The sequence below is a fragment of the Rhodamnia argentea genome, chromosome 10, assembly GCF_020921035.1.
Source record: "Rhodamnia argentea isolate NSW1041297 chromosome 10, ASM2092103v1, whole genome shotgun sequence".
Classification (NCBI taxonomy): Eukaryota; Viridiplantae; Streptophyta; class Magnoliopsida; order Myrtales; family Myrtaceae; genus Rhodamnia; species Rhodamnia argentea.
In genome coordinates, this window is record NC_063159.1 from 9,661,577 (window position 1) to 9,937,487 (window position 275,911).

General features: G+C 39.9%; 31 protein-coding genes, 5 long non-coding RNA genes, 2 other non-coding genes and 1 pseudogene across 69 annotated transcripts in view; 15 read left to right on the forward strand and 24 right to left on the reverse strand.

The window, feature by feature from the left end:
* Positions 1–1,314: 1,314 nt before the first annotated feature.
* LOC115739143 (histidine protein methyltransferase 1 homolog) lies at positions 1,315–6,778 on the reverse strand. Of its 7 annotated transcripts, none has more exons than XM_048271547.1 (9): positions 6,532–6,778; positions 5,535–5,689; positions 5,361–5,423; positions 4,941–5,007; positions 4,720–4,820; positions 4,348–4,392; positions 2,050–2,520; positions 1,625–1,791; positions 1,315–1,491 (listed from the first exon to the last, which is right to left on the reverse strand). In XM_048271547.1, exons 2-9 carry the CDS (start codon positions 5,667–5,669, stop codon positions 1,470–1,472), a joined length of 1,071 nt encoding a protein of 356 aa, XP_048127504.1. In that variant the 5' UTR covers positions 5,670–5,689; positions 6,532–6,778; the 3' UTR covers positions 1,315–1,469. The 7 variants fall into 7 exon arrangements, with proteins under 7 accessions (XP_048127504.1, XP_048127503.1, XP_048127502.1 ...); XM_048271546.1 differs by having other exon boundaries at positions 6,491–6,778; XM_048271545.1 differs by having other exon boundaries at positions 5,535–5,709; positions 6,536–6,777.
* Positions 6,779–8,791: 2,013 nt separating this feature from the next.
* LOC115739145 (exosome complex component RRP43) lies at positions 8,792–13,632 on the forward strand. The gene is made up of 9 exons (XM_048271738.1): positions 8,792–8,929; positions 9,295–9,456; positions 9,562–9,611; positions 9,883–9,952; positions 10,055–10,160; positions 11,230–11,296; positions 11,491–11,566; positions 12,495–12,793; positions 13,439–13,632. The coding sequence occupies exons 2-9, from the start codon at positions 9,297–9,299 to the stop codon at positions 13,520–13,522; spliced, it is 912 nt and encodes a 303-aa protein (XP_048127695.1). The 5' UTR covers positions 8,792–8,929; positions 9,295–9,296; the 3' UTR covers positions 13,523–13,632.
* Positions 13,633–17,151: 3,519 nt separating this feature from the next.
* On the forward strand, positions 17,152–20,392 carry LOC115739042 (calcium-dependent protein kinase 24). Its single transcript, XM_030671892.2, has 8 exons — positions 17,152–17,814; positions 18,009–18,132; positions 18,245–18,388; positions 18,488–18,640; positions 19,010–19,125; positions 19,218–19,385; positions 19,690–19,923; positions 20,021–20,392. The coding sequence occupies exons 1-8, from the start codon at positions 17,308–17,310 to the stop codon at positions 20,162–20,164; spliced, it is 1,590 nt and encodes a 529-aa protein (XP_030527752.1). The 5' UTR covers positions 17,152–17,307; the 3' UTR covers positions 20,165–20,392.
* A 76-nt stretch (positions 20,393–20,468) lies between these two features.
* On the reverse strand, positions 20,469–50,381 carry LOC115739137 (probable glutathione peroxidase 2). Of its 2 annotated transcripts, XM_048271630.1 has the most exons (9): positions 50,106–50,381; positions 49,303–49,379; positions 48,818–48,879; positions 48,597–48,715; positions 48,060–48,227; positions 47,941–47,983; positions 47,243–47,271; positions 20,573–20,577; positions 20,469–20,483 (listed from the first exon to the last, which is right to left on the reverse strand). In XM_048271630.1, the coding sequence occupies exons 1-6, from the start codon at positions 50,256–50,258 to the stop codon at positions 47,951–47,953; spliced, it is 612 nt and encodes a 203-aa protein (XP_048127587.1). In that variant the 5' UTR covers positions 50,259–50,381; the 3' UTR covers positions 20,469–20,483; positions 20,573–20,577; positions 47,243–47,271; positions 47,941–47,950. The 2 variants fall into 2 exon arrangements, with proteins under 2 accessions (XP_048127587.1, XP_048127586.1); XM_048271629.1 differs by lacking the exons at positions 20,469–20,483; positions 20,573–20,577 and having other exon boundaries at positions 47,091–47,271; positions 50,106–50,379.
* Positions 21,582–32,332, reverse strand: LOC115739040 (probable E3 ubiquitin-protein ligase ARI8). The gene is made up of 15 exons (XM_030671891.2): positions 32,089–32,332; positions 30,703–30,827; positions 30,304–30,409; positions 30,132–30,222; positions 29,078–29,250; positions 28,848–28,952; positions 28,679–28,767; positions 26,924–27,031; positions 26,694–26,784; positions 26,505–26,594; positions 25,422–25,469; positions 23,273–23,344; positions 23,009–23,108; positions 22,789–22,915; positions 21,582–21,862 (listed from the first exon to the last, which is right to left on the reverse strand). Exons 1-15 carry the CDS (start codon positions 32,260–32,262, stop codon positions 21,592–21,594), a joined length of 1,770 nt encoding a protein of 589 aa, XP_030527751.1. The 5' UTR covers positions 32,263–32,332; the 3' UTR covers positions 21,582–21,591.
* LOC115739039 lies at positions 39,948–42,436 on the reverse strand. The gene has a single exon (XM_030671890.2). It carries the CDS (start codon positions 42,034–42,036, stop codon positions 40,138–40,140), a length of 1,899 nt encoding a protein of 632 aa, XP_030527750.1. The 5' UTR covers positions 42,037–42,436; the 3' UTR covers positions 39,948–40,137.
* On the reverse strand, positions 44,014–45,903 carry LOC115739135. Its single transcript, XM_048271801.1, has one exon. It carries the CDS (start codon positions 45,901–45,903, stop codon positions 44,014–44,016), a length of 1,890 nt encoding a protein of 629 aa, XP_048127758.1.
* A 1,428-nt stretch (positions 50,382–51,809) lies between the features above and the next one.
* Positions 51,810–57,378, reverse strand: LOC115739136 (biotin synthase, mitochondrial). Its single transcript, XM_030672083.2, has 6 exons — positions 57,034–57,378; positions 56,455–56,634; positions 56,237–56,343; positions 54,165–54,370; positions 53,135–53,274; positions 51,810–52,403 (listed from the first exon to the last, which is right to left on the reverse strand). The coding sequence occupies exons 1-6, from the start codon at positions 57,250–57,252 to the stop codon at positions 52,095–52,097; spliced, it is 1,161 nt and encodes a 386-aa protein (XP_030527943.1). The 5' UTR covers positions 57,253–57,378; the 3' UTR covers positions 51,810–52,094.
* Positions 57,379–61,411: 4,033 nt separating this feature from the next.
* Positions 61,412–72,733, forward strand: LOC115739109 (CMP-sialic acid transporter 3). Of its 4 annotated transcripts, none has more exons than XM_030672016.2 (17): positions 61,412–61,465; positions 61,547–61,640; positions 63,022–63,229; positions 63,601–63,717; positions 64,047–64,103; positions 67,295–67,372; positions 68,123–68,167; positions 68,865–68,924; positions 69,066–69,188; positions 69,506–69,583; positions 70,238–70,307; positions 70,745–70,852; positions 71,017–71,150; positions 71,247–71,326; positions 71,636–71,681; positions 71,778–71,839; positions 72,257–72,733. In XM_030672016.2, the coding sequence occupies exons 3-16, from the start codon at positions 63,062–63,064 to the stop codon at positions 71,826–71,828; spliced, it is 1,215 nt and encodes a 404-aa protein (XP_030527876.1). In that variant the 5' UTR covers positions 61,412–61,465; positions 61,547–61,640; positions 63,022–63,061; the 3' UTR covers positions 71,829–71,839; positions 72,257–72,733. The 4 variants fall into 4 exon arrangements, with proteins under 4 accessions (XP_030527876.1, XP_030527877.1, XP_030527875.1 ...); XM_030672017.2 differs by having other exon boundaries at positions 61,433–61,465; positions 61,544–61,640; XM_030672015.2 differs by lacking the exon at positions 61,412–61,465 and having other exon boundaries at positions 61,489–61,640.
* LOC115739110 (tyrosine-protein phosphatase DSP1-like) lies at positions 65,530–66,319 on the reverse strand. The gene is made up of 3 exons (XM_030672020.2): positions 66,099–66,319; positions 65,954–65,997; positions 65,530–65,857 (listed from the first exon to the last, which is right to left on the reverse strand). Exons 1-3 carry the CDS (start codon positions 66,241–66,243, stop codon positions 65,771–65,773), a joined length of 276 nt encoding a protein of 91 aa, XP_030527880.1. The 5' UTR covers positions 66,244–66,319; the 3' UTR covers positions 65,530–65,770.
* An 838-nt stretch (positions 72,734–73,571) lies between the features above and the next one.
* Positions 73,572–79,145, forward strand: LOC115739106. The gene is made up of 7 exons (XM_030672014.2): positions 73,572–74,439; positions 75,258–75,313; positions 75,948–76,057; positions 76,147–76,306; positions 77,445–77,537; positions 77,826–77,957; positions 78,917–79,145. The coding sequence occupies exons 1-7, from the start codon at positions 73,581–73,583 to the stop codon at positions 78,968–78,970; spliced, it is 1,464 nt and encodes a 487-aa protein (XP_030527874.1). The 5' UTR covers positions 73,572–73,580; the 3' UTR covers positions 78,971–79,145.
* Positions 79,146–80,988: 1,843 nt separating this feature from the next.
* Positions 80,989–87,479, reverse strand: LOC115739304. 2 transcript variants are annotated; one of them, XM_030672328.2, is made up of 5 exons: positions 86,719–87,479; positions 86,321–86,685; positions 84,510–84,771; positions 81,874–82,051; positions 80,989–81,674 (listed from the first exon to the last, which is right to left on the reverse strand). In XM_030672328.2, the coding sequence occupies exons 1-5, from the start codon at positions 87,438–87,440 to the stop codon at positions 81,177–81,179; spliced, it is 2,025 nt and encodes a 674-aa protein (XP_030528188.1). In that variant the 5' UTR covers positions 87,441–87,479; the 3' UTR covers positions 80,989–81,176. The 2 variants fall into 2 exon arrangements, with proteins under 2 accessions (XP_030528188.1, XP_030528187.1); XM_030672327.2 differs by having other exon boundaries at positions 86,321–87,477.
* A 1,333-nt stretch (positions 87,480–88,812) lies between these two features.
* On the reverse strand, positions 88,813–92,581 carry LOC115739307 (PTI1-like tyrosine-protein kinase 3). 4 transcript variants are annotated; one of them, XM_030672338.2, is made up of 8 exons: positions 92,502–92,581; positions 91,761–91,944; positions 90,677–90,930; positions 90,443–90,569; positions 90,074–90,347; positions 89,540–89,672; positions 89,360–89,446; positions 88,813–89,205 (listed from the first exon to the last, which is right to left on the reverse strand). In XM_030672338.2, the coding sequence occupies exons 2-8, from the start codon at positions 91,852–91,854 to the stop codon at positions 89,086–89,088; spliced, it is 1,089 nt and encodes a 362-aa protein (XP_030528198.1). In that variant the 5' UTR covers positions 91,855–91,944; positions 92,502–92,581; the 3' UTR covers positions 88,813–89,085. The 4 variants fall into 4 exon arrangements, with proteins under 4 accessions (XP_030528198.1, XP_030528197.1, XP_030528196.1 ...); XM_030672337.2 differs by having other exon boundaries at positions 92,481–92,559; XM_030672336.2 differs by lacking the exon at positions 92,502–92,581 and adding an exon at positions 92,300–92,402.
* Positions 92,582–100,209: 7,628 nt separating this feature from the next.
* On the reverse strand, positions 100,210–108,682 carry LOC115739305 (2-isopropylmalate synthase A-like). 3 transcript variants are annotated; one of them, XM_030672329.2, is made up of 13 exons: positions 107,948–108,682; positions 107,160–107,373; positions 106,998–107,078; positions 105,863–105,955; positions 105,702–105,788; positions 104,845–104,904; positions 104,582–104,682; positions 102,788–102,821; positions 102,622–102,696; positions 101,710–101,793; positions 101,487–101,621; positions 100,892–101,037; positions 100,210–100,805 (listed from the first exon to the last, which is right to left on the reverse strand). In XM_030672329.2, exons 1-13 carry the CDS (start codon positions 108,673–108,675, stop codon positions 100,673–100,675), a joined length of 1,971 nt encoding a protein of 656 aa, XP_030528189.1. In that variant the 5' UTR covers positions 108,676–108,682; the 3' UTR covers positions 100,210–100,672. The 3 variants fall into 3 exon arrangements, with proteins under 3 accessions (XP_030528189.1, XP_030528190.1, XP_030528191.1); XM_030672330.2 differs by lacking the exon at positions 104,845–104,904; XM_030672331.2 differs by lacking the exon at positions 102,622–102,696.
* Positions 108,683–111,676: 2,994 nt separating this feature from the next.
* Positions 111,677–120,411, reverse strand: LOC115739306 (plant UBX domain-containing protein 11). 2 transcript variants are annotated; one of them, XM_030672332.2, is made up of 10 exons: positions 120,273–120,411; positions 119,584–119,683; positions 118,713–118,765; positions 118,227–118,308; positions 117,820–117,885; positions 117,663–117,730; positions 115,279–115,494; positions 114,727–115,180; positions 112,922–113,152; positions 111,677–112,092 (listed from the first exon to the last, which is right to left on the reverse strand). In XM_030672332.2, the coding sequence occupies exons 2-10, from the start codon at positions 119,681–119,683 to the stop codon at positions 111,851–111,853; spliced, it is 1,512 nt and encodes a 503-aa protein (XP_030528192.2). In that variant the 5' UTR covers positions 120,273–120,411; the 3' UTR covers positions 111,677–111,850. The 2 variants fall into 2 exon arrangements, with proteins under 2 accessions (XP_030528192.2, XP_048127511.1); XM_048271554.1 differs by having other exon boundaries at positions 119,584–119,686.
* A 1,109-nt stretch (positions 120,412–121,520) lies between these two features.
* On the forward strand, positions 121,521–127,165 carry LOC115739194 (pentatricopeptide repeat-containing protein At1g06710, mitochondrial). 3 transcript variants are annotated; one of them, XR_004015198.2, is made up of 3 exons: positions 121,521–124,696; positions 125,970–126,215; positions 126,484–127,165. XR_004015198.2 is itself a non-coding variant. In XM_030672193.2 (2 exons), exons 1-2 carry the CDS (start codon positions 121,673–121,675, stop codon positions 126,012–126,014), a joined length of 3,069 nt encoding a protein of 1,022 aa, XP_030528053.1. In that variant the 5' UTR covers positions 121,521–121,672; the 3' UTR covers positions 126,015–127,165. The 3 variants fall into 3 exon arrangements, 1 of the variants encoding a protein (XP_030528053.1); XR_007196744.1 differs by having other exon boundaries at positions 125,970–126,177; positions 126,285–127,165; XM_030672193.2 differs by having other exon boundaries at positions 125,970–127,165.
* A 2,573-nt stretch (positions 127,166–129,738) lies between these two features.
* LOC115739157 (PLASTID TRANSCRIPTIONALLY ACTIVE protein 6, chloroplastic) lies at positions 129,739–132,734 on the reverse strand. Its single transcript, XM_030672121.2, has 6 exons — positions 132,071–132,734; positions 131,926–131,994; positions 131,600–131,704; positions 130,681–130,800; positions 130,125–130,214; positions 129,739–130,011 (listed from the first exon to the last, which is right to left on the reverse strand). The coding sequence occupies exons 1-6, from the start codon at positions 132,677–132,679 to the stop codon at positions 129,895–129,897; spliced, it is 1,110 nt and encodes a 369-aa protein (XP_030527981.2). The 5' UTR covers positions 132,680–132,734; the 3' UTR covers positions 129,739–129,894.
* A 486-nt stretch (positions 132,735–133,220) lies between these two features.
* On the reverse strand, positions 133,221–137,468 carry LOC115739156 (probable methyltransferase PMT19). Its single transcript, XM_030672120.2, has 6 exons — positions 136,753–137,468; positions 136,193–136,403; positions 135,202–135,499; positions 134,370–134,759; positions 134,058–134,135; positions 133,221–133,647 (listed from the first exon to the last, which is right to left on the reverse strand). Exons 1-6 carry the CDS (start codon positions 137,422–137,424, stop codon positions 133,437–133,439), a joined length of 1,860 nt encoding a protein of 619 aa, XP_030527980.1. The 5' UTR covers positions 137,425–137,468; the 3' UTR covers positions 133,221–133,436.
* A 4,040-nt stretch (positions 137,469–141,508) lies between these two features.
* Positions 141,509–149,268, forward strand: LOC115739262 (solute carrier family 35 member F1-like). Of its 3 annotated transcripts, none has more exons than XM_030672265.2 (12): positions 141,509–141,630; positions 142,162–142,310; positions 142,795–142,889; positions 144,334–144,391; positions 145,062–145,256; positions 145,830–145,906; positions 146,495–146,577; positions 146,839–146,890; positions 147,731–147,799; positions 147,890–147,976; positions 148,068–148,129; positions 148,642–149,268. In XM_030672265.2, the coding sequence occupies exons 2-12, from the start codon at positions 142,190–142,192 to the stop codon at positions 148,841–148,843; spliced, it is 1,101 nt and encodes a 366-aa protein (XP_030528125.1). In that variant the 5' UTR covers positions 141,509–141,630; positions 142,162–142,189; the 3' UTR covers positions 148,844–149,268. The 3 variants fall into 3 exon arrangements, with proteins under 3 accessions (XP_030528125.1, XP_048127634.1, XP_030528126.1); XM_030672266.2 differs by lacking the exon at positions 141,509–141,630 and adding an exon at positions 141,653–141,989 and having other exon boundaries at positions 142,178–142,310; XM_048271677.1 differs by lacking the exon at positions 141,509–141,630 and having other exon boundaries at positions 141,652–142,310.
* LOC125312695 lies at positions 148,867–163,705 on the forward strand. The gene is made up of 3 exons (XM_048271802.1): positions 148,867–148,948; positions 149,352–149,659; positions 163,550–163,705. Exons 1-3 carry the CDS (start codon positions 148,867–148,869, stop codon positions 163,703–163,705), a joined length of 546 nt encoding a protein of 181 aa, XP_048127759.1.
* Positions 151,886–152,744, reverse strand: LOC115739159. The gene is made up of 2 exons (XM_030672125.2): positions 152,715–152,744; positions 151,886–152,599 (listed from the first exon to the last, which is right to left on the reverse strand). The coding sequence occupies exons 1-2, from the start codon at positions 152,738–152,740 to the stop codon at positions 152,047–152,049; spliced, it is 579 nt and encodes a 192-aa protein (XP_030527985.1). The 5' UTR covers positions 152,741–152,744; the 3' UTR covers positions 151,886–152,046.
* LOC125312672 lies at positions 151,886–163,411 on the reverse strand. The gene is made up of 2 exons (XR_007196760.1): positions 163,165–163,411; positions 151,886–151,970 (listed from the first exon to the last, which is right to left on the reverse strand). It is a non-coding gene; the product is annotated as an uncharacterized LOC125312672 (long non-coding RNA).
* Positions 154,777–155,746, reverse strand: LOC115739158. The gene is made up of 2 exons (XM_030672123.1): positions 155,698–155,746; positions 154,777–155,462 (listed from the first exon to the last, which is right to left on the reverse strand). Exons 1-2 carry the CDS (start codon positions 155,724–155,726, stop codon positions 154,901–154,903), a joined length of 591 nt encoding a protein of 196 aa, XP_030527983.1. The 5' UTR covers positions 155,727–155,746; the 3' UTR covers positions 154,777–154,900.
* A 6,830-nt stretch (positions 163,706–170,535) lies between the features above and the next one.
* Positions 170,536–171,264, forward strand: LOC115739251 (nuclear transcription factor Y subunit B-3-like). The gene has a single exon (XM_030672254.2). The coding sequence runs from the start codon at positions 170,536–170,538 to the stop codon at positions 171,262–171,264; it is 729 nt and encodes a 242-aa protein (XP_030528114.1).
* Positions 171,265–171,618: 354 nt separating this feature from the next.
* On the reverse strand, positions 171,619–175,546 carry LOC115739160 (mitochondrial import inner membrane translocase subunit PAM16 like 2-like). The gene is made up of 4 exons (XM_030672127.2): positions 175,368–175,546; positions 174,314–174,401; positions 172,122–172,255; positions 171,619–172,034 (listed from the first exon to the last, which is right to left on the reverse strand). Exons 1-4 carry the CDS (start codon positions 175,368–175,370, stop codon positions 171,909–171,911), a joined length of 351 nt encoding a protein of 116 aa, XP_030527987.1. The 5' UTR covers positions 175,371–175,546; the 3' UTR covers positions 171,619–171,908.
* Positions 175,547–177,738: 2,192 nt separating this feature from the next.
* LOC115739253 (extensin-2-like) lies at positions 177,739–180,546 on the reverse strand. Of its 4 annotated transcripts, none has more exons than XM_048271917.1 (4): positions 179,517–180,546; positions 178,638–179,331; positions 178,301–178,601; positions 177,739–178,183 (listed from the first exon to the last, which is right to left on the reverse strand). In XM_048271917.1, the coding sequence occupies exons 1-3, from the start codon at positions 180,436–180,438 to the stop codon at positions 178,337–178,339; spliced, it is 1,881 nt and encodes a 626-aa protein (XP_048127874.1). In that variant the 5' UTR covers positions 180,439–180,546; the 3' UTR covers positions 177,739–178,183; positions 178,301–178,336. The 4 variants fall into 4 exon arrangements, with proteins under 4 accessions (XP_048127874.1, XP_048127876.1, XP_048127875.1 ...); XM_048271919.1 differs by having other exon boundaries at positions 178,301–178,678; positions 178,844–179,331; positions 179,517–180,544; XM_048271918.1 differs by having other exon boundaries at positions 178,301–178,826; positions 178,863–179,331; positions 179,517–180,542.
* Positions 180,547–193,219: 12,673 nt separating this feature from the next.
* Positions 193,220–194,313, reverse strand: LOC115739266. The gene is made up of 3 exons (XR_007196761.1): positions 194,268–194,313; positions 193,533–193,681; positions 193,220–193,449 (listed from the first exon to the last, which is right to left on the reverse strand). It is a non-coding gene; the product is annotated as an uncharacterized LOC115739266 (long non-coding RNA).
* Positions 194,314–202,219: 7,906 nt separating this feature from the next.
* On the forward strand, positions 202,220–207,294 carry LOC115739265 (protein CMS1). The gene is made up of 6 exons (XM_030672268.1): positions 202,220–202,533; positions 202,971–203,166; positions 203,589–203,661; positions 205,663–205,712; positions 206,850–206,963; positions 207,054–207,294. Exons 1-6 carry the CDS (start codon positions 202,251–202,253, stop codon positions 207,184–207,186), a joined length of 849 nt encoding a protein of 282 aa, XP_030528128.1. The 5' UTR covers positions 202,220–202,250; the 3' UTR covers positions 207,187–207,294.
* On the forward strand, positions 204,018–204,102 carry LOC115739330. Its single transcript, XR_004015221.1, has one exon. It is a non-coding gene; the product is annotated as a small nucleolar RNA Z122 (small nucleolar RNA).
* Positions 204,437–204,521, forward strand: LOC115739329. Its single transcript, XR_004015220.1, has one exon. It is a non-coding gene; the product is annotated as a small nucleolar RNA Z122 (small nucleolar RNA).
* A 6,303-nt stretch (positions 207,295–213,597) lies between the features above and the next one.
* Positions 213,598–216,120, forward strand: LOC115739323 (pirin-like protein). Its single transcript, XM_030672364.2, has 7 exons — positions 213,598–213,885; positions 214,048–214,097; positions 214,231–214,269; positions 214,376–214,404; positions 214,507–214,569; positions 214,721–214,824; positions 215,339–216,120. The coding sequence occupies exons 1-7, from the start codon at positions 213,656–213,658 to the stop codon at positions 215,829–215,831; spliced, it is 1,008 nt and encodes a 335-aa protein (XP_030528224.1). The 5' UTR covers positions 213,598–213,655; the 3' UTR covers positions 215,832–216,120.
* Positions 216,121–216,791: 671 nt separating this feature from the next.
* On the reverse strand, positions 216,792–219,263 carry LOC115739324 (ras-related protein RABA5c). The gene is made up of 2 exons (XM_048271947.1): positions 218,739–219,263; positions 216,792–217,426 (listed from the first exon to the last, which is right to left on the reverse strand). The coding sequence occupies exons 1-2, from the start codon at positions 219,076–219,078 to the stop codon at positions 217,107–217,109; spliced, it is 660 nt and encodes a 219-aa protein (XP_048127904.1). The 5' UTR covers positions 219,079–219,263; the 3' UTR covers positions 216,792–217,106.
* A 1,050-nt stretch (positions 219,264–220,313) lies between these two features.
* LOC115739321 (DEAD-box ATP-dependent RNA helicase 28) lies at positions 220,314–231,609 on the forward strand. 2 transcript variants are annotated; one of them, XM_030672356.2, is made up of 19 exons: positions 220,360–220,724; positions 220,828–221,007; positions 221,123–221,191; positions 221,302–221,408; positions 221,891–221,969; positions 222,397–222,570; positions 222,740–222,888; positions 224,552–224,647; positions 225,179–225,281; positions 225,518–225,580; positions 225,820–225,881; positions 225,994–226,090; positions 226,965–227,083; positions 227,153–227,195; positions 227,488–227,589; positions 228,787–228,885; positions 228,974–229,057; positions 229,327–229,598; positions 231,059–231,609. In XM_030672356.2, the coding sequence occupies exons 1-19, from the start codon at positions 220,470–220,472 to the stop codon at positions 231,072–231,074; spliced, it is 2,169 nt and encodes a 722-aa protein (XP_030528216.1). In that variant the 5' UTR covers positions 220,360–220,469; the 3' UTR covers positions 231,075–231,609. The 2 variants fall into 2 exon arrangements, with proteins under 2 accessions (XP_030528218.1, XP_030528216.1); XM_030672358.2 differs by lacking the exons at positions 225,820–225,881; positions 225,994–226,090 and having other exon boundaries at positions 220,314–220,724.
* LOC125312751 lies at positions 229,068–246,134 on the reverse strand. Its single transcript, XR_007196797.1, has 3 exons — positions 246,124–246,134; positions 245,259–245,264; positions 229,068–229,214 (listed from the first exon to the last, which is right to left on the reverse strand). It is a non-coding gene; the product is annotated as an uncharacterized LOC125312751 (long non-coding RNA).
* On the reverse strand, positions 232,625–238,816 carry LOC115739322 (transcription factor bHLH128). Of its 3 annotated transcripts, XM_048271945.1 has the most exons (7): positions 238,785–238,816; positions 238,099–238,616; positions 236,463–236,764; positions 235,866–235,997; positions 233,820–233,885; positions 233,471–233,539; positions 232,625–232,693 (listed from the first exon to the last, which is right to left on the reverse strand). In XM_048271945.1, exons 2-7 carry the CDS (start codon positions 238,571–238,573, stop codon positions 232,640–232,642), a joined length of 1,098 nt encoding a protein of 365 aa, XP_048127902.1. In that variant the 5' UTR covers positions 238,574–238,616; positions 238,785–238,816; the 3' UTR covers positions 232,625–232,639. The 3 variants fall into 3 exon arrangements, with proteins under 3 accessions (XP_048127902.1, XP_030528222.1, XP_048127901.1); XM_030672362.2 differs by lacking the exon at positions 238,785–238,816 and having other exon boundaries at positions 236,463–236,761; positions 238,099–238,758; XM_048271944.1 differs by lacking the exon at positions 238,785–238,816 and having other exon boundaries at positions 238,099–238,758.
* Positions 235,367–235,784, reverse strand: LOC125312750. The gene is made up of 2 exons (XR_007196796.1): positions 235,628–235,784; positions 235,367–235,450 (listed from the first exon to the last, which is right to left on the reverse strand). It is a non-coding gene; the product is annotated as an uncharacterized LOC125312750 (long non-coding RNA).
* Positions 246,135–252,581: 6,447 nt separating the features above from the next.
* Positions 252,582–253,195, forward strand: LOC115739133 (annotated as a pseudogene).
* A 46-nt stretch (positions 253,196–253,241) lies between these two features.
* LOC115739134 lies at positions 253,242–253,784 on the forward strand. Its single transcript, XR_004015190.2, has 3 exons — positions 253,242–253,276; positions 253,385–253,480; positions 253,619–253,784. It is a non-coding gene; the product is annotated as an uncharacterized LOC115739134 (long non-coding RNA).
* A 6,093-nt stretch (positions 253,785–259,877) lies between these two features.
* The window catches only part of LOC115739131, a 17,176-nt gene continuing 1,142 nt past the window's right edge, over positions 259,878–275,911 (reverse strand). Inside the window, exons 2-16 of one of the 5 annotated variants that reach the window (XM_048271309.1) lie at positions 275,694–275,832; positions 275,079–275,298; positions 274,897–274,997; positions 273,768–273,904; positions 273,611–273,702; positions 272,250–272,355; positions 268,199–268,353; positions 265,849–265,970; positions 264,828–264,958; positions 262,305–262,402; positions 261,960–262,228; positions 260,720–261,101; positions 260,477–260,560; positions 260,138–260,350; positions 259,878–260,105 (exon numbers count right to left, since the gene is read on the reverse strand). In XM_048271309.1, coding sequence (XP_048127266.1) covers positions 259,973–260,105; positions 260,138–260,350; positions 260,477–260,560; positions 260,720–261,101; positions 261,960–262,228; positions 262,305–262,402; positions 264,828–264,958; positions 265,849–265,970; positions 268,199–268,353; positions 272,250–272,355; positions 273,611–273,702; positions 273,768–273,904; positions 274,897–274,997; positions 275,079–275,298; positions 275,694–275,832 — 2,382 coding nt within the window. In that variant the 3' untranslated portion in view covers positions 259,878–259,972. Of the gene's footprint in view, positions 260,106–260,137; positions 260,642–260,719; positions 261,102–261,959; positions 262,229–262,304; positions 262,403–264,827; positions 264,962–265,848; positions 265,971–268,198; positions 268,354–272,249; positions 272,356–273,610; positions 273,703–273,767; positions 273,905–274,896; positions 274,998–275,078; positions 275,299–275,693; positions 275,833–275,911 lie in introns of those variants that run through there. The other 4 variants (XR_007196694.1, XM_048271310.1, XM_048271311.1 and 1 more) reach the window with 4 other exon arrangements.

Genomic DNA, 275,911 nt, shown 5'->3' on the forward strand with positions numbered 1-275,911 from the left:
GCCTATGGAACGTGTTTTAATTGAAATTCTTGACAAGCCTTCGAGCAGACTCCAACCCTTTTCAATTGATCGATTTGTTGATACAATTAATGAGAGGTTTGGCATTGATTGTGAGCCCGACCACCATGTTGAGAACCATTCGATCAGTCAACATAATTATTGATATTTTATTGAGTTTTGTTGCCAAGAGACACACTTGTTTACTTTTTATTTTGTTGTTGTTAGTACTTTGAGAATTTTTGCAGTACGGATATTATTGGGTCAATTCTAGGTGTTGCTTTCGCGTGTAACTATTTCGCTTATTAGCTTGCTCTGACACAAGCGTGCGCGCTCTCTCTCTCTCTCTCTAGTATTTGGGCATCATCTTCTAGTGCAATGTCTTGCTTCTGCAGTAGGATCTGCATTGCCCAGAGGACTTATGTGCTGAGGATCTGAAGCAGTCAAAGAACATGAAGATTTATTCATGATTTCACAGAGAAAATAGAGCAATATTTTGCTACCAAGACAAAACAGAGCACTTTTTGGCTGAAGGAGAAGCACGAATTAAAAAAAACACACGAACTCTCCGAGGAATTGAAGGAGAAGGGGTTGCCGGAACAAGTGGCGCCCTCCTTGAGCTTGCCGGCCAGCTTCTCTGGAAGCACCCAAGCCCGACCGAAGAGTGCTGCAGAGTCCAATCAAGCGCGGGAGATTTGGGACACCACATGGAGAGCTCGTGTACCGAAACATGAGACTAAATTTGCAATTTGGTCCACCTGACTTCCGAGGATGAACCCAAATAAGAGCACCGGGGATCCGAGCATGACCACCGAGGTCTCAGGCCCGTGCAGTTGGAGACCTTGGTCCCGTACCTATTTCTCCGGTAGCCCGTACCCAAGTCACCAAAGCCCAAATAATTATTTTAAGAAAAAAATAAGAAGGCAAATTTGCTTACCAAACAACGAAATTTTTTTTTAAATTAACGTCTTCGAAAATATTTTTTAGAAAGATCATATTTTTCATGAAACGAACGCAGGCTAAGTAGGTAAATCATCAGATAAGGACTTTTAAAGAGATTCGCTCTCATCTTGTGCGACTCGCACCGTCACCAATCCTGACCTTCCCAATCCGATTTGTTACCGTCGTCATCACCTATCGAGCTCTACGACTTGCTTCTTATAATAGAACAGGTATGACCACACAAAATCTAAAACAAAAGCGTCACGATGCATAATTGCAGATTCAACATAAAAAGCACCGGCCAGAGCACAGATTTTTTTTTTTTCTTGGCAAAGTAGATTAACCAAGAGTGCCCTACCTAAAACAACCAAAAAATATGGATGACAACTTCAATGAAACATTAATTTGAAAGTCATTACAAATGTCCCTTAAAAAATAAAAGATTAAAGAGGGAACAAATGCAGGGGACGAAAGAATCAATGAAATATGAGAACAGCTTACAAACTTATCTGATGCACGCTAAGTATCTGCTACTCTAGTTCTATTATTGCTCTTTGCGGAAAAAAGAAAAGCTTAGGGATATATCCTCATTTACACGGTTCATATACTGAGTATTGTCAATACAAGTAGGAAAACTTCTGTGTTGATTATTGGGATACATGATACTTTCTGCCTCGGCTTTTACTTGAGAAAGAACTTCCATATATCTCTATCAGTCATCTCTTTGATGAGATGCACTCCGAAAATGCCGCCTTCATCAACCAAACTTCTAAGGTGTCTTGCTGCACTGTTGAAGCCAACATAATTCCTCTTTGTTGCCAAGTACACTACTCCATATGGAGGTCTCAAACACTGTTTTATCAAAGACATTAAAGACAGTAAATAAAATCACCTAAGATGGAAACATGAAAAAGAGCTTGGCAAGGAAGAACTTGAGAGGCAAACCACAGGACCAGAAAACATGCCCTTTCCAACATGTGGTAGGAGAAAGACGAGTCATGAGGATTTGGGCAGCGAGCACAGAGAAGATGGATTTACATAAAAAAAACATCCCATTCAGGTAGCCTAATGGAGGAAAAAAAAGGTACCATAAAGCAAACAAGTACCAACCTTTTTTAAAAGTGCATATAACTTCTTTAGAGAGGTTAATGAGTACGGAATCTCTGCCATCAAAATCACGTCATAACCGCCATCTCCATGATCTGCCTCATTAGCCCTCTCCCATGCCCGGCTTCCCGAAAGCTTCCTTGAACGCCTAGAGGAGAACTCTTGCCCAACGATGCTTCCCTCCTGACTACTGCACCCATCCATAAAGTCCTCCTCTGAAAAGCTTAGACGCATTCCTGTGTTTGGTTCAGAACCTTCATTCCTTGCAACGGACAAGACAGTGTGGAGTTCCTCCCAATCTCCCGCATAAAAATGCACAGATGGAGCAAGAGTTTGTCTTGATGGAGTCAAGGGGCTTTCTGGCTGTCGACTTTGCGCTTCCCTCGCTTGTTCAAGGGTGACAAGCACATTAGGTATGGTAGTGCAACGTATTGATTCTGCACTGAGATCTTGGAAGTGCACCGTGCAAGCACCCTGCAAAATAAGGTGAATGAGGTTTTCACCAAATCCAATTTAAATGCTTATATCTTTAGGTGAAGGGAGACATCAATGACAAATCCCGTTAACAAGCAATGCAGAATAGCCTTTAGCACCCTGTACGTCCAAACCTGAGAGAAACCATATGAAGGAGATACATTGAACAAAGAATATGGAACAATACCCATATTAAACTTCAACAAGACATGAACAGAGCGTTGTGCAAACAGAAATGATAAGAAGAGCTATTTTATCTTAAGATGAATAATCATCAACAAAGAAACAATTTGCACAATCATTTGCTTTTCACTATAGGATTACATTTTATAAGAGAACTTGAATAGTCAAATATAATAAATCAGGGAAAGTAAAAAAAAAAGAGAGACCTCCCTATTGATCTGATGACTACTTACATACCTTTATTTTTGCAAAAACTATTTATATATCTCTAGAAAAACCCCACATCAAAAAAGACCAAATTCCCCCTTTTTTAGTATTTTGGGTGAGTGTAAGAATTTCTGCAGATCGGCATTTTTGGAGAGAAAAATTCCATTTTCGTAAATCAGGATATAATGATGCCCTCTATCGGCAATCATTTGACGGACTACTTTTGCGATGTCTGTCACATGAAGAAGCTCAGCAAGCCTTGCAAGAGGTACATGCTTTACTAATAAATAGGGGCATAGTATTACTGGTTTGCTGGGTTGGTTTTGCTCTCTACCTTCTCATAGGGGGATGGAAAGAAGAGAGGTCAACTGGAGTGGAAGCCAAACGAGGGGGCCAAAAAAATAAATTCTTGCCGTCTTTTGGCTTAAGAAGGCTGCGGTGATAATGAGGATCACTTCGGAACTCTAGGAGAATGGGCATTTTAGGGCGGGATCTAAAAGCTCTCCAACAAAAGTTGTCTCCATAGGTAAATCTCACACATATATGTGGTATTTTTAAAAGTAGAGGTGTGCAAGTGGTTATTAGGGGAAAGATGAGTTATGTCTTTTTATATTTTCTAATTAAAACCAATAAAAGGCAAGCCATCAAGGTGAAAAAATCATAGCAAATGGGGTCTTCCATGGTGAGTAGTAAATATATGCTTAAGTGGTGCTTGGAGCATACTCTGCGAGAATTCAACAGATCCAATGTTTGCAATATGAAGGGGGCTTTTCTAGTTATCTAGAATCTCATATGTCCTTGTGAGAGGTGATTCTTTAGGACTACTCTGTTAAATTTATTTACATAGATCAGGCATGACACATTGAAACATGACTCTAATACAATGTTCAGAGTCCAACCAAAAAACCTAAACTAATAGATGCAAAGTCCGTCGAACGATCGCGTCCATGATTACGCCTCTATGGAAATTCTCGTGCATATTCTTCCTCACACATGCTTCAGCAGGAAAAAAGAGGAAGTGATTTGACACATGCAATCAAACCTCTTTAGTGGTGTCAATAAATTATATTAAAAACATAGCACAACAAGAAATCTAAGACATGAGGTAGCTTATGGAGAATTCAAGCTAATCGAATAATGTGAGCAAAGTCCCACATCAAGAAACTAAGGAGATATTTTGAGACTTATAATGGTCTGCGTTTCCTCTCTTGGCGCACTAGCTTTTCGGGATGTTCTTCCATCCCTTGCAATGCATCAAGAGACCATCTTTTTAATCCACTTGATCTCAATCTAGACTCCTAATGGCGGCCTCCTAGAAAGTACTTTATGCCATTTAAGTTTGACTAAAAGCTGATCAAAATAACAAACAATTAATTCCCCACATCAACAGATTACAGATGTAGTTACCCCATATAAACATCATACAACGGGATGTACCTTCATGCAAGCAAATATCCCTGGAAGTCCGTAGCTGCAACCAAGCTGTAGATTCACAAAAACAAGAATTGATATTAGACAGCAGCCAGAAAACTTTGCTGAAATTTAACAGCTTATTCAAAAAGCTACTGTGACCTCAAAATCAGAATATGGCATAGAGGAAAGAACAAGAGAGTGAAAAGTGGAGGTAGCATCGAAATTATAAAGTTGCTACTATATCTTTTTCCCCTCCCTTCCAAAAGTGATACTCAAACAAACAGTTCGTTTATTTTGCTCAACATTGAGAAGTTACATCTTTCTAAGCACTTAAGGCAATCTAGAGAATATCCACACAAGACCACCATATAGCTCAAACATACTTGGAAGTAATACCTCAAGTACCCGTTTGCCTCTAAAGCTCAGTTGTCCATCCCGAATCTCATGTTTAAGAACATTGACAAGATCAATAGAATTGTCCCAAGACTTCAAATACCCTGCAACCCAGACAAACACATGACTTCATGACACCAATATGAATTTTAATTTGGAACGAAGTTTATACATGTTGAGAATATGCCCAGTCAACTTCACAATTTTCCACATAAAGTGCATACCATCGGGTTTCGAAGATATCATTTCTGAGCCTGTGAACCCAATTATGTCAGCAACGCTAAGTCTTCCCTGTCATAATAACAAGAACGTGTCACTATAATTTTCTTCAAACGCCCAAACAACGAACAACAACTTTGAGAATATTAGCAAAGTCGTAGCTCCATTCAAGTTATCCACCCAAGATATTTTTCCAGGCACTAAAGCACACGGAAGAGATTAAGTTGTTCATAGTTTTGCGAGTTTACACGCGCATGAACTTCCCTAATGGAATTTGCGACCATATTCCTGAAAATATGAATATGCCCCTAACATGGTAGATAGCAACATACAAGGCTTGATACATTAAAGAAGTATTTAATGGACGCACCTTTAATAAGTGGTAGATACCTACTAATCAAAAAAGAAAAATTCCATATATGTACCTTAAACATGGTAAGACCTTGCATGTCAACACTTTCTCCGGCATATTTGTAAGGATGAGTTGTCTGCACATTGGACAAGAAGAATATTCAGGTCTCATGAAGCATTAAAAGTGGATCTTCCTAAGTTCGCTGGTTGAATTCACTATCAGATATGCCAGAGACTGTAAACATTACCTTCGATGGAAGAATTTCCACAGCTGGAGAAGGCAGACCCAAGTCTCTTTCCGGAATAGATGGCACATTCTGACTACCACGGTCATTGGGCATGAACCCAGGTAAACACTGTGCAAGCAGGGATGGTGCACGCATTGTACCCTAATCTGCGAGAACTGATCAGGACGAGATCAACCTATAAAAACCGATTTCATTAATTCACGTTGCAAAGTGATACCATAATCACAATCTAATCTTGATAAAGTAGAAGAACACAACTCAATCAATAAGACAAGGAGAAACGCGAGATGGACCGACATAAATTTAAATTGACTGCTCTAGCACACGAGGGTGTTACCTATTATCAATCACAAAAGAAACAGAAAAAAAAAAAAAAAAAAGGCCCAATGATTCTTTCTCTTAATTTAAAAATGTTGTATCCGTTATCCAACAAAGGTATGGAGGAAAACCAACAAGCTGCGTCCAAGTCTCTGGTGAAGAGAGTTTCCAGGAGTCATGTATAGCCCAACCACGCATGATGTTATTCAGCAGCTGATTAAACAGTGAAATAAGGAACTCTAAAACTAGCCAATTGATGAAAGGTGAATCAGAAACCACCATGTTCCGGCAGCTAAAAGAATCAAATTGCTAGATATCAATACGGAACCGAACCGTATAGCTCACGCTTAGAAGAACATATCTTCATTCCAAGCCGAGACCCTAATATGAAGTGCTAGTGCGTATGGATAGCGGCAACACCGTCGAAATGCAAGCGTAACACACAATTGAACCAAATCAAGATGGAATGAACGTCGCTTCCATTGCCGAAGCAATGAACTGATTCGGGTAAGCGAAACCTAAAACCTCGCCGCAAAACACGCTGAAAAAATCCTACCGTAACCCATTCAAGAGATCGAATAGCAGCAGCACAATCAAAGACGCCCGAATCACGCCAATCAAATGGAAATTCGACCTGCTTCGGATCGACAGACGGAGGAATCTGCGAAGAACCACGCACCTACCACCACAATAAATGCCGCGAGCGTCTGCAGACTCGGCACAGAAAATCCCGAGCGTAAACGGAACAACCTCTCACGCGTCGCGAGTCAGAAGAATCCCGCGAATCGGGCAGTTTCCCGGAAAATGCCGATCGTTCTTCATCGCGGAGTCAAAAAGAATGGACCGCCCGACACGAGAAGAGAGTCACAGAGAAGCTTCGCTTCTTCGCTCCGTACCTGCACTGGCGCTACACTAGGAGGACGACGATTCCAATTCTCCGTATTCGACTGAACTGCCCTCATGGAGTCGCCGAAATCACGGCGATGACCGTAATGGCACTCAGGTAAATAAGGGAATAGAGGAGGGTATTTTGGAGTAGCAACGCTTTTTGGGATTAGTCAAGCGTGGGTCGGGTCGGCCTTCAAATTTGTTGACCGTGTAGAGCGGGGGGGAATTTTCCCGTCAACTCTCTCCGATTTTGCCACGTGTCGTAGAGCGACGCTGTCAGCATTCTGCATGACGAAGTAGAATTGGATTTGGATTGATACTCGTGAACATTAATCCCATCCATTGCAAATTACATATTTTAATCACTAATATTGAGCCAGAGCTCGCCCCCCCTTCCATTGTGAGGTGGCGGAGGAGCACCAACTTCGATATTCTTTCTTTTATAGATTCATTTGCTTCCAACAATTTTTTGACTTTTTGGTATTTTGACTAACTCTGATTTTTCATTTTCAATGAATTGATTCCATCTTTTCGTTCATAGCTCCTAGGCACTACGACGACGGTGATGGTTGACTAATAGGGCTAGGACAACGGTAGCTCCTCCTATAAATAGAACACGAGAGTGACAAGAATTATGATTTTTAAAGCCTTTTTATCGAGAACTAGAACCTAAATATGCAAGCGTATCTTTAGGGAGAAATGCAGCACACTTTTTTCCAATCTAGTACAACTATCACACCAATGCGTAAAGTCCATAGAGCATGCAATCTAAAATAAACAAACACATGATAATCTAAACGCTAACACGGTCTGTCAAAGGAATCTTCGACTCAATATTGAACGGCTTTGACGGAAGCAACGGGGAATGTCATCCTCGGCCTTGGATCTCGTGACGACGAAAGTGACCACTCGAGCCTTTTTTTCGCATGCTTTTCTTGAGCAACACTAACTTTACCGTTTGACACCACCGCGATTTAAAAATAGTATTGCCACCAGCGTCACCATGACCAATCTCAGCAACCATGCTAGTTTTCGTCGTGGCCATTGGTGGGAATTTGAAGTCGCCCACTAACCTAGTACTAAAACTCGGAGCCGCCGCCACCACCGTTGCCGCCACTCGATGCTCGGCATACCGACACCGATTTGCCGGGCGACAGCCAAAGTCGTGGCCTTCAACACACTCACCCCAACCTTCCCCTCCTTCTCTCTCTCCCTCTCTCCCTTTGTTTTCCTCCTCCTCCTTTCTCTCTAGGGTTTTTTATTCATATATTAATATTCATAATTTAGTTTTCTGCCGTTTCTATTTCCACGTCAGTAACTCTTGCCACATAAGCACTTCCATGTAATGTTTACGTGTACAGAATAAGAAAAACACGTGGTTCAGAAATTCGGTTGGACATAAAACAAATTCAAGCACCTAATTCAATATTTTGTGAAAGCTAAGGATTATGGCTAGGGGCATAGAAAGGAGCTAGGAACCATCCGGATGGCTTGAAATCGGATTGGATTGGTTCGAAATCGGTGATTCCTAAGGGAAATCGGATTGGTTCTCGGTTCCAAGTATGAAACCGCTCCCCCGTCCATCCGGACCGATAATATGTAAAATATATTATTTAATTATAACTTTTAAAATAAACAAAAAATCTTAAATTTTAATTTGAAATTCGCTCATCTCGTTTCAAACTCCCACTCTTACCCCGGTCTCCGCATCTCTGTCTCTCGACACACGACCTCGACTCCTATTGATTCACGACCTCAACTCTCAAATTCTATCGACTCATGGCCGCTCTTTAGAACGTTCATTGCCTCACTCTCAATTGCTTCCATTTGCTTGGTGGGATCAGTTTCATGAACCCACTTGAGAATCGACGATTCGATTCTCGAGTGGATTCGTGGAACCAACAGAGTTCCGATTTTAATTTTTTCGGAACTGACTTTTGGTGGGTGGTTGCCGCCTGGCCGGTTCATGAATAGGACCATCCATCCACATCATGCTCATCCTTACGAATAATAAAATAAAGAAAAGAGAAAGTCGACATACATAGGCTCCTTAATGTTTTCGCGCCGACCTCACTCTGTCTCTTAACCTAACGTCTCCTGCCCTGCCCTGCCCGGCCCTTGTCCTTACACTTGCAGCTCTGTCTTCTCTCTCTGATTACTGGCGTCGGAGCTGGAATTCGAGCCTACAGGTAACCAATGGGTTTAATTCGGAGATGGGTGCTCAGTTCTGGAAAGACTCCAATTTTTACACTCTTTACTTGTATACGATATCTCCACCTGCTTGTTTTGGCTCTTAAACTGAGTTCTTCGTCGAAGCTTTTAACCTGCGTATGTCCAGTATGCTTGAGTAAAACCTGCTCAGACACGGGAAAAATACAAAACCCATCCTTTTTCAGGAACCAGTTGCTCTTGTGGGTTGGGACGAATTTCTCTTTTGAGCAGTAAAATTTCAAATTTTAGTTATGAGTTGGGACTAATATTGGATAAACCTTAATGGGTTTTGGTTTAATCACATTTCTCCTTGCCGGAAATCCCTATTTGTAGATACCCAGAGTAATGGGGGCGCCAAATGCTGCTGGAGATTGGTCGTCGGAGATGGAGGTCGATGCTTTCAGACGCCTCTTCCCTCTTTGCTACTTTGAGCGGCATCTCTCCGAATCTATACGCCCCGATGCCAGACCCCTCAAAAGAGCCAGAGATACAATTGTGTCCCTCGGTCAGTTCGTTTAGCTTTGTTTATCTGGTGATTTGTTTTTCCCTCCTTCATCAAGCCCGCAATAGTTGTATTCCTCCTATATTTTGATTAGTATAAATAATGCAGGGGCTGTTGCATCCTCTGATGGGTCTGCGCTGGCAAAGATCGGTTCCACTGTGAGTTTTTTCCCTTTTCAGTCTTGTGTAAGATATGGCGCATGCCGAGGCACTCCTGCACTTCAGCATGTTCAGATTAATTGCATTGTATTTACTTGTAGCTGAACCAACATATAATTTCTATCCTTTTACTTTTCATTTGTTTTGCTGTTTAATTTTTACACAAGGATCCATTTAAGGTGGACATTAACTGTTATTCTTGTGGAAATCAGATTGTTTGCTCTTTTACGAGTACATTTAATTAAAACACGCGCAATCTTATTTTCCACAGACAATGTTGGCTGCTATAAAAATGGAAGTCATGACTCCTTCTGTTGATTCGCCTGATGAAGGCAGTATAGGTAAGCAGCCATGTACCAGTCAATCAGTTTTCTTTTACTAGGGTTTCTTCTTCTTAAAGGTTATAGGCATGGACGCCAGATGTAACTTTGTGTTATTTTCAGCGGTTGAGTTTCATATGCCCCCTATATGCTCTCCAGTTGTGAGGCCAGGTAGGCCTGCTGAAGTAGCACCTGTGATATCGAAGCAACTTTTTGACTCTTTATTAAGGCACGTGAAATTGGTAAAGTTTCTTTTTCGTTTTAGCTTGCTTTGACTTCTTGAATCTTTTATTTTTCTCCTGTTGCTTCAGCAGAAGGGTGATATGCTGCTAACAAACCTGGTTGCATGCCTTCTGCATATTTGCGGCCGTCTTGCTAATGTATACAATAAGCATAAGTTGGATCCACCTTGTGCCTTTTGACTTTTTTAACTGAACTTTTTGCTTGTTTTCAGTGGGGAATATTTCACTGGTATACTAAAGGGGTGTGTAAACATGTTACTCTTGGGTTGAAGCAAATTTTCAGAAAGTCACTTGATCATGTAGCAATAAGTCTCCACAGATTATGTGGAGTAGCACCAAACCTGCCCCTGTAAAGTCTGCTGCTAACTCTCAAATAAACAGAGTGGTATAGCTCTTAGAAAAGTTTACTGAAAGGCAATAAGACGGTTTGTGGTTGCTTAGACTCATATTTGGGATGAAGATTATGTGAAAAGTAACCTTGCTCTTGGTTACAGGAAAACGTTGATTTCTCTTTGCTCTGGCTTTCCTAGCGTGTTTCTAGTATTCATACCCAAATTCTAGACTAAAATTGGACCCTTTTTCAGTTGTTTCCTGAACGGAAGGGGGAGAAAAAACCAATCACTTTTTAAATGTAACCCCCACTTACTTCGTGGAGATATTGGCTCTACGCAGCTTCAATTTAGTTGCAGATACCTTTCGAGTAGACATGGAAGGGTTCCTATAGGTTCTACCAAGTCCAGATTCCCTTATATTCACTTATGATCAATTTGTGTCACAAAATAACCCATAGGTTCAAAGGTAGTAGATTATCATCAGAGGATGCTGGTGGAGTTGATACTACATACCTTACTACATTGGTCATAAGGTTTCCCTCAACTCCATGATTCATGCTTTCTTGTCTTCCTTTGGCAAGGACCTGGTCATTATGTCATTTGATTCACGGACAACTATATTGCCGTTTGTTAAAGCAATACATGTTTTTATGTGGCAATATCTTCTTGGGTCGTGCTGTTTAATAACCATCTTCTGGAATCAGTAATCATTTGGTTGTTGCAGCTCTGGGATGATTGATTTAAAGGAGCTATCCCTGGTCAAAGGAAAAGCAGCTTGGATGGCTTACCTGGTAATACTTCATGCAAGATGTTGTGATGTGTAACTTAGGATAAATCGCATATAGTGCAGGGTTTTCCCTTTAGCTGCATTTATCTTTGGACCTTGTGGCTGAGGGCAAGTTTTTGCCGAGAGAGCTACTTCAATAAATACCATACATGTTGCCTCGGAAAGTTGTTGCTCAGGTTTACTTTTCATGTGTTGCAGGATATATATTGTCTTGATGCTGATGGAGCTCTTTTTGATGCTGCATTGCTTTCAGCAGTTGCTGCATTTTCTCATTGTAAGATGTTTCATCCTTCACATTTTAGAAGCTGACATGTTTGTTTAACTTGATTTTCGGCTTTCTTCTTCTTGCGTAGCCTATTTGCAACTTGGTTGATGACTTTTGTGAGTTGGTATAAAATGGATCATCAACATATTATATCCTGTGATCATGCTCCACGTTGCAGTTGTCTTATGATTGTAAAATATGTGCGACTTGCTTATGAATGTCAAATAACTCTATCTTAATAAATTGTTAGGGTGATTTGATTATGAATGGACTTTAGCTGGACTGACTCGCATTTCAAAGAGATACTTGGTACAAATTGCTAACAGAGAAAAGCAATAAGAATGACCTAAGGCAGGAAGAGTTGCACTTATCTCACTTGCCTTGGCTAAAGTCTATGATGATCAATAATTCTTCATTTCTCCTCATAGCCTGATTTCGAATCTGACGACGACTGCCATTGATGTTGAACATTTCATGGTTTCTCATTTTTCTGCTAATAAAGGAGGATCCAGTTCAATAATCCTCTATTCTTCAACGAGATAGATAGGAGCAGTGCTCTTATTCAAAATGCTCATGCAATCTCTTAATAAGTTAAAGGGCTTCATTGAAAATTCAAAAAGTCTTGGAATTCTACTGAACACCATCCTAGATGTTTGGATTTCCAGTGCAATAATCTCAGGTTGAATCTAATTATTAAGAAAGATCTAGTTACTATCACTGATTTTCAGTTGATGAACATTCAAAAGGCTTTTTCCTTTTCTTTCGCTGATCTGTCATGCCTTGTTTGCGCTCTCACTTTTGATATTTTTTGAGTGTGGCACCAAAGATTGCATCCTCATATTGATGCAATGTGTTTCTTTTTCCTCTAGTCTTCTGTGGATTTCATCTCACTTCCTGGATGATCACTTGATAAACTGTGTTGTTTTGGACCTTGTAGTGCGTATCCCGGTGGTTTCTTTGAATGATGAAGGGAGAGTGGTGGTGGTCTCTAAGGAACTTGAGGGTGAAAAGTTGGTTAAAGAACCTGTCAATGAAGAGAGGAGAAAACTCTCGTTGAACAGCATTCCATTTTCCCTGACATGCATTCTTCACAAGAACTACATCTTGGCGGACCCTACTTTCGAAGAAGAGTCCATAATGGAAACGTTCATAACTGTGGTTTTGAATTCATCTGGTCAACTTGTCTCTCTCTATAAGCCAGGTGGACCGGTTCTTGCACATACATCGGCTATTCAGGTTATTTTTCTCCTCATTCCTCATTTATTTTTTCGTTCATTTATTGTTAGAGAATTGTACTTAGAGACCCCGATTCATGCAAGTGGGACATTATCAAACAGTTAATGGCTTTAATACTGTTGTGTCAACTGCATTCTTGCTCCAACTGTATTGTGGTCTGTTTAATTATGCAAAAGTTGGATCTTGAGTTCTTTAAATTAACTTGTGGTTGGTTAGTGGCCAAGCCCAATGCGGCATGTAGAACATTCAAGAACTTGTGGAAGTTGATAAACTTCGTATACAAAAAATGGTTCAGATGATGACATGATAATCCACTCATGATTGTTTGCCAGAGCTAATAGCCTGAAGCATACGAGCAAGGCGGTGCATATTGGATAAGCAACTATTGTCTGCTTTATATACATGATTACACATATGTAGTTATTTGCTAGGATTTTGGCAGTTCCTTGGTCCATCTGGTTGATCTTTCATTTAATGTTTTCATTTCCTTGGTTTTTAAGATGAATCTATTTCCGTCCCACAGTTAAAAAAAAAAAGGGAAAAATTATGCATGAAAGGCGTATACCTTTCAACACCTTTCATATAGAGATCATAGTTTAAATGGTAGCTTTAATGTGCTGGTGGGAAATGCTGCTGTGTTTGCAGGAATGCATTGCATTGACAAAGCATAGAATGAAGGAACTTCAGGAGATTATAGATGAAGCCATTTCCATAATGGAGGTTGACTAGAATTTGTATATGTGATTGTGACTTTTTCTGATCATTGCTGCCTTTGATGGCATTCAATCATTTTCTGTTTATTACTGGGGTTGTTAATTAAAGAGGGAAGGTCATGTGAAGCTTCTGTGTCAAATGGCTTGCTGTTTCGTTTTACTGGCGAGCTGTATTAGACTAGAAGATGGAAACATCGAGGACATTGTGGTTCAGGTGTCTTCTCGAGCTATCAAATTCCGGTTTGCTTTATAAAGAAAAAAAAATTCCGGTTTGATTGCAATCTGAATGTTTGCAATGGGCCATAAAATAGCAGGAAGACAGGGCATGGGAGTTTTGAAAAGTTGAGCTGAGGACTGGATGGTAACTGGTTAGAAACCCGGAGTCAACTTCATTCTTCGCATGCACATGTGTTCCTCTATTTTCCTCACTCGAAGCGATGCGCTAGGCGAAGTTGCTATTCAGGCTAAATTCTGTATAGCTAGTAGGCTCCTATTAGATTGCACTTGTGAGATCACACAACTTAGGGTTGTGTATTGATGTCTAAAGATGAAAGTTCGACCAAAAACCAAAAAGGGCTAGGCGACGGAAGAATCGACTTTCATCCAAGGACGGCATTCCACTCGATCATCAAGACCACTTTCTCTCATCTTTGATCTTTTGATTGTTTGCATTCTTGGCATGGAGGATCTTTGGAATGGACTGTCGGCTTAGTCACTTCTCCAAGCATTTTAGCTTTGGGCATGATTTCTTCGTGAACTGGTCATTAACACAAATGCTCGTAGCATCCTGCGCACCATTCATACGCATTTGAAATCGCAGGCATTGAGCACTGTAATAAATCGATCTTCACCCTCAGATCAGGCAAAGCGGAACACTCACGTACGACCTGCTTTATCGATAGGAATCGTCTCTCTAATATATTTCACCAAAGCACACGATCAGAGTCTTAAGAACAAGTTGCAGAAATAAAGCGAAGAAAACAGAATGACGAAGCCATGCACAGATATCATACTCATACCCAAGTATGCATCATGCAGCTTCTAGCTAACGGCCATCTCTCTGTCCTCCTCTTCACTTAAAAAAAAAGAAGAAGAAAAACTTCTGATTCGATATTCCCTACTGGTGGTGCTTTCTTTTCCATAAGAACTCGACAAATGCACACACATCAACTTACTCCATGGCTACCACACCGAATGATCTTGAAAAGAGCTTCTTCTCCTTCTTCCCCCGCAATAATAATCCAACACGAAACACTTGCTGCAGAAAAAAACAGAAGGAGGACTGGAAACTCCTCGGCTTATAACCAGAATGTACATAAGAAGGACTCCCCTAAGAGTAAGCGAAAAGCAAAGAAGAGGAAGAGGAAGAGAAACGAAGGTTGAGTGCCATCATGCTGCGTGCGTCCAAGCAGAGAACATCTCTGACATTGGACCCCGATCTTGATCTTTGTTTCCAGTACGAAGGCGAGTGCGTCTGTGTGTGGGGATATATAGACGAGGAAGAAGAAGACGAAGAAGGCGGCTTAAGAGGAAATGGAACTGTGAAGTCAACCCAAAAAAAGGTGAAGATGAAGACAAAAAAAGTTTGAATTTTTATCATATTATCATCGTGAAAATGGTCGTGCGGGTGTGGGGGCGCACCGTCTGCCCCACGTGCAACTTTGTAAGAGAGGCTATGCATATGCTAATGCGTTGTTGGTCTTATCTTTTCCCCTTTCCCCTTTTTGATTCGTCAGCAATACTTTTAATTTCGTTTGCTTTCTTTTCGTATCCCAATATTGGAGCGCACACTGAGGTGAACCCCTTTAGCAATTTATAAGGAAAATCGTTCGAAACATGCTAAATCTATTGCACTTTGGCCAGTTCAATATCAAATTATTATCACGTTTTGTCAATAGAGTCTATATGGCCAATTTTAGCAAAGAATAAAATAATAATATATAAATAAATAAGTTATAAAAAAAAAAAGGAAGAAGTAAAGAAAACAATAAAAGTAGAAAATTATACAAAAAAAATCAAAATTTTTTAGCCAAATGAGTCCTCGCCTATGGCCGACGAGGGTCGCCCAACCGTTGTGAAATTTGGTTAAAAAAGGGGAAAAAAATAAAAATTTATAAAAAATCAACTTTTAAAAAAAAGTAAAAAATTACGCACGTCAATACCGACCGTCCCGTAATGACCGGATCCGACGAGGGCGGGGAGTCGTCGCCGGGGCTAGAGAATCTGGACAAGGAAAGGCTCATGGTAGGCTTTTAGGGTGGCGAAGGGGGCATGAATGAATTGCACTGTGCACTAGAGAAAGAGGCGCCTTCTGATGTAATGACGTAGTGGCAACATTTAATTTTAAAACTCTAAAGTTAAGCATGCTCGGGTGGAAGCACTTCGGGATAAGTGACCTCCTATAAAGATGCTCACATGTACACCAAAGGACAAAACCATGAGACTTGATGTGAGACGGGCCAAAACGAACAATATCTCGGTGAGTTAATCTAAGATATCACAATATGGTATCGAGTGGGACTCCCTCCAAGTAGGTGTGTGGTTCGGAGACGAATTAGGTAGAATCTAGTGCACTTGTAACTATCCGGTTCGACGAGGGCGGGGAGTGATCGCTGGAGCTTTTGACATAACGACAACGGTCAACTTTGGAACTCCGTGCTCAGGTGAGAGCACTCTCGGGATGGATGACCTCTTGGGAAGATGCTCACATACACGCAAAAGGGCAAAATCGTGAGGCTCGATATAGGACGAGTCAAAGCGGACAATACCTCAATGAGTTAATCCAAGATATCACACATCCTACGTGACACTATTAGGATTCATGTCAACAATTTCCTACTAAAATAATTGCTGAAATGTCTGAATGAACTCAATTGACAAAAGGTAAAAAGAGATTTAGGATTCAATTGGCAAAATTAAAAAATTTATAATTGAATTGGCCAAAGCGCAAATAGATTTAGGTCCTTTTGGACAATTTTCCTGCAGCTTTTATGTTCATCTCTCTCCTTGAAGATTTGAATTTGAATGCATTCGTCATGGAGTGCCTCAATAAATGGGCAGCCCGAGTCCAGATCGTGTTCAATAGGGTCTTGAATCGGTGCAGGCCGATTTGAGCACGCGGGCAACAGTTTCGGCTTTGCAAAATGAATTTGATCGACAAGCCGTTCAATCCGGCCTATCCAAGCAATTTCTCGGGCCGAAGCGCACATCGGGGTCTCTTCGATGCCTTCGCCGTTCAAACGGCGCATCGAGGACAGGAGCGTCTCGAGCTCGAGCTCGCGCTCGGCCTAGGGTTGATTCAATCATGAGCTGATCTTATAGTCATCCTCGTGAGGTGATCTTCATATCATGTACACAAAGTTCATCTCTCAACCTGACCCGGGCAGATATCCAAAGCGTTTGGCAATTGTGTATAATTACGATTAGACCCTCTCCAGCAATCTTGAGTCCCAATGGTCTCACAGGTCAACGTGGGGTCAAGGTCGGACACTATGGCGTAACGGCGTTCCAACGGTCTCTAACAAGAAGGCGCCATTCTAGACAAAACAAAAACCAACAACTAATTTCCACAAAAGAACAACTAATTTTCAAAAAACTGCCCCCTTCCCACAACTAATTTTCAAAAACTGCCCCTTCCATTCTCTCCCTTCCTCCTTCTCTCTCTCTCTCTCCATCTCTGGAGCTAAAAGGAGTCTCCGGTGTTCAGATCTTCCCTCCCATGGGTTGTTTCGTAATTAGGTGATCAAGAGTACTTGAATCAAGAACCGAAAAACAAAAGAAAAAGAGAGAACTTGGAATCCCATGGGAGGCTGTGTATCGTCACCTGCAAAAAGAGCAGGATCTTCCTCATCAAGGAAGAGCAGCCGGTTTGCGCCGCAATACGATGTGGACCCTGTCCGCAAATCCATCATCCTCCGCACCGTCTCGATCCTCAAGAACCCCAGCAGAGACAACGTCCAAGACAAGTTCGAGTTCGGGAAGGAGCTGGGGAGGGGCGAGTTCGGGGTCACCTACAAGTGCATTGAGCGCGAGACGGGCGAGGCCTACGCGTGCAAGACGATATCGAAGAGCAAACTGAGGACAGAGATCGACGTGGACGACGTGAGGAGGGAGGTGGAGATAATGAGGCACCTGCCGAGACACCCGAATATCGTGAGCTTGAAGGAGGCTTTCGAGGACAGAGATGCGGTTTACATTGTGATGGAATTGTGCGAGGGTGGCGAGCTCTTTGATAGGATTGTGGCGCGCGGCCATTTCACGGAGCGTGCCGCCGTCGCAATTACCAGGACCATCTTGGAGATTGTCAGGGTATGCAAAACGTACTTTTTGGCAAAATTCAGGGTCTTCTTTTGAAAAGAAATTGGCAAGACCGGAAGACACTGTCATTCTGGTCTTCTAATATCCTTGTTTGGTCAAGAGAGCAAAGGCAGATTATCTGCATCTCTTTCATACTAATGAAAACAAAAATTTAACCTTCATCATGAGGACTCGTATTCTTTCAGGTATGCCATGATCATGGAGTGATTCATCGGGACCTTAAACCGGAAAATTTCTTGTTTGCCGATTCGAGTGAATCATCTCCTTTGAAAGCAATTGACTTCGGTCTCTCTACATTCTTCGAACCGGGTATCTCTTCTTCCTCTTATTATCAATTTTTTTCATTACAGCACTTCAGATGATCAGATTTCTGTAGCTTACAGGTCGGTTCTAGATCTAAAGCACTTCATTTTTTTGGTAGGTCAGCATTTTAGAGAAATAGTTGGAAGTCCATACTACATGGCTCCTGAGGTGCTTAGACGGGATTACCGGTCGGAAGTCGATGTGTGGAGTGCAGGTGTTATTCTTTACATTTTGCTTTGTGGGGTTCCTCCATTTTGGGCAGGCAAGTACTCCTTGCCGAATTGATTCATCATTTTCTCGGAATTACATAAATTCGAACTCATGGGCTAATAGGTTGAGTAATCTCATATGTTACTGGCAGAAACTGAAGAAGGAATTGCACAGGCCATCGTCCGTGGTGAAATCGATTTCGAACGAGATCCTTGGCCCAAGGTTTCCGAAGAAGCAAAGGATCTAGTGAAGAATATGCTCGATCCAAATCCTTATTGTCGTCTTACGGTTCAAGAAGTCCTTGGTATGCATTGCCCTCTAATCTAAATATCATTCAGGACATTGTTTCTCTTCCTAGTACTGACGTGCAATTAAGTTGTGTCATTCATAACAATTAGAAATCTTAGACACTACTTCGATTTTTAAAGGCGAAGCGGTAAGCACCAATAATAAGGCAGAAAGACAGTTTTATCTAGTAAACTGACTTAAGACTGTTCAGCTTGTGTCTGCTATTTATGATGACAGAAATTGGTTTGGTAGGTCTCAAGGCTTAATTTGCTCCTGTCAATTATTCCTAGTAAGCATGTAACAGTTGCTTCTGTGAACTAAAACTAGGTTAATCATCCCATTGAAATAAGTTTAAGGTTGTCCAACTTGTAATTGACTTGCGCAGAGCATAAGTGGATACAGAATGTCGACAAGGCTTCTAACATTTCGCTAGGACAAAATGTCCGGACAAGGATAAAGCAATTCTCTTTGATGAATAAGTTCAAGAAGAAGGTTCTCAGAGTGAGACCCTAAACGTTGCCTTTGTCGGTTCTCACTGTTGTTCTTAGTGCTAGATTAAACTTGAATTGTGTTTCCGGCGTTTGTTAATGTAGGTAGTAGCAGACAATTTGCCTGATGAGCAAGTGAATCATATCAAAGAGATGTTCCACGTGATGGACACCGATAAAAATGGAGATCTGACCTTTGAAGAGTTGAAACATGGCCTGCACAAATATGGACAGCAGGTTGCTGATCCTGAAGTGCAGATGCTGATGGATGCGGTACGATCACTTATTCAACAACTTAGCACAGTTTTTTTTTACATGGTTTATGTTGTCTTCTTCCATTTGATGCATTACATGCTGTGTTGCTTAAATTGCAAGTCATTAGGAAGATTAAACACGGATTACAAAATATGGAACGATGTTTTTCATCAGCTAGTCGAAGATTTGACCATGAGGTTGTATCATCATTTCACATAATTGATAGAACTTCTTGCAAAATCATGTGAGCTTGTGATAATTTGACAAGTCACCATCTCTTATTAACATCTAAACATAGAACTCTGTCCTCATATGACAACAGGCCGACGAAGATGGAAGCGGAACGCTGAACTGTCAGGAGTTTGTGACAATGTCAGTCCACATGAAAAGGATTGGCAGCGACGACCACCTTTCTCGAGCTTTTGAATTCTTCGACAAGAATGGAAGTGGATATATTGAATTCGATGAGTTGAAAGAAGCTTTGATAGACGACAATTCTGCTCCGAACAATGAACAATTTATTGAAGACATCATCTTCGATGCTGATCTAGATAAGGTAATACATAAACCAGAACAACCGGCAATTCAGAATCCGTGGTTAATCCTGTTCCTATACGAAATAGAGTCCTTATTCTGTGGTGGATGTATTTCAGGACGGTCGAATCAGTTATGATGAATTCAAGGCCATGATGAAAACGGGCTTGGACTGGAAAATGGCTTCGCGCCAGTACTCGAGAGCGATGCTGAACGCGCTTAGCCAGAGGATGTTCAAAGACAAACCTTCCCTCAAAGGCTAAAAGATGTTCCACCCGTGGCTTCTCTATCTGATCCAGATGAACCGAGAAGAAACAAAATCCAGGTCTCAGTGTTGGGAAGGTGGCAATATAGAAGAAGATCATTGCATTGGTTTGCTAATATGGGGACATAAATGCTGTGAAAATTTTGAAGAAATGGGGGCTAAACAGTGAGATTCTTACTGCTTGACGTTCGAATTCTTCTTTTCTCCCCCTAATTAAAGGGAAAATCAATTGAAGCTACTGATCATAGTTGGCTTGCAATGCCTGCCTTGATCACAACCACATATGGCGGCAATCTGACAATCTCCATGAGCAGATGCTATACCCAAAATATGGCTTTTGGTGTGAAAAGCAGAACAATACCATCGTGAAGTTGCATTAGCTCACAAATCTCACACCATAGTATACTGGGTCTTTTAGCTCATATCGAGTAAAACCGCCGCAAGTCGAATAACGTAAACTCAATTCACCTCTTGGGCCCCTCCATAGATTATGTGATACCTGCTATGGTTTAGGCAGACTATATTGAATGATTTCAGCTAGGCGTATATCAAATACACTGACCAAACGAACATTTAGATTTACTCATATAGACCCAAATTTTAACTCGGATAACTTGAATATTGCAAATAAATTATGGTAAATTACCCTATATGCTTCCTAACATTCAAATAAGCTTCATAAGAGACTCATCCAAGCTTCAGAGCTGCTATTGCCGTTGTTCACAAACTTGTCTTCACGTTTCCATAAAAGAGTAAATTACTTTGTCACGTAATGTATGCCCATGAACCAATATGTGCTTGTCGATTGTGCATGTTCCAATGAAGAGTGCAATTCTACTTCGGAAAAATTCTCCGTTTGCAAGACATCGTACACAAGCAGCAGCAGCAGCATCCTCACGGTTTTGCGAACTGTCTTAGTGAGCCCCTACGTATCAAACAGAATACGAACTCTGGAGCAATTCCTTTCCAAAAAGGATCAGACGAGCTCAAATAAACGAAGTGATGCTTCGAAATAGAAGACAAAATGAGCACATTTGCCTTTGACTTCCAGCAGCAAATAGATAAAATATTTAAATGATCGGTAAGAGTTACTATTTCTTTTTTCTTTGCCAACATAATACAGTACCCATAATGAAACCCTACAGCCTATATACATGGACCGGCATTATAAGCCGCAGCCATCAACACACACCAAGATTAAACACAGGCCAAAAGCTGCTGCTGCTGCTGCTGCTGCTTGAATGCCCCAGCACACTAAGACAACAGTTGAGCCTCCTAATAATTGATTGTCACTGGCAACTTGAACGATTCATACCAAGAATCCCTTTATAGGACACCGCCCGTGCGCTTGAACTGGTTCCCCGATCATGAAGTTGTGTTTCAGGTTAAAACCATCTTTCTTTGTAAATTTTCCGGTCACTGCTTTCATCGGCGATGCTGGCACATCTTGCAAGTGGTTGCAGATCTAGCATTAGCATAAGTGCATTGGTCGCAGGACCAGTGAGATGCATCATCGGTTCGGCTGCAACCAGCGCGAGTGCTGGCAATTCCCTTTCCCCTTCCACCACCTCTACTTGCCTTGCTGCTCCCTCCATTCTTAGAGCTCGCTGCCCTGCTGCAACCGCCATGGGACTCCACATCTGATAGCCCATTCTCCAATGCTCTCACGAGGTTCTCAAAGTAGTTTCTGGTCACACTGTTCGACAAAAACAGATGTAAGAAATTTAAACGCATGTATATTTGCACGCATTGACACTACTCCAGAGGCTATAAAGAAAAGTGTCTACACAAACGTCATTGCAGCTAAAGCAAACAGGGCCACCAATCTTTTAGTCACAGGAGATGCACATCTTTGCAATGGGAAATCAGCTCTAAGAATCTTGTTTCCCCTAATACTCGATAAACTTAAAAAAAATAAAATAAAATAAAAAAGTTCAACAGCATGATAAAAACCAACCAATGCTATATGCACTGGAAGATCATAATCTTGGTAAGTCCACTCTCCAGGTTTGACTTTCGAATCAACGCTCTTTTTAGGTTAAAAATCCAGTCAAAAAGAACAAGTGAGAATGCTTTTGGCTCAAACAGGCTTTTAATATACATGTGCAGAGTCAATATTATTCCATAAAGTAAACTTGAAAGCTTGACAATAAAGAGCAGGATTAGGAGATAGGAATGCTATGCTCAGGATGAGTCATGAACTTCACCAGAAACTTTTCACTTTGTCTATCAAGCCAAAAAAAAGATTCTGCAGGAATATCATATGCACTCTAATTTATCAGGAAGCAGCTGCTCATTGGTACATGTCATCCTCTCTATAGAAATGATAAGGCATATTTTTGAATGAAAGGAAACGTAATCACCAATTCCAATTCTAGTGTTCTCATGTGCTATTCATGAATGGAATTGGCAGGCATTCTCTTATATGACAGAATGCCTATCCCCCCTCCCTCCTCCTTTACCTAACACTTTGATTCCAACTGTAGAATTACTTTTTGCCGCTTCATTATGGATATCTAGGGACTCAAGTCTTTATAAAATTGACTGTACACAATTCTAATCTGTACCTGACAATATGTTTGCTCAAACTAATTACCACAATTGAATCTAACAACGAGATACCTGGTAAGTCCAGCTAACTTGGTGCGGAAGTCATTAAAGTTACTAGAAGGACTCTCATCATCAAGGAACTGGTGAAGTTCCTTCTCTGCGCACTGATGAAGCCTTTCCAATCCGGACTCCGCCTCACCTGGTCAAGAAACCAATTCATGTAAGTAATTAGGAAAACAAAAAGGATATGCATGGCCATTGTATGTCTGCAATACTACTCTCCAATACAAACCTTGCAAGTACTCAAAAAACTGTTTCTTAGCATGTTCATATTCCGCCAGATAATAACCATATGCATAAGTCCACTTGAGCACTCGCCTACACTCAACTATCTGCAAACATCAAACGAGCCTAATTTAGATTCACAGAAGCAGGTCAGGATAAAAATCAAAGCACTTCATCGGATTTTAACCTAAATAAGCTGTATTTACATCCCAATTGACAATCACATCATTCATATTTAAGTTGAATTAAGTAACATAAAGTTTGAAATAACCTGTTGCCAGGCCTCTATGATGAACTTCAACTGTGACTCTGGCTGGCATTGTGCGTCACTAAGAATATCGAGCTGACAAGAAGAAGAAAAGGAAAAACTTTATTTAGACGAGCAAAAGGTGGGCCAGCAGCACAACATAATTAATCCAGATGAATAGAAAAGAAGCCATGCATCTTGCTTCCTATCACAAGAAAACAAAGCGATCTTTGTCAATTAAACAGCTGAAGCAGTTTATGGCAACTCAACCTGCCCAGTTGCCACTCAGCATCAACATATCACACAGCATCAACATATTTACCCTGTATAGATTCTTCTGCCAGACACAAGTGCAATCATTTGTTTACTCAATACCCATGGTTGTCAGACTAAATTTTAGCCCAAGTACAAAGAGGCAAACACATAAAGAAGCAAAAATTCTCCCTGGTCTTGTAGCACTCCATAGTACAGCAAATTGAACCTACAGATCTATTTCTGCAGAAGTTTCAACCAGAATCCATTTGCCAAAAAAAAACTCTTAAGCGATATTATTAATTAAGAGAAAACTTGACCGTTAATGATAGGCTAAAAAGATCATATAATGTTTATTAAAGTTGTTATTCGTACTATAACCACATCTTACTCTTTGAAATTAGGCATCTGTTCATTCTCTTTCCTGGTAAGTATCGGTCTGTTGACAATATGAACAACAAAATGCGAAATAATAACCGCAAACGCTGGAACTTTATTAACTTAATTATATTTAAAGGACAGATCACAGTACAAAATCGTGGCATGGATTGTTAAAAAACTAAATCAATTAAAACACGGGCCATTTTTTTCTTCCAATGTGACTCAACAATCAATTCACGAACAGCAAGATTCCATGATCCGAATAGACTCAACAGATGACTAACTATCACCGACCCAATTTTCAGTACACACCCTTTAAGAGGCTCAAGGAAGGAAAAGATCCCTATTACAACTTTCTTCTCAGGCATAGGATCAAAGCAAAGACAAATGGAAGAAACCACAAATGACCCTCCTTACAACTTTTTGGCTAGTGCGGATAGAGGAAGAAAAAGAGTGATTCAAGGGTCTACAAAGTGATTTTGCAGATATAGAGGAGCCTTAGTACTTGGCCACTAACATAATTAAAACCAGAAAGCAAGATAGACCGAGATAGATTTCTTATATAGAGTAGATAATTTCCTCTGTACCACTTACATTAAATTTTGCATCTTAACAATAAACAAAAAGAAGAGAGTAAAAACAATGACAAGATGGCACCTAGGGAAAAATTTGACATTTAATTCAAAATTTTGTTATTTAGACTTCACAAGTCATGTATTAACGGTACAGAAAGATTAAACAACAAGAGGATAAGCTTAGGCATCAGCCATGTGATAACAACGACGGTAGGAAACATTATGCTCAACAGGGACCCAACAGCACCTATATCAAAGCTGAAGTTAGGCTATGTTTAGAAATGATGGAGAGGGAGAGCGAAGAGGCATGGAAACTGAGAGGGCAGCATGGAAAATGGGGTTAAAAACTTTTGTGGTGGAGAATCTCAAATTCAAATCCATCCCCACATCAACCATTAATCCCACCACCCTCTCTGTTCTCTTCTTTTTCCCCATTCAAACAAAGTTTGGCCTTCAGGTTAGTCTATGAATCGGATCACTCAGACATAGATATGCCACCATCATCAGAGGGCTATATGCATGACTCGATCCCAAGCATCTAGATAGGAGAATAAGAGCATTCACCAGCCCTTTGGGGGTTGTAAACATATAGTTGTGATCAGCAAAGAGAGGATACAAAAATGGTGGATATCTTTTATCAGGAAACTTGCACAGCCTACAACCAGGCATCCCTGTATCGACCAAAACATTATGTTTTCATTTGAACATGAACTTGTCATACAAGCAAGTATCAACTGAAGCCAAAGCCATGGCTCCTAAAATTTGCCGTGATATGCTCAGTAAATGTATGTCGTCAAGGAATCTAGAGTAAGGAAAATAAAAGACACCTACTGCAGCTATCCATTGCAGCTATAGCTAACGAGTCAAATACCGATGCTTCAAGTATACAAGAAACATCAAGCACCAATCTCTCTATTCCCACTTCTGTAAAAAGCATGATTACAGCTGAGTTGAAGGGAACTTACATGGACAGTTTGCATTTGATGTAAATCAGCAAGAGCTTTCTGCCTTGACTGCAAAAGAGGGAGAGATTTCGCATATAAGAAAGACAAACATCAGCCATGTCTATGTACAATAATGCTTCATTTGCAATGGGCAGGGAAAGAAAAGTCAATGAAAAAATTGGAAAAATAGAAATTTCCCTCTCTTCTCCTTCTTAAAGAAATCCGAAAAAATTGCGGTAGTTTTCCATGTAGAGGGACACATCTTGTTCAATTACCAAGTATAATAAGAAATCTTCAAAAAATCTGTCAAGCCCCAAATAAGGGAGAACCTTGAGAAATGACTTTAAATAAATTAGTCTAAACAATACCTTCCAAGAGATGGATAGAGAGAACTATATAATTAGGTTTTCCCTCAGCTTCTGGGGGAAAAAAATCACACACTACACAGGAGCTCTCAATTCCTTTTCTTTTTTCTTCAACTACTACACAGAACCCAGACAAATCGACCGCAATAAGCAAAGACTATGTGACAATTTCAGAAGCAAGTTTTCCTTTGCATCTCTATACAAGGCAGTATGGGCAAATACAATATCAACTCTTGAGGCACAAAACAGAGTTAAGTCTTTACAAAAGCATCAGAAGAAATCATTGTAATTCCACTGTGATTCCCTGTTGTTAATCCCATTATATCCTGATAACCAAACATGGACTCGGGAAAATCAACAGTTTATACAAGAACAAAAGTGCGCAATCAATTCTGGTTTTCAACATCATCTATTTTCTTGCTTTCCTTTTTAGTTCTTTTGAAACACAAAAACAAAAAATTTATTTTCTCTCTAATCCTTCCTTCAGCCTATTTCATACTCAATTATATAATTGAGAAGAAAATGAAAGGAACTTATCTAGACATTCATCAACAACATCACAAATGGGAATAAACTAAGGTTGTCAAGGAAACAGAAGGGTTTTAGATCAGGTTCATTTAACATCTGAAACCAGCAATAGAATTTTTTAGATAATATGGCTACGGAGAAAGGCAAAGGGAAAGCGAAACATAGACAATGTTGTTAAACCCAGAAAACCAGGGAGAGATTTACTACTTACAGATTGATTACTCGCCCATCGTTCATAATAATGAGTATATCGCTCCAATGAGTTTTTCGCCATCTCTCTTCTTCTCTCAGCCTCATCATACTGCAAAACGGTATTTTCACAGGACCAAAACCAACAATGTTAGTTCCATGGTGTTCATATGACTTTACCCGAGAAGGGCAAAAGTTTTTCAATTCCTACCGCTCCCTCTTGTTTAGCTGCCTCATAACGATTGCAAGCATAGAATCCACCAGTTCTCTCCCCGTGATCAGTCCATGCACCCAGACAGAGCCTGTTTGAACAGATAATATAAAACAAGTAAGATGTGTACAATACCGGTTCCAAGAGAATCACATTGTTCACAATAAGAATAGACCCAGCAAAAAAGAGGACAAAAAAAAAATGCAGTATTTAGAAGAAAGTAACCTTACCAGCAGAACTCAAATTTACAAGGAGGTGTACATGTCATATGCATACACCCTTGGTTTTTCTCTATTGGACGCTTACACTTGGGACAAGGCTTTGAATTGGCTAGAATCCTGCATATCATCTCATATCCGTTAGGAAAGCAGAGCAAGAACCACAAATTCTCACATAATGACATTTCCGGACACCTGAATCACAATTTCAGTTCAGTCTTTCTCAAAATTTTCCATCCAAATGAAGAAAATAAGGCAAAAATTGCAGGGAGCATGACTGTCCAAATTCATTCTCAAAGGCAAACATGAGGTAGGATTACCCAACATATCACACGAGACAAACAGTCATATTCTTCCAGACAATGTAAAACCTTAGCTCTATCATGTCATCCCACTTTAACAGAACATATTGCCACAATAAATCATTAAAGATGCAAACAACCGGCCAGACTAGGTTAATCAAACTTTTGCAGGTCCCATCATAAATTCTCTACAGGCCAATCTTATTTATAGAAAAGAGCTTCAACTCCATTCACTCAGGTTGTCAACATGTCACCGACAACTTTACAACTAACAAACTCTCCAAACCTAATTTCCATAATGAACCACCTGCCTGCCGTGCTAAACTGGGTATCACCCAAAAGGCAGACAAAATAACAGAGATAAGCCTGATAAAACCGTCCAGAAACAGGACAAAAAGACTCCAGTAGGACAATGTCAGCTATCAAAACAATAGAGTACAAATTTTGCCAACACCATATCCGTCACTAAGCTATTGTAGAAAACCAATCCCAGTCGGATCTGTTGAGGAGCCTCGTACTGCTCCTAGCTCAATCAAAACTTCAACATGTAGTGGAGTGAAGTGATCGGACTCCATTTCCATAGGTCCCATCCACCATCCTCCACAGACAAGAAGACCGTAGCCCATAAAATTTTGATATCAATATACATTTGCTGAGGTCAGGAGGATGATGAATGTGGAATTGTAAGATCAATTACGAATAGACACTAAAAAAAGAGTCTACTTGGTTTCTCCAAAAGAATTCCCAACCCCCCAAACCAAAAAAAAAAAAAAATATCAACACCAAAACTATATAGGCAAACTATAACACTATTAAGTTTCCACACAAGTATATGTAAAACAATAACCTCGAACCATAGAGACAAAAAATGGTTGACAAGCATTGACTCTTTATATAATCCATACAGATGGTTGTTCCAGCCGGCTGGTCATTCTATATCTGTATAGGACCAGATGGGACTACTAAACATGCATAAACAAATCAGAAGGAGAATTGCCGTGGCTAGACATACTATTTTTCCTAGAACATGGGAAAAAAAAAAGATATGATGACATCATTATCCTCCAGACATGATTACAATTTAGCATTATTAGACACTTCCAGAACAAATATGTGAATGCAATAACCATATGATAGCAAGAACAAGCATATCCATCTACTAAGAAATTCCAAGGATTCAAAATTTAACTACAAACAAGGCACATATAGCAAGTCCTGTATGCAGTGACTGGCTCCCCAAGCCTCAAGGTCAACCTTTTAGAAGGTCCAAAGGCTACCACATATAATAGCCCTTTAGGCCCTCATTGCTTATAAAAGTACGCCAAAATAGGACTATCTTTTCCAGGCTAATAATTCATATAAAACATTATTGTTTCTTCAAAGAGAAAAGACCACACGATCCTTTGAATACCATTGTCATGGAACCCAAATGCGGCAAATTCTACATGCTTAAAGTTATCTGTACCAGTTCATGTTTTCAGATTCAGCACTGTTCTTCATGATCCACCTTCCAACAGTGCCACAATCTACTGGACGGTGAGCTTCCTCTGTACACTGCAGCAGATCAAATCCAAAGGATATCAACACACTACTTCCCACATATCAATCCGAAAAATTTTCATAGGGAAGCTTACATTCCAGCAAAAGTTGAAAGAGCATAGGCAGGAGACATCGTAACCTTCACTGCCAGCAGCAAATTCTACGGCATATTCACAACCAGGGGCAGGACACCACTTGGTCTGGCAGTAGAAAATTTAAGTAAAAGAAAGTTATATCTCATTTAACAGGCACTCAGTAGTACAAAGTCATTATCACACATAAGAAACACTTGAGATAAGGAAAAAGAACATGGTTGCACATATACCTTTCTATTGTCTTCAATGTACGAGCGAAGAAGATATTGAGAGTACTTTGCCTTTTCTTCTTTACGCGCTAAAAGATTTATCATATCTTGACCGACGGCAGCACCACAAGATGGATCAGGACATCTCAATGTTAAACATCCAGGACCATCAATTATGGATGTGCTTATGTAACCTATCACAATGTCCGCATTCAACAAACGGCATCAAAAGACGCAGGAGTAAAAGCATGTAAATTTTGAACATGCACAGTTAATACAAAGAAATACTTCCAAGAGAGCGATATCTTTCAGCTGAAGAAAAAGCACACACATAGATGATATTTGGTAATAGTCACACATCTTTTCGTTGGGGTACTTCTTTTCACCAAAATGATAAGACCTAGAAATGCTTCGAAAGAGAATAGCCAAGAAACAAATCTACAAGATCAGCTACAGAGTGCTGTTGCCATTTCCAGTCTCACATTTCACACATCTTCATTTTGCTATACAGGCTACAGGAGCTCAAAGCTCCTGCAGGCTGCAGCTTTTGCAAGAAGCAGCCCTTCGAAGGATATGCCAGAGGGATAACAAAACAAAATCTAGCTGTCACCAAGCTAACAAACACATCCAAAAAATATATATATATATTCATTTGCTGAGGCCTGCTGGTTAGAGATTTAGCATGAACGTGTAAGTACCGTCTTAAATTGATGATTATATCGCAAAGACCCACATGGAAAGAATCGATAACCTCATTTTGGACAGCAATGGAATGATCGATTTAATAATTAAAGAAGTTCATAAAACAGCTCTAACAACATCAGTTCTTGAGACAGAAACACTTCCACAATCACCAAACATGCTCCAAAATCTGAGATACTTCAAAAGGAAGAAGACCCAAAATTCGACAATAGGTTACAATAAACAGCAAATGAACCAAAATCCAACAAAGCAAAACGATGAAACAAGATACGATAATGGTCATTCTTTTGATAACAACTAGCTATAGATTGTGAAGACACAGCATATAGCAACCCAATCATCGAGATGATAAGAGTGGGAAATAAGACAAAACCTGCCCAGCATGTAATGCAGAAAGGATGACCACAAGCAACCGACATAATTTTATCACGCTGATGAGACTCAAAACAGATTCCACAGGTGAACTGCAAAGAGAGCAGTCCATACTTAGTGAAAATAAGAGGAAACTGATAAGGCAATCAATTCAGACAATTAAGACGGCATACTTCTCTTAAATTAGGATGCTCAACAACCGGTTTTGCCAATAAGCCCACTGCTTTTCGCACTCTATCTTCATCAGAAAACCATGCATCATGAACTTTACTTACACTCCTGCAATGCCAACTTAACTGATTAAATGCACGGCAGGAAAGACAGAAACTTAAATTTAAACTGAACAACCAAACATCAGGACATCAACAATTTCTGTAGACAGCTCAATTATCACCACTAAAAGCGGCATAGTTGAGATTAATGCAACTTTCACGAAAATAAATTACAAATACAGGTTTACTGTCAAAAGCATTATAATGCCAAGCACCGCCAGAAACACACAATGGCAAGAAAGCCACATCACATGGAATATCAGGTGTGACAGTTAAAGCAACGATGAAGGACCCCTTTACCAATTATAATGGCGCAGCAGGGTGATAGCAGCGTCTCTAGGTATAGATAGGACGCCAGCAACTCCCGTTATATCATTCTCTTGACGTTGTCGTATATCTTCTTCCTTTAAGATAATGTAGTTTTGCTGAAGAAATGCAAACGCAAAAAAGCATAATCAGACAAACAAAAATGCACAAAAAAAACAACAAAAGAAAAAACATTAAAGGACAAAGACCAGGCACTCTCTCGATCAAATTGTAGTTCTCCATAAACAGATAAAGAAAAGCATTTTTGGTCCATAGTGTTGAAGACGCATAATTAAGTACTCCAAGTTATTTTCAGGGCATAAGCATGCTTGCCCATCGAGCTTGACTGTTGGAATAAGAAGAAGATTTACACCAAAATGCATACAACTATTATCTAGCAAGGATGTCTTCTGTCCTTCGCGCCCTAAACCCTATGCAAACAGGATAAACTGATCCAATTCGGAGTTGTTGATGTTTATACCGTCGCGCCCTAAAACCCTATGCAAACAAAAAAGAAATGTTTATCTCGGCCATGTGCGTCATTTTGTACCCCAACTGTCACACGGCCTAGTCAGCATTTATTTACTATGTCTCTGAGTAAGAGGCGAATCGTAATTAATTTGAATTCGTGACAGCTATTCAAAATCTTAGTTAAAGACCGGATTTCTTATCGATCTTTTAGGTCCTGACATCACCTCGACATTTATTCTTGATTTTACGAAAGATGATGAGAACGTGAACTCACAACCATTTATGCATTTCTTAATCATTATTATTTGGATGATCATAATAATTCCCAAAACTTGAAATGGCCGGCCTTGGCCCCTATTATTTGGAGGTCATATCTAGTTACAAGAAATCTCTAGCCAACCTTCCTGCAAAAGATCCTTCCTGCGTGCCATAAATGACCTACGAATAGGACATTTCGAATTAAAGAATGAAAGGGTTCCCTTTGACAGTTTGGGGAATGGAAACTGAACTTCCTTTTGGGAGATCTGTGGAACAAAGTAATTCTGCCGTAGTTGTCCATAGATAAAATAAAAATGAACACGGGAAACTAAACTTCCCATCTCCAACTTCAGCTCCGTCCGATCATTAAGGAACACAAACATTATCACCCCAAAGCAAATAACCCGGACAACAGAATCACAAAACAACAAATGAACAGGTCCTTATAATCAATACGAAACGAAGAAATGGAAAGCTCTAACCAGCCACAGGAGCTCCAAAGTCCACCCGATTTCCCATTCTTATTCCCCACCCGTGCGACAAATAGAGACCAACGAAAACTCCCCGACCAACAGACAACACAGCGCTGTGGGGGTGGGGAGGGCAAAACCCCACAGGCGGCTAAGGAAAGAGCTCCGAATTCGAGCTCACCTGATGCCGACGAGCGGTGAAGACGTCGGAATCAGCATCGGCGTCCTCGACGAACTCGTAATCATCGACGTCGGCGTTGTCGCTGTTGTAGTAATCGTCGGCCTCCCCGCTGTAGAAATCCTCGTCCATCGACTCCACATCGTTGGCGTCGTGCATATCGTCGTCGGAGTCCATCGCTGAGCAAAACCCTAACCCTAGCGAGAGGGGAGGGGCGGTGCCCAAGCGAGCGAGCGGTGGGAGGGGGCAAGAATTGGGGGTGGGGGCAGAACCAGAAGGGGGGCCGGGGGATCGATTCTTCGAAGAAGAGGAAGGAGGAAGGAGGTGATCCAAGATTGCAGGCGAATCAAGGAATTTGGGGGGAGGATCTGAGGGGGGGCAGAATCGAGAGGGGTCTTTGCAAAAGATTTGAAGTTTCTCCTTTTTGTCGCTTCAAAAAGGAGACTTTTCGCAATTGGAGGAAGGAACGAAGGTCCGGCACTGAAGGACCTCTTCTCTTCTCTTCTCTTCTCTTACTCTTCCGTGGGCTTCTGCGCTTTTATAGATGCGCTCGAGAGAGACAGAGGGGGGTGTGAAAATGGCTTTGGAAAATGGAAAGCATGAGTCAATTTCTACATCTAGATGAAAAATGTTGTTTTGTTTTTTTCACCCCTTAATCTAGACATGTTTTAGTTTATGTTTTCCTCAATGTATTAGAAAGATTTCTAATAGAATATACTTCATTGTTTTTTTTTTCCCCGATAAAAAATCATTTATCTCGTCGACGATTCCTTCTGAACGATAAGAAAATGGCGGGAAATCATCTGTTATATGTAGATCATAAGTGATATCCCTGTAACCTTTAATCTCGTAACAGTTCCTTCACGAACGAATGAAAAATGGCGAGAAGCTATTTATTATATGTAGATTATCAGCAACGTCTCGATAATACTCGATCTCGTCGGCATTTTCATCTACGGGAAATGGCGGAAGTTATTTATTATAGATCATAAATGGCATCTTCGTAACCTTCAATCATGTTAGCAACTCCCTTCCGAACGAAAAGTTATTTATTATATGTAAATCATCAGTAGCATCTCCATAACCTTCAATCTCATCAGTAGTTCATTCCCAAACAATGGGAAATGGCGGGAAGTTATTATTATATGTAGATCATCGGTTATATCTCGGCAACATTCGATCTCTTTAGTAGTTCCTTCCAGGATGATGAGAAATGACGGGAAGTTATTATTATATGTAGATCATCGGTTATATCTCGATAACCTTCGATCTCGTCAAAAGTTTCTTCCATGGGCATGGCAAAAAGTTATTCATTATAGATCATTCCGTGTCAACAATTTCTTCTCGAACGATGGGAAATGGCGAGAAATTATTTATTATATGGAGATCATCAATGAAATCACTGTAACATTCAATCTCGTCGCCAGTTCCTTCTCGGTTGATGTGGAATGGCGGGAAGTTATTTATTATATATAGATCATCGGTGACATCTCGGTAATATTCGATCTCGTCAATAGTTCCTTCTTGAACGATGAGAAATAGCGAAAAGTTATTTATTGTACATCATCAATGACATCTCCGTAGTCTTCGATCTCGTTAGCGGTTCTTTTCGGACGATGGGAAATGGCGGAAAGTTATTTATCATATGTAGGTTATCGGTGACATCTCGGTAACTTTCGATCTCATCAGCAATTTCTTCCTGGATGATGGGAAATGCGGGAAGTTACTTATTTTATATAAATCATCGGTAACATCTCTTTAAACTTTGATCTCGTCAATAGTTTCTTACCGGATGATGAAAAGTTATTTATTGTAAATCATTAGTTACATCTCCATAACCTTTGATCTCATCGCCAGTTCCTTCTCGAACGATGAGAAATGGCGGGAAGTTATTTATTATATGTATGTCATCGGTGACATCTCGGTAACCTTCGATCTCGTAAGCGGTTTCTTTTTGGACTATGGGAAATGGAGAGAAGTTATTTATTATATATAGATCATCATTGACATTTTGGCAACGATCGATCTCGTTGGTAGTTTCTTCCCGGACGATGGAAAATGGTAGAAAGTTATTTATTGTAGATCATCGGTGACATCTTTGTAACCTTTGATCTCGTCAACAGTTCCTCTTCGAACAATGAGAAATGGCGAAAAATTACTTATTATACGTAGGTCATTAGTGACATCTCAATAACCTTTGATCTCGTTAGCAGTTTCTTCCCGAACAATGAGAAATGGCGGGTAGTTATTTATTATATATATATCTATATCATTAGTGATAACTCGATAACCTTCAATTTCGTTAGCAATTTCTTCCCGAACGATGGGAAATGATGGAAAGTTATTTATTATATGTAGGTCATCGGTGACATCTCGGTAACATTTGATCTCATCAGCAGTTCCTTTTCGGACAATGAGAAATGACGGAAAGTTATTTACTATATGTTCTTCCCGAACGATGGCAAATGGCGAAAAGTTATTTATTATATATGGGTCATCAGTGACATCTCGGTAACCTTTGATCCCGTAGCAGGTTCTCCCCGGATGATGGAAAATGGCGAAAATTATTTATTATAGATTATCGGTGACATCTGCATAACCTTTGATCTCGTCGGTTGTTCCTTCCTAGACGATGAGAAATGGCGGCAAATTATTTATTATATGTAAATCATTGATGACATCTTCATAACCTTCGATCTCTCGGCAGTTCCTTCCCGAACGATGGAAAATGGCGATAAGTTATTTATCATACATAGATCATCAAGGACATCTCCGTAACATACGATCTTGTTGGCGGTTCCTTCCCAACCGATGGGAAATGGGGAGACGTTATTCATTATATATAGATCCCCGTAACCTTGGATTAGAAACAGTAACTTTCGGAATAAAATGATATTCAACGAAGGAATATTATTATTTTCCCTAAGGTACATTGAAAAGGCAGGTGCATATTAGTGATCAGCAGCACTCTTTGCGAGGGCATTTCTCCAATAAACTCAACCGCTATTTGTGCTTCCGTTCTCGTGTCAATATTTTCACTTCTGGAAAAGAAACTCTTCCTAGTATAACAGAAAAAATTCTGTCATTGGTAATTTAGTGATTTTCCGCGCGGAGAATGTAACAACCGTGTTATGTAGTAAGTAATATTCCCCCTATGGTTAGTAGATTTTCTATACTAATCAGGTAACCCAAGGTCTATCTGTATTTAGTGACATTTTAATACAAATGCCGCAAGTTTCGGATGTTGTCTGCAATCAGCAAAACCAAAAAGCCCACAAACTTTGATCTGCTTTTATCCCCCCGACAACACAGAATCACCCAAAAGAATTGGGTCCACAGCAGAAGCGGACCTTAAAACTTTCATAAAAAGTACAACGAAGTCCTCAAATTTGTCGAAAAGTATAATTAAGCCCTAAAACTCGAACTTCCCAAAAAAACGTAATCAAATTCTGCGACTCCTCAAATTGGTAAAATCAAGTCCTTCCGTTGATTGTTGATTGCACTTTCATGATAAGTTTTAAGACTCAATTGCATTTTCGTGACAAGTATTAAGATTTAATCGCATTTTTTGAAAATTTTAGGACTCAATTGAGCTTTTGGTCACAAATTTTAAGACTTACACAGTGTACTTATCCAATGAAACTTTAAAGCGAAGGGAACTCAGTTCGGAGTCCGTCCCGAACATCTGAAAAGAAAGTGAATTCGGTTCGCAACGGCGGAATTTCTCTGGACTAGCTTTTCCTCTCGATGCAACCGCCGAAGCTGGGAGGATTCTCCAAGAAACCCCTTTTAAGAGACGGGCGTGCTTAAACAAATTTCATATGGAAATAGCAAAACTGTTTTAAGCTAAAGAATCATTTTCCGCTCAGTTCACTATCCCACGTGCTGAGGAAATGCACTTACCAGCAATGCTAGAGGTCTGCTAATTTCATGTACTAAAAGATGTCAAACTGCAAATGGACCTCAAGAAAAGCGCGTCGCATTCAGCATACGCTATAAATCTCCCACATCACCAAACAGAGTTAACACAACTAGCATATTTTTCACTACATACAGCTCAGACTTGGACCATACTGGATAATACCAGAGCAAGCAGAAAGTGATGAGAAGCACCCTTTACCACTCTGCAAAACCATTCCTTAATCCCGCAGAATCAAAATTTCTGGCCACAGTTCCGACAAGTTACATGCGAAATCAACCGGAAAACTCTTTTAAGTTTCCATTCACCTTTCGCAAGGTCCTTCACTAATCGCCATCACGTCACAGCTCCATAAAAGAATCGATAGTTTCTAGTTCTCGATCTTTGATGCGAGCCCATGCTCCTGCCTTGATAGAAGCTTCACGAGAGGCAGCAATGTGTTTTGTTTTCCTCTTCACTAAAGTTAGCCATCTTCTCTTAAACCTGAGAAGAACATCAAATTATTTCAGAAAAGCTGACAAGCAAAATGTTCTTCTTATTGTCACCAAGGAGATTCAGGAATAAACTTTTTCAGCTAGAACATACTTTTTCAATGGTCAGTGACATGAGATTGCGCAGCGAAAAAATTCAAGCATTGGTTTTATTCTGTCCCTTTGTTGATGTCTTAGCAGCCCAGATAACCAAATGGCTGATCAAGCTTTCATGTGAACCTGGTGCAAGATAGAGGTCCACTTGATCAATGTAGGGCTCGTATGCATGGGGCCAATGCAAATAACATCTCTGATGTGCTCAGCAGAATTCGCATTAATGCGGGACTATATCCACGAAATATACCTATATATGTAGAAATTTCTTAACTAGGAAAAAAGAGCACAGAAAGATACTTAGTGAGGAAGATATGGAGAATGGGAGAGACAGAGATAAACCTAATCTCATCACATCCTCTTCCTCTGGACCGATCTGCAGCTTTTGAGAAGACGAGAAAGATGTGCAGGAGCATCTCAAGGGAAGAAAAGGAGAAAGGATGGCATGTCTTACCTCCAGCTGATTAAATCAATTGCATTTTCTTTTACAGGCGTCTGGCCAGGACTTTGTTAGTTACGAGCTTAATGTAGAACTTTATCTAGAAGATCATAAGGAAAGAGAATGAGTATGAGGTGCGGGTTCATGTCCTGAATCATACAAACCAGGGTTGCCTCTGTAGCCACTACAATTACAAACAGTCGAGCAGAGCAACCTGACCAAACTCAGAACTTTGTACCATAAATCTCTTAAGCTTTTTCAACGACACACCTACTTTTCCTTTCTCTCTTTCGTGAAAAGGGTAAATGTACTGCTTCTTTTCAATAATGAACACTTCCATCCTATCACAAGTGAAGTTTAATTGATTCCATTTAGACTGGCTTACACATCATCCAGATTGCACAGCTACTGTCGGGCCAACACTTAAAATAGAGGTTGACATTGCAGGCAGATCTAACAAATATTAGAAAAGTCAACGATTCTACAGGGAAGAATAGGACTGAACAAAAGCCAGATGACCATTAACCCGGCTGGAATCACAAAAGAGTTGTATCCTGCTTTTGTTAGAACAGATCGGACTGTAATTTTGAAAAGCATAGCGCTGGCAAGTATGGACAGATGGGACTGTGAGGTATCGTGTTAGAGCTGTACAGCAACACGCACACCATACATCCATGTGCACTCGTATGCACTGTGCAAACTTTAGTATACATTCCAAAGTGTGACACAGCAATGTTTAAGAAGCAGGAACTCCAAATCTCTAGGCGGACTATTGAAAGGGCACACATCGATCTTCGTTTCTTCAGGATAGTTCAATAACTCTCAACACCGGTTCAATCACCCCTTTTATGACAAAGCATTCTCAATTTACTTACGAGAGCTTCAAAGGGTATAATACGCTAAGCCACAAAGTGGTATGCTCCATGGCAGATTCCAAACTCTGTCTGTTGGGTCCACATTTCTGAAAGTGTTGAAACATAATCTTACAAGAAAGGTTTCAGGTTCTTGCTTGTACCGAACGTATGCACTTGTACCGTCTCACAACTAACGGTGGCGTCAACTGGATTACCAATTTTTCTGATCCACAAAGTAAAACTAGCCAAAATATGGTTTGGTCTAATATTATTGCAATCCAGCAATAGAATCACAATCCTGTTATGGTTAGTCTTTACCCTCATTTGCAATGATAACTGATCCACTTACTACTGGAAACTTACATACCCAACGTGGCACATAAATTTCCCAAAACAAATCCTAAACGCTTCCATCTAGACAGATGCCAAGAAGTACCCTTTTTCCTCGTATCAAATTTTCTTGATCTGAGATTCTCTGAGTACAATGACTCCCAAAAGTACCCTTCAGATTCACCGTAGCAGGACAGGATAAAAATGCAGACCACTCCATCAGATTTTCACCTAAATAACAGCTGTATTTGCCATTCCAAATTCAAAATCACATTATTCATTTTGAATTGAATCAACTAACATGAAGTTTAAAACAACCTGTTGTGAGGCCTCTATGATGAACTTCAACTGTAACTCACTAAGCTTATCGAGCTGACAAGAAGAGAAAGCAAAACTTTATCTGGACGAGCTCGGAAAGGTTCAGGAAGCATCAGCAGCTCAACAAAACTAATCCGGAGGAATAGAAAAGAAACCGTGCATCTTGCTTCGTCACATGAAAACAAAGATCAATCTGTCATTTAAACATCAAAAGCAGTTTACAGTGGCGACTCAACCTGCCCAGTTGCCACTCAACATCAACATATTAAACCCGAATAATTCTTCTGTCATACAAAAATGTGATCTTTCAATTACTCAGTGCAAATGAACGTCAGACTAAAATGTTAGCCCAAGTACAAAGAGGCAAACACGAGCAGGAACTAAAATTGTAGCCCTCCATGGTACAGCAAAGTGAACCTAATGATTTATTTCTGCAGAACTTACAACCAGAATACATTTGGCACATAAACTCTTAAGTAACACTATATAAGAGAAAAATTAACCGATAATGAGATGCAAAAGAATTATTTACTGTTGATGAAAGTTGATATCCGAATTATAACTATATATTCACTTTTCCTGGTAAGTATCAGTCTGTGGACAATTATATAAAACACATCTATGCAAAAGGAGAACCGTAAATGCTGATAATTAGTTAACTTAATCTGTATTTGAAGGATAGACTACAGCACAAAACCATGCTGAGCATGCATTGTCAAGAAACTAAATCAAGTAACACAGACCATTTTTTTTCTTCCAATGTGACCATCTCACACTTAATGGTGGCATCAACTGGAAGATCCACAAAGTAAAACTAGCCAAAATGCAGTTGGATGTAGCATTAACACAGTTTGGCGATAATATCACAATCCTGTTAAGGTTGATCCATCACGTTATTTGCAATGATAAGTCATCCACTTTCTACTGGAAACTTTAGCATCCAAGGCTGCAAATAAATTATCCAAAACAAATCCTAATCGCTTTCATTTGGACAGATATCATGTAACACCGTTTATCCTCATATCAGATAGATTTTCTTGGTCTGACTATTCTCTGAGTACATCGACTCAACTAAAGTTCCCTACATTTCAGACTTCCGGGATTCCAAACCCTCTCCTGCCCCCCAACCTCCTCCGGGATAATATCACAATCCTGTTGAGGTTGGTCCATCACGTTATTTGCAATGATAACTCATCCACTTTCTACTGGAAACTTTAGTATCCAAGGCCGCAAATAAATTATCCAAAACGAATCCTAATCGCTTTCATTTAGACAGATATCATGTAACGCCATTTATCCTCATATCAGATAGATTTTCTTGGCCTGACTCCCCCCCCTTCTTTCCTCCGGGCCGATCTTCTCCAGCCCCCAAAAAAGAAAAGAAACCCACCCCGGTGAAAACTTTATGATCCAAAGAATAGTTCAAATACGGCAATATCTTTAACTGAAATATATCCAAAAACTCACAAGACCAATCAGAAATAGGCGAAAGGAATTGTTAAAGCTTCTATGTACAGAAAATCAAACTGAACATCAATTCACGCCCAACAACTGGACTGCTATATATTGTGTATCATTGAGCCGAAAGAAAACGATCAAAACCTTACATTATTGAAATTTTAATTTCTTCAATTTGTACATCAAAGATTCTATAGACTTCTGTATTCTGCTCCCATTAGCATGTCCGACAGCCAGAGATGCTTGCTGTAAGCTTTGGATTCCTCGACCTAGACTTGCAATTGAGGGAGCTGCAGGGAGTGATTCGGCAGCGCATTCGATGCCATCTCCAAATGCAAGTAAACCTGTGCAAGTTGCAACACTGCACCCGAATGTTGCCCAAGATACGAAACCGACTGGCTTGACATGCCGTTTCCTCATTATTTCATAGAATGCAGTTCTCATGGCAGATAAGCTTGTTTTCTCAGCAGAGGCAATAACACCATGAGCCACCACCCGGATTTTCTCAGCTGAAGCAGTCACTTTCAAGGCTGAGGTTTTCACAGCCGAACTAGCAAGTCCAGGGCCTGCCAATTTTGAAGGACCTAGAGACTTGCCAAAGGCCGTTGCTAGTACCTTTTGGGTTGGAGACAGCATAAGTTTAAATGAAGCAGGAACTTTGAAGGTCGCGAGTTTCATAAACGTTGACACAGGAAGGACTTTTGACAGAGAAGAAGCTCCTAAGATGGCCGTAGCTCCAGCACCAACTGCCACCACCGGTTTATCGGACAACATTCTTTTCCTGTCTCCTCTATTTAATATGTCTCTGGTTACCTCAGAATCTGTAACAAGTTCTTCAACCAAATCTTTCACTTCAAGGGGTATGGTAGTGTTCCAGTGCTTCCTGAGACCTGCTAATGCACTGGCATCAACTACAGCAACTATAGTCTTGGACTTTTTAGCCTGACTCCGAAGAGCCTGCGCAAAGAGCACTTGTGCCTTCTCCTCATGCGGAAGATCTGCAAACTCAATTTTCGAAGAATGGCCGCTTCCCATTTTATTACTGGGCAGCCGTGCAGCCGTATTCAGTGCTATCCTCAACCCCTCAACAGCAATACGGAATGAATAAACTTCAGAAACTATTTGACTGTCTACAGCTTGCCCCCTGTTTACATCAGAGAGCAGCTGCTGAGCATGGACTAGAGCCCTTCCAATAGATGGGATATCAGTGAAAATATTATGAAGATCCACAAGCAAAGGATAGATGGACTGGGCAAATGGTGGAGCCTCGTATTCGGGTGTAGTTTGCAACTTCGCTGACCCCAAGTTTGAATCACAACTCGAAGGATTCGACATCCATGCCAGCGGATCCATATTGGAAGATACAATTCTTACCATCTGAGATTGGACATCATTGTTGAGACAAAACCTCCCCAAACTAGAATAAACAGCAGAACCCGTCCGTTGTGGAACCAAGCTACTGACTAAACCTTGAACATTTTGCCCGCAATCAGCTTCCATCGGACTAGTATCCCCAGAAGAACAATTTACAAACGGTGACTCTAGAATAACAAACGACGAACCAACCTCTTGTGCAGCCTTCTTGGCAGCAAAGAAATGGCCATGAAAGCCAATACCAAAGATCTCTCGCAAAACCAATCCCCCAGCGACATTCTCATACTTCTCTTTATTAAGCTTATCCACAAAGCAACGCCTCAGAACGCCCAATGCCGAAGTAGGCACGGCGCAATTGACCCCATCCTCAGGCCTACACCCGACAGACTGAAACTCACTAGAATCCAACGGATCAACCTGCGCCACGACTGCACTCGGCCGAACCTCCCTGATCAAGCACTCGGCATCCTGGGCGGACCGCTCGGACAGATTCTGCACGGCCAGCACGTAAATCACGGACTGCGACTCGGGTTCCCTCACAGCAAAGACGAACTGCTTCGTCTGCTCGGGAACCGGAAGTTTCCGGACCAACTCATTCGAAGCTTTAAGCTCATCGAATTTCGGCCTGGAGAAGGGCCACAGAGATTGCAAACCCCAAACGAAAGAAAGCCCCATCAGGACCACATCAGACTCCCCTTCCCACTTCAATCGGAAACTAAAGAAAACCCGTGAAGAAGTTCTTCATCCGCCCGAGTTCTTGCACGGTTCGCTCACGCACCCAAAAACAGAAACTTCCTCGAAAGGATTCAGGGCATACGAACAGAGCGAAACTGGAGACGACCATCAACGCGATCTCTGCATGCGAACGGAGAATGACAAAGGACCCGAACATCAAGAAACTTGAACCGATCGGCGCACACTGCGTCGCATCAAAATCACACTGAGCAAGGATAAGATAAACCCTAACAAGCCGATCCTCGAGGAGGGAGAGCAGGTATGAGGGGTTCACCTGGATTCGTCGAGAAAGAACGAACGAACGAACGAACGATTCGATCTCGCCTTCTGGAGAGGACACACTCTTCAAATGGCACAGTGAACTTGCTATGGGCCTCTTCCAACAACAACAAAAAAAAACTGCTATGGGCCTAATCTAAAGAAAAAATTTCTATGGGCCTCATTCCGAATTGGGCCGAGATCCAATCTGCAAAACGTGTCTCTTTATGTAAATTTTGACACGTGGATTCAAATATGGTTTCTTCATGGTTATTTGAAATTTAGATAATAATCAAATTTTGGCTGAAAATAAAAAAAAGCGAAAGTAGTACTTTTTTTGCTTAAATCTAATTGAAAACAAACAAGCTCGCTTTTCAAAGCATTAATATGCCGGTAATATTGAAAATTACAATATTTCCTCGTTCGATTACCCGATATAACCTTTATAACAATAATTCTTCTTGTGAAATTTCTTATTTAGTTCCTTCTTTTTTTTTTTGGGTCTAATTATTTAGTTTCTATCGTGCTCAATTTTGCACGATACTTTCTTTCGGTTTAAGCTTATTCGATATATACAAAAGTTTTGTACATGGAATTGAAGCTCGACTTTCAGCAGAATGCTCGCATTCGTTCCATTTACTTCTACTTTCGAGTCTTCACTAAAGATTACAAAGAATTGAGTCAATAAAGTATATATTTTTTATTGATAAATGTCACCACCATGGAAGTTAAAGAAAAAAAAATAACAATTTGATTTATATGGCATTTGAATAAAAAAAAAGAAATTTCAAAATGATCAGCTTGTGTTATCTTTGTATTGATTTGTAGGAGGTCTATACTTTTTTTGTTCTGTTACTTTAATATTCACACCATCACATTTTCTTTTCCTTTACATGCTCATATGACAACCTTACTGTAAAAATTAGCTCCAAAGAAGCCAATCCCTTCAGGCTCAGGACGGCAAATGGCACAAGAAATGAGCAAACAATCTTTTGAGACTTAAAAGCAGAATGTTAATCGCTAATCAGAGTCCTCAAACTCATTGCAGACTTTACTGGTTAGGATATATACCTCTCTGTCAAAACGAAGACGACTCGTTGAGAAGTCGCAGAGTACTTCGATCGCTTGATTGCATGTACACCGTCTTCTGGATTCATTCCCATCAGTTTATATCGAACATTTCGTTCCCAAGTTGCTCACTTGTTGTGACGAGTCGAATAACGCCAAACTCGGCAGCGGTCGATGATCACGCATCTTCAGGAGTGTCAGAATGTCACATTCAACTGTCTGTGCTCTGCTAAGTCAATAGTTCAGTAGCTCTAGATGTTCCAATGGCATCCGGACAGAGAGATACATGCAAAGCCGTGCCGGATCCCACAAGGCGTGGATCACCTCTAAACAGCCTATGGTTGGCACAGAGAAAGCGCATAAGGTAGATCCTCGGCTTCATTACAGGTGACATAGGAAGAGCGGGATACCCGATCGTGTCGCGGGGTGATTACGTTATACAAAAAGCAAAGGAAAGAGAGAGAAAGAAGAAAGGAATGGCTAAAGCTTCTATGTACAGAAAATTACACCTGAATATGGACTCAAGTCCAACAACTGGACTACTGTATCTTGTGTATAATGGAGCTGAAAGAAAACCATCAAAACCTTACACTATTGAAATTTCTCTTTCAACTTGCACATCAAAGATTCAATAGATTTTTCTATTCTGCTCCGATTAGTATGTCCAGCAGCCTGAGATGCCTGCTGTAAGCTTTGGATTCCTCGACCTAGACTGGCAATTGAGGGAGCTGCAGGAAGTGATTCGGCAGCGCATTCGATGCCATCTCCAAACACAAGTAAACCTGTGAATGTCGCAACACTGCACCCGAATGTTGCCCAAGGTAGGAAACTGACTGGCTTAACGTGCCGTCTCCTCATTATTTCATAGAATGCAGTTCTCATGGCAGATAAGCTTGTTTTCTCAGCAGAGGCGATGACAACCTCAGCCACCAAGCGGATCTTCTCAGCCGAGGCAGTTGCTTTCAAGGCTGAGGTTTTCGCAGCCGAACTAGCAAGTCCAGGGGCCGCCGCCAATTTTAAGGGACCGAGAGACTTGCCGAAGGCCATCGCTAGTGCCCTTTGGGTTGGAGACAGCATGAGTCTAAATGAAGCAGGAATCTTGAAGGTCTTCATAAACCTGGACACGCGAAGGACTTTTGACAGAGAAGAAGCTCCTAAGATGGCCGTAGCTCCAGCACCAACCGCCACCACCGGTTTATCGGACAACATTCTTTTCCTGCCTCCTCTAGATATGTCTCTGGCTACCTCAGGATCTGTAACAAGCTCTTCAAGCAAATCTTTCACTTCCGGGGGAATGGGAGTGTTCCAGTGCTTCCTGAGACCCGCTAAGGCACTGGCATCAACTACAGCAACTATAGTCTTGAACTTTTTAGCCTGACTCCGAAGAGCCTGCGCGAAGAGCACTTGTGCCTTTTCCACGTATGGAAGATCTGCAAACTCAATTTTCGAAGAATGACTGCTTCCCATCTTGTTACTGGGCAGCCGCGCAGTCGTATTCAGTGCTATCCTCAACCCCTCAACAGCAATCCGAAAGGAATAAACTTCAGAAACTATTCGACCATCTACACCTTGCCCCCTATCCACATCAGAAAACAGCTGTTGAGCATGGACAAGAGCCCTTCCGAAAGATGGGATATCAGTAAAAATATTACAAAGATCCACGAGTAAAGGATAGATGGACTGGGCAAATGGCGGAGCCTGGTAATCAGGTATGGGTTGCATCTTCTCTGACACCAAGTTTGAACCCGAACTCGAAGGACTCGACATCCATGCCACCGGATCCATATTGGAAGATACAATTCTTACCATCCGAGATTGGACATCATCATAGAGACACAACCTCCTCAAACTAGAAGAAACACCAGAACCCATCCTTTCTGTAGCCAAACTACTGACTAAACCTTGAACATTTTGCCCACAATCAGCTTCACTCGGACTAGTATCCTGGGAAGAACAATTTACAAATGGCGACTCTAGAATAACAAACGACGAACCAACCTCATGTGCCGCCTTCTTGGCAGCAAAGAAATGGCCATGAAAGCCAATACCGAAGATCTCTCGCAAAACCAATCCCCCAGCGACATTCTCGTACTTCTCCTTATTAAGCTTATCCACAAAGCAACGCCTGAGAACACCAAACGCCGTAGTGGGCACGGTGCAGTCGACCCCATTGCCTGGCTTACATTCGACAGACGCAATCTCAATAAATCCCAATGGATCAACCTGTGCCACAACTGCAGTCGGCCGAATCTCCCTAATCACACGCTCAGTGTCCCGGGCAGACCGCTCGGATAAATTCAGCACGGCGAGCACGTAAATCACGGACTGCGACTTGGGTTCCCTCAAGGCAAAGACGAATTGCTTCGTCTGCTCGGGAATCTGAAGTTTCTGGACCAACTCATTCGAAACTTTCAGGTCGTCGAATTTCAGCTTGGAGAAGGGCCATACATATTGCAAATTCCAAAGGAAAGAAAGCGCCATCACGACCACATTGACTCCCTCCCAATTCTGTCGGAAAATAAAGCAAATGGGTGGAAGATTATTCGCCCAAGTTCTTGCTCGGTTCACACGCAAGCCGAAACAGAACTTCCTCGAAAGGATTCGGGGAATATAAACAGAGCGAAACTAGAGTTATCAATGAACGCAGTCTCCGCATGGGAATGCAGATTGACAAAAGACCTGAACGCAAGGAACTTGAACGATGGGCACGCATCGCATCAAATCCCACAAGCAAGATAAGACAAACCCAACCCAAAACAAGCCGCTCTCCAAGGACGGAGAGCGGGTACAATGATTCACCTGGATTCATCGAGAACGAAAGAACGATGTCGCCTCCTGGAGAAGACACGATCAAAACGACTCGACCAGTCTGCGTGCGTGAATGCGGGTGATGACTCCACCTGATACGCTACAGGCCTCATTCGGAATCTGATTCCAAAACCCAGAAAAGTGCCCCAGAGATCTTCTTACCGAGCCTCTTTCGAAATTCGTCGAGACGAGAACTGCTCAGCTCAACTTTTTAGCCTTTTGCTTTATCTGAAACGTGCGACGCACGCATCGCATTTTGGACGTACGCCCCTTGGGGTCATCTCCAGATTATCTTGAGAGAAACTCGAAATAGTCGAGTCTGAAAAGTAGATGACTCTATTTAAAAGAATGATGGCTAGTTGAAGAAGTTGCAGATAAAGATTGACCCATCGATTGCATATTCTCCCCGGTTTATGTCGAGCGTGTAGTACGCAAGTTGCTCACTTCTTGTGAGCAGTCGAATAAACACCAAATGCCGAACTTGATAGCGCCCGCGCTTGCTTTTGACCCGACTTGCAGTTTCATGCCAAAAATGCATTGGACTTGCATGATTTTGACATGCACTTCTGTTTGCTGAATGACCAAACATGGAACCTCTCTTTTGGAGTGTAAAAGGGTAACAATTGACTGTCTCTGCTCTTCTTAAAGCAACAGTTCAGTAGTTCTAGACGTTCTGATATCATCCAAACATAAAGATCCACAGGAATAAATCGCCTCTAACGAGCCTGCGGTTGGCATGTAGAAAGCAAAACATAAAACTTAAATCTTTGACTTGATTAGGGGTGATGCAGGAAGAGCGGGCCACCCCATTTTGTCGCGGGGAGATTACGCAATATAAAAAGCAAAGGAAATAGAGAAAGAACACATGAAAATACAGAACAGAGCATTATCGAGATCATTATTGTCTATTACAATAACAGGAAGCAAATACATCAAATTGTGCAGAACAACCAAATAGGACACAAGTTAAACCAAAGTCAATTGCAATATCCCAGCATGTCTGGATGATTACTCCAAGAAGCTTCCAACACGTCCTTTGCCCTGAAGAATGAAAAAGTCATAAAAAAGATACAACATTCCAAGACTCGGTTTTGCCTAGGAAGTACTGTATATGAAGCTAGAAATTATGCTGTACTATGAAACAACTTAAGTGCAACTTGGAAGAGCAAAGAAACTCGTTATAGTATGGATTGCATAACTTGACCTCCTCAACTTACAGAAAAAGAAATCCCTCGTACTATTTAGAAACAGTCGGCATACTCCTCCATTATCCATTAGGTAGGGTGCGCTATTTGCTTCCTTAAAGCGATGAAGTCCCTTAGTTTCGTAAGCATAGAAGGTTAACTTTAACTTCCTTCAGAATGAGTAGGTAAATTTACTGACTTCTTGTGGTATAGGCCCTTATAGGGGATTTTAAACCCCAGCAACTGATGATGACGGTGCTTCACTGGCCCTATTTCATTAGTATGGGTGATTTCTTCCTCGGAAAAAAATAGGGTCAAGTTACAAGTTATCTATAGTACCTGCTGCAGCTTACAGACAGTTTTCCCAATCCCAAAATAGAGCCCACTCCCTCCGGTGACAAAAGAAGTGGACTACCTACAGAGTTTTTAACCATGCTCAACTTCTAAGCTATTTTGATTAGCATTGCAGGGCAGATGACCAAGAAATTCGGATGAAAGGGAAAAAAGATCAAGACTACGGCACAAACCTCTATTGCTCAAGATGATCCCAAGAGATTTTGGATATCTTTCTGCAGGATAAACCAAAAAAACCAATTAGAACCAACTTAAATTGCTCCTTGCATCGTTGTAAATCAGATCCCTAACCTCAATTTTGAGAGGTGATGTAGTAGGAGCATATCTATCCACAACTTTCCCTTCTCTGTTCACCAGAAACTTTGTAAAGTTCCATTTGATGCCATCTCCAAATATCCCTCCTTTCTGAGACTTTAAGAACTTGTAGAGTGGGGCTGCATTCTTGCCATTCACCTCAACCTGTAGCACAGAATATACTATAATAGCGAAAACAGAGTGTAATATCGACAAAACATATTTTTATCCATATTATAAAGTCAAAATTGTAAAGAGGAAGACGGTCTTAAACATGCACATTGAACTAGTATCTTTTATTGCATTATGGAAAGAGTAAATGAAACACATTGCAAGCAAATTCTCAACCTCTTCTGGAGATGGTTGATCATCAATTTTGATGCATACTAAGAGACTGTTTGTGCTCTGGAATTTTTTTTTTTTTTGTCGAGTGCTCTGGAGTTAAAATGACCAAAAAAGCGTGAGGAATCAGAGATTTAAGAATTCCTTCTTCCTTTTCATTTTTTCTCTGTGTTTTCTGCTTCTCATATTTACCTTGTCGAATATAGGGAATTCAGCCTTGAACATAGTGCATGCAGTCTCTTGAATCTCTTCATTACTCCCTGGCTCTTGTCCTGCAAACTGGTTGCATGGAAATGCCAGTATTTCAAATCCTGCTAAGAAATGTCAGTGATGAACATACACAAACCCCAAAAGATCTGGCACAAAGTAAAACATGTGAACGAAATTAAAACGCAAAAGACTAATGGGCAAACCTTGATCCTTGTATTTTTCATACAAAGTGTTCAATTCCTTGTAATTTGATTGTGTGAGACCACTGCAAACATAAGTGTGCTGATATTAGATATCATATGTATTGAAGCGGATAGTGTAATTTCAAGGAGTTGACTGTTACTGGGGACATGAACTGGATTTAACAATTGGCCACACATTTACATCTAGATGAAAAGGTTAACAGATCTATGACTAGGAGTTAAAAGGGAAAGTGAAGCAGCCCGGGCTTACAGGATCAACATAGGCTCATAAGGTTTGAACTACCAAAAGGTGATAACAGGTACAAGATTGGAAATGCAAGTGTTCCGCATGCAGAGAAACACATAGCGACATATGATAGGACCAACTAGTCAACTACTAAATGCTGCATGTTCCATTTCATGAACGCCTAAGTTGCCCAATTCCTATCAAGGTTCTGATCAAGGAACATGATTCTTGAAGAGACAGGCGCATCCAGTGGCAATACCATTTTGAAGCAACATTGACAATCAGAAGAACCTTCCCAGAGTACTCGCTCAAGCTTACATCGTTTCCACGAATGTCCTGCATTTGCATCAGATAATTGACATCTACAGTTATAAATATCTCTGACTATTAACACCAAGAAAAGGGAATCTACATCGAATAAATTTCTACAACATAAGAAGCACAAGATGGCATATCCACCTCTTCCGCAGTAAAAAAAAAAAACATACACACAGGGATCCATATCAAGTTCAAAGAAAATCAAGCATGGTTGCCCCAGATTTATTGCTAAAATCGTTGGCTTTGGGATTCAAGGAAAATTACAGATTGACCAAGAAACTACGATCAAGCAAAAGATTCGTGATCTGACCAATACTCACCCTAACTCACACGATCAGGTCATTGACCCGCTTAAGAAAAGCACTAGAATTACCCACTAAGTGCTACATCACACGTTAATGACACGCCGCAGAACAACCGAACCCAGCAAGAGTTGTTTTCACTTAAGAATTTCAACCACACCGTTAGTTTCTGTCGAGTACGTGCAAGCAATCACCATCTCAAACCGTATCAGCTCGTACACCACGGAGATAGCCCCAAAAAAAAAAAAAAAAAAAAAAAAAACCATCTTCAACCACAAACTAAATTTCCATTCTTGCACATAGCTTAGCTTCAAAAATCTCTCCAACCAAGAGCAGACAAAACACGACATGCGCCAAGCTGATCACCACAGTCGAGATCTCTAAAAAGAAAAAAGGAAAAAACCCATCAAAACGGGAAGTGAACTGGTGGACAGGCGCGTACCTTGACAGTGAAATCGCAGATGGACTTGGACGACTCCTCAGCCATTTCCCGAAAAAGAGACGCGGGCCGATGCGGGTCGAAGAAGTAGAAGGAGAGAGCTAGAAGCGCGAAGAGGAACGCGAAGAAGGAGTCGGGGGATTTGAAACACCGCATGCGAAGAGGACGACACGCATTTCAACGTTCAAAGATGCGGACTTTAACCCGAGAATGGAACGTTGCGATGGCGCCCGGATTTCGCCTTCCCGACTTGAGATCGACTCCCGACTGAGGAAAGACAAATCAGAAAACGTCAGTGGATGCGCAGAAGATGCCGATGACGAAGTGAGACGAGCGTTTTCGTTAGTTTTCGCAATTTAAATGTGAGCATAGTTGGCAGGTAAAAGCGTATAAATGTCAACGGGATCCCGTGGGCGGCTGAGGACGAATGAAACCGTGACACGTGTGAAATTTTGAATGCTAAACATGAGGGTCGGCCCATTCCTCTTGAATCTGCAGGTTATCCAATTTTTGTTTTTTTGTCATCTGTAATTGAAAAAAAGCCACAAACTAAAAACTTAATTTCTCGCTCCCCGAAAATGCCCAAAACAAGCTGGTAAGGGTTCACTCACGACATAACTCGAGCTCGTAATTTTGTACAAAATAGATGCCTTCGTTGAATATAGACCATCACAAATGAGGGGTAGCAAATGTCAATGTCACTTCCGGAGTGCAATCTTTTTTTTATTGACTTGTCTTCTAGAATTAATGGGTGGATAAAAGCTTTTGTCCAATATCGTTTGTGATATTAAAAGAAGTATTTGTGTATTCCTACATAAAGACAAAAATGATTGGGTCGGGTGCCCGCCCGATCGAGGCCGAAAAGGCGGACCGATTCAAAGAAGGAATGTGCGACCTGTGATGGGATTTAGGTGGCGCATCAAGCTCAAGGTAAGGTCAAAATTGTACCAAAAAAAAAAAGAAAAAACAATGGTAAGCATCTTCGACCAGAAGTTAAACTTCCAATTTGATTGCATTGCATCACCAATAATACTCTTTAAGTTCTTCAACAGGAGATTCAGGATATTTTTCGACTGACTTCCTTATGAAGTATATACATGAATATTAAAGCCGTTTGACATTATTGAAAATTCTCATGGTTTTCCAAATCTAAACTAAAGTATCGCTTCATATTCGATTAATACTGCCGGTCCCCTCGCAAAAAGACACACAAAAAAACAATACTAAATTGGAATTCTGAACTATATATCTCGCACTAAGATTGCGTGCCTCGTCTTGTCCGTTTTGCTTTGAATTCTAAACGCTACTGTGTCATAAGTTTCACACTTCCCATATGATTCGAGAATGGGAATTCCAACAGTTACGTTCAAGATTAAGAGTTGGAGAGGAGCGCCCAATACTCTATCTTGACATGGACTCTCACATTTGCACGACAATTCGTAATGAAAACAGAGCCCTCAACAACCAAAACTCATGGGGCCTTGCTTTCTGCATTTTCTTGATGAAATGCCCCTTTAAGACTCTAGTTAAGCAATCCATAAGGACAAATGCTCTGTTCATGCGTATTGACAAGTAATGTCCTGAGGCACTCGTTGACAAAGGATTTTGAGAGGTTTTAAATTTCCTTAAAGCAAAGAAACACACAATGAAAGAATGAGAGATGATTTTCATTTTACCCGAGTTGCGGCAATAGGTGCTTACGCTTGCTCAAAGTAAACAAAACAGACTGCAACATTAAGCCTGTGCCACCTGCAACATCATTCCACACAGCAGACTGCAGGACATTAATTTGATCATTCTTGACTAATTAACGATACGTAAATCCAACCCCTAACCCTGAAGTTAGTGCATGAAGCTCCATATTTCCCAAATAATTGCTGAACGCGTAGATAGCAGGACATTTTCTCAGTTCACAGAACTGAACAGGCAAATCTCCACTTGAGGCTTACCCATCATGATTCATGAGGCCTCTTTTGACCGGTCCAAATGGCCTCAACCGGAACTTGAAATGGCTTCCTCACAATGGTCTGCTGCATCATTTTTTGCATCATCGTCACCAAAACTCGGAGCCTTTGGGATCAGTCCTAGCATCTTGAACATGAGTTGGTCCGCATTGAAGTCATTGTTAGGAGTTGTCAGAAGCTTCTCGCCCGTGAAAATGGAATTCGCACCGGCCAGAAAGCATAGCGCCTGCTCTGGCATAGAGAAACGGACTCTGCCAGCAGATAAACGCACCATTGCTTTTGGCATGACTATCCTCGCAGTGGCAATCATCCTTATCATCTCCCATATTTCAACTGGCTAAATGCAGACAATAAAAGTGAGATGCCTTTTTTCAAGACAATTTTCCCAAACGAATCTAACCAGATGCACAGTAACCTCATTATTCATGGTATTGATTCATAGAAAATAAACTGATTTGACAATTAATTGGTGATCTCCACTTATGAACTTATGCTTGCTTGTTATATTCTGTCGTGCAATTGGAAGTGCCATTTTCCTATCAAAACATTTCAGAATAAAGAAGTTCACTTATCATTTTCAATAAGGCAGCATTGACACCAATGCTTCAAGGCACTTGCCACAAAAATCTCATCTGAAGAACACTAGAGATCATTTCAATTATCATATGAAATCTGTCAGAGATCATTCTGCAATTCTACCTGAATTTTTTCTGTCTTTTCCCTATAGAAACTATAACTCCTCATAAAACATTTTCACATTGTACCGGGACGTTTTCAGTCCAAACTAGTTTCCATCCATTAACATTTTAAAAGTTTAGTTTGCCCAATTTCTTTATTTCTTCTGTCAATTTTTCGTACCGAGTCTTCGCCAGTGAACATCTAAGTTCATAAAATCTCAGACAGCAATGTAAGGTGAAGATTCATCATAGTATGCTTCATACATTAAGAAGAAAGATAAGGAACAGAAGAAAAAGGGGGCAACAACGATTTGCCTAAAGAAGCTATTACTGATTAAAAATCGCTTGAGCACCCAGGTTACTAATCCATTACCAAGGAAAATCAAATTACCTTCTGATCTTGTAGAGGTGTGCCTGTCACGGCAATCAGCGCGTTAATGGGGACACTCTCGGGATGTGTTGGCAGGGTTGCCAAAGTATGCAACAAACCAACCCGGTCCTCCTCCGCTTCTCCAAGCCCAATTATTCCTCCTGTATATTTTGGAAAAAATAAAAAGAGTTTCGACTTGGTCATACAAATTATGAAATTTATAACTAAAAGTTTCTTTAGAAGAGTTGTCCTTATACAATACAACCGTTGAGAAGAATGCAAAAAAGTATGGAAGCACAGATCTAAACCACTACCGTTAAATATTGTCATCAACTCAAAAGAGCCACTACTTTCATACTAATCTATGCCATCACATTAGTGACCTCGGAGAAATGTACCAGCGAATACCTAGTAACATCGATGATTGAAGAAACGGGGGACTGGAAAAATAAAGTTAAGGGAAAAACCATGAAACAACAAAACTCATGCTCTTTAGGTGATTCAGAAAGATGGGTTACACTTGGCTGCAGGCGAAAAATGAATGACATTAGTGAACTGTGTGGAATGGGACCAAACAGCTAAGAACTACAATTACTTCAGAAAGCCAGGAAAAAAGGACTAGACACATTGGTAAGAAAAGCACCAACCAGAATTGTTATTCAAGTTAACCATGCCAAGACAGAGAGCACACTCTTCTTAAAGCAGCAGCTGGTAGCTGGAGTAACTCAGTGATACAAGCCGCTTTTATGTTTTTTGTCATGCCTTTTAACTGAACTTGCTAAGAGAGTCTCCCTTATCTACACCGTAGTTGGGAGTACAAACAGGCGTTTAATGCTAAACATTAATTTTAATTGTTTTTAGCCAAAAAGCTCCAGATTGCTCTCCAGAATCCTCATAGAGGTCAGACCTTCGGCAGATCTTCAGAAAAATGAACAATTTGCCAAATACAGACAAAGGTTCCTCTGAAAACATGATAACCTTATGAATTATACCAAATTTTCGTACCACAAAGAATTTATCCTGATTGCAATAATCTGTAGAGAGAGCCTACCAGAGCACACATTAATCCCTGCATCGCGGACGTACTCGAGGGTTTTCAACCGCTCATCATAAGTTCTTGTGGTGATTATATTCGGATAATATTCCCTTGAGGTATCGAGATTGTGGTTATACGCAGTCAGGCCAGCATTCTTGAGTTCAAGGGCTTGCTGCTTTTCTAGCATGCCCAAGGTGCAGCATACCTCCATCCCCATCTCCCTGATCAAAAACATGTAACAAGGTCAAACTTGTGAAGGAGAAAAAGAAATGTTAGCAGGAAAAAGAAGTACCTAGATCAAAATGAATGATAAAATGAAAAAGTGGACAATCAAATCCTGGCTTTTGAGACTATTCAGATCTGATCATGCATGGCCCAGACATCCAAGTAAAACATGGGTTGTTCGGTCAAAGGACCTCACTTCCATTACATCGATGCGGATTGCCTTCGCAAACAGCAAAAGAGCTTTTTTAAACATTTGTAAGCCATGGGATATTTAGAAAACCTTTTTGTTTGATCATAGAAATTGCTATATAATTCGGGAAAAGGACTGAGAGACACCTACAAAACAAAGGACGGACAGATCTGTGGGAAAATAACTTTGACAAGGCTGCATTATGCAGCCAAGAGAAAAAGTTTGCAAACGCCCGGGTAGCACTTCATAGAATGATTAAATTTGTCAACAGTGGTCTTGAACATATCAAACCATTGGCATCTATCTTTCTTTATGACACCGTCAAATATCATCAGCTAATAATAGATTGTTGAGAAGAGTGGCAAAAGATTGGCCAACTAATGTCAACCAATATGGATTGTTGTGGCTGGAATTGTGCAATATATAGCTTTGTACCATTCCCAAGCTCGATTAAGCTTTAGCAAAGGTGGTCGAGATGAGATATATATGGAGATAATAACCAAAAAGTCAATTCGAGACTCATCCTATGCATATTTCTAGTCCATCAATCATGAGATGATAGGATAGCTAAAAGGAAAAGTAAATTTCCAGAGGTCCATAGATAATACTCAATTTCCACAATAGATTTCTGCTCTAGGTTCATTAATATTTACCAAAAGTCGATCAAGACTCATCCTATGCATAATTCTAGTCTGCCAATCATGATATGATGGAAGCCGTGGTTGTAATCAGGAAGATGCTCAGCTAAAGCAGCAGACCAAAAGTAACCTGAGAAATATTATTTGAATCACTCAGCTATACATCAATATGCGTCACATTTAAAGATACCTCAATTTCACACAGTAGGGCTAAGTTTACCAACGAAGGTGAGGTTACTTGTCGTAAACTTTTCATACGAAAAAAACAACAAAAAGAAAAGAGGGCTGAGTGACCTATTGATGTCAAAATGACCTTTCAAGGAATATATTGTCGAACTTAATTTCAAGGTTTTGAGTGCAAAACTGGATAAACATTGAGGATTTTGGCTGAGATGGACTTTTTTGTTAGGGAAAAAAGCACGAATAACGGACAGGAAACTGTGCGCATAATTGCGAGACGCATGGTGGAGGATCCAACAGCAACAGCCCTGAAATTTGCACTGCCAGGAACTCTAAGTTGAGAACCTTCATTATCATTGGCTATGAATTTGAGAAGGGATGGCAAACAATGCATGTGAGGAGATTGGGAGCACAGAAAGCAAGAGTTCCGCAACAATGCAGAACAATTTCTTGTGGCCTTATCATGTTGAAGAAGTAGCTAGATAGAAAACTAAGAAAAGTACAGAATACTTTGCAAGGTAGTTCCGTGAATTTCCTTTTCAAATATCTCATTAAGTAGAATGCTTTGCATTACGGATTTTTAAGAACAAAGGAGAAGCACAGCTGCGCCAACATTATGCAACATAAGCCAATAGCTCGATGCCCCAAAGTCATTACTTGAATGACCCGCTACTCCTTTAATAACGAACTCTAAGGTTTGGAACTGATTTAGGCTTGTCACAGGGAGCAGTTCTCCTGATATTTGCGTCGAGAATCATAAAGAAATTCTAACTTACAAACCTATAAAAGAGGAACAAAATCACTTGAAATGTGGGTATTGGGAATGCTTTTATATAACAATCTGAAAAGATTACCTTATTTCCTTTACATATTCAAGGATCTGGTTGAAATTAGTTTTCCTGCCTATGGTATCTCTCCAGGCAGCACCCATGCAAAAGCGTGTGCTACCAGCCTCCTTGGCCTGAAATATTATACTGGTTAAGGTCACACAGAAGAGAAATGATTTGCTTTTAGAACAAGTAGCACTAAAGAGAGAAATCTATATGACCATGAAGGAGTCCAGAGTAAAAACCTTTTGAGCTGCCTGAAGGACATCATCCTTTGTCATGAGCTTTTGGGCTTTCAATCCAGTGCTGTATCTGGAAGACTGCGGGCAGTAGGAACAATCCTCGCTGCACCCACCTGTCTTTATGGAGAGCAGAGTGCACTGCTGCACTTCCCTGAAGTTATGGGCATGTCTATGGACTTGAGCCTGACCAAAGCACAAACGTTAGCCGGTCAAAACTCATAAAAGCTGCCGAAACCCTTTGCCATTAGAAATTCCTTTCCACAAAAGACAAGAGACAAGGACAATACAAGTATCCCGCAATCTCTTTTACAACTTAAAAGACTCCAGCATTTGACCAAAAGCAAAAAAAGAAAAGAATCCAGCGGCAAAGTTGAACACTTGGCCAAAGTACGGAACCGAACCGATCCTCAATCCCTCGACTTTCTTTTCAACGTACAGGTACGAATTCAAACATGCATTTGCAATTGCTCTCTACCCCTACACTAACAGCCAAGCAACACCCACTGGGGGAGCAATTACGCAAAGTAGCTAGAAATCGAGAAGGAAAAACGAGAAACGAGGAGAGGGCAAAGCGATGGCGACCCCATGAAAGAGGAGATCGAGCACGGGGGAGTCGTAGATGGTCTTGATCTCATCGCGGGACCAATCGTTTCGGGGACCCTCGCCGATGGTCCTCCCGGCGTGAACCGCAGCCGCCGACGGACAAGAAGAAGAAGAAGAGTAGGCGACAGTGAAGAGAAGTGACGAAGAAGCGGAGAAGGGCCTCGTGCTGCCGCGAAATGCCGATCGGATCACCAGCATCTTTTCCCTCCGGTCGGCGACGGAGTAATCGTAGTCGTCGGAGGAGGAAGACGGTGGAGCGCGGGGGTTTTGTTTATGCCGATGCTGCCGAAGAAACCGGCGGAGCTCAACTACTCTACTCCTTCTGTTGTGTCGTGCATAAATAATTTTTTTTTTTGTCAAAATCAACATTTCATTTCGTTCACGTACTCGGATACAAAAATATACAAGTAAAAATATCACGGTTCAATTATAAATAAAAATTTATTCCAAACAACTTTAGAACAAAACAAGCTCTAATTCCATGCTTAAATAGCAAATTTATGACTTCTTCACATCATAATCGATGACCGATCACCAAATTCATCTTCAATAATAAGCACGTACCGAAAATGAAACTGTACTTATTCACCGATGAAATTCGAAAAGAGGGAAACTTAAAAAATATACGTGCAGAAAATTGCAAATTTAAACTAGATCGAGATAGAGGGAAAGAAAGGGAAGGGAGAGATGCATAAATAATAATTTTCGCTGCTACGGAAAGTCCTCATTTTCCTCCGAATGGCGTGAGGATGGCAACCCCGTTGAGGGCTTCCGAAGCATAAAATTCTTCTTCAAACGTACGTTTAGACTAAAAATTAGTTTGATAACGCAATGTTTTAATAAAAATTTATTTAATTATGCAATTCCATTTTTTTAATTTTGACGTAAGTTTTGACTTTATGAAATTATTTTCGACCCACTTTCAGCACTAAAAATAAATTATTTCTCTCTTAGAAGTGAAGATATCTCGATATAAATATCTCTCGCTTCACCCTAACTTTCTCTAACTTTAATATCTTTACATTCTCTCTACTTCTCTCTTTGTTGTGAATCGCTCTCTATTCTCATTCCCAATCATGGCTCCACAGTCATCGCCACTCACCGCCGCTCGTTGCTGAGCGCCGCCATGATCACCTCTTACCGTCGCCGTCGCCGCCGCCACCCACTGCCATCGTCGGGGTAAAATATAAATAATATTTTTCTTTCATTTTTAAAAAGCAAAGTCAAATCGAAATCGGTTGAATTTTCTCTTCGAGCTTAATATTTTATAATAAAATTTTATTTTTTTAAAAAATTAAAATAATTTCAATTGCACAAGAGTCTTTTAGCAATATCACTTTTCTTAATAAATTATAAGAAATAAATATGCATGATTTGGTTAAATATATAAGTATTTAAGTAATACGAGTCGAGTTTGGTATGGGCCGTTGAATTTGTACATAATGAAAATGGGTCAATCGGTCGAACCATATTCAACTCCACCCACCCATTTGACACTCTAGGCACGGGCGAGGAAGCATCGGAACTACCCCGTGCTTTTAGCATGGATACATGAGCTCGATCATCGTATTCATTAATATAATTTTCTTCATAAAATTGGTCCCCATTTGCATGAGTAACTAAATGACAAATTATACGTAAATCCATCAATATTTGCATTTCACTTTTCTCGAATAACATGCATTTTAGGTGAGAATCAATAATTTTTTGTAGAAGATTTTGTATTAATAATTTTTTAGAGGTAGAAATTTTCAAATGTTACCAAACGAATTTCTATTTCAAAAACAGAATTTTGTCTTGTTATCAAACGTGCTTCTCTGATTATAAAATAACTTTTCAAGAAGAATTAGAAAAATCAACTTCTGACCGTAAATTAATTTTTGAAGCAGAAGTGTTGCCATACGTGTCCGAAGATACCCCATCCAACATCATTGTAGGTAATCAAATGGGAAAACTGATGGTCCGTAACATGTTCTAACAATTTTTAATTTATTCAACGTCATCTTTAAATTTTAGCCTAATCCGCAATATAGTTCATAAACTTTTAATTTGTTCAATACGATTTTTAGACTTTAATACATATTCAATTTAATCCCTGAATTATATGAAAATATTCAATACAATTTCTAAACTTGAATTATTGAATAAACATTTTCATATAATCCATAAACTAAACTGAACATGTATTAAAAGTGCATGGACCACATTAAATACATTAAAATTTTATGCATGCACATTGCATGTTCATATAAAGTTCGGGGACCATTCGTGCCATTATCGCTAATTACATAATGCACAATGAACATTCTAAAAATCTGCCCATCACGCGAGTTGAACTCGTAATCTCGCAAAAAGACCAATCAATCTTAACCACTAAACCGACCACCTCGGTGGTCATTACTTTATAAGCCTAGCGGATCTCGCGCATGCATGGCTTGATTTAGCTCGACCTTCCAAGCTTGAGGTCAAATTGATTACTATTTCCAGGTGCAATGTAACCTAGTAAAGCAATTTAAGTTTTTTATATTGGTAAGGCAACACTTAACGTAACCACACATCGAATTATCAACAATTACAATAATATGACACGCATAATTTAAAATTCAACTCAACATTTCATGACACTCGGAAATACGTAAAAATCCGGCTCAAACATCACATGACGGTTTGGAAAAAAAAAATCCGGAGTTACTCGAACTCATAAAGAACCGAGTTGGGTTTAAAAGGTAAATCATTAGCAAATTTAAACTTCTACTAAACCACCAAAATATCTCCCCATTTCTACTTGGATGAGATAATACATCTATTTATCAATGTACTTGTGCATGGTATTGCTATAATTTCCACCAATCAAGTTGAAAAGGAAATTGAAACAAATTAGCTGAGCCTGAAATGCAAAACGAGCAGAAGAAACACTAGGGAATAAGAGAACAAAAAATGGAAAAAGAAAGAAAGAAAGGTGAATCTCTCTTGCTAGTATACATTTGATAAATTTATCCAAAATTAATTTTTTTGGCTATAAAAAATCATAAATTGGTACATATATGACAAATTTAAACTTCGTTAACGTACGTTAAATCTGGTTAATACCACAAAAAAATTTCAAACCAATATATTTATGACAAATAGAGGGTAAAATCCCAAATTTGTACACCCTTCAACTATTACGTGTCATGCAACTCAACAATTTGATTGTAAAATTTATCGAATGGTAAATTTGTCATAAATATACTAATTTGAATTTTTTGATAGTCAAAAAATAGTTTGGGATAAATTTATCACGAGTATACCGTTTGAGAGTTTTCCATTGTATTAACCATTGTTTTTGTCAAAAAGAAACTTTCATTTCATTTAAAAGAGAACTACATAAGTTCAAAACCAAACTAATCACAAATTGTTACAACCCAGTACATGGACCATATTGAATACATAAAAAGTTCACTGACCACATTGCATGTTTGGACAAAGTTTGGAGAACGTTTGTTGTTATCCCTTATTAGAAGATTCTACTCGCAATGTGAATTGAACTCGTAACCTCATATGACTGTCGATCTTAACCACTAGGTCGGCCACCTTGGTGGTCATTGCTTTTATAAGTCTAGCGGATCTCACGTAGGCATGCCTTAATTTGGCTTGACTTTCCAAGCACGAGGTCAAATTGACGAGCATTTCAAGGTGCAACGTAATGTGGTAAAGTAATTTAATTTTTTTTTTACATTGCTAAGGCAACACTAAGCATAACCACATATCTAATTACAAATATTTATATTAATACGTCACACATAATTTAAGATTCAGCTCAATATTTCATGACACTCGAAAATATATAAAAATCTGGCTCAAACATCACATGACAATTTGGAAAAAAAAAAGAAAAGTCCGGAGTTACTCAAAGAATCAATGTTGGGCACAGTTATTAGAAATCCTTAAGTGCATCGATCGGTTGAATTTTAAAATTTGATGACACTTTTAAATTTTTAAGACTCGGCCAAATTTACATGGCGGATATTAGGATATTCTACTAAATGCATCCTCCTTCTTATCGTACACAGTACATGCACATGTGTATGTTGTTTTGCGAGTATCTAATACTCGCATTTAATGATAGGTTAACGATTTTTTCATACAAAACCTACCAATTTCGTGCCCCGAAAATATTAGCAAAGTTTATTTATTTTTTTATTTATCGGCAAGAGGTAGGCCTTTTGAAAAAAGTGATCATGGACCTTAATTTTGGGTTTTAAGTTTGATTCCAAAGGACAGTGGGACAAAAGCCAAACTTTTTGGTCCCGTTCCCTTTTATGGGGTTTGATCTTTCTTGCTGCTGCGGCTGCAGCTGCACGATTTGAATGAGTCGAGGGAATGAACCAGACGGGCACGGACCCGACCCGATTCAAACCATTCACATCAGGTGCGTTCCAATTTCAATCTCTCTCTCTCTCGTCGAGATCGTTCATGCATGCTTGAACTTTTGTCCGATCTCCGACAGCAGCTCCCAGATCTGCTCTCCCTGTCTCTCTTTCTCTCCCTGCTTTGGCTTCGCGGGGTCACCGACACCACGCCTCCCCTGCGGACTCCTTCTGCTGGTACGCAACTCTCTCTCTCTCTCTCTCTCTCTCTCTATACGAATGAATTGTCTGATCCTGATGCTGAGCTGAATAGGAGAAGCTTTCTTTTTATTTCTTTTTGTTTCTTTTCTTTTGGGGAATCGCTTCGAGTTTCTCCTTCTTTGAATTCGATCTGGAGATCCGGTGCCGGGTTTGTTTGGAATCGCGATTTGGAAGTCGGAAACTCCGACGATCGGTCGTTGAATGCTCTGGATTTCGCGCATTCCACAATGTGCGGAAGGGATCGGGCTGTGCTCCATTCTTGGTGAGGCGTTGTGTTGGGAAGTATCCGTCCTCTCTGTTTCGTGCTGGATATCGATCGATTGTTGGGGAAAGTTCTGTCCTTGGGCTGTCATTTTAGTCCAAGTTTCGACAACGAGACATTTGTGATGACTTGGACGGCGATCGGATTATGGCTTCTGAGCTGAGGGTTGCGCACGAATGGGTCTGATCATGTTCAAAGTTATTTCGTGCAGGATAGACTATTTGCCGGCAACTCGTTTTTGTCAATCAAACATCGACTTTTCATTAGCTTAACCTGCACTTCCAACGTTTGCTACATCCAAGTACCCTTGTCTCCTCCTTTTTCATTTACCCTCGAAGCTTGAACAAAGGGATTTCTAGCAACTCCATTTTCATTCATGTATTTTATCGTAAGCTAGATAGATAGGTAATAGCATGGTGGTGCATATTGCTTCTTAAGAAGGCCAAGTCCTTTCACCAAACCTGTTAGAATATGTACAATCTACGTCACTAAGACCAGAGCTAGAATCACTGTACCCTATATTTTAGCTACATATTTGAAGTTTCGGATGGTAACAATCTACGGTATGGTATCACTAGCTAGCTAGTGCTAGTTAAAGTCATGTCTAGAGGTGGGATTGAGTGAAGCTTAGCCTATCGAAAATACCAGAAACCTTACTAAAGTGTTGACTCATTTATACTGATATAGGGCTTCTTCTTGGATCCTGCATCAGATCATTGAGCAAAGGATCAGGCAACAGTCCTAGAGGAAATCCCTTCGTGAGCTTTTTCCCTCCCTTTGAATCTGACTTTTACTGGTGTATCCTAGTTTTCCATCTTACTTCCTGTCAATCTTTCTCACCCTATATACTATTGATTTTTACCGACTTAAATGAGAACACTCCGTAAAGAAAAGTAAAATTTTGCGGTGAAATTCAGGGACTGTGGTTGGTTTATATGTCATAAGTTCAGTGCATTTGCGAGCCTGTATTTCCTGTGTTCATTGTTGAAAATGGATCTGGTACTAGAGGATCAAATAACATAGAAAAGTTTAGTTTTTATTACAATTAGTGTTTACTAGGATGAAAGAGTTAGAGTGCTGTTTTGTTTGCTGCAGAAATAACTTTTGAGGGTGTGACATTTAGAGGGGTAGATATATGAAGAACGGAATTCTGGAATGCAGTGTCTGCCACTCACGTCTTGTCTCCCCAACTTCTAAAACTGTGTCAAGGGCTTATGATCGACATAAAAGCACTGTTTCATCAAAACAGCGGGCTCTCAATGTTCTTTTGGTTGTTGGGGATTGCATCCTGGTTGGCTTACAGGTAAATTATTGATACAAGTACTTACTCAAATTTCTTCTGTACCATATATATTTATTGCTTAGAACAAATAGTAAGGTGACTGTGAAATGGAGGGAAAATAACCATTGTGCATTTTGCATATGATAAGGAACTTGTAAAAGTTTCATCATTTCTACTGTCTGACATGTTCATCCAGTAGGCATATGCATATAATGAAGACCTAGCATTTAATTAGTTCGCGTTTAGGTCATGACAAGCAGTCACAGCTTGGCTGCCATTTTGATGTGGGAATTAGCTTCTTCAATTTTAATTTCACAGAAAGCTTGCTTTTGGCTTTTTTTTTTTTTAGTTTTAGATTTACCTGACAACTATGGTCCACGTCTTTTGGCCAGCCTATTTTAGTTTACATGTCCAAGGTCGATGGAAAATTCAACTTCAACCCTATCAGCGTTAACTTTTTGACGGAGGCTGCAAAGGTCCTCTTTGCAGTTGTTATGCTTTTGTTCCAGGTAATGTTTATCATTGTCAAATGTTTATATATGAACTTTTTTACTTCAGCTGTTCTGCATAGAAATTTATTGCTTTGAACTCTCCAATAGGAAAAAGAAGATATAATATGAATGGACAATCTAGCTATGATGTCACTTAGTCTTCAGAAAAATTTGATGTTGTTCTCCGAACAAAGGTCATTCCACGCTTTCCATTGCAATTGGGTTCACTTGTACTTTCTCGGGTGTAATTGGCATAGCTTGCTTATAACCAGAATAGAAATGGCTAATAAATCCTGGAAACACTTCGTATGTTTCAGCTCGAGGTTAACTTTTATTCTATTTTGCAGGCTAGACATCAGAAAGTTGGTGAGAAGCCATTACTCTCAGTCTCCACATTTGTGCAGGTAATGCATTTCTTTTGTTATTATTATTAATTTTTTTGAGGAAGGGGCAGCTGGATTGTAGAGGAACATCAAAGTATATTTCCAATTTGAGTCATTGTTGTTCTGCGGGATTTACTAGATGCTAATTGAGGATTTATGAATGACTTTTATGTGGAAGAAAATGCCAGCTTGAGCCTCGCATGTGATTTCCGTTCACCTGTTGTTTTTTCAAAAACTAGATGCTACTTTAATAAGTGCATTAGGATCTTCTAGCATGCTAAATTGATGATCAGAACTCTGAAGTGCTCCATTAAACCTTAATGGGCTTGATGGGAAGAACGTTTCTTCAAAGATTTTGTTTGATCAATGGCCATTGGGATCTGTAATGTGGCTATGATGGGAAGAATGTTTCTTCAAAGATTTTGATATTGTTTTAGTCTCTTGTTTGCTGTTGCTGCTATAATTTATGTGACACTTTTTGATGTTTCCAATCACATGCATGCTTAAGGAAGCACAATATAGGTAAATAAGGTGCATGTTAGGGAACTTCTCAAAATATAGATCATGATATGCTGGGGTTGAAAATCCCGACAAAGCAATATAACTAGAAAGTCCATAAACAAATTGTTATATCACTTTCCATGAGAAAATGAGAGAGAAGCTAAAATGTCCTTTTGTTCATCTGAATATCCTCCACTATCCTTCTTATTTACTCAGTTGTGTGTGATGAATGCAAAGAATTAAGAACCATTTTTATGAATAAGTCAGTATCCTCAATTAAGCAAACAGGGGGAAGAGGGGTGGTTGTTAATTGACCATACCAAACCACATATACGAAATGGACAGAGAGGAAGAACGACAGTGGTTAAGATTTCAAACCTACTAGATGATGTAGGAAGAATTCTTGATGGCATGCCAAGTAAATTCTTCTAGGTTGAGCGAGTTGAATATTTCCATGTTAGCAATGGAGATAATTCAATAGCTATTTGAGTAGAAGAAACTTAGGGTTTCAATCCAAGACCCTTTAAGAACTCCGCTCCCTAAGTCGGGCAAAATCCTCGCTCAACCCGTGCGGCCTTAGGAACTCCGCTCCCTAAGTCAACCTTGACCTGCTCAAACTCACAAGGTTTATAGAGAGAGAAAGTAGAGAGAGAAGCTCTGAAACTCTATAACTCGTAAGAATGAGATGATACAATGAGGGAGAGGAGGTCCCCTTATATACAAGTTCTCGTGAGATATCGTCCATAGATCCCTCCTAGATCTAACAATGGAGATTGTATCTCCCCAACTACCATCTACCCGCGATAAATACAGAGACGAGAAATTCCCATATCACCCGCCCCTGGATCTTCTAGAATTCTCTAGGGTCTTCTACCTTTAAAGGTCATGGTCCTTCGTACAGAAAACCTCTTGGATGATGCCATTCTACCGGACCGTATCACTGGGACACGGTCGGATACGCCCCGACACAAAGTCAATGCGTGTCCAAACTTTTGACACGCAGTCAATGAATGGGACACGCTCAGACTCGCGTGTCCCTAAATTAATTTAAGCAAATTTTTATACTTTAAAACCAACATCTGGCCCTAGCCCCATAGGCCTAGCTGATGACCCATCGCCCGGCCCAGCTTCCGACATTGTTTCATGTACTGAGGCCCCACTTTATAAGGACCTTTCTCTCTCTTTCTCTATTTCTTGACCGATGTGGGACATGCAGAGGAGAGGCACCATCTCTGCAGTTTCCTCAAGCAGCCCACCAGACAGCCTGTGTGGTACTGCACATAGGAGGGTAAACCCCAAAAGTCAAAATACATTTTTAAATAAAGCTTGGTTTAAACTGTGGCATTAAGTACATAGATGAAACAACATACCTTTCCTCTCTTACAGTGAATTAGAACAGGATGATTCCTTACATCTGCAATAAAAATGACAAGAAGAAACATTAAGTAAGGCCTCAAACAAAATTTGATTACCGCATTCAGATAAATATAGGAGGAGAGTGAATCATTGTCATACCAAGTAAAACCTTCAATGCCTCACAAACTTTCTCCTCTGGGATATATACAAAAGGTTCCTGAAAGCACACCCATGGTGATCGCTTTTCAATGTTCAACATCATACGTATCTCTCTTCTTTCATAGTCATTATTATGTAAATTCATTCTAGTTCTTTTATTATTATTTATTTATTTGTGTAATCATAAAAATGATAATTTAACATGTATATCTAAAAATATACATTTAATATATGTGTCCTAGCGTGTCGAAATTCTCTATTTTTTTAAAAATCACGTGTTGGCGTGTCGCGTCGTGTCGTGTCGTGTCCCGTGTTGTGTCGGTGCAACATAGCTCTTGGTTACTTTATACATTATATGCAGACATAATAACGAAAAGCCTGCTTCTGCATTTTCCAAGTCATCAGCCTCTCATGGACTTGTTTGAAAAATTGAGCAGAAGGAGAAGGAACAACAATCCTGGTTGGCAGGAGGTTGTGGTTGGACGGGAAAAAGATGAATAATTCAGTTCTCTCTCAACTTGGTTACTTTGAAGTTTGAAGAGAGTTATAGGCCCTTAGGAGAGCCTCTGAAGTTGTCGATTTAATGCCACTTCACATAAATTGGTAATGCCATTAAAATGAAAATTATTATAAATGGCACAGTAGAGTTACAAGAATTATTGTCTGCCACCCAATGCCATCGGCGCAGGCGGCAGCAATTTATATTGATGGATGACTACCTCTGCATGGTAACTGCACAAGGTCCCAAAAAGGGGAAATGCTTCATCCCCAGCTCTCTCTGCTTGTGATTCATCTGTTCTTAAAGATTCTTCCCTGGTGAACATGAACATCATGAGTTCTGCTTATATTACCTTGACATCAATTTTTTTTTTTTTTATATCTTTATAACGTTTTTCCTTTTGTATATTTGTCTGGCTGCATTTAGATCTGTCTTTCAGAATTTTTAAAGAGTATTGGAGAAAGATATCCAGCCAACTTTTATATGTGGCAAAGGAAGTTTCTAATTGTCACCACTTTTACAATTTTCAACCACTGAGTTTCTAGATTATTGGTCTGCCTATAAGCTATGTTGATTTTGTTTGCTAAAGCTGGCCAATTAGAGATTTCCCATAAAAATATGCAAGAGCAACTTTCACATTTTTATACATGCAATAGTTCTCACATTTAGTCCTTCGTTAATGTCTATGGTTCTGTAGGCAGCTCGGAACAATGTGCTTCTTGCTGTCCCAGCTCTTCTCTATGCAGTCAACAATTATTTGAAGTTCATCATGCAGGTATGATTCTCTTCAAAAACCTTTGTAGCAAGTGAAAGTATCAACTCTCTCTCCTTGTGTGCTGCATCTGTACATTGTTATCGATTGATGTGTAGTTGTCTACATGCATGTGCCTTTGTTTGCATATTGGATGGTGGAGATGTGCACTTTAGTGTGTGCTTCCAATTATGATCTACATGTTTACATGCATGCATTTGTGGCATGTGCAGAAAGGGACATGCTATTAATTTTTCAAAAGCCAGATAGCTTTCTACCGTTGTCTATTATGCAGAATTGTAGGATAATCAGTTTTTTCGAATCTTCAAAAATTTTCATGGGAATGACAGGTTGATTTGAAGCTTCTAGAATTAGTTCTTTGTAGTGTGAAACTTTATTGACAGTGTTCTTGCCAATTTATAATGTGGCTTGTCTAGGAACAGCAATACTCTGAGGTCAGAATACTTAGTGACAAGAATTCAGATGTTACTGAAACCAGTCATATCTGCTCAAGCCACATAGAAGTAAAGAAAATGTGTTTGATGCAAAGCTTCTATCTATTTTCTTCTCCTTTCACATATTGTCAAAGATCCTCCTTAGCAGGGATGGATTCCGTAAGCAATAAGAAAACCAGACAGCGGCAAATGCTGCTTCTGGTTTACAGATTTGTTAATGAGCTTCTTTAATTGTAAAATCTGAAGTAATTGCTCCTTTTGGAGCCACTGCTTTTCCTGTTGATGTGTTACGACTAACAATAGAATCCATCTTCTGCAGCTATATTTCAATCCTGCAACTGTGAAGATGCTAAGTAATCTCAAGGTATCGTCTTAGTAAGAATTTTCTTTGATTGTTTCTCATTTAGGTAATGTCCGTCTCACTGTATTGGGCTTATATTGGTGTTCTCCTTTAGTGTTATAGTGGTAATTTCTGGCAACTTTTTCTTAATGTTTCCTGGCCATATTTTTCTTTTAAATATGTTGTAGTGATTGTCCCGCTTTTTTCTTAAAAACACCGAGCAACTTTTGAAAGTCGTCCTTGTTCATTGACCTTTTTTCATGCAAAATATTCCTTTCCCTTTTCTTAATAATGTAGCGGAGAATGCTTGCCATGGTGAATGTAATGCTTTACCTTTCATTTTAAAGCAATTGCTGGGCTTCCCATGTTTTAAGATGCTCTTTTCACGCTAAGATGCCTTTAAGTTCTACTTAACCCTCTCCCACTCTCCAAAAGTCAGGATTGTTCTTGGAAGACCTCATGGGATACCATCTTCCCAAACAAGAGATGCTTGATCTTTTAATACACTTGAAATTGTCCCCCTTCTTGCTCAGTTTTTTTATAACCCAAGAATTAGACTTCTTTACCATGGCATATGGTTGTTTACTGTTGATATGTTATCTGGCATGTTCATTGTGGATATGAACTATCATATCGGCAGTCATCAAATTTTCCTGGTTAGACTGGTGTTTAAGCTGGAAAGCCACATTGAGTACTATCCCTGATGAAATGTCTCGTGCAGGTTTTGGTGATTGCTGTTTTGTTAAAGATTGTCATGAAACGTCGGTTCTCTGTAATTCAGGTCAGTTTCTCCTCTATTTTCTTTCTTGCATTTTCACGTTGATTAAAACAAGTACAGATTTCTGTGATACTTTTCTTCTAGGCTACACCTTTGGCTCTGCTTATAATTGCTGGTGCAGAACTGATTATTTCTCTTTGACAGTGGGAGGCTCTTGCCTTGTTGCTCATTGGCATCAGTGTGAATCAGCTGCGGTCTTTGCCAGAAGGGACTACAGCTCTAGGTCTTCCAGTTGCAGCGGGTGCATACATCTATACATTGATCTTTGTGAGTGATCTTTCTTGCCTTTTTAGAAATGATAGCTATCCCTTCACAGATATTGCATTGCCAATTGCTTAGCAAATAGTGAAATGAGTTTGAGGAACTCTTTTTGGATGATATCAATTTGAAACCAATTTTGGCTATGTTTCTCTTTGTGTCTTGGGTTTGTGTGCAATTGTTATTATTTCTTTCTTCCGGGTATGGTGGGGAATGGACTGGAGTTATGAATCAAGCGTGGAACCAATTAGTCCTTCATATGAGTTGATCATCTTTAAGCAAAACCTTCTTTATCTGTCACGCTTACTCTATGGATAAATTTGCAGGTTACGGTGCCATCTATGGCCTCTGTCTTCAATGAGTATGCACTAAAGAGCCAATATGACACAAGCATCTACCTTCAGGTAAGATTTCGGTCAGTTCAATTCGTCAGCATCTTGAGCTTTCTCCCTAGTTTGTTGACTTTAGGATGCACATAGGTTGCTAAGCTTTTCAAGGAATATTCATGACAGGTGTTGTCTATGTAATGCAAGGAATATAGCAGAAGGTTTTTTTTTTTTTGGGTCAAATAGCAGAAAGTTGAACTGCTTCCTTTTGTATCTCTTGAATCGATCAGGAGGCCCAATACTTTTGGATCCTGTTAATTTTTACTTATAACTGGATTATTTTCCAAGAAAGATATGGCTGCAATCATTCCAATAGCCGCACATTTTATTTATTAGTAGAAAGTTAAAAATGGCAATATTAAGCTGTATTTCCGAACGAGAATTTCTTACAATTAAACTAGAAAGGATGGTGAAGTTGTAACACTGAGGAATACTATATCTAGAATGTTTTGAAATTGTGAACTAAAGAAGTACCTAGTGGGTTTGGAAATCAGAATTTAAAATTGCAGAGGGAATGCTATCACATTGGTATTCAGAAACATCTTAAATGGAAAGCATTTCTATATGCTCATTGTTATATTGCTTTACAATGAGACTTGGAGCACATACCTTTAGTAATCTCAATTTCTTTTCTTCTTTTGTTAAGCACTTATATTGCCGTTTGGATTGCAGAATTTGTTTTTATATGGGTATGGTGCTATATTCAACCTTCTAGGAATCGTTGGAATGGCACTTGTTAAAGGTATGGAAATCACACAGTTGGCTATGATTCCTGCAGGCCACCAGGCATGTGGGGTGGCCTGGCATTTTTTTTCTTCTTTTATTTTTATTTTTTTGGGGTTGTGGGGGTGGTTTCTTTTGGGGGGGGAGGAAGGATCCGACCTTGGGAAATGCCAAAAAAAAAAAAAAGCATGGTAGATACTTCTGCATGAAGCTATCCCCTCCCCTTAATTGAACACTATGAGCACTCTATTCCACGTATTTGCAAGATAAACTTTTTACTTCTGGCTGTACAGTACATCTAATAGAATACTGAACTTTAAAGATATATTTTTTTATATTTGCATTTCTTTTGGTTAAGATTTCCTCCTTTAGGCTATGGAGATTTTCTGCTCTGAGATAACCAATCTGAATTGTAAGAAAATGCATACAATGATCATTTTTGTTTGTCGCTCTCAGGTCCGGGCAACTTCGATATTCTACAAGGACTTTCGAAAGCTACCATGCTTCTGATATGTAACAATGCGGCCCAAGGAATTTTATCCTCCTTTTTCTTCAAATATGCAGGTTGGACTGTATGTATGATCCATTGAGTTTGTAGCTGTGCTCTTAATCTATCAGTTCGACAGCTGGAGACCTCCTGTTTAATGGAACTAAGTAATTTGTCATATGCTTTCTGTCTTTTAGATGGCTTAACATCTCTAACATATATATATTGGGGGCCATTCCAGATACAATCTTGAAGAAGTACTCGTCAACTGTCGCCACAATCTTTACAGGCATAGCATCTGCAGCTTTGTTTGGTCACAGTTTAACGATAAACTTTATGTTGGGAATTTCCATTGTTTTTATCTCAATGCACCAGGTAAGCGGAGAATTGTTCCATGGGTTTTTTGGTTAAATAGCGATCTTATATTTGCACCTTCTTTCCTTCACTTGTCTTATGCTTTTAATTGTGCAGTTCTTTTCACCCCTATCAAAAGTCAAAGATGAACAGCAGAATGGGGTGCTGGAGTTGGTAGAACCGGAGGATAACCAAAGGTATGCCTTTACAATTATTTCGGTACTCTTACATGCCTAGAGGATAGGATCTAATGTTACCAGTCGCTGAGAACTTGAACTTTAGCGAATTTCTAAGTAGGTTTAATTAGGACCTGGCAGAAGTCAAAGCGTTTGCCCAGATCACTAGGATCATTGGTTGTTTAAGAAAATTGAATTTATGAAGAAGCACACAAATTTTGTGCTAATAAATGTCTTAGCCAAGTGTAGTTGCTCCTGTGAAATAATGATGGAAGCTCTCTTCTATTACTTAGCTGGATCTTTGGGTTGACTTTGTTGATCATCTTCCAGGTCGAGGGATTCTTTTGTAAATATGGCAGCAGGAGCTAATGATGAGGTGTGAAATTCTTCATTCTTTATGCACCGATTTTGATCTTTCTACACTTTTGTCATGTCACTGATGCTCGTCCCTGTTGATTTGCCCTACTCTCAGGCTACCCATAGAGTTGGATCTGATGACAGGCAACCACTTCTTCCTAGATGAAGTTATTTCAGGTATTATATGTCTCTCCACCTCGATTACACTTGTATCTTCTATATATCTTGGCCAGTCATCCGTGAAATAAATGTCCTGCGATGGAGTGTGTGAGACTAAATGTGCCGAGTAACATTTACCTTTAGCTGAGTTGGGAACTTTGGAAGAATCCATCAGTTCTTTCGTCCGTGATTCTCTTGTTCTATATGATATCGGCGCTTGTATGTGAGACGCATCAAGATGATATGAGACTGGCTGCTGCACTTGAACATTTTTTCAGCTTGGAAGTAGTTACTCCAGTAATCTCGTGTGTTTTTTGGCATCATAAATGTTGTAATGTGATGCAGCTTAAGTTTTTCATTTCTGGTAGTGCAAAGCTGTAGCCCTTTTGCTTTTCCCCCCTTTGAGGAAACTGATTAAAAGCATTCTTCTGGCAGGAGTGATTGGTGGGTACAGAATTAGCCATTTCTTACAGAAAAATAAAATATAGAGAAATCGTTCCACTTCTTTGGATCCTTTTTGCTGGTCATGATGAAGAGGCTCTCGGAAAGCCACACTGATGCCAAGCAGGGGGAGTGGATGAGTTAGGAGTGGACTGAGCAGGCTCTACATCAAGCGACAAGCTTCGTGAAACCTTCATCTTAGACCAGCCGAGAGAGGAGTTTTGCCCCTTTTCTTTTTCCTTCTTGCTGTATGCGCGATTCTTTCTAGAATTTTATAGTCACGTTCGAGTATTGTTCGATACCGACAAATGCTCCCAGGATACCTTGTATTAGGGAAATGAATTATGCTAGAACTATATGAGAATGAAACACTGCTCGGTCAATGCACTTGTCAGTATCAAAAAGACTGTAACTTGTACATTCGACCGACTTCTAAAATGCAGAAATATAGCAAGAAGCAAGATTTATGGAGTGGCCTTGCTTATGTCTTCCCATTCTTCCTCGCAATATCTTAACGGTTTAAGCTTCTAGAAAATCTAATGGAGAGGCCGGGTCAGCACAGAGGTCCTTTTCGTTTGCTGAAGTGTTGGTTGTGTTGAAACTCTTATGTTTTGCTTGTAACCGTGGGCTGTGGAGCTCATATTTAGAAGCTGATGCTGACAAATATTATTGAGTTCTGGTAACTGGTTGAGGGGGAAAACAGGATGGCAAGCTCATGAATTAATGTTGAAGCAGTTCAATTTTGTGCTTTTCATGCTTCTGAGTATAATTTGCTCCGGCAAGCCAATAGGCGGTTCCACCGTGAACTTTACGATTTAGTAGTGAAGATCTTAACAAAAAAATATGAACGTAACGATTTAGGAGTGAAGATCTTAACAAAAACAAGTATGGAAAGCTATTCGGTTGCATTTGAAATGGTAAGGTCCAACATCAGCGACATGGGCTTGTGAGCAGGTTTTCGTAATCGTCTTCGGTAATCATGTGGGAAGGCAGCTGAATACGAGATTTTAAAATTAAATACATTCGAAGATTGTCTTTTCAATTATTATTATTTTTTTCGATTTATCCAAGATAAACTCCTGTTCAGGGAGAAAAAAAAAAGTTCGAGACATAATCGAGATCATTTCTAATACCATGATTTAAACAAAGTTGTATGGTGGAATTTACCAAAGGTTGTCTCAACTCTACTCAAGATCAAGACTTTGGATTTGCTAGGCATTGGGTTGGCTGGATTCGGCTTTTTCTCCTCCAAGAGCTCTGGAGTCTCTTCGCTTTCTTCTTTTGTCTCATCTCATCTCATTCATTCCCGCAAAATTCAATGACCTCTCTTCACTCCCTCTCTCTCCTCTTCCTCTCTCCCTCCTCCTCCTCCTCCTCCTCCTCCTCTTCTCCTTCTTGCTCTCTACTCAACCACCGCCGCCGCCACCACCTAACTACTCGCCACCGCCAATGGCCTCCGCGGCTGCGCAGCCGCCCCATCGCTCCTCCCCCTCCCCCTCCTCCTCGTCTCTTCTCCGTCTCCTGCTCCAAGAAGACGAGGCGCCACCTTCGCCGCCGCCGGAGGCACGTCCTCGCCAACCCCGACACTGCCGATGCCAAGTCCTCCAAGCTCGTCGCCTGCGACGAGCACAGCGTCGAGCTCACCATCGACTTTACTAGCTGGTCCGCCCGAGCCAAATCCGGCTTCGGTCCTCTCGTCTCCGCCGGCAGAGACGCGTACGCGGACCTGAGTACGCTCGTCACGTTGGACGATAGTAATAGAATGGTGATATCCTGCCGAAGGTCGACCATCCAGTTTGTCGGGAGTGTGGTGGCTTTGAGCTTTGTGGTCGTTTTCGCGCTCAAGGTCGTGGTTCAGTTGGTGCTTGGATTTAGGTCGCGGTTTGGGTACAAGAAGAATGAAGCTGTGGTGGTCAGGAGAGACAGGAGCCTTGGTGGCAGAGAGGTGGTTGTCGCGACGAGGAAAGAGGTTGATGGCTCTAGGGTTTTGGATAATCCCCTTTCGCCTGCATTACAGGGGACTGTCCATAGGTCTCCCCAGAGAAGGCGTAGGAATTTCACGCCTCGGCTTGAAGAGAAGTTGCCTGAATGGTGGCCAGCTGCGACGACCTCGTCAGCCGTGGATTTGGAGGTGGATAAGGAATATTATCAGAGGGAGGCTAATAGATTGGTTCGAGGTTCGTGCTTGTTGCTGTCTTGACATTTAGAATAATTGCTTGTTGTTTCCTTGCTAGTCTGTTAGAGACACTGTACCATGCTAAACTTTTATATCTGCCCGTTATCAAGGTATGACTGCATGGAATTGGGTGCTCAGCTCTAGAATTATGTGTTGATATGAATAGGGCATAGCGAACCAGAATGCTCAGTTAAAGAGTTTGGGGATCCGTCATTAACGTTAACCCCATAAATAAATGGTATTAACAATGCCAAAGAAATTTGTTTTGGTCCCTTTCCTAAGTCAGACTTTAGCAGGCATTAACTTCGACCTTCTTGGATGCTCTGCGATGCCCGATACAAGCTAACAGTCTGGCCTTCATTATCTTATCTCCGTTGATTAGATAGGTGATATGCATCTTTTATTCTTCTGTCATTGTGCATTGCTTGACGTGAAAGTGGGGAATATGAGCTGGCCAATGATTTGGGGAATTTGCACTCAGTGGTACTGCTGATGCATGCTTGCGTCGGTTATAGGCCTTTCGGGTGCATGCTTGCGTCAATTATAGGACTTTCTGGTCATATGGAAGGATACATCTCTGTATCTTCATGCTTAGATTCTTGTAGTACTTATTGCAGCTGTGAGGCTTCCAATTTCCTTGAGTCTGCTGCTATTTTGGTTACATCTGGCCTTTGATGGAAATTTTTGCTTCCAAGAGTTCTTAAACATTATTTGAATGGTTCTCTGCATGTGAATGGGAAACATTTATTGCTTGTGTGTTCTCAATTACGATTGCCTTCAATTATGTCTTCAAGGCAACTCACGAAAATGGTTATGCAGAAATTGTTGACAATAGATTGCGTGGAAAGGACATCATGGTCGCTGACATAGTTCAAGTTAGTCCTCTTATGACTTGTTAATTATATGGCATGAAACATTTTATTGACTTATTTTTGATTCCCATTGGTATGTAATTCCTGTTACCCTTTTATTAGTAAGTTCAAGCAGTCAAAATGAAAAATTTTATGAATAAGAATGTTCGCACTGAATTATTAGACTATGCGCAATTATTTCTAAACATGGTATTTTGAATTTTGCAGCGATATTGATTAAATAACCAAGGGAAAGGAAGTTCTCTTCAGGATAACTTTATTCACGATCAGTTTCCAAGAGCTGAGGAAACTTTTCCATTTTTTTTGTTTTCTGGTCTAAGAAATTTTTCATCATCTGTGCACATCATCTGCAAGTTGTATGCTGTCTGAGGTTAATTTTTTTGGTCGTATCTAAGGTTAATTGAATGCAGTTAATTTAGTGCAGTCGTGCCAGTTCAAGGAAGAGATTACTAATTTATTTGTTATCCTCTCATGTTATCTCAGTTTCTCCATACTATGACCAAATTAATGCACTTGAGTTTTTTATATTTGTAGTTTTCTCTGTTTGTGGTGTACTGGTTTTTCCTCAGCACCAGTTGTTTATCAGGTGATCCATTAATGACATTCTGGACTTCTCTTTGCCTGTGTGGACGAGCAGTTGCGTCGCATATGCAGGACTTCGGGAATCAGAGTCTCCTTTGGCACAGAAAACACACGGGATTCATTTTATCGTGTGTCTGTTGACTTTGTTCTGAATATGTGCAATCAGTATGTACTTTTAGACCGCACCCTCTATCTAGTTGTTTTTGGCCAACTCTTTTATCTTTTGGAGTTACGACTTGCTAAGAAATTTATAGTTCTTCAGGTCGATCCATCTCTTTAGAGATAGATGGGGAAGATCCTAGGCAATTCCTTGCTGGGCTTGCTGGGAACATAGGGCTTGAGACCATTCGTGCAGCAAGAATTGTGTCTGCTGCTGTTGCTGCACGCACACGATCTGGTTTTCTACAAGCCTGGGTAAATATTTCTCCTGTTTGGCAGGGTCACAACCTAAGCATGTAAAGCAGCACTCATGAGCCAATGTGACTTTTTGAGAATTTGAGGACTTAGTTATGCTTAAGAATAAAGAAACACTTCTTACTACCTAAGTGTGTGTCCTTATTTCTTGTTATCGGGCTTTTGACAACATGAGCAAGGAATAAAAAGAAGCAATAAAACCAACAGTTGTATGACACGATTGATATCTCGAAAGGTGGTTTATGATTTTGCCCAACCCATTATATTCTTACTAAAGGCACCTTTCAATTATTTTCCAAAAACCAGGTTGACTGCGTGAAGTTGTAAATTGAGAAGCACATTGTTTCTTTGTATTAGCTGGTATGGTGGAAAACTGATTAAGAGATGTGGGAGAAATTGGTTGCATAATTTCTTTAGTAACAATCCTTCTTGTAGCAAAAATAAGAACAATGAACTTTAGATTAATCCTTCTTGTATTAGCTGATATGGTGGAAAACTGATTAAGAGATGCGGGAGAAATTAGTTGCATAAGTTTATTCAGTAACAATCCTTCTTGTATAAAAAATAAGAGTAATGAACTTTAGATTAATCCTGGGATTGAACTTTGAAACATCAGCGCTATTTGGTTATTTGAAACATTTCACAGTGCTCTATGGTTAGGAAACATTTTGGTTTTAACTTGTCATTTTCCATGGAAGTAAAGTAACTGGTTTGGGAACATGTTTGGTAGCCTACCCTGTTTTAGTTTCCTTGAATATCAGAGAACAAGAGAGTGCTGATTTCACTATGTTCAAGCTGGAATAAGAGGAAGAATGAAATTATGCGAACTACTTATCTTGTTTTTTTTTGTTTTTGAATCGTAATTAAAGTGAAATGCATGGAAGTATGTGGATTGTGTAAATTGTCATTGGTGCCAAGCATACTTTATAGGAAAAAGAAACGTGAAGATGAAAACAATTATTTTAAAAACTTTTCACTAAAACCATAGACAAAGAGTGAATTCTAGAACCAGACACCCACAGGGGGGATCAGTTATTGGGTAAATTTCTATCTTTGAATTGTTGAAGCCATCCAAGGCAACATCGATATTCTGCTGCCTCATGATTTCGTCATAAGCAACTTGCACATTTTACTGCAGGCATTGGAAATGCAAGGTGAACATTCTGAAGCACTAGCTCACCTATCAAATATTTGTGTTCTTCACCAAATATTCCCTCCGAGAGACTTTTCTGTATGTTCCCTGTCAGAAACTTTATCAATTCCATGAGCTTTAATTCATCTTCAGAGCTGTGGTTCTGATCAGGAGCTCTAAACATGCAGATGTGACCAAAGTATCTTAGCTTGTTTCAACTGTTTACTTCAAATTAGCATAGATACACAGCTTTATGCATGTCCAGTTTATTAGCTGTTAGTAGATGCAGTTTTTGCTCTTAAAAGATAGCCTTTTTGTTATTTAATGGCATGATTATCTGAGCAATCTATATTAGTTGTAATTCTTATCCCTCTACTCCTTTTGTAGCCTGAGATGGAAATGGTGGCTCTGGGCCTCGAAAGACAATTAAAGCCGGAACAGAGGGAGTATCTACTGAACATGCTTGTCGGCGTTTGTGGTGAAGAGCGACCTAAAAGTCTGGGAGAAGCATTGGGTTTGGTATGGTCTCTTTACGAGGACATTATGAAGTTTCTCTTGTGGGACTTCTTTGGCTATTAGGCAAGTTGAATTTGTTAGGTGCAATCGGCACTTGAAAACTTGTTAAGAGAATACTCGGAATAACTCACCAACCAATAGTCATCAGTTAGCACATTTAGCATAACATTGCATTTCTCCCCCACCCCACCCCGTATTGTGCTTGGCCTTCGCTGAAACTCGAAACGACACGTGATCACCATAAAGTAGGTAGTAGGAGTGTGTGCAGGGCACAAGGTAGGAATAGTATTTTGCCCTGGGCTGGAACTTTGTTGGGCAAAATATAGCAAGACGGTTTCGTACTGAATTTCCCAACCTTGTAACCATGGAACAGACATAAATTACAGTAGAAAGTACTCTAATGATCCTCATTCTATAATTCCAAGCTTACAAGAATACTCATTTGCAACTCCAACTTTTTAGGTTAATAGGAAAAGAGGAATGCTTGTGTATTTAGAGGAAACAGATAGGGAATATTTCAAATCATAGGTAAATATTATTAGGTTTGTCAGACCTGGAAGAACGCGTATCCGTCTTAAGGAAATGGGTTGTGGATATCATGAATAGCAGATAAATATGTCCTACCGCGTTACGGTACATTTCCATACGGTGCTTGCACAGGTAGAGATTAGTATGATCTCAAGTGCAAACTTCCCTGTACATAAAACTTGCTAATTTTTTAAGAGTTTGTTTTCTTTGATACTTTCCTTAAAGTCAATCCTACCATAACATTCGACCCAAAAAAAAAATAAAATCCTACCATAACGGTTTTGATCGGTTCTGCTCCGTAGGTGCCTTGCATACCCTAAATGTTACTGGACATTCATTCATGCTTTGGCCTCCTTCTCAATTTGTGCTTCTATCCTAGCAGCTTTGGATCTGCTTGGCTTTGTTCAATGATTTTTCAATTTTTGCTCTTGTAGGAACTCTCTCTGGATGATGGTGCTGGTGACCACTATGAAAGAAGCCTTTCGTAGTATTAGGTAGAAAGAAAACAATAAGTTGGCTTTTGAGGGGTACAAGAGCAACTGTACGTTGTATTCTTTTCATACCATTCTTGTCAGAAAAACACCCTGGCAAATGGAGTGATCGGTCTTCAATAAACATCTATTTGACCTATAGAAGTCACTGTGAAGTGGTTGGTATAGTTCCGCCTGCTGTTCCATCACTTGTTTCCCCTTTTACCTCTTTGTGGCAACACCTTTTATGCTATTCCTTTCATCAGAAGTCAGCTGAACCCTGGGTTCTTTTTTGGAAATATCCTGATGTTCACTCATGCAACGACGATGATCCTTAGTTCCTTACACCCGTTTCGGGCGAGTGCACTTGGCCATTTGTTCTTGATAGGGGCAATCTAGCCTTCTTAGTCGTGATCATGGAAGCCAACACAGTCGTTCGTTGCTACTTTTTTCGGGGTGGGGGGTGTTTTGTTGTCTATGCTTTTATGTATGGGCACATCCCAGCCGATGGCTGGGGACTGTAGGGATTGTGTTCGCAGTAGAGTGGACATAGGGTTATAGCAGAAGCCAGTCTTGAATTGTGAATGAAGAGAACACTGAGAAGTAGGTTTCCTTGATGTTGTGAGGGGGAATCGTCAATAGAAGTCCTGGACTTGGCAGTTTGAGAGAGAGAGAGAGAGAGAGATGCCATGAACACTATTTCATCGAGTAGAGTTGCTAAATTCATTTGAATTAAATATTGGAAAAAAATGACACAAGTTGTCCTTGAACTTTGGCAAGATGTGCAATGTGGTCTTTGAATTTTTAATTTATTCAAAGTAATATATGAACTTTAGCCCAATGTGCGATGTGTCTCCTAAACATTAGTTTGTTCAATATAGTATGTAGATTTTTTGTTTTTTTTTTTATGATGTTTAACTTGGTTCGCGGACTAAATTAAAATGTTCAATATTGTTTATGAACTTGAATTCATGAGAAGATAATATTAGACATTTTCACATAGTTTAGGGACTAAATTAAACAAATTAAAAGTTCAAAGATCACATTACTCATTGAACTATAGTTCAGGGATCACATTGAACAAATTAAAAATTTAAGGACGACATTTTTCGGCAAAAAATAAATGTCAAATGAAGTCATGTGGGACTCTCCATTTAACTGGATCTGTTCTGAGTATTTGTGATGTAGTTATACTATATGCTCTGTATCTTCTTCACTGAACGGAGAACGCTGCATATTAGATTTTTTGAAAGTTGATAGCGAAAGGGTAATGACATTCTTGTTTATCCAGTTGAACTTGGGGGCTAAGTTTATCTATTTAAGGGAAAAGTGCCCTTTGTTTCACTTTAATGAGCATTCACAAATTAGCCTTGCATAAATAAAATCTCTCCAATATGGTTACGAGGGACATTATAAGACATCCCATTAACATGCTGTTCTTTTTGGTTTTTGCAGTTCTTTGATCGTTACCGAGGGAGACGTGTGACTGTATAGTTCTGTACTCGCAAAGCTGGCGATACTTCTCGTTTTTGTGTCTGCTTTAAGCTCCCCATGGAACATATGGAATTGTGGATAAAAGTAGTCATGACTCGTGCGATATGAATGAAAGGAGGAAGAAGGAAAGGTTGCGTGATGATAGCGGGATCAGTACTGTAGTGTCTCTTTCCTTCGTTTGGTGGTGGGGATGTTCGACCCTCACTGACTGCATCCCTTGGGCATCTTTTCCCTCATAAAAGGTGAACAACAGATTTGTTACAAGAGCTGTAATCTAAACTTCCATGGCACTCTCCATATACCAAAATTCAGCTTCGCTCCATTTTTCGCCTTTCTTTCAGACAGTCAATTTTCATTTCAAGTTGACTCTCTTCCTCTCTCGGCGAGCGTGCGGGGTTTGAACAAGAGAAAATTTTCCTCAGTTCTTCTATGCGTGTTTCATCTATCCATCCGCTTTAGATGTATATTATTATTCCCTAGGCTGGTTAACGATGGCTTTCTTTTGGCAATGTCCATAACTCATGCTCCATTTGCTCGGAAACTGGGTTGTAATTGAGATATTTGTTCCTTAACAATGGATGTACTCAACCCAATTGAAGCCTGGGAAGCACTCGTACATACCGCAAGACTAGCACCATTCGCAGAAAGTCAATACAAAACATGAGCTTAAACGTACTATAAGGGTTTCAACTGCAGAGTAGAGCACAGCTGTAGCAGTAGTAGAAAAGCTTCAGTTTTCTGACTGGCCGAAATACCTCCCGGAAATGGTGGCCAGAATATTCAGCATTATAACTTCGCCGTCCATTTCAGCCTTCTGCGCTCGCAAGCTCGCACATTTCCGGAGCAAACTCCGAAGAGATGCACAAGTGTTAGAATCCAATGGGGTGTCCACCGCCGCGCACAGAGCAAAGAGCCACAGACAATCGTTTCTTGAAAGAAGGCTCGCGGCCTCCACGGAGTCTATGCGTTTTCTGAGCATGGACACCCTAGCTACCGAGTCCATCCCAAGTATTGTGAACAACATGGGGTCTTCACTTTTTTCACTGCCAAGATATTCCCGGCCAGGATTAAGGACTGCTTCATCAACCTCCCGAGCAGTTTGACAGTCGTTCAAAATTTCTGAAGCATTGCTTTTGGGATGTTGAACAGGGTACTTCTGCACAACCTTGATCAAAGAATGTAGTTTGCCTGAAATTTCAGCACTGGCACTCTCAACACTCGACAACGCCTGTAAAATAAGGTAACCATGATCACTTTATTTCAGTTAACAAACAACAGAGTGCAGGATGGCAAAATACGTTGTCACCTACTAGCACGCACAAGATTTCAACTGAGACTTCACCAGGAACAGAAACTATCGATAATAAGTAATCAAGCTAGCACAAAGATCAGCACCCCACATATATATGTAGATATAAGGAGCCTACCCTCCTCAACATTGAAAAATCCTCAAGAAAAGCGTCCTCCCATTGTTTCAGTGGCATCAAATGCTCTGGACACTTGGCAATCTCAGGTATTACAGGCATGTAAGTGCTCTGTTCTTTGTGTAATTTACTCTGGTCAAGCTTAGCTACCTTCACATTTGGAATCTGTGCGGCTTCCCACCTAAGACAAGACAATGCATGCACAATCAGAGCCTTGCCAAAGGTCTAAGACTAGTGCGAGAACACTAACAATTCTTCTTTCAAGTTATCAGCAGTGAAAACCATTTGAAGGATTGGCAGCATCAGAAAGCAAAAGAAAAGGAAGCTGCCACTACAAGTCATGTTCAATAGGAGGGTGAGAGGTTGTACGATAGTCATTGCTATCGTACATCCATGCCTTGCTAGACTAATGTGCGGGGACTATTGGCACGAGCTGCCATCATTTTATAAAACCGGCTTCAAAAGTTGCCAATATCAGCTTCGTACAAAGCCTGATTATCAATGGAAGGAAAGCTTCTCACCTAGACGTAGTCATTGTATCTTGTCTTTTAGATGTAGCATGCACATTTGTGGGCCATATGAGCCAACAGGTGTCAACCATACAGTGGTCATATCAAGCCATTTCTTTGCTCTCTAACCCTAATTCTTGGCAATGCTAGAAGAATAACCTGGTGAGAACCTATATTATAGTTCAAGCACATTGTTGGAACTATCATGTTTGTATGGTGCCCTTATGATAGTATTCATAAGAGACAGCTAGCCAAGGCACTTTGCTTTCCTTTTCTTTCTTCAATTCTTTGCATATCACTACATAGTAGCTACTGATAGCAAAAAACAAAAAAAGAGCCATCATGGAACTAAGGTAACACTCAAAGAAAGTAGATGCTGCTTTTAGGTTTCTACCTCCCGACATTAATTTTACCACTAAACCTAAAAGCTGGAAATGCAACCGCCAGAAAAGCACTAAGTGGTGTGTACAACCAAGCTGCCCCACGACTTGTTAAAGAGGTCCCTAAAAAAGTGATCACACAGTTGGACAACATGGTGCATACTTAAGATATATACTTTCTGCGCTAAGTCTAAAGGAGCTCATTTCATGTTTGCCTTGTGCATCCTAATCAGACGAAATACAGATGGGCATTTTTTTAGGCTGGTGAAGTGAAAAATAATATGAAAGGAACCTCGTTCCTCATGAAAAGGAAGTATCCACTCCACAAGATGAATCCTATCACCCATCCATTAGTTATTATCAGCCTGAACAATGACCACCATAAGCATGCTCTCAGTTAAATTGATTCCTCAACCTCATTAGTAAAATCTAAAATGTGCAGTGAACTTAGATAACTTGATGCATTACAGATGCTTGAAGAAAGAGGAGCATTACGCGACAAAGTATATCTGACTCTCCGATCCACAGACACAGCACAACCATATCTCTTGCTCTCCAATAACTAGCATATGTCATTCAAATGAATAATACAAGAGTCATGATATGAGAGACATGGTTTTAGAAGATCAATTTTAAGGCTGGTCTAGAAGGATCAATTTAAGGCGAGTGTGAAGGCAAAAAAAATCTGACAAAATTTCAGCATTGTAAGCTCTCTTTGGTGGTCCTCAAGTATCAATCAAGTGTCACGACGGTCACGATACCCGCTTTCAAAGTGTATACCATATACATCATTCCAATTTTACCCACTCTTAACTTTAAGATCACTCTTGATGATACAATCGACCCCACTACATATGGTAAAATTGTCAGCTGGTTTTATACAAATTATTGCATATTCCTTTACTTTCAATGTGGAAGGTTGATAGGTTAAAAATTACTATAAGGTCTTGACTGGGTTAAGGCTTTTGGAATCATAGGAAAAAAAAAAAAAAAGACAATACCATTACTTTAATTGACTAAATTCACATTGACTAAAAACTGCTAAAAGAGCCACTAAATTTCCATAATGACCGTACAAGATAGTTTAAAGGTACTGCGCGCCAAACTTACAAACTCACTAATCCCCTCTTTTGTTGCTTTCTCGATGAGCGAAACACCACCGCTTCCCATACCACATATCTTAGCATACAATTATCTAGTAAAATATGTCTCTCTCTCGCAATCTGCACACAATTGTAAGGTGCACAACATCACTCAACATGGGAGTCCCTCAAATATATTTTCATATCATTGCACTTCATTGCTACCATATCGTCCTAAATTTCATATCATTGATCTTCTTCAAGGTCACCACCTATGCACGCACTCTTCACAGGCCCTTTAACCGTGAGCATGTTAGCACTTCTACTAATCCCATCTACTCACTGAGCATCTACAAACCACTGTCTCACATCTCTAGAACTTACTGATATTGTCTAACTTACCCAGTCTTGAAGCAACACCATCTTCCTCTCTGCCTCTCAGTTCTGATATTTATAAGAAAATTTATGTCTTCAGTTGAAATTTACTCTCGGACGATAGTCCATGAAGCCTTTGCTCTCGACCATAATAATGTTTCTGTCATTCACTCTCCTCACATAACTAAATAGTACTGAAAATTGCAACAGAAAGGGTGTGGGGAGGAAAATTAGCAAACATTGTTGAGAGAACTGTACTTATTCAATGTCTAAGATGATTAAGAAACATATACCTGACCCGCCTAAGAAACTCTAACCCATCTTCTGGAGGCCCAGAATCAAAGTTGGGTTCTCCCTCAACCAAAAAGGCTGGTCTTTGGATGCTAGCAAAGTATTCATAACTGTTGTCACTATCTTCCTCGCCCCCTTCTTCTATAATATCAACATCTTCACAACTAATATTTTGGCCACAAGCAGGATCCAGATCCATACAGTTTGTTTCACTGTCCTCTGTGTTCTCTAGTACAACACCAACCTGTTCTTTACACCCTTCACCTGAAAGTAATGACAAAATCCAAGTTTTCTTAAAAGAAATTGCTTTGCATCGAGAGGAACATAAACATAGAACAAGGGATATATCCAAATCCAAGCTGTGTAGAATAAGAGTAACAACGTCCCACATGTCATTGAGAAAGGTAACAATGTGAATGCATGCACTGCTGTGAAAACCAGTTCTATTTACAAATGAATTGCTTGTGCTGATTTCTTTACATTTCCACCACATTTTGGATGAACAAAGATGTCTGCCTATACTCCTAGGGTAGCAGACAGTAGCTTTGAATGTACAACAGCAAAGTAATCAAGAGACATATGACCAATTTGTTGCATATAGGGTCTTTAGTGTGGGAACAAAGTAATTCATGTCATTCCCTCTTGCACTTCCAGCAATTGCACCTGTTCAGAACAGAAATTTGAACCATCAAATTGACACATCAGGCAGGTGACTATGTAAATGATTGTTTTAAGAAAGGAATTATAAAGTGATTTTTGAGTTTTAATATAATCAAAACAAACAGCGGAAAGTATTAATTCAAACATGGTAGAATAACAATGACACAGGATACAAAAGAGAACAGGGAAGTAATCAGGCTTAATCTGATCATCCTCAATAATAGACCTTTACTGGATATAAACAAGAATAATTACTGAGGATGCAAATCATCTAGGAAACATCAACTTCATAGATGTTATCAACGCAACCGCAGATGGTGTCATTAATTTTAGCAAATTCACTCAATCTCCACAAAAGAAAAGAAAAATGAAACGAAACCAGAATTTGATAAGGATGAAAAGGGAGGAAAAAGAAGATCGTGATAAGAAACATCAGTCTGCCTTGTCATTGGCAGACTAAAGCAACCACGAAGAAATTGAGTTGTCAAAATAATATCCACTGCATACTCAAAAGCCCATCCCCGTACAACAGCATTATCAGAGAAATTTCATTCGGTTGCATCTCTCAAATTTAAGAAACACAATCGGACCAAATCCTGAGGTTCTGAAGTGATGCACATCATAAGGATATTTCTCCCAGAGTTTTTCATCAGCTTTATGTAAATAATAGTTAAAAGGTCCTTGAACACCAAAAAAAACAAGATCACACAACATTGTCTCTAGAGGAACAACAATCTAGAGTACTCTTCTAGTGAGAAAAAAAAAATTAAGCATCTTATCATAGTATAATATTCTCAAACCGAAAAGCGCGTCTTGCAATTTCAACCCAATGAAACAGCTGAAGGAGATTAGCAGAGGACAAGGTGCAGAATGCACACTGCAAACAGAACCAGAGATAACGTTTTGCAAAAATGAATTGTTTCCTATATGCAAATTCCAATGTTGTGTGATGATTAACGCTAACCACATAATGAAAATTGAAACAGGTAAGACACTGCAAGAAATCTGTGTGTCCAAGATGCTGGAAACCAACTTGAGCAAAGACGACCTTCATCAATTCAATTTCAACCTTCTCTTTTAATTCAAAAGTAGCATTATTTCAGTGCAGCCAAAGGAAGAACACTGGTCAAGTTACTACAGTAATGATACTCACCAAGAATACCAGGATCCTGCGCCCTCCCAAGGGACTGACGCTGGCAATGATAGCTCAAAGTAGACTGTGCCCAATGCTTAGAGCTTGCAAGGTTTGCATACTCTCTTGCCACAGGGCCCAGGCCATCATAAATCTTTCTCCAAAACTTTGGTTGTTCTGAAATATTAACAAACCTCAGGGCCTCCATTTCTTCCCTCAAGTACCTTCTTATGGTTCCGTCACCCTCTGTTCGACAAGCATCTACAGGTTCATCGAAAAGCACTAAATTGTCTCGCTTTGCACCTTTCCCTTTCCTCCGAGGACCTCTAGTCTTCTTTACATCTGCCACTTCTTTCGCATTTTTATTAGCATTTCCTTCAGAGCATCTTGTAGAACTTGCCACCATTCCCATCTCCTTGTCACCCCCATTTACAATTCCAGGGAACGAGAGGGGTTCAATCAATGCAGTATCATCAATGACTTGAATCTTCAAAGAACGTCCAAGAGAGCCATCGATTCCGTTCTTGCCTTCCATGTCGTCACAAGTATACACCAACTCCCCAGAAATTTTGTTTCCATCAGTCGCAACCCCTATCACATCAATAGCGGGGGATTCATCAGTGACAAACTCTGACCGGGCTACCTCTCTGAAGATTGACCCACCTTCAAGATCATTCAACAACTGCTGCTTTTTAATTTCCAACAGACCCGCAGATACTTTGCCATTACCAAGAAACTCCCCATCGCCATTCAGATCCAAAGAAGACTGGTTACCCATCGCTTCGAAAACAGAGCCCCTCTTGGCTTCCTCCGCGGAGTCCTCCTCAATGACTTCCTGGAAACAGACGGACCCCCGCGCCTTCGGAGAACTCGACGTGCCCATCACGTTCACAATACTCGCACAAACTTCCGCGGACAACGTACCCAACGCGCAGTCACGCGATTCTTGCACTTGGCACGAAGTTTCGATCGAGCCCTCGACACCGGAGGCAGTGGCCGGTGGTCCATCGCGCCCTCGTTCATCAGGCGAAGCAGAGCCCAAGGTGCCATGGCGTTCTCCGATGGAAGAAGGAAGACGTCGGGTGATTTCGGACGATGGAGAGAGCGGAGTTATGGGAGGTGAATCGATGCAGTCGGCCATGTCGATTTTAGAGAGAGAGAGAGAGGGGTTAAGATAGGGGTTTAGGAGCTTCTCAACAGACGCAGTTAGGATGAGATGGAGACGGAGATGGAGTCATTTCTTTGTGTGTATTTATAATAGTTTGAGCCTTTGAGGTGAAGGAGATCTTCACTAGCATTTAGGCGTGTTAAAAGAAAAAAATAATAACAATAATAATTTGATAATTCTTTCGATTTCGAAAAATGATACGCTATTTCGGAAACCTAAGAACTCAATCGTGCATATAGATCAACAAGTATATCTTGAGTTGGTATTCAGCAGAGGTGTGAGAAAGAATTGCCTTGGAGGTATGCAAATATATATTAGATTAGCTTACCGAACAGTTTATCAAGCAAAGACAATTAGGCCATGCAACGATTGAATTACTCAAGGAGAACCATTAGCAAAAAGGCTAGCATCGGATTAAGTCCTAACTTAAGCTACAAGAGATGGTGACTAAGTCTAAGCACATCAAGCCAATGACTTTGAGGACTCAGGTAAACCAATCAAGTTATCATGGAAAATAAAAAAGTGACTTTATCTGTCAATTTCTCCACTATCACTCTTAGAAAGTCGAATTCTATCGAACTCTATCTTACGTAAAACACGTACATCCAAATTGCTTTGAATGGGGGTAAACCATCATTGCAACGAGTTCGCAAAGTGACCAATACCGGCAAGATCCCGAATTGAAATTGGCAAAGAAGTGAGTAGATGATGATAATGAGATCAGACTTCACGAAATATTTTGGGTGCTCATAAATTATTTAAATTCATAAACCTTGCACTTTAAATAATCTATGTTAACTTAGTAAAAAGTCTCTTTCACCTTTGAAACTGGCGATAGGAAAATGGAAAAATAAAATTACGTATCGACCAAAAGCTGAAAGTCATTTAATTTGGTGTGCATGTGCTATAAAGGAATGTCCGTCTTGTCTTATCCAGTGATTGCTGAAAAGACCTCAGAAGTTTCCCTTGAACGCCTAGGGATAACGGCAATGGAGCTTCTCAAGCCCCAGGTCAATTGGGGGGGGGGGTCCATTCTCCGTTTCAGTTCAAACCAATTGCCATACTCTTTACCTGCTTTTGTTAAAGCAGGCCCTCCTTCAAAACTTCCCTTGGCCGCCGAGGGATAATGGCAGTGGAGCTTCTCAAGCCCTGGGTCAAATGGGGGCCCATTCTCCGTTTTCAGTTCAAACCAATTGCCATACTCTTTACCTGCTATATGTAAAGTAGGCCCTCCTTCAAAATTTTGGTGTTCCCTAGTTTGATTAGTACAAGTCCTTTCTCCAGCATCGTTTATATTTATGACAGCGAAAAATTGATGAACAGATTAACGAGACAGCCACAAAAGTTTTACTTAAAAAGAATAGAAGATATGTCCATAAAGACAGCTTAGACAAAAAAAGAAAAACTAACTGGGTCTTATGCCAGCACTGACTGAGTTAGCAGCTGCATCGCATGGACCCCTCGCATCCTCTAGATACAATCTCCCGTCCGAGAACAACTCCTCCCATAATAACTCCGAGAAGTGGGAAAAAAAAACTCATCACATGTGCCAGAGAACATGGAGCAAACTATGCATAGGATGATATTGCGTTGCAGAAGGATTTCGAATTCGTTTCGCTCAAGTCTGTGGAGCAGGTGCTGCAGCCTTCAGCAGAGGCTGCAAAGCCTTGACAACGATGCTCATATTGGGCCGAAACTCCGCTTCATATTGCACACACAAGGCAGCAACAGCTGCCAACTGCATCATCCAGAAAGTGAAGCGAACAAATGAGATTTCTCAGCAGCTACAACTATGACCATGCATACATGCCCATCACAGTGCACGTGCAAATCCTGCGAAAAACAAGAATACATGGGCGAACATACAAGGAAGAGAGAAGTAGGAATAATACCTTGGCAAGTCCCTTTGGAGGATAATCTCCACTAAGCCTTGGATCTACACACTGTTTAACTTTGTCTTCGCTCAATCTTGGAGTTGCCTAAATCATAGAGAATTCACGCGACAAATTTAGTTGAACTCAGAAAGGAAATGCCCGTCAACGGTGTGGATATAAGAGAAACCAAATGCTCACCCAGGTAACAAGACTCTGCTGTCCACGAGGCATGGTATGATCCACAGGTTTCCTCCCAGTTAAAAGCTCTAGAAGAACAACTCCAAAGCTATACACGTCACTTTTCTGTGTCAATTGTCCAGTCATTGCATACCTGACAAGTATACGACTAGAATCAGCTACAGCATTCCAGAAAAAGGAAAAAGATCATTGGTTAAGAACCTACACACTTTAAGGCACTATTAAAAATGCTGCACTGTGCATGGGGCTGAGGCACGCAGCAAGCGTATGTCAAGGGGTGATATAAAGTTTGGTAGAAGTTGCTTAGGTAGACCTTGATCTTTATTTAGGGCCTTGGTTATCTCCTCAAAACAATTGACATATTACACTGTCAAATGAAACAGAAGAATTTATTCCTATATATTATCATTCGAAGTTGGGTGATCCTATATAAAAAGTGAGAATTGTTATATCTTATTTTCAAACTTTAAACGGCCAAATAAAAACTCATCAATTGTTTCCATACAATAGAAAAGAGAGATCCAGATGCATTACTCTGGAGCGTGATAGCCGAAGGTTCCCAAAACTCTGGTGGAATGAAGACGGGCAGCCATGTCAGGTGCCTGATTTGACAGATTAAAATCTGCAATTTTGGCTTTGAAGTCTTCAAACAGAAGCACATTGCTGGACCTAATATCCCTATGGATTATAGAAGGCTGAACCTTCTCATGCAAATATTCCAATCCCCTTGCTGCATCAACAGCAATTTTCACTCGCTGCATCCAGTCTAGGACAGGGCCTGGTTGCGCACCTTGAACTCCTTTTCTTCCTGTAAGTGATCATCCGTCACTTAGAATACTTTTAGTATTTCTACAGCATAAAACAAACTGAGAGCATTAAGCAACAATAGGCAAGTAGCCTTACCATGAAGTACATCATGTAGTGATCCCATGGTTGCGAACTCATATGCAAGCACACGAAGATTCCCTTCAACACAGTAACCAAGCAACTCAACAAGATTTTCGTGCCTCAACCTTGATACCATGGAAACCTGAATGCATAAAATCCATGACAATCATGGGTGTATGGCCATAACAGATTAGTACCGGCATTCATTGTCTGAGATGGTGTTTACCATAATTCAAACTCTACAAATACCTGCGTCAGAAACTCAACATTTGACCCGGCCTCAGATGAAGCATCAAGCTTTTTGACAGACACAGCTTTTCCACTATTTAAGTTAGCATAATATACTCTTCCATAAGATCCTTCACCAATCAATGACTTTGATCCGAAATTATCAGTCTTTTCTTTTAGCTCATCCAATGACAAAGCAGGAACCTCAATAGGTGGTGCTGCCTTTTGCACTTCAGGTTTAACAGGAGCAGACGACTTTGAACTTTTTTGATGCCCTATGCCAAATTTGAGAAAAGGAAAGATTAGGAAAATAAATAGACAGAAATGATTTGCTCTACTGCCTTTGAAAGGACTACTCGCCAGAATATGTCAAGACCAAGAATCATAAACTTCCAACACGATGATCTTCATTCAGATTGAAATAAAGTATCAGCTACTGCAATTGCTCTACTATTTGACGAATAATTTATTTTCTGGGACAAGTGGCATGGCTATAGTCTACAACACCGAGGAAACAACAAAGCAAGACAATAGTCATTCCAGATATCTGTTATCTTCCTTTGCATCTTCAGGAACTATAGCCAGTCGTTAGGCATAGTAAAATAGTTTCGAGATGATAATACAGAAGCCCTTGGGATTGATTTATTCAATTCTATCACTGAAAAGCATGAAATCTTTCTGCTTAAATACTTCCGAGATTGCTGAGAGCTTACTCTGATAAAATCAGAGATAAAAATAAACTCCACATACTACAAATAAAAAAATTTCCACAGAACCCTGTGAAGTAGGCCAAAATAAATAATAGCAGGAAGAAGCTGTGTGTGCACGAGCCAGATGCACAAAATCATTTAAGTTCACGTGCTAGATATTTCAATAATTGCAACCAAAAGTGCTCAATTTGCAGATGTATGGGAAGCAGGTTCTTCAAATCAAGATGCTATTTTGAACAGTGAGGACAGTACTATGCCTTTATGGAATTGATGGGTCAAGAATTTACGGATCAGTACCAAAAATTTTGAGTTTTTGCACTTAGCTTTAAGAGGAGCAACTCTTTCATAATCATCAACAAGGGTAATTTGTTAACAAAATATGTTGAGAAACATACCATGTACAGGGTTCCTCGGGCTTTTAAGTACCTCATCATCGTTGGTAGGGTAAGATTCTTCAACTTGACAAGTACAACAAAGCCACCGCCGCATTTTCTTGCTAGAGCTCTTCTTCAAGAGAAGGTCGTCTTTAGCTCTCCGATATTCCAGGCGAACAAAGTAACCTGGAGGAGGGGCATGCGCCTGCAAGATAGATAAATCCTCATCGTACCAAGCGAAAGATGGGAACATCCCGGATTAAAAAGATAAACCCAGCGAAGCTATCCCCTTTCCGACACTATCTGATCAAGGACAAAGCTCGAAGTCCTAATGACATCGAGGATGTAAAATCCCCTCTCGAACGTCAGGATTCAGGACAGATTCCTAAGCTCGGTCATCCCGAAATCCAAGAATTACTTAAAGATCGCGCTGCAGACCAATGAACGTAGCTTCGGGGAGCAAGTCATCGGGGAGAAGCATAATTCGGAAAATCCCGCTTCCAATATGCCAAACGAGAAAACAGAAAAAACAGGACAGGAACGCAAGGAAAGAGACTCACGACTAAACCTCGGCGATGGATTTCGCGCTCCATGGAACAAGACACAATCGGAAGAGAGATGGGAAAATCGGTGTGGGGGGGTGGAATGCGGAGGGATGAAGAGAGGAAGAAGGAAGAGATCAAAATGGGGGTTGAAATGGTTGCGATTCAGAGATTGAAAAGAGAAGGAGAGAGACATTACCAATTTTGGGGTTGAATCTACCTGTGATCGCTCTGTAAATCTTGCGAGAGTCTCTGGCGGGCGAGATTGGAACGGAAGTGACAGATCAGAGGAGAAGAAGAGATTGGCGCTTTTGCTTCTGCTTCTCTTTCTCTCTCTCTCTCTCTCTCTCTTTCTCGAACTGCAATGATCCTTTTTGCTTTTTTTTTAAAATATAGCACATTCGCAATTTCTATATTTAGGGAAACTGCTGTGAACTTTCTTGGAAGTTATGAATTAGATTTTGGCACATGTAGCATGGAGAATGGGAATAGCACTCAAAACAGTACTAAATCTTTTGTATTAATACCAATCCCATCTTAAACATTTCAATTGAATCAATTTAATCTTAAATCTTTGTGCATTGGTACTAATTCGGCCTATCGAATCAATTTTGATCGGAAATCCTAAAGTCGACATTGACCTTTCTACGAGGCGTGATTGACGCCGATGCCGACAATTTTTAATAATATTTTTTAGTTTTTTTTTTTCTCATTTTGGCTTTGGTTGGCGAGGGTTGCCAGCAACCGGCCTCAACGGTCACTAGCCAGGGTCGCAGCCGACCCTCGCCGGCAAAGTCGAAGCAAAGAAAAAAAAACAATTAAAAAAATATTTTTTTCCTGAAAATGTTATTGAAAAATATCAACATTAGCACGAGTCACGTCACATAGGAAGACTAGCGTCGATGTCAGCGATTTCAGGCCAAAATTGACAAAGATGAACTGAAAAAAGGATCAGTGTAAAAAGGTTTATGACTAAATTGATCTAATTGAAATGTTTAGGATTGAATTGATAGATCGAAAAAGGATCGGTGTAAAAAGGTTTATGACTAAATTGATCTAATTGAAAAGTTTAAAATCGAATTGATACAAACATAATAGATTTAAGACTTTTATTAGCCAATTTAGGATTTATTGCTCCAAAATAAATCCGTCTATCACGAGGAAATATTCAAGGAACGTATAGCGCCACATTAGATGATGGGGGCTCACATTAATTACTCCACATTCACTTATGATTGACACGTATTTGATGATGTGGAATCAAATAAAAATTTATTTTTCTTCCACTAGTGATGAGCCGCCTCGCCTTATTTTCTATTCCCCGACCATAGGCGAGCCCGCCATGGACATTGCCATCATCGGCCATGGACAAAGCAAGACTAGTGAGTGAGCCACGCTCGTCCATGGTTGTACTTGGCATCGTTTAACCAAAATCTAGCCGGTCATGGAGCTCTTCGTCAGCCTTTAAGACCACTAGCCCTTCAACTCGGACATCATCATCTCATTGAACCATTCCCGCCCTTTCAGCATCGCTCCCGAGCTACCCCCTCCATTGTTGCTCTTCCATATCGGTCCTCCCCAATGGTCGCAAGTGGGACAACCCATCCAATAAGAGTGGGGAGTGGTCGTCGAGGGCAGATGGCTCGGACATGAGTAGCTCCCGGCGACTTGATGGCGAATAGGGCAAGAGCCGTTGGAGTTGGCGAATACTTCGGGGACCCTTGTTTCTCACACCGGGTACGCCCATGTGAGCTTAGGGAAATTGAAGTGTTACCCAACGACATGTGACCTATGCGCGCGGGATGCGGGGGTTCGGGGGGCATCGCCCCCGAAACCTCTACGGGTTTGGGCTTTTATTTAAGCCGGCCCGTATGATTGGAATTAAGAGATTTTACGTTTTTTAGCTCGTTTTTGGGGCATATATATTTTGCTCGGTTTTATCATTGTATTAGTTGAATTGGTTGTAAACCGAAAAATATAGTGAAATCTCTTTGCGGGACGTAGCCCTAATCTTGGGGTGAACCTGGGTAATCTTGTGCGTCATTCCAATTTTTCTTGATTCTCGGCGTGATCGTCTGACTCGGTTCCGATAAATCCCTTCAATTGGTATCAGAGCCTTGTGTTCGAGAGATTAGGGTTTATCAGATATGTCGGGAGGGTCACGGATTGAGACCGAAAAATTCGATGGGACGCGGTTCGATTTGTGGAAGATGAAGATGGAGGATCTACTTTGCGATCGAGATCTTTGGTCGGCAATCGAAACGGAAAGGCCTCATATCGCAAAGCCTGGTGTCGTGATAAAAGAATCGTGCAAGGAAGCGGGGAAGGATGATGAGACGTCTTCCAAAAGGGCGGATCCAAAGGAGATTGAAGACTGGGATCGGATTGATCGGAAGGCAAAGGGTTTGATTCGGCTTTGTCTCACGTACTCGATTCTGACGAACGTGATGAGCGAACCTACAGCCAAGGATTTGTGGCGTAAACTAGAGTCGCTGTATCAAAGTAAGTCGTTGGTTAATAAGCTATTTTTGAAAAAAAAACCGTATAATCTTCGGATGCATGAGGGCGACTCGTTTTTCGCACATCCGTATAGCTTTAACACGGTGATTAGTCAACTCGTATCAATCGGTGTTAAGTTTGAGGATGATGATAAAGCGATAACACCGCTTTGTTCACTGCCGAATTCATGGGATAACTTGATTGTGGTGATCGGTTGTAAGGATAAGGAATTATCATATGAAAGTGTGTGCTCTGCTTTGTAATCGAAGGAGACACGAAGAAAGGGATCGGGAAATTCCGGTAAAGAGGCATTGGCGGCTAGGGGAAGGCCAGCAGAGAAGACTCTGAATTGGAAAGGGTCCAGGTTCAAATCTCGTGGGCGATCGAAGAGTAGGGAGAGGAGGGTACAGTGTTGGAGATATGAAGAATGGGGCCATGTGAAGCGAGACCGTAAAAACAAGCCAGTTTTTAAAAAAGAAGCTGAATCATCCTTGGGTAAAAAAGAGGTCGATGCGGGAGATATGTATTTGGCTGCTGCATGTATGGCGCAGTCAAACAAAGATATCTGATTGATCGATACCGGTGCTTCATACTACATGACGCCTCATAGACACCGATTTTGTGAATATGAGCAATATAATGGTGGGGATGTCATGCTCGGAGATGATACTGCAGTTCAAATTGTCGGGCGTGGCGGGGTGAAGTCGAGGATGAGTAATGGCACCGTGAAGACTATTCCGGACGTGATGCATATACCCTTGATGAGTAGAAATCTGTTATCGGTCAATACGATGGTTGATTCGGGGGTTACTTTTAGTCGTGATAAGGATTCATGCAAGATGACTCGAGGTTCTATTGTGATTGCACGAGGAGTCCGTTACGGGACATTATACAAGCTGCTCGGGGAAATAGTGATTGTTGGTAATGGATTTGTTTCTGAAAATGCCAAGGAAGATGGACATGATATGTCCATGTTGTGGCATTAGAGGTTAGGGCACATCGGTGAAAATGGGCTATCTACCTTAGCTTCGAGTCAGATGATAGAAGGAGTTCCAAAATGCTATATGGGTTTCGGGTTCTGTGAACACTGTCTCCATGGAAAACAGAGCCGAGTTAGCTTCCAACACACCGGTACTAGAGCAGCTGAGGTTCTCGAGCCGATTCACGGCGACATTTTTGGACCTACTCCGACTCCATCTATTGGAGGATCCAGGTACTATGTATCATTCATAAATGATTTTTCGAGATATAATTGGATTTATTTTATTAAGAGTAAATCGGATGTATTCGCGAAATTTCGTGAATTTAAGGCCTTGATTGAAAATTAATTGGGCGGGAAGATCAAGGTCTTTCGTATAGATAACGGAGGTGAATTCTGTTTGGATAAGTTCAAGCAATTTTGTGTGGATAATGGTATTGCAAGACAGAAGACGACTTCATATACGCCCCAACGTAATGAGGTGGCCGAAAGGTTAAATCGGTCACTCATAGAAAAGGCGAGATGCATGCTGAGTTAGGCGGGTTTGGAACCAGAATTTTGGGCGGAAGCTCTAGCCACGGCCTGTTATTTGAAGAACCGGTCACCGACCTCATCGGTGAAGGATCGTACACCATATGAGGCAGCGTTTGGGAAGAAGCCGAATCTGTCACATGTTCGGGTGTGACGCATATGTTCATGTACCTAAGGAGAAACGGGGTAAGCTTGACAATAAGTCCGAAAAGAACATATTTATCGGATACAAGGAAGGGGTCAAGGGCTATAAGTTGTGGAATCCAGAATCAAAGACCATTGTATATAGCGGGGATGTCGTCTTTCATGAATCACAATCCTAGGTTGGCACACGTAAAGGGGATGAGCCCAAGAAAGTGGTAGTGCTTGAAGAAAGTCCTAAAGCTGAAACTATGGAGATGGTTCCACAAGGCACGCCCGTAGAATCCGATTCTAAATCGGAGTAAGGGGACTCGATTAATGAAGTCGAGGATGTAGATTCGGATGAAGACTCGGATATAGATAACATGCCGGCTCTCAAGAGATCGACGCGGGAAAGAAAGCTACCACTTCGATACTCCCTTAGTGCTTTGAGTACGTTTCATGCTTTGAGCATTACCGGAGATGATCCTAGTTCCGTAAAAGAGGCGAGATCCATGGATGATGCGAATCGGTGGGAGCTCGCAATGATAGATGAGGTGCGATCGCTTGATAAAAATGAAACATGGAGCTTGTGTAAATTGCCTAAAGATAGAAAGACAATTGGGTGTAAATGGGTGTTCAAGCGAAAGCTGAAACCGGATGGGACCGTAGAGAAGTACAAGGCTAGGCTTGTAGCCAAGGGGTACTCTCGGATCGAAGGTATTGACTATGACGAGATTTTCTCTACCGTGGCGAAGTTGACCTCGATACGCTTTGTTCTGTCTGTAGCAGCTGCATATGATCTTGAGGTAGAACAGATGGATGTAAAGACGGCTTTTCTTCATGGGGACTTGGAGGGGGAGATATATATGATGCAACCGGAAGACTTTGAAGTAAAAGGAAAAGAGAATCGGGTGTGCAAATATGGGCTGAAGCAATCACCAAGGATGTGGTACCAGAAGTTTGACACGTATATGCTCCAGCTTGATTTTGTGCGTTCAAATTCTGACCATTGTGTTTATATGAAGAGGACGGTCAATCAGTTTGTCATTCTCACGCTATATGTGGATGATATGTTGTTGATCGAGAATAGCGTGAAGATGGTGAAGTTCGTGAAGAGTTTGTTGTCTAAAAAGTTCGAAATAAAAGACTTGGAGCCCGCAAATTTTATTTTGGGCATGCAGATTAGGAGGGACCGTGAGAAACGGAAGTCGTGGCTAGGGCAGGAGAAATACATCAAAGAAATTTTGAAGAAATTCAATATGATAGATCGCAAGCCTGTTGGTACCCCTATACCTCTAGGGACCAAGTTATCTGCGGAACACCGTCCCAAAACGGATGAGAAAGGCGAGGAGATGGCCCGATTTCCATACGCGAGTGCAGTTGGTAGCTTAATGTATGTTATGGTGTGCACGCGTCCTAATATAGCCCAAGCAGTGGGAGTCTTGAGCCGATATATGTCTAACCCAAGTAGAAAACACTAGAATGCGATCAAAAGAGTTTTCGGGTATTTTCGTGGAACTTCAAATTTTTCTTTATGTTTTGAAGGTACAAGGAATGGAAACATGCTTGATATCGTAGGCCATGTAGATGCAGATTGGGGTGGAGATATTGATAGTAGACGGTTCACTAGCGGGTTTGTTTTCACATTATTTGGTGTTGCGGTGAGTTGGATGAGTAGGAGGCAAAACGTGGTAGCGCTTTCTTCTACGGAGGCTGAGTATATAGCTCTTACTCATGCTGGAAAAGAGGTCGTATGGTTACGGCGGTTGTGCTCGGAGCTCGGTTTTGAGCAAGGTGTTGTAGATGTGAGATGTGATAATCAAGGGGCTATTTATTTAGCCAAGAATCCGGCGTTTCACTCACGCACAAAGCACATTGAAATTCAATATCATTTCATCAGAGAATAAGTGGAGAAGAATGAGGTTCGACTTGTAAAGGTCGACACGGTAGAAAATAGTTCGGACTTCCTTACTAAAGCCGTTATAGGTGCAAAGTTTGAATGGTGCTCTGCTGCGATTGGATTGAAGAAGAATGATATTGGAAGGGCTCTCATTTGCGCGAAGTATCCACCAAGTGGGAGAATGTTGGAGTTGGCGAATACTTCGGGGACCCTTGTTTCTCACACCGGGTACGCCCATGCGAACTTAGGGAAACCGAAGTGTTACCCAACGACATGTGACCCCTGGGCGCGGGATGCGGAGGTTCGGGGGCAGCGCGCCCGAAACCTCTACGGGTTTAGGCTTTTATTTAAGCTGGCTCGTATGATTGGAATTAAGAGGTTTTACGTTTTTTAACCCGTTTTTGGGGCATATATATTTTGCTCGATTTTATCATTGTATTAGTTGAATTGGCTGTAAACCGAAAAATATAGTGAAATCTCTTTGCGGGAAATAGCCCTAATCTTGGGGTGAACTTGGGTAATCTCGTGCGTCATTCCAATTTTTCTTGATTCTCTGTATGATCGTCTAACTCGGTTCCAATAAAACCCTTCAAGAGCAAACCAAATTACAAAGCAAACAAGAAAAGAGTGTCCGGGATAGTTATGTGAAAATTATAATTAATTCAAGAAAGACGACAAGCTTTGATTTGAAACTCTAAAATTAAACATGCAGAAATTAGAGCACTACTAGGATGAATATCCTCCTCACGGCTCGGCATAAGAAAAGCTAAAATGGATAATATCCCGAATGAGTTCATCTTGAAATGTCACAGCAAGCTTTGCTCATCCATGGCTCCAAGGCAACTCCTCCCAGATCTAGGTAGTGACCATGGCTCGTCCATGGCCGCAAACCTCGATAGCGAGCTCGAGATTCCGGCCATCAAGGATTTCGATTTCAAACTGAAAAAGAAAACCAAAGGAACGACCAATGAAAAATCGGGAAAATACGTCGGGGACCTCTTGGATGACCGGTCGGGCGGTGCTCTGTGGATGAAGAAGGAAGAAAGAGAATCAAATTTTTACTTCTCTTATTCCACGTGAACATCTCCACATCAATCTATGACAGGACTTGACTACATAAATACGCTGATGTGACACTACGCAACCGCCGATTATTTTCTCGTCTATCACAATATCTTTCTGTTTTCCCATTGAACTTCGACTTTCAAAGGAAGAGAGCCAACTGTTAGTTCTCTATGCTTTCAGTTTCAAAGTCGCAAAAGGCATTTATGAACCGCAATGTGCAGGTTGAAAGCATAGCCAAAAGGCTTCAACAACTCTGATCCTGCTGAACATCATGTGATTATTGACACTATCATTCATTTCAAAAGCATTATGAATCTGGTCATCCACTATTCCCCCCCCCAAGCCTCTCCCCAAACACACCCAAAACCAACAATCACCACCTTTTTCTCTATTGTCAGTCACAAATCAAAAGCCAAGAATTACAACGGATTCAAGCCAGAATCACTTGCAGCCAAATAAATTTTATGAAATCTTGGCGCAAGGGCATAGGGTCAAGAAATTTTACCGAAATGGTCATAAAAGTACAATGAAGAAATCATGAAAGTTGCACTAAAGGGCACCCGCCAGCGCCCGTTAGGTCCATCGCCGTCTCCACTTGTCATAACAAGCACAGTTCTTCCAAGATGTTTCTTAACAGCACCTCAGAGACCAACACGAAGGAGAATCATATGCTGAAGAAATGACAGTAGAAAACATAGGCAAGTTCTTTATGTTCATTGCCAAAACTTAGCCCACCTGATCTTCATCCCACCTCCAGCTATGTGATGGTTGAACAAAGCTTTGGAGTTTTGAATTTGGTGAAGGGAGAAGAAAATAAAGCCGGCAGACCTCAGAGAGTAGTTTTGGAATTGCACATCTAATAATGATGAAAAGGTTCTCTTAAATGCAACAAACGCAACACTACTCTGTAAAATATTGCAGGTAAAAGAAAAAACACTTAGGAGAACTTCGAAAACAAGTTAAAAATCCAATCCTTACAGAAAAGGGGAACAAGGAAACTAAGACGTATTGGCACATCTAAACAGCTTACTAACTTGGACACACCAACTTATGTCTAGTCTGTAAAAGACTACTTACACACTCCTCAGACATATGCTCAAGAAGTTCAGACTAACTCACCAACAAAGGAATGACTTTTCTTCACTGCTTCTTGGGAACGAAGTTTTTGAAAATATTAACCCTTAATAGATAGATTTGTGAAGACCTTTGGCCAGGGATGCATGGAGAAGACCCAAAAGCTCATCGTGTTGTCACCAGTCATATGGAAGATGCAACAACCAATCGTCAGGCATGTTTACACGGACACTGGGGTTCTCTCTGCAGGAACCTCTGACGGAGTCTGCTCCACGAAACTTAACATCTTGTTCAATGCACCAACATAGGCCCTCACACTTGAAACGACAATATCCATGCCCGCCCCAGTACCACTGGTATTTAGACAATAAATGCAATACTTAAAGTTTATGCGAAGTAAATTAACATGGTTTGTAAACATATTAAACACAGGCTGTACCTGAAGGTTCTGTGTACAGTCTCCCCAGTTAAAGCATGTGTAGATGTGTGATTGTTTTCGCCACGGATCAAAACTCGGGTTGTGGCTATTGCATCAATGCCCTCTGTGACAGCGTTCATGGAGTACTCAAGAAGCGCTGCAGGTACCTGCAGCAATAATATGGTGATTGCTTCAAAGGACTACCCAACTTTTAGATAAAGTGAGAATCTTCAGCTTAATGCAGGAGAACATCTGTCAGTTCTGAAAGTCAACTCTCGAGAAAATGAATTCTAATTTTGTCCACTTTAATTGGTACTTGTAATTATTTGCAATGTTACTATGATAATAAACTAATGATTATACTATACCCTATATTTGAAAGCAACCAGATCAAAAATATGTTTTTGGTGGTAAAAGGAAGCAGCTTTCCATACCTGATTACAATGACAAGATTCTAACGTGTTCTCCTTATTCATTCCTTATTAAATTAACACCGAAAATATCCTACTTCTCAGACAATGATAGTACAAAAGTAAAATAATATTTGGTAGAGGTATTTTTTGACTGACTTTTCAATAAAATATGGGTGTCTCAGGATAAAATCGAAAATTCAAACCTTAACAATTAGATCAACAGCCTTGTATGCTGAATCCACAGGTCCAGTACCGACAGAACAAGCAATATGCTCTTTCCCATCAGCACCAATAAGTTTCACAGTTGCCGTCGACAGACCAAGAGTACCACATGTAACCTGCAAGGCATTTGAGTTTGATTTTCTCACCAGACAGATTGGAACTGAAATCACCACAGTAAAAGCTGGAAAAACTAGGCAGATATACCTGTAAATCATGAAGCTTCCATACAACCGTTGGTTGAAAAACTTCATCTGATACCAGGGCTCTTATGTCAGCATCAGCAACTCTCTAGCGCAACAAAGAAAGCAGTCACGCACTACGCCTTCCTCAGAGCCAAAAGAAGCAAGCATACAAAGCCACAACTCACAAAGAGGATAAAAAGAACTTACTATTGTCTTTCCTTATGAGAACTTTACATCACTTTTTCAACTTGCGAGTTTTAACGGCTCAACGTATGACTCTATATACTAGTACTTTATTTGTCAACTGTTCAATTGCTGCTTAATCATCTCCACAGATTCAAAAGTTCCACCATTTGTAAAAGGTGGGGGATGGTCTTTACGTTATTTTTAACTCAGTATTCATGCTACCAATGAAGTGTGTATTAAGTCTATCTGCATGCATGCTGAGACAAAAGGAGTACAAAATGGTTCGCATTCCGGAAACATTGGATAACTAAGCAGATCTGAACCAACCATCCAGTGAACTAAACATGGCAAGAAACAGAGACTTAAGCCATCCATTTTGCTCTGACCACCTTATGGATTCACAAGGAACTACCTCCACAAAAATCATTACACAAACAAGATAATCGGAAAACGTTTTAAATTAAACGTTGCAGTGATGGAAGGGATATGCAGCAGTGCTGCCCACATTCCTCTTGACCCTCTTACCCAGAGGAAAAAAGTTGCAATCATCCTTGTATGACCGTTCTGTTTTGTATTATTCCAAACAAAGTTTGAACATGTGTGTGCATATGTACACAAAGAGTGACACCATGAATATGAATAATTAATATAAATGCAAGTAACCAATTATAAAATGGTCAAATTATGGACTTATTCTAGTCTAGTAAAATCAGAAGATCAAACACACAGCGACACTATTCTTACCCACCTTTTTCTGCTCAGCTACTGCCTTAAACCGCCAGAAGATATTGTCCAGTTGTTCACCATCAATATCATAACCAAGCTGAGAGGACAGATAGAACATGAGAAAACGATCACGATAAGGAAACTCGCAACTAGGGCAAACATGAAGTAGGGAAAAAAATGCTGCTTACCTCGTGAAGTTTATTTTTCAAAGCATGGCGCCCACTGTATCAGATAGATTTGACGAAAAAGAGGATAAATTTAAGACATACTTGAATGTGTGAGAGCAAACTTCAAAACTTCAAACAACCCAAATGCACAAAGAAAGTGACACAATTCTGAGAGGGGAAAATAACAGTAACACATCAATGAACTACATGTCAACGGCACATTTTCCCACCATTCCATGAAACGTATTTATCAATTAGCACCCTTTTTCCAATTTATTCACTTATAATTCATAAAATAAGTGACAGATTAGAAACATCAAATATCAATTAACACCCTTTATCCAAGTTATACACTGACAATTCACAAAATAGATTGCCCTCACTTATCTTGCTATACGAGACGAATTTGATCTTTTCTAGTTTTGTGATCTTCTCTGAAGCATTAACTTTATCAAGTATAATAGCGCAAGGGGCTGCTAATTTCAGAAAATGTTGCCATTTACCATCCACTTTTGATAGAGCCATGCTAATTCCACCCCCATATCAGCTCCATCCACACGCTAATAAAGTAAAACCACAAAAGTACCCACACTTTGATATCGTTCATCTACTTCCTTTGTCCTCTAGCTTCTCCCTGTTCATCAATTTCATTTTGGGTATACGCATACCATAAATATCCATTGGTTATGGTTTCTGGCAGGTACTTTCCACCATTTCTTCTATTTGGACTAGAGTTTGAACTGATGATGGCCAGATTGGTGTGTGAATGGTTTTGCAGCACACTCGAACCATTTCAAGGAGATCTATGTGCAGGAGGTCATGGATTCTTGTCTAATCTGTTTCGTTCCTCTTAGATCCATGAGAAAACTTTACAGTCCCCTTCAAGAAGTGTGTTTTGCAAACCTAGATGATCTGCAAGTCCACTTTCCACACAAGAAATTACATTTATCACAATACCAACAGACGCACACTCCCTCATCACCTTTGAGATCCTTGTAACAATCATCATCACTTTGCCAACGAGTTTCTTCTGCTATCATTCATCACCAACACACAAATTCTCAACCAAGTTCCTCATCTTCCTGGACACCAAAGCTGCACCACACCAGCAGATGTGCAATTCCAGAGCCACTGACTTCGCTGGCCAACTTGGCCAGACCAACAACATTGCTGCCATACCAAGCTACGAGTGGCTAGTTGCCACTGTTGGGTTTCCATTGATTTCAATTTGTTTGACTGCAATTGATGCCCGATCTCTCACTGTCCTCCATCTGTCCCTCTCTCTGCCCGCACCTCCCTATGGTCGGCTTGCCAAAACCTCACAACCACAGTCCTAGGCCGATCAAAGGTTGACCACCTCAAACAGCCTCGATCCGAGTGGTCATGGCGGAATGCGCTTAAAGCTTGAAGCAGCAAGGGTTGGTGGTTGACGGCAGATGCACATAAGAGAGAGAGAGAGAGAGAGAGAGAGAGAGAGAGAGCAGATTTGATGGTGCAGATGTGTAGTGGCGAAGGTAAGTGACGAGTCACGTATTACAGCGGCAGTGCACGAAGACCAGTATTAGCGGCGGCATGTGGCTGAGAGGCTAGTTTGAGCAGGCTAAGTGACACAGATGGGTGCAGGACTCACAAGGATACTTTTGTCACCTAAGTTTCTGGGGTTTGTACGGAGCTAATCTGGTGGTGGAATTAGCGTGAACCTTTCTAGTAAGCAATACATTGAGAAATTTTGCACTATGTACTTACATTTGATAAGTTAAAGCAAACCAGAACCTTTGCAAAGGAATTGACACAATTACCACAAAAAGCCCTCACCTCAATTTTCCAAGGACAATGCCCGCCTCATTGGATCGCTCGAGTCCAATATCTTCAGGAGATATAATTTCATATGTACTTGGGTGTTTCAGCATTCCGTCCTATAAGGGGGAAAAGAAGAACACTGTTAGAGGCAATATCATAGTTGTCAAGGATTTTTCCTCAAATATATTTAGATGTCAATTAGAATGAGAAATCAATATACGAACTAAAATCCCAAGAAATTAGTTTGATTACTGGAGTTGCTTAAGTTTTGCACTTATATTTTGAGCAGCGACCAACAAAATGGACGCATTTGGCAATCTTCCTTGCTGTAAAGTTTTCTGAAAATTGAAACAAGTCCTCTGTAAACTAGGAGACAAACAAAATGATATTCTCAATATTTTCCAATAGGAACAAGAAGAAAACTGAAGGCCTGTTTGGTTCTTGAAAAATCTAAAGAGGTTACAGTTTCGAAGATTCTTACCATGGCTCAATTAATTTCTTCAAAAGTGGTGTTCATTATGCAAACGCTTAGTGCTACTCTTGTTCTATTCCTTCCTATATTGACTAATCCTCTTTTATCTATTATATATGTTTAGATTGTGCACTGCGCCTCCAAGCATATCCACCATTCATAACCCACATCAACAACCACCAGCCGTCAGTCTCTACAAAACCTAGGATAAATATCCTTAAAATGCCACCAAAGCTTAAATCATCTCCTTCAAGTTTAGTTGCTAAAGAAAACATCATCTGGAACAGAGATCAAAAGCTAGAAGAATAGCATTTAGTGCTCCAAGAATCAATGTCTTAAGAGGTAAAAAAAATCATATATTTAAACTCCACATCCAGCAGTGAACTAGGCAAAGAAGTAAAAGAAAAAAGAAAAATTGGCAGGGCAATGTTAGAAGACCATAATATATCAGTTTAAGCTCCTTAGTTTTGACAGGGACCACAATTCAAATGATGGCAAAAGTTTCCAAGCCACATGATAAGAAACCAATAAGGAGATTTATCTCACCAAAGAAATGGGACACTAACAGTTAGGCATCTAAAATAAACTGCTGAAGAAATTATTCAAGAAAAGGAAGCAAATAGGTGAGAAGAAGCCACAAAGTCAAAGTTCACAGCCACTGACCTGATGGATGCCACTTTCATGAGCAAAGGCATTAGCTCCAACAATAGCTTTATGAGGTTGTACATGCAAGCCCGAGTACTCTTCTACCTATAAAATTGTTAAACAGATATTAGCAGTACAGTTGATTAAGGTAAGAGAAATATGAAGTCAAATTTATATACCATTATGCTAGTCATGACAATATGATGAGTATTGATTCCTGTGTAAAGACCTCCCATTACGTGCTGCCCTCTGCATTTTAAGGCCATTACCACCTATAAAAAAAATTTATTAGGAAAGACAAAAGGTAAGGAAGATTAGCAAAACAAGAACAGAAAATGACTCCAAACGATTTTCAACCAAACTGCAAAAGGAAACAAACAGGAAGATGTTGAATCTAAATATTCATAAGTACAAGCACCAATGACATCCATAGAAATTATTAGCTGTTGCAACTGAATATTCATAAGTACAAGCACCAATTACATGCATAGAACTCATTATGCTGTTTCTCTCCAGCTTATATAGTCCTCACTATGATACATATACTCAAGTCTTATCTTGAGAGATCTAACCACACCCTTGTAGGTTAGGGCCATCCATACGGCTTACCCTAAATCCCGTCATTGAGCTCTATCTCTCGCCAGAGCTTCTGACCGGCGCTTCTATGTATCCAGATCACATCAAACAAGCTTTTCTCATCTTACAGTCTAAGAATTGATCATTACTAGCAGCGGTGCAGCGAAATGAGTTAAAACTTTACATATTCCAGCATCATTCAGTTCCCATTCAATAGTGAAAAATGCATGCTAAGAGAAAAGTATAGTTGAAAGGACACGGACCATTCAGACCTGCAAAAACTGAGAAAGAGAAAGGAAGGAGCAAAAATGAATTAACAGCACACAAGTTTTCATATCTTTCCTTTTTGTCCCTTTTGTTTCTTGGTATCCTTGCCAATATACTTCAAATGTACTGACACTATACCCAGCTTCTTCTCTATAAACATCCCTTATCAAAAAGCAGAACCTGTGATAATTTCATTGATGCTAGAAACTAAAAAGCGCCTGTTAGTTCATCTATATATGGCATATCATAAAATAACTGAAAACATTACTACAGTCCTTAAATATAAACTGATATCACAAAATTCAGGGTTGATAACATGAATAGATTTGTTTACGGTGTCATTTGAATTAGAAGCATCAATTCAAAGAGAATCTTTTGATTACGACCATCCTCCCTTCCTACATATCCATTCTCCTCATATGCACAATCACTCAGGGAAAATCAAATATCCATGCCAGAGCTGACAGTCACCTCTTCCAAAGAAGCATTTCCAGCTCTTTCACCAATGCCATTAATTGTTACTTCCACTTGTCTTGCCCCAGCACATGCGCCCTGATTTCAGAGGTCCTTAGATATAAGTTCATGGTCGCTAAAAGTTTTTCATTCAACTAGGGAGGATAAATATCCACATACCGCTATGGTGTTGGCTGTTGAAAGACCAAGATCATTTTGGCAGTGTGTGGAAATGATAACATTTTCTATTCCAGGGGTATTCGCTTTTATGTCAGCTATCAGTTTACCAAACTCTTCAGGAATAGTATAACCCACAGTGTCGGGTATGTTGAGAGTTGTGGCACCTGCCTTGATAACTTCACCCAGAACTTCATAGAGAAACTCCCTCTCCGATCTAGTTAGAAATCAAGGTTAAAAAAGTCCAAATTAAAGAACAAATAGGATTTTGTACCATTCCGAAGCTTCATACGACCCATTAGAAAATCATATTCATCCACTATAGGAGGTGCAAGCAGCAGTAATCCTGTCACTCAAAGCTAGTGACACCAACAATAGTAAATACTGAAATGCAGCTGCAAATATCCTCAGGGAAACGTATAAAACGAGCACAAGAGGGAAGAAAGAAATGATTCCCACAAGATTGGCGAAGGACTCCGAACAAAGAGGAATCTTTACGATATTAGGCCACAATTGCAAATTCAATAGATATGCACATTGGTGAGTATATGTAGCAGTGTGCGAGGAAAAAAGCACGTCATCACGCTCGAGGTGGAGTAGAAAAGCCGCTTATTTATACCCAAATGCAAGCAACCATACGTAACACCTACAAGAAGGTGGCCTACAAATTGTATGGAAAGTAAATAGACAATGATCAATCGGATGATTAACAAACTCGACTGCCACCAGGAACCAAATAATATATGACAAAGGACATGCAGGACATGCAAAGACAGGAACTTGGTAACAACCTGCCAGCATCCTCAGGGCTGAACTCGACATCATCGCAGCCCAAGCTCCGGGCGAAGGCCACCATCCTCCTGGCAATGTCGAGAACCTTTTCCTTGCTCATCTTCAGCTTATGCTCCATGTGGATCCCACTGGTGGCGATGAAGGTGTGTATCCTCGGCCGCTTGGCGTAGCGGACGGCCTCCCAAGCGGTCCTGATGTCCTTCTCGTTGCACCTGGAGAGGCCGCAAACGACGGGGACGTAGCCATGGGCGTCGACGGCGTTACCGACCTCGAGGGCGATGGCCTTGACGGCCTCGAAGTCGTCCTTGGAGGAGGTGGGGAAGCCGGCCTCGATGACGTCGACGCCGAGCTTGGCGAGCTGGCGGGCGATGTCGAGCTTCTCCTTGGAGGTCATGGTGGCGCCGGGGGACTGCTCGCCGTCGCGGAGGGTGGTGTCGAAGATGCGGACGTAGTTGGGGTCGGGGATGCGGTTGGGGATGTACGGAGGGCGGCGGGAGGGGGAGGGAGGGGGAGCGGCGGCGGAGCATCGGATGGCGGAGCAGGGTGGTTGTGGCGATGGGGGAGATTGGGAAGAGAAGCGAGGGAAGGTGGATGATGATGATGATGATGATGTTGGGGTATGGCGAGAGGAGGGGAAGAGGGAGTAGAGTCTGGGAGCGAAGGAGGAGGAGGAGGAGATGGAGATGGAAGAGAAATTAGGGTTGATGAAGGTGGAAGCCATGGCCATCGGCGATAGAGAGAGAGAGACAGAGAGACAGAGAGAGAAGAGGACTGAGTGGGGAGTGGGAGTGAAGAAGAAGGGCCAATAGAAAGCCTTTAAATTTTAAATTAGCTGTTGATAGACAGCTTTAATTGAATCACCATTTTAGGGTTGCCCTAGTGAACCATCCTTCGAGCTTGAAAAGGCGTTTAGAATTTCGTTCCCCAGTCTTGTCAAAAAGTTTAGGGTTGAAAAATCGTGAATGAAAGAATAGATTTTCACAATCTCCACACAGCATATATAGCATACTGTGTAAAATAGGATATGATAGAATTGGATTCAAATAGGGTTAAGATTGGGGGGGGTCATAGGACATGCGTATTGTTATTGGTTAGGTCTAGCCCCAACCTGGCTGCTAATGAAGGCCGCCTTTTGACTAAGATTTGCCAATGCAGGTCTCGGACTTTCTGCATTATCAATGAATTTTTTTTTTTTCAACTGCCTTTATTGCCCCCTCACTAACATTGGGCACTGGTCATCGTTTCACAGCGACAAAGGACTCTTTTTCTGCCAAATTTTCCCTTCGCTTGTTGCACCCAATTTCCATATAAGGCTTCTAGTTGCCGAGGCATCCATTATAACACTTTTGAAAATGAATTTATGTTTCGGAAATACTTTCGAAGCGTAAATTAATTTAGCAATATAACTTCTGAAGGCGTAAACCGTTTGATTACGTAACATTGCATTTCCACTTCTGAAGTAAATTCCAACCGTTATAAAAAAGAAAAAGAAAAAGTTACTTCTCTTTCGGAAGTAGAAATCTCTCAACATCAATATCTCTGTCGATTTGATCTCTTTTCATTTTCAACGCCTCTCTCTCACAACCACGCCTCCAAGTCTTGCACTCGTTTGCCGCCGCGAACCCAAAAGAGGGGCTCCGAGCTCACCAAACCCCGGCTACGGCAACACCGGGGTCGTGTCACCTTGGCGAGCCTCGCGACAAACGTATCCGGAGCGTCGATGCGATCGTCACCGAGCATTGACCGGTGGCGCGGATGGCAACACTTTTGTTTCGTAAAATCAAAAATCAACTTCTACTCCAAAAGTTTTGATTTTTTTTTTATCAAAGAAAAACGTTCGATAACGGTTTAAAATCAATTTCTAAAACATTATTAATACAAAATCTTTTGCAAAAAATTATTATCAGCGATTGAAAATTTTCTACTTCATTTTTAATTTTTTAAAATTTCTTTAAAATTACTCTGAGGATTCGGATACCTCGTGCCATGGTTCTTGTGAAATAAGATAGGACAGGAAATCGAGTTTTCTGAATATCTCTCAGCCGACCTATGTTGTAAAGGTTGATGCATGAATGTTCTTTTCGGACCGTAGTTGCTAAGAAGAGGGGGCGGTGGTATGTGGTACTGTTGGAGAGTTCTTTGTTTCGGCACTCAAAGTACAAGAAAGAGGCTTGCTCTGTGGCAGCAGATAGATGGAAGGAGGAAAGTTGAACCAACCATCCAATAGCGCGCAACCTATAAAGAAAGTACTCACTCATTTTTTCTGTTCATAGTTTATCTTAACCCTTTCAACAAAGCTTTAGATTTGGAGGACGATTCAATCAGACGATCAAAAGATCAGGTCCATAGGAGCTTGCATTCGAATCCTTTTCTTTATATATGATGTCACTTCTTTCCTTCTGCTTTTAGTGAAGTTCCGGGCTTGAGTTCAATCCCAAAATCTTCGTTATTATTATTTTTACTCTTGCGGCAGAAGACGGCGATCCAACAACGATGGGTAGCGGCGGGCGATGGCTGGTGGGGGTGGGAACACGTGAGTGAAAGAGTAGGTTTTCGTTATCTGCAGAATAATTGTGTCAAATAGGGTTAGATTGGGGGGTCATAGGCCCTGTGTATTATTATTGCTTAGGTCTGGCCCAACCTGGCTGCTATGAAGCGTTAAATTGATAGATATAAAGGTCCAAACAGTGTTTTTTTCTTTTTTTTGGGTCAAAAGGTCTAAACATTGATTAAGATTTGCAAAGTCAGGTTTTGGACTTTCTGCTTTGCTAATGAAAATTTTCAACTGCCTTTATTGCCCTCATTAACATTAGGCACTGTTCATCGTCTCTTTGAGACAGCCCAAAGGACTCTTTTCTACCAAATTTTCCCTTTGCTTATGGGAACCATTTGCAGATAAGGCTTCCGATTGTCTGATCCATGCTCAGTGGCAGCGTCGACAGTTGCACTGCTGCTCCAGATTTGTTCGTCGCGAGGCTCGCCAAGGTCACACGACCCTAGGATCGCGGTGGCTGGGGTCTGCCGACCTCGAAGCCCTCACCTGGGCTCGCAGCGGCGGCAGCCAAATGTGAGACTCGAGGCTTGTTGTCCTCATCGATGGAGGTGGGGACAGCCGACTTCCTTTCTAGCGTTCTCAACTAATCCCCTGGGGTTGTACCAATCAGTTGAAATTGTCTCTCTTCAACGGAAAAGAAACCCCGTAGTCGGGAAAGAGGAGAACCGACCCCAAGAGTGGACAATTCAAGGGGACAAAACACAAGAAAAAGTAGAAACGGAGGAACAGAACTGTAACTCATTTCAGTTTTGAGTTCTTTACGTTTGCGACGGTCTAGTTCACAAGCACACGTATACTCTTACTAGTGCATAGAAGACCGAAAAGAAATTCGTGTGCTTCTGATTAGAATTTCATCGTGGGTATGTTTCAGAGAGGAAACAAACTAAGACCAGAGGGGAAGAAGGGATCTATGTGGAACATTAAATCTGTGTACAAGTCGAAAAAGACAGAAGAAAGATGAAGAATCCGTGAAGACCCTTAAATCTGCATGCAAGGCGGAGCAGCTGACCCCAACGCAACCTAAGTCGATACAAACCGGCAGCCAAATGCCACCTATATCCTTGCTACCCAGATTTCGGCCATGCTCTCCCAACATGCATCACCGCCTTTTCCCTGCCATGCAATCTCAAAACCCAGTCCATCACAGAATGCAAACTATGAAGCACCAACCAACTTCACAAATTTTGGATGATATTTTGCAATTTCACTATTGCAAGATCTGAACATCACCGATCGACCAAACCATCCATCCCGACTTCATTATTTCACATCTCTTTATACCTTTAACACTGGCCTGAAAAGAGAAAAGGAGGAAAAACAGACGTAAACTTCCTCATGTAATTACATCCTATCTTCCATCACCGTCGCCGCCATATTGTGTAGAATTCCCATTCCAGAAAGAATTTCTATCGCCGAAACGATTATCATCTTCGTCACGCTTCAGAGTATGTATGTTGCTACCGAAAGGGGATGATGTCGGTCTCCTGCTCCCGCCCTCAGCTCTGATTCCCGTAGAAGTGTTCTGATTTGTCGAGGCACGGAGATTTGGTCCTTCCATTCTTGCCAAGTTATTAGGAGGAGGAGTAGGATCTGAAACATCAATGACAATATAAACAAGTGAATACGGTTCTTTTCCAGATCAATTAAGCTATATAAGCAAAATCTAGTCTCAGAAAGCAATGACAGAAACTGCACTGAACCAAAAATTTCTGCTCCCAAAGGACGACATAATGCGCAAAACTTGCCAGGCATGGCACCTATCATTACCATAGCAATTGGCATTCACAGGTAATACTACGGCTCCAGCAAGTACAATCTATGTGCATGACCCACTCAACATAAGCAGCAATCACTTTTACCAAAAAAAAACATAAGCAGCAATCACACATCCATCCAGCAAACTAAAGAAGAGGAGCGCGTCAGTCCGAAAGGTAAGGACCATGAAAGTTCAATGAACTTCATCCATCACTTTAAAAATTTTCCTATGCTAATTAAATTCCAACAATCAATAACAACAAAGCCACAAATAAAATTGACTGCATGAGAAACTGCACATCATATCCAAAAACCATATCCATAATTTACTCATAAATAGCAGGTTCAAGTGTAATCTATCTAGGAACCATCTGGTAAGCAATAATGCTGTTTTGTTGCACTCTGATTTTTCTATGATGCCTCCTCATGGCGCTGATGTACTCGTGGACAATGCTTCCAGTCCTTTCAAATGAATTTCCAGTTTTTTACCGAAAAAATTTGAAGAATCTTGAATGTGCTGACCACATCAATGCCTCATTTTGATGCTTATGCCAGGGCTAGGAACATCTTCTCAAAATCAAACCAAGCCAACACAACAAGATCAATTTCTCGAGATTAGAGAGACTAAGGGTACTGCCATGAGCTATTTAATCCTATGTCGAACCTGATGAGCGGAACGTGCCCCCAAGATAAGAAAGTGGATTCACGTAGGACAAGATTCTTCTCATAATTCCAAAGTACCCTCCATTATTTCCATCAGAAGAATCATCAGTTGGACTTGGTAGGTGCTGGGACAGGGAACCTCCTCTATTATGATTAGTGCCTCTTTCTAGTGGAACCACCATCAATGCTTGTCTACCAACCAGTTGCAGCTCCAACAAAGATCTGTCCAAATCTACATTAACAACATAAAAGCTGCAATGTGAACTTATAAACAGCATTTTAGCTGGAAGAGGACGACATTTTATGGCAAGCACACTGCTGTAAGAGAAAATAAAACCCATGTAAATGAAATAAAAATTACAGGCTAAAAAATTGGCGACAAACCAAACAGGACATTTTAACACTAAAACTTTAGGACTGTGGACATGGATTAGAGACGGCATTGCAGGGAGGCACATGGAATGGAGACACTTCTATTACACTTGAATCCGATCTAATATTTCACAGGCGTTACCACCTTATGATATCCACACACAACGAAAGAAGTGTGTCATCATACCAATAACACTTGTGCTCTCCCTATTAAATAACAATACATGCACTGCTAATGTCTACAGAAATATTAAGACAGTGCACATTAGCACATCCTTTTCAATGCTACTTACCTGACTGGAGGGTAAATCACAAATCTTGTCCCTTAAGTTGAGTAACTAATGAATTCAAGAAGCAGATATTACAATGTCACGTTCAACATAGATATTTCAGATTTCTCTGAGTGCTTACATATCCCAAATGTCAGGTTCTATGATCCTACTATACCAAGTACATCTAGATATTCTTAAGTGTTCCAGAAGGCAGAAACAACAGATCCATCCCTTGACCTCAGGATAATGGCGCCACGATCATCTTGCTATCAACCGTTTCCATGAAGTAACATCCTAGCTGTTGTGTACACAACAGCACTAGGACAGCCATGTTCTTAAACTTAACATCATTCATCACCATGCCACTACTGTTAAGCGGTCCCTCTGGATGGCAAATTACCCCACAAACGAAAAACCAGCACAGGCTGCCCAGACTGAGCCGAAAATTCAACTACCCTTCTTATCACCCCACACTTGAGAAATTAAAACACCCTGGCCAGATTGAAGTGAAAATTCAACTATCATTTCTTACCTAACTGCTTCAGTTTTCAGGTAAAATTGTTTCTAGCCAGATTCAAACTCATGTCTTAGCAAAATGTTCAGATTATCAAACTCAGGAAGACTTGTCCTCCTGGCCCTGTAACATGTCCCAATTCCCTTGATCAATTTCAGTCTTGGGTTGAGGAAACTCCATAATAGCTTTTCACTGATATTTTCTGTGGCCAAATGCTGAGTCATATCTATAGGATTTAACATGCTCCCGCCACCCTATCCTTATTGATTACCATTCTAGACAGAAACCTGTAAAAAATAAATTCCCAGGAAAACTAAGCTTACCCAATTAAATACTTGACTTGAAAGGTAAACCCAACATCAGTAACACTTTTAAGAGACATCATGTGCAGACTCGGCTACGTTTTGCTTACCACTTCTAAGACAAAGCAAGACTCGCGCTTCATAGATGAACCAAGACATACAAGCCAAACAAAGCCAAATCTAGATAAGTGAACGCACTAGAAATAGTTCCTTCATCACAAGAATGTAAGAAATGATGCTTCCAGATAAGCTAAAAGAATCGCTTAGCCAGAAAATAAAGTGATTGACTTGATGAATTAGCCAATCTGATTATCGAGGGGTTCAGAAAAGATCTGCATAATCATACCTTGATCAGTAAATACCTTTCGAGGATATGGAATGGCCAAATTGTAGGAGTTAATGTTACCATCTTGATTTTTGTCCACGTACTCTTTGACCACTCTCAAAGTGCTTGTCACAGAGAACTTGTGTTGAAGACTTATACTGTTGGGCAAGCGGATACTTAAATGGACATCCATTGATTGACTACCACTGGGACGTTTGCAAGTCGCATCAATGTCAACATCCTCCACAGAACGAGGCCTTTCCTGTGATGAAGTTACATTTGATTCGTTAGAGTTTGACTCTGGGAGTTCTGCAATCTCTGATGAGCATTTTGCAGCTTCCTCTGAGACAGAATTTCCCTTTCCAATGTGGGAAAACTTGCAATCATCTGAGTTGTTGCCAAGATCAGACGAGCTAGGATCTCCTGATCCTTTAGCTGCCTCAGCCAAAGAAGATGATTTCTCATCATCAATTTTCTGCCATATCATGACGGATTGTGCATAGCATTAATATGAGGATCGTAATAAATAAACAAACAGGTATACAAAAGGCAACAGCGGAATATAATTTAAACCTCAGCAATGTCTTCACAGCATCTTTTTTCTTCAAGTATCTCAGAGGACACCAAAGGTATTGTATCAGATCCTTGATTGTGCTCGTCAGAAGAAGAATTAGCAGCTGTTCTTGAAGAACTACCTTGCTCTATTGAAGCCGCACTTGATGCATGAGAACCAGATTGTTCAGATTTTCTAGCAGCGAGTGCTGCAGTAAAAACACTAGCGGCTGTTTCCTACAATAGCCAGCAGTAATTATTATTTCATCTAGGCAGTCGAAGTTAATTAATCCAGCCTCACATGGAACAAAAACAAGGATCACAAATTGAATATATGAGTGCACTTGCACATGCATATGTCATGATCAGGAAATTCAATCTTTACCATCCAAAAAACTTCTGCTAAGAGTTTACCAGGAATGATTGACCTATTAATTTGCACATCAAGACATCCTTTTCCACCTTGATAGAAAACTAGTACCCCTCAAGAGAGTGAAAATCTAGAGATGAAGTCAGGATGCAGCTAATAATGATCTAAAGGTGGTCTAATGCCAGTTTTGAAGAGATAGTCAATACTGGCAAAGAACTTAACTGTTAGTGGGTAACATAAATACCTTTCATTGACTAATATATGGCTTCCTTTATGATTGTCTCTTTAATTGTGAATGTTAGATATGATTCTCATAGACCAGGTACTGGAGAACTACATACAAACTAGATGTATCCATAAATCAGGACAAGTGAAAAAAGAACGCACCCAAGTAATTTGACATTTTTCTGTTCCACCCCTATTAATACGTTATCCAAGAGATCAATGATACAGTACAACATGCGGATGAAAAAGGTCAACGATTGTTTCTGGCCCATTAATAGTTTTCATTAAAACACATTTTAAAGATGGCTAAAAGTTCATTGTAGGTTTCAAAGCCAAAGCTCCTGAACATTGCGCCTGAGTTTGTTGCATCATGATGAAGAATGGATTTACCGCACATGATTCAAAAGGAAACAGTTGAAACGATTGCTGAAAGATTTCATGAACTTCCTATGACTGTAATAGGGCATGCAAAGTTACAATCTCATTCCAAAATAACCTGGAACGGGCTTTGTTCATGGGCATCGTCCAAACAGAAAGATAACTAGATATGGAATCAAGAGGGCAACTTATGCGATAAGAAAACTCCTTAGACAAGTCTAATCTCCTCTAATTTTCGCGAAGATATCATGAAGTCAGGATTTTTAAGTCTTTGATATCTCACATGTGGATCAGCTCAAATAAAGACCCAACAAGGGCCTATTTTGGGAATTATTAGGCCAAGAAATTGGCCCAGGCCAAGCTGGGCCCCACACTAAGCATGAGGGCATTCTTCAAACTGCCCATTACTGTAATGTATAGGACAAATTGTTGTTTTCATCCAAGGACCCCTTGGTTTTCAATTCAGTGTTATTAGTGTTTCAACACCACATATTTGAGAACATAGTCCATACATCCAACTTCCATTAGAGTTTCCAACCAGCTTATATGACAAGGCATCCTTTGAGCCTGCCACACAAGAAAATTCTGTTAAAAGCGCTTATGGAAGTGGAATGAATGAACTACTTTTTCCAATACCACTCAGTTCAATGACAAATACCGTCAATCTGAAAAAATGCAGCGTCGCCGGATGCAACACTCAAAAGACAGGAGTATCTAGACAGCTTATTCTTATTATGTATGGTATATTTTATCAATCAGGTCTGGGTGAGTTAGGACAAGCTGAGCCCCAAAGGAGAGCTCGAGATTGCCCATTGAAATTTGTTCTGGATGGACAGAAAAATTTTCCCAACGTAACCAAAAGATGGAGAGGCCTTCCAACCTATAAGTATGCCTTAGTGTTCTCGACATCTCATTCAATTCAAGTGAATACATACTGATAAAGAGTGTAAGATAATCTCGATATTCTGAATTGCACAAGTGCAAAATAGCGTAATTGAAGCCCTCAGCTTTTGGAAAAAAAAAAAAAAAAAGTCCTCAGCTGAACTTTAGAAAATGCAAAAGAGAAAAAACAAATTTTATAAGCAAGACTGTCCATGAAGAAAGATTATGGAAACACTAGCTAGGCTTAAAACCAAAGAGCACTATAAAGGACCACTACTTAGCCAAACCAACTCAATTTTCAAATGTTGGAGGGACTGAGAGTAAGAAGCGATCCTATGAAACAATAAGCTCATGTAGCTCCGAAAATGCCACCCTCATTTTCATTTTGACCTAAATAGTGTTCTTCTATAAACTATGGAAAACAACACTAGGCAATAAGTTCTTTAAAGAGCACCATACTTTTGAAGGATTATACTAAAAGGGTAACTAAAGCAGCAATCAATCATCAAAGAGAGTCTTCACCATAGTAAGAAGGACCGCAGTGGCGTACCTGAACATGTAGACTCAACCATGCCTTCTCAAGACCTAATGCTAGATCTTCAGCACCGATAAATCCCTCTAAACATACAAGAGTAACAAATATCACACGAAAGAATTTCATCAGATAATGCAATTGATACTGGAGAAAAAGATCAGATATAACATACCGTTTTCCCAAAGTTTCACGCCATTATACCCAATGGCTGTAATACAAGGAACAGATCCCTGGGGGTCTGCACAGTTTGATGTAAGGATAGGGTTTTTGCTTAAATAAATGTATGCCACGGTGAAACATTATCTAGGGAGGGATTCAGACTTCTGCAGAAAATGGATAACACTGTGCACATGAACAAAAAACTTCAAACATGGCTAAAAACTTTGGCTAAAAACTTTTCCTCTGCTCATCGTTTGGAAAAAAGGTAAAACTATCTTTTAGAGGGAAAAAAGTGCAGAAAGTGATCAATACATCAATTTGTAAAACCATAAGAACATAGCAGCCATAGTAAGCAAAAAAAAAGAAAACTAAAAACCCAAATAAATGGTTTCAATGGGAAGCATTCCAAGAAAAGGATACATATTTTTGAGAAGTTAGAGGCATCTGTGCTTCCTTCAAGGACATGAAGAAAAATGCAGTACTTGGACAGTGACTCCGACACCTGATTAAGCATCAAAGCACCAACAGTACAATGGGTTAGCCACAAAAAAATTTGAAAGAAAAAGTAGACTGATGGCATGAAAGGGGTTGAGACTACTTAGGGTGCATTCAGTTTGGCTTTGGAAATGGGCTTTGGGGAAATGCAAATAACGTTTGGTAAAAAATGCTTTGAAAAGCAACTTTGGGCTAACTAGTGTTTGGCCCAAAAAAAAAAAAAAAATTATTGCAGAGGGGTTTTGCTACAATATTTCTTTTTTAAATAAAAAAATAAAAAAAAAATGGAAAATCAAACCCTAGGGCTAAAGCCGTCGGTGGAGGCCGCCAGGGGTCAATCAGGTGCTGATTCCACATCTTCACCTGTCATTAGATGATAACACCCTTTGAGCAGTAAACTGTAGAACTTACATGGAAATCCCTCCAGGTAGTTTCTTCCATGCGTGCTGATTCCGCATCTTCACCTGTTATTGGATGAAAAGGTAGGGTCATGTAAACTTAACATCATGTGACTATTGCTGTTAGATTGACATAAGGTCTCCCCTGGACCAACTCTTGCTTTTGAACGAATTTTGAAGAAAGAATATAGCATTGACAAGAAAGAAATACTTTGTACTGATTACAGGGTAAGGAAAAGGGAAAAGCATAGATATAAAATAAATGCAGTGTACACAATCAAGGGAAATTTTACAACGGAAGAGAAGAAAAGAAACTGGGTCCAGGACAACAAGTCATGAGCACATCCATGAGCCAGTAATGTACACAAGAGTCAATCAACTGCTCCCTTTCCTTCAAAGCATAAGTTCAATGGATCTTCCTAGTTCAACTCCTAGATAAAACTAAACAGTACCCACATGCTTTTAATCTTATATCCACAGGATGCACCCCAACCTAGGATTACAAGCAATTGGCATTATAACGACTTGAGGCAACAAGAAAACATTTAGTGAGATCCTAAATGCAAATCAACTGTCCTTATCCACAAATCAATTACAATCGAATAGCCTAGCTGGTGGCGAAAAAGGTCCTGGAATCTTCCCTCTACACAGATATTTGTGCAGCTTACGTACAGCTGCCAGCTAAAAGTCACGGAGACCGTGACATCGCTACATGAAGAATATAGCAGGAAGATAAAAAGGAAGAGACAGAGAATACAAGATGAGGAAATTGAAAGAGGGTCCAAATATGCAGTGGCAAGAATAAAAGAGTCTCAACACCTATCTCAGTTTTATTCATTGCTATTCACAGAGGCAATATGACCTCATTATCAAAGAGCGATTACCTGAAATGTAGACAACAAATAGCTTCCTCTGCACTTTGGCTTCAGAAATTGCTTCTAGTATTGATCCTTTATACGTAAGAGACAAGAGAGACTGCTCCATCTACTTAGAACAGGTAAGAACACATAAATCTCAATTTGTCGAGCGTTAAAAGATACTTAGAACTCTAAACATACTCTTGCAGACATGTGTTAAGAAATTAAAAAAATTCTTGAATAGCTAAGAACTATATTTTGGGGAATGAAAGCTTGTCGAAAAGCAGGAGCATGCAACTTTATATTGAAGCTTGATATCAAAACCAGAAATCACCAACAGAATTAAAAAAGGATGTCTCCTTAACTTTTCAAATCAAGACACCGGCAATCAAACTACAATGAGACAGCAACATCCACGAAATCACAAGTAAAATTCACGGACACATGGACATAGGCATCGAATTATCATATCGGAATCACAAGTAACTCAACCGGACAAGTGACAAACATCCATTTGAGTGCCCATCAATAGAAAACCCTAAAAAGGGAAAGTGGAAAAAAAAAAAACCGAATTGATGACCAATGGAAGTTTATCAGAAGAATCCAGGGACGCAAAGAGAAGATTCCAGGCTGCGAAAGAGTCTATCAACCGAAATTCCATCTGGCCCAAAGAAGATCGAAACAAATACTGAGGAGTGAAATTAGCATCGGATTACCGAAGTGAAATTCAGCAGAGTTGAGGTCGACGCGCAGGAGCAGAGGAAGTCAGGTCAGGGGTGAGTTCTTACTTCTCTTCCTCTTGATGACGATGACGATGGTGACTTAGAGAGAGAAATTTGTCAAGGTGAGAGTCGGCGATGATCATTGTCCTTCGGTCGAAAGCGTGCCTTGCTTTTCTTAACTTTTTAGCTAAAAAATATCCAACCAAATTGCTTTCGACTCTTTCATTTTGGTTATCATGGTAAAGGCAATGTTACCCTGACGTCCGAGGAGTCGCCTTCCTCTATGAAAATGTAAGATTGATAGGTGATCACGATTTTAAATCAATTTGCATGAAATGAGTTCGCTAAATTTCATGATCGAATCCATGGTCTTGCAACACAACATTTTGTATTACCTTTCTATCATTTTGTTCACTAATTTTCTAGTTTTTCTGTCGCCATCTGATTATGGATGCATAATATATATATATATATATATATATGTGCTATTTTCGTCTTCTTGGTATATTTGATTTAAAGGAGTTTTCTTTTAACCGTAAAAAAGATTGAAAAGGGCAATTAATGTGGATAGAATTGAAGATGTCAAGAGTCTTTCACCTTTAACAAAACGATCGAATTGAATTATGACGATTAGTTAAAAATTAGTGAACATCTCACGGCATTTCAAGAATACGTTATTTTTACTTCTACAGCTATGGATTTGCATTTTTATCCAATATGCGAAACGGCATCTAGCATCTGTTGGCGAATGATTCAACAAAATTGTGAAAAAAAAAAATCATATGTAGATTACAACCTTTTTTTTTTTTTCCATAGCGGGGCCTTTTTCTTTTTTTAGAAAAAAACTCAGCTTATTAGCGTCCTCTTCTCTTTTCAGGATTCATTCCATACTAATGAAATTTCACCCAGGTAACGAGAAGGTAAGCGGTATCATAGTTAGGCGTATTTGAAGTCGCACTAAAAATTTAGGGAAATATTTCCTTTTTCTCGGTTGAAAAAGAAGATGAAGGTTGAACGAAAATGATCTAAACAATGGGTAGTGGAAGCAAGTATTTCATCCACAATTTTTATTTTATTTTTCTTTAAAAATGGAAAGAATTGAAGGCTAATGAACTTTTTTTTTTTTGTTTATTTATTATTGCCCCTCACTATTTCTCAAACCTAGCAAGTTAAATAAAAAAAAAACATTTAAGTAAATTTCCCTCCCATGTCATTTCCTTTCAATGCACACATTGAAACAGGAAGACAACATCTTGATACTGTATTACCAAAGTAAAAAGGATGAAACTTGATGCCGTCTTCTTCTCCAAATCCCCACCTTTTAAACCCTAGGAAAGCTTCCCGGGGTTTTAAGGGACTTCTCTGCACATTCCCATTGGAGCATCAAACCAGATATGCGCAGAAGAGGGCTCCAACACCTGCTTCGTCCGTCATCTCCCGTTGCTCTTTCGACTCTCGAGCCTGAGAAGAAGCTGGTCGCTTTCCCTCCTTCACGTGCACTACCCTCGTCCCGCTTTCGCCCCTTTACCTCTCTTGAATTCCCCATACAGTGCTTGCTTGGCTCCCACAATACCAGATTCTTCTCCACCTCATCGCCTGACGATCTCGAAGGTCTGATTCATCCGGACGACCCGGTTTTGGCCGGAGCTTCGCGGGTTGAGGCCTTTTCAGGTGCAGAGTTTGAGTTCCTGCGCGAATCATTGTCGGGTTCGGGGTATGGGGGAGAGTCCTCTGCGCACAATCTTGGTCAACATACCTGTGAAGACGATGCTGTTTTAGTTGCACATGCCGTTGAAAGTTGCAAGGATGGATTTGGTGACGAAACTCAGAAGCCTCTCAGGCAGTTTAGAGAGAAATTAAATCCATATCTGGTGATAAAGGTTTTGAAGATTGTCAAAAACCCCGAATTGGCTGTTAAGTTCTTTATGTGGGCGGGTAGACAAATTGGATACACTCATCCGGTGGTTGTGTATAATGCATTACTGGAAAGACTCGGTTGCAATGATAGTGAGAGAATACCCGACTCGTTTTGGAGAGATATAGGGGTCGAAGATATGGAAATCCTCGGAAAGTTGCTTAATGTTTTGATTCAAAGATGTTGTCGAAATGGATTGTGGAACTTAGCGCTGGAAGAATTAGGGAGGCTTAAGGACTTTGGGTACAGACCAACTCAATCGACGTATAACGCTTTGGTTCAAGTTTTTCTTAAAGCTGATAGGTTAGATACAGCTTATTTAGTTCACAGGGAAATGTCGGACTCAGGGTTTCGTATGGATGGCCATACCTTAGGTTGTTTTGCATATTCCCTCTGCAAGTCAGGGAAGTGGAGGGAAGCCCTCGTGTTGGTTGAGAATGAAGAATTCCTTCCTAACACTGTGCTTTACACAAAAATGATAGCTGGTTTATGTGAGGCTTCGCTTTTTGACGAAGCTATGGTGTTCTTGGATAGGATGCGCTCTAGTTCTTGCGTTCCTAATGTTGTGACATACAATGTTTTGCTTTCTGGGTGTTTGAGGAAAAGACAGTTAGGCAGGTGCAAGAGGATTATCAGTATGATGATTCCCGAGGGTTGTTATCCAGGTCACCAAATATTTGTTTCTCTCGTTCATGCCTTTTGTAATTCGAGGGACTACTCTTATGCATATAAGTTGTTGAAAAAAATGGTTAAATGTGGGTATCGTCCTGGTTATGTGGTCTACAACGTATTGCTTGGTGGATTATGTGGTAATGAGGAATTCCCTGGCTCAGATGTACTAGAATTAGCTGAGCATACTTATAATGAAATGCTGGATGCTGGGGTCGTATTGAACAAAGTAAATGTGGCTAACTTTACTCGTTGTCTATGTGGGGCTGGAAAATTTGAGAAAGCACATGGCATCATTCGCGAGATGATGAGTAAAGGATTTATACCTGATTGTAGCACATACTCCAAAGTGATCAGTTTCTTGTGCGATGCATCCAAGGTTGATAAAGCGTTTACACTGTTCGAAGAGATGAAGAGTAATGGTGTTGTTCCCGATGTCTATACATACACAATTCTGATTGACAATTTTTGTAAGGCTGGACTGATTGAGCAGGCATGTCACTGGTTCGACGAGATGGTGAGAGATGGCTGTGCGCCTAATGTCGTGACTTACACCGCTCTCATCCATGCTCATCTCAAGGCAAAGAAGCTTTCTCCTGCAAATCAACTCTTTGAGTCCATGTTATCTGAAGGTTGCCCTCCTAATGTGGTTACATATACTGCTTTAATTGATGGTCATTGTAAAGCTGGAGAAATTGAAAAGGCATGCCGAATATATTTGAAAATGAGGGGAAATCCAAGTCTCGCCGATATCAATATGTATTTTAGAGTCAGTGAAAATGAATTGGCAGAACCAAATGTTTTCACTTATGGGGCTTTAATTGATGGATTATGCAAGGCTCACAAGGTCAGAGAAGCTCGTGAATTATTAGATGCCATGACAGTGGCAGGCTGTGAACCAAACCAAATTGTCTACGATGCTCTCATAGATGGATTCTGTAAGGTTGGAAAACTTGATGAAGCGCAAGAGGTTTTTGCTAAGATGTCGGAGTCTGGTTATAGTCCCAATGTGTATACATACAGTTCTTTGCTTGACAGATTGTTTAAGGATAAAAGGCTCGATCTTGCTTTAAAAGTTTTAACCAAAATGCTAGAGAACTCTTGCGTTCCTAATGTCGTCACCTACACAGAGATGATTGATGGCCTATGTAAAGTGGGAAAGAATGATGAGGCATATAGACTTCTGGTGATGATGGAGGAAAAGGGTTGTCATCCTAACGTTGTGACATATACAGCAATTATAGATGGTAATGGTAAAGCGGGCAACATCAACAAATGCTTTGAGCTTTTTGAACAGATGCGTTCTAAGGGTTGTGCTCCAAATTTTGTGACTTATGGGGTTTTAATAAACCATTGTTGTGCTGCCGGCCTTCTTGATGATGCTTATAAACTTTTGGATGAGATGAAACTAACATATTGGCCTATGCATGTAGCTGGGTACCGTAAAGTCATTGAAGGTTTTAATCGTGACTTTATAGTTTCTCTTGGGCTTTTAGATGAAATGGGCGCTGGTAATTCGGTGCCTCTTGTTCCGGTCTACAATGTTTTGATAGATAATTTTGTCAAGGCTGGACGATTGGAGGTAGCTTTGGATCTACATGAAGAGATTAGATCATCTTTAATTAGTTTAGCCGGCTACAAAACAGTCTATGCTTCACTTATTGAGAGTCTCTCTCTTGCCGGTAAGGTTGATAAGGCCTTTGAGCTGTATGCAGACTTGATAAAGCAGGGTGATATTCCAAAGTTAAGCACATTTATACACCTCATAAGAGGCCTTGTCAAAGTCAATAAATGGGATGAAGTTCTGCAGCTTTCAGACAGTTTATGCCGGATGGTTTGTCTCTCTCTCTCTCTCTCTCTCTCTCTTCTCATGATGTTGCTTCAATTTTAGGACATGCACGGTTTCTGTTCACTATTTATGCATAGTCCAGATAGTGAAGTGAACTTAGATATCTATCTGTTGCTTCATGAAATCCTATTATGTTATGGTGATGAAACTACCTTGTTGATGTTACTGGACTAATTAGTTTGTTTGAAAAACTTGGTAGTTTTAGAAAAAGAAAGAGCAGCTTTGCTGAACTTTTAGAGCACTGAAGATCTTGGTGATTGGAACATCAAATTTGGTCTATTAATTGTTCGAGCATGCCAAGTTTTATAGTAAATGTCGGTGGGCGGTTCTTACAAATTTCCGATTTGTTCTACACATGTTACTCTCTCCCTCTTTCTCTGTCACATGCACACACACAGAAACGCTAATATCCTTGACATGCATGCGTGCAGACAAAGTAACAAAGAATGTATAGAGCAGCCGCACAAGTTTTAACACAATTGTTGGTTTGATCAGCTGCCTTGATTTTTGTCGTTGGTCTGCCATCCCTTTGTGAACAGTTCTGCTCATCCCTAGTTGTCATATTGGCAGTGTGTAACACCCACTGATATTGTTATTCTGTTGTAGTCTGTTACAGTTGTAATGAGTTGTAATTTGTACGGGCAGAATTGAAGAATGCAATTTGTGTCGATCTGCTCGTAGAATATGTAAACTGTGTCCACCAATGTAGGATTGTCAGTGCTTCAGTGAGATACTTTTTGGTGGAGTTGTCTTTGACCTTCCTATGCTAGGAAATACATGGTTATGTCTACTCATGATGAAAATGTTCTTTTCAAGTCTTCTACCCAAACACATTAGTATACATGTCCTGTAGGCGGTATGTTGCCATTTAATTTTCGAAGCTGTATATTTCAAAACAGTTATAACTTTGTTCGGGATTGTTATGGTGGAAGTCTCTTAAGAAAATTAGTTTCGTATGCATAAAATAACATTGTGGGTAAAATGTCAGAATATTGGTTTTATCATGATCGTGTCATTCCCATGCATACTTAGATGCAATGTTCAAAATTTAATTCCTTGGGGTTTTCATTATTTTCCCCTAATAGGATTTGTTATTTCAATGAAAGATTTTTGTTGAAGCCTGTTATTGCTGTCCTTCAGATACATCATAGCATTTTAATTGTTCAAAGCTTCTGTTCCTACCATTTAAAAAACTTGTTCTCGTATTGTATCTTCCGTCATCACCCAAAATTTATCATCTTCGATCTTTCAAAAACAGCATGTTGTGTGGGTCAAAGATGAAGAAACAGCTGTAAAAGGTTGACGTCACCTACTTTTCTACGGTTTTCTGTTGAACCTACTGGCTCCAGCCTTGTGTGGAAACCCCAGATTTCTGTGGTGTTGGACTGCTGATGATATTATAACCAGGAAAAAGGGTCATGGGTGCAAACCACAAAGCGACTCGATGGAAAAGAAAGGCATACACGGTTAGATCGGTGTCTTTTATCGAGATCGCTGTGCGTACGTAGTCTGCTTAATTTATTCTAATCCTTATGGTTGGCTTTATATCTTTGAGTTTGTTCAATGCTTCCAGTTTCAGTGTCTGGATAGAATATAGTGGTGCCAGGAGTGAATAGTGATTTGCTGATGGAGTGAAAATTCAACATTCCGGCAGTATCAGACTACATTATGCTCTCTCCAGTTACCATCCTATGCTGACCTCTTTGTTTTCTTTTCTCGTTGCGTATCCGGCATCTTAGATACTTATTTTATGCAGCTTGCTTATGCAGCAGTATCTACAGTCTTGCCACTGCTGCAGCATCCAACCGTGACAATGTGCAGGTATATCCTAGCTCACTTTGTGTTGCTTTTGGAATCTGGAAGATTGCTTGCATATATAGCACTCTGCGTTCTGCCAGTTGGACCATTCCCCTATAAAAGACTGCTTTTATTGTTTTATTTGTTGTCTCCTCCTTTTCAGGCTTGGTTTGGGTGACTTGTCGCCGAAGTGAAATCAAAGAATTGCCCAAGTTTGCTAGCAAGTAATAGCAACAGGTTGGGATGTGGTGCAGGAAGTGCCCAGATCATCAGACTGGGCTGGCTCAGATCTACTCCCTCCCTCTACTGAGACATGGATCCGTAGCATGGTGAGAAGGGCCCTTGGACACAGCGCTTACTTTTGGGAAGTTTCTTCAATGCCATGAGAGGGAGCTCTGCCTGGTCGCCTCCACAGGGAATGAACATTAAGAATTAGTAGGAAACTTTCCAGACGGCCATTTGGTTGAAGATGTTTCTGGGGTTAAGGCCATTGTGCAGCTGAGCAAGCTATCATCGCTGAGAAAATCGCAGGGAAGAGGACGTTTCTGTGGCGCCAAGGCTAAGAGCTTCTGTGCTAGGTGACCTTGCAAGAACTGTCCCTGCTTCCTTTCTTGCTTTAATCCTAGTCTTTTGGTGTCTATCCAGTCGTATGGAGGGGTCATTGAAGTATACTTTACTAATTCATTGGGCCCTTCTATGCTTTCCATAGTTGTTCTACTCCCCTCGCTATATTGGATGACGAGGAGGGACGTATTTTTAGTCCCGAGGAAATACAGGGAGCAATCACACACAGGGCGGACAAAGGTCGTGCCTGCTACTTTATCCCTTGAAGCCAAGCCCAAATCAGCAAGAATATTGATATTATATTCCTTTCCGTGGAAAAGTCATATTTGTCCATATATAGTAGAAGTGCCAAAAGTTTCGTACGACGCTCACTTAAGTATCAAATCAAAGAAAAAATGATTACCTAAGCGTTTCGGCCCAAAAAAATTGCATGGATTTTTATAATTAAAAGTTTTAGCTGAGCTGGCATTTCATTTTGAAGACCGGTCCATGTAGACATTTTAAAACGACGTGGAATAATCCAATGTGATGGGATCGTGTAAAACGACGTCTTTCGCTCAAAGTTCTGTTGTTGTTCGCTCGGTCTCTCTCTCTCTCTCTCTCTCTTCGCTACCTCCTTCGCCGTCCTTTTCACTGCTGCCGACGGAGCCGCCTTCTTCACTTCCTTGACTAGTTCGGCGGCCGCGGCGATAGGATCACTGTCGACCCATCCACCTCTTTCTAGAACCAGGCCTCCACAACGCCTACGTCACCCTCCCAGCCCCGAAGCGGGCCATCATCTCTGACCCCACCAACAACTCTGCTGCCAAGTGGGTTGGCCCCTTCGTCTGCGACTACTTCTACATCTTTTGCTTGCCCGCCCCCAATGACCCCAACGTCTGCACCGTCGCTGGCATCGATCTCAATCACAATGACATTTTTGGATATTTCACGGAAGAGCTAGGCCTACGCAGTGACATCGCCCTCTTCCTCCTCAACTCTTGCCTCAGAAGTTCCGGAACTTGAAGCGGCTCTTCGAGTTGGAATCCGAGACGACAAAAGAACTTCAGAGTTGGAAGGTCCATCGACTTGTTCATCTGCATTGGGGGCAAATCGGATAGGGTTTTGATTTGGGATTGTAGTCACTTTTTGGATTTTCAATTTGGGGCAAAACACGTAGACGACATCATTTTAGGCTATATATGCTGATTGGGCACGCCGGCGAACCATGTCGGACAAAGAAATTAATAAGAAAATGGTCATGTCGGATTTACAGGGACCTAGATCGAAATCGACAATTAAGTGATCATATTTTTTTGAGTGACATTTAAGTGACCTGAAAAAAATTATTGGCGATAAAGTGAGCACCGTACGAGATTTTTGGTACTTTCTGCTACTTTTCTCTCCATATATAGATGATTGGTGACATGTCATCCTATTAACCAATTAACTAAATAGATAAGTTCTTTTTCTTTCTTTTTTCAACATTTTATCCGAGTACTTATGACAAATGATTTACATGCGTGTGATTCGGTTCCCTCTTAAAGGACGGGGTCTAAAGGCATTTTGAAAATCACGTAGTCAAGTATGTTTAGTGTAAAAGTATATGAGTATTTTGACGTGTTTTCGGGCGATTTCCGCTGCCATGTTTAGTTATGTTCGGATGCGAAGGGCAGCAACTTCAATACCGGGGGAACAAACATTTTTTTTACTTGCTGCAGAATCTTCAGGGGTTAATCGCAATATGTATTACAAGAAATAATTATCAAAGAAGTCTTAAATTTATTATAATCATACCCATTCATTGCTGAACACTTTTTCTTTTTGGTCAATTCAGTCTCAAAACTTTTACATTTGTGCCAATTCAATCTATCTCGGCCAATTTTAGTGGTCGGCGTTAACGTGGACCCTCTTTTTTTTTTTTTCCAAATATTTTAATAATTTTTTGAATCTTTTATACTTTTTTTTTCTAGAATTAGGGCCGAAACGCTCTCGCTGGCTAGGGTGGGAGCGCGCAGCCCCTCGCCTAGATCTAGTGAGGGCCGCGATACCCTCGCCAATGGCTAGGTGAGGGCACCACAGCCCTCCCCGACCCTAAGTCCAAAAAACTACAAAATAAAACATTGAAAAAGGTGTTAAATTATTATTAGAAAATATCCACGTTAACGTTGACAATATCACGTCGGAGCTGAACGGTCAAAATTGACTGAATTGACATAAATATAAAAGATTTAAGACCGAATTGACACAATCGCAATAGATTAATGCTTTTCGTAATTTTTCCTACATTGATGCTTATTCAAAAATAGTCATAGCACATAGCTTTGTTGCTAAATTATGAGCAAGGGTGTTATGAGCAGTAGCGAGTAACAATGCAGAGAGTTTGAGAAGCAACAAATTCTTGATTCATATAATTTCATCCCCGCTGTACGTCTCTCGTCGTTGGCATAAACCGACTCTCTCTCTCCAAGTCTTGCGGGTCTCACAATGTCGCCAAGCAAAACTGCAATCCCATTGTTTTACCTACAGAATAACACTATCCCCATATTTTACTCCAAGTAATCCAGGTAAAAATTAAGCGAGGCACAAAGTATCGAGGATGGGTGAGCATATGTCACCCGCAAAACCATAGCTGCCATGCGATCAACATACAGAGAAAAACTTCAAACCTGACAGGATGAACATCATTTAGTCACGACACAATCGCAGAGTAATCAATTGAAATTGCCATACTGAGGATCCTCCAAAGCGATACAGGTCAGTGTCGAATGGCATGGCTGAGATACAAAACTTCACCATCCGACTCCCTAATTTACAACAAGTGCTCTCTAGATTATGTGAATCTAGAACCAATTTGAAATGCTAAAGTCTCTTAGTTTCCTCAGATGTCTCTCCATGTCTTGCCTTGTCTTCACCCACTCTTCCCTCTCTATAACTGTGGTGGGATCATCTTTCTCACTCTGAAAGAATGAGAGAAGGATGATGAATTACTCAAATGCACATTCAAAAGGATGATAGTATGCTCTTTCCACTGCACAAATTAAAGCGACAAGACTTAATCCGAGATACTCACAGCATGAATTATCTTGAAGGAGGTCCCATTATCACGTATCACGAGCAAGTCATATTTCCTATCCCTAGTTCTTCCTCCTGGAACTGTGACCTGCAGAATGAAGAACGAGGTAGTAAATATCCTGGCTAGGCATGTGACTGATTAATATAAATAATACTTGCTAGAACTATACTGTTAAACATATCTATTACACACTTGAGAATTCCTTTCCACTTGTCACAGTAGTCTTCTATTTGCCCAAAATTTGTCACAGTACTTGTATTGCCAAGTCGGTGCAAATGGATTCATACTAGAGACGAACTAATGAGATAACCCTTGCCACAACTCAATCTGTGTGCTGGCTTCTGCAAACCCAACCCCCTCTGGCCAAACCCTCCACCCAACTGGGACTCACCTAAAAACGACAAAAAAGGAAGGAAGAAAGCACCCTCCTATACACCTCTATTTACTCAATTTTACAGGGACCATTTTTGTGTTCATTTACAGTGTACGCTCAATTACCTGATATCTGAAATAGCAAATCACGAGTAATCTGAGGAAAAGAAGAATATCTTACAATCACTTTTGCCCTGGTTATTGATTTTGTTTTCGAATCAATCACGTATATCTCCTCAAAGTCAAGAACAAATTCTGGGTCACCCAGCCTCCGATTCCTGTAGTGCTTTGTAAGGAAAACCTGCAGCAGAAGACATAAGTCATGCCATCAATTAAAAGTAATGGTCGTTCACTAGAATAATTATAGTAAAAAAAACAAGAATTCGATAAAATATTATGAAGAACTCCTTCCCGCAAATTTCTGTAAATAAAGAGGTAAGAACAGAAAGGGGAAAATACTATACAACAAGAGGCACACAAACAAGAAGGCAAAACCAGGGAGGATAATCAGGATATAATTTTGTCTGAATTTCGCAGAGAACAGAAAGCATTAACAAATATTTCTTTATACAAGATATTCAAGTGCCGAGGATTCATTTCCTAGGGTACACCATGAGACGTATCACTAAGTATTTTCCGAACCTTGACTCTTCCTTAATCAGACCATCATCTATTTATTCATCTCGCTATGAGGAGGCAAAGACGACCGGTCTTATAAAAGTTTCAGATTAGATTGGGAAGAGAGGCAAATCAGCTAAGATGTCTAATATGATTACCTTGATCAAGCTGAAGATGCCGCTGTTCTCCAACCAATAACAGATAAATAAAGACGAAAAAGGTCTGAATGAATCAGATTTCTGAAAAATCTCATTGTCTAAATACTGCATTCCCCCTAGAATCTCAATATTATGTGCTCTTCCATAATTTCACTCTTTACCTCTATTTGTTTGATCAGAAGGTTATCGTTAAGTGCATTGCAGTACAGAAGAAATGCTAGATTGTAAAAGAGTGCATGTCAATATTGGAATAAATGACAAATAGTTAACTAGAGGTAATACAATCAAAGGTAATTAAAACACGGTTTCCTTCCAGCATGTTACCTTTGTGATCTCCCTCTCAGACTTATACATAGGATCTCGGGGTGCATCAATGGGTGGCTCGGTGACATTGTAGCATCCATAGTCGCTCATTGCACATCGAATGTACTGCGAATTGGACGTAGAACAAAAACACATATCCGTGTAATCAGCACAAGACCTCCCAAACATCGCGATGCGTTCTATCTCAAGCACAAGACTTTGCCAATCAAGGAAATTACAGAGTCTAGTGATTGAATTAGGCATATATTGTAGTTCAGCCATTCAAGTGACAATTTCACATCCATACCGCATAAGTAGAAAAAGTAAACTCTGAGAAGCTAAATTACCTTTTGAGGCATCCGTGCGAGCACTTTAGGAATCGCATAAACATCAGTGTCTGGAGGAGTTACATACATCTGCGGAAATGATAAAAGTTACTCCTCATTTCTTGAACAAGCTCGATTCAACCAGAGAGGGAGAGAGTTAACAGACCTCTCTGAAATCATAGACATCGTTATCTGGGTCGGGAGGCTTCCGGATGAAGAAATCACAGTCAAGCAAGCTGATCTTGTGAAACTCATCCTCGTTGATCCTGTAATCGACCACCATCTCGGAGTCCCAACCCTGTATGGAGACGAAGCTCTTGCTGTGGACCATGGCAATGTCGTCGTCGCCGTCACCGGAGCCGGAAGCCGCGGCGAGGGAGGAGGCCATGGCGAGAGGGTCGTACTCGACCTCGAAATCCTTCTTGTTGTCGACCTCCTCGACCTCGTCCTCGTCCATGTCGTAGTCGTCGGGGCCTCCGCCGTCGGCATCGCCGTCGTCGACGCGCACGAGGAAGGGGCTCTGCCTCGCATGCCTCATGTAAATGAGACGTGGAGTGAGGTTCGGGAGGGAGAGGAACGGAGAGGCCGTGGCCACGACGGAGGTGGGGACGGCGAGGGAGGGGAGTTTGGCGGCGGCGAGAGGCGGAGGAGGGCGCAGGAGCGTGGTGGTGGTGGTCATGGTGATAGACGGAGTGGGAGGTTTTGGATGGGTTTTTGCCTTTCTCTTGTTTGCAGAGGATATAGCACTGTTTTCATTTTTCAAAAGTAGCCCCATCTTTTAATTTTATCTCAAAAAAGACCTCACAAAGTAAACTTCCTTTCAATTATAACCCAACCGTCAAACAATCATTTCCTTCCATATCAAACGCTCAGATCTACAGACATGGCATGTTCGTTTTTCTTCTGCACGTAATTTCATTTCACCAGCTGCAATTCTAATTTTCCAAAATGGTAATTATGTCCCTTTAGCTTCTCTGGAAACCAACGATCGGTCGATACATGCCGGAATATTGTTCTTTTTATGCTACATTTTCTATGCATCAAACAAGTCCGGGGGCGACATCGGCTCTGCCGCAAGGAACTTTCTTAAGTTGCTTGGACGATTAACAATGTGCTCTGGTTCATCACAGGAAACGGAACTGCTAAACCCTGTCGAGATGGCAGAGCGGTGGAGATGCTGATCGCGTTTCCTACGCTAGAAACGCAAAAAACAAACTTAGACCAAGGAAGGTAAATCAAGGTTTAAGCGCCGCCCAGTTCGCGATGTAAAGTATCGGCCCGTGACACGTTCTCCTAACATTGATTCATTCGGGACGTTGATACAGTCAGGATGTTCCTTTGCATTTGCCAGCCAACATCAGTGATCAGCAACTTCTTGGCATTTGATGCCTCTGGGAATCAGTACCTTCCCGGACACACTGCCAGTAGCTTCCTCTCAAAAACTCAGAAACAGATGCACCTAAACGAGGTAATGTCTCTAGGCCTATAAATGATACAGATGCTTTAATTCGAGTACGCGATACAAAAATGACTCACGAACTTATCTGTTCGGAATTGTCGACGAGAAGAACCTTTTGAGGATGGTATGGCCCGTTCTCGCTGTGAAATACCTTGCCATTCCACCTCATTCGATCCACCATATCTTTCACTTTGACAATTATGTCAACATGATCCCTTATGATCAGCGCACCTTCAGGGCGAAGAATCCGATAAATCTCGAGGAGGATGTCAAGAATGTCACACCTGCATATGGCATCATAATATTAGAAGCACTATAACGCAATCTTCTTTCTTGTGTCCTATCCGTTTCAATGCACCAAAAAGAGATGATGACGTCCCTAACCTATTTCATGCCATACCATTTACCACCCATAAACTGGATTGACTAGAAACAACCACTGGTACACGCTGCACAATGCATGGCTTCTGTGGGAATGAAAGTAGATGAAAATTGTATGCCTCTAAATAACAGGCAGAGATAATGAACCAGAGACTAGCATGTCATGGATGCTAGATTCAGTGCAAAAGTGCTCCGCAATACGTCAAGCAACAGTCATCCTGCTTCGTTTCCTAATTTTTCGTACTTTTGGTTCATGAGTAACATCTAACTCCAAGTACCTCAAAAAGAGCAGAGACAGAGCTGAACTGCTTACTTGTGTATGTACACGCTGAACAGACCATTGGCATGAATCAAATCATAAGTCCGAGGATATGTAGAGAAGGCCTCGCACCTGCAAGCATATATTTTCTACGGCAATTTAGTCACTAAATTATAATCAAGAGATAAATGATTCTTAACTGGTGTCGCAAGAGCATTTCTTATGTCAAATCACATTAAGTTCAGTGGTCTCTACTCAGAGACCAGAAAAGGCGAGATCTCGAATAAATCATGGAAATTTCCAGGTCTATTAGAGAAAAGAGGGAAAACACATCTACACTCATATGCAAGTCTCAACAGCTCTTACCAGTTCATGTATGTTCCAATAAGGCCACGCTCATAGATAATGCCGAGTGTATTATTCTTCGCATCGTATGGGACAACATTCATCACCCAAACTGGATACTTAGCCAGTGCAGCAGCAAATCCTCCAAGGCCAGCATTCATATCAATGGCATTTCTATATTTCCTTCGGGCAAGGGATTTGAGGATTATCTTGTAATAAGAAACTCTCTTTTTCCATAACTGATTATCTTCATTGAAGGCCTTAGCTGCAATTCGTTCTTTCATCTCACTTCTAGTCCTTGGAGGAGCAGTATTTAATCTTTTCGGCCATTTCTCAAGGGTACCGCCTGATGTCTCATGGATGTTGTTGACTTTCGGCAGAGGGGTGATGCATTTTTCTAGCTTCGTGTACCTTTGGAGAAAAATAGAATAAGCATGGACCAGAAAATTGTCAGATACAGCAGATAAACGTATGAAATTGCCATTTTCGTCCATGCTCTCATACCATCCATATAAGTACAGAACTTACAATCAGAACACCAGTCAGACCATAAAAATAAATGCGTGTATCATCAAAAACGTAATTTGCTTTTGCATGAATGAATAGATCATCTGCAACTTGTGAGATGTCTATCGGTTGAACATTTTATGTTGTGCATTTTTTCCTTTTTTGCTCAGCCAAATGAGATATCAATTAGTTTATCATCAGAAGCGTGCTGCCCGCAAGGGGCAGCACATTGAATTGCCAAATGACAATGGGCATTTTACTATAGCGTTGATCAAGAGCAAAGAATGAGGTCTTTCAAGTTTAGGCTAGAAGAGTAAACTATAAGGTATGAGCTGAAGAAACTCACCAACCAGCATCCGGATTACCGAGAGCACATAACTTGGGCGATTTCCAAGCCTTCAACTTTTGAATGCAATGCACGTGGTTGGTAGGCTTTCTCCAAACGGCAATGGGTCCCCTTTCAGCAATCTTCTTCCAACACAGCCTCTTGGCAAGATCTTCCAGACCAATTTGCTCATTTTCCAACTCCTTAGCCTCTCTTTGCCAACCCTTGTAGCTGGTCCTCCAACTTATAGGTGGTCCAGATAACACCCAATAACCACCGGGGCGCAGCACCCTGTCGATTTCCATCAGATATTGTCCATCTAGAGATTGTCACATTGCAGGCAACAGCACAGAATGAACAATTGGAGTATAGAATTGTATGAACAAATGGCATGCGAGAGGATTATTTTGAAGCCCCAGATACAACAGAGAATCTCAGTATTTTAGTGGAAAGAAGACTATTCCATCCTGCTACCACTTGCATGGATGTTGAAACCGTCTGGCACCCTTAGATAAAAGTGACGTGCAGAAAACACAGAACAAAGGTTGAGGAACAGATCATTTGAGTGAAGGGAGTACAGAGCTACAGATTCACAAAGTGCTATGATTCATCACTAATAGTAGACAATACGAAGTCCCTGGGATAAGAGTGACGTGTAGAAAACAGAGAACAAAGGGTGAAGAACAGATTGTTTTTTAGTAAAGAGAGTACAAAGCTATCGATACACGGAGTGCTATGATTCATCACTCATAGTATTCAGTAGCAGTAAAGAATCCAGTCCAGTTCTCCCCATAAAATTGTGATTTCCACTAGAAGAATTCAACATAACCAAAATTAAAAAGCATTTCTAGAGAAGATGCAAAAATTCGAAAGACGAAGGGCAACATTTTATGCCGGTTCTACTATGTCTTCTTATATTAATGGAAAAATCCAATTGCTTCTGCTCCAAAGTCCAAAATAGGGAACAAAGGAGTTTAGTTCCAATGTAAGCAGAGGATGTAAGGATGAGTACCATAATTAGTCCATGGAACAAGACAGCGAGAACAGTGAGCCATATCGAAAGATCTTGATGGGTACGGTAATCTGTAGGTGCTTAGTATGCCGAGCATCGCTGGAAGTCCTCTCTCCAGGGCAAATTGTACTTGGGCTTCGTGTATGTCTACTGGAGCAATGGACATAGTGATGATGTTGAGATCCAACAGAGAAGCTCCAAAGCTTGCAACCTGCGGGAATTCAAAGCATTCAGTGGGATTTTGAAGAGCAGACAAGAACAACAAAGTTAAGAAGCAATTTGATTACACCAGTAAAATGTGCGCAAGCTACCAATTTAGAAAGGTGTTATCCTACTCAGAGCCATTTCCACAGTAGACAAGCATTTTATACTTCAAAACCGGTCCGAACAGGGCAAATACTAAAAATGGATTGTAGAGACAGCGTAACTGAAGCATATATTGATCACTAATCAACTTGCTAAACGAAGGAGAGCTCAAAGTATAATGTAATCAACGGAAAGCAGAAGCACAAAGCAGAGAAACTCCGACTAGGAAGCATGAAACTTTTTTGCACACCTACCCCACAACCGACATCAAGAACAGTCCTTATAGCCCCGGACTTCAAAGGCACGACCCGCTTAATCAAATCGACATAACCCTTGGCGCCCATCGGGAACGAAGTCCCTCCACCAGGGAAGAAGAAGCGGTCGCCCTCCAACTTGACCCAGTTCTGAGTCTTCTTGTAGAGGATGAGCCTAGGGAAAGGCACGTTCTTGAACCAGGCATAGTCTCTGCTCTTAGGCCATGGAAAGGGGGTTCTGTAGCCCACCGGCCTCGGGACCAGACACCGGAGTCGCTCATGGGTCTCGGGGCAGTGCCTCTCCCTGTGGAAGAACCTCTCAATGGCGAATCTCTTTTGCCTCGACGGGTCGTGGCAGGGGCAGTAGTTGGTGTAGTTCTTGGGGCAGGGGGCCAAGAAATGGGCGGCCTTTTCTCGAGGGGGAGGGAGAGGGATGGAGTGGTGAGGCTCGAAGTCAAGGGGCCGCCTTGGAGAGAGAGCGGACTGGTGGATGGAGGTGAAGTTGATTGGAAGAGGAAGGCAGGGAGAGGGCGACGGCAAGTGGGGAGCTTGTAGGGGAGGAGAAATGGTGATGGAGTACTTGGTGTAAGAGCCAAGAAGGAAGAAGAGAGAGCAGAGGAGAGAGACGGCGAGCAACTTCATTAATGGCGTTGGAGATGGAGGAGTTGCCATGTGCAATGCTGCTCTGCTGCTAGTGATTGAGCTCAGAAGCTGCCGGTGCCTGCCGGTGGGAAAGTTCATCGAGATTGGTGCACTCTTTTTCCCTTTTATCTTCAATCACTCTTTTGCTCCTGGGAGTGGGGATTACCAAGGTCAATAAAAATCCAAAGAAGAGCACGGATCCCCATGTGGGCTTTGGGCGGTGCGGGGTCCTCTAGGACAAATCTGGTTATACTTTGAATAAATATGGAATACAGTTTAAAAAAAAGTTTAGTTCGACATGTAATATCGTCCCTAAATTTTTAATTTATTTAATATGATCGCTGGATCGTTAGTATATTCTTTAATTTAATACATGAATTATATGAAACCGTTCAATATTGCATCGGAATTTGAATTAATAGAAGGGCAATATTAAACATTTCTATATAATTCATAGGCTAAGCTGAACATGTACACAAAGTCTAGAGGCCATATTAAACAAATTAAAAGTTTAGTGATCACATTTCATGTTGGGCTACAATTGAAGGATCACAATTGAATAAATTAAAAGTTCAATAACTGTATTGTATATTGAGTCAAAGTTTATGAACCATTTGTATCGTTAATCCTTAGAATTGCAATATTTTACCTCATTAGTTTGCTTGATCAATGAGTCATGTATATCCCTGACGTGGACATCAATCCTTGTTCAATCTTCATGGTCTGAACTTGATGATGTAGTGTCCATGAATGAACTATAAGCTCCCTATTGGTAAATAGCTTGTCATTCTCCACAAAAGAGCAAGAAAATTAGTAGTTCATGATGGATTTTTTTTTTCTTAACTTTTGATGAGCCAAACTCCGTTCCTGTGATTCTAGCATCCTCATCCTCCAATCTCTTTACCAGTAAGACCGCATGCCTATTGGTGTTCATGATGGATTGAAATATAACTTTTCACACGCCAAATTACCAACTAACGGAAAAAGTTAGAAGCTATGGGTATTCGTTTCTCATATACAGATCAACAATGATCACTTGTAGCCCACCCAAGCTAGGCCCACCTAGCTGGCATGACCCGTTTCGCAGGCCCAAGCACTAATCACAAAGAAATATTCACTTTCGAGTTAGGGAAAATTACCGAATATCGTTATATTTAATTTAATTGTTTCTTTAAAGCTATTATTAATGGATAAGTTAGTATATATAAATGTAAACTTGTCAAACAAGTGGGTCAGATCGGGTGAAAAATGGTTTGACCCATATTGACTCATGTAACCCGTTTTAATCCATTTTCATACAATACATATCTAACGACCCATCCTACCCAACACATACCCGACTTAAACCCGACCCAACTCATATTGCTAAAACACTTTAACAGTAGTTCCAATTTATAAGAACATATTTCTTATAATTGTTTAAAATATAATTGCTAAAATGCTGTGCATAATTTATTTTTATTTATTTGAAAAAAATTCTTTTTTTTTCATTTTTAAATTATATTTTTTTTTCCTCTACGTCCGGCAACGGTAAGTGGCGACCGAGGATCGGCAAGCTCGAGGCTCGCCCGAGGCCTTAACAGGTTACATACATTTTGGATTCAAGTTAAAGAGGTTGAATATGGGTTTGTATCAAACGCATATTAGACCCATATTTAAAATTTCAAGTGACCCATATTAAACCCGGGCCCATTAAAACTGAGTTAGTAAATGAATTTTTATCCATATTGTCACTTCTATATTGATATAATAAGCATGTTAAGTGGCGAAAGCTCACGTTAGTTGCACCCATGAGCCGTATACATAAAGAGGACACTACACCATTTTAAAAGGGCCAATCTTAGAAACTACAGAGCCAAGTTATAAGCAACTTAATTCATCCATATGTACTTGATTTAGGACTCTATTCGGCTATAGGAAAAAAAAATTATTAACATCCTCCTTTCTTTCGAGAGCTTAATGGAGTTTTAACCCTCTTTTTTATTATTAAAGTAAAGAAGAGAGAAAAGGGGGGACCTGAGGGGACTCATCATCTGAAGCCCCCTACAAGCAAATATAGAATGGGTCAAACCGTCAAGCCCTTACAAAGACCAGCATGCCAATTCCAAAAACTGACAATGTTTAGGGGTGAGCAAGATGGAGGGACCGGACCGGACCGGACAGGATGATCCGGTTTTGAGGGGCATCGGCTTGCTTCCCGGTTTCGTGAAATTCGACATGAAACCGATGATTTTAGGTCCGGTTTCAAGGGGAACCGGACCGGACAACTTATTTCTCATTTTTTCCCTTAAATATAAACTTAATAATTCACCGGTTATTATTATTTTTTATTTCTTGAATGTATTAAAATTAATGTCCATGTTGCTCATCCTTACTAATAATCCCCGGTTCTATTGGATCGTTTGCAAACCGAACCGAACCGATCAAGTTCGATTCTCGATCTCAAAAATTGGGAACCGAATCGGTTCCTTGCTCTTGGGTAAGATCGAATCGGACCGGGAACCGATCACTCTAGCCAATGTCAAGAACCGAGAAAGAAGAATTATGAGTAATTTTCTTGCATCATTTATATTTTTCCTTTCATACACGAATCTCCCACTAATTATAGAATGGGTGAGGGGTGCCCCAATCCAATGTTTGATACTTGCCATTTTGGCGCCGAAGTTACCCATGCCGTACTTCTAGGAAAAGCTCGAACGACCTTCAACAAAATGACATATGCATCCGAAACCGACACATAATGGTAGGTAGAGAACATCTAGGGGATACGAGGTAACTCTCTCAAAGGAACTCGGCAAAAGGGCAAAGTGACCAGGCCCGGGCAACTGTTTATCGAAAATGAAGGTCTCGCAAAGTCGTAAGACCATATTTGAGGGCTAACGTTTTCCCAAGGTCGGAAGGTACGAGTCACGGATCATATTAGCTCAATATGACTCGACTTTACAATTTATAATAAAAAGAAAGGATGCTGTTAATCTCATAATTTCCCTAAGCTTGTTCATTTTCCTAGCCATAAAAAAAGAAAAAAAGAAAAAAAAGTCGAGTCCTAATCAAGGCATCAACTTTATTGAGGTTGAGAGCCAAACCCACTACTAGTACTAATCAGTCTTGTTCTACTTCAGAACAATCATCATCACCTCCACTTCCCATTGACTATAAGGTCAAAAAGTAATCGTTGATAAATTTCTTTAAAATTAGGTCAAACATTATGAAAGAAAGAGAGAGGCCTACCTACCTTTGAGAGAATGTCCAAATGTGAGTTGTCTTTTGTTTTTTGAAAGGGGGGGCTTTCGGGCCTTTAAGTTGATGGGGGTTTTAATTCTAGATATCAACGTGGACATCTGAAGTTAGGCCGAATCTCCCAGCGCCAACAATTTATGGATTTGACCGCTTTTATTTGCGGTTCCCTCTTTATATTTCGATAATTATAAACAAAAATACGTATTCTCTCTTATTTTTTGTGGTCTAACCCTCAATTTTAAGTCTAATCTCATATCCGAAATGAACTTTCTTTTTTGTTTGAGAAAAGCCTTCAAATTTTAGATCCAATTCAAATTTGCCCTGAACTTTTTTCTGTCTAAAGAAAATCCCAATTTTAGGTCAAATCCCACATCTACTCCCCTTTTTTTTTTTTAATTATTATCTAAGAGAATTATCGCCAATTTTTACTCCAGTCTCAAATCTGCCCTGATTAGCCATCCATCCAAAAATTACTTTCGATCCTCCATAATTTTCATAGCTTGAAACAATTTCATTTATTTTTCATGTCAACTTGTTGATGATGATTTGATATTGATGTGAAAATGCTACTCAAGTTGAAATAGGATCTCGAAGGCGGATTTGATAATTGATTGAAAGTTGGCGGATTTTTTTAGACAAAATCAACTACGGGACAGATTTGTGACTGGATCTAAAATTTGATATTTTTTTGAAACAAAAAGGAGTTCAAAGACGTATGCAAGATTGTCCCTAAAGTTTGAAATTTTTTTTTTTGTTGAGATAAAAGAAAAAAGTTTAAGGTAAAGATGAGAGTGGACCTAATGTTAGATTTTTTTTTTTAAGGGAGATAGGCGTCTGAAATATGCTCCATGAAAAACTGACGGCGGAGCAGAGCAAGAGGCAGATTGCAGGGCGACGACATTCCCAAGCGGGTTAGGTGTCCGTATCCCTGAAAGCGTCCGTCAATCCCAATCACAGATTCGTCATCACCATCACTGCCCGTGGAAAACCCAGAAATAGTACAAAAAGGTGGTGAGAATCTGAAAGCGAGACCGCAACTTTTTATAATCTGGGGTCGCAAGCAAAAGGCCGGAGACGGGTCTTCTGCTACAAGCTCTCCAATGTTCAACGGCTGCAGACGCTCCGACTCTCTCGCTCTCTCTCTCTCTCTCTCTCTCTCAGCCTCAGTGGGGAAGTTGAGGAGAATTAGGGGAACTCCGCATAACCAGCCAATCTAGCTGAGTTCCCATTTCAACCGGACAATCGTTCCTTTTTCCTCTTCTGCTCGCTCTGCCTGTCCCATTCAATCTCGGAATCCCGCGAAATCCGACTTCCCCGCATGTAGAGTTCGCTTGCCCCGTCGAAACTCGAAGTGGGTATTCGATTTTTTACCTTGTTTTCGATCGCAGTCCATTAAACTGTCGACCTCGTCTGGTCCAACTCTGGCCCGCGGTTCCTGCAATACCTTGTTTTTAGTTGCTCCTCTTTTGGAAACACCCCATTTGGTTGAGTTAGCTCATCATCACTCATCGTTTGATTCGTATATATATAGAGAGACGGAGAGAAGACTGAGAGGATGGGTTTCAGCTTGAAGGAGTTCTGGACGAAGAAGACATTGGTGGGCCTTGTTCTCGGCCAGTTTCTCTCTCTTCTCATCACTTCCACTGGCTTTTCTTCCTCCGAGCTCGCTAAGAAAGGTCCTTCCTTCTCCCCTTTTCTTGTCATTGATTATTCCATTCTTCTCATCACCCCTTATTTTGAATTTCGATTTGTTCCCACGTCTTGTCCTAGTTTTCCTGATTTTGTTGTACCGCAACTATGAGCTCTTTTGATCCTGATATTAACTCGTTGATTCCCGCATAATTTCCCATGGCCTTCTTCTTTGCAGTCTACTTAACGATGAAATTCTTTTTTATTTCACCAATTTTTTCTCCTTTGCCTTCCTTCAGTCAGGATCTAGGGGTGTTGAATAAATACATTCTACTGAATATCTCGAATTGATTTATCAGTGGATAGTTCGAAATTACCATAATGTTTGCATTGGCTTAGCATATTAAGGATTGAATGGACATGGGTATAAATATTATCGGGATGCTCTAATCTTAATTGAAAATTGTTCTTCTGCTGCGCTCACTATCTGTCCGCCTCTCACTGCTTTTCTTCTGTGCTTGCAAGCATCAGGAATCAATGCACCAACTTCGCAGTCTTTCCTAAACTACATGTTACTAGCAATTGTCTATGGAAGTATGATGCTTCATCGCAGGCATCCTCTCAAGGTTATTTTTCTTGATCTGTTATTTTGTTCTAGCTAGTTGTTACTGTCTGCTGGTTGATTATTGATCATCCGTGGAGCACGATTAGATATGTGTATATGTCCATATGTGTATGGAATGGATTTCTTTATTATAACTGATATTAGGCCGGGAAACAATTTCTGGACATTTGCTCTTCTGATGACATAAGGTTATTAAGCTATTGACGATGACGTCAGGTCTGTTAAAATAACCATGTGCAATGATTTTCTTTAAACCCTTTACAAACAAGTCATGCTCCTGTCTGAAAATGCCTCCTTTATGTAGGATCAGAGGAATGTTGGTTTTGAATGTATCTGAATAATGTTGAACTTGCTTGTTTAGTTTCTATCAATTCCTTGCTGATCGACGATTTATCTACTATGCTCCTTCTTTGCCATCTAATTGGAAGTACAGAAGTAAATTGCTAATTGAGGTTTGTTTTCTGTAAGTTCGCCATCCAAGTGAAAGATAAACCTAAAGAATTGACTAATTAAACTTTTGACAACTTTTCACCAGAATGTTAGGCGACTAGTAATTCCTGTCATAGAGTACTAAGAATATGATCAAGACTTTTATAGGAGGAGCATTTAAATGTCATGTATGATCTAATATTCTTAATCATAGGGAAGCTTATTGCTATATTTTAACTTTGTCAAGAGAACCTCAAACTTGCTGCTAGACAAGTTTAATGCTGATTTTAGGGAAAACAAGCCTTCGAGAAAGAAAGACCTTCTTTTTATTAGGCGAAGGCAGTTCCAAACAAATTTTCATGGCCTCAATGTTGATGTTAGAAAAATTAAATATTGAACACCACTTCTATCGAACGACTTAAGTTTTTAGAATAGTTGACAGTGGTTCCATAAAATTTTTCACTGTACTAGAGCAAGAGTCCCGAGTTCAAATTTTTCCTTATCCCTATTTGCCTTTTCAATTACATACTTCCATGCTCCAGTCTTAGGCCCAAGGCCAACCTATGTGTGAGGGGGAGTGTTAGGATAGTCAAATATTGAACCACGTCTTCCTTTAACAATTTTGGCATTTTGCATCATATTCTTTTCTTGGTTATATAGCAAACGTCATGCTACCAACATGTGACAATTCCATATTGGGTTTTCATGAGTGAGAAATGTGAAGACTGTTGAAGAGTTGAGCATGTTCCAAAGAGGCATAACTCTTGAACAAGATATTGGAGATGTACTCCGAACCTTTATAGGAGGATAATGGAGTATCTGTTTTGATAATCTATTAAGGCATATCTAGTATCGATAGTTTGCTGGTGGAAGCTAGAATTGAGAAGAGACAAGTTCCGGATATTCTGATTGTTTTAGAGAACTTTTGTTTCAGATGATTTTGCTTTCTTCCTTTTTTATATTTTTCAATCACTCCATTCATTGGTATTCGACTTGATTCTTCAAAACTGGTGCAGGCTAAGTGGTACTACTATGTTATTCTTGCGGTTGTGGATGTAGAGGCCAATTTTCTTGGTGAGTGTCTCTCAGTCTCCCGTGATAATAGCATATTGACTACATTATTGCTCCTATTTTTTCTGTTTGTATTTATTGACTGTTTGTATAAACTTTTTGTCCTTTAAAATCCATAGTCAACAGAGACCAGGTGTTTATAGAATCTGATTCTCTATCTGTTAAAATCTGTTGTCTATGAGTGACCCTTTCTAGTGAACGAGATTTTCCAACAATCGAACCAATTATTATGCCACTAATATGGTTGCTGCTTATTTAGATCAAATCGCATCCTTTTGCGCTCTATGTTGTTGCTTCCTTGCTCATAATGAAATGGTAGGATGCTTTGTTGGTTGCTACTTTCATACAGTAATGGGAAAATTTGTTTTCATGTTCATATCTTTCTTTGGTTGACCTGAGCTCCAGGTTGAAATTGAGTGACCAATCAAAATCCTGAAAGTGTGGACGTGCCATTCAAATAGGCTGCTCTCTTTACTAGCATGAATCATGTATTAACCAAAAGAAAAAAGTCAGGCAAGTTCCAAATAGATGAACAGCAAACCACACGTGAAAACTGTTACTAAACGGGGCTTGAACAAGCTCTGCTACCAAGTCTAAATGTGTCTCCACTGCTGACATTTCATCTTTATGTTGTACCTTATTTATTTGTCTAATCCTCTCACTATACTTACAGTGGTGAAGGCCTATCAGTACACATCCATAACGAGTGTCATGCTCCTGGATTGTTGGTCAATCCCATCGGTCATGCTTCTTACTTGGCTTTTCTTGAGCACAAAGTACAGATTCAAGAAAATAGCTGGTGTTTTTGTTTGTGTTGCTGGCCTTGTTATGGTTGTCTTTTCAGATGTTCATGCGGGTGATAGATCAGGTACTTAAAACATACGTCTGCTTCAATGTAATCAAGCACGCTACAGTCCCACCACTATTATTATCTTTCTCCTTTATGTTGTCTAGCGTTGATTGCTGTTCTTAGAAATTCTCGTGCTGCTACAAAATTGATCTTTCAAATGTGTGGTCTTTGTTGAGCAGCCATTCTTGTGATGCTTCCTATGTCGATATATTCCTATGGCATGTGATCTTTGAATTTTTATTCACATATATAGATTCCGTAAGTCGAGTTTCTTAGCAATGAAAATATGATAGCTTCATCTGTAAAGATTGTTTCGAGAGAATAGAAGGCGTGAGCATTGAGGTGTACCGCAAAAGTGGATGTTTATTCAAATAGAAAATGAATGCAAGGTTCTTTTATTCACATAATTTGTAATAGTTGCTAACTCACTTTGATGTAAAGAGTTCATGGCTATGATAGCAAAAGCAAATTATTTTGCACTACTCTCTTTATCCTGTACTTGAATTTCTTCTATTCAAGGGTCATAATTGAAATTTATGCCCTCCAAGCGATTGAATCTATCATTTTATACACATCTTTTATCTTTTGTAGCTGGAAGTAACCCTAAGAAAGGGGATGCACTGGTTCTTGCTGGGGCAACACTCTATGCTGTCAGTAATGTCAGTGAGGTATGCAAAGTCTTCTGTTCTTTTGGTTTCTGTTCTTGAACATTTTGCCCGTTCTACTTTTTGAATTGTCTTGTGCATGAAGCAAGCTTTTGTTATCATGTCTTACGTGCTGTAGAGCCCATTTGTTGCTTGCATGTTTGTTACGAATCTAGTCATAAAATTAGAAAGAAACAGAGTTGCAAAACCTCATTTTACCTTCAGTAGAGGAAGCACAACCATAATGGGAAGGAATTTTCTAGTAGGATTTATGCCATTACCACTCGCCTTTTCTCAATGTTGAGCAAGTATTTTCGAGTTTTCATTGAGTCTAGGACTGGAAAACACGACATTATTTATTTCGTCTTAGCGAAATACAAAAAGGACATTGCTAATATTTGAATCAGACCATACTTAATGGTATTGTCAGTCAGAAGAAAGGTCAGGTCAGTGTAGGGAAGCTCTGTCAGTGATTCCCCAACTAATTAAGTTGGCCTGCACTGGGAGTTTGAGGTATTTGTCACAAGAGATTTTTTTGCCTCCTTTTCTCTTAATGTGGATAGTTGATATTTATTTTGAGTATCGATATGTTGATTTTCTCTCCGTGGACAGGAATATCTTGTGAAGAATGCTGACAGAGTGGAATTAATGTCAATGCTTGGACTTTTTGGTGCCATTATTAGCGCTATACAAATGTATCCTTTTAGGGCTTGAACTAATACAGGTGTCAAAAGATCCATCATTTTCACTGGTTTTATTTCACGTGTTGTTTCATGGGCAAATGTCTTGCATTTGGTTGAATTTAGCCTGTTCCGTACGCACTCATTCCTCTTAGGACTTGCGTAATGTTACCTTTGCTTATGCTATCATTCAAAGTAGTTTCATCTCCATGTGTGGTAGACAATGTTTTTGGAGTCGACTTGTTCCAGAAATTGTCCTTAATAATGTTCATATAGAAGCATTCTTGAGCGCAATGAGCTCAAATCTATTCATTGGTCAGCTGGAGCAGTAAGTCTCTCTTTCTTCCCCCACGTGTATATGTAAATATATGTATCATACACATGCGTCCACTATGTTTCTAATGAATATCAATGTGTACCTACATGCACAAGCAGACACCTGTACAGAGTTGCCATCTGCGCTGCACTCTCTTCAGTCCTTTTGAATTGATCTGTACTTGTAAACTAGTTTAGAAGCTACTTAGCTGAGATGTAATTAGCTTCAGACTGTTTCATCATTTAATACACTTGATGGACTCTGAGATCTTCAGAATAGCTTGATGCAAGAAGCAGGAAATGATGAATCACATGAATTTGAATCAGTGGGCTTTTTGATAACCACTTAATTTTTATTCTTGCACTGTTTACAGAACTTTGGGAAAAGGCTTAGAGAGGATAGTTATTGCCCTCTATTAAGAATCGAGCATATAAGTGTCAAATGTCTGTTATATTTTGTTCAGTTGTTTGGTTTTCATGGATACAAATCTCATTGCAAAAACTATTTGTTTATCCCAATTAAAGAACAAGAGTAAGAGCTGGGAAATTTGGAAAAAATGCTTGTGGGGGGAGTTTCTCTTTTCAGCTTTGTTTGTGCTAATCTTTTATCGTATAATCAACAAACTAAACGTGTAAGTCTGAAATATGGGGATTATATTTGCACTCCATCAGTTTTGGGGAGTTGCCTCTGTATTAAGCCTATTATCAATTATCAGAGTTACTTTGTTGTTGGATTTTAACAAATGAACATGCTTAAAACTTTACTGATATGCTTATTTCAGACCCTGAAAAGGTTTTCTGTTTTTGTTTTTCTAAGGAAGCTTCACTTCCGACAATATTTTAATTGGTGCAGGCAGTACCTTTCGTGGGATTTTCACTGGCTATGTTCCTGTTCTACTCATTTGTCCCAATTTTGCTGAAGGTTAGATTTCAAGACATTAGATTTTCTGATTGTGCAGTTGTTCACTTGTTTGCAACATGATATCCATCAAAAAATTTTGTTCGTTTGCAGATAAACGGCTCTACAATGCTCAACCTGTCTCTTTTGACGTCAGACATGTGGGCTGTCTTCATTCGCATCTTTGCTTACCATGAGAAGGTTTATTCACAGGATACTTATCGTGATTGGGATGTAGACCTTTTCTGTGCCTCTTTGTGTTGATTTTTGCTTGATTTTAATTCATTTACAGGTTGACTGGATGTACTTTGTGGCCTTTGCTGCTGTCGCAGTCGGTCTGGTTATTTATTCCGGGTGAGCAACTAATGGATTTCACAACTATTAGTTGGTTTCACTCACATTTGCTCTTTGAAAGACCCACTTTAGTCAGCCTGCCTTCAGTAGCTTGTTCAAGCAGTTCAACTTAAGGAATCACATCTCTTGATAACCTTACCTCACAAAAGTAAAGTAAAACTGTTCCGTCTCCACTGGAAATCAATTAAAGCGGTACAGATTGCTTTATAACTTTGAGTAATGTCCCAGTCTTCTCTGTGTTTTTTCTGGGTACTTCTGGCAGGTTTCTAGAATATTTTAAACTTTACTTTCAAGATGTTGGGCAATATGGTGTTTTTCTGTGACTTTTTGGTTCTGTGGTTTCTGCTGTCAAAAATAGATTAGAGCTACTTTAATTTTGATAAAAGAGGATATCTTCGGGTGTAGTGACTAGTGGTCCTTCAAGGTCCATCAATGTGTTTTGATATGCTTGTACAGAAGTGGTTTATTGTGTAAAACTGATAATAGTATGCGTGCCTGGCTTTTTTGGGCAGAGGAGATAAAGAAGACGACCAAAAACGGGCAGATGTTGTGGATGAGAATGTCGAGAGGAGCAAGAGATTCGATGAGGAGGCCTGCTCAGTCAGTCAGGAACGAAATTCTGGCACAAAAGCAGATGTCATAAGAAAGAATGAAATCGCTAGTGGCAGCAACTCAGCTGGGAAGAATCGGTGTGACAGCGAAATTGCGCTATAGCTGGCAAAGATCTGAAGGGAGGCATGATTGGCCTTTTCTCTGTCAAGCATCCTCAGGAGTTCAGCCTCAATAACGGCTCTAGATTCATATCCATTGCAAGCGCTAGTTGATTGTAGATGTGGGAGAAATGCTGTTTATTTCATTTGCCTCTTCAATATTTTCACAGTAGCTACCTTCTGATAAGTCTGTTGTTCGATGGTTGACTCAGGATTTTTCTGCGGCTGCGATTTCAAGTGTAAATGCCAGGCTTGTTAATCACGTCGAATAACAATTGATAGGTAGATAACGATATGCATGGTGATGACACACTGTATCTGCCTTACTGTTGCAGAACTTGTCAAAGGAGAGAGCTGGCAAATAAACACAAATGCATGTATAGATTCACATCCCGGAAATCAAAGAAAGCCTCCTTTATTCAGCACTCATCTCTCAAGTCTTATATAGCTAGACTAGTTGTATAAGTAAAGACACGGCAGCAAACCACGGCTGTTTGCTGTGCTGTGGTTAGGAAGAGCTATCTTTCGTTTCTGCTATGTTGTCGAAGATTTTCCTGAACTTAAAGATGGCGTGTGCAACAATGGGTACGTAGATGACCAACGCGAGGATGTTGATTGCGATCAGGGCACCGACAGGGTTCAACCCCTCGGTAACTTTGCAATCCAGCTTATCGAACAGGAGCTGAATCATGTCGATCATGGAGAGCAAGAGCAACACTTCGCCGACGATGGAGCTCGCCGTGGAGAGAGCGAACATGGACCATCTCAGCGCCTTGCTCGACTTCCCATTGATGTCATTGGGTTCATGGATGCTGATGAGGTAGCTGAAGAGGTGGGTCTTGAGAGCTTCGGCCACAAGGCTGGACAAGAGATAGCAGGCGAACGACATCACTTCGTTCTTGACGAGCCTCCTCGCCACCCGAACTCCTCCTGCGCAATGCTGTTTGCCCCCGAAGCTCGTGAACGACAGGCCCACGAAGATGGCGATGGTGAAGAGCGAGTTGATGCTCACCAGATCGTCCAGTACTCTCCGATGGAGATCCACCGCCTTCTCCAGCTTTTTATAGCTAGTAATGCAAGTGACAAGCCATCACCAGAAAGACCAAAACCAAGAAAACTGGGCGTTTTTCAAAGAGCAAAGCGTAGAATACCGGGTAAAAAGTTTTTTTCTCCTCTATCAAACCAATCTAATCTGGGAAGATAAAAGAGAAGCCCATATTATCTTTTGTGTTTGACTACAAGAGAGAGAGAGAGAGAGAAAGAGAAATGGACTAACTCCGCTTTGGCACCGGACATGATTTCTTGGTCTTGTGTTTATAATTACCAACCTTTGAGGATCGAAGGTTTTTATAGAGATAACAAATATGCTTGGCCATCTTTGCAAGCATCGTTCGTGAAAGAGATAAAGCGCAAATGGAATAAAGGTAATAACATGATATTCTCTTCTCTTTTATGTGTTTCGCGTTTGAAGCCCGTTAATTATATGCGGAAGCCAAGAAAATTAGAGGACTATGTTGATGAACTTTTGTACTCGACAACCGGGCTCCGTCCTGAGAAATAATAGGGTATGGATGGACCTTTCTTTGATCCGCTACAACTTACAAGCCCCCGTGTCAACCCGTCTTCAACTCAGAATTCCCGAGTTGGGTCGAGCCAACCTTATCTAACCCGACTTAACTCGGCATATTCACGACTTTCTAAGAGGTGAACCACCAAAGAAAAGCTAACGAAAAATTGAGTAAACACTTGGTGCGGACTTCACCGGAGTTTTTACAAGGACATCGAGGGTGGTCGGGGATCACTACAAAAAAAAACAAGGATTTAGCCATGGATTTTATCACGAAAAATTGACCAAAATTCGTCGCTAAACCGATTTGTGACGAAAATTAGCGACGGAAAAATATTTGTCGCCAATTCGGCATCACAAAATTTAGCGACCAAAAACTCTACTTCTGAAGTAATTTTTTGCTTTAAAAGTTGTTTTTATCCACTTTCAAAAGTAAACTTTTTTTTTTCAGAAGCAAAAATCTCTCGACATCTATACTTACTCCCAACCACGCCTCCGCCGTCGCCACCCACCGCAATCACTTGAGAAAAAATAAATAATAAATTTTTTTATTTTTTAAAAATTAAAACAATTTCAATTGCATGAAAGTGTTTTAGCAACATCAATTTTCTTAATAAATTACAAGAAATAAATATGATATAATTTGGTTAAATATAGAAGTATTTAAATAATACGGGTCGGGTATAGGTTGTATTGAATATGGGTCGTTGAATTTGTATTGTACGAAGATGGATCAAAACTGGTTAAATGTGTCAATATAGGTCGGACCATATTCAACTCAACACAAACTTGACCCGACCACCCGTTTGACGCCTCTAGGCACAGTAGAGGAAGCACCAGAGCCACCCTTGCTTTGAGCATGGATATATGAGTTTGGCCATCGTATTCATTAGTACAATTTTCCCAAAAAATTGATTCCCATTTCCATAAATAATTAAATGACAAATTATACGTAAATCTATCGGTATTTGCATTTCACTTTTCTCGAATAACACGCATTTTAGGTTAGTATCAATAAATTTTTGTAGAAGATTTTGTGTTAATAATATTCCAAAAGTAGAAATTTTCAATAGTTACAAAATGAATTTTTGTCCCAAAAGAAAAAATTTTGTGCTATTATCAAATGCCTTTCTCTAATTAGAAATCAATTTCTAGAGAAAAAGTAGAAAAATTAACTTGTACTCAGAAGCAAAAGTAGAACAATCAAGTTCATAAGTTGATTTCTAAAATAAAAGCATTGCCATGCGCAATTGACCATTTATATGATTATCTTTGATTGATCCTTTGTTCGTGTCGCGTAATATGAATAATTTGGAAAATATTTTCCTAAAAAAGATTGCTTGTGTTCGTTTGAAATAATAATGGATGGAAAATGTTTTTCATCATTGACGATAGTTAATGGACAATAAAAAAAAGATTCTCATTCATTATTTTTGCAAGAGAAACATGCCATTATTTGATCGCAGAGGAGCTGACAAATGAACACAAATAACATATTTTGGACTCACACCCACCACGGGAAGCAAAGAAAGCTGCCCCTTTTATTCAAACACTCGTCTCCCAGCTAGTTATGTAAGTAAAGACACAGCAACAAACTTGGAACTTTGCACCTGCCGATGGTTCGGAAGAGCCCCGTTTTATTAGGTTAGGTTGTCGAACATCATGGTGGATCTATAGATGGTGTCCCCCACGAAGGGAACGTAGATGACCAGCGCGAGGATGTTGACTGCGACCAGGGCGCCGAAAGCATGGACCGCCTGGGTGCCTCCGCAAATGATCTTGCCGAGCCGGAGCTGAATCATGTCGACCATGGAAATCAAGAGAAACACGCCGCCGACGATGGAGGCTGATGTGGAGAGAGCGAACAAGGACCCTCTCAGCACCTTGCTCCACTTGTCCTTGATGTCCCCGGCGAGGGGCGGGTCGATGAGGTAGGTGAAGAGGTGAGTCTTGAGGGCTTTGGCCACGAGGCTGGACAAGAGATAGCAGGCGAACGATATCACCTCGTTCTTGACCAGCCTCCTCGCCACGTGATTTCCCGCTTCACACTGCTCGGCGCCCTCTATGATCTGTTTTCCAGGGTTCGCAAATGCCAGGCCGACGAAGACGGCGGCGGTGAAGAGCGAGTTCACGGTCACCAGATCGTCCAGTGCCTTCTGATGGACCTGCACTGCCTCCTCCAGCTTGTCATATCTAGTAAGTAATGCAACATGGCAAACCACCACCAAAACAACCGTTATCCAAAGAGCAAAGTCGAGACAAATCAATCTACTTTACGAAAGATAAGACCAGAGAAAAAGGGACTAACTGCACTTTAACATTGCCCCCGGACATGATTTCTTCGCTCTGTGTTCTTAATTACCAACCTTTCGAATTTGAGGGTTTTTATAGCGATGATTAAAAAAAAAAAAATTATGCTTCGCCAGCTTTGCAAGCATCGTTCGTTAAAGAGATAAAGCGCAAAGGGAATAAAGATAAGTGTATGATATTCTCTTCTTCTGCTTCTTCTTCCTTTTTCTTTTTGTGTTTCACGTTTGGAGCTCGTTAATTATATTCGGAAGCCAAGAAAATCAGAGGACTATGATGATTCTCGTGGTTCAGCCACCTGCAAGGATCCTTCGGCAAGGGAAGAGTTGAAACTCTTCTTCACCAAGGAAAACTTACTTTACTAAGGGAGAATGCCTATTGCGTAGACATGCACATAAGATGTGAGGTTTGATATCTAAACTAAAAGACTTAGCAAGTGTGGCCGATCGGCCTTCGCCGGCCATGGCTGAGTACCGGCCACAGGCGAAAGGAAAAGAAAAGAAAATTCATAAAGGGAAATAAAAGAATTATTCAGAATTTTTTTTAAGAAAATGCAACAATTGTCTGCGTCTATAGCGGTCATAACACGTAGGATGGTCGACGGCTGGTCGGCGTCCATATCAGCAATTTTTGACAAAAATTGGGTAGAAGGACTAATCAAATTGGCAAATCTTCAAAAATTTTATGGTTAAAGAGATGACACGATTGAAATGTTGAAACTAAATTGGTAAATCATTAAAAAGTTTAGAAATATTGAAAGGTTAGGATGAATTGCTGTCGCATCGTAGATTTAGAACTTTTTGCATAATTTTCCCTAGAATTGTGTATTAGTGAAAAATTACACAATATTCAATCTTGTTAGCTAAGATTTATGTATTATACATACTGAAGAAATACACAATTAATCTATACTCTCTTGTTTGATAATATATAGATACAATTGAGTAACAAATTTTTAATAGCTCCGTACAAAACACTGAAAAGTGAGCATTATTGGAAGATTTTGACAAGGGAAAAAGGACACTAAAAGTTTCGTAATTTTGGCACCCGCTCCCATTAGGACAAAAAATTTTCATACGATGACATAGGTTCCATCTGTTTTGTGAAAGATGAATAAAATGAAAAATATTTCTCAAAAAAATAGTTGCTTATATCACGTGACATAATTAATCGATGAAAAATTTTTCGTTATCGACCATAATTTATGTGTAAACATTTTCATGGACGATGAAGATATTGTATATTCATTTATTTTTGGAAGCGATACAAGCAATTAATTTTAGAAAAAAATGCTTTTTAATTGTTCATTTTTCGCGAAACAAACGTACCCTTAAGTGCTTCCGTTGTCAAGCTAGTTTTAATAGGGTAGAGTATGAGCCGGACTGGTTTTATGTCTCGAACCCGTATTGACACGAGCCTAGAAGACCCGCCCGATTGGCAAGTCTATGTGTGCAACCACTGGTTTTATATATCGAAAAGTGTTCTTGCTCTAGGTCATTATAGAAAAGTTTCATGCAGGGACCTAAGTTCTAAGTTAGGAGTTAGATTTTGATCAATAAAGCAAAGCTATAACGACGTGAAGAACCTGCACACCATAGACAAGAACTTTCCCTTCTTGGGACCGTCTTTTGGGAAACTATTGGCTGCCTAAGTTAGTAATGAATATGAGATAACCAAAAGAGTCGTGGATCAAATTACCCTCATTTTAATATCTTCTGTGAGATGTGTTTTCCTATTTCTTAAGCCCCGACTAATTAACTGATCTTCGGTCTTATTTGAAGGGAAGGTAACCTCCACTTCGATCTTTAATTTGGTCCATAAACTTCAGTTATGGCCAAAATTTGGGTCATTTTGCTTTTGAATAAACCAATTTAGTCCTTAATTCGGTCCGGTCGGCATATGACTTGGCGACCTACCCAACGCAAGCATGGGACTCTCGTTTGTCGAAGTCGCTGAATTTCTTATCCGCGAGAGAGGGAGGCTAGGCCCGAACCCAGTTGCCATATCGAACCTTATAAAGACGGAAATGATCACTTTATCAACGATTGTGAGGAGTTAAATGCATGCTTTGTGGCTAATCCAGTCACACAATGATAATCCATCACATGAAAGAAAAAGAACATCGCGATAATTAATAACTATTAACATCATCGGCATCCCCACATGATGATATTGGCGAAGACAATATTACTTCTGAGCTTTGTCAAGATTGAAGTAGGATTGATAGATGGCCAGCATCATGAAGGGCACATAGATGGCGAGGGCCAGGACGTTGATGGCAATCAAGCTCCCCGCGGCCTGAATCGTATCGCTTCGCATGCAACTGAGTTTCCCGAGGAGCACGCGGACCACATCGACCATCGACAGCGTCAAGTAGATGCAACCGAGGATCGACCCCAACGTTGACACCAGGATCATCAGGTTCTTCAACATACTCAAACAAGGATTCCGGAATTTTTGGATGATTTCGGGGCCGACGGCGAGGTACGTGGAGAGGTGCATCTTGAGGGCCGTGGCGACGAGGCTCGAGAGGAGGAAGCACGCGAAGGACACCACCTCGTTGACCAAGAGGTTCATCCTCGTGTCTTTGTCGGCTTGGCATTCGGACCGCAACTCGAGGCTGTGCACGTTGGAGCTGGCGAAGGATATCCCGACGAACATCGCAAAGGTGAAGAGGGAGTTCACGCTCACCAGATCGTCCAGCGCCTTTTGCAGATGCTGTATCGTCTTCTTCAGCAACTCGTCGCTGGCACTACAACCATAAATCCTTGACATATAAACATTCAGATATCACCAAATTGAACAAAATGAAGAGGGTACCAAAATCAAATTCTTCACAGGATTGCAATGCATGCAGATAATCATACGTAATTATTATTATTATTACTGCATGGGAATTGAGAGAGAGAGAGAGAGAGAGAGAGAGAGAGAGAGAGAGAGAGAGAGAGAACTTTGGAGAATGAGCGGGAGTTTGTGTATCAGGACCAGTTGCTAGATTAGGAGTCATTATCATTCAGCAACTTCACCGGGATTAAGGGATGGAATGGAGGAGGCAGGAGGTGTTTGAACTGGTTATATATATTGCTGGTGTGGGGCCACCGTGAGATATTCCTTGCCTGAGTTTACAAGCAAGATTAATGAGAAAGAAATGAAGGAAAAATTAGAAAAGAGGAAAAGGGTTAAAAAAGATGAAATGTCTGAATCCTATTCTGCTGCTTTGGCTGCAATTTTCGTGAAGCACGTTGGGTGACCAGATTCCTTTAATTATCATGCGATGCCAAGCGGAAGTAGCAGCCTTCTAGTTCATACCGTAATTGTGCGAACAGAAACCGAACCGACCACAAGATTATCCAATCATGGTAACGATGTATAGTGAGTTGTGTTAAAGAAATCTCACATTTGAGAATTGATGCGGTATGGAGTAATTAATATATCCTAATTGGCCTATGACTCATTAGCTTAAGCTTTTGAGTGAATGTGAGTCTGATTGGATATGTTGACGGAGTCGGACTTGGATTTACGGAAACCTATCCAAGCGTCATCTTGGTGAGGCAGATACGAGTTCGATTGGTGTCTTACAAATGCGGGGAGATGCTTTGGCCGACCGAGTGCTATAAAAAGAGCATATAATCCCTAGGATAATGAACTGTCAATAAAAGCAAATCCTATAACATTATGGGGGAGCGTCATGAAGAAGAGAATAAGTGATTGGTCCCATAAAAGTCTCTTCTCAGACAATAAGCAGGAGGAGATATCAGCTGATAAAAATCTTTTGCAAAGCATAAAGCACAATGTGCAGCTCATCTGATATGTGCAGAGAAACTGCTTATACATTCTGAAGAAATTAGAAAAGAAGACACGATTTAATGAGGTTCTACAATGTGCCTACGTGCTCGGGTAATCCTCTCTCAAGCTTTTTTTCTTGTTTTTTTTTAGAGAGAGGGACCGTCATTTCATTGATGAAGTACAGGAAAGGAAGACAATAAGAAATCTTAAAGCGAAAAGGCAACTCCCAAAAAATTACAGAAATCAAACAAATCTACATAATTTCTTCCCAAATAGAGGGACCAACACCAACCATGCCAACAATCCTCCTCAAGTTGGAGCGAAGATATCATCCGAGGTCAACTTGCTCACTATCTCTTGAAATGGTCCCTTAGAAGAGCTTTGATGAACACATCCGCCAATTGTTCTCTACTCCGGATATAAGTTGTCTCAATGGTTTTATCTGAACCTTTTCCCGTACGAAATGACAATCCATCTCAATGTGTTTAGTTCTTTCATGAAACACAGGATTTAAGACGATGTGAGTAGCAGCCTGGTTGTCACAAAATAATTTTGTGGGTGAATTTAAAGACCTACAACCCAATTCCTGAAGAAGCGATCGTAGCCAAACGATTTCACTAGTAGCAGATGCTATTGCCCGATACTCTGCTGCAGCAGTTGATCAGGCAACCACAGATTGTTTCTTACTTTTCCATGTGACAACATTACCTCTTACAAACATACAGAACCCAGTGGTGGACTTTCGGTCATGAGGGCTTCCAGCCCAGTCTGCATCTGTATATCCAATTATTTCTGTATGACCATTGTTCTTCATCAATAAACCTCTCCCTAGTGTGGCTTTTTAGTATCTTAGTAGATAATCGACTAAACACATATGTCATTATGTAGGATTTTGCATATACCGACTCACAAAACTAACAGCATAAGTAATATCAGGTATGGTAATAGTTAAGTAGATTAGTCTGCCAACAAGACGCTGAAATCAACCCACATCCTACGAAAGGAAAATCATCCGAAACCATTTTCTTGCTGTAGCCCATGGGAACACTAGTTGGTTTTGCATCTATCTTGCCGGTCTCCTTCAACAGATCCAAAACATATTTTCGCCGTGAAAGAAACAAGCCTTTGCTAGAATTTGCCATCTCAATACCCAAGAAATGTTTCGGTCGTCCAAGATCCTTAATATTGAACTCCTAGCGCAACTGAGTTTTGAGCGCATTAATCCCTGACTAATTACTCCCAATGATGACAATATCGTCGACTTGCACAAGTAGAACCACAAGACTATTTTCATCAGCCTTGGTAAACATAAAGGGATCTGCTGCTCTCCGGTTATATCCAAACTTAAGAAGAAAACTGCTAAGTTTTGCATACCAAGCCTGGGGACTGTTTGAGTCCATATATAGACTTCCTGAGTCTACACACCAGTCCTTCTACTCTTTGCAGGCAGTGCCCAGGCAAAAGATCCACGTAACCTTCCTCTTTGGGATCACCATGAAGGAATGCATTTTTTTACATTCATTTGACATAAGGGCCACCTGCAATTGACTGCAACCGACATAAGAACCCTGACAGTATTCATTTTTACAACAGGGACAAAAGTTCCCTTGTAGTCAATGCCATAAGTCTGGGTGTATCCCCTAGCAACCAACTCGGCTTTGTACCTCTCTATCGAGCCATCACTATTATATTTAATTTTATAAATCCAGCAACACCCAACAGTGCACTTTCCATCAGGCAAGCGAACTGCATCCCAATTCCCAAGTATTATTCTTATCAAGTGCCTGTAGCTCATCTTTCATGGTTTCAACCCATATAGTTTGCTTGTTAGCTTCCTCAAAACTATTAGGTTTTGTGGTGTCTTCAAGAACAGATAAAAAACCAACAAAACGTTAAGATAGCTTGTTATAGCCAATGTGATTCTAGATGGGATAATGTACCGTGTGAAAAGTTGTGAAATTCCGAAGTCGTGTTGGGGGCCTAGACACACGGATAGATCTCCGAACCGGAGCTGGAGCTGCCAGACACAGTGGGAACCAATTCGGTAGCTGTCCCATGCGAAGTTGTCCTTGGTGTGGGCATTGATTCAAGCTATCATTGCTGAGTACTTCTTCATTCTCATATATTCCTACGGGATCATTCCGCGAGTTACTTCCAATTCTAGGGCCACTGTTCAACTCATCCACCATAGGAATAGGAGCTAATTCAACTGTCAACTCATTGTACTCCCCTTGAATTGGACTCCTGGAGCGAAGAAACATAGTATATTCATCAAATGTAACATCACGCAATATATACATCCGCCCAATGGTTGGATCAAAGTACTTGTACACTTTTTTTTGTTGATGAATAGCCCATAAATACACACTTCTTGGTGCGAGGGTCAAGCTTACGACCACTTCGAGAGTGCACATAACACACACCCCCAAAAACTCTCAAATGCAGGATATTAAGGGTGCGCCCGTAAAGGATTTCCACAGGCGTCTTGTGACCCACAACACAACTAGGAAGTCAATTAATAAGATAACAACTCGTTAAAACGGCATCACTCCAATAAGTCTTCTGCATGCCTCCAGAAAATAATAAAGCTTGAGTCACCTCAAGAAGGTGTCGATTCTTTCGTTCGGCCACCCTATTCTGTTGAAGGGTATCTACACATGAAGTTTGATTAATAATGCCCAAGCTGCTCAAATAAGATTAGAAGGTTTGATTAGAATATTTCGTGCCATTATCAATGCGTAAGACCTTTATGCAAGTTTGAATTGATTCTGAATCATGCTAGAAAATTCTTGAAAAACAGTAACCACATCACTTTTAGCTTTGAGAAGGTATAGCCAATTAGCATGCTATTTGTCATCAATAAACGAAATGAAATACTTAAAACCATCTCTCGAGTCAATTGGAGCACTCCAAACAACCGAATGTACTAGATCAAATACCTCAGAAGCTAAATCAGAGCTTTGAAGAAAAGGTAATCTGTGTTGTTAACATAATGACAAGAGTCACAAGTACTACAATTATGAAATAAAGATCTTTCAATAGCTTGCAACACACGGTCAGAAGGATGACCCATGCGCATGTGCCACAGCTTTGAAGCCTCCATTGCATTCTTCCTTGCCACCAAGGCATTCGTATAACAGTCAAGGACGTAGAGGCCATTTTGCAGGCATCCTTCACCAATCGTCTTCTTGGTGCTGCAATCCTGAAACAACACCTTTGAAGAAGAAAAAACAACATTGTAATTTAATTCTTCAGTGCACTTGCTCACAGAGAGTAAATTAGAAGATAAATTAGGTACAACTAGAACATCATAATTCCGTGAGAACAACTTAAGATGTCTTGTTCCTTGCGTTGGAACCTGCACTCCGTTAGCCACAGTAATTGGTGGATACGAGGCATTTGAGGAAACATCAAAAAGTAAATCTGCAGAGTTGCACATGTGATCGGTAGCTCCCGAATCTATGATGAATTGAGTGCAAGATTGGTTTAAAAGAGCGGTACCCGATGTCTTAACCATGTAGGCCGAATCTGATGAAGGATGGAGCACCCAACATCTATTTTGGAGTGACCATCTCTATCGCAATGATCGCAATGAAACCAAACGGGCCTTTTATTTTTTTCCCTTCACTAATTTCACCACAAATTCGCTACGTTGGGTGTTCATCACAACATTATGAGCAGAATTTTCAGAGATCGGTTTATCAAGATTATGCGAAACATTCATCACTTGACGCCTTGTCTCTTCTCCTTGAATCAAGCTACAAACTTCATCAAACGTAGGCAAGTTTGGGCTCATCAGAATTTGTCTTTTCACGTCCTCGTACTTAGGCCGAATTGTAACGGCCTGGGCCCACCATGCTGGCAAGATATTGTCCACTTTGAAGCGCAGCACAAGGCTTGCTAACTCCTCACGGTTTTGTTCTTTCGAGGGCCGCCCATACAATTCCCGAAAAACGCGTCTTACAAGTTCAGAAGGTCCAAGGCCATATAAACCGTCTCAAGGCTCACTCCCTAAGCTATGTGGGACAAGGATGTCACATACTCCCTCCCTTAGTGGCACAGCGCCCCCGCTGTACCCTCGGCGGCATTAGTGAGCGCCAAGTACGGTTTACACATGTTGTTCGGAGTTGGCTCTAATACTACCTTCTCTTCATACTTCCATGATGGTTGATGAAAGATTGAGAGGGTTTTTGCTTAAAGTTAGCAATCTCTTGCTACAATTCAAAAACCACGATACATTCTGAGCCTGTCCATACATCTTATTTAACGATTCCCACGAGATTCGAGCTGTAGGGGAATAAGTAAAATCTCATGCACTTGAGATTCCATAGAGTTAAAAATCCAAGACATAACCAAACTATCATTGGTTTGCCATTCATCAAATTTCGCATCCCTCTCGGGAGTCGCTTTTATTTGGCCATTGATATGACCAAGCTTCGATCTACCCCCGAGGGCCACTGTAATAGCACGAGACCATGGAAGAAAATTCTTCTCATTCAACAATATGTTGGTGAGTCGTTGGCCGGTGGCGGTGGAGTTGGGTTTGGGATTGTTCGAACTTGAATCAAGCATGATTTGAACTACAACTGTGCATACACTAAGAAAAAGGACACGGATGGATCAAACACACAAATAGGTACAAACCTGCTTTGATACCATGAAGAAATTAGAAAAGAAGACACGATTTAATGAGGTTCGGCAATGTGCCTATGTCTTCGGGTAATCCTCTCTCACACTTTTTTTCTTTTTCTTTTTTTTTAGGGAGAGGGACTGCCATTTATTGATGAAGTACGGGAAAGGAAGACAATAAGAAATCTTAAAGCGAAAAGGGGCTTAAGTATACTATAAATGCCAAAACTTGTGTACGGCGCTAATTTTAGTGTCAAAACTTTTAAAACGATCACTTAAGTGCCAAAACTTTCAAAACGATCACTTAAGTATCAACCTTTTTTAAAACAAATCATTTAAGTGCCAATTTTTTTAAAAAATGATCACTTTAGTGCCAACTCCACCGAGCCACGTCAGCTCAAATATTAATAAAAAAAGTACGTGTCGGATTTCCGGTAAGCCACGTCAACCGAAATTGGAGTTGGCACTGAAGTGATCGTTTTTAAAAGAAGTTGACACTTAAGTGATCGTTTTTTAAAAAAGTTTGCACTTAAGTGATCGTTTTGAAAGTTTTGGCACTAAAGTGAGCGCCATACACAAGTTTTGACACTTCTAGTGTTCTTTAGCCAGCAAAAAGGCAACTCCCAAAAAATTACAGAAATCAAACAAATCTACATAATTTCTTCCCAAATAGAGGGACCAACACCAATCACGCCAACACATTCGTACATGCATTTTTATACATGTGAATACAAGATGTATTTTATGTGAATACAGGGCGCTTTCAATTGCATGAAGTACTGGAGTATATACAGAACCGAGTTGAACCGGTACTATACCAGTTTATACTTATCTAGACCTTTATAAGAAACTGCTTATACTTTCATTGCAGTTCATATTCAGTTCTCTTATCAACATAGTCTCGTTTTTTACTGATTCTATTCATATTTGAGACTATATCAACTTGCTTGCTCATACTCAGTTTCGAGCTCTAATAGTTGCAAGCAACTTTAAATTATTTCCGCACAACTCTTTGCAAATCAATTATCTTGATATCAGCATGAGAAGTTTCGTCACCATCAACATATGTGAGATCGTTGGGAAAGCCTCGAAATTGATAAAACCATCCATGTGCGTCTTATGAGCTTGATAAATGCCAATGTAGACTATATTCGAGGGAAGGGAGTGGAATGCTCGATTTACAAGCTCGTTGTCGATTCCGAGACTAATTATCAACTAGCTAACAGTTGGAGCTATCCTGGACGATTTCCTTTAATGTTTGTTGATCTTTCAAGGAGTCTATTTAGCTGCCCAAGATGGTGAAAGAATTTGAGTCCGAGTTTTTAAGAGTCTTAAGTGTGTTGTAATTATCAAAAGTCAAAGTTCAAAATCTCTATGTGTTTAATGTGTTTTTAGTACCTATGTCTTTGATGCTCGGGTAGTTCCCACATCTTTAATGTTTAGTCTATTTTCTATGTAATAGTTTACTCGTTCTTGAAGTATTGTTCCATGCTCATCTGTATAAGTATGCTATGATGAATAAAAATTCAGACTTGTTTGATTCATTAACATATTTGAGTTCCTACATCCTTACCAAAAAAAAAACATATTTGAGTTCCTACGGGTGGCGAACGACCTATTTATTTAAGTTTTGACTTGTATTATCTTCTACTTCTCTATACTCTCTTCTGGCAGCGTGAATTCATATGCGTCACTCCCGCTATTCAATCGTAAATGTCGGAGAAAGGCTGCTTATTCTACTTCCCCCTTAAAATATTCGTAGAAGCTATAATCTTCTGATAAGTCCTGGCTTGATGGTTGGCTGCAATGTCAGGTGTTGATGCCAGGATTGTCGATCATGCCCAGCAACGATTGATAGGTAGATAACAATACGAGTTGTGCTGACGACAGTGCGTTGATGAATCTGCCTCTTTTATTGGTTGCAAAACTTTGTAAAAAAGGAAAGAAGCTGACAAAAAGAACACAAAAAACAAATGTTTGACTCACACCCCGGGAAGCAAAAGAAAGCTGCCCTTTACTGAACACTCGTCTCCGACCTTATGTTAGCTAGTTTTGTAAGTAAAGACATAGCATCGAACTTAGAATTCTGCACCTGCCGAAGGTTCGGAAGAGCAATCTTTTTCATTAGTCTAGGTGGTCGAAGATCTTCGTGGAGTTAAGGATGGCGTTTGCGACGAAGGGTATGTAGATGACCAGCGCGAGGGTGTTGACTGCAATCAGGGTGCCGACGGCATTCACCGTCTCGGTACCTCCGCAAGAGAGCTTGCCAATCCGGAGCTGAATCATGTCGATTATGGAGTACAAGAGGAGCACGCAGCGGATGATGGAGGTCGAAGCGGAGAGAGCGAACAAGGACCCTCTCAGAGCCTTGGTCGACCTGCTTATGATGTACTGGCGTAAGAGTGGGGGCGGGTTCTTGAGTTAGGTGAAGGGGTGGGTCTTGAGGGCTTTGGCCACGAGGCTGGACAAAAGATAGCAGGCGAACGATATCACTTCGTTCCTGACCAGCCTCCTCGCCACCTGAACTCCTGCTCGGCACTGCTCGGGACCCTCCATGATCTCTTGTCCGCCGCTTAGGCCGACGAAGATGGCGGCAGTGAAGAGTGAGTTCACGCTCATCAGATCGTCCAATGCTTTCTGGTGGACCTCTACTGCCTCCCCAGCTTTTCATAGCTAGTAATGCAACATGACAAACCACCACCAAAACAACCGTTATCCAAAGAGCAAAGTGGAGAAATACCGAGCAAACGTTCTCGATTACCAATCTTAAGTGTGATTAGTTCTGTTCACTGCAAAAGATAAGAGAAGGGGGCTGATTTGATATAAGATGAAGACGTGTTCTCCGCCATGAGTTCTTCGTCTTGTATTCTTGATTACCAGTCTTACGGATCGAGGGTTTCTATAGAGACGACGAAGATATGCTTAGCCAGCTTGGCAAGCTTCGTTCGTGAAAGAGATGATAAAGCGCAAATGGAATAAAGACAATAATATAATATTCTGTACTCACGTGGAGCAGCAACCCAAAAAAAAAAAAAAAACATGGAAGCCAAGAAATTTAAAGAGAACATGATGATTCTCATGGTTCAACCACCTACAAGCATCTATCGGCAAGTGGAGAGTGGAAATTCCATTTGTCCAAGATGGAATACCCAAAGAAGGCAATCAAACTCTCTTAGGCGCGAATGATAACACTTTTGGAGCTAAAATCCGTTTTGGTTACACAATTTATGAAATAGAAATTTGTTTGGTTACACAACTTCATTTTTCTACTTCTAAAATAATTTTTTTATTTCAGAATTTATGTTCGACCCACTTTCAGAAGTAAAAAAGATTGCTTTTCTTTCAGAAGTAGAAATTTCTCGACATCAATATCTCTCTCACTTCACCCAAACTCTCTCATACTTCGACCTCTTTTCATTCTCAACGTCTCTCTCTCTCTCTCTCTCTCTCTCTCTCTCTCTCTCTCTCTCTCTCTCTCTCTCTCTCTCTTCATTGCGAATCGATCTCTATACTTACTCCTAACCACACCTTAGGCGTCGCCGTGAGCTGCCATCACTGTCGACCACCGCCCATTGCCATCGCCTATTACTGTTGCCGAGTAGCCTCCTCCGGCCGCGGGAGTTAAAAATAAATAATAATTTTTTATTTTTAAAAAGTAAATAACATTTTTAATAATAAAATTATTTTTAAAAAAAATTAAAATAATTTCAATTGCGGGAGAGTTTTTTTAGCAATATCATCTTTCTTAATAAGTTATAATAAACAAATATTCCATGATTTGGTTAAATATATAAGTATTTAAGTAATACGGGTCGGGTAGAGTATGAGTTGTTACATTTGTACTGTATGAAATGGGTCAAAATGGATTAAATAGGTCAATATGGGTCGGATCATGTTTAACTCGACCTGACCGACCCACCCATTTGACCCCTCTAGGCACGAGCGATGAAACACCGAAACTACCCATGCTTTTAGCATGGATATATGAGCTCGACAATCATATTCATTAATACAGTTTTCCAATAAAATTGGTCCCCATTTGCATAAATAATTAAATGACAAATTATACATAAATCCGTCAGCATTTGCATTTTACTTTTCTTGAATAACATGCATTTTAGGTTTGGATCAATAATTTTTCACATAAGATTTTATGTTAATAATGTTCCAGAAGTAGAAATTTTCAACCGTTACCAATCGAATTCTATTCCGGAAACAGAAATTTTATCCTGTTATCGAACGTCTTTCTCCGATCAGAAATCAACTTATGGAGCGGAAGTAGAAAAATTAACTTTTGGCTAGAAGTTGATTCTTGAAGCAGAAGTGTTTCCATGCTAACCCTTAGAAGCCCTTCATTTTTTTTTTTTGAAGTTATGCATGTGCATTGATTCGGTAAAACGAAACTTGGACACGATGACCCGGTCAACCCATCTTGAGAAATAGTGTATGGGTGAACCCATCTCGGGCTCAATTGGGTCGGGTCAACTTAGATTAACCCGACTTGTAACTCGGCATGTGTAGATTTCTTTTGTGCTTTCACCATAGTCAAAATTTTGCAATAGGTGACATTGAACAATATTTAATCTTTCGATGAGATATATGTTCTACGCTTCTTGAAGAAATATATGATTTATCTAATTGAATGGGATGAATCTAAATGTTTTGAAAAATGCTACACATATTAAAACTTGTTAGGGCTTGTTTATTGAACCAGAAAAATTAGCACTAAAATTTAAGCACTGACTATTCAGTGCTACAAATAAAGAAGAATGTTTGATAACACATTGATCATGATTGAATAGTAGATTTTAATAATTTCTTACCAAACATGGGAAAGTCACTTACTTATCGCATTATGTGGTTTTAAACTTAAATTAATCATTAAACTGTGTGCAATGGAGATTATCAAAAGCTTAATTTTCAACACTTAATGTGGTTATCAAATATACTCTAACTTTACTTGTTAAGTGATGTATTAGTTAGGGAGAAATTACCAAAACAGTCCTAAACTTATTGCAATTGCTCCAATTCAGTCCTAAAACTTTTGTATTTGTACAAATTTAGTCCTTTAAGTCAAAACAACGCCGATGAGGCAATTTTCAATATTCTTTTACTAATTTTTTGAAATTTTTTTAGTTTTTTTCTTTTTTAATTTTCTTTTCTTTTTATTTTTTCCTTTAGACTTTGAGGGCCGAGGCCCTAGACAACCCTAAATTTTAGGGGAAAATAAGAAAAGAAAAAACAAGAAAAATAAAATAAAATAAATATTATTAAAAATTGTCACGTCGATGTCGATAGAGCCGCCGGCCAAAGTTGGCCGGAAGGATTGAATTGGCATATATGCAAAAGGTTTAGGACTGAATTAACACAATTACAATAGATTTAGGACTTTTTTGGTAATTTTTCCTATTAGTTTAAAAGGTTAATACCATGAAAAACCTCAAATTAGTATACTTGTGACAAATTTACTCCCAACTATTTTTTTAACCATAAAAAATCTCAAACTGGTACATTTGTGACAAATTTATCTCAAACTATTTTTTTGACTACCAAAAACCCTATACTATGATACATGTAACAAATTTATCTTCCATTAATTTCCGTTAAATTAATTTAATACCTTGAAAAATCTCAAATTAATACACCTGTAACAAACAAAGGGCAAAAACTTTAAATGGATACACCCGTCAATTGCCACGTGTCATCTAACTTATCAACTTGTCATTCATGACCTCATACTCAATTTAGGCTTGATCGAGCTTGATTCGCTTAGATTTTTAATGGGTCAAGCTCGACTTGGTTGTGCTGGTAAGATTTTAGTCTAAACTCGAGCCCGAGCTTAAGTGTTCGAATTTGAAAATGCGATAAAGTAGAAAGAATTTCATTTAGGGAAACGAAATTTTTAACCTGCTTCACTTATTATTTTATTACCTTTCGATGTCAATATGTGTAGGAAATTGAAACAACATCGGCAAATTGGCATCAACATAGACTTATAGAGATAGGACTAGTAGTTCGTGTGATGCCACTATATTTATGTCTGTCATTCGTGCTATTTACTGTAAGAATGAAGGGTTTCAGTATGATGACAAATTATTCTAACTAATAAAAAGAGAATCAACGTATCTCAAGTCGTGTGAGTTTTCGCCGCATATGCTCATATGTCATATCAAATTTGGTTTGTTTATAGCAAATTCATGCCATACTTTTGCGTTGTGCCAATAATGGACAGCCCAACATCAAAAGAATAAAGTGTATGCTCAAGACTATTATTGTGATAAATTTAGTTAGAGGCTTAGATCTATTCTTATGAAGTTTTCTCTTTTTCTTTAGGGTAATACCACGAAAAATCCTAAACCAGTATAGTTGTGATAAATTTACTCCAAATTAATTTTTTTTTTTTATCACAGAAATCCCAAACTAACACATTTGTGACAAATTTACTCTAAACTAATTTTTTGGCCACCAAAAACCTCAAACTGGTACACTTGTGATAAGTTTTCTCTCAATTAGTTTTTGTTAAATTTAGTTAATACCACGAAAAACCCCAACCGGTGTGCCTGTGATAAACGGAGTGTAAAAACCCCCCAAACTGGTACACCCTACAACCGTCACGTGTCATCTAACTCAGCAATTTGACTATAAAATTTAATGAAAACTAACATGAGGAAAATTTGTCACATTTATACTAATTTGGAATTTTTTATGGTCAAAAAATTAATTTGAGATAAATTTAACACATGTGTAATAGCTTTGAGTTTTTCGTGGTACTAACGCTTTTATACAAGACACCGAAAGCAACTTATTACTTTCATTTAAAACAAAGAGTTGGGTTTCAATGGGAGGGTCAAATTTTCTTACTTTGTGGACATCATATGACTCTAGGAATAAATGAACCGTTTCCATATATCAAGCCACTAATCCTGCAAAAGTAATTGAAATAATTTTTGACTGGCATTAATATAAAATGAAAAACAATGTATACAATAATAAGAGAAAAATAGACAACAAAAAAAAAAAAAAAGAGCCAGCGGGGCCATTAAAGAAGCGGTTTGGTATTTAGATTACAATGTAGATTTTGTACTTAAATTACAAATCACAATCCAAGTTCTGAATTTGTCTAACCCTAATGATCAATAACTAGCTGCTGAGTCTCATTTAGTTAATAAAAAGCAGCATTTATTACCATCTAATTGATGTCCAGATTGTGTCCTTTCATTAGGTTGACATTCTAGATTTGAAATTTTAAAACCTTGTTGGTTCTCTAACTCCGAAAACAACAATGACAGTAGACTTGATTTCTACAAATCAGGGCAGATTCGGATGAATCCCCTTTCATCATTACTACAGCATGAGCTTAATTACTCGTGCTCCTGGTGATAACTAAATCGATTCTATTTCTAGGAGCTAATGTTATTATTATTATTTTTTTCCTTTGGATTAGAATGTGTTTGTTTGTAAAGCATGTTATTAGACAGAGATGGATCGATGAATATTTTGACACCATGTGAATGGTTATTTAGAGCCCATTTGGTACAGTCTTCCCGTAACGGCTTCAATTGCGTTACAACAGATTTTCGAAAGCTTGCTTCGCCTAACGTTGAGGGATTGCAACTTTAGAACACGTGATAGCGAATACATGACTAGTGCCGCTTCCATATTGGAAGTGCTCCGATTGGTAGGCTGTCAAGACGTCACCCAGTACAAAAAATTTAGCAGACGAGTCTTAATAGCGATAGCATATCGTATAATCTGTCAACTCATTTCATGACTTGTCGAAAGTGGACGGTCTAATTTTGGCAATGGGTTCTCGTTTAACATCAAAAGCACATCGGCACGACACCCGTACGGCCTGATGTTCTCGAGACCATGAGGGCGATTTCTTTCCATAAATCAACATCGTCATAACCATTGGTCATGTGGGCCCTATTTCAAGTTGTCTGACGTAGGCAAAGTCTATCTAATAATTTTCCCTACATATAAGTTGCCCTCCGGGCATGTTTCTCTGTGTGTGCGCGTGTGTTAGTCTGTCTCCGAGAGAGAGAGAGAGAGAGAGAGATGGAAGGTGAAGATAGGAGCAGGCTCCATGGGAATCGCGGGCATGCAAAATCTGGCCCGGGTAATGCCATTTCACTCTCCCTACATCGACATATCCTTTTCCCCCTTCTCTTTTGCCCTTCATCGCTTGCATGCATTTTGCTCTTTCTTTTAGGAAAAATCGAGAAGGGGTCCCTCCTAGATTCCTCTTCTTGCGGTTGTTTTACCCGTATCATTTCTTTTCATGAATTTGCCATGATCTGCAAAAACCACTTCGGAGTTTGTCTGTTCTTTTTGCCACGGCGGTCTTCTTCTGCTTGATCTTCTGTGGCTGTGGTGACGGACAGTTTGGCCGACAACGTCCATCTCTGTGTCTTGTTTACGTGGGAACGATGGATGCATCTCCACTTGGAGTGGCAAAATCCTTAAGAAGAGTTGTAGTAGTTTTTGTTTTTTTGTGGGCTGGGGGTGGTGTCGGGGGTTCTGATGTCGATGGAGTGGGGTGCATGCAAGGCGACGGAAGTGTCTCAAAACACGTTTTAAACCCCATTTTTAAGTTTGATCTCACAAGGCCCAAGCCAAAGCTTCTTTTCCTGAACAATATCGTTTCGTTTGTAAAGTGGGGGATAGATAGATAGATAGATAGATAGATAGATAGAAAGAAAGATAAGAACATTTCCAGATTTCTCCTTTTACTTGACGGTGTTTGGGGGAGGAGAAACAGGGAGAAGCCTTGCATGCGGGAGAGTGGGACAGAATCCCCCCCCATTAATGGCAATGGCAACCAACATGAGAAAAAGCCTTGAGAAGTGCGAAAAAAAAAAAAGACTTTGACCCTCCCCACCCTCATTAACTCCTCCTCCCTCACAAGAATTTCAAAAAATTTCAAAATAAATAAACGAAAAAAGAGGAGAATCTGAACGGTACAGCAAGAGGTTTGGTAGGTTTAGCTGTGCTGGGATGTTTTGTCTGCTCCTCCTTTACTCTGCCCTTCCTTCGTTTGGACCGTAACACAACCAAAGACACCAGAATAAAAAGAAACCCCTTTTGACCCTTCCTTCCTTCCTTCCTTCTTCTTCTGATTTGGATATTCAGTAGCATCTTTCTCTTATCGCTTTCTTTCACTTCATTTTTGCATGGCCGGTCGGTCGGTCCGTCACGTAACGCCTCCGCCTCCTCCTCCTCCTCCACTCCCACTCTTCACCAGCAGTGTTTTTCCAGTTGATACCCCTGGCTTCTCTGTTTTGAGTTCCGTCTTTGATTATGAGCAAATCTGCCCATTAATAGACTCCATTCTGGTCCTCCCTTTTGACTAATGCTTTTGCTTTTAGCATTGGATAACGATATGACTAATTGCCGTAGCTGTATTTATGGTACCCCTCTCTCCAACAGAGAGCTCGTTGCCGCCGGCGAACGCACCACTGCCGATCGACAACAACGATCGTAAAACCACGGAGCGCCCCGGTGGTGGCCATGGGAGCGGCGGAGGCGGAGGCAGCGGGGTCAGGGAGCAGGATCGGTACATGCCGATAGCCAATGTCATACGCATCATGCGCCGCATCCTCCCCACGCACGCCAAGATCTCCGACGACGCCAAGGAGACCATCCAGGAGTGCGTGTCCGAGTACATAAGCTTCATCACGGGGGAGGCCAACGACCGTTGCCAGCAGGAGCAGCGCAAGACCATCACCGCCGAGGACGTCCTCTGGGCCATGGGCAAGCTAGGGTTCGACGACTACGTCGAGCCACTCACTATTTTTCTGAGCCGCTACCGCGAGATCGAGGGGGACCGCGCTGGCCATAGTTTACGCAGCGAGGCGTTCTATCTGAACAGGCGTGGTAACGCTAGCAATACTGGCGGGATGGATTATTATTATGGACCGCCACTGCTGCCGCCGCCTCCACCAACGCTGGGGATGCTTCCTCCTTATGCGCCGCCTCACCACCAAGCAATGGGGTATGTGGATCCGTCGGCGGCAGCGGCCATGGGCACTTATTATGGGGTTGGGTCGTCAACAGGGAGTGGCTCTTCCTCAGCTAATTCGCCTTCGCAGGCCAATTTGGCTGGCTTTGATCCTTTTGCTCCTTTCAAAAATTAGCTTCTTGCTGGCGAGGATGTCATAAGACAAGATTGGTGACCTCTAATTGAATAAAAAAACCGAGTTGGATCTCTAACTTTTGTCGTTGCTAGTTCATATTTGAAGGAATTGAACTTTTTTGTCATGCTTATTGCAAAATTCTTGGTTAATTCTGTGCTCCTGCGCCTCGAGTTAATATTAACCATGGAGTCATCCGTCTTTGGTTTCATCCAGACTTTACAGCTTCCAAGTAAGACTCGAACGTTTCAAGAACAATCTCCAAATATAACAAAACCCCTTCAAAAGTTCATTATTAAAGATATCCCAAAACAAAACGAAGAGGTAAGGCGAATCCATTCGAAAAGCCGGAACGTGGATGTGGAAAGGTCCCAGTAAAAGGCATAATGCGGATCCGTTCGTAAAATGTGGCCGTCATTCCGTTCGTACAAAGTAACCGTCAATTCCTTCATAAGCCTTTCTTTTTCCAAAATTGTGACCTCACTAAGTGAAGTGCTAACAACGAATACATTCTTAAATGTACAAAATGAGCTAAATCTTATGTCAACAAGTCAGTTGTTGCACTGACAACTAGCTGAATGATACAAGTATCATCAGAGAACATCACTCAAATGGAGGAGAAGGTAAAAGAAGAAATGGCTCCTTCATCAACTTGGAGAAGCACCCGCTTTGCTGCGATATACAGTCTCCAAACACTCCTTAGCTCTGTGAACCTTCGACTGAATGTAAAAGCTACCATTCTTGGCATTCTGCTCAAATAATACATCATATTTCTGCACAAACAGAACACGTTCACACTATTGAGAAGCAAGCAACAGCAAGAAACCAAAGTACATGACACAAATACAATTATTGGCGACCTTCAATATCTCTTCCCACACGGTTTCTTCAGAGACACCAAGAATCTGTCTCGCCTCTTGTTCTGTAATGGCCTTTCGTGCTCTATGGACAGCATTCTGTACCGTCTCCTGGGCGATGCTGGTTTTTGAAGCATCTGCAATGGACGATACACTCTTTTCAGCATTTCAGAGAAGAGTCTAATGTTAACAAATCTGTTTTATTTGGACAGAAAGCTCCTGCATCACAGTTCACAATTTCCTATTCTCTCCTACGCTTATTCTTTCTCAGTTTCACAAAGTGATGCCAGGGGATGCCTTCCATTTACACAGCCACAGGTGACTTAACAAGAAAAACATTGATGCTACGCCTTTTCCTTTGGGAAATACAGTCTGTATTTCCTTTTTGCACGAATATAAAGAACAAAATGTACTAAGAATGTATGGGACTAAACAAAATTCGTTAGAAAAATTGCTTAAATTGCTGTGTCTTTGTTTTTAAAAAGTGATTTTGATTAAACAATCCACAAAAGAAGAAGAAAGGGTAACATGTGTTTTTTTTTCTTCTTTTCAGGTCTAGGACAGATCCTAACAGGCCATTTAATGATCAATGAAGAAAAACTGTTCAGATCCGAGCGAGAGAGACAGAGACAAAGAAATTGTTGCATGTTCTTAGAGAGCCTCCAATGACAAGAGGTCTCACATTGCCATTTTGACTAAATCAACTGTAAGATGTAAGGATCAGAGACAAGAACTATATACCAGTGAGATAGAAAGCAAAACACAATTGTCCCTCCATATAGCAATCACCCCCAGTTAGACTAGACTCAACTAAGGGACCTCCTTTTTCCCCTTGAAAAAACCCATGCCTATAAGGAAGACAAGATGGAGGGTGTTGTAACAAATGCGAAAAGCAAATACAGAACACAAGTATTTACGTGGTTCGATCAAGGTGATCTACGTCCACAGGCGAGGCAAAACAAGATTCCACTATAATCAAAGAGAGTACAGATTACAGAAGTCGGTCTTATCGACTGAATAAAAGCACACGGTTCACAAGTCTCTCATGTGAGGAAAATCCTCAATCTTAACGAAAAAACCCTAGCCGCAGTATAAATAGAGCCCAAACAAAATTTTTCTGCGGGGCGTTGCCCCCGAACCCCCATAAAGATCTATTCGTACCACTATAGAAATTTGTTCGCTCGTTCCAAGTTGGGCTTATCGGCCCAACTCTCCGCGCTACGAACTAAATCTCAATTTTTTCTCCACTTTTGGGCCACACAAAAAAATATGTCGGGTCAGGTGATGAACCGGACCGAGTACATAAAATTCAAGACATATTTAACAGAAGGTGTAATCTAACCACCATCGCCTGCTCCCGACAATTGTTGTACTTCCCCATACAGTTTCAGCTTAGAGAAAATTCTTTTGCCATATTTGAGTTCTCGACATTCTCAACCATTAGATGTTATAGTTTTCAACCAGATGCTCTAAACATAAGCAAAACACAATCATCCCTCCATATAGTAATCACCCCCATTCAAACTAGACTCAACTAAGGAACCTCCTTTTTTTCCCCTTAGTAAAAAGCCACACATAAGGAAAAGGAGATGGGGAGTAAACTAACCGCCATCACCTGCTCCTCACAACTGTTGTACTTCCCTTAGATAATATTCTTTTCGACATTCTGAACCATTAAATGGTATAGTTTTCAACCAAATGCTCTACATATAAGCATCCAACCAAGATATATAGGTTGACCGATGCCAGAACAAGTTGCCGTCATTGCCCAGAGGGAAAATGTTCAAAATGATTCCTTTCTGTCAAGGGGTACACTCGGCATGACAAGAAACTCTAGCGTCCGATGGAAAATGTAGTCAATCAGTCCCCATGAATAGTTACATTTTAGCTTTCTAGTTGAGCATTAGAGGATTACCGAAGATTGCAAGGACTGTCACTCAAGAAGGGGGGAAAGGCAAAGCAGTCCTTTTACTATGTAGTGCATCACTTATGACCATATCTTCAATAAGATCATTGTACTTAAATTCCCTATATTCTTAGCAACGATGGCAGCAACTTAATGCGTTCAAAATCTCAGCCTTACATTCTTGATTTTTAGCTTTCAATCAGCACACCAGAGGAGAAAGATCTTTATGATATGGACAAATAAAAATAAACAGTAAAAATTTGACCACACAGAGGCTGGAAAGACTTACTTGCGAGGGCCTGACGATATGCCTGCACAAAAGCCCTGGCTAAGATACCCCCACCCATCACAACCAAGTTAGCAAGAATCTTCGCTGCCTGCAGAAACAAATACTGATCAATATAGCAAAGAGGATGCAGAAGTCATGCCCATATATAGAGCAAGCATTCAGCCAAATGTCAATTGCCCATCCAAGTGAGCCTCCAAGTACTCAGGATTCCTTTACTTCCCCAGGTTCCCCGCTCTCTCTCTCTCTCTCTCCCTCCGTGGGCATACTCTTCTGTGCCGAGAAAGAGTTTACTACAGCTAGCATCTAGAGAACCCCATCTATCAGCAGCAACACTTGCCCATTTGGCTCCATTTTGCCAAACTATTCCTTCTCTCAACCATTGCAACCTGACCCGCTAGTCGCCACTCTCATCTTTCTGAAAAAAAAAAGCAAATTGTTTGCAGCTAATTTCTTCTGAAAGAAAAGTTGGCAAACAATGTTTTCCCTCTTACATCCAACTTAAAGATAGATGCGTTAACCACCCACTTATAAGTAAAAGAATTTGTTCTCCAATAACCTTAAGAATAGATTACCATTGAGAGCAAAACAGATTAGTAACACAAGCGCAAACCCGCTGGACTTTCTCCTCCCCAGAATCGCTACAAACACGGCAAGTCTCATTCGTCGACGTTTCGTCTCCACACGGTCGGATAGGTAAAAAATCTAATGCACCAATCAAGAAATCTCTAAATCCACCTAAACTACGATTAAAAGAAGAGGCATGATTCCGACAAACACATCACGCAAGGAGCAAACGGAATTTCGGCAGGACCAAGGCCATTCGGTGGCAGATGCAAGAACACGAAGCGATCGTGCAGGTAGAAAATACAAACTTGCGGGGAGATTGCAGCTCACATGAACATAAGATGCAATTACAGGGAAACCCAGAACAGGGCGATCGATTCGTGGGGCAAAAAGAAAAACTCAACTTCAGAAAGAACAGATAGCAGAGAGTATGTATGCGAAACGTTCATCAACCACAAACATTGAAGAAACCAATCGACACGATACATACCATGATCGCCGCAAAGGCAAGGAAGCGACTCCTCTCAGGGATTAATCAGCGATTGCTTTACTTTCTCCTCGCACCAACAGATTCCGCACCGTCCCCGAACCGGCGGTAACACGCACAGAGTTGCGGCGTCGATATGAGACTCAAATGGAGAGGGCGAATGAACGGAAAAAGTTTTGCCCAACTTGTTTTTTTATTTTTTTCCCCCCTCATTGCCCAGCTTGTATTTTTTCCTAACAGTGTAATCACTCGTTAATTAAAAAATCTTGTAATAAAAAGTAACATATAGTAATGTCAAACTATTAAATTAACAGTTTTTTTTTCTCTACTTTTTTTGCCAGAAAAGAAAACTCGAAACTCCGTTACAATAATGAAAATTAACTTAAAATTTTCTAATTTATAATATATATATATCAGCTAATATCTTAATACACTCCAAATATATAATGATTTAGCATACTTTGCACTGTTAAATGGAAAGTAATTCTAAGGAATAATCGAAGCCAATAGATGTTTTCACATAGACATTGGACAGTTTTCACTAGTTCTGTTAAAATCTATATGTTATTCAAAATGTAAAAAGTTATGAGAAATTATATTCGACTTGTGTGTCAAGGTAGGAAAAATGCATGCACACCTAGGTTTCGATGGTTTCACGAAAAACCAATGATTTGAAAAAGTGTGACCTATATATATATATACTCAAGAAACATGGTAGGGGAAAATATCCTCATCAGCAACAAAAATATATAGGTGTAAAACTGTTATTAATAGTGGCTCTCTATTGGCAGCATATGATATGATTCCTTCCTTGCTATCTACTGAAGGACTGTAGTACCTGGCAGGCTTTAGCCCTCAACTTGTTGAGGCCCAATGGCTTTGCTATCTTAAGCAGATTCCAGACCGAAGATAGAATGAGGAGGTGATGTTCTATTAAGTGCTTTATTATGTAAGCAGGGAGCTGATGATACAAGAGGGCGTCTGTTCCTTCAAGTGCTCTTCTTTTGGAAAAACCATATTTGGGAGAGAATGGTATTCCTGCTTCTGCTTTGCTAGAACATACCCGGGCTTGGAACCGAGAATTCTCCTCGGCCCCTCACTTTCCTTTAAAGGAAAGAGTTCGAAGGCGGCGGCGCTATGTACAGATATCAGGGCAATATGCAGCAATTTGGAGAATTAGATGTCGAAAGTTGTCCTTCTGGTGTACAATTTCCTGATTTCTACCTGTGATGAATTTCGTTGTTCTCTGTCTTGCTACTGATATGATAGGGGATATTGTTTGCATTAGGTTTCGACATTTGAGAATTGAAAATTTCAGGTGCTTCCAAGTTGGCCGATGTCAAAGTGTCTGACCGGAAAAATTTTGATTAAGTTAAATGGAGAAAAAAAAAAACCGGATGTAGACATGCCCTAAGATTCCTTTTCCATTGTCCGGTTAGATTTACAAAAGTTAAACTAAATATTATTGGTAAGTAGCTCGAACGAGAGTATTGGTAACAAAGTGTTAAAAAGATTGGTAACTCACTCAAATAAACATTGACAAATCCGTCTTAGTGTTGGCAATTTTAAGGTGTTTGAAATGAAAGTTGGTAAGAGATAAGAAATAATGGTAATTTGCGTACTGTCAAAGAGATTAGTAATTTCTTAAAATTGTCTTTAAGTTACTCACAAGTCACAAGTTACCAGGAAATCAAGTGATTAGTAATCCTTTTTACTAACATTTTTTTGACGTATGTTTCTTTTAGAAATTTACCAGCACGAAAAAAAAAAAATCGTCCTTTTAGACCAGAACAGTAAAATCGTCCCCCATCTGCTCAAAAAATCAGATCTCAATATCTTTTGGGTGTATAATCAATATATCTAAGTCCGACCCATAATGGTGGGGAAAATTACCAATAAAGTGATGAACCTATTGCAATTGTGCCAATTCAGTCATAAGTTATTTTTTATCAATTGAATCACAAACTTTTTGTAATTGTGCCCATTCAATCCATTTAGCCGATTGGCGCCGACGTGAATAATTTGTTGATAATAACTTAATAAAATTTTCAGATTTTTTAAGTAATTTTTTTTAATTTTTTCTTGTCTTTTTATTTTTTTATATTTTGGTTAGGGCCCACGGACCCTAACCAAAAATAAAATAAATAAAATAAAAAGATAGGAAAACAATAATTCAAAAAAATATTAAAATATTATCAAAAAATTGTCCATATCATTCCCTGTCGGCCAAATGGACTGAATAGGTACAATTGTAAACGGTTTAAGATCTCAATTGGCAAAAAAAAAAAATTATGAGTGAATTGGCACAATTGCAATATGTTTAGGACTTTTTTGGTAATTTAGAATAGAAGCAATGAAAAGAAAGTAGTAAGAAAATCATCAAGCTGAGTATATTGCCAGATGAAATTTTATTACACAAAGAACCGGAGGATCCAACAAACAAATGAAGGGAGGGGTCCAAATAAAAATGTGGTTGTACAAGCACATGGCCAATGAATGAGATTACGTCCTTAGAAGGTGAAAAGGAAAAACACAAAGGGAAGCAAAGTCCGCAAATCCTGCGCCCTGTTATACTGCGGCGTGCTCTGACCATTTTCTCCGTTGACATAAAGGTTTGGAGCCAGTCTTGTCTGAACGTAATGTGAGCAGAAGCTGGAAGATAACGATCAAAGGGGCAGAAGCAAAATGGCGATCCATTTCCACTCGGTTGCTCTTGGATGATGGATCTTTGAGACCCTTATTCGACATAGCTTGATGAAATTGATGATTGATTCTTGCACCCTTATCACCCTCCTTTATTGCACTTTTGAAACTAGAATCTGCATTCGAATGTGATTAGTGAGATTAAGTCTTAGAATTCAGTAAATGAACGCTTGAAGTATTGCTTTCTGGATGCATTTATGAGCGCATATTCGAGGGTTTAGGCGGCTACTTACTTAATTGAGACTGGTTCGTGGCTAAGCTTCTAGAGCTTAGTAGTGTGTTGGTGGCGGAGGCGACGCGTAGATGTAGGCCGGGGGAGGAGGCGATTTCACGGGCGGTGGAGGTGAGGTGTAATGGTAAGGAGGAGGAGGTGAGGGTGAAGGAGGTGGTGGAGACTTGTATACGTAGGGAGGAGGCGGCGATGGAGATGGTGGTGGGGGTGATTTGTAGATGTACGGTGGTGGAGGTGGGGATTTGTAGACGTAAGGCGGCGGTGGGGGAGACTTGTAGATGTAAGGTGGTGGGGGAGGAGACTTGTAGACATAAGGTGAGGGCGGAGGTGGTGGAGACTTGTAGATGTAGGGCGGTGGCGGGGGAGACTTGTACACGTAGGGAGGAGGCGGTGGAGATTTGTAGATGTAAGGTGGCGGTGGAGGAGACTTGTAGACATATGGGGATGGTGGGGGTGGGGGAGGAGATTTGTAAATGTAGGGCGGCGGTGGAGGAGACTTGTAGACATAAGGTGGTGGCGGAGGGGACTTGTAAACATACGGAGGTGGTGGTGGGGGTGGAGACTTGTAGATGTAAGTTGGTGGAGGTGGCGGAGGAGACTTGTAGATGTAAGGAGGCGGAGGAGGTGACTTGTAGACATAAGTGGGAGGTGGGGGTGGTGGAGACTTGTACACGTAAGGCGGCGGGGGAGGAGACTTGTAGACGTAAGGGGCAGGGGCTGGCTTGGGCGTCTTGCACTCTGGGTAGGGGGTCTTGGGAGCAAAAGCGAAGGAGTCGGCAGAGAGCACGACTTCGTAGTAAGTCTTGGACTTAACGGAGAGCTTGGCACCCTTCACGCCGCCGTGCAAGTCGGTGGGGATGGAGCAAGGAGAATGCTCGGGCGCCGCATGGAGCTTGGCGGTGCATGCCTTGGGGCCGTACTTGACGTAGTCGAAGCCCGGGACGGTGACGCTGTATTTGCCGTTGATCTTGGTGGTTCCGTAGGCCTTGATCTGCTTTGCACCGGCCCTGCATGTCACCTCCACCACGGCATCTGCTCCATTTATTAAAAAATAATCAGAAGGAATAAACTTAATCCTAATTCAAAAGTCAGCCAAGGAATGGTATATGCGATATTAAAACCATATTGTAATAGTACTTTGATTTACTCAAACAAAAATTAGCAACGATATAATTAAGATATACTTGTTTTGTCAATAGATAAAAATGTTTACCCACCTTTGAGGTGTTTCTTGTCGTGGGATTTCATAGGGTGTCCCCAATCGTAGCACTTGTAGCAATACACCTTTCCGACAACCTTAACGACCAAGTGAGGGTGATGATGGTGGACCGGTGGAGGAGGAGAAGTGTAGTAATAAGGTGCAGGAGCATGTTTCGGAGGAGGAGGGGACTTGTAGTAGTAAGGCGGTGGAGGTGACTTCTTTGGTGGTGGTGGGGAGGTGTAGTAGTAAGGCGGGGGAGGAGACTTCTTGGGGGGAGGCGGAGATGTGTAGTAATAGGGTGGTGGAGGCGATGGCGAAGGCGGAGGAGGAGACTTGTAGTAATATGGCGGCGGCAGAGACTTCTTAGGCGGTGGTGGAGATGTGTAGTAGTAAGGAGGTGGGGGTGATGGTGAAGGCGGAGGAGGGGACTTATAATAGTATGGAGGCGGCGGTGAGGGAGATGGTGGTGGTGGAGATTTGTAGTAATAAGGTGGTGGTGGGGAAGGAGAAGGAGGTGGAGGGGACTTGTACAAGGAAGGTGGCGGAGGGGATGGTGAGGGTGGAGGCGGAGACTTATACACATAGGGCGGTGGTGGAGATGGCGAGGGCGGCGGTGGAGACTTATAGACATATGGAGGAGGTGGAGATGGCGATGGTGGAGGCGGTGACTTGTAAACGTAAGGAGGAGGTGGAGAAGGGGAAGGTGGAGGTGGAGACTTATAGACATAAGGAGGAGGAGGAGATGGCGAAGGAGGGGGTGGGGACTTGTAAACGTAAGGTGGCGGCGGTGATGGAGACGGTGGAGGAGGAGAAGAGTAAGTGTAGGAATCGGAAGCAAAAGCGGACCCTACATTGCTCGAAACTACAGATATAGCCAGCGCCAAAGCTAGTACCGACCAAAGACGACCCCCGGTGGGGCCGCCGCCCAGATTCGCCATGGCCAGAAAGCTCGCGACCTCAGCTAGTCAGTCTCCTCAAAAGTGTCTTGAAATGAGGTTAATCTTTCAAGACACTGCCGATGACAAGGGAAATTGAGAGGAGAGGAGGAAGTGGCTTTTCGGTTGAGGTAAGGTATTGGGGAGGGGAAGAGGGCAATTTATAAGTGGGGGGGAAGCAGCGGGGTGGGCAGTAGCTATCAAAGAGAGAGAGGACTAATTCCAATAGCCTTGATAGATTAATCAAGTAAAATGGCTTTTCTAGCTGGCCTCAAAACCCAATTTTCAAATCCACGGACTGGACGGGATGAGATAGTCAATAAGTGATTCGGGATCAGCTTCAAACGAGTCGAGTCAAGCCGAGTATAGTATGAACATGGCCTTCACGATTATCCAGAAGGAGGGGGTAGGAATCGACCATTTCCAAGTCAAGAAGAGAAGCCCATGGAAGCAAGCAATCTCATCTAGAAGACATCTCATCTCATCTCTGGATTGGCATATTATCTTAATGCACGTCGTGAGCATTCAGTCACAGAAGAAGGATGCACGTTCATCACTACGCTGCACTTCACTTTTCTGCCTTGTGTTGCAAATTCATGTGCTTTTTTTTTTGGGGTCAATAGGGAATTACTTCTCTCTCGGTTGTGAGATGTGCATGTGGCGTCCATGATTGGCCTCGCACCTCTCCGTAGTATCCCATTTCGTGAGAAAGTAAACAAGAGTGGGAGAGAGAGAGAGAGAGAGAGAGAGATCACATCTATTTTTCAGCTGAATTTGCATAATGGTACCGTCGTCACTTTCATCCGATAACGGTGCAAAGGAGAACCACTCCCTTCATTTTGCACGAGCGAGCCTCGCTTGCTTTCTTTCTTTCTTTCTTTCTTTTCTAAGTACAAAAAAACAAATGAAAAGTTAGTGACGCAAACGGTTCCATCACTCCATTAAAAGTGACCAGACCGTCACACAATCATTTCCCTTTATGATAAGCCGCTTCTACAAATAGTTCTATAATTCTGTACACATATTTTTTTCTAATTCCAAGATATGTTGGTGAGTGTCCTGAACTATCTGTAAAAAACTTACGGTGACTTTTTTTGTTGTAGGGGGGTGGTTGGGGGTGTGTTGTAACTTACAAATACTTCTATGAAATCGCCGACTATTCTTTATAGTTCTCAAATTAGCACTTGATGTACCAAATTACCGACTTTTACTTATTTAACTTACTGACATTTTGAATTTACTAACTCTTGAATGAAATTACCAATTTAAATTGGAGGGACTCACTAACTTTCCACATATTAAATTACCAATTTTCTGACCAAAAAAAAATTAACAATTTAAATTTAGGTTGTCAATTCTCATTTGAGTTACTTACCCACATTTAATTGTTTTTATCAACATTTTTATGGAATTATCACCCTGCATTTGCTTTTATTATCAATCAGTTACATTTATAAATCTTTGTAGATATTAGCAACCCAAATTAGTGTGCTCGCTAACTTTTTTTCTTCTATTTAATTATCGCATAGTATAAAGTTACAATTTCTCCCTCAAGTAATGGAGAAAGTATCAAAAAAGTTTTAAACCTGTTGTATTGATACTAATTTAGTCATAAACCTTTCAATTGAACTAAATTTAGTCATAAATTTTTTTGCATTTGTCCCAATTTAGTTCATCCAGCCAATTTTGACTAGAATCATTAACATGAATGCCGGCCGTCTTACATGGCACGGCCAATAGTGACGTGAACAAAATTTATAAATTTTAATATTTTCTTAATTTTTATTTACTTTTCTTTTTTTCATTTTGATCGGCAATTTTCACAACCCTCGCCTAGGCCATTGCCGGTCATATGCAAGGGCCGCCACTCGTGATCCGGCGAGGGCTCGCCTTGGCAAGGGCCGCAACTCTTGCCCGACCACAAAGAAAAAAAATAATGAAATTACAAAATTTTTCCATGTCAACATTAGTCGTGCCATGTAGAATGGCCAATGCCCATGTCATCGAATTTCGGCCAAAATTGGCCGGGTATATTGAATTGATATAAATACAAAATGTTTAGGACAAAATTAATACAATTGAAAGGTTAAGACTGAATTAATACCAATGCAATAGATTTAACACTTTTTTTATACTTTTTTCCTCAAGTTACTTATCTTATTCTTTCCTTCAAGTAGACTGGACCTTTTATATACATTTGTTAGTATCCAAGTCTTTTTAGCAACTACCAACCCTTATTAGAGTGACTTGTCAATTTTTCTCTGACTAAGTTACCTACTAATTTTTGGATTGCCAACTTTTATTTGAGTTATTTACGAAACTTATTTTTCTTTTAATTACTAGCTTTTCTTTTTTTAAGAAACTTTTATTTACCTTTTTCTAGCTATACATTATATTTACCAACTCTCATACGGTATTTATTAATTTTAGTTTAATTGGTTTATCAACTTTTCTCAAATTAAGTTATCAACTGATTCCAAGTTATCCAAACTCATTTGAACTAGTTTCCAACGTTTATTTTTTAAAAAAAATAATTTATCAACTTTTCTATAGAGTCATTTAGTTTTGTAAGTTGCACAAATAAAAGTTGGTAATTTCATAAAAGTTAACAAATGACGAGGGAAGGTTTTTTTGTCAGAGATAAGAGAAGTTGGTAATTTAAAAATAAACAAACGGACATCGATAACTAACTTAAATAAAAGTTGCAAATGCATAACTAATTAATAATTTAATCAGAGAAAAGTCGGTAATATAATTGATTTAGATAATTTCTTTAAAAAGTTGGTAAATCTTAGATGTTGGGAAGTAAGGCAAATAAAATTAGTAGCTCAAAAGAAAAGTCGTTAACTTGGAACAAAAATCGATAAATATTAGTTAGTAATCAAATAAGGGAAAAAATAGTAAGCTACCCAAAAAGGATTGGTAATCTCTCTAGCCAATGTTAATTTATCTCTATATGTTTTAAACCCCTTAACATATATCTAGCATACCGCTCATCAAACAGCTGGGAGCATCATTTGCTATCACATGCACATGTCTGTGTAGATAGAGCTATCTTTGAAAATTGTAAGAGATCCATTATTGTATGGGCCATGTGGGAAATAAGATTCCTTTAATTTGAGGGTGAAACTTATATTTGTTTTTTTGGGTCAGAAACATTCTTTAATCAAAGACAGAGAAATGATTTTGGGGATTGCCAGTCCAAGTCCATCACATTATTCTGATTCATGTCTACACAATTTGGTCATTTTAAACGAGGCCTACATAGAAATCAACCATAGACTTCGGTTTAATTATGTCCGCCATGACGGAAAATAATTGCACAGATGGAACAGTCTTGAGGAATTTAGATGACATCAAATGAAATTGACTAAGGAAGAGGCATTCCTATTCCCTTCAGACCATTTCTGTTTTTACAAGTTATTGACTAACGAAGGGAAAGATCGTTCCTTCCGATATCTATAATTCTGAACCGCTCATTTCCATTTACTAAAGTTAACCAACTAGACAAATGTGAGAAGCGCTCTCTATATAACTCCTTACTTATCCTCTAAAATGGATATATTCACTAAGTTTCCAAACCTTCAGTGAATTTCAAACAAATGGGTCATACTCAATACTATTTAAGAATTTACAAAAAGAATCAAGCAATCAACTAGTTTTTAAATTGAGCGCAATCGATGATGATTGAAACATTTTTTAGTCCTCTTAACAATGCAATGGGAAGTAGCTGATCTTTCAAATGTTTGTTGCAGTGTCCCATCATCCATTCACCGCATCACGCGGATCAAAATCAGGTGGAATCCTGATTAAATCACTTAAGATTGCAATTAGCTAGCCAAATCGAGATCCGAACATCCTTAGAACATGGGGTTAATTAGACATTTTCAAGTGACATTATCTTTCCATTAAATTCTAATTCTCCCAGGAATGTAATGTAACGTAATGTTGTTGTTGTGTGAACGTGCTTTAATTATATTGTGTCAGAATGGTCAAAATCTCTTTTTGCCACATCAAGAAAAGTCAAATATGACATGCTGTACATAAATTTCTGTGTGTGCGGTCGGTACTGGTGTCCAAAGTCAACTTCTTGCCAGTACGTAACCCAAAATCTAGACTAAATTACTTATTTTGCATCCATTGTCCTAGAACTTTAATTTGAGAAGAAAATATGAGGAGCTTTTTCCATATCCACCATTAAGTTGACTCCATGGATAGAAAAATTGTTCAAAAAGTTCTAAATCTATTATACGGTGACTAATTTAGTTCTAAACCTTTTAATTGTGCCGATTTAATTCTAAGGAGAAAAGTATCAAAAAAGTCCTTAACCTATTGCATCGGTGTCAATTCAGTCATAAACCCTTTTTTTTGTACCAATTCAGTCATAAACCTTTTGTATTTGTGCTATTTAAGTCCTAAACTTTTTATTAATACCAATTCGGTCCTAAACCGTTTACAACGGTGCCAATTTAGTCCTAAAAATTTTGCATTTATGTCAATTGAGTTAATTCGGTCATTTATGATTGGAAATCGCTTGCATGGACGTCAATTATCCTACGTGGCACAGTTGGCTCTAATGTGGATATTTTTTTAAATATTTTTTTGATACTTTTAAATAATTTTTAAAAATAATTTTGAAAAAAACCAAAAAAATGCTTAAAAAATTATTTAAAATATTAAAATAATAGTAAAAAAGTCCAAGTTAGCGCTAGCCGTGCCATGTAGGACATTCGATGTCCACGCCAGCGATTTTTGATCAAAATTGGTCAGATTAACTCAATTAATATAAATATAAGAGATCTAGGACTGAATTGGCAACAATACAGAAGATTGAGGACTAAATTAGCACCAATAAAAGGTTTAGGACTTAATTGGCACAAAAGCAAAAGGTTTAGGATTGAAGTATCACCAAAAAAAGGTTTAAGACTGAATTAGCACTAATGCAATAGGTTTAGGACTTTTTTGACACTTCTCCCTAATCCTAAGTATTGTGATGATTTGTCAATTTAGTCTAAAACCTTTTGACGACTTGTCAATTTACTCATTTTGGCCAAAATTGACTGGAAATCACCAACATGGAAGCCAACTAGACACCGGCCATCTTACGTGGTATAGCTGGGCCCGACATGGACAAATTTTGCATTTTAAAAAAATTTCTTTCCTTTTCTTTTCGTTGGCGTATGATCGATACTCTGCCATGGTCGGTGATTAGCCACGGGAGAGGCCCGGCTAGGGCCGTAACGCCCTCCACAGATTTGGCAAGGGCGTCCATTGCTTATTGCCGGTAGGGAAAGAAAAGGAAAAGAATAAAATTGAAAAGTGCAATATGTGATTTAATGCCTTTTTTAAAGAAATTGGTGCATATATTGCTCTGTTTGACATAAGCAACAAATCATTAAAAAAAAACAGTTGCAATTATCTAAATTTGACATCAACTATTCAGAATGTGAAAATGAAAAAAATACCAATGTCTCAAATGGATAAATCATGAGTGATACAGATAATCTCTATGTTATTAATGCATAAATTGCTGGTCCTCAAACCGTCCGGTCCAACGAAAGTTGGATCTACATTAAATCTATCCTTGAGGAGATGTTTGGTTTCAAACCTGTTTGAAAGGAGAAGTGCATACTAATGTGGCTTGGATGATCCACGTCTCGGGTCGGGCGCTCATGAATACATTGAATTATTCATGGGACTAAGAGCCTCACGGCCCAAGCACAACAACCCAATTATCAAGGCCAATCTCTACCACTGGGCTAACACCCTATCGTGCGAATCTCCCGCTAAGTCTACATCTTCAATATCAAGCCTCTGTGTGGTTTGATCCTATTTAACAGCGCAAACCACACATACATCTTCCAGCTCTCTCGGTGAATCTTCTTTGCGATTTCAACAAATTTCCCTTCAGATTTTCCCGAGGTATCTCTCTTTCCTAATAATTCCTAATTATCTAGGCCGAGAAGCCTTTTGTTTTTGTCTAAATTTCACGAGCTGAAAACAATAAAGAAACAAAAGAAGAATGGCCATTTTCTTTTTACTTGAATTTGCAATTCTTCGCATGGAAATAGCTTGATTCGGTTTCATTGGGTAATCACTTTGGTTGCGGATTGAGACTTTGAGTGATGATTTTGGCGATTTCCTGGGAAATTATGAAAAGTAATTGGAGTAGAACATTGGCAATTGATGAACATGTTCTTAGGGGGTTTGATTCATGTGCTTGCTTAGAAGATGACATTTTCATGCAAAAGTCTGGATCTATACGAATTTTGAGCAGCTGATCCTTTGACTAAGTAACCTACTGACGTATTTTCGGAGTTGATATGAAACTATAGTATTTTCTTCCATTATCAATTTGATCTAGCAAAAGATGAATAGGTTTATTGAGAGGTCAAGAGATAAAAAGAGCACGATGTATGGTGAGTAGAGGTAAGCAAATCGGACCGACCGGACCGGGCCGGTGATTCAGTTCTTAGTTCTAAAGGGCGGCGGTCCGGTTCTCGATTTTTAATATTGAAACCGGTGGCCGGGCGGTCCGGTTCCTAGTTCTAGGGTCATAAGACTGGACCCGACCGGTCTTTTTTTTTTTTTTTTAAAGTAACCCTAAATCTAATGTTGCCTGTTCACGATTCTCGTAGTTCCTTATTGTCTAAACATTCATGTGCGTTCACCGATTGTCTCCTTTTTCCTGTCATGAATGGGTTGGCTGTCCAGTTGGTTTAGTGGAGTTAATGCATTGCAGCAGTTCATCCGTATAGCCAAATCTTATGCATTGTATGTCTCAACCATTTTGTTCTAAAATTATATGCGATTGCGAGACCCAAGTCCTACGTAAGGCACGAAATATGCTATGCAATGAAGTATGGCTAGAGAGTTGAAAGTCATATTCTTAGAAGATGATATTTTACCCGGTTCCATTGGACCGCTTGGAAATTGCTTGCCCCTAATGGTGAGATCATGGTGAAAGCATGATGAATTACCAATGACAAGATCTTCCTTTCGTTGGAAACGCTCCGGCAGCTATATCCAACACCCATCTTTAACGACTTGTAGCACTAAAGCAGCCTAATATAGCCGGCTTTTTCTCCCCTTAAAGTTACCTTTGGATAAAATGAGAAAATATTCAGTAGTTGTTCGGTTCCACGTCGGCTGCACATGTGGCACAAAAGAGCAAACGTGGACCATTGAAAATGCGACACGTGGTGGCGAGGAGAGAGAATCGAAAAAGGAAAATTTAACCCGCCCAGAGTTACCTCTCTCCTCTGCGGTACCTCCGCTGCTCCGCAAAATCCACTACAACACTCAAAAATTTAAACGCCATCCTCCTCTCCCCCCATCTCTCTCTCCTCTTTTCAAATCCCTTTCTCCTTCGAGACATATCTGAACCCGAAACAGAGACTACGGCCTTCAACCCCACCGTCCCCGAGCTCGGTCTCTTCCTATTTCAAAGCACTCGCGCAGACCGAGAGGCGGCGAGGTTGCAAAAGAGGACCCTCCTGCTTCTTCTTACCTCTCTTCAAGCTCTTGCCTTCCACCCCACCGTCCCCGAGCTCGGTCCCTTCTTCCTCTTTCAAAGCACTCGTGCGGATCGAGATGCGGCGAGGTTGCGGAAGAGGACCCTCATGCTTCTTCCTCTGGTAGTTCTCTTGACCTTCGTTTGGGGGCCTCGATTCCTTTATGTTAGAAATATGTCTCGAGTTTGAGCTCGAAACGAAAATCTGAATTTCGAAATAATTATATCTTGATCGTGAAAGTTATCTTAACGGATGTTATTTTGAAGACGCGATCAAGATTGGATAAAGCTTGTTTCGAACCCACGATAATTATCCTCCGTTCGGTGATATCCCAAGTTGGAGAATAAAAAAATATTTCAGAGGATATCCTGCGAAGCGAAATTGTGAATATTTCGAATCGAATATTTGTGGATATAAAATATGTATGCAAGATTTGTAGGGGTCTGTCGTGGAGATATACTCCATGTTCGGTAGTCAAAGATTTCCTGCATTGTTAATTAAGAAAAGGAAATTAAAAAGAAGAAGAGATAAGGTCAACAGATAACAACAAAAGACGAAGTGATGAGTTTTTCTTCTTGGACCGGTCAAGTTGAATATATTAGATATATGTTACGTAGTGGCAGCATATTTTTTTGTGGTGGCTTTCTTGCATGAGTTTTGCAAATAGCGCCAGTTGTTGATCCAACGAAGAGGGACTTCTTGAAGCGCCGTTTGTCGAGTGCTTACTTGTGGGGTTTATTCCGTGCAATTACATCAAGAATTCAAGTGTCGAAGCCAATTAAATCTTGAGGTTAGATTTGTGTTAATTCCTTACGAGATTGAGAGATTCTTTCGCTAGGAATTGGGGGCTAAACACTGTGTGCGTTCTTGAATGTAATTGAGGCTGGGAAACACCGAGAGTGTTTGAGTGACTCGAGTGTGGTTCTGTAATCTCCGTGTATCACTCGTTCTATAGTGGAATTCATTGTTGCTCTCCCCGTGGACGTAGGTCTCTACGACCGAACCACGTACATCCGGTGTTCGATTTATTTTCTTGTTCTGTTTATTTTATTGTTTGATCGCTTGTTCCGCGCAAAACTTTAAATGGCAATGACCCTTTTGTTCGTTATCAACTGTACTATTATTTGTATCTGCTGCTTGGGAATAATTTGATATGGTCTCCGTTGCAAGTTTTCGGAGGTCATTTTCTTGAGAAAATTGAAGTATGCGGTCACTACATCCAATTAGCCAATTTTGCATTTTTGTTTCCTATGGTGGAACAAATTTGAAGTCTTTAGAGACCAGCATTTTCAAAATTCCACATTAGAATTTGTGCATCATTAGTCCTTTGAAATGGGTCATTTTATCTGGATGGTTTGAACTATGGAGATTAGAATATAATCTATTGCCTACTTACATCTTGTAATTGTTCTCTTGTAATTGTTTTCCTTCTTAAGGATCACTCTCTTCTGCTCGTATGCAATTGGATCTTCTGGAGCAACTGGCTGCTTCTAGTTCAAGCACAACAATGAAGGCGAGTAAATTTTTCCCTTTTAAAGGACATTCAGGTCTTGTACATTTGTTGCGAATCTTGGAAGGAGGAACCATTTCTAACTCTGAATTCATGTATGGTCACTAGGTTACAGAAGTAGATAAACTTTAAGCTTAAGCCAATTTATGTATAACATTGCTAACCATAATATGTTAGGCTGAGCTATTCCTGTTAAGTTTATTGTCAAAACAAATAACTTCAGTTTATTTTGTACTCTAAAATTGTGGGCTGCTTTAATTCGTCTTAGCTCAACTTTTTTTTTTTTTTTTTGCTTCAGTTTTTGAAAGGCTACAACGTTGAGGTCCACATGTGCACCTGGTTTAGAAACGTGTATTCACAAGGTGCGATTATTGTTTTACGTATATTGTTTTCACGAAATCCACTCTTGATCTATCATAACTGAAATAAATTATGGACAAACAAAAACTTCTACACCGACTTACATTTTTACTATTATTCAGCAGATAATCTCTAGTTGTCGGTAGCTAATTCGACTTGTTCTCGAGAAAAATGGGTATGACTTATCTATTTTCATTTTAAGTTTGTCTAGAGTTTATCTTTCTTCTTAAAATGATTATATTTTTTTATTAAAAAAAACTTGTAGAGTCTACAAAGGATGATATCATCGTGCATAACGTTGATAAAGAATTTGAATTTAGAATTGGCATGACATTTGCTAATGAAGATGAAGCTTATAATGCATACAATGCGTATGCAATTTGGAAGGGATTTGGAGTGCGAAAAGGACAAAAATCAAACAATAGCAAAGGAATATTGCGAATATGCACATTTTTGTGTAATTGTGAAGGATACTCGTCACCAATCTTACCTCATGAACAAAGAGATGTTTATAGAACCGTGAAAAGAACCGGATGCGAAGCTTGCATAAAATTCAAAATCGAAGATGGAGTTTGGGTAGTTACCAGGTTTGAGGAGGTTCATAATCATCCATTCATTGATGATAAACAAAAACATCTCATACGGTCATATCGGCATATAAGAGATAGTGATAAGAATACTTTGACTTCTTTGGCTGGGGATGGTATAAGGGCTACGCAAGCGTATTCATACGTTAGTGTTGAAGTGGGGGGACAAGAGAATGTTGGCTTTACTTCTCGTGATTGTCAAAATTTCTACCAATCAAAGAGAGGGGACCCGATTAGTGCGGGTGATTGTCAAAGGCTCATCAATCATTTTAATTGTTTACAAACAGATGGAAGCAATTTTTCTTATACTTTTCAATTAGATGAGGACCAAAGATTGACCAATTTTTTTTGTTTGATGGTGTATCCAAGCTGGATTATGAAGCTTTTGGAGATGTTATGGTATTTGATACTACTTACCGTACAAATAAATACAATATGATATGTGCACCTTTTGTTGGCTTGAATCATCATTGGAAAAATGTTCTATTTAGATGTGCATTTCTATTGGATGAAACTATCGCTTCTTTTGTGTGGGCATTTCAATCCTTTCTAAAGGCAATGGGTAATAAGGCACCCAAGACTATTTTCACCGATCAAGATCATGCAATGGAAAATGCCATTAACACTATTCTTCCGAACACTAATCATCATCTATGTATATGGCATATTGGGAAAAATGCTACACATCATATAGCACATCTTCCGAGATCGTCGGGCTTTCGTGATAAGTATTGGCATAAGCTTCTATATCAATGCGAATCTGAACTTGAAATGGAGAACATTTGGAAGGCTATGTGTCACGAGTTGAACTTGGGGGACAACAAGTGGTTGGATAATTTGTATCGCGTGTGTCATAAATGATGTCCTGCATTTGGTCGGGATACTTTTTCTGTGAGTATTAGATCAACGCAAAGAAGTGAGAGCACTAATAGTGTCTTTCAAGATATGGCATGTAAGACCATGACTTTGTCTGAATTTGTTAGTCATTATGAGAAGCAAGCAAAAAAAATGCGCAATGCTAAAGTTACTGATGATTTTGAGTGTGCTCAAGGAAGGCTGCAGATTATGGTTGCAAATAGTGGAATATTGAAACATGCTGCACTTGTCTATAGTCATGTCATTTATAGAAAATTCCAGGCTGAGTTCTTGCATGCCATGTTTGAACATATTTTGAGATCGGATATTGATGGGCCGTTGCACACTTACATCTTGGGAGTTGAAATTAGTGAAAGAAAGCATATTGTCGATTTTTTCCAAGCGATTCTACCATTACATGTAGCTACTAGTTATTTGAGATGCAAGAATGGTTATGCAGGCATGTTTTATGTATATTAACACACGTTGTAAATGTTACATGCATTCCATCACAATACATTTTAAAGAAGTGGACAAAAGCTACAAAAGAAATTAGTCTTTGTGATGATGTTGGGGAAAGTTCTCATGATGCGATGAAGTTAAAGACATTGCGCTTAAAGAGGTTGATGCAATTGTCTTTCAGTGTTGTGAGCATCAATGCGAATCATGATATTACGGAGAAGATGGCAACATCAAACATGTTACATCTCCACTCCCGTATTATGAACAAAATGCAATCTCTCATAGGTAAAGATGATGTTCATTTCTTGCGTGAAAATGACGAATCTGAATATGCAGAAAATTGTGGGATTGAAATACTCGATCCCCTTCGGAGAAGGCCAAAAGGTATACCAAATACTCGGTTGAAGGGCGCTAGTGAGAAGCAAAAGAGAAAAGAATCTTCATCAAGAGGAGGGACTTGACCCCGGGCGCATGATGTGAGAAAAATCATTTCTTTCTGTTTGTGGTTCATTGATGTGTAATTATTTGTTGTTGGATTTTGTTTTTCTTTTTATGATTAAACCGTCACTACTTTTTCTTTTGCCTGGTATTGTTTGACGTTGTTTACCATGAAAGCGTATTCAAATTTGCCAGCTACAATTTACTTTGAAAATGGTTACGTGTTTTATTTTGTTTAGCAACTAATTTCATTTTTTTTTTCCAGATGATGACAAGAGCATGTGTTAATGGGAGGACATTAACAAAAGGCAGGAAGAAACAATTTAGACTTAATGTTGTTTTTGTGATACGGAAGCAACAATTTATGCTGGTTCTTACCATAATCAAGATGATGCACGAATCACTCGGCATACGTTCAGCTCTTTGGCAGGAAGAAATGAGGAAAACATGCCTTCTTCATTTGTCAAGAAGAGGGATTTTTGGCTGTAACCTGTCTTGTCATGTTACATTTTTCTAAAGTTGCAGAAACTTGGTTTTGCCTTGCTTTTGGGAGATGATAATGTTGGGGTAGAAAGAATTATGACATAGCCTATTGATGTCTATTTTGGAGTAGAAAGATTTACATTCGTAGACCCTATTGATGTCTACATAACACTGCATAGTTTGATGCATCAATGTGAATTTAGAAGGTTATCGGTTCGTGGCTCTTGATAAATTCATTTAACAAGTGGTTGAAGTTAGCATCCGGTTTATAGTACCTATCTAATGACTGAAAGCGGGGCTTGATAGCGATGGCCGAGCCGAAGTGGTGGTCGTTATTGGGAGCATTATTCAAGGGCTTGGTTTCAAGTCCTCTTGTTGTGCATAGTGGTGATAGGATAATCAAATTGAATTGAGCTAGCATAGTACCAATATCGAACGTGAGTTCAATTCAACTAGATTATGGAATCAAGAAAGGCAAAAATTCATTATCCTCTAATTCGCTTTGAGATCATAGTAAAACGAGTTCTACATAACCATCAAGATTGACTATTGCAATTACATATATATAGTAACAAAGAAATCACAATTCCAAGAAGGAAAGATAAGATGACTCTATATATTATCGGTAGTGGCATAATAAAGACTAGTTTTCCTCTAACTTCCTTCAATTCTCCTTTCATGATTGTCCATTCTTCGTTTTGGCTCGATGCCTCTCCAGAATTGACCGCGTCCACATTTTTAGGTGAATAGATCCTGCATTCCTCAATATAATCTTCAACCCATTGCACAAACCCCCGACAATTATCTGTCCGAACAAAAAATAACTAGGGTAATCAATATCAAGTATTACATATGTCACTACATGCATAATATTGTAAATCAGTACACTTACATTACAAGTCGAGGCATAATATAATCTTCCTCAATTAATCGGATTCTTTTGCACTTTTTTAACCGTGCATAATTTCCCTTGAGGACATGGACATATCTTCGATGGAAAGTCAATCGACCAATTTGAAGATCCTCGTGATGTCATACTGAAACAATAATATCATATAATCAAATTTAGATTAGATAATCAAGCACAACATTCTAATTAGAAGCACAATTAGTGGAGAATATAAGAACATGTATTCTTCAAAAGGATAAATACCCAACTCTTACCATACAGTTGCAAAAGAAACACTATGTAAAAGATATAAATAGCCTTGTGGCTCTGACAATAAGCTTAACGGGAATGGGCATGGTTTTGCTATATTTCATTGGAGAATGATGATTTTACAATGAATCGGTTTATTATAAGCTTTCCACCAAGTTAACCAGAACTAACTTGCATTTTCTTACGGTCAGCACTCTTTTACAAATTTTTAGACATCTAATATTATCTCAATTACCCAAATCCCATTATTGACATACTGAATGATCCGATTGATCCATGCAATGGGAGTGTAACATATTATGGTTAGCAATGTTATACAGAAATTGGCTTAAGCTTAAAGTTTATCTACCTCTTGTAGCCTAGTGACCATATATGAATTCAAAGTTAGCAATGGTTCCTCCTTCCAGTATTCGCAACAAATGCACAATACCTGAATGTCTTTTAAAAGGGAAAAATTTACTCACCTTCACTGCTGTGCTCGAACTAGAAGCAGCTAGTTACTCCAGAAGACCCGGTTGCGTACGAGTAGAAGAGAGTGATCCTTGAGAAGGAAAATAATTACAAGAGAACAGTTACAAGATGTAAGTAGGCAATAGATTATATTCTAATCTCCATAGTTCAAACCATCCAGATAAAATGACCCATTTCAAAGGACTAATGATGCATAAATTCTGATGTGGAATTTTGAAAATGCCGGTCTCTAAAGACTTCAAATTTGTTCCACCATAGGAAACAAAAACGCAGATTTGGCTAATTGGATACGGTGACCGCGTACTTTCAATTTTCTCAAGAAAACACCCTTTGAAAACTTACAACATAGGCCTTATCAAATTATTCCCAAGTAGTAGATACAAATAATGGTACAGTTGATAACGAACAAAAGGGCCATTGCCATTTAAAGGAATCGAGGCCCCCAAACAAAGGTCAAGAGAACTACTAGAGGAAGAAGCAGGAGGGTCCTCTTCCGCAACCTCGCGCGCATCTCGGTCTACGCAAGTGCTGTGAAAGAGGAAGAAGGGACCGAGCTTGGGGACGGTGGGGTGGAAGGCGAGAGCTTGAAGAGAGGCAAGAGGAAGTAGGAGGGTCCTCTTCCGCAACCTCGCTGCCTCTCGGCCTGTGCAAGTGCTTTGAAAGAGGAAGAGACCGAGCTCGGGGACGGCGGGGTTGAAGGCCAAAGTGTCTATTTCGGGTTCAGATATGTCTCGAAGGAGAAAGGGATTTGAAAAGAGGAGAGAGAGATGGAGAGAGAGGAGGATGGCATTTAATTTTTTGAGTGTTGTAGTGGATTTTGCAGAGCAGCAGAGGTGCTGCAGATGAGAAAGGTAAATCAGGGCGGGCTAAATTTTCCTTTTTCGATTCTCTCTCCTCGCTGTCACGTGTCGCATTTTCAATGGTCCACGTTTGCTCTTTTGTGCCATATGTGCAGTTGACGTGAAACTCAACAACTACTGAATATTTTCTCAGATAAAATACACTTGCGGACGAATCATCGGACCGTTGAAATATTTCCTTCTTCCCTTTTGGAATTAATAGAAAGTTGGTGAAGTATAAGAATATTTAGTAATTTGCTTTCTATAAGAAAAATAAGTGATCTCATAAAAGTGTTGGTAAGTTATTATAAATTATCAGGAATTCAAGGGAACAGGTAATATGTTTTATCAACATGTTTTTTTTTTATTCTTACCCCTTCTGAATTTTTTCTGTAAGTGAGATTTTACCACTTTCTCAATGTCGGAACCTATTAAAAAACAAACAACATGTCTTCGTCCCTTCCACCCACACAATTTCCATACTCCGCAAGGCCTACGTTGAAGTCAACAATACACTTTAGTGTAATTACGCCTGACATGACAGCCAATGAGTGCACAGAGTTAGAACAGCCTTGAAGGATTTAGATTTAGTTGAAGCTGCAGGCTATTCTGTTCTTCTCACTTCCCACGTTCTCAAGTTAACCAAGAAGATGAATTTGTGAGAATTACTCTCTATATATCTCCTTTAACTTTCCTCGCCAGACATGGTACAAATATCTAAATTGAATATTTTTAGATACTTAGGCACTTGCGATTTACAGATATGGGTCTCTTTGCCTCCTCTATTTCTAAAATTAGGACTTTTGCAGACATGTGTATAAAAAACGCATATACCAGATAGTCAATTGATGTAGCATATTTTCACACCCCCTCATGTGCAAGCCTAGCTATGAAATGACACATGAAATTTGAAGAACAGGGTGGACGCGCGGGCAAAATAAACCAAAGCATAACGCAACTCTGATACCGTGTGAGATTTTGTGGGACGGTTGTCGACTATTCTAAAAGATTTAATTTGTTAGACGAAAGCATCCGTTAATATTTTGAATATTATAAACGATATTAATTGGAGAGAAATACATGATACAAAGTGAAATTACGTGCTATACCGACTTCATTCCTTCGGCAAAAGTGGAATTTCGTCCGAACTGGCTTTAGATTTTAAAAGAAAAGGCAAGTGAAACAAAAAAAATGCTCTTCCATCATTTCGATTCATCACTTTGGACTCGATACCATGAGCAAAATGGACATGCTTAGGGTCCGGATATTCCAGCTAACAAGTGAATATTTAAATAAGTGGGTCATATTCGAAACCGAATAAGAATTCACAACATTGATTAATAAATAAAACAGCTTGCAATTAAGCGCGATAAATGATGATTGACACATTTGTAAGTCCCACTTAACAAATGCAATGGGAAGGATCTCACCTTTCCTCTTGATCGGATCCTATTCATGTGTTCGTTGCTATGTCCCGTCATTCACCGCATCACGCGGATCAACATCAGGTGGAATCCAATCCTTAATCAATCACTTGTTAAAGACTGCAATTAGATGAACCAAATCAGGATCCGCGTGATGTGGGTTAATTAGACGTTTTCAACCGACATCATTGTCACATCGAATTCCAATTCTCCCGGGAATATAATTTAATATTGTTGTCGGAAACGTGCTCTAATTATTTTACACCAGGTTTTGACGGGAATAATTTTTGCCACCATCATGAAAAGTTAAAATTTAACATGCTCTAGTAAATATGTACATATCCCATCCAAATGTGCGGTGGAAAGTCAACGTCTTGCCTGGACATAACTCCAAAATCTAAAGCCTAAATTACTTACTTTACATCCTTTGATATGTCCACCACAACCAACACAAGACCATGCTCTTTCATTGGCGAGCCCCTCGACCCTTTTCTTTCCTTTTCTTTTCTTCTTTTCTTTTTCCGGATACATGATTTAATCGAAAAAATGACGCTAATTCCATATCAAAAACAGCTTAATAGGTACAATTTGTTATTGAATTGATGAAACGACGCAAAGGAAAATCGGTTCTCTGTCATTTCTCTATAGAGGGAAGTACCAACGAATCCAAAGTTCACATTGTTCTCCTAATTTGCTAATCGATTCCTCTTTTAGGGGACCTTGTAAACCCCAAATCAAAGCGTTCGGGCCTTATTAGCTGCTCGCAATATAAATCATATCTTAAACGGATAAATCATGAGTGATGCAGATAATTTGTAGGTTAATATTTTGTGCTTATTTAGCCAATCGGAGCAGGATCTATATATCGTAATTGCCGATTTTTCATAATATAAAACTGGGAACAAAACATAGAAAATTGGAGCAAAATTTGTATTAAGGCTTCTTGTGCAACGCAACCGCAAGAATAATCATCACTATCGGAAGAAATGTTGAGATAAAATACAAAAACACTAAAGGATCTTGCAAATAAGTTAGTACGAAATAACCAGAGAAATAAACGAACAACAATAAACAATACTAGATATTATATGGTTCGGTCCGAATGTCGATACCTACATCCAAGGGGAGAGTCAGCTGCAATAATCCACAATTATCGAAGAATTAGAGTTACAGTCGCTCATATGCTCGAGTGTTTCCCACACTTCAATTACAGTCAAAACCAAAAAGGAAACAAAGGGGCTCAATATATATTTTATGTAAACATATATTTTGGAATCAGCTGGTGTGAAGTCAGAGGAACAACACATGGGCTTCTAATTTTCTGTGGTAAATGTCATGTATCTTACTTTATATCTCTAGTAATTTCGTATTGACTTATTTGTAAGATTCATTAGCATTCTTGCATTTATTATCACAATAGGAAAAACCTGCCTAACATAGCAAGCCCCGATGCCAAGACCTTGAAAGTTACATTTGGCAAAATATGCAGGTGAAATAGTCCTGATGAGGTATGTTCACAGTCAATATTGAATGCCTTTTGTCTGTCATTTGTACTCACCTTCTCCGAGAGTGCTGCTTGGAAAAAAAAATCAGATTTAATATTAAAAAAGAAAAGAAAAAGATAATAGATAAAATAAAAATAACTAAAATCTACAAATGTTTTCTATTTTTTCCGTTCCTTCTGCTATTGCCTTCTCAGCTCTATGTTTGTTTGTTTGTTTTTTTTGATCGAAAGTTCTATGTTTGTTTAACCCTTGAAAAGATGTACACAAAGTTCCCACCACAAAAAAAAAAAAAAAAACGAAAAGATTATGCAAATGCCATATAACACTTCTTTTAAGAAAATATTCATCTCGTTCTTTCATTATCAACTTTTTTATATGTATCTAGTTGAAAAAATCTACAACAGGAACCCCGCAACCATTAGAAAAGTGTTTAGTTTAGGTAAATAAGCTGGACAAAAATTCCTGAAAAAAAGTAATTGTTAGAAAATCAAATTGATTGAAAAAGCAACTTCCAATCTCAAACTTGAATTCATGGTTTTTTTACTTCTAATTTGGCCTTTTCTTCTTTCTTTTCTCCTCAATGAAATTCTCTTCTCATAACAATGGAGCATCAATTTAAAAAAGTTTGCTAGAATCTGACTCTATAGCTAAAGAAATTTGCTAGAATGTGACTTTATTGCTAAAGGGTGAGTAATTTTTAGTTTTAGAGAGAGTCTAAACTTGGTAGATTTGATTAGTGTTTAGGTGGGGATTATGTTTTGATAAGCTAAAAATGGTGGTGATAAAATAAAATAAAATAAAAAAGTAAAGAAGTCTAAAATTCCCTCTCCTTGAATGAATAACAAGTGAGTTATTTTGTTTATGCTTGGACTTCCGGATAAAAGTCGGGGATACATATATTTTATCCTATCTTATGTTTGGTAACTGTTCAAGATAGAATAAACTTTGATACAGAGAGAATATAGAACGGATAAAAATATCCAAGGAATGGGTGTGATAGATTCCGATAGAGTTTCTCTTATCTAGCTATTCTTTATGAACTCTTCTTTTTTCCCACGTGCGACTCTTCTCACATCTAAGTTTCAAGAAAACAGTTCACAAGAGTCGAAGCATCTTCTTCTCCATAGATCTAATCCAACGAATTCAAGCTCCGAGTTCAAGTTTCAATGCACAAAATCTTCATCTGCTATTTTGATTTTTCCTTTTTTTTCTTTCTTGGGTTGGATCAAACAGGAAGAGATAGAGCGAAAAATCTCCGACCATTTCTCTCATCAATCCCCTCTTTCCAGTGTTCTTTTTCACTTCTTAGGAAAAATCACGAGTTGGCAGAAAAGTTGCATATGCATTTTTTCTCTTCTTTGGTTTTGTCAGATATCTATGCTTGAATTCTTGGCTTTATAATCACTGTCGAACATTGTATTCCAATCCGGTGTATCCATTTTGCTCATCGAAAGTCACCTTGCCATTGAAAAAGATACTTTTAGACTAAACGTGAAATAGTTTTGTGAATTACAGCTATTGATTTTTCTTCCCTAAATTTGGATAGTTGGATATTCGCCGAATTGTAAGAAGGAACAACTTTTGGATTTTTGGGTCCGCGTCTGCTTTTAAACTATTAGCCGGAAAAAAAAAAAATAATAATCCAAAGCTATGTTGGGCTATTTCGAAATCGCATGAAAGTCGATTTTGATATTCTTGGGCTCATTTGAGCTACTGGAATACTGACTCGAAATCAGTTCGCATTGCAACATTCGATTCTTGGCCTGATTTTGATGTGCCATGGTGGGGCTTGTATGTCATTTATATTGATTATCCAGTTTCCACCACACAATACATATAATAGCATATAAAAATATCTTATTTTAAAATCCGCAATTCACCTACAGTAGATAGGATATGACAATTCCTATCCAATCCTATCATGAATAAAAATCCGAATAATCAAACGCAACACTTACGGATTTGTGGCCCACACGGTAAGGGAGCGAGATATTACCAAGTGGCACTCCTATCGAAAGAAGATCGACGAATGGGGCGCCCCCACGTGTCATGAAGACATGAGGTAACTACACATTAGAAGGACACGAGCGGGCAACGAACCAACTAGAAAAAGTTAGGAGTAGATCTTGCTAGGCCTTTTCTAATCAGCCTCACTTCGAGCCCGTCAAGTCGCACACTCTAAATCATCTCAAGAATATTAAAATAATCCAATATCCCATCACTAATCATCAATTATTACTATTTAGATCATCGTGTCACAAACTATATTTCACTAAATACACGGGCCTGAGCACTTGGTGAATCAGGGAGATCATGACAATTAATGCTGTATTCAAATGGGAACGTTTCTACATAAAATCGAAATATCACACAATGACAAATTTGTACACCTACATCTAGGAGTCAATCAAAACATCTGCAAAATTAATAAGCCAAAACGATCTTTTCTTAGAAGATGTAGGCAAAATTAAGCGTATGCATGAAGTTGGTTCTCTTGGCCTAAACATGGCATGATTCATATCGGAAAGTGTTGATTTTTTTGTTTTGTTTTGTTTTGGATCTAGTCATATTCTATTCTATTTTACAAGCCACCATGTGTGCTATATGTGTACGCAGATTGGGAAACCCTACTATTTCCTCAAGTGTTCCTGCCCCAACTCTCTCCTAAGGTGGGGAATCGAACCCCCACCTCCCCCTTCCCACTTGCTTTTTAAACAAATTCTTCCCCATAATCAATCATCGAGATTGATTGAATATATCATTTATCTTAATTGATTGTGATGAATTGGGAAAACCAAAGACAAAATCATTGAGCAAATGGCGGTAAAGTGGAAGCATATCAACTTAGATTAATCAGTCTCCATAAATCTGGAAATTTGAATAAAGAAATGGAGCTTTGTCCACTAAGATGGCTTTAGAATCAAAAGCTACTTTAAAGAAAAATTGCAATTAGAGATAATAAAAATAATAATTATTGATTAAAGTAGGCAGCTTGACCATAGAAAATCCATAACCGATGAAATTAGAACCATCCGAGATGTTTCTCTACCTTAAATACTCCGAAATTACTCTTCTCAATTATGAAAAATTTTAAAAATATGAAAAGATCATGCAAAAAGGCTACAATTTTTTAGTTTCAAACTCTATATAATTTATTTATTTATTTTGCTTTTAATTATTGTCTGAGAGGTAGACGGACATTAGTATCGAGATTTAGAAGGTGGAGAAGATGGATAAACTTCATGTAAAGGAACGACGGATGACGATAATTCCGCAAAGTCACGATCAAAGGCCCATCATTGCAAATGGATGCTTAAGAGAATGGCGAAATGGTTGTCCGATACAAAGCAAATGAACAGAATTTAGATTCCGAAGTTTTGGACGTTTTAGACATGACTTTTTTCATAATTGAGAAAAGCGATTTCGCAATATGAAAAGTGGAGAAATCCCTCAGACTTTTTGTTATAGTAGTGCATGCGTATTACGCGGATTTTTTCTGATGGGTAAATTGTTGACCACCGCCAGATGAAAACGTTGCCGTTTTGATGAATGTATGCATGTTCTCATCTTATTTACTAGTGGGGGCCCTACAGAAAGCAGCCCAACGGTCTGCGCCATTGGGGCTTGGCAACGAGCTGTGCCCCGTTTTGGGCCTAGGCTCGATCGGGCCCATAGAACATAATAGTCACTGCTGCAGTGACCCAACATCCGACAACCTTTCAGTCCAAAAGATGAACTTGTTTCGCGAAAAATAAATGATTTTTAAAAAAATATTTTTTTAAATAATCGCTAATAACACTTTCAAAAATAAAAAAATAAACATATATTTTTAATTTCTATGACAATGTCTAGACATAAATTGTTATATTAAATGGTACGAGAAATTATTTTTAAAAAAATGCTTTTTAAATCATCTATTTTTGACGAAACAAACGAAAATTAAAATGAAAATATGGGGGCCACTTAAATTGGTGAGTGGCCTCGAATAGCCGGCTACCGGTTTCATTCATTTATAAATATTTCAATTATTCTTAATTACTTTTCGAATATTTGTCATCAGAAAATTTGGATTAGTTTTAAAAAAAAAAAACCGGGCCAACCGGGTCCTGACCCGGCCCGATGCCCACTCCAACTGGCAATGGGAGTTGGCGCCAGGGTTTTAAAAGCGAAGCGAGGGATGGTCCTAAAACCCTAGCGGCAGGGCAGCCATGGGAAGTAGGAATGCGGCAGGAAGAGGAGGAGGTCGCAAATCGTCGAGACTTTATCCCCAAAACCCTCATTCTTCTCGATCCAATCCTCGCTTCAAGAAGCAGAAGCAGAAGAAGACCAACCGGAATGTCGACGTCGACGGTGAAGAACCGATGCCAAGCAGCGAGAACACGGCTGGGCAGTCTCCGGCATCGACTTCAGAGCAGCTCGGCTTCTTTCTAGCTCAGTATCAGTCGGCCAACGGCATCCATCTTTCTTCTCTCGAGCTGGATTCCATCAGAGGTTTGCTTTTGCTTCCATGTCATTTCGTTATTGTTTCTACCAGTCTCTCGTTCACGGTCTTGCTTCGTGAATCGATCGCGATTGGTGGATGCATTTCCCTTCTGCGGCATCTATTTGTTCTGCTCATTTCAGAAGATTCATGTTGCTGTTCGTTTTCTCCTCTTGTTTGGTTGATTGTGAGACTCCAATGAGAAATTTAGACTGAATCAGACAAAATTTTAGATTTTCGGAAAAGCATTTCCTTTCATTAGGCTAGTCGCACACCTTTAAGAGGGAAGCTACCGGGGAGAATTCGTTGCTGTTTCTGTCTCATCGGAGGGAGGGTTTCTTCAGGTCGCACAACCCCATGCCAATGATTGAGTCGTGCTTAATACTCTTTTTATTTTGGTCTCTGAGATTTATCTAACTATTACGAGCTTCATTGTACGAATACGCAGACACATGCATTCTGGAGTTATCTCAGGGCACTGAACTAGATGTTAATACTTTGGGGAAACAAGTAAAGGCGGCTTTTGGCCCATCATGGAAGGGAGTGCTCTGCGAGGGAACCCTTGATCAAGGAAAAATTGATCCAGGAAGTCCAGCCATCATTGCCATTACGGCATCTGCCATAAGAACGATAGAGCTTCTAAGGTCCACTTACTTCTCCTTTCCACTTCTTACGGGGAATTAATACCTTCTACAAGACCTGAGAACTTCATGGCTTCTAAACTGAGTTGAAATTGGAGCAGTGTTAGGTTTGTCAATCTGCGATGCTAACTATTTATCCAAGTGATTAATCGTATTGGATATGCTTTTATCTGCATTGAACATATTTATGTACGTTAGAACATATCTTTACATGTTTTATATGCAAAGTCATTATTTAACATGTTACACGTGCTGTGCTCTGTAGTTTCTTTTTTTCATTATTGTTGGGCAAAACTGTGTTATTTATAGAATTTGGCACGATTCAATTATAAGATGACAAAATGATTTTCCAACCTCTAGAAATTGTATGGCATGATTATTTAATGTTTTTACTGGACACTAACGCTTTTATTGTGTTTCTTTAGGGGCTTTAGGTCACTAACTAGGGAATGCCATGCAGCCAAATTGTTCTCAAAGCATATAAAAGTAGAGGAACAGGTAGGTTATCCATATTTAGGTTTGTTCAGCCGCCCTGATTGCTCTGTGTGTGCTCATACCTTACTTGGTTATTGATAGTATCGTGCGGGGTTTGGGGTGTTCGCGATTATTACCTTCAAGCTTGTGAGTGGAACATCCTGCTGATATGATATTGTCTAAGAAAGCATATGGGAAAGTAATTGTTTCTGTATTTGATTTGAGTTCTCTCTTTCTGTTCTTTCCATAGTGTGGATACATTGGGGGCCACTGATGCAATTGTGATTTTGATGTGATCGATTCTCATATTTTTTAGAGCACCTACATTATCTTCCCTCTGGCTTTTTTTTCTGCTTTTCTTGTTCTGCGCCGGTTCAAAGTTTGGGATATGATGCCACCACAATGTAATTATCTAAGGCAGCAGCGTTGCTGAGTACATTTTTTGCACGTCAGTCTGATCCCAACTTCCTGGTGCTTATTGGATTTCTATTTATGTTCCTCATGTCCATCCATTTTTCTTTTTACTCCCCATTATTGGGATCAATAATTCCTCATCATCATAGCTCTGTTAAACACAGAGGATATATCAAAATACTTCAATGATAAACCCATCATTTAGATGCTAGCGATAATTGTGAGGTCAGAATATTTTCTTTAATGTCTTATGTGGATCGGTGTACAAATACTCTTAGGAGTCTAGTTGGTCTTAAGTTTCTGTTATTCCAAAATATCTTTTCGAGCACCCACATTATCTTCCCTCTAGTTTTTTCTGGTTTTCTTGTTTTGTGCCAGTTCGAGGTTTGGGATATGATGCCACCACAATATAATTATCTAAGGCAGCAGCACTGCTGAGTACATTATTTGCACGTCAGTCTGATCCCAACTTCCTGGTGCTTCTTGGTTTTCTATTTATGTTCCTCATATCAATCCATTTTTCTTTTTACTGCCCATTCTTGGGATCAATAATTCCTCATCATCACCGGTTTGTCGATTCTATGGTTTTACTTATTGTATCAGATTCTAATTTGAGTTGGGCTTCACAGTTTTGAATTTCGTTTATGGCGTACATGCATGAATAGAAGTTCAATAGTTGCACGTATAGCTCTATTAAACTCAGGAATATCAAAGTACTTCCATGATGAGCCCATCATTTAGATGCTGGCAATAATTGTGAGGACAGAATTGGTTGGTCAGTGTCTAATGTGGATCGGTATGTGAATACTTTTAGGATTCTAGTCGTCCAATAGATTCCCTTTTGTAAGGACTTGTGTAAATGTAAAATCTGTGGGAGTAGTGGGTCTTATTGAATATTACAGTTATGAGATATAGTGATTCTTTGTCTAAGGACAGCAAACTCTGCCTAGCGCGTACATTATTAGACAAGGAAAAGTTAAGGAAGACAGAAAAAGTGAGCAAATGTTATGATACAATGCTTATCTTACCGCTTCACTTTTCTTTACACAAAAGTAGGGTGTGTTCTTCATTGCAAAACCTGTTGAAGATGCATAGAGTTCACATGCAGCATTGAACAGATGACTACAACTCATTTTGCTCAATCCAGAAGTGCATAAATTTCAGTCCTAGGGGAATCCTCTATGTCACGTGCTGTGTCTTAAGTCATAGCTTGTGAATACTGCACATCTAATTAACCTTTATGATGAACTGACGACAGAGACAGAACCTGATGCCTGAGCGACGATATTTTGTGTTGATGAATGAATATTTTATCCAATATACAACTTATCGGATGCTCAGTTGCTTTTGTTATATTGATTCCTAGGTAGGGAGAATGGGATGATTTATTGCCTATACATGTCTTCCCTAGTTCCTTTCATATGAAGAGCAGTCTCTTTATACATTACATACATATTTCACTTTGGCGGTTCATTATTAGTGACAACTCTGGAGTTGTCTTTCTTTACCCTAACTCTTTGCTTCTAGAGTGGAATTGTATCTATATATTCTACCCATTAAGCTTTAACTCAGGCATTATCTAAGCATATTTTGGGTATTTGGTCCCTGCAGGTTGCCATGTTAAAAAATCGTGTCAATATTGCTTGTGGTACTCCAAACAGGTTTGTGTTTCTTTGAAATGAGTATTTGTGTAACTGTAAATTCCAATTGGAGTGTGAAAGCACTGGAGAAAGTCCTCGTCTTAAAAACGAAGTTGGGCCATAATCCTTTCTCAATGAGTAGTTGAAAAATCCAAGGTGTACAGATAGACTAGGAGTAGGAGCGCAGGTTTTTCTATTGACTCCATGGAGAATTGCTTGCTCAACGTAGCAATCTAGGTCCATCCGTCTCTGAATGCATTGGGACATGCGTGAAATTGCATTGAGCACGGTTGAGCTCCGATTATGAAGCCAAAATTAGTTCAATTCCTTTAGTTCAATAAGGCTTGATGGAGCACCTCTTCCATTAGTATTGTCCGCGCCTCATACCTGGTAGTTGATTACCTCTGGACCCACATGAGTTGTGAAATCAGAACTCTTGTGAAGAGCTCCCCCCTGAACATTAGGAGCACGCCTCTCATCTTGAAGAGCATGCTCTTGACCTTGGGGAGCATGCCCGTGACCCACCCAAGGGGGTTACCCATGGCCCTGAAGAGCACACGCCTGTGATACCAAGGAGCGTGCCTCATGCTCAAAGGAGCGTGCCCCACCCTGAACAGCTGAGGTTTTCCCCATCTTTGAAAGTCTTGTTTGATACTATTAGGCATTCAGTATAGTAGATTGAAGTTGACCTAAGTATGAAGGTTCCAACACTAGTCTCTTTATAGTAATTGTTCAGGTACTTTTGAAGATGATGGGTGGCTCTGTTCCCTTTTGGCTCTTAATTGACTGAATGGTGGAGGGTGGCAGGGCTGATAATTTCTCTCTTTTGGTATTAGGTTGAAAGAAATGCTAATTAATGTCAGGGAGGCAGATTTGGGTTTGACTGAAGCCATACTGTCAACACCTAACAATACCAAGACTTGAATTTGGTTATAAAATGGAATGTCAAACCTAGCTCATTTATGTAACCAATAACCTGAAATCCGTCTGAAACCCATCAAACTATAGTTCTCCTGTTGGATGATCTTGAGTAAGTAATTCGTTATCTCAGATAGACACATTAATTCAAAGTTTCTGCGACACTCTGATAAAACATTGTCATTCCTTGTTTATGATTCACGACCTGCTTTCTTGATGATGACACTGGTCTGATTGCAGAATAAAGAAACTAATTGACATTGAAGCATTGGGGCTTTCTCGCTTATCTGTAATACTGCTGGACATGCACACTGACGTGAAGGGCTATTCCCTTTTTACACTTCCACAAGTCAGGTACATGTTTTGCTCAACTGCATGTAGATGAACTCCCATTCTCATGCATTCTTGAGCATAGTCCTCATTCATACAGACATTGTGTTGCAGAGATGAATTCTGGGATTTGTATAAGAACTACTTTCATGAACGGGTAGTCGAAGGAAATCTGCGAATCTGCCTCTTTGGTCCAATAAATATCAAGAAAGAAATAAAGGGTGAAAGTAGAGTCCATGATGAATAGGTAGCTACTTGTAAAGCAGCAAAGTGTAAACATTGTATGCCCACTCCTTTGCTATCTAAATTTTTTAGTTCAGTTTGTGAATGTTCTCTTTTGGTTCTTTCCCCTGAATAGGATCATTTGGGTTTGCCTTGCATGAGATCCTAGTAGTATGAACTTGGTCCGCAGATACTAGGGTTCCATCTCTGAAAGCAATAGACAGCTTTGCTCTATGTAATCCTGGGTACTGTAAATGGAGGGACCCTCAGCCGGTGTTGTACCTGAGCTCACGAATAGGCCAGGTTGAGCTCCCTAGTCGAAACTCAGGCCTTGCCTGTTTTGCGGTGCTAGATGGCATAGTTGAACCCTTTCTTAACTCGATCAAGGGAATGAAGCTCGTTATGGAAGCTCAAGTGTCGACTCAGCCAGTCTTGGCAGCATTTGCCACCACCATCCACCCTTGTTCGTGGTGGCTGGCTGCCATTGTCATCGCCTCCCTTAGAAAAGAACCAATTTATCGTTGCTATTTGGCCACGGCATTGTCTTTCGTCTTCAGCGGGAACGACAAAAGCGACTTAATTGGAAGAATGAGTTAGGGACATGAGATAGAGAGAAATGGAGAGAATGAAATTTGAAAGGAACGCTGAACTAAAGCACCGATTTTGGACCAAGTAAAAATGACTCGAGAGACGATTGAATTTATCAAACGAAGGCAAATGACCTTTCTCCCTTTCAAGGAAGGAATGGGCGATGGTTATGGGACAACCTATGGACGCATTGAATATCATATATTTAGTACCCCCCCAAAAAAATCATATATGGAAGTAACATTATTTTCTTTCCTTAGGTAGGCAAGTTAAGATTTCTTTTCTATAAACAATGAAAGTATTTATTTAAGAGTGTCATTAGGCACTTTTTGGGCGATCAAAACAAAGGATGTTGCAACTTTCGAGTTACCCTACTTTCATGAGAAGTGTCGTCGAGTTTCTTTTTTTTCAGATTCTCTGTGTGTTATAGCAATGAGGACAATTAATCAGACTTGTAAATTGGGAATGTAATATCTATTATCATGATCATCCTTTAAATTTTTGTGGACTTCACTTAAAACCATCGGCTGAGCAGAAAAGAGGAAAAGAAAAAAAAAAAAAAAGAGAGAGGAAGGACAAGATCGTTCATGGAATTCATAAAATTGTTGAGTAAATTTGTCAATGTCAGGTCACTCGTAGCACAACCGGAGATGATTATACCATCACGTCAGCAAATTTCAGGAGATAATAACCGAAAAGGCCACATTGAAATATAACGGCAAAGACGTAAAATTACATTGAAACCATTAAGAGCATTCCTGTTAGATAAAAATCTGTACAATTAATTTAGGATTGAAATGATAATTTTGTAAATTTAGGACAGAAAAAAAATAATTTTTTTCACATGACGGGTGGTGTTAAGACCTTCCCTTTCATGTTGTTGCCCGAAGGTTTCAGGAGAAAAATCCTTGAACCGATATAGTTAGTGCCATGGAACCGCGCAATTGCATGAAAAAGGTTTAAATTGTTTGACGATGCTGCTGAAAGGAACTGACCTTTCTGTATTGATCATAACGTAAAGTGTAAAAAAAAAAAAGGAAATAATTTAACGAAGAACCAAAATGAAACATTTTTAAAAAGTAACCGGATTCTTTAAAATGAAAAAAAGGAAAATCAAAGTGAATGAATATATATGTGCATTTGATTTGCTATTTCAAAATTATGAATAAAGACAAAGCTCATGAACTTTCGAGTTTAATTATACAACTTTTGTTGATCTAATAATCTTCACTTCCAATGTTTGTAACGTTATCCTGGTGCATATATTTTTTGTAACTTTTCATTGGTAGACGTATTTTGGGTTCTTTGGTTCATAAAATTCCTTTCAAACTCTTAATTTGAGGGGATTGGGTGGGGCTATGACATTTAGTTCCCTTGCTTTCAAAGTTGTCTTCCAAGGGATAAAGTGGATCGGAAATCCTACTACTTGCCATGAAAGTGCAACTCTCAGTATTAAAACTTTCAAACGATGTGATCAAATCCTACAATAACTTGCCAAATCAATGCCGTCAAATCTTTCGGTTAATTCCGTCCTAATTAGGCTAACGGAAAATGCCGACATAATTTTTTCTTTTTATTAATATGTGGTGCGAAGGTGGGATTTGTCATAGAGAATTGATTGGCTGTAACACTAATAATCTGTTTTGGGTCACAAAACTAATAATCTGTTTTGGGTCACAAAAAAATAAATCATACTTAATTAAAAATTAGTGTGAGGCCTACTTTTTTAAAAATTTACGACTCACAATATATTGTTATTGTCACAATCATCGCATGTTCTACAATGGTCTTGCTCTCATTAATGAAGTGCCTATTTTTCATTCGTAAACATTAGTAATTCGCTTGAGCAGATAGTAAACTCCAGCTTGTCCTATTTTTTTTTACCATATTACCAATTCGATTGTAACTTTTCTTTGGCTTACGTAAATTAACCTCACTCACTGATATTAATGTTCCAGCAAAATATCCTTTTCGTAAGTTTTCTTCATCTATTATAATTAAGAAGCTCATCAAGAAAATTTGAAATAATATTTTGTATCTTCCGAATGGTTATTTGGTGAGTAAACAGAATCCTGCTAGAAGTCGGATTTAATTACAGTATATGTATCTATATACACACACATTGCAACTTACAAAAATGAAACTGAAGGTCAGCCACCATGAGCCATTAATCACTGCGGAGTTTCACTTGTGGAGTATGCATGGAACTTGTCCCGTGCATCTCAATCTTCAAGGCCACAGATCGGTGCGACCACACTCCTTCTGCAGTCGCTGCATCTCCTATTGCGTCGCCGCGAAAATCAACGTCGGAGTGGCGGACGTGTGATTTCCCTTGCCGGGTTGCAAGGCGATGCTGGATCTTGTCGCCTGCTGACAGCTTGTCCCGAGGACACGGTTCGCCCGGTGGTGCGACCTCCTGTGCGAATCGGCCGTCCGAGGGTTCGCGAGGTGTCACTGCCAGAACTCGAGTTGCTGAGAGATGATCATAAATGAGTGTGGAGGGGATGGGGGTGCGGGGAGATTCGAGTGTCCCAGTTGCCATCGAAGCCGCCGTTTTCGCGACGCGGAGGACGTGAATGTTCACCGGCTTGCGAAGAGGCGGCGGTGGAAGCGGTGTCCGAATCATAAGATATATGTGGAACGTCTTGGAGGTTGCAAGATGATTATGTGCAGGTAAACTTCTTCACTTAAACCCTTTTTTTTTCCGCCCCCCATGAATGAATTCATGTGTTTTAATTCGCCTCACGGCCAGAGAATTTTCGATTAGCATAAGCTTCAAGTGAAGAGAATCAAGCCCTACATCGGTTTTTCTCAATTCTTACCTCTATCTATCACGTACAAATTGAATCAAAATCGTGTGGGACTGAAGAATGCACGAACGAACATGACTTGGTAGGCGTGATATTTCATTAAGACCATACAAAACATGACTTCACATAGAAGATATTGCCCTTGTGCTAATTCAATCTTAGTATATTTCTAAGGCCTGTGCTATGAATCAACATTGGCAATGCTGAAAGGCAAAGTCTATTTCTAGGGCTTACATAATTTTTTTTTTCTTCCAAAACTATCCCCACCAAATCTTTTTTTTATCATTTTTCGGGTTTTGCCCTCATTGTTAGTGTTCTTCTCCATGCGAAGGCGGTCAGCGAGGGGCCAACGAGGCCAAATCTGGCTTCAAAGGGCCGGCGAGGTCGTGCAACCCAAGCGACTGTCGCCTAAGGTCACACAATAACGATTTTTCCAAACATTATTTAACTCAAAGTCGCTTTATAAAGGACTTTCAAGTTACAACTTATCAAATGCAATTTGCATTTCGAAAAACACCATTAGTTGAAAATCCTTTGCATTTTCCAAGAAGCAAACCAAACATAGCCATAAACCTTTTAATTTGGTCAATATAAAATTATAAAAATTTGGATGATTTTTCAATTTAATTCTATCCTTTTTAACGATTTACCAATTTTGTCCTTCCAGCCAGGTTTTGGTCGAAACATTGACGTGGCTATCTGTGGCTTGGCTGGCGCTCTCAGGTGGACAATTTTTTCTTTTGGCAGTGATTGTTCTATGATTTAAGGAACCTAAGGTAAGATATATTTCCTTGCGAGGTGGAGGTTGTCAGCGGGGATAAAAGGAGATTAATGGACGATTACTGGAGTAGAGAATTGATTGCAGAGATAGAGTTTGGGGTTTATCTGATTTTCGTATCCTACAAGTGATAAGACTTAGAATTATCTTGAAGGTGCTTGAATATTGAGAAGTTGATATTTGTAGACATTGGGTGTAATTGTAAACAAACAATTTTCTAGCGAGGTTCCAATATTTTCTGTTTAAGTGGTTAAATAGAGCTTCCGAGTTTGAACTCGAGAATTGCCAATGTACGGGGTATTAAAAAGAGTTGCGAAACATGGTAATAAAATCCGGTAACTCAATAAAGAAATAAAAAATTAACAAAAGATAATTGAAAAAAAAAAATCGATAAGTAATCGATATCGAGAGTTAGTAGTAACCCATAACTAGTTCGTAACCCGATTTGACAGAAATTCGTAAGTCGTTCCGATTTTTGGTTACCAAAGAGCTATATCGATGAAGTTAGCAAGTGGGCATTGAGAATAGACAATTGCATTCATGTTATTTTCATGGCTTTTTAGGATGAGATTTTATACCTCATCATTACCCCTCCTTTTTTTTTTCTCGATTACATCCTCATCCTTGTTTAGGGGGGGGACAAATATGAATTAATGTCTTGATTAACTTTTTTTTTCCTCCCAAAGTTACCCATTATTTAAAGATGAGGTTTTGACTGGGTGGGAAATGCAAGGGAGGGTTTTGCTGGAAGTGTGGGGGGCTTTAAAAGCCCAAACGCCATGCTTAGATAGGGAGTGACGTCATGTATGAATTTTACTCAGATTCACTTTGAAAATTTGACCCAAAAAAGAAGAAGAAGAAGAGGAGATCCATTGGAATGCTAAACACAGCAAGAGTTGACCCAAGACATTAAAATCTGCATTTCGCGTTCAGAATTTGACTTATTTTAAAGCATGGGAACACAATCTTAATTAAAAAAAAAAAAAAAAACACGTGGATTGCCAGGGTCAATAGTTGTCCTTTTGAAATAGGAATATGAACTGAAGGAATGACTTTGTGCTAATTCTAAAACGGAACCGCCAAAGAAATGTATTTTTTTTTTCTTGATAGCCATGCCTATTTTTTGCTATCAAAAGAGGAAAAGGGAAAACATCCCGTCGTCAAAATATATGCTAGTGTGATAAATATAACATGGATGGAACTGCAGTGAAGATTATATATGTCATACATGGTTAAGTTTGAGTTTTTTCTTGACATAAAAAAAAATCAGGGATATTTGTACACAATAGATATAATTTGAGATTTTTGATTATATTTGTTTAGTTCCTTTTTTATTCATTTATGATGTCATACAAATATATATACATATATATATATATATATATGTGAATGGTAGATAATAATCTTCCCTTTTTTTTTTCTTTGAGAAGACCTTGTAAATGGCCAATGATGCACTAAAGAAGCCAGCCAACCATCGGATTAGGGAAGCAAAACACAGGCGAATGTACGATTCGATACGACACGCAACGGAAACTCCCCACAGCACGGGGTCAACGTCTTCTTCTATTGTACCTTTTGTGGATGTGAATGGCCATTGGAGAGAAAGAGAGAGCGAGAATCAACTACTTGTCATCATCTCGTCATCCATTCTTTTCTTTCTTTTTCTTTCTTTTGGCTAGAGAATTTCGTTCATTTCCAAAGTGATCGATGCCCACTTCGAATTGAGATCCGCGATCGATTGTCGAAATCTCGAGCTGTCGGTGACGAGCACCCTCCGGAATCTTATTTTTGTAGCTACGATGCCATGCCACATCACTAAACGAGCAATTCAAAGGGTTAAACTTAATTATCGTATATTCAATCCATGTGTAATAAATCAAAATTTCCAATTTGAGATTGGATTAAAAAAAAAAAAGAGGCGAAAAGTACCAAAATATGCCCCCCCGCATGCACGTTTTTGCCTGTTTGGGAAAAAGCAAATGGACACTGCGGAAAATGGTTTTTAATCACGCGCGGGTGGGGGCAATAAGTTCCGCAAAGACAAGAAGCGCGACATCACCGTGACGCGAGGGTGACGTCACCACCAAAAGATACTGGTCCACCACCCCCCCAACCGTCCCGGGCTCTCCCTCTCTCTCTCTCTTCCTTCTCGGCCGTTTCCCATTTCTTCTTCTCGCTTTGCCTCCTCCTTTTCTGCCTTCTTCCCCCTCCCCACATTCAATTCCTCCTTCAAATCTTGCCCCCCCTTCTCCTTCCCTTATAAATATGCCTTGGTGGATTCGAACGTCTCACAAAAAGGGGATTCGCGAGGATCTTTTATGCGATTGCGAGCAAGGTGCCATGGCCGCCTACTACTGATGCTTCTGTTCCTTGGGATCGCCCACAGGCTTCTACTGTTCCATCGTCTCCCCTCTCCGAGCCCGGCTCTGTTCAGAAGAAGCGCCATGTCTGGATCCCATTTCAGCACGCCCCGGATGGTGGTCAAGAGGGTCCTGGCCAAGCAACAGCACGAGGGCCAGGGTGCTGTCGTCCGCAGAAGCATTGGCAGGTTCGACTTCTTTCCCCGTTCCCTCCTCCTCCTCCTCCTCTCTGTTTCTTTCTTCCCTACATTTAATTCAACAACTTGGTGGGTCCGAAGCTTTCTCTTCTCTGGGTTCCCGTTTGCGAGATCCGTAGATTGTGAACTCTCATGGGCTGGTTGGATTTTCAGGAATGAATTGAGGAACTTGGACCCCTTTCTCATGCTGGATGAGTTCTCAGGTTTCTCTCACAGAAAGACGTCTTTTTTATTGTTTGTTTGTTTGTTTTTTTTTTGGGGTTGGGTGGTCTAGTGTGGTTCTGGTGATTACTATGCTTCTCCAATTTACCCCAAATGGCTTGTCGAATTTTGCAGTGTCTCCTCCAGCTGGGTTTCCTGATCATCCACACAGAGGTTCACACCTTTTCGGTTTCATTGAGTACTACTCTTGGATTGACACGAGAATGTTCAAATGTTGTTGACTCCGATTCTTGCTGTTGTCCCATCTCTATCTCTACAGGGTTCGAAACAGTCACTTACATGCTGCAGGTGAGTTGTTTAATCGAGTGGACGTATTCTGGCGAGACGCGTTGAATTTGCAAGTACGAAGAATGCTGAATCATTCATTTTTCTCTCTTTTGGGGCGTTCAGGGTGCCTTCACTCATCAAGATTTCGCCGGGAACAGGGGAACCATACGAACAGGCGATGTGCAGGTCAATGAACTTCTCTCTCTCTCTCTCTCTCTCTCTCTCTCTCTCTCTCTGTTTTTAGCTTTTGCAATAAAGTTGTTTCCTCTGTTAATCCAATGAAATGAAAGGGATTGAATTCCTGATATATAAATGTATCTTTTCCACCTTTCTGCAGTGGATGACGGCAGGAAGAGGGATCATCCATTCGGAGATGCCTGCAGCAGAAGGAGTGAATAAGGGGCTCCAGCTTTGGATTAATCTCTCCTCCAGAGACAAAATGTATGAGCATCCATCACTCTCCTTCAACTTCTCTTCGCTCCCACCGATAACAATCGACTGTGTTTATTTGTGCGCCGATATTTTCCTTAGAAGGGAGGACTCACAATATGGATTGCTCATTGAATTTTCCCTGCGCCAATTTAGATGGTGATACTGAACATCGTTAAATGACATTACTTGTTGCTCTGCAAAACAGAGCAAAAAAAGGAAAAAAAGAGTGACATCATCTCCTTTTCTGGTATGGAAATTGGGGATTTTTCGTTCTTGAATATAAGATGACAATGGGATGGAGTGAATAGTTCATATGTTCTTAGGTTCGATTCCAAATTTCGTATGGTTGCTACTGTTGACCACTCCTGTAGATTCTCTCGCGCTTAGTTTCTGCTATAGAAACATTAAAGGAAGGAGAAAACAAGCAACTTTTCTCTTTTCTTTTGTTGGCTAGTTGGTGAATATGCAAGTTAGATGATGACTTTGGCATGAAACCCTTTTTTGTTTGTTGGTTGAACTGCAGGATCGAGCCGCGGTATCAAGAATTGCTTTGTGAGGACATAGGCACGGCAGAGGATGATGGGGTCGAAGTGCGGGTGATCGCAGGAGAAGCAATGGGAGTGAGATCTCCGGTCTACACGAGAACTCCGACCATGTACCTCGATTATACTCTCAAGCCAGGAGCGAGAATGAATCAGAGCATTCCCGAGTCGTGGACTGCTTTTGTGTACATCGTGGAAGGCGAGGGTGTTTTCGGCTCCGGCGACTCGTCTCCAGTGCCGGCGCACAACTTACTGGTTTTAGGTCCTGGGGACGGGGTGAGCGTGGGGAACGAGTCCTCGAAGCCGTTGAGATTCTTGTTGATTGGCGGGCAGCCGCTGAATGAGCCGGTGGTCCAGCACGGGCCATTCGTGATGAACACGCCCGCTCAAATCGATCAAGCCATGGACGACTATCAACATGGCAAGAACGGGTTTGAAATGGCCAAGTACTGGACGTCTCGATCAGTGGGTTGAAATTGGAAAAAGATCCCAAAAATCATGCTAAGGCAAAAAAAGATTTAAGAGGAAATAAAAACAGCACTCACTCTCTCTCTCTCTCTCTCTCTCTCTCTCTCTCTCGTCCTAAAGTGTCATTGTCTCTGCCCACAGAGAGCAGAAGTTGGGAAAGGAAAGATGCGTTCCTGATTGGAGCAAAAGGCTTCTAGAAGATTAAAGTGCAGATGATGCAGCAAATCTTAAGTGATCATTTGAGTCATGATGGATCAAACCTCATTTTGGTTAAGAATATACCTCCTTTTCTTCTCTCTTCTCTTTCCCCTCTTTTGAGTGTTGATGGTTGAGAAAAAATTGTTGGTAGGGTTGGTTTTGCACAACCACAGTTGACCCTCCACCAAAAACTGAATTGCTTGAACCACTTTACACAAGAAAAAAAAAAAGGTTGTTGGAATGACTTGGCTACAACTCATGTTAATATCCGGTTGGGTATCAACAAAGTCGTACTTATAATTCCAGTTAGTGTTTATATATTAACGCGGTCGCCAATGTACCTTGTTGTGTGCACTATCTCCTTCCGATAGGTTTCCCAATAATTCATCCAAACACCAAGGCTCTATTCGTTTCACCAAAAAAATGAACGGTTTGAAAACTATCTTTAAGAAATTTGTGAATTGTATATTACTCGAAATAAGAAGCTAATAAAAAATATTTACGTTAACATTTTCGTGCATAATGAAAATATTTTTCATCCATTCATTTCTGTAAGTAATTCAGAAAAATAATTTTTGGATTTTTTTTTCCTCAAATCTTTCATGCTCCGCAAAACAATCGCACTCTAACACTATACCGTATACCCCAATATATGCTACATGTAGCAGCTTCGAGTACCAAGTCATGTAACAATTCGTGCCATCAGCAAATTACTAGTCCTGTGATTCCGATGTTTGCGCAAACGGAAAAGAAAAGAAGGATCAGACATAAGAAAATAACTTACATTTATCTTGCCTCTGTCATGAACAAAATATGCATACCTCTCGGCAAAAATATGCAGACATAATTCCCAACCACACAAACAAAACTCAGGTCCACCTTATTCTTTGCTACTACATATATCTTGAACTAAATCAACTCGATATATTAAATATTCTTGAATAAAATTTCCCGTAACAGCACCTTAAAAAACCCCCCTGATGAGAAGGAAAAACAAGCAAAAAACCAGACAGACAGCTCGACCAGTAGAATCGACAATGAAGTTTCCATCATCGAACTCGGAAGAATCTCGCACCTACAGAATCACCTCGAACAGCAAGAAAAGCTCTGACTCCGCTTCGATCCGTCGGTCCCATTACCAACCAAGGTTACCCTGTTAACGGATAGCTCTGCCTTATATGCATCCGAATTTAGAACCTTCCTGCTCACGTTGTTATATATCTCTTTTATAACGATCTCGAATGCTGTCTTGACATTTGTGGCATCCAAAGCAGAAGTCTCCATAAAGAACAACCCTTCTGATTCTGCCAAACTCTTCCCCTCCTCGACTGTCACATCCCTAATACTCTCCAGGTCACATTTGTTCCCAACAAGCATCCTAGCAACTGTTGTATCGGAGTGAGCTGCATATGGTTTCATTCCAGTTAATAGCAAGGGGAGAATTCTCGGCAAATACAAGATTTGCAGACATGGCAAGAGATGGATATCAGAACAAAGAATACAACCAATGATGTAGGTGAAGAAAACCAAATTATAGCTGCCGTTTCGAATGAGATGATCATAGCACCACAAAAATTGTTGTTAATTCGCTAATCAAATTACGCTGACGAAAGCATTGGAAAGCCACGCCCCTGTCCCCCAGGTGGCCTGAACCCCTCTTGCCCATGTTTTAAGTCTATTTTCATTCGAAGATGTAACCTGAGAAGATTCGTAAATAAGCAACTCCATGTAGCGATTCTAATCAGCAAATTTGAAAGAGTGGGTGGGAGGTAGACCTATTCTACTCGATAAAGCCAATTTTCATAGTACGAGAGAAGCAACAAGGACACAATTCTCCTTGTTCTGGGAGATCCAAATTTGGCGCAGCATTCCTCAATAGTTTATATACAGGTTTTGCCGTCATAGAATTCAAATAGTTTGGCCATAGGTGGGGCTAAAACGGTAGACAAAACATCATGAAAAGAAAGACAACTGCAACATTTGCGTATGGGAACTTAGAATCACTCTTTTGACTCTACTTCCGGCATTGCACACGCCACAGTTTAGCATGAAACTGCCTGGCAGATCGGAAACAGCTCTCTCCCTATCTGTCTCTCTCTCTATTAAACTGCTTCGCAGTTTCTTTCATGATCATGATTCTGCACGACCTGCCTTGACATCAACCTCAACCGCCCTTCATTTAGAGCAATCATTGACTTCTCCTGAATATTATCTGATTTCTATCGATGTGACCCATAACAGCCGCTAAATGGCATTTTCCTTCTGCTGAAGCTGAACTGATACTCTGTGCTTCTCAAATTTTTAACTTAATGTCTGTTCGGACAGATCTCTTCGACTTCCTAGGACGCCATTAGTTGAAATGTCCACGTAGAAACAGAGGGAGCAGGGGGAAATTTGCAAATATGAAGTGAAAACGGCGGTTTAGGGCATGTGAGATCATTGGGTTCTTCGCGTCAACATCCAGAGACTCAATTGGCTTATGGTTTCCTTAAAGGCAATGTGGGAGGTCTGTATTGACATGGGCGCGACGGGCATGTACTAAGTGGCGTGCTAATTTCCCAAGCATAGTGAATTAAAGTTGTAAGATTTGTGCAATCTCTGAAGGCGAAACCCACAGATCTACTACACTACATCCACCACGAACACGACACAGGGATCGCATTGGAGAAGGGAGGAAGTAAAGGAAGCAAGTAGAGAGAGTGGGAGGTTTTTTACTATTGAGCTCGTCGAGCCAGCGGGAGACGCTGTCGAAGGTGGAGCGGCGGGTGATGTCGTAGACGACGAGGGCGCCGACGGCACCGCGGTAGTAGGCGGAGGTGACGGCTCGGAAGCGCTCCTGGCCGGCGGTGTCCCAAATCTGGGCCTTGACCTCCTTGCCGTCGATGTCCATGCTCTGGGTCTGGAACTCGACGCCGATGGTGGCCTTGGAGTGGGGGTTGAACTCGTTGCGGGCGTAGCGGGAGAGGAGGTTGGACTTGCCGACGGCGGAGTCGCCGATGATGACAATCTTGAAAAGGTACTCCTCCCCTCCTCCCTCCTCGTCCGACGACGACATCCTCTCTCTCTCTCTCTCTCTCTTCCGTCTCCTTGTTCCTTCAGTGGGATCCGATCCAAGGGGCCGATGCTCAGAATGCTGGGCTCTGGTTCTGGTTCTGGCTCTGCCTCTGGCTCTGGACAATGGGAGAGGAGGAGGAGGAGGAAAGAGAGAGACAGGGGAAAGTGGTCTGACCGACAGGAGCTCTCGTGTAAGAGAGAGAGAGAGAGAGAGAGAGATAGGGATGGGTATGGGTATGGGTATGCTATGAATCTATGATCTTAGCTGGCAACCCCATTCGCATCATCCATTACCTTTCATCGCGGCCATAAATCGAAAATTTTTCAACATCTATTGTATACATCTCTCTGTATTTTCACATAATTTTTTTTTTTTGGCTTTCTGTATTTTCATACTTTGATAGGATCTTACATTACAAAAAAAAAAAAAATACTCTCTCCTCCTCGTTGCATGCACGACCAGATTTTGATGCTGTCTCCACCGAAGTAAACACCATCTAAAACGCATGGATATTACGTGACTAACATGTACATACTAGTCTTGGGGAGAGGCCAGGCTAGTACCATCCTGTCCCATTTCGTGTCCCGCCAAATACGTTAGAAATCAATTTTGATGAAGAAAATTTCGCCCCGCCTTAGGGTGGGGATCGAGTTTACGATGCCCGGTGCCCGTCTTAAAATGAGATGTGTGTTTACTTATGGTAACATATATATTTTTTTGTTCCTGATGAATCTTTTCCTTTTTTTTTTTTTTCTAGTTTTTGGTTAAGTAAGAAATGTCACTCATTATTCATTTAGAGCGTGAAAAATCTGGTCGGGAAAGGGCGAAAAAAAAAAGAAGGAAAACGAAAGGAATAATGAGAAACCCGCTAATAATCTACGGACTTGGTGTATTTGTACCGCATCATAATCAATTTTCATAACTAGAAAATAAATTGATGGCGATATCTCGAAAACAAAATATGATTTTGGGTTTCCATCTTACGATCATCAAAAGAAGCATTTTTACTTCCCCATCCCTCAGCGTTAGGCTTTAGGAATTTTGATGCATGCTATTGCTCTCTCACTTATATATCAAAGCCTTCTTTTCAAAGAACGCACTCAAAACTTGGTGACCAAATATCATGTGACGAATAATTCCTTCGGACATCTTGCGAAAATTTGGTTGGTCCGGCCCGTCAAGTGAGGACCGGGTCGGGGCGGGCTAATCGGGCCAGCGTTACCCGTTTTTAGTTTCGGTTAGCGCCACTTCTGCTCTCCCCAGTCTCAGCATTACCGAAAACCCCGCCGAAAACCCTAGTTTCAACCTCCCGCAACAACCTTGCAACTCTTCGCTCCAGTCTCCCTCCCTCCCTCCCTCCCGCCCTCCGCAGCTCGCTTGATCACCACACCATGTCGCCGAGCTTCGTGTTTGAAGCCCCCAGCGACGAAGAACGTCCGGAGGACCAGGAGGACGAAGACGAGGAGGATGCAGACGAGACAACGCAGTCTCCCTGGGACTTCGCCGCCTACTCCGGGTCCGTCGCCGAAGAGCACGCTCGTCACAGCACCACCTCCGTCGACTTTAAGATCTCCAGGGTCCTCGAGAATCGCTCCCTCCCGATTCTCCCCGACGACATTAGCTCCGATTCCGAACCCGACATCCAGGTGGGTCCCTCTTTTCTGTTCTGATGTTTCTCCAATCATTGTCCTTTTTTCTTCTACTCCCGCTCCTCCCCCCTTATGGCCCTGTTCCGTGATCCATTGGTAGGAAGATTACAGGCCAGACGACGAGGATGATGGCGGCAGCTATGCTTTCGAAACTAAGCCCTTCTTTGAGAAGGCTGAAGGAGCCTCCTTTCACGCCAATTCCTTTCTGGAGCTCAATCTATCTCGCCCCCTTCTCAGGGCTTGCGAGGCACTGGGGTACACCAAGCCCACTCCTATTCAGGTCCCTTCAAAGGCAGTTATCGTTTGTGTTATTGTTGTTGCAGTGTTGTCCTAGTAATAGTTTGCTAGTGTGACCTGGTTTCATGTCTGCATGCTGGGGGCCTCATGAATTGCAGGCTGCATGCGTTCCCTTAGCTATGACAGGCCGTGACATTTGTGCGAGTGCCATCACTGGTTCTGGGAAGGTATTGAAAATCCTCTTTAGTGTTTGTGTATACAAGTTTTTAGTACTCGAAACACTACTATGATTGTGCCGTGCGTGTTAGTAATACAATTTCAACGTTTGTTTATGCAGACAGCTGCATTCGCCTTGCCTGCTTTGGAGAGGTTGCTGTTCCGACCGAAGAGAGTGAAAGCCATAAGGGTTCTTATACTTACTCCTACCAGGGAGTTGGCAGTTCAGTAAGTAACTGGTTTCTTTTTCTCATGCCCACTCCCTAACAGTTCGTAGAAAACTTGTTGGAACTTGATATTATCATTGCTTGGGCATTCAATTTCTTCCATTCACTTTGTATTTCAATGGTCACCGTCTGATACGTGTCTTATCGAAGGATTTTCTTTGTATTTGCTTGTTCATGGGACTAACCTAGCAGTGTCTTGTTTAATTTTTCCTCTTTTGTAAGAGAAGGATGTTTGTGCTTTGTCGTAGAATTTTGGATAAGGGAAATAGGTAGCGAGCTTTTAATTTTAAATTCTTTTGGTCCAAGAAGTCGGTCTCCTAACGAAGCTGTTAATTTCTCCTGAATGGTTCTTTTGTTTGGTGATTGACGTTAAACAGTGATTATCTGCTCTCCTTTCTCTGGTACCTAAAATTTTATTCCAGTGATGCTAGTCTTCTGACGTTTGATCTGTCTGATTCAATTCATTTACTTATAATTTTGCAGGGTTCACAGCATGATAGAGAAACTTGCTCAATTTACTGATATCAGATGTTGCCTTATTGTTGGTGGGCTTTCAACAAAGGTTGATTTCATTTTCTGTCCTTAGTGTTTATGCTTTGACGTTTTTGTTTTTCCTTTTCTGCAAAACATTGAAGCATATCTTGTCACACAAGCTCGGACATGTCAAAGAAGATTTTAGGTAGCATCTTCTCATGCATATTATGATTTGGACATTGTCTGTTTCATGGGACTTGGAGGCTGATCTCGTCTCAGAACTGTGATTCTCAACCTGGAAAGTGAAATGTCAACTAAAACCAGGGACATAGTAGAATTCCTGAATAGGGGGACAGCATGTATAGATTGATGTGTGAAGTGCATCCACATTTTTTTCCAGTTGAAAGCAGTTCTTCTTTCTATTATGACTTGTAGAAATGCTGATGGAAGTGTTGTGGTAGTATGGAATCTTCTGTCTGGAGGAAACTTTCAACAATAATGCTTCTTCCATATAGGTTCAAGAAGTGGCCTTGAGATCGATGCCAGATATTGTTGTAGCAACTCCAGGGCGCATGATAGATCACTTACGCAATTCTATGTCAGTGGACTTTGAAGATCTTGCAGTTCTTATACTTGATGAGGCAGATCGTCTGCTGGAGCTTGGCTTTAGTGCTGAAATTCATGAGCTGGTATAATCTTTTCCAGTTACTCTTTTTCATGAGATTGCGTTTGAATGGTTAAAATTTGCTTCAGGAAACAGAAAATTAAGACATATGACTATTGCATCAGCTCACTTTCTATGTTATTACGGCCATCCATTCATCGACTTTAGACTGACTCATTTCTGTTGATTTTCAGGTCCGTCAATGTCCTAAAAGGAGGCAGACAATGTTATTTTCAGCTACAATGACTGAAGAAGTGGATGAGCTTATTAAGCTCTCTCTGGTCAAACCTTTGCGCCTATCAGCTGACCCATCAGCAAAACGGCCTGCGACATTAACTGAGGAGTAAGCAGTGTTTCAGTTATCTGTCGGTTGGTTTTGGCTGATATAGATTAGCTAGTACCATTGTATGTCCCTTTCACAATAGCAGCTTCTTGTTCTGAAAACAATTATTTGGACCACACATGAATTGTGCTATATTAGGTTTCTTTCTCCTCCAGTTTTCTTGATCTCTGCTGGATTACTAATGGACAGGCACACAGGGCTTAAGCTTCTTTAAATTTGTCGACTTGCTTACTTTCTTTAGCTTTCTTGCCTACCTTGTTTAGAATCTTAATTATATCTCACAATGCTGGCTTCAAGAATTTTGAAACTGTGCTGCACTTTAACAGTTAATCCCATAAGAGGACTAGTTTTTAACCTTCTTTTGCTACTAGGTTTAATGTGCTTCATGGGTTGATGTTGACAAAGTGAATAGAGACTGATGAATGGAAACTTGCCAGTAGTGCTCGCAATTTATCGGAGTGAAATTTTGCTGAGATTGTATTGAAAAACCCCAACGAAACCTTTTCTCCTGTAAGCGATGTTGTTCACTTACTTTCCTACACTAGATTCTACATGATATCCAAGTATCCATGGTTGCTCAGCCGTCCATCCTTGTTATTTGCTGGCAGTCTTTCCCTTCTTTTTTTTTCCCCCTCAATCTTCGTTTTAGGTGAGAACTCTCATAGGAGCATCTGAAGTTTGTCCTTTCATGTTTCCAGACCACTTTAGTATGATTTTTTCTCATCTTAAATTGTCACCATACCATATTTTAGTGAATATACTCATTCTCCATTATCAGCCTATATATCACAATATTTCCCCACATTTTACATTGATGTCGGTTTGAGTTTCTGGCACAATGTTGGAAGCAAAATGGATTTGCTGGTAACCTCGGGCATCTCTGGGCAAACAGGGAAGGGTTTAAAGCCCGACCTTGATGCAGCTCTGTTGCTGTTGAAAGATGCTTTGCTATCCCTCCATGCGTCCTTACAAAAGTCACCACCCCCATCAAACACGTCGTTTCTACTTGCTTATATGTTACACAAACTCCTTTCTTCTCTAAAAACCTCCAAAGCACTCTCTAGGTATCTGTTTTAAGCTTTCTCCATATCAATAAAATCACATGGAAGTTCTTTCTTACATTTTTCCTTGTGCTAAGTAGGTAGACGGTGCATTCGAAGAATCTTGGTCTCTTCATGAAGGAAGGTCTAGATAGCCATGTAAATCAAATAATAGGATATGTAAAAATTATTCACCAGGCTCTTGAACCAGGGGACCTATGACATTGTTTGGGTCAACGCTTAATTGATCTTCCTCCCTTTCCATTTTGTGACACATGATCATTAGTCCATATAATTGGTACTGTCCTGATGTCCCCTTTTGTTTGGAATAAGTTTCAATCCGCTCTTTCTCCAGTCTTTTCGCAATTCCTCGCTCTGAAGTCCTTTTTGAATCGGCCTGTAATCCATGATATGTGTTTCTCTCCCCATAACCTTTGATGCTTGTCTAAGTGCGCCTAAGATTGTATGGACAACAAGAGTTTCATTTATGTGGAAATTCAAACATTATTCTTGATTATAAAGCAAGTGACATACTGATCGTCCCCATGCAATTCTTTGCCCTCCATGGTTTTTGCTTTGATTTTGTGTTTCGTACTTAGTGTTGGTGGTTTTATCTTGTATAGGGTTGTCAGGATACGCCGGATGCGTGAGTCGAATCAGGAAGCTGTTCTACTGGCCTTGTGTTCAAAAACTTTCACTTCCAAAGTCATAATCTTCAGGTACACTCAGAGATTGTATTTAGATAATGATGCCCTTTTCTGCTCTGTATTTGTCCTTATATTTTTCAATGGTTTCATGTTGATGCTTGAATGTATTTAAGGCTGGAGATTATCACAGTTTGTGATAGTCACATCACAATATCTTTGACAGAGGACTGGTATAGAGATAAGTTCTAGAATCGTTCATGGGAGTATAGGATATGTTCTAGTAATCTGGAACTTGAAAAATGGTTCTCTCTCTCTCTCTCTCTCTCTCTCTCTCACGCACGGGCGCAGAATGGTGGTAAGGATGTTCGATGAGATTGAGTTGGCAAATTTGGGCTTGATACTGTTAGAGGTGACTGAACGTTTGATCTGTATCTAATTCTGTGCACAAAATTGAATGCAAATCGTCAATTTTACGCAGTCTATTACTGAACTCAAAAGGTAGCTTTTCTGATATTTGTTATTAATTTTCTTGGGGTGTGTTTCTTCATTTTTTTTATAGGTCACAGTTACTATTTCAACATAATTATTGTATTTCAATTTCAGTGGAACAAAGGAGGCTGCACATAGGTTGAAGATCATATTTGGTTTAGCTGGTTATAAAGCTGCAGAACTTCATGGAAATCTTACTCAAGTGCAACGCCTTGATGTGAGTCACTTATTACCCTAAAAATTTCGTTGGCATTCTGTGGAAAGCTCGGTGATATGGTTTAGTCAAAAAAGTTTACCCCTTAATATGGTCAATCCTTATGTTTCCATGAGCCTCGTCTTTTAGAGCAAAGTATTGCATACAGATTGTTGTACTCAATTTTGTCCATCCATTATCTGGATTTCTCTCAACTGATCTGCTCTCTCTCTCTCTCTGTCTTCCTCTCTCATATGTAGGCATTGGAGCTATTCAGGAGGCAAGAAGTCGATTTTCTGATAGCGACTGATGTAGCTGCCCGTGTAAGTATTCAAAGAGGGTTGCCTTATTATGGTTTCTTTAAAAAATCATACGCATGTATTCATGTAAATCATTCCTCCCTAGCCTCATAATTAGAATAAATTTATGCTTAGAATTTATCAATCCTGTATTCCTATGTGAGCTTTTAGTTTTGAGGTCCCTTCATCTGACCTCTACAAAATGTTCTCCTAAACTAGGACTAATTATTTGGTATGATGTTATATACTGGGCAATTGTTCAGGGGCTTGACATAATTGGTGTCCAGACAGTTATAAACTATGCTTGTCCCCGAGATCTTACCAGGTAATGACCAAGTTCTTAGACTTTGCATGTATACAAATGTATCTCTCTTCTATCTATGCTGTGTGCTTCCCTTAGGAAACTTCTCTTAAGAGCACCTCCTTTATCTTCTCAGTTATGTTCATCGGGTTGGTCGAACAGCCAGGGCGGGTAGGGAAGGATGTGCTGTCACTTTTGTGACTGACAATGACCGGTCTTTACTGAAAGCAATTGTAAGCATCATACTTCCTTTTTGATGGTGGTTCTATGAGCTTTACAGATTGATTGTCATTGGTAACCAGCCATTTTGTCACATGTAGAGTTGGCGATTAATTGTTTGAGATTTATCAACTGATCTTGAACAGGCAGAGAAAGAAATAAAAAGTTTTAAAGAACTAATTTTCCATTCAGATTGCATTGACAGAAGATATTTTTAATACTTGGAAAATTTTCTTTGTTCTATTAGTATAAATATTGACCTTGACAGAGAAAACAAGCTTTTACACTCTGGTTCATTAATTGCATGGGATGTTACTGATATGGTCTACTAATCAAATAAGTTGGAAATGCCCAAGATTTTATATATCACCAGGATAGGTGAAAAGATTTGTCCATGCCCTTTTTTTGTGCCCAAAGTCCATGGTCCACACTAGTCATCAAATCTAGTACTTTGACTTATTATAAGAGCTAACAAGATTTGATTCCAGCCTTTTTAATGAGTCTTCTTCCTAATAGTACTTGGAAAATTGGATTGGAGTTGTTTAAAGTGTGGTGATATCATTCTAACAAACGCAATTTCTCATTTCCTGAATATAGTCTTTGATGACATCTTTTTGCCCTTGCCCTTTACGAAAGAAAAATGAGTTTATCAACTTATCTGCTGCTCAATGGGTAGTGGTCTCTTATTTTGTTTTTTATTGTGTTGTTGCGTGCTGTTTCCTCTTGTTCATCTTGCAAGCTAGTATTTTCTGGTTACGATTATGGCATGTGTATTTTTTGAGTACAGAACTGCAAAACTTAAATAAAGAAGGTTGATGAAATTTTGAAAACATACTGGTTTTTTTTGGAGAATTGACTAATCTTATGTTCGTCTTTCTAATTTAATAGGCTAAGAGAGCTGGTTCCAAGCTGAAGAGCCGAATAGTTGGAGAGCAATCAATTATTAAATGGTCTCAGCTTATTGAGGGGATGGAACGTCAGGTGGCTGCCATTTTACGAGAAGAGAGGTATGAATTAGATGTAAACTCTGACATATTATTGTGTATAATGGAATTGCTGATATAGAGTTTGTGCAGGGAAGAAAGGGCCTTGAGGAAAGCTGAAATGCAAGCCACCAAGGTAAATAATCACTCTCTGCAAGTGTTCTGGTGCCTCTTTTTCTGAATTATTCAACTGTGATTGCCAAAGAATGTGGATCAGGGGATGTTGGGATATGCTAGCGACCTTACCTTCTCTTTGTGGATCATTTTGAACTCCCATGTGTTGGATCTTCCATGCTTGAATCAATTTAATGGGGGGTTCTGTGTCGTAGCTGAACTCCGTTTTCATGAGAACTTAAAATGAAGTCACATTTTGCTGGGGCTATGGATCTTGGTGGTAATGTCATATAACTTTTTATTATTCTGTGCAGGCGGAAAATTTGATTGCTCATAAGGATGATATATTCTCACGTCCTAAAAGAACATGGTTTGTGACGGAAAAGGAGAAGAAACTTGCAGCAAAGGCAGCGAAGGTTATCTATTTATCTAACCTACTTGTTAATTTTTTCTCATTTGTTCATGTTGTCCTTAAATATGATAGCATCCAATGTGTGAATATGGTTATTTAATTAATTGCTATTAAACAACTGCATGCAATTGTACTGTGAAATTGATCAGCTGATTACTCGAGGAGAGGGGATAAGAGAAATTGTTAACCTAATCCATTGCCGTATGAACAATCTTGACACTGTTGTCCACATAGACAAGTTTGTTATGATATTTGACAAAATTAACTTAGAAAGGTCAAAATAGTTTCCCAGATTGATCTGAAGTTAAAAGTTCGTCACATTGTTCTTTCTATTTTTGACCAAATCCTCACCTCTAGGTCAACTTTCTCGGAAGCTAGTAAAGCATGTAGTAATGCTTCTCTTGATGGTCATTAGCTGGTCAACTTCATGTCATATAGGATATATTGATTAAGAGTGGCAGAGGAGGCACAGTGTAATGGTCATTTTAATAGTTGCTGCTGTTATTTGTCCTTTTGGCAGCAATAGTATTATTTAGTAAGGAAAGATAACTTATATGTTTGTCCGTGAGATGCAAGTAAGTGATTTAGCCACTTGCTCTTTTGTCTATGAAGTGGTTTGTCTGTGTTAAAAAATTTATGTATTTTGGATGAGTTTATTTCCTCTCATTTCTTGTAAAGTGATTTAGTATCAACACCACTTTTTTTGGACAATCTGTATTACTTTAGACAGGTATGACATCCCTTTGATTCCTTGCAGAACTGACCGAGAACTATCTTTATTTCCTGCTCTCCGACAATTATATGCCACTTCTCCATAGACTACATAAATGTACAAGTCCATCCAGGGTAGCTATATACAGTTTTCCTCACAGATCGCCTTTACTGACATCTTATGTCAGTAGTATTATTTTTATTGATTGGTATCAGCAAACTGTACTAACCAGGGAACGATTATTCTTTTTACCCAAATGTTACAAGGTTTTCTGTCAAATTGAGTACTGGTGCTATTTATTATCTAGCTTGTATTCTCTTATTTGATTCATGTTAAGTTTCCGATACTTAAATTTCTTTTGGTCTATCGTCCATTTTTTTGGGTCATACGTCTATCATCCATTTATGGTGTCGACATCCTTATAATGGATTTTATACTTTTAATTCACCTTAAAGTTGATCTTCTGGCATTTTGAAACTGATATGGTAGGCCTCTTCGGAGAAAGGAAAGAAAAATGCAGATGTGGTAATCAGTGCCCAACAAGCTGAAGACCTTAAAATGAAAGAGAAAAGAAAGCGAGAACGTGAGGTACGTGCTAATGTTTATTCCTCGTTTCACGTTAAGGTAAGTTTGCTGATTTCTGCTAACATGAGACAATTTTCTCATCTTTGAACAGAAAAATCTACCTCGTAAAAAGCGTCGAAGATTGGAAGCGGCTAGAGAAATGCTGGAGGATGAGAATCAGACTGACAAGTTGGAGGTACATCTCTTCCCTGTTTCCAAAGTTTAGGTTCCAGTTGGAATTTCATAGAGCTTACAAAGGCCGGGTTTTTTGGGCTCCCTCTAGCTCTTGCTTGAATATACCAAATAATCATATTACATGAAATTTCATGTGGTACAATGTTGTATTCTGCTGCCTGTCACATGCTTGTGAAATATGTTCTCACATGGGTGACCCACACTGCCATTATATCAATTTTTTATTCTTATGTCCTACTGTGGTTCTGTAAAAAACTGACTTTTTTATAGGGTGATGGAACTGGTAAAAAGGAGAAATCTGCATTATCACTTGTTGACGTGGCATACCGTCGGGCAAAAGCAGCAAAGTCAGTTAAAAAGGCTCTGGATGCTGGTAAGATTGTCAGGAAACCCAGCAAAAAGGCAAAACGAACTTCTGAAAGAACTCCATCAAGGGCAGAAGAGATGAAGGAACTTTTTCAGAGTGATATGAGTGAGCGAAAACTCAAAAAGAGAGGTGCTGTAACTGGAAAGAAGAAGTCCAAATTTAAAAGCAAGTCAAGGTATGATAACTGTCCCACCCCCAATGATAATCTAAAAATAGGAAATTAAGATTTCTTGTAGGGATTCGGAACCACATTGTGATCAAGTTCTTGATAAGTCTGGTTTAGTGAAAACTTTCTTGTGGGGGTGTATTTGCTTTGATTGACGTTGTATATGCTTTCACTTGGTTTTGACTTTTGAGCTCTTTTTGGAAGCTTGCACCACCTCGGTGCCCTATAGTCATTTATCTTTTACCTATGAAGAGAAGTTGAGATTTAGTTTAAAAGCATACTAGCATAACTAAATTCACGATAGGTTGGCCTTGTTATTTTTTACCGTCTTTCTCTTACATGTTTATTTTCATTGGTAATCTTATTTTGGGAGCTGTCTCCTTGGATAGCATGTGACAAATTAATGTTTTAGAGCGTGATTTTTCTCGGCTTTGACATGGCTAGCACACGTCCTTGAGGTTTGCTACATGTCTATGTCGTCATCAAATTGGAATGCCTGTTGCCTCTGTTATTTTCAAGCTACGTTAGTGGATGTCCTAGATATGGTCTTAGCTGGTCCAGCTGTTATAAGTAGAGCACTGAACTTATTTAATATTATGTTGTCCTAGATATGGTCTTAGCTCGTCCAGCTGTTATAAGTAGAGCACTAAAATTATTTAATATTATTTTCCCCCAGGATGAGTGTATTCCTTTTCATTGCTCATTGTAGTTGAATCCTTTATTACTTTCCTTTATGCAATCGCAAATGTTTCCTGTGTGGCATAAGACTGAATCTCTAACAGATGTTGGTTTAGTTGCTTATGGTGTAGGTGATGTAGTAACAGATGCACAGGTCCCATTTGATTTTTTAGAAATCCAATAGTTCGTCCCTATGTGTCAAATTGCATGACAATTCTCCATCTGCTTTTTTTTTCCTCAATAAAGATTATGCTTCTATTGTTTTATCTGGACTTGGCTTGTCGGTGCAACTCATTGAATTTATTGACAAACCAAGAATCTGCTTTTGCCTTTTGGTTGTTAGAATGGGCTTGTATGCTTAGAATTTGTGTTATCACTTCGTATCCTAAAACTCCTGTCTCCTGAAGTTTGGAAGATCTGTTTGCCATATTTCATTTAGATGCTTAATTCCTTACATGTGCTTGTATACTGTCACTTGTGACCTTTACAAACTCTAGGGTGGCCTCTGGCTTTGGAATTACTGTAGTTAAGATTTAAGAGGAGGAAAACTGCTTATGTTTTATATGCTAGTGTTTGAGTGTATGGATCTTCACGTTTAATTTGATAGTGAGGAATTGTTGTGTATATAATTGCTATCTATGGAGTTTGAGAACACCTGATGTTTAGAATGATTCCCGTTTTGTGGGTTTAACAGCAAATTAGAAGCACGTTTAAGCTTCTATCTTGAGTTTTCAGTAGACGAGAAGTTGATCATTTCTTTTAGTAGAATTCTCATTGCGCCCCTTCTCCAGGTACAAGCGGAGGTAGCAGAGGACACCCAGCACCCTGAATGTTATAAGATAGAATTCTTTGCACCGTTGAAGAGTATATTTGTGGCGGGCGGTAGCCCCTACGTGTCGGTTCTCGAAAGGATACCTGGGCAATGACCAAAGATGTGCAACGCATAAGCCAAGTCTTTTAACATCTTTAGAGCACATGGAAATCATCGCGCACTACCGAGTGAATAGTTAAACTTGATGGTTGGCACAAGTGCGGCATTACATCCCATCACTTTGCTTGGTTGGATTTTCTTTTTTCCGTGAAAATGAGCTGAGCTGACTTAACTATATCTGTGGAAGGATGGCGTCATGGCAGAGAAGAGTATTTACTAGGTCAGCCATTGGGATGGCCATTCACATGTGCTTTTGCATGTTTCTTTTAATTGTAATCTGTTTTGGTTTTCTCCCTTATTTATATAAGAATACAAGTGTATTCGAATTTAGGTTGCACAGCAACACCATCTATTTTAGATATATGATATCTTGTATGTTAACTAAGTTAACAGTCAAACTGAGATCCTTCGGCCCCCCCCAAAAAAAAAAAAAAAAAAACTGAGATCCTTCCGATTGCAGCAAATTTACAGTCTGTCCTTTGCCCAATTCTCACTGGGTGTGGAGCCTGCTTAGAATAATGACAAGCTCGTTTTCCGCACATGCCTTCAAAGCCGTTATCGTACTTCAATTGTCTTTGACCATCCGAGTGTGACGCTTTAATGTTCCTCAGATCACAAATATTCTACTATACTGTTATTGAACGTCAAGTAGCCAGAATCTTTCATTTTGCAGATAAACCAGACATGCGACGTGCTTCCTAAGCATCATATGCCTTCTTGTTTGTTCGAAAAAAGAGATGCCTTCTCCAAATCGAAACCGTGCTTTTGACTGGCCAGGGCGTGGATGGTTAAAAAGCTATTTAGGTGTTGTATTCACAATTTGGTGTAGCAGATCAATGGATATGTTGTCAGTTCAGGGCGGACCACACGAACCGGTGCTTGCATTGAGGCTCATAGTTTCTTCTGTTCTTTTCAATTTCATTGGTTTTTCGGGTTAACGGCAGAATGATAGGAAATCTTCAAGCATCTAGCTAATCTCAAGCAGGCATGAACAGAAGCACATGGATCCATGCGTGTGGAATCAGCCTCAACCAGAAAGGGGAGGTGCAATGATTCCTTCGTCGCTGAAATGCATTCTATTCCTCAGCTCATTGGTTATCATACATCCCTATAACACTGTCATCGAACGTATACCTGCCACAAAACTACACCGGATTTTATTAAGGAAAAGGAGGGTCTGATGCTTTTACATGATCCGCTTGGAGAAAGAAATTTAAATATATCAACTTAGTTTTCCCAATAGGCTACCATAAAACACGCGGAACTGTAATTATGTACATGTCTGAGTTCTCCACTACTCTGCATTATTCAGCCTAACTTGCCAGCATGACAAAAATTAGTTGCTGCTAGGTTCCAGCAACACCACCGTCTTTTTGCTTCAAAACCTTGCATCGTCATTTTCCATCCGCAAATGCTATGAGCTTGGCTCCATCCGCAAATGCTATGAGCTTGGCTTGCACCCGCATGTGCAGTCATCAAGATCTTGGCGAAGCTTCTGAAGATGCAGAGACCACACCAAATTTAAGGAATATTAAGAAACACAGAAAACTTTCAATAACCATAAGACGAGGTTCAGCAGTACCGAGCCTTGAATTCAGTAATATTTGAAACTGACTATAAAAGAAAAGATTGACATAGAATATTTTCTTGATTACCACACGGTAAGAGTAAGCTGCGGCCAGGAACCTCATAACTTCAACTAGACATGTGAAGCTGAATATAACACTTCTGGTTTACTTACGAGTTGCAACTTATAAGTGGAGACCAACAATTTTATTTCTACTTCTAATTAACAATTTTTAGACTCCTTGTCTCAGCATCACCTATGCAAGTGTCCCAGCAAATCACTAAATCTTAATTCTGCACAAGTTATTTGCACAAAATAGGAGAAAGTCATTCCAATGGATTGAAGCAGAGTTCACTACGCGCAATTTGATAACCGATGATGCAAAAGTACGGGGTAGCCTTTTCGGTCTCCTTAGGAGTAAATCAGCAGGCAGACTGCTGGGCTGTTAATTATGAAGACCATTAAACAATCTGTTTCTTTGTAGTATGAAAGTGTCTCAAATTAGACTATACAGGGACAAAGTTCATTGGGAATGTTAAGTTCATATCGTATGAGAAGTGGATATTCATTTCATCTGGCAAAGAGATTTTCAATGTATCCAGGCAGATATGATGCATCCACTTTCACTTAAACTTCGCATGACCTATAACGGTCATTCCTGGGCATATTTCAGCAGTCAACAGAGAATGGATGAGATGCACACACCTGAACCTGATTCTGAAGGGTTTTGATATGCTGAACAGCCAAATCCAGCATGTCTGAATAGCTCGTTTGCTGCAGAGGGGATCAAACGCAAACACAATCAAAGTTCGATGAACCAAATAACAAAGAGCAGCATCATGCAGCATTAGGACGAAAAGAGGTGATGAATCATGTACAACTCCAAATATCAAGATTTTAGAAGACATATTCGAGGCAGGAATCCAGATTGCATGCTTTTGCGCAAAATGTAGTTATGCCAGGCAGCTCTTTCAGCGATTCATGCATGCTGCGCTAAAGTAAATAGGTGCTGGAATTTAACGCATGACTGCATCAGAAAGAAACTGATGATCACCTTATCCATGTTAGGGACAAGGTCCTGCAGTTTCTTCAGCCTCCCACTTATTCTAGTTCTTCTTTCCTGTCACATGCAGAGCCATAAATTGGCATAAGAAATACAAGCAGCACAATCAACTTGAAATGATTTAACAAAGATGATATTCACTACATCTGCAGCTAAATGGCGAACCTGTGTGCTTTGCATGTTGTCAAACTACTTTAACTGATCGCACTTTATTTAAATCATAAAAGTGTGAGAACACTATATCACCATAACATCGGTTTTCTCCATGAAGTATAAGGAAACATTTCATTGACAGTCATCATCTTAAAACTGGTTTTTCATTCTACCATAAAGCCTCGTCTTTTCATTCTCAAATTGCAGATCCATCAAGTATTAACTCTTAATTCTCACACAAAAAAATATGGAATGACACTAGCTTGGTGCCTTGTAGTGGAGACCAAATCTAGCTGCAAATCAAATATATATACTGCATATCTGAAACAATCGAACAGGCGAGGTGCCAAAGTACGCTATTCTGTAGATGAGAAAAGAGACGTCGAGACATTATATGACTAAGAAGAAGAGATCTCAAAAGTCGCAAAGATCTCCACAACCAAATAATCCTCTTTATATTCCCTTTCTTCTCCCAATCCGTTCCACCTCATTCCCCTACTTCTACGAAACCTGCACTATGGGTGCACATCAGGTTCTTCCCTTTAATTCTTGTAGACCAACAATTCTGGCCAGGTTAACTCATAAAAAAATAAAAATAAAGTCACTTCCGAAAGATGCAGAAAATTGGAAAGATAAAAGACACTAGAGCAAATTGCTTAGTTTTCCCCATTAACTAGGCACATATTACAATGCACTGTAATGCCAAATCTCCAAAGCACAATCTTACCCTCCATGAACTTGGCACTCTACCTAAAATTATTGAAGATTTGAAGAAGCCCATGGAAATGAAGATGATTTCACTCATTCATCTTGAACCAAAATCAGTTTCAGAGGGATTTAGGGTGACTAATCCAAATAACAACTTGCCGACTGCTACCACAGACAATGTAATTTTGCAGTGTTGTAGTTAGCTGACACCACTTCAAACGAAAAGCTTCTGTTTGTTGCATTTGTGGTCTGTATGTTCTTTGGTGTTAGCTTCTAAATTGCCATGCTAATAATCATCATGGAAAAAAAAAAACTCCTTCTCCGTCTTTGCTTTTTTAAGAATTATACTCCTGAGAAGTGGTTACAACAATATGTCCAACCTTGGAAGTGATTCCAACAAGTTTTGCGGCTTGATAAAATAAAGTAGATATTTCAATAATGGAGAAGGGCCTACAGAACTGAACTTTAGTACATACTAAGTACTTAGTGTATTAGATATTTGCTAAAGGGAAGGATGTCTCTTATAGTCTTGCAAGGAAAGTATAATATGTCGTACTATTAGAACTAAATACCATTATTCCAAGCCATATCTCATATGCTATTCCATACTAATACTATACCTATATGAACTCTGTTGGAATATATAAATATTTAACCATGCCTTCTTCTATCGGCTTAAGCTTTTAAAACAGTTGGCTGTGGTTCCATCAAATCTTTCATGGTATCAAAGCAGAAGGTCCTGAATTTAAACCTTTCCAAGCCTCTATTTGCCTCTCCAATGAATATGTCCACGCTTAGTACTAGGCAAAAGACCGGACTAAGCGTGAGGGGGAGTGTTAGAATATATAATTATTAAACTTTTAGAACAGTTGGCTATGGTTTCATCAAATCTTTCATGGTATCGGAATAGGAGGTTTCGAGTTCAAAACTTTCCAGACTCCTATTTGCCTCCTCAATGAATATGTCCACGCTTGGTACTAGGCAAAAGATCGGACTAAGCGTGAAGGAAAGTGTTGGAATATATAAATATTAAACTACGCATTCTTCTATCAGCTTAAGTTTTTAAAACAGTTGGCTGTGGTCCCACAAATCTTTCAAACTCAAAAGAGTGCCTATTGCAGCCCTTAGATTGATGTGGTGATATAAGGCCTGGCTAATCTTAGTAAGGTCACTCACCCGTTCAGCGATACTTCGGGGGTGAGTTGCACAGCCCCGCTTTGCACGAATTTTGCACGGAACTGAGTCTTCAGGAATATGGAGGAACTTCTCTACAGTGGCCATCTCAAGTGTTGTCTGAGGCAAGCTAAACTGAAATAAACATCGAAGCAGGGGAACAAAATCAGATGAGCCAAAAGGTCAATATTTCTGATGCAGATTTGCATTACGTCATGATTAAAGCAACTAAACATGTGCTTGGAATTTTCTGAAGCTAAATTCCTATGAAACTGGGTGAAGCAGAAAAGTTACTCCATGGTGCTGCATCTGTAAGTGTTTGCCAAACACCTCAAGGCTTTAAGCCCCCCCAAAAAAGAAATACTTGGTCATTAACAAAACGAGTCAGGGAGATAGACAGAGGCATCAAAATGTAAACCAAAAATGATAAATATTGCCACAAGAAAGTGTAAAGACTTGTATTGAGACATCAGTTTATTTTAATGAGAAAAAATTTGCTTAAGACTTTGTTCTCATTCAGTGGATTGCTGGATATGGATATATATGTAAAGGTGGAAAAGGAGTCAAATGAAGAGACACCAAGTAAGGAAAAATGAGTACCTGAGTTTCTAAAGGGTTAAAGCTGTACATATCTCCATCAACATTCTTGGCACGTTTTCCTGAGGGTGGAGAAAAAACGATGGAGTTACTGTTCTCCCAGTCTACGCCAAAGCTTGTAGTGGCATAGGAATGTGTAGTGCCTTGGTGGCCATTGTCTGGGCTTACACCTTCGACGGCATTTTCACTTACTTCAGAAATATGAGAAAGCGATTCTTGTCTAGTGAAGCTCAACTGAGGCTTCAACCGGGAAAATCCATGACCACCATTAGAGCTTCCGGCCCCTTGTGTAAGTGAAAAACCTGCTGTTCAATATCATAAAATTTTTCAGTATAACATCAAAATCAGCAATAGCATAGAAGAGTCATAAATACATATCATCAGAATATTGGGAAAAGAAGTTCTCACATGAACACATGATTTAGCCCAATTTCTACAGGAGCAAAATATACTCCTTAGACGGCAAAGTAGAGTATAAATAAATCGGAAAGAGCATGAAGAAACACAAGAAGCAAACCAAATTATTCTGGTCCTTGAGGATCGGGGTAATCCTGCAATTCATGTAGTAGCAAATCACAGAAAAATATCTTGAACCGCCCTCAAATTAATTATAACTCCTTGGAAGCATTTTGAGGATTATGTAAGCTCAAGGAACGAGGTGACGCTCGAGAAAACTGAACGGATATTACTGTACAATGAGGATACAGGCCGATCAACTGTTCAGTCATATTGCCATTTATCGCACAAGTGAAAATTCAACTCAGGGTTTACTATCAACTTCAACAAGATACAGCTGCAAAGTTCACTCTGATGAGTCCTTTGAATATTCTTTTGATCCTCTTTCTTTAGTTGGAGGTGGATATAGAAGTCATTTTCGATTTCAAAATGGCACTCTATTCCATAAGCTCTCTCCCCAGGATTGCAGAGAAAGGAGGGAAAATAGAAAAGAATGGGTAGGCAACAAGTATCAAAAGCAGGAACGACATTTAACGACCCAGAACATGATCCATCCAGCACACACTGAACAGCAAGCTCAGGACTGGTTGCATCATTTATTGAACACTGCCGTACTATTAAAAGAGGAAAACAAAAGGAACTATAAAATAACTAAAAGGCGATCCCATCCCAAGTTGTTCATAGAATGGATCGGCGATGCCCCCATACTTGTACACGTGACTCAGCCACAAGTTGCAGAGATTCCAGCTAGCCCAAAGAAGAAACTTTTCCTCGTTAACCTTGAAAACTGAAAGCTTCCACAGTGGTTTTGGTGAGAAGTAGAAGAAACTCGTGTGTTGAGAAGGTGCAAGCAAGTTAAGAGAACAGGACACTCGGAGGAGCCAATTTACAAGAGATTGGATGGGCGGCTGGAGCTAGTCAGTCCAATATGGAGCTATAAATGTCATAGCCATCGACCCCATAATGAAATGGGTCAACAGTGGAAACCATAAATAGCGAAACAAGATGCAGAACAAGAGTCAAATGTTTTTAAGGAAACCCAAGCAGCAACATCTGACAGAACAAATTACCAGAATTAGCAAAACAGAAAGAAAAACTCAAAGCAGCCCACGACAAAAACTACCACACATCGGACCCCTTGAAAAGTAAAGAAAAAAAATGAGAAGCAAGAAAGAGTAGGGACCTGTATCAGGAGTGAGGTGGGACAGGAAGCCAGCAGGGGAGCTTCTCTGCCTCAGAAGAGAAGAAGAGGAAGGAGGAGGAGACGCAGAGGAAGACCCCAATCCCACCCCCAAGTCGTTCAACCCGAAGGCTCTCTGCAACCCTGTGGATTTGTTGTCCTTGGGAGGGGAGTTGACTTTGCAGGTCGACTCGGAGGTCAGAGAAGAAGAGTCTGCGGAGAAGTAGTGGCCCAAGAAGGACGGCGGGGGAGGTGGATGTGGGTGGTGGTGGTGGCGGCGCGGCGGCTGGACGGAGGAGGATCCGAGGGCGGAGAAGTCGCCGCGGCCGCCGTTGGGGTTGCCAATGACGGAATCGACGGCGTTGGCCAAGAGGGACCCTGGAGCTGAGCTGTAGCGGGTGAGACCACCACCACCACCGGTAGAGCCCATAGATTTCTGGGAGTGGGAGGAGGAAGATGAGGACGATGGGTGATACATATTTGAATCAACCAATCTCTGTTGCTTCTCCCTGGTTCCTCTCTCTCTATGCTCTGCTCTGCTCTGCTCCAACAAACAAAAAAAGAACGAACCAGTTGCTGCAGCTGCTACTTGCTAAGAGCAAGATCTCTGAAAATGGACGTCGTTGTTCTTGTTGGGGTTGATGTCAGAGAGATGGACAACGAATGAAACTTCCTCTTTTATCCTCTCTCCTCTCTCTCTCTCTCTCTCTCTCTCTCTTCTTTTGTCGTAAAGGTGGACACAAGACAAGATGCTTGAATGCGCAAAAAGTACTGGGAGTGGTTATTGCATCACCGCTCGGTGACCTATCACGTCACCCCCCTCGGGCTCTCCCTCTTTCTCCGCATGTTCTTGCCTGGACTCGAGTTCATCGTCATCGATGATCATAAGCCATATAATCAGTCATCCGAGATTTATTTGGATTAATAGATTCGTGTCCAAACAAAAATTTTCTCCTCTTTTCTCTCTTCCTTTTCTTTTGAAAAAATGACACAAATAATTCTTAAATTTTAATCTAATGCACAATATAATCCATAAATTTTTAATTTGAACAATGTGGTTATTGGACTTTTTTTGTACATATACAATATAATCTATATTGAATATGTACCAAAAGTGTATGAATCACATTGAACAAATTAAGAGTTATTAATCACATTTCATATTGGGCTAAAATTCAGGAACTATATGAACAAATTAAAAATTCAAAAATTACATTTCACTTTAGGCCAAAGTTCGGGAACCATTTTTGTTATTATTCATTTTTTTTTCGCTTCCTCTCCTCTTTTAATCTTTTTGAGAGAAAATTACTAGCTACACTTGAAACACGGACCCCAATTCACTATAATCACCATTCTAATATCATAAATCGTACATTACTCATGATGGGCGCGCCAATAACTTCTCCTATAAAAGATATCGAGTATTTTTTTTTTTTTGGTAAGGAATAAAAGATATCGAGTATTTAGAGGGAAAAGTATAAAAAAAAAAAAGTCCTAATTCTATTGCGGTGGTATCAATTCGGTTCTAAATCTTTAAATTAGACCAATTTAGTCCTAAACCTTTTTGCATTGGTATCAATTCGGTTCTAAATCGCCAACATGAACGCCGGTGATGTGACGTAAGATGACCAGCGCTAACGTGAACAAATTTTAATATTATTTTTTAATTAATTTTTTTTTATATTTTTGCCTTTTTTCTGGAAATTTCCTTTGGCCGGCGAGGATAAGGCCATTGGTGAGGGCAGCCTCGCCCAAGGCCATCAAGGCCTCACCGATCATGCTCGAGGCCTCGAAGGCCATCGCTAGGGCCGGCGAGGTATTGATGACCCCGGGCAAGGTGGCCCTCGCTCGTGGTCACCGAGGGCTGGTCGACCCTTGCCGGTGGCCGGCAAGGCCGACCAGCCCTCTCCCGAGAGCCGTCGAGGGTTTCAACGACCCTTGTCGACCAAAGGAAATTTCCTGGAAAAAAAGGCAAAAAAAAAAAATAAGCTTTTTTATAATAATAATAATATTATTATTATTATTAAAAAATATCGTTAGCGCCGACCTTCCTACGTTGCATCGTCGGCGTCAACGTCATCGATTTTGGGCCAAAATTGATTGGATGGACTGAATTGATATAAATGCAAAATATTTTAAGATTAAATTGATCCAAGTAAAAGGTTTTAGACTGAATTGGTATTAATGCAATAGGTTTAGGATTTTTTTGGCACTTTTCCTGGTCTTTAAGACATTCAATCTATTTGTTACGTCACAATACTTCACCGGTCTTATTGTAATTAGGTAATGATCAAGAAGAGAGCTTTTTCGTGGTTCGCCCGAGCAAAGTTGACTCAAAATTTGGTCGGGGCTTCCGACAGTATGACCTGATTAGATAAATTTAAAGTGCATAAACTTGATTAGAAAAGGGTAAAAGCATAAGGACGGAATAATTATTACTTTCTCCACATGAAAATTAATTACGTGATGAAAACGAAAAGGAACCTCCCATTGGTGGTGTACGTATTCTTGAGTTGGAGTGAGGTCTTGTAGGTTTTCGTAAGATTGAGAAATTAGGGTTTCGATTTGTATGTAAGGAAAATCTTATTTAGCGTAGCTTGCGGGGCGTGCTTGAGAAAGGGAGATGACAAGCCAAGCCAACCAATAGTTGGTGAAATAGTTTATTAGTCCTGCTCTGAGATTCTCTTTAAAATAATTTTGCTTTTGAATATGTCATTGCATTATTTAGTGGGCAAACCATGCTAATTTTGACTTATGTTGGTCATGTCTTTAAAATGAATGAGCTTATTTCTTTCCGTAGAAAAGGAAAAAAAAAAAAGATAACTAAAATCTGCGATTTCAAGCTTTTGTGCCGTTGGGAGATTAAGAAATTCATCAATTAACATTAAAGATGTTCAACATAATTGTTTATAAACAAAAGTATATTATTCATGTCGTAAAGTTAAAACTTTAAAAATTCTACCTTTATCCTAATATACTCGGGTCGGGGCTCGAAAGTTACCCCCATGGCATTGTATCACGGGTATTTATATTTGAGATTTAAGTGTGTTTTTATACATGTCATCAATCTTAATTAACTTTGTGAAATTATACGTATTAGAGCACAGTGCTCAAGATCTCTATCTAAGATTTACCAAGAACTCATTATAGTCTCTCCAGTATCATCATTACCTATAATGTACAATGGCACAGAATCGAAAATCTCAATGTGAATCGATACAATACTTTTGTATTTCAAATGTATATATTTATACACCATTCGACGCTATATTTCCTAAATTTACTCCCACACTTAAGGGAAGTACAACAAAAAAATTGAATAAGACAACTTTTGGGATAAGAATGCCACCGTGGCATATGATCAAAGCTAAGATATGCTAAGATCATGCTAAGACTCCCCCTCAACTTGGAAAGGAGCGCAAGCGTTGATCTCGGATAGTGATTTGGTAAACACATGAGCTAGTTGTGACTTTGTACCAATTTTCAATGGAGCAATGAGGCCGTCTTGTTTATTTTCACGAACGAGATGGCAATCCATTTCAATGTGTTTCATTCGCTCGTGAAAAACGAAGTTGGCAGCAACGTAGAGTGCAGCTTGGTTATCATAGTGTAAGGAAACCGGGGCTTGGAGAGGCATGCCGATGTCCCGTAAGAGGAATGATAACCAAGTAATTTCGCATGTAATTGCTGCCATTACACGACATTCCGCTTTAGTAGAAAAGCGTGAGACTGTGCTTTGTTTCTTGGTTTTCTAAGAAATGGAGCTATCATCCAATAACATGCAATACCTAGTTGTTGAATGACGAGTAGCCCAATCTGATCCGAGTCACAATAAGCTGTGAGTTGGAATTAATTTTTTGTTGGGTAAAAGAGGCCTTGGCATATAGTAGCCTTCATATACTATAGGAGATGGTGTGCTGCGTCCAAATGTGGTTGGCATGATGCATGCATAAATTGGCTTAGAATGCTGACACTATGAGCGATGTCTAGCCTAGTAATAGTCAAATAAATGAATCTACCAATCAAGCATTGATAGAGAGATGGATCCTCCAATAGAGTATCTATATCAATGCTTAATTTTATATTCTGTTCCATGGGAGTATCAGCTGATCGGGCTCCACTAAAATCACAACATTCTAGAATATCTAGGATATGTTTTCGCTGGAATAAATAAAGACTAGAGTAGGATTAAGACACCTTAATGCCCAAAAAATATTTTAGAGGTATGGGGTCCTTAATGTGGAATTGATTGTGCAACATAGTCTCCACCGAATCAATCAAAGAAGCATTAGTACTATTAATGACTAGATTATCGACACACAATACCACGGAAACATAGTCACCGCCATTATGTAAGATAAAGAGAGAATGATCGGCCCAAGAATGTGTGAAACTGAATCACATAAGACAGTAGAAAACTTAGAATACCATTGACGGAATGTTGTTTTGCGGCTCTTTCCAAAAGGCGTGAATGCTCTTGTTTCAAACCATATAAAGATTTGTGAAGTCAGCACACAAGATTCTCCCCCTTATGCCGAAAACCACATGGAGGTTTCATATATACTTCCTCATCCAAGTCGCAATGTAGGAAGGCGTTGTTAACGTCCATTTGTTCAAAAGGTGATTCATTAGATGTGGTAACGACCAAGAGTACACGAATTGTAAACAATTTGACAATAGGTGCAAAAGTATTATGATAGTACTTACCTTCAACTGGGTGTAGCCTTTGGCAACTATACGTGCCTTATATTGTTCATTACTACTACCGGATTTTCGTTTAATTTTATACATCCACTTGAAGCGTATGACCATCTTGCCAGGTGAAAGTGGTACGAGGGACGATGTATGATTTTGAGAAAGAGCTTTGATCTCCACATGCATGGCGTCTCGCCGCTTCTAATGCCGCATTGCCCCATTGAAAGTGGATGGCTCGGTGGTAGTAGACAGAAAAGTAAGAAATGCCAAATGGAGTTATTTAAAACAAGTATATTGAAAAAAAATGTAGACATGGGGTAAGAAATGCTTGGACCATTATCTTCAACGGAACTTAGCGTTTAAGTAAGCGAACAACAATAGTCCTAGAAGAAGCAAAGAGGTAGATGTATCCATTGGGTTATAGTAGATTGTCCAGACGATGGAGGTAAGTGCGTTTGTGGTGATGTAGAGATTGGGTGTGGTGGTGTGGTTATCTCGTCGCATTGAGTAACATGTAATGATAATATAGGCGACCTTGACAAGGTAGGGTCGGAGAGCATCGAGTATGGAAAAATTGTTTTGTGAAGCAAAACATCTCTACTTACATATAACTTTTTGTTGAGGAGATAAAAAATGGGATACCCTTTTTGACCATTGGGATATCCCAAAAAAATCCCAGAGTAGTACAAGCATCAAATTTGATTTGAATGGAGGTGTTGTGCCCAAAATTCAAACAACCGAACACCCGAATGCGAGTGAGATTTGTTGACTGGCCATGTGAAACTTCATATGGAGTTTTCCTTTTCAAGACGACAATGGGAAGTTTGTTAATGATATAGATAGTAGTGAGGATGCATTCATCCTAAAACTCAATGGGCATATTGGATTGGAAGCGTAAGGCACGTGTAATATTTAGAATGCGTCGATACTTGCGGTCCACCATCCCATTTTGTTGAGGGGTGAACATACAGCTCAATTGATGACCAACACCCATGGAGTCTAGATAAGAAATGGTAAGATGATTGAAAATTCTTTTCCATTGTCAGAGCAAATGCATCGAATTTGCTTACCAAATGAAATTTTTACTATGGAGAAGAAATTAACGAAGAAATGATTTATGTCAACTTTAGAAGACATTAAATAAAGCCACGTGACCACCCACTCGGGTGGCGCCGCCGGTTCGCGTACTCTTCTTCTCGCAAAAGGTCGAGTGTTCGAATCCCGGAGGCGTTGTAGGGTGACTTAACCGGTAGCACGTGTGTGGTGGCTAGCATGTGTTACCCCTAGGGTTTACCCCTCGGCTGCTAGCCGTGCGAGAGTTCCTTGGGTCACCAAAAAAATAAATAAATAAATAAATAAAAATAAGGCCACGTGATATGCCCTAGTTAAAGAGGTGGTTCGATATGGGCCTCAAATATCCAATTGAATCAAATCAAAACATGAAGTAGTAGAAATTGTACTAGAAGAAAATGGCAAGCTAGATTGTTTCGTAAATGGGCACACAATGCAAGGAAAGGTATTAGAATATGCAATGTTATTGTGTAAAGGTTGCAGCTGATGAAGAAATGATGAACCCGGATGACCTAACCACCAATGCCAAAGGCTAGAGTGTGCACGTGGTGTGGTGGTGGATTTCAAAGAAGTGGGTTGGGGTATGTAAAGGTAGTATAAACCACCATGTTGCTTACCCATCGCTAAAGTCCTTGTCGAGATTGGGTCCTGAAAGAGGCAAGCATTAGAAGTAAATGCAATATTAAGAGAAGTAGCAGTAGTAAGTTTACTAATTGAAACAAGGTTAAATTAAAATTGGGGAACATTATCAAGAGTTAGATCTTGTGGAAAAGAAATCCGCCCAATTCGTTAAGCGGGAACCATAGTCCCTCGGGAAGGGACACGCGGTTGGAAGTTGTGTCATCATAAAATTCAGAAACAAGGTTGTTTCATAGAATATATAGTCCGTCACACTAGCGTGTAGGATCCAGGATGACGTAGAATTTGAGCAAATGGAAGTACTTGCTAAGTCCACGTAAGGGTGAGAAGGAGGTACGATATTACCAGCTGAAAGTAAATGGAGTTGTTCTATTTGTGTAGCAATAACGGTCAACGGAGAGGATGAATCAAAAGTGGCAGCTGTGGCAATAGTTGGAGAACCGGTTAGGCATGAACGTCGTTAGCGGGCAAAATTATTAGTGGAGCGCTTTGTTATTATCATTTCATCATTCCGGATATCCTTGCTAATTAAAACACTTTCTTTCAAGATGTCCATCCTTTCCACGGTGAGCATTATGTAAAATGGGTTTGGAAGAATGTAGATGGATAAGTGTGAGCATTATTAAGACAAAGCAATGCCATGGTAGCAGGATCATGAATAACAGTGCGATTGTCCCGAATAGTGTGCTGTCATTCCTCTTGTAATAAGGCATATGCTTTGTTGATAGTAGGGAGTGGATCCATAAAGAGGATTTGACTCTAAACTGTAGCATAATATTCATTATGGCCTTGGAAAAATCTAACAATGAATCTATTTCAAGAAATTGTAGTAGGGTTGACATTGCTCCACAACTACAAGTCGGCAAGTTTCGGTATGATAATAGTTCATCTCGATAAGATTTAATCACAATGTAATAGGCAGATATCAAAGCTGTACATAGTTGATGTGTAGACAAATGCCTATGGATTTTAAAAATTCGAGGAGCATTACAAGGTGAGAAACACTCACGAAGATCATTCATGGCATCATTTGGAAAGCCATGCCAAAGAATGCTATGTGAGATCATTGGTGTAGTAGAATGAATCAACCAAGACCTCACCATGCTATTGCAATGTACCCATAGGGGATAATCCGAAGAGGTTGAACCAGGATGCGACAAAAACCCATCAAGAAAGCAAAGTTTATTTTTTGCCTCAAGGTCCACGAGCATGGCACGATGCCATGTTGGATAATTATCTCCATTTAAAGGAGGAGAAACTAGAGGGGCATTCAAATGGTCACTTGAGTGAAGAAAATATGGAGAAGTTACATCGATCGTGCAAGAGACAGCGGAAGTGACTTGATCGGCCATGAAGAAGAAACTACATAGGGATTGATATTTTCTCCGATACCATGATAAATGGCACAAAATCGAAAAACTCAATGTGAGTCGTTATAACACTTATGTATTCTAAATGTACATATTTATACACCATTCAATGCTACATTTCCTATATCTAATCCCATACTTAAGGTAAGTACAGCTAAAAGATTGAATAAGAGAACATATGGGATAAGAATGCCATAGTGGCATCTAATCACGCTAAGATATAACGTGACATTCGGTTGATATTATACAGTACAAGTCTAAACAAGAGTATTTTAAGTAGTTACATAAAGTGATGACCATTTTGGGGTGGGTGTGCAATTATGATTCAATCGCGAGACTCCTCTCATTTGATGTGGAACCTTGAGTGTTCACATGTGAGGATTGACATTATCATGGCTTTTCACCTTTTCGCCAGCATACTTTCTTTCTATTTAACGGGTGATCCGGAGTACTTCTATCTCAGCCGCAACTCCTGAAAGCCTGCTAGGAGCCATATCTTGTTTGTATTTTCTCGTCTGAATGATTATTCCTCGCCATTGTCATGTCTCTCACAGCCTTTTTCCTTAAGCCCTCCTCTTCTTTACTGGTATGTAAAAGGGAAATATATGGTGATGGGCCTCGTCTCTAGAGAGAGGGTTTGAGCTCGACAGTGGCCTTCTTAGGGCAATGTGCAAACCTCGAAAACGAGAACAAAACTCGGACATGTGGCTCAACAGTGCCTGATCTGTCGTTATTTGGAGAGAGAGAGAGAGAGAGACAAGGAGCAACTGCGCCATTCTTGACTGGTCAGCAACTCCAAGTGGACTCAGAAGCACAGGCAGCTCTCTTGCTCCAATTAATAACCAGAGCCACCATCTAATTTAGTAATGGATTGTACCAGCCAATGACCTCGCTCGGCTCGTGGACATGTCGATCGAACCTGATTGGGCAGTGAGGAACAAATGAGAAGAGATCTGATTGGTCTGTCAGCTTCCGGACCGGTGACGCACCAATCATCCAAAATGTACACCGAAAAAGAAAAGTCATTCTCGTGAATCTCTCTGATCCGTCGCTGTCTCCAACCAAGAAGAGGTAATGGGGTTAGCATTATAATATGTGAATGTCTCGTAGGGTTCGAGGTTAACTGAACTTTGCCTTAGCCAAAAAAGCTTTTTAGCAAAAGGTTCAATGTATTGGGTTGGGAACGTTGTTGGAGGAGGATGTGATCTGCTTTAATAATTGTCATTGACCCACCGGGAAGAGTGACCGCACCCACGAGTCTCTCTCTCTTCGGTATCACTTTGTTTAATTATTATCTCGGCTTGGTATACATGAGCTCATTTATCTCCGCTTTGATGGTATGTATCTCGTGTAAAATCTATTAGAAAAACAAATTGAGATGCCTGATTTTAATTAATTTCAATGAAACCATCGTTACTACTAAGATGAGAAGTAATAGGTAAGGATGACACGATTTGAACCTATGACATTTTATACCCAAAACAAACGCGCTATCAAGCACAATAACAATGCATGGGCTAATTGCTTTGATCGGTATATCTTCTTTATTCCAATTCGCAAAGACAAGGACAACATCCATGCAAGTTTCCTCTCAAAATGAATCACATCAATTGAAAATACGCAGGAAGTCAATTTAGAGAAGACATTGCCCATTACTTCGATCTTGAAATTATCGCCACCCTAAGGAATGAAGAAATTAATAAAGTTTATGTGCATGCTTTCTTCTATGAACTTGATAAAATTGAAGGCAATTCGATTAGAGAAATGCTTCCCCGACAGTATTGTCGGGGATTATACAATCTCAACTTTTTAATCGTTTATTTTGCATAAAAATCAGGAATTAAACTTTAGTTACTACCAAAAATAATTAACTTAGTTTTCATATTTAATTTAGCATACATTGCATTCACATTTTCATTGGTCTAGTAATGGATAGACATAATTCAAGGTTTTGAACTTAACTAAATTATCTGAATTGAGCTTGTGCCGAAATTTTTAAGGAATATGGGTTGATTTGAACTTGATTAGGTGTGATTAAGTCCTTTAGGGTTTAATTAAAAAAGGTCTTGCGATTTGGGGTCTATTTCATAAAGTGTCATAAGTTAGAGCCCCTAACATGACCTAATTTTTCCTATATAAGCATGCTTATGTTTCACAAATAGGGAGGCGACACATTATTCACATTCAGCAGAATTTGAGAGGAGGTTTTGTCCGAGAATGGAGGAAGAGAAATCGTGGGGGCTGCATTCTTCAAAGATGGCTTCGCGGCCAATGATGGGAAAACGCGAATGAAAAGGGGGTGCTCTCATGTTTAACTATCTCTCTGGTAGCTTAGTTTCATGTCCATTAATTCGTACTGACAGTCATGATTTGGGTTTCATCTTGCATATCCTCAAGGATCACACAATCATGTCTATGAAAACTGGCGACCAGGAGGAAGACCGACGCCTTGTTCTTGAGGGCCACTTCACTAGCAGACCCGATCTCGGAATCCAAACTGCGAGCTGTTCCAGTCCCTTACACCCACATCAACGGCAACCGTCCGACGGGGTGGCTGCCTTTAGGGTCTCGACCTCCAACGACAAGGCAGTCAGTCCTTCACGAGCAAATCATTAGAACCAGTGACGTCCAGCACCTTATTGAGCTCATCCATGGTTGCGATGTCACCAGATTACGCCCAGGAACACACATCAATAGGCGAGCTTCAACGTTCAGCGAACCAATGAACACGAGCTTCAACGTTCATCTGACAAATTCTCCCTGATAGTTCTAAGATCTCTGTGATGCAGGAGTTCTTTTTATATCCCTCACAGGTTTTCTCGGTGATAGCGTGCCCTTCGATGAGCAGATTAGTCTTGTCGTGACATACTCCTTGGCGTTCAACATATTTGCCATGCAAGATTCTTTGTTTTTATGGCTAGCGGAGTCAACAAGTTTTGCATCAGTTACGTTTTTTAATCCAATTTTCATTGAGTTCGTCCTGTTGCAGCTTTCTATTGGCTCACACACGTATAACTTTTCCAATTCTCCATTTACGCTTGGGGGTGCAAGAATTTTTCTTTGTGCAGGTTCATTGTTCTTTATGAACGCTGTAGGATTGTCTTAATTCTCAACGCCAATTTCCTCATGGCTGGTCGGGGCTCTATTGTGGACATCTTGCTGACCATTATCGAGCCGATATTACCTTGATGAACACCACACCGCGAATCACCCGTTCGAGTCCTCCATCGGCCTTGATCCGCTAGTCGATCCACAATTCACAAGTCGATTCAATACGCAATCTCGTGCCAATTTGTTACAATATGAATTTTGGAAAGTTAATCCGCAAATCAGGTAATATTCTTATCTTTATTGATTTGAAATATTTCATTACCTATTTGAGCTATATCTTCATTTGACAAATCTTTTGAGCTACAGGTGATCAATTAGGAAATCTTTTCCTAATCCGCAACCGCATAAATAAGTCTATCTATAGGCTTTAGATGGAATTGAAATTGTTTTCATAGCGGGTATTTCGAATTTTTAGGGTCGATCAATTAGGCTTTAGATTGAAACTTGATTCGAAAGAAATTGCGAAATATTCAAGATGATTTATTTGCTTTCCATATTTGAATTGAACTGATTGGATTGCTATCTTTTTTGCAATTGAATGCATGTTGAAAATCTCTAAAAAAATATTGCATATACATAACTGCTGCATATAAATTAGATTTACATATCATTCTAGATAAAATTGCCATTGCATTCTAGGTTACACTACAAAAAACCATAGATTTAACCACGAAAAATTTGCGACGAAAAAAATTCGTCGCTAATTTCCGACGAAAATAGCAACAAAAGAAAGATTCGTCGCTATTTGTGACGAAATTAGTGACTAAACAATTCGTTGCTACTTAGCGACGGAAAAAAATTGTCACTAATTTGCGATGAAAATGGCCATGAAATATCTTTCATCGGTAATTTGCAACGAAAATAGCCACGAAAAAGATTTCATTGCTAATTTGCGATGAAAATGGCCACAAAAATTTTTTTGTCGCACATTAGCAACGAAAACGGCCATGAAAAGATTATTCGTCGCTACACCCTTTGTGACGAAAATAGGCTTCATCACTAATTAGCGACAAACGTCTTTTTTTATCGCAAATTCTTTTCTTAAAAGTTAGCAACGAAAATCAACGTTCGTTGCTAATTAGCGACGAACTGTTATTTTTGTCACAAAATTAGCACCATGAATAAAAATAATAGAGAAAAAAATTAAAATTAGCTATGAAATGTATTATTTGTCACTAATACGATAAAAATAAAAATAAAAATGAAAAAATAATTGGCGACAAACAGCATTTTTCGTCGCTAACCTCTTATCAAGCAATTAGCGACGAAAACCAAATTTCATCGCAAATTTGTTGCAAAGCATTTAGCGACAAACCACGTTTTTCGTCGCAAATTCTCTTCTTAAAACTTAGCGACGAAAATTGTCGTTCGTTGCTAATTAGTGATGAACGTTGATTTCGCCGCAAAATTAGCACTACGTAGCGACGAATCTTGGTTTTTGTCACTAATTTAGCGAAATAACAAAGAAAATATTAAACTTAGCGAAGAATAGCTATTTTTGTCGCTAATTTAGCAACAAAATGTATTATTCGTCGCTAATACGATAGAAATAAAAATAACAAAGAAAATATTCAAATTGGCGACGAAATGTATTATTCGTCGCTAATACGATATAAACAAAAATTAAAAAAAAATTAGCGACAAACAGTGTTTTTCGTCGCTAACCTCCTATTGAGCATTAAGTGACGAAAATCAAATTTCGTCGCAAATTTGTTGCTAAGCATTTAGCAACGAAAACCTATTTCGTCGCTAATTAGCGACGAACCACGTTTTTCGTCGCAAATTCGCTTCTTAAAAGTTAGCGACGAAAATTGTCGTTCGTCGCTAATTTGCGACGAACAGACATTTTTGTCACTAATTACTATCCTTAATTTGTATTTTTTTCCAGGTTTATTAGAACCTTTTTTTTTTATATTTATTACACATATAAAGTAGTGAACAAACAAAAAATAGAGGTCAATTTTTTTGATAAAATATAGCTTAGAAAAATATTCAACTTCGATGAGATACTAAATAGACTATAGTAAGGATCTATTCGAAAACAATTTGCTTTGCGTAATATTAAATTGCCATAAATATATATTGTAATTGTGTCATCTAGAAAAATGAAATCGATTGATCCTTTCTTCTAAGATGGATAAGATACTATCGGCGAATAAGAGATGTTCTAAATCAATTAATGAAGTTTTCAAAACATTATCAGAAAAAAAAAGTTTTATTTCAAAATTGGGAAAAATTATTTCTTTTTTATTTCGACTAATAAAATATCATGAAAGCTTAAGAAAGGCGTTAGTTGGGGGAAGAGTCCGCTTGAATCGGATTTTTTTAGGAACATATCGAGAGACAATTGAATTTGGTTAGACAATGTGTGGTTGGTAAATAAGGATCGATTTTTTTTTTATCAAGTTACGGAATGTATCATCAAATATTCAATATGATTATACAAGATCTAGTTTCCTTCAAGTAACGGATTCTAGCCCATTGAAAGGATCTTCTGATCAATCCAGAGATCATTTCGATTCCATTAGTAATGAGGATTTGAAATACCACACATTGATCAATCAAAGAGAGATTCAACAAATAAAAGAAAGATCGATTCTTTGGGATCCTTTCTTTCTTCAAACGGTAAATGATTAAAATAAGAAACGCCTATGATACGTCGTTTAGCTTATTTATGTTATTTCTTATATTCTATTTTCTATTAATTTATATTCATTTTTTTAATAGAAAATGAAAATAGAGCGAATATTATTTAAATTAAAAACTGAATATATTATTAATTAAGTAAAGATTACATTAATAAGCAAAAATGAAGAGCGATCAATTTATTTATTTCTATTATTGTTATTATTATTGTTGTTGCTGATTACTATTATTATTGTCATTATTATTAATGTAATAGGTCGACGGAAATTCCGTCGCTAATTGGCGACAAACCACACAATTTAATTGTTATTATCATTATTATTGTTATTATTGTTGTTGTTGTTAATTATTATTATTTGTCTGTATGTTTTTATTTTTTTTCCTTTTTCGTAGTAAGAGTCGTGGCTAATTTCGTCGCTAATTGGCAATGAAAACTATTCATCACAACTCATTCGACACTAATTAGTGAAAAAAAATAATTCGTCGCTAATTAGTGATGACAACTGTCGTTGTCGCTTATTGGCGACGAAAAAAGTTTGTCGCAAAAACCATTTGTTGAAAAATTATTTTCGTCGCTAATTAGCTACGACATCAACTGTTCGTCGCTAATTAGAGACGAATCGTTAGTTTCGTTGCTAATTAGCGACAAATAAACTTCATTGCAAAATTAGCAATGGCTTTGTCGTCCCTAAATTTGTTGCAAAAAATTTCGTCGCTAAATTTGTCGCTAATTAGTGACAAAAAGTTGTCCGTCGCAAAATGTGTCACTAATTAGCGACAAAACCCACCCGCCAAATCTTCTAAAATTTTCATTTTCCGGACTTCCCGCCAAACAGGGCCATATTACCATCTCTCTCTAAACCAACGGCTCAGATCAGTCCTCTGAATCTCGACAACACAAATATCGGCCCCACCAGACCACTTCTCCAAAATTAGCCCCCGACCCTAAAAAAAAACTCTCCTCCTCACAAAATCTCTCTCCTTCTCTCTCCGTCAAACGCTCTCAAAAGAGTCGAAGGATCAAAAATCAGAAATCAAAAACCGAAAGAGGAAGACCAATCCAAGTCCAGATGTAACCTCTGCAACAATGGCGACCGCACCATCGGTACGCGAGGAGAACGTGTACATGGCGAAGCTGGCCGAGCAGGCCGAGCACTACGAGGAGATGTTGGAGTTCATGGAGAAGGTCTCGGCCGCCGCCTAGTTGGAGGAGCTTATTGTCGAGGAGCGCAACCTCCTCTCCATCGCCTACAAGAACGTGATCGGCGCCCACCGCGCCTCCTGGCGCATCATCTCCTCCATCGAGCAGAAGGAGGAGAGCCGCGGCAACGAGGACCATGTCGCCTCCATCCGCGACTACCGCGCCAAGATCGAGTCCGAGCTCTCCGTCATCTGCGCCGGCATTCTCAAGCTCCTCGACTCCCGCCTCATCCCCTCCACTGCCTCCGGCGACTCCAAGGTCTTCTACTTGAAGATGAAGGGAGATTATCACCGGTACTTGGCCGAGTTCAAGACCGGCGCCGAGCGAAAGGAAGCCTCCGAGAGCACTCTCACCGCCTAGAAGGCCGCTCAGGTTTGTCCGTTCGGGCCTCGATTGTGTAATTTTGTCGTTGCCGCGGATGATCAGCACATCAGAGGAGATTGCACAGGTAATGTACCCCTTGCTTTTTACTAGTTTATGCAGTAGCAGTTGGCATCCGTTGGTTTACTGATGTAGACAGCTTTCATTACAAGTTATGCTGCCTGTATATGGACAGGTTGGAACAATATCGGCTAATGGAGAGCGGGAAATTGGGGAATTGATCGCAAAGGCCATGGAAAAAGTTGGCAAGGAGGGTGTTATCACAATCTCCGTAAGTTGAAACGTATCTTAATCTTTTTGTGTTTGCACTTATTTGTCATGCTGGTGCTCTATATGCATGATTTTGATGTGAACTGCATCTTTTACTAATTGCTGAGGCCCATGGATTTCCAATTCCTTTTTGTTGCAGGGTGGGAAAGACATTATACAATGAACTAGAGGTTATTGTGGGGATGAAGCTGGATAGAGGTTACATGTCCCCTTATTTCATCACCAATCAGAAGAACCAGAAATATGTAAGCATCTTTATGGATGGTTTGGCTGGTTTATCTATGTTAATGCAGCAACACTCTCAAATGATGGTGTCTTTTGCTTTGGCAGGAGTTAGAAGATCCCCTCAAACTCATCTATGAAAAGAAAATTTCAAGTATAAATGCGGTTGAATTTGATGAGATGCAGGACATCTTTTCTTCTTTGATTTATCTGCTTAGGGACAATAGGCGATATTTAGAATCCTAATTAGTCTATGGATCTGCAGTTTGTAGATAGAAGTGTTGCTTTCATTGGGGAGCATGTTTCTGCTGCAATGTTTGTGATGTTTTCCACTTTGTTCTTCCTTAATTGCAGACCTGGCCAATTGGGCTGCATCTTTTCAAAGATACGACTTTTAGAAAGATTTTCAAATGGATCTAGTTCTGGACATTCTCTGATCTTTTGCTAAATCTGTAGGAAAAAAAGAGAATGGTAGATGAACGTATTTTATTTGCATATTATTATAATATTTAGATCTTGCTTTATCAATGTTAAATACAAATTCTAGAAATTAATTTTTCTTTTAATTAGATTTAAAATTGAAAATTAAAAGAAATTATTTTATCGTACGATCACAAATTATAAAAGTTTGTTGCAAAATTCGTCCCATGCTTGGTCATCGCAAAATCCATCGCTGAATAATATTCGTTGCGAAGTTTGTTGCTAAATTTATCCCATAACAATGCTCGTGGGAAAAAAAAAATTTGTTGCTAAATTTTCTAACATTGAATTGGCGCCATTTTCATCACAACATACTTTAGCGGCGAAACTTTCGATGGCAACTCCTTGTAGAACTTGTCGCAAATTAGCGATGAAATCAACTATTCGTCGCTAGACAAAATCAACTATTAATTGCTAAATTTAGCGATGAAAACATATTTTCGTCGCTAAAATCAACTATTGATCGTTAAATTTAGCGATGAAAACAATAATTCGTTGCTACTCTAGCGACGAAATAAATATTCGTCCCTACTTTTAGCGACAAAAAAGGCTATTCGTCGCTAAGTTTAGCGATGAAATAAATTCTAGTCGCTAAATTTTAGTAACAAAGGAATTTCGTCGCAATTGTTCGTCACTAAATTTAGCAACGAATTGTTTTCATGGAAAATTAGCGACGAAATTCAAATTTTTCGTCTCTAAGTCTGTGTTTCGAATTGAATTTTGCCAAAATTTAGTGACGAAAATGCTGTTTCGTCGCTAATTTAGCGATGAAAACGTATATTCGTGGCTAAAATTAGCGACGAAAACATATATTCGTGGCTAAAATTAGCGACGAAAAGATTTATTCGTGGCTAAAATTAGCCACGAAAACATGTATTCGTCGCTAAAATTAGCGACAAAATCCTCTTTTTGTCGCTAAGTTTAGCGACGAAAGATCATGTTCGTTGCTAAATTTAGCGACGAAAACACATTTTAGCGACGAATTGTATTCATTGCAAATTTGTGATGAAATCAATATTTCGTTGCTAAATTTAGCAACGAATGTTGTTCGTGGCAAATTAGCGACGAAATTGAAATTTTTCTTTGCTAAATTTTGCGACGCCGAATCAGCCACGAATTTTGTTTCATCGCAAAATTTGTGGCAAAATCTTTTAGCGATGAATTTTGCTGAAATTTTTGTGGCAAATTTCATCGCAAAATTTGTGTTTTTTTGTAGTGTTAAAATCATATAGATAGGATTGCATGTTTAAATTGGTTGCCCGAATAAATTAGATTAGATTCCATTCTAGATTAGAATATGCATGTATAGATAGATTATTATGCCAAAAATATATTATCTTTAAAGGGTTAGGGTTTAGGTCAATTTAAATATTAAAATATGTAAGATAACTATCTATTAGGCATAGTTTATTTTAGGGCCATAATTGAATCCGAAAATAAAAAAATCATTGTCGTCATGTCACATTACATGTCACATTTAGAGTTGCATGTTTAGGTTAATTAATGAATTCATCGTGTAGATTGCATGTTAGGATTGATTGTAATTGCATGTCATATAGAGTTAGTCATGTATTTTAATTAAATTTATATGCATTCTTAGGCTATATAGCATTCATTCATGCCATTGCATTTAGATTAAAATTCGTGCATTGCATATAGATTAGATTTCATTTAAAAGTGAAAATCCAAAAAGGAGAGCAGATTGCTTGGCGCATGCTTCATGCTTACGATGAATTTTGGATGTTCATTTAATTAATTGTGCACATGCATGATAATCTACGTTAGTGGCTTAGGTTAAAATCAATTAAAGCTGCTTGATCAAATTTTTTCATGAAATTAAATGGTATCGAAAGGGCGTTAGAGTAATCTAGCGTAATCAAGTCCCCGTGCCCAAAATCTCTGGTTCATAGAAATAAAATAATCCTCCCGCTGTTTTATTTAGTTTCTAATCGACCTACCAAAAATGATTAGTGGTCTGCTCGAAAAATTAAAAATCTTTTGAAAGATAATCATTTGAACCATAAGTCACGATTTGATAGAATTTGATAGAGTTCGAGCTAAGTTAATCTAATTAATTAATTTGTCAATCCATTAACCTAAAATTGGAAAACCTGATTTTTTAGGTTGCGACAACTATCACCGCGCGTTTTGCATAAAACACTCACTAATTGGGAAATTAAACTGTCAGGTTAGCAGCTTCCATTAAGTTATTGCTAGTAATCATTTTATACATCAAAAGATCCCTTTTAGAAGAGTGTTCATCCAAAGTAGTCTGTTCATTAGGGAAGAATAGTTAATAACACGTTCCCATTTTCTTTTTCAAAGTTAATATTAGGTTGAACCATTTAACCTTACGCCCACCATGATTTTTGCCTGTTATGTCATTTGGTATACGAAGAGTCAATTAAGTAATATCCTGCAAGGGATTAATTAAGTAAATCCGTAGGATTATGACCTTTTGAAAAGCGGTAATCTGGTCCATTCACCACCTTTAGAAATCGCAGTCAAAGAGAGTCTCAAGAAATTTGGGCCAAGAGACGGCCCTTTTTAAAAAATTGGGCCTGGCACAATAATCTCTGTAGGTCACTTGGCCCAAACAGTTGGCCTGGCCAAATTCAAAACCCGAAAAAGTACCGAGCATGCGCTCACAAATATGAAGAATTTCACACAAGTGAGAAAGCCCAGACCTTTACAAGAGAGGATGCAAGATGTTGCAAAATCTTTTCTTTACGATACAAATTAACTAAGGATGAGGACTTTAAAGAAAAACAAACAAAAAGAAAGCAAACTTTCTCCACCGTCCTATGTGGAATGAACCAAAAACCCAACATATGAAGTAGGTTGGAAGAAAGAAGACAGCTCTAACAAAACACTAGTGCAACATCAGAACCTTATATCTGCGTTTTTTCAATGTCTTCTAGAATTCTTCTAAGCCATATTGCATGACTAGTTGTCGTAGCGGTTGCGGTATATTCAGCTTCTATAGTAGATTGTGCTATTGAGTCTTGTTTTTTGGATGCCCATGATAGTATTCTAGATCCTAGAGTGAATGCATAATCGGTAGTACTTCTTCCGTCATCGGTTGAACCCGCCTAGTCACTATCCATGCAATCGATAAGCTTGGCTGTTGTGCTAGGTTGATACCATACACCATAATCTGTAGTCCCTCGAAAGTATGTTAGGATTCTCTTGGCTGCTCCAAAATCAATTTGGCTTGGACTCTGCATAAAGCATGACAATAGGCTGGTAGCATACATAATATCTAGTAGTGTAGCTGAAAGTTATAATAAAGCGCCAATAAGGCTTACGTAGAGCGAAGCATCCGCTTTTTCTGCTCCATCTTCTTTTAATAGTTTCTCATTTATCACGAGTGGCGTCACAACTGCTTTGTAATAATCCATCTTAAATTTCTTTAAGATGCTCTCTGCATATTTCTTCCGCAAGATAAAGATTCATTCATTTTGACCCACCTCGATACCGAGAAAGTGGTTCATCAATCCCAAGTTTATCATCTCAAATGTTTTCATCATATCTTCTTTGAATTCTCGAATCATCTTCTCATTATTCCCTATTTATATAAGATCGTCTACATACAGAGAGACAATAAGAGTATCATAATTGCTTTGGGTCTTGATGTAGAGTGTAGGCTCACTCATGCTCCTCTTGAATCCTTGCTTGGTGAAATATTCATCAATTCCGTTATACCATGCTTGTGGTGCTTGTTTTAACCCGTAGAGGGCTTTCTTGAGCTTTAGAACTTTTTCATCTTGGCCTTTGAGGATAAATCCTTGTGGTTGTTTCACATATATTTCTTCTTAAAGATATCCGTTTAGGAATGCTGACTTTAGATCTAGTTGATGGATCTTCCATTCCTTTTGTGCTGCTAGAGCTATGAGTACTCGAATAGTATCAAGATGAGCAACAGGAGCAAAAGTTTCAGTACAATCGATACCTAGTCGTTGCAAGTATCCTTTCGCCACAAGCCTTGTTTTATGCTTTTGAATTGATCCATATGCGTTTAGCTTTGTCTTGCAAACCCATTTGACGCCAATGATTTCTTTGTAGTTGGGGCAATCAACGAGCTCCCAAGTTTCATTTTTCTCGATCATCTTGATTTCTTCTTCCATGGCTTTAATCCAAGCTTCTTCTTTGGAAGCTTCTTCGTAGTTGCTTGGTTCTAAGGACATAAAATTGCATGTCTCATAGACTTTCCTTAAAGACTGTACTCTTAGTATAGGGGATTCTGGAGTTGACTCTTCTTGTGCCGGGCTTGGAGAGGATGGTGGCGTGACATCCTAAGTGGAGGAATTTGATGTTCCACCTTCTTCTTCTGATGTTGATTCCTCTCGAGTAGGTGGTATATCGGGTAAGGTAACATACTTCTTCTCGGTCTTCTCTTCCTCCTAGTTCCAATTGGCATTTTCGTCAAACTCAACGTCTCGACCGATCATGAGCTTCTTAGTTCTTAGGTTGTAAATCCGATAACCTTTTGACCGATTGCTATAGCCGAGGAATATTCCTTTTTCCATCTTCTCATCGAGCTTGCTCCTTTTTTGATCAAGGATGTGAACATAGCATATATAGCCAAACACTTTCAGATGTTTCGCTGAAGGTTTCCATCCACTCCATGCTTCAATTGGAGTTTTATTATGGACTGCTTTAGTTGAACACCCGTTTAATAGGTATACTATAGTGTAGATCGCTTACGCCCGTAAAGAGTTAGGAAGTCCTTTAACACTGTCTATTCTACTTTGTACAAGTAATAACTCACCACCTCCGATAAAATTAAGGTCTTAACTCAAGTGAAATAGTAATGAAATACTTAATTTTTGGTACTTTTAAAAAAGATGTAACTTCATATACACGTTTTTTGGTTGAACACACATTATATTTGAAATGTTCTAATTATAAAAGGTTAATACAATGACACTCAATTATTGTTATTAATATCTAAATAAAAAATAAAAGTGTACTTTATCATTGCACTTTAACGAAAGGCAGTTATCTCTTTCCCGTATTTCGAAGTCATAATGCTATATTGTCTAAAGAAAACTACCAAAAACTCTTAAACTTATAGCACTTTTACTAATTCAATTATAAATCTTTTAATAGTGTCAATTAAATTCTACACCTTTTCTTATTTTTTTATTTTTATTTTTGAGTAAGGATTGATGACTCTCGCCAGCCGGCCGTGGCCCTCGCTGTGGCCAAGTGAGGGTGTGTGGGGCACAAGGGCAACCGAGCCCTAGCGCAAGAGGGCTCGCGCTCCCTCGTTTTGCCCGGCAAGGGTGTTGTGGCCCTCGCCTAATCCCTCAACAGCCAGAGAGGGCCGCAACGCCCTCGCCCAAAGTCGAGGAGGTTCACCGCTCTCACCAAACCACCCCCAAAAAAAAGCAAAGAAAAGGGGAAAAAGGCAAAAAAAATTGAAAACCTCAAACCGGATTAAAATATATTTTTTTGAAATGTCAACATTAACGCCGATTGTGCCATGTAAAATGACTAACATCCATGTGAGCAATTTCTAGTCAAAATTGGTTGAATGAATTCAATTGACAGAACATAAAAAAGATTTATGGCCTAATTAAAACAATTAAAAAGTTTAGTACCGAATTGACAATAATACAATATTTTAAAGACTTTTTAAATTAATTTTCTCAAATCATCTCCAGGCCATAGTTAGTTAATATGACATAGGCGCCTCAAATGTAATAACTGCTTTATTATTCAATGAGATTATAAATATTCTTCAATCAACAATGTGTAATTGAGGCGTTAGCCTCCAACCTACTAATTAAGTGACAAGCAACCACCCTTTCGGGTTGGGAAAACTTCCTCCAACTATTATTTTGATGAGTGGATTATGAATAGGACAACACCCAGACATTTTGTCAAGTTTACAGATTGGTAATTTCCCTAACTCGTAAGCCACCGATACTCATCGAAGTTTTTTTTGGTCAAGATAGTCATCGAAGTTGAGAGCACACGAATTCTAGCAGCATACATCACACTTCGGGTGATGGTTTTCCTCTGTGAAAGCAACTGGCACTGGTAGCAGGAGTTGAGCCTTGCAGCAGCCCAGAGAACATGTATGCTCTTCAAGAGAAAAAAGGTAACCGACACATCACTAGCGCATACACCAGATAGCAAGTTTCGTAATTCAAGTACTTCACTGAGGAGATGCAAATTTGTTAGTTCCCTATACAAGAAATCAAATGACTAGAACCTACGCGGATAATTCTTTTGAACTGTGTGAAGTTTACTCCTGGAAATCCTCCAGGTCAGCTTGTGCACTTACCAGGAGTTATGACACGGCTTTGTCCAGAAGTCTAGAAGGCAAGCACTGCAGCTTATGCACATAATAACCCATGTCTTCGTTGATCTGACAAAAGTTCCCCAAATGATATGCCAATTCATAAATCAGTCTTGAGCAGCCAATATGTTTTGCAGAGCATTGTGGCATCTGGTATACACATACTCGGTCAAAATGATGGCAACAAACCACAATCCCGTTAAAAAGGGGGGAAAAAAATGCAAGTACCTCCAAGGAAGATGGTCAAGAAACATTGAAGGGGAGACCACAATATCTTTGAATGTCTCTCTGTCTGATATATATGCTTTAAATTTCTGTGGCATCTCGCTGATTGTCAAAGCTTTCCAAATGGGAGTGAGCAAGCTCCTCTTATCTGGCACTATATGGACAATGAGACCTGGTAGAAACATCTCTTTTGGATCATCAGCCGAAGCATGGTTAGAATTTGGGAGAGTCTCCATAAATTCGGTCACAGGATCATCAAATGAATTTGCAATTGAAATGTCATCTTTAAAAGGGCTGGTGAGATTGTCATGCTCAACATCAACAACCACTTCTTCCACAACTGCCTCACCCAAGAGGAACAAATCACTGAAACGTTCGTCCTTTCCTGCAAAAAACTTATCAAATTATGATTGAAACAAGTAAAACAAAAAGAATCGATATTTATACTGAATTCAAACTGCGCTAATAAGTTCTGCTATCGTTAAGAGGAACCACCAAAGTTTTCAGATTCATGTCTAAAATAAGTAATCACGGCTCCACTTCAAGCTCAATGAGGAATGCACAAAAGGATACCATGAATTAAGAACATCTGGCATAGATCGGAGTTCACACGTGTGACTCTTCGATGTAGTAAACCTTTAACAGACTAATGCAGTCAGTTCCAATTATCTTTCTGTCATTATTAAATATTTATTTGGCCAACAATGTATGCTAATCTTGAGGATTCATGTTTTTGCTCATTTATATCCATTGAATCAGCATTTCTTGGATGCATATGGCATTTTACAAGCGTCAGGGTTTAAGAACGAGTAGTTGAGTTGGGCTACTGTTAGAGTTCACAGAAATAAAAGGACGGCTTTTGCTTTATTTCCATCCTTCAACAATTTCTTACCAGTAGGAACTTCAGGATTTCAAGGAAGGGGAAGTAAAGACAGGTTTTAAGAGAAAATTACAGTTAATTTTCTTTTTTGCACCATAGCACCAAATCTTCGTGCTCCTCATGTTGGATCTGGTGGAGTCCTAAGACAATTCTCTATAGAACCGTCTCCCCTTGGAGCCTCTCAACATATAATTCTCCCTCCTTCCCAAAGAAATATACCGTTTACCTTAAGAATCTCTCAGAACTAAAAGTCACAAATTTAAAACCAAATTAAGGGGTAACAAGATGGGAGAGATATGGCTACAGTGACATATCCTATTCATGTTGACACTACATAGTTTGAGAACGATGAAAGAGTTATACCTTTATCCTTATTAGAATATTGGCCCCCACATACGTTTCGACCATATTCTCCAGTTGAGACTGGATCAGAGTTAAATACCGAGCCAGGTGCCAGTTTTCTAATTCCCTGGGATTGATACTGGCCAAGATATAGAAATTGGCGGGCGAGTCTATACATCAATGCTGTATCAGTTTTTGAATCTTGAGAAAGTGCCATAATGGCAGCTGCACGAAGTCGGTGGATTGATCCCACTGAAAGGCGCGCAGAAAATTCATTGTCGTATACAATGCTGTAAAAAGCTCAAACCCTCAAAACAGAAAGTCAAAGGAAAACAACGTAACATGTTTTGCAGATTATGAGGTTACCTTGTCACAAAATCTGAACAGGCTTCTGCCACCACTGAATCAACACATGGAAGGCTTCCATATGTATACACATGAAGATTTGGATAGCAACGATACAGCTGCGGTATGAACAGAGTTATCATCAAAATCATATTAAGTTCAAACCTGATAACTCTCGTCTCTCTTTAAAACAGTGTTTGTATTCTAACTGACCCATATTTATACTTTCTTTGGATCCGGATCTAAATAAAAAGGGAGAGAAATCACGTGATAGTGAAGACCCATCACAGGTATTTCAACATCAACATCAACATCAACTTTATCCCAAACTAGTTGAGGTCGGCAGTCGATGAACCCAAAAATAAATAAAATAAAAGCAAGACTGATTGAGGGAAAAGAAATAATTATATAAAAATAAATGTGTAAAAATAAAAATATATAAATATATATAGGGAAAAAGGACTAAAAGAGATTGAAAAAAAAAAAGTATCAACTCCTCCTGGGAAAGACACCCACAAAACACATTAAATACTTGCGGTTTGCCTCAAAAAACAGTATCTCTTCCCCACTCATTAGTCAAGGACGATGCACCAAATAAATCAGCAAATACCATGCATGCTTTTTAAGTCCTAATATTTTCCTGTTAAATATTATTTCACTAAATGAATGCCTTGTATATGTACTCAACTATATCAAAAAACCCACGTGTTAAATTCCACAAAACTGAGCCAGGCACCTCATTACTCAATAAATAGACTATGCTCTGTCAAAAGGTATCATATCACTCTATAATGATACACTAACTGACACAAACTTTCATTTTCACGTACCATTCAAAGCAAAAGTGATGCAGGCCATGCATTTAGAGCGCAGCATAAAATATGGCTCGTGTATGTTGATCTGATCTATCTAGAGGTAAGTAGAAATATCTGTCATTCTAGTTTAGCCCTCTTTACATAAGTTTATTCACGCATGTTAACAATAAGACACAGCATAAGGGGGCGTTTATAACTTCTATAAACTTGTGTGTCCTTGTTTGTCATGTAGATATATGATATGTGCGCTCACATCGACACGCATGATTTTTCTCTCTAATTCCTACTCTCTATTGTCACACGGTATCAAAACAAGGTTCTGAACCCACAACCTGTGAGTTATGGGCCCCGTCAGTCACCTTGAGTTTGGTTCAGTCAATTCAGTTCAGTTGTTCGGGATTTTGTCCCAAATGCAGTCATTCTAACCATTCTCTATGCTACTGACATTACGACACGCGACACATGCTTATATTTTAGTGATATTGCCATCGCATGACATAGTTGGACTCACTCAGCTTAAAGCCATCTAGATTCAAAATTGCAAACCAAAGATTTGGGGCCGCTGAAGTATTTGTCACTATTGTTGAATCTGAATGTGGTATCTATATATCTCAGAAGATACATGTGCTCGATATTTTGTACAAGACTGGACTACTTGATTTGAAGCCTGTTGCTGCTCCAATGGCTCCAAATGTTAGGTTATTACCAGGAGAGGGGGAGCTTTTATCTGATCTGGGAACATACCACAGGCTGTTTGGTTAGCTGAATTATATCAGAGTTACAAGCTCAGACATACCTTTTGTTGTTAGTGTAGTGAGTCAATTCTTGAATTCACTGACTAAAACTCTTTGGAATGTAGAGGGCTGAAGTGTTGTATGTTAAATGTGCAATTAGAGAGGCTGAGAGAGTATTGTGCTATTAAGATATAGGCTATGCTCAAGTGATTGGTCACATTCATGCTGACAGGGTTAGATCACTTACTACCAGTTACTGTGTGTTATTTGGAGGAAATTTGATATCTTGGAAGAGCAAGAAACAGAATCTTTTAACTTGTTTCAATGGAGAAGCCGAGTATAGAGCTATGTCTATAACCACTTGTGAATTAAATTGGTCGAAGCATTTTTTTAAGGAGATGGGCACGATGCAACCTCAACCGATGAAGCTATTCCATGATAATTAGGCAGCTATATACATTGCTTCAAATCGCGCTTTTCATGGGAGGCCAAAGAGATAGATGGTGGTCACTTTGTTTGAGAAAAGTCACAATATCAGGAAGTTATAATGCCATTAGTTAGGTCTAGTGGTCGATTAGCAGATATGTTCGCTAAAGTGCTTAATGGTCCCCGAGTTGAGCATGTATTTAACAAGTTGGCATACATGAAATCTGTGCTCTAGCTCAAGGGGGAGTATGAGGAATAAGACATATTTTGAAGGTAATTCACAAATATGGTATATGCAGATTGAGTCATATTCCATAATCTTGAGTTTCCCCAATTGCAATGTGTAAATAGAATGCATGTACACATGGGTGATCTTTCCAAGTTTTGTTCCGTGTCGATATAATGCAAAAGAGCCATCTATTTTCGTATGCAGTCTCCTTCAGTATGATAAAAAACATAATGGATAAAGCAGTATGAGAGTTTTGATCCCCCCCTCCCCCCACCCACAAAAAAAAAAAAAAAAAGCAGTATGAGGACCAACGAAATAACTATAAGTGGAATGGCCATACTCGAAGGCCTAGCATAGCAGCAATGGCACCTCCAAGAGAGTGCCCCACTATCCGCAAATTGTAACCATCACACTCACATCCTGGACCCATCAATGAGGACAGATGGCTCCTCAATATGGGCTCCTCGTCTCCTGCTTCACAATAACGCATGAGAAAAAGGACAAGTTAAATTTATTTTCGTATGGTTTTTCAATGGAAAAAGCAGCTCTTCGAGTGAAGAACAAGCCAAAATTTCGAGTTATCCTTCAGTACATACAAGCATGAAATACCTCCGTTATTTTTTTATGAGAAATGAAATGCAGGAAAGCCCCTTGGCCAACATCTTGTTTTCCATGAAGTCCATCCATCTTCAATGATATTATAGATAATGAGTACTCAGCAGACGTTGACAACTTTTTCCTGTCTCGAATAGTAAAGTTGACTGACAAACTGAACCTAAGCCTTTGTAGGAAACTTTGGAAATTGGTTGCAGAATTATAGGCAAAAGAGTCAAAATTTCGCGTGGTAGGGATTGCAGATGAGCAAGTAGAGTAGAGTCTTAACATGTAAACATGGAAAGGACTAAGCATACTTTCAGAGGATTTGTTCTCATTTTTAAACAACTCCTCATTGAGTCTGTCAGGACACAGCTTATGAAAACAACAGTTTAGAAAATAATTTGAGGTTAACACTATTCAACCGTTAAACACTGTAAAACAATGACTAGAATTACTATGGATGATACAGTACGATTATGAAACTAATATCGAGAATTTCGCATCCGCCGACCAACTAAAGAAGCAAAAAGGATGCTATTTTGTTCTGTTGCTGTATATCAGATAGCCACAATGCCTTCCCACAAATAGATCTTGATAGTAGTAACACAGCTAACCATCCCGTCTTAAAAGATCTTCATCCACACCTCAAACAGAATTACTCCATGTAACGACCACATGCAACGACCACAGCCAATGATGGCCCACAACTCACTACACTGACAAATGCAGACAACAATATTAGAAGCAAAAGAAAGTAAACTAACCATTGTTTCCAGGATTTCCTTCAACTTGCAGAAAAAGTTCTCGTGCAGCCACGACGATCCCAGAGTGCCCATAATGGGGAAAAGAGGTCTTGATGCTTTGCCTGATGTCAGAGCAAGGGTGACTGCAGTTTCCAGTTCAGTGTCAGCTTGTTTCACAAGAATGAGAGAAAGAAAGCAAGATATGTTTAGAGCAATCAACATTTTCCATTACAAGCAGAGATTTCGGACCTAATAGATGTACAAATATTATTATGAGGCCAAGGACAACTGGGAGTATGCTATTAGTCTGAATAAGGATAACCATTTTTGGTTTTGGTTGTGTGTGATTTTTTTTTGGTTTTTTTTGTGGGGGAGACGAGCGGGGAAGGTAGACATGAACACTAAATCAATTGGAAGGGAAAAAAAAAAGACATAGAGATATACTTTATTGTCACATGATAATGTCTTTGCATGGGTAATATCATGACGGTGATTCCACGGTTATTTCTCTAGTTATGCAAACCATCACCAGCTCAAGTTCATTCTGTCAAAATCTCAAAGGAAAATGGTGTATCCTTCTCACATTGCCAACTAGAATGACGAGATATCTAACTCAGCAGGGTAGGTCATGGGAACTCAAGAGTCATGGCGACAAATAGCCAAGTGACAGGTCGCGTGGAGATGTGATGAGGCATTTTACGAGGCTTACATGGCTAGAAATTACATAAGAGAGCTTTATGTATAGATCGTGCAGAAACTCTCAAATCCCTAACTACCTTATTCAAACTCACTCACAACTAATTCCTGAATTACTAAACCTATTTCATGTTTTGACAAGTATTTAGTAGAGTTTGACATACATACTAGTAGAACTTTACTACTAAAAACCGAAAGGAAGTAGTAGCATTAGTAGGATTGACTAGACTGCTAAATACCTCCAATGCTACTAAATTTATTCAGTAGTAGCACTTAATAGTATTGGCAGTATGGTAATACCACTAAATATATCCAATATTGTTAGATATTCTTCTACACAACCAAGTATATTTTGGGGAATATTTCATTCATGAAAACATCTTTTATTTTGGTCTTCACAGCAATGAGTATGAAAACAGTTTTCATTCTAATTTTTGTTATCTAATTGCATTTGAAATAGGAAAAGAATTATATTCTAAAAAGTAACATTATTAAAACATGTTTGGAAAATTTTGAAGTTATCATGATATCAATATAATTTCTAAATAACTTAGTGTTCATTCTCCTTACACTAATATATTCTTCATACACACATTAAACAAATTATTTTCACTGACGAATAATATATAACAACCTCAAGTTTTTAATCCTGAGAAGTGCCAACTTATTATTCCCACACTAAAGATTCAGATTGATAAAAAAATGGACATGTTGAAATTAACTTTATATAGTAAAAACCAAATCACAAACCCACAGATTTTAATGAAGAAACTTTATCCAATATTCCAGGGAGCTAAAACCAAAGCTTCACCTTCATGATGAAGGAAGCAAAAGCTTCAAAGCATCTTCCTTGGGCTAATGACTCCCCTTTTATTTGCGTGCATGTGTGGACACCATGATCAGATGTTTTTGTGCTTCAGTCACCTAAAAGGACTAATTAATCTATAGGCTTCAGAGCATCCTTTTTTAAGCTTCATTTTTTTTTGGAGACAAACAGAGTAGCCAGCTGAAGGTGAAGACGGAGTGAACAAATGCAAAAGAGAATGGTGACTGACAAAAGTAGACCTGTGCAGAACTGAGGGTGTCCAGTAAAATGATTATTGCTAAATTGGAGAACCCATGTTTTCAAATGAATTGAAAATGCTGAAAAAAGTGATCAATCTGCAAGCCTAAATTCCAGAACAGAGTCCCATGTTTTCAAATTTTAATCTCAAAAGCATATCCCTCGTGTTTAGTCCAAAAGAAGACAAAAACAGAATGTTCGAGAATTGTCACCAGATATTTAGGAATGAGCTGGCAAGTGGTTATTGATTAAAGTAATTGAGATTTTGTGTGGGTCTCTCTATGCTCTATAATTAGAGCTCTCTGATGCAATTCTGAAGTGAGCAATTTGCTGCATCACAATGCGAGCCATTTGAGTAGTAACATGGCCGTTTTGCGTACTTTCCTTGCCCCCTCTCGTGACCCTATAATCTTCACGGAGGATAATGGACATTGTTCTTCATTGCCCCCAATCTTTTCCAGTCTCTTACACTGGTAATTACACCCCTCACAAGAGAAATAAGTTATTCAGTCACATGCATTGGGGGGAGGGAGCTGCTCGAAGAGTAGAGTCAATTCATGCTGAGAGGGGAAAGTAAGAAAGAGAATAGCTATTGAGGGTGGTTGTGCTTGCCTCATCAATCCATCCAAGTCTTCGGCAGAGAGGGTGCATTCTCTGCATAAACCATCTGTTATGAGGTCTTCAGGTGTCTCAGTTCCACGAACAGCAACTACAACTGTCCTTGCATGATGGAGAACAGCAATGAAATACGCAGCCTCACATTTTGCCTGGACGATTTAAGGAAAGAAGAACAAATCACTTAATGGTAGGACCCAGTGAAAGTGATATACAACAGTTAGGCAAAAGAATTGAGTTAGACACCAAACATGGGGAAAAAAAGGAACACCATTTTTCTCCAAAACTGGAATATTTTCTTAAGGCGAGCATGCAATCAAAATGCTAACACTAACATAACATCAACATCAACACCAACATCACCTTTATCCCAAACTAGTTGGGGTCGGCGGTCGATGAACCCAAAAATAAATAACACAATAACACTAACATAACATTCCAAATAAATCAAAGGCACCTAGGTATGTTATAGTACCACAATAATGTGATTTCCTTGGTTAGACTTTTGAGTATCCAAGTATTAAAAGGGCCAGAAGTCAAGAGCACAGCACACCATATGTGAAGGAGATTAATGCAAGGCAACTCGTACACTTTTTGTGCTCATAAATTTTTCAATTGAGTATTGCCTGCAGAGCAAGCAGCCAAAGTTGGTTTAAGATGGTAATGAGCTGATAGGACTAGAGGGAGGATAGGTGAAGTTACCAATGAATTAAGTACATTTATCTTGTCTAGCATAAATACACTCCATACTAGAAGTTGAAGAGGTTCGTCTTTTAGAGAATATCAAATCAGACAGCTAGATTGACCAATGGCTTAGATGTTCTTGTTGCACTAGCATTAGCAGAATCAAACCTCATTCCATTAGTCTTACTATAAGATATGTAAAACATATACTGTTTCTCATATATGGAGTGGCCGGTGTTAATGTTAATGTTCTCATGGAAATAAAATACTTTGCTGGGGGTGAGAATGAATTGGGACTAGAATGGATGGAAGCAACTCAGCTGTTAAATAGCCTGACGTCAGTTCACTGTCCAACGCCAGTCTCCAGATGACACTTGTTGCTACCGCGACTGGTAGGTGACCGCCACCATGACTATCACCTCCATATTGTTGTCTACACACCACTGTTGTCTGGCTGCTGGCATTTGGCACCTCTCAACTTTGGACTAATCACCATTGTCACCACAACCGGCTTAAACAGCATTCAACAAGAACAATTGACCGAATGCTGCCAGCATTAGATCCTGCCAACGTCGTCACACAAGCACAACTATTTACCAACCTGTGTTTCCCCACATCGTAGGTCACCGAAACCCAAATACTTTATCCAAGTGCTCCCACTGGCTACCATCACCACTGCTAGTCCAAGAGTGGCCACTATAACCATTGGACCAGTGAGCACTTAACCAGTTGGTCAGGTCCCCCTTCCCACTCAGGTCAACCAACCAATCCGCACAACTGTGGCCACTACCACACATTAGCTAAGAACAGTTGAGTCCACAAAATTCATTGCCTGGCGAATCACACGCCTTGCTGTCCCAGTAACACCTCTGCCACCATTATCCTGACTAGAATGGGCACCATCATTACTGAGACCATCAAGGGAAATACTGTCAAGGTATGAGCACAGGGTGGGGTACACGGAACACCCAAAGCCGTCCTGTGCCCCGCTGGACAAGGAAGTAAAATCCATGGGCAACCTGTGCCCAGCTCCGGTTATAGCTGCCTGCGCCACCCAACCACCACCACCACCCCCCCCCACACACACACACACAAAACCACTCTTTTTCTCTCTCTATGCCCTATGTTGGGTCCGGGCATATTCTATGGTAGTAGCTCCCTCACCCTCGCTTCTACAAGAATGCCCGAAATTAAGTCTGCATCACTCTCTCTCTGTCCTTTGCTGTTATCCAAGTTCCTTCCTCACGAGTCATAATTTGAAATTGGAATGCATCCTCAGAATCACTTGAACTTTTCTAATATTGCAATTACCTCCATCACCACCAATTGTGTAAGTCCGTTCATCACTACAGTATCACCATCCTAGTAGTGCCTTGAATTGGTATCAAGCGCTCTCTCTCTCTCTCTCTCTCTCTCTCTCCACCCTTGATTTGCAGAGAAACTTAACTTTGTGCTTGCAAAGCAATGCCCGTAGAGATGGGAATGGGGAGTGATTCCCTGCACTATGGGATGGTGATGTGGCATGATTTTCTCCATAAGGCAAGGACGGCGGTGCAGTCCCAGCCTGGCCCATGCCTATCCCTTACTGTCAAGTTATGGAGGAATTGCCACTTTTATTACATCATAAGCATGGTAACGAGCCTCTATATGGACTATAGCTGGTGGTGGAAACCAAAATCTTATAAGAAAAAGCAGACCTTGTCTTAGAAGCAAGAATATTTAACACTGCACAGGATAATTCAGCTATATGACGACATCATGCAACCTATCCAACTTCCTTTTTCAAGCATTTTAATTCCTAATTATAATAGACTTGGTATTGACAAACAAGACTTGAGTTTGTGCTTCTTGTACTTCTTCATTATCAAATGGCGACATAACTCGATCAATCACTGCTGCGGTAGACGTAAAAATAACACAGAGAACTGTGTGTCTTCTTCCCTTATGAACTTGAGATTTATCCTAAGCAAATGAGGCATCAAAGGTGCATTATGTTTGCATGAGTGAAACAGTATAGTTGTAATTCATTTTCAAGGACAGGAAATAACTTGTGAACGCATCACAAATGCATATTAGGGAATTCCTTTAAAAAAACTCAACTTACCAATTGCTAAATGTTTATCAATTAAACTGAATATTGTATGGGAAAATTCCACTGTAACAGGAATAGTAGCTAAACTTTGTTTCTGGTAATAATGAGATTAGACTGCTCAATTACAGTTATTTGACTTATGAATTACAGAATTCTTTCCTCCTTCCAAAAGAAGGTTCCATCCTCCTTTCAATAAGCAATTTCCTGGGAAAACTGGCAGATTCACATGATCACCACATTAGCCGAGTGATTTTCCAAAACCATGCATGCTACAATAAAAAACCCTGCTCCCGCTAAGGCATACCCTGCAGGTGCTAATTGTCCATAAATTATTAACCCATCAAGTAAAGATTTCAAATTGAAATACAACTTCCTTGTTGCTGCTGAACTGACAATTCCAAAGTAGCTAAGCAGTTTAAACCAATTATTTTACCCTCGCAAGCCAGCTCATTTTTGCCAATCCCAATTACTTGAAGTTAGTGAGATATAGCATTATCCTACTATAAGTGGCAACAGGCAAGGATCATTTGCCATCCAAATCAGCCATAACTGAAGCAAAATGCTGTGTTGCATCTCAACAGGTGTTTTACAGAAAATCTAGACTTGAACTCGCCTATAACCCAGAGTCAAGGGAATCTGTCACCAAACTATGGTCGCTTATATCTAGACACCCAATGGTAGTTAGGCAATCACAGCTGTACAATTTTCAATAATGGGGATACTGCTGCTTTCTTTTCACTAGCATCTTGCCAAAGTTATCTAGATCACTACTTGGTTCACTGAATTTTAAAGCGTAGGGAACAATTGATAAATAGAATTGGCTCAGGGCATCATGTTTCAGGTTCCATCAAAGCAAAAGGCAAAGGCTGGTAAGTCTCTTTGGTTAGATTGCTTCACAGTTCCTTGCTATCTTGGTGAAGACATCAGTTTGGATCTTGTAATCTAATTTGACCACATCTAGTATTCTCTGGATGTGAAAATTACAATGCACGTCCATAAAAAGCGGTAGATAACAAAAGAAAGTTTTTATGACCTTCTTTGGTGGAAAAAAATCAGAGGCCCGTCAAACTAACTTCACTTTTTGGTGTTTTCATTGTTCTTGCTTTCGTGTCCATACTTAATGTAACCACCTCTAACTGGAAAATTGCGGAAGCAGCCAAAATTTTGTGCTTTGTTTGGAATGTAACTTGTGCCCATACCATTTTGATCTTTTTGTAGATCTTATAGAATCCATGGAGATGACATTACAGTTTTCAGACAAATCACACGTACCTGACAGACACGGCCTTGGCGAAGTGCGTCAGGAGGCAGACCAGCATACTTCAAGAAGGCAGCTGCATGACCTCGCCACCAATTATCGCCATGAAGTTTTGGCCTCCTGGCAAGACATAAGTTAAATAGATGGAGGAGGTGAAACTAAGACAACATTAGCCTTGGAGATGAGAGGCACTATGGCTGCGTTTGGGAACCACTTTCCCAAGTAGCTTTAGACACCCAAAGTCCTTTGGGCCAAGGATTAGGTGTTTGGTAAATTTTTTGAAAATATCTTTGGCTCAAAGTGAGCCTTCACAAGGCTGAAAGCCTAAGGCAGCTTGAAGGCTGCCTTGGCATTTCAGCATTTTCGGCAAGCAACGATACCGGGTAAGTAAAAAATATTCTTCCGAAACTATCCTCATCTACTTTTTGATTTTCCGGTTTTGGCCTTGTTTGTCACTGTTCATCATCTTCTTCACTTACACCTTGGCCGGAGTGGCTGTGAGGGGACGACGACCGACCGGAGGGGGGCCGGCGTTGTCGTGCAACCCAGCGACCTCGCCTGGGCTTGCACGACCGCCACGAGGGGCCACGCGACCCAAGCGAGGGCCGGTCGCGGGGCCAGCGCGAAACCCAGGCAAGGCGGCCCTCGTCCTGGGTCCTCGGTGCAGATCTAGATCGCCAACGCGAAACCCAGGCGAGGTGGCCCTCTTCGTGGTCAGATCTAGGTCGCCGACAGGAAACCCAGGCGAGGTGGCCCTCTGCGATGGTCAGATCTAGGTTCTTGGTGCAGATCCGGGGGGTCGACGCAAAACCCAGGCGAGGCAGCCAACTCGAGTCCTGGTCGCAGGTGACGGAGCATTGGGAGGAGAGGGGTTGTTAGGGACGGCGATAATGGTGGACTTGACGCCGTGGGAGGCGAAGAGGCGAGCAACGTCAATCATGGGGATCTGGTGGCCTCCTCCAACGAAGGGGAAGAAGAACATCTCCACTTCGTCCGCCATTGATGAGAGCACAGGAGAGAGGGAGAGAGGCTTAAGGATGGTTTAAGAAACATCTCCACTTCGTTCGTTTGACCTCGGACGACGGCCGTCGGCGCCAAATCTGAGTTGCTGGCAGCTGCCAGCCCTTTGCCAGCTCCGGCGAGGGGTTTCAACTTTTCTTTAATAAAAAATGAAAAAGTGCCTTGCAAGTATAATTTTCCCAAAAGCTAATTCACCCAAAGTTACTTTGCAATGAACTTTTAAGTTACAACTTACCAAACATAATTTGCATTTTGCAAAACTCCTTTAACTTAAAGTTTTTTGCATTTTTCCAAAGGCTTTTCCTCAAAGTGTTTCCAAACGCAGCCTATATCCTGTTGCAAAGGGAATAAGAACCTGTTGCAGGACCAGGGAGTCAAGATCCCCTGCCTGTAGAGCCATGCACATGGAAAGATGAAGGGATTTCTTCCAAAATCAAGCAAAGGACCCTGCATAGTATGGTGATTAAAAATAAGGTGGAAATAGAAATATTCATCGAGATGATTCAATAAACCAGAAGATCAAATACTGTGTAGGCAGCTTCAGCAAACTTATGAAGAGTGGCGGCCTCCTCGATTTGTCCTCTAGGTGCATCCGTTAGCCCTCCATGATGTTTTGATGAAAGACTGTTCCTCTGAAACAAAGCTAGGCCTGAATATTGTCATGCAAAATGATATAATTCATACAATGCAAATGTAAACTAAAAGAGGAACAAAATGACAACCACAAAAGCTTTTCACCAAAAAAAAAAAATGACAACCACAAAAGCATATGTAAAAGAACTGACAAGCAGAAAAATTGTAAAAGAAATGACAATCAGGAAACTAAATATAAAAAGGAATGACCATCAGGAATGCAGAGTGGTGATGATATGCAGCTTTTATTCTCCATACAAGATAAATAAAATGCAGCATAAATAAAAAACGGTAGTGTCTCCAACCAGTGGAATAAGCATAAGTACATGCACAAAGATGTTACTGATAAGTGCTACAATGTGCAATGCCCAAAGACCTCTTAAATTACTTAAAAGATGGAACGATCAGGTCGGGACAGTAGGTGAACCCTCATATAATCATGAAAAGGTAGAAGTATGCAAGTTCATAATTGCATGCCCCAAAGCAACTGTAGCGTTGCCTGTCATCTTAAATTCTCTATATAGACCCTTTGAAATCCTCAAGATATTTGAAATAATCCGAGACAAGAGCTAAACCATTAAAAAAGAGTTATTTTTTACTATATTAGAGGAACTAATCACAAAATTCCAGTCATCTTCATTCTCCATCTGATTGTGCGGCTCCTTCTTATGCCACTTCCGCACTTTGCTCTGTTTCCTGGACTACTAAGATCATGAAATGAAACTGCCGGCATCATATGGTTTAATCTTTCAGCTCTATTGGCAATGGCCAAGGATTGCAGGGCAAATCTCCTAACCTAAGTATTCTAGAAGCACATCGCCATATATGTTCCAGAATTAGCACCAAAGCACATTTTTTAAATTGCAAAGTATCAAAGCTCCAGAAGACCAACAAATTTTAACATCACGTGAAAATGGAGTGCCAAAAGCAACTCAACTTTTCAATGAACATCAGCATTCTCTCTTTTGCTCCATTGACCAAGAAATTTGAATAAATTAATCTGCAAACCTGCCAAAAGTTCCAGGTGGCCAGTGCCTGACGCACGATAGGCAACAAGATCCCCAAGTAGTCGTGCTACTGAATAAACTTCATCTTCCTCCATAACACTCCTGGAGAGACAAGCATAGTGGAATTATAAATTAATCATGACGTAAAATGGGGAATGGCAAATAAGTTGGAGAAAAGCCTACAAGTATTTTACACGTCCAAGACAGCATAAAGCCTCACGCATGCCATGATCAAATACCTCCCTATAGTGGGCCTTCCATGCATTGTCCTCAGTTGCATAAAATGATCTCCACCTCAGAACATCGGAGCCCGTAAAACACTGAAGTAGTGCAACAAAACACACCATGACAATGAATAAAACCAGCATATTTCGCTTCCACAAGCTTGCTTTGGAGACAATCCCTACATTTTAATAGCCTTAGAGATTGAGTGATGATTAGTGGATATGCAAAGCAGAAATCAAATAACTTTTAGTAGAAAATAGTCAGATGAACACAAAGAAACCAATGCCCAAAATACCCTTTCTCAGCCAATCAAGAATCAAACAGAATGATTCCATTTAGATTTCAAGTCTTTCTTCTCATGATCATAATGGCAAAAAGCAATACGCAATTATACTGCACAAGTTGTTCATAGATAAAACTAATACCAAGAGGTCAAACAAACAAAAGAAGCATTCTATCTTCAACCAAACCATATTTCATTAGTCTAGTGAGCAACAACACTCAAAGACACTTCAAACAATCGAATTGTGAAAGCAGAAAATTGCCCAAGACTTGTGCAAGATACTCCCTCACCTAAGATGCAATCACTCGTTGTTTCATTGTTGGAAATAGACTTAACCATCTTGAGCACAAGATAAGTTGCAGCCACGAATTGCACCATCATGACAACCGTAGCAAATCGGGTCCACCGAATCCATTTTTTATACCTCATCTGTCCATGCAGAAAAGAAAAGGAATAATTTAGAATTGTAAGGAAGGTGCCCACAGTCAGGTGACGCTGACCTCTTCAA

What these genes read in the sequence shown, in the direction of transcription:
- LOC115739143 (XM_048271547.1), bottom strand. Translation starts at nt 5,669, where the DNA reads ATGCGTGCACCATCCCTGCTTGCACAGTGTTTACCTGGGTTCATGCCC. An exon ending in TGGAAATTCTTCCATCGAAG is followed by an intron (nt 5,424 to 5,534) that starts GTAATGTTTACA and finishes TCCAATGTGCAG; the next exon opens with ACAACTCATCCTTACAAATA. An exon ending in ATATGGAAGTTCTTTCTCAA is followed by an intron (nt 1,492 to 1,624) that starts GTAAAAGCCGAG and finishes TTTTCCGCAAAG; the next exon opens with AGCAATAATAGAACTAGAGT.
- LOC115739145 (XM_048271738.1), top strand. Translation starts at nt 9,297, where the DNA reads ATGGGGGCGCCAAATGCTGCTGGAGATTGGTCGTCGGAGATGGAGGTC. An exon ending in CAGCTTGGATGGCTTACCTG is followed by an intron (nt 11,297 to 11,490) that starts GTAATACTTCAT and finishes CATGTGTTGCAG; the next exon opens with GATATATATTGTCTTGATGC. An exon ending in AGTTGCTGCATTTTCTCATT is followed by an intron (nt 11,567 to 12,494) that starts GTAAGATGTTTC and finishes TGGACCTTGTAG; the next exon opens with TGCGTATCCCGGTGGTTTCT.
- LOC115739042 (XM_030671892.2), top strand. Translation starts at nt 17,308, where the DNA reads ATGGGAGGCTGTGTATCGTCACCTGCAAAAAGAGCAGGATCTTCCTCA. An exon ending in CCATCTTGGAGATTGTCAGG is followed by an intron (nt 17,815 to 18,008) that starts GTATGCAAAACG and finishes GTATTCTTTCAG; the next exon opens with GTATGCCATGATCATGGAGT. An exon ending in TGCAGATGCTGATGGATGCG is followed by an intron (nt 19,386 to 19,689) that starts GTACGATCACTT and finishes ATATGACAACAG; the next exon opens with GCCGACGAAGATGGAAGCGG.
- LOC115739040 (XM_030671891.2), bottom strand. Translation starts at nt 32,262, where the DNA reads ATGGACTCCGACGACGATATGCACGACGCCAACGATGTGGAGTCGATG. An exon ending in ATCAAATGCAAACTGTCCAT is followed by an intron (nt 23,345 to 25,421) that starts GTAAGTTCCCTT and finishes TCTTCTTGTCAG; the next exon opens with CTCGATATTCTTAGTGACGC. An exon ending in GTTTTTTGAGTACTTGCAAG is followed by an intron (nt 22,916 to 23,008) that starts GTTTGTATTGGA and finishes TTTCTTGACCAG; the next exon opens with GTGAGGCGGAGTCCGGATTG.
- LOC115739039 (XM_030671890.2), bottom strand. Translation starts at nt 42,036, where the DNA reads ATGGGGCTTTCTTTCGTTTGGGGTTTGCAATCTCTGTGGCCCTTCTCC.
- LOC115739135 (XM_048271801.1), bottom strand. Translation starts at nt 45,903, where the DNA reads ATGGCGCTTTCTTTCCTTTGGAATTTGCAATATGTATGGCCCTTCTCC.
- LOC115739137 (XM_048271630.1), bottom strand. Translation starts at nt 50,258, where the DNA reads ATGCGGTGTTTCAAATCCCCCGACTCCTTCTTCGCGTTCCTCTTCGCG. An exon ending in GTCAATGTTGCTTCAAAATG is followed by an intron (nt 48,880 to 49,302) that starts GTATTGCCACTG and finishes TTATGTTTGCAG; the next exon opens with TGGTCTCACACAATCAAATT. An exon ending in AATTCCCTATATTCGACAAG is followed by an intron (nt 48,228 to 48,596) that starts GTAAATATGAGA and finishes TCTGTGCTACAG; the next exon opens with GTTGAGGTGAATGGCAAGAA.
- LOC115739136 (XM_030672083.2), bottom strand. Translation starts at nt 57,252, where the DNA reads ATGCTGGTGATCCGATCGGCATTTCGCGGCAGCACGAGGCCCTTCTCC. An exon ending in TCGATCTCCTCTTTCATGGG is followed by an intron (nt 56,635 to 57,033) that starts GTCGCCATCGCT and finishes TGCTTTGGTCAG; the next exon opens with GCTCAAGTCCATAGACATGC. An exon ending in GAATATGTAAAGGAAATAAG is followed by an intron (nt 54,371 to 56,236) that starts GTAATCTTTTCA and finishes GTTTTTGATCAG; the next exon opens with GGAGATGGGGATGGAGGTAT.
- LOC115739109 (XM_030672016.2), top strand. Translation starts at nt 63,062, where the DNA reads ATGAAGAACGGAATTCTGGAATGCAGTGTCTGCCACTCACGTCTTGTC. An exon ending in CTTTTTCTTCAAATATGCAG is followed by an intron (nt 70,853 to 71,016) that starts GTTGGACTGTAT and finishes GGGCCATTCCAG; the next exon opens with ATACAATCTTGAAGAAGTAC. An exon ending in GAACCGGAGGATAACCAAAG is followed by an intron (nt 71,327 to 71,635) that starts GTATGCCTTTAC and finishes ATCATCTTCCAG; the next exon opens with GTCGAGGGATTCTTTTGTAA.
- LOC115739110 (XM_030672020.2), bottom strand. Translation starts at nt 66,243, where the DNA reads ATGAATTTACATAATAATGACTATGAAAGAAGAGAGATACGTATGATG. An exon ending in GGCATTGAAGGTTTTACTTG is followed by an intron (nt 65,998 to 66,098) that starts GTATGACAATGA and finishes TTTTTATTGCAG; the next exon opens with ATGTAAGGAATCATCCTGTT. An exon ending in TTCACTGTAAGAGAGGAAAG is followed by an intron (nt 65,858 to 65,953) that starts GTATGTTGTTTC and finishes TCCTATGTGCAG; the next exon opens with TACCACACAGGCTGTCTGGT.
- LOC115739106 (XM_030672014.2), top strand. Translation starts at nt 73,581, where the DNA reads ATGACCTCTCTTCACTCCCTCTCTCTCCTCTTCCTCTCTCCCTCCTCC. An exon ending in CTGGTTTTCTACAAGCCTGG is followed by an intron (nt 76,307 to 77,444) that starts GTAAATATTTCT and finishes ATTTTACTGCAG; the next exon opens with GCATTGGAAATGCAAGGTGA. An exon ending in TGGGAGAAGCATTGGGTTTG is followed by an intron (nt 77,958 to 78,916) that starts GTATGGTCTCTT and finishes TTGCTCTTGTAG; the next exon opens with GAACTCTCTCTGGATGATGG.
- LOC115739304 (XM_030672327.2), bottom strand. Translation starts at nt 87,440, where the DNA reads ATGGCCGACTGCATCGATTCACCTCCCATAACTCCGCTCTCTCCATCG. An exon ending in GCAGGATCCTGGTATTCTTG is followed by an intron (nt 84,772 to 86,320) that starts GTGAGTATCATT and finishes CATTACTTTCAG; the next exon opens with GTGAAGGGTGTAAAGAACAG. An exon ending in GAGTTTCTTAGGCGGGTCAG is followed by an intron (nt 82,052 to 84,509) that starts GTATATGTTTCT and finishes GTCTTGTCTTAG; the next exon opens with GTGGGAAGCCGCACAGATTC.
- LOC115739307 (XM_030672336.2), bottom strand. Translation starts at nt 92,332, where the DNA reads ATGGAGCGCGAAATCCATCGCCGAGGTTTAGTC. An exon ending in ATGTTGAGTTTCTGACGCAG is followed by an intron (nt 90,570 to 90,676) that starts GTATTTGTAGAG and finishes TTATGCATTCAG; the next exon opens with GTTTCCATGGTATCAAGGTT. An exon ending in TTCGGCTATCACGCTCCAGA is followed by an intron (nt 89,673 to 90,073) that starts GTAATGCATCTG and finishes TATACTTGTCAG; the next exon opens with GTATGCAATGACTGGACAAT.
- LOC115739305 (XM_030672329.2), bottom strand. Translation starts at nt 108,675, where the DNA reads ATGGCCATGGCTTCCACCTTCATCAACCCTAATTTCTCTTCCATCTCC. An exon ending in CAACAGCCAACACCATAGCG is followed by an intron (nt 107,079 to 107,159) that starts GTATGTGGATAT and finishes CTCTGAAATCAG; the next exon opens with GGCGCATGTGCTGGGGCAAG. An exon ending in ATTGTCCTTGGAAAATTGAG is followed by an intron (nt 102,822 to 104,581) that starts GTGAGGGCTTTT and finishes TATCTGATACAG; the next exon opens with TGGGCGCCATGCTTTGAAAA.
- LOC115739306 (XM_030672332.2), bottom strand. Translation starts at nt 119,683, where the DNA reads ATGGAGCAGTCTCTCTTGTCTCTTACGTATAAAGGATCAATACTAGAA. An exon ending in CTACCTGGAGGGATTTCCAT is followed by an intron (nt 118,309 to 118,712) that starts GTAAGTTCTACA and finishes ATGCTTAATCAG; the next exon opens with GTGTCGGAGTCACTGTCCAA. An exon ending in GGTTGAGTCTACATGTTCAG is followed by an intron (nt 115,495 to 117,662) that starts GTACGCCACTGC and finishes TGGCTATTGTAG; the next exon opens with GAAACAGCCGCTAGTGTTTT.
- LOC115739194 (XM_030672193.2), top strand. Translation starts at nt 121,673, where the DNA reads ATGCGCAGAAGAGGGCTCCAACACCTGCTTCGTCCGTCATCTCCCGTT. An exon ending in CAGACAGTTTATGCCGGATG is followed by an intron (nt 124,697 to 125,969) that starts GTTTGTCTCTCT and finishes TTTCAAAAACAG; the next exon opens with CATGTTGTGTGGGTCAAAGA.
- LOC115739157 (XM_030672121.2), bottom strand. Translation starts at nt 132,679, where the DNA reads ATGGGGCTACTTTTGAAAAATGAAAACAGTGCTATATCCTCTGCAAAC. An exon ending in ATGTCTATGATTTCAGAGAG is followed by an intron (nt 131,995 to 132,070) that starts GTCTGTTAACTC and finishes TCATTTCCGCAG; the next exon opens with ATGTATGTAACTCCTCCAGA. An exon ending in CCTTCAAGATAATTCATGCT is followed by an intron (nt 130,012 to 130,124) that starts GTGAGTATCTCG and finishes TCATTCTTTCAG; the next exon opens with AGTGAGAAAGATGATCCCAC.
- LOC115739156 (XM_030672120.2), bottom strand. Translation starts at nt 137,424, where the DNA reads ATGGCAACTCCTCCATCTCCAACGCCATTAATGAAGTTGCTCGCCGTC. An exon ending in ATTGGAACATACATGAACTG is followed by an intron (nt 134,136 to 134,369) that starts GTAAGAGCTGTT and finishes ATATGCTTGCAG; the next exon opens with GTGCGAGGCCTTCTCTACAT. An exon ending in TTCAGCGTGTACATACACAA is followed by an intron (nt 133,648 to 134,057) that starts GTAAGCAGTTCA and finishes TGCCATATGCAG; the next exon opens with GTGTGACATTCTTGACATCC.
- LOC115739262 (XM_030672265.2), top strand. Translation starts at nt 142,190, where the DNA reads ATGGGTTTCAGCTTGAAGGAGTTCTGGACGAAGAAGACATTGGTGGGC. An exon ending in ATCGCAGGCATCCTCTCAAG is followed by an intron (nt 142,890 to 144,333) that starts GTTATTTTTCTT and finishes AAACTGGTGCAG; the next exon opens with GCTAAGTGGTACTACTATGT. An exon ending in TCATGCGGGTGATAGATCAG is followed by an intron (nt 145,257 to 145,829) that starts GTACTTAAAACA and finishes TATCTTTTGTAG; the next exon opens with CTGGAAGTAACCCTAAGAAA.
- LOC125312695 (XM_048271802.1), top strand. Translation starts at nt 148,867, where the DNA reads ATGATTGGCCTTTTCTCTGTCAAGCATCCTCAGGAGTTCAGCCTCAAT. An exon ending in CATATCCATTGCAAGCGCTA is followed by an intron (nt 148,949 to 149,351) that starts GTTGATTGTAGA and finishes TGCTGTGGTTAG; the next exon opens with GAAGAGCTATCTTTCGTTTC. An exon ending in GGTTCATGGATGCTGATGAG is followed by an intron (nt 149,660 to 163,549) that starts GTAGCTGAAGAG and finishes CGGGTTCTTGAG; the next exon opens with TTAGGTGAAGGGGTGGGTCT.
- LOC115739159 (XM_030672125.2), bottom strand. Translation starts at nt 152,740, where the DNA reads ATGTCCGGGGGCAATGTTAAAGTGCA. An exon ending in GGGGGCAATGTTAAAGTGCA is followed by an intron (nt 152,600 to 152,714) that starts GTTAGTCCCTTT and finishes ATTACTTACTAG; the next exon opens with ATATGACAAGCTGGAGGAGG.
- LOC115739158 (XM_030672123.1), bottom strand. Translation starts at nt 155,726, where the DNA reads ATGATAATGACTCCTAATCTAGCAACTGG. An exon ending in ACTCCTAATCTAGCAACTGG is followed by an intron (nt 155,463 to 155,697) that starts TCCTGATACACA and finishes TGGTTGTAGTGC; the next exon opens with CAGCGACGAGTTGCTGAAGA.
- LOC115739251 (XM_030672254.2), top strand. Translation starts at nt 170,536, where the DNA reads ATGGTACCCCTCTCTCCAACAGAGAGCTCGTTGCCGCCGGCGAACGCA.
- LOC115739160 (XM_030672127.2), bottom strand. An exon ending in ATATCGTCAGGCCCTCGCAA is followed by an intron (nt 172,256 to 174,313) that starts GTAAGTCTTTCC and finishes CGTCCATTGCAG; the next exon opens with ATGCTTCAAAAACCAGCATC. An exon ending in TGTGGGAAGAGATATTGAAG is followed by an intron (nt 172,035 to 172,121) that starts GTCGCCAATAAT and finishes CTGTTTGTGCAG; the next exon opens with AAATATGATGTATTATTTGA.
- LOC115739253 (XM_048271915.1), bottom strand. Translation starts at nt 180,438, where the DNA reads ATGGCGAATCTGGGCGGCGGCCCCACCGGGGGTCGTCTTTGGTCGGTA. An exon ending in CGACAAGAAACACCTCAAAG is followed by an intron (nt 179,332 to 179,516) that starts GTGGGTAAACAT and finishes TAAATGGAGCAG; the next exon opens with ATGCCGTGGTGGAGGTGACA.
- LOC115739265 (XM_030672268.1), top strand. Translation starts at nt 202,251, where the DNA reads ATGGGAAGTAGGAATGCGGCAGGAAGAGGAGGAGGTCGCAAATCGTCG. An exon ending in CGAGCTGGATTCCATCAGAG is followed by an intron (nt 202,534 to 202,970) that starts GTTTGCTTTTGC and finishes ACGAATACGCAG; the next exon opens with ACACATGCATTCTGGAGTTA. An exon ending in ATATAAAAGTAGAGGAACAG is followed by an intron (nt 203,662 to 205,662) that starts GTAGGTTATCCA and finishes TGGTCCCTGCAG; the next exon opens with GTTGCCATGTTAAAAAATCG.
- LOC115739323 (XM_030672364.2), top strand. Translation starts at nt 213,656, where the DNA reads ATGCGATTGCGAGCAAGGTGCCATGGCCGCCTACTACTGATGCTTCTG. An exon ending in TCCTGATCATCCACACAGAG is followed by an intron (nt 214,270 to 214,375) that starts GTTCACACCTTT and finishes CTATCTCTACAG; the next exon opens with GGTTCGAAACAGTCACTTAC. An exon ending in CTCTCCTCCAGAGACAAAAT is followed by an intron (nt 214,825 to 215,338) that starts GTATGAGCATCC and finishes GTTGAACTGCAG; the next exon opens with GATCGAGCCGCGGTATCAAG.
- LOC115739324 (XM_048271947.1), bottom strand. Translation starts at nt 219,078, where the DNA reads ATGTCGTCGTCGGACGAGGAGGGAGGAGGGGAGGAGTACCTTTTCAAG. An exon ending in CTGGCTCGACGAGCTCAATA is followed by an intron (nt 217,427 to 218,738) that starts GTAAAAAACCTC and finishes AACCATATGCAG; the next exon opens with CTCACTCCGATACAACAGTT.
- LOC115739321 (XM_030672356.2), top strand. Translation starts at nt 220,470, where the DNA reads ATGTCGCCGAGCTTCGTGTTTGAAGCCCCCAGCGACGAAGAACGTCCG. An exon ending in CCTGCGACATTAACTGAGGA is followed by an intron (nt 222,889 to 224,551) that starts GTAAGCAGTGTT and finishes TATCTTGTATAG; the next exon opens with GGTTGTCAGGATACGCCGGA. An exon ending in TGTCCCCGAGATCTTACCAG is followed by an intron (nt 225,882 to 225,993) that starts GTAATGACCAAG and finishes TTATCTTCTCAG; the next exon opens with TTATGTTCATCGGGTTGGTC.
- LOC115739322 (XM_048271945.1), bottom strand. Translation starts at nt 238,573, where the DNA reads ATGTATCACCCATCGTCCTCATCTTCCTCCTCCCACTCCCAGAAATCT. An exon ending in CCCGAAGTATCGCTGAACGG is followed by an intron (nt 233,886 to 235,865) that starts GTGAGTGACCTT and finishes TGCATGTGACAG; the next exon opens with GAAAGAAGAACTAGAATAAG. An exon ending in CCCTTCAGAATCAGGTTCAG is followed by an intron (nt 232,694 to 233,470) that starts GTGTGTGCATCT and finishes CTGCATCTTCAG; the next exon opens with AAGCTTCGCCAAGATCTTGA.